We start from the raw sequence: 216,109 nt of genomic DNA, 5'->3' as shown, positions 1-216,109 counted from the left end.
CGCTGTTTAAGCTGCTGGAAATGCAACGTACTCACCTGTAAAATGGGGATGATAATAGTATCTACCTCCTTGAGGTTGTGAAGCTCAAGAGGATGGGTGCAATGTACATAGCACTACAGCTGACTCAAGGGAAGGGACTGAGTGAACCACAGCCGTTTTTAATATTTCACAATAATGCACTGCTTCCATATTGCCTTTTATTGTTTTCATGCTAGGGATAGTTTGCTAATTGGCTTGTAAGTCACTGTTTGAAACATCTTTGGTATCTCCTACAGACCCCTTACAGTGCTGAGCATCTAGTGGTAGCTTTATTAGTTGGAATGTATGAATGAAGAAAATCAGTCCTCAATGGGCTGAAGGGGCTGCCACTATGTAAGATCCTAAACCAGTTCATTTAAAAAATTTATAACAAATCTATGCGATTCAACTAAAGTCACCATATTGTCTCACAGACGCATTGGGACACACCTGCAATACTCAGGGCCTGTTCTTGGTACTGTGGTTCTAGGATAGAACAGATCAGCGGATACAAGGCAAGTCCCTTAATCACTTATGACCCCTTTGTCCCTTTCAATTGGCTCTGAAAAAAATATGCAGCACGTGACATGTCTGTGGAACTTGTCATGGCCTAGCAGTAAACAAAACTGGACATGAAGTTATGATGAAATCTTTTTCTGAACCTGATTCAGGGGCTGGGGTGATGGCACAGTGAGTAGGGCACTTGCCTTGCAGGGGGCCGACCCGAGTTTGATTCTTCCGCCCCTCTTGGAGAGCCTGGCAAGCTACTGAGAGTATCTCGCCCACACGGCAAAGCCTGGCAAGCTACCCATGATGTATTCGACATGCCAAACACAGTAACAAGTCTCACAATGTTACTGGGCCCACTTGAGCAAATCGATGAACAGTGGGAGGACAGGACAGTGACAGTGACATTGAACCTGATTCTGCACCCTTACTAGAATTCTTATGTATTTCTGCACAGCTAAAACCAGGCTCATTGCTTTCTTGCTTTATTGCCTGTGTTCACACTGAGTGCTACTTTGAGAGTTCATTTTAAGTAACCGATGCCTTTCGGTCACAATCTGGCATTTCTCTCCAGTTGGGAAACACTGACTCTGTTTCTTGATCTGATTCTTTGTAAATTCTGTTCTACATTTCTGCCCCTTTGGGTGTGTAGCCAGCCTGCATGCCTTCTTAGACTTTAGTCCTGCATATTATCACGGGAGCTAAATTTTTCAAAAAGCTTGAAATTTGTGGCTAAGGGGCTGGAGGGATAGCACAGCGGGTAGGGCATTTGCCTTGCACGCAGCCGACCCGGGTTCGATTCCCAGCATCCCATATGGTCCCCTGAGCACCGCCAGGAGTAACTCCTGAGAGCAGAGCCAGGAGTAACCCCTGTGCATCGCAAGGTGTGACCCAAAAAGAAAAAAAAAGAAATTTGTGGCTAAAAACAAGAAGAAATGCTCCCACCTTTTAGTTTCCAAGTGAATGTTAGTGATTTGGGGGAGGAAAGATGTTTGTGGCCATAACCAGCAGTAATCCGGGCTTACTCCTTGCTTGGTGCTCAGGGATCACTCCTGATGGTGCTCAGGGGACCATACGCAGTACTAGGAATAAACAGGGTTGGCCTTGTGCAAGGCAAGTGCCTTGACCCTTGTATTATCTCCTCAGTCCCTTGGTGACCCTTTTTGAGGGAGATGTGGTGCTATATGGATATCAGACCCATATTTTAGCATCCTCTGTCTCTGGAATTCAAAATTTTCATATCTTGTTGGCTATAACCATGAAGGTACTTTTTCTGGTTACAGCGGGCAGAGACTTTGTCCTGCATGTGGCCAAACTTCCAAAGCGGGTTCCATCTCTGGCACTATATATGGTCCCCTGAGCACCACCAAGTGTGACCACAAAACAAAAAACAATTGAAATCTGTCTTGAAATCATTTCTCAAATACTTGTCAAGAACCTGCTTTTTAGGGGGCAGATTGATAGTGGCTAGGGCATTTGCCTTGTACCCAGCTGACCCAGATTCGACCCCCGGAATCCCTTATGGACCCCTGAGCACAGCTAGGATGAATTCCTGAGTGCAGAGCCAGGAATAACTCCCGAGCATCGCCCTGTGCCCCCCTAAACAAACAAAAAGAATCTGCTTTTCAAAACTACATACACAATAAAGAAAAAAATCTTTACAAAACATTTTAAAAACAACGAAAGGAATCAAATATGGAATGTGATGAATTGTGTTTATTGCTTTGGAAGCTGGTTCACGATCTTCAAACACATCCGCACACTCAACTTGGCTTGTACCATGCAGTGCCACCCAGCACCACCCAGCAGTCTATCCGTTGTCTTGCCACAGGGGCTTCCGCAAGGAAGGGGGAAGGTGAAAACCAACACATTTTCCCTTTAGTCTCGTCTTTGACTAAAGAAAAACACTCCAGCTCTGACACCAAGGAAAGGGTCAGTTCTTACTCAAGTTGTTGAAAATCGAGTTATTTCTGTGACAATTTAATGGTAGTTGACTGGAGATCATGTTGGTTTTCATCACACTATTTTAAAGAGTGTGAATTTGTCTCTTGTTTGAGCTAGTGTGAGACTGAGAGGGTGAAGGGAGAAAACAGCAGGGAGCATGAGATTTCAGCACAGTAAAGGATATTTTTATAAATATATTTAGGAGGATACTTTTCAAATGTGTTTACTTCTGTGTCCCAACTTTTAGGTATTCAACTGTAAGACTGAGCTTCTTAAGACTTTTCCCTCTTGCAACCCCTTTTTGCCCAAGAAATTTCCACACTACTTCAGGCAAATAAAACGGGCAGACAAATCAAACAGTTAGTGATGAATCATAAAGAAATTTATTTTAAAACAAAAATTTTGTGACAACCCCCCCACATTTAAGAAGGTAGGCCCTAAAGAAGGGCAAAAGGATTATACCGATAAGGATTCTCCCCATTTTATAATTCCTTTCTCATGTCCATCCAGTCTGTCCTTTTTCCTATCCTGAGTCCAGCCGAGGCAGTGAGGTGTGTGGCAGAAATAGACTCAAGATCCTTTTAAATACTGTCTTGGAGACAAAATGACAAATACACAAGTCCGTTTGGGAAACTGTTGGCATAGTAAGTTAACTCTTGATCAAAATGTTCTTCACAAACCCACCTTGTTAGACACAATTTAATATCAGCACGAAGCCATTTTGCTATTTCTGTGGATCATAATCGTGATGCTGCTTGCAGCAAGAAGGGAATGAGTTTATGGTATTCATGATTATAGAGTTTGGGGGAAACACTTTGGAAGGTTCTGAGGAGCTACTGTACTGGCCAATGTTGTGCCATCTTCGCTTCCTCATATTGGCCTCGCTGTCTCCCTCAATAAAGTCTCAAAGTTTGACACCAGTTTTATACCAAAGGATGACACTTACCAGGAACATTCTCTTTGTCCCCTGCCCCTTATCTGTCTGAAGTTGAAAAACAAAGTAAGAGAATTTGGCTTAAGGACCACAGTCAGATACAAAATAAGAAAATATAAAATAGGAAAATACAAAATAGGATGAGGAACCGAGCATCTAGAGGACATTGATTTGACACTGAGTACTGTTTTGTGCTCAATGGTTACAGAATATGGATTCGGGAGCTCTTTTTCTGGATTCTTACCCCCAATTCTAATATATCTCACCTCCTTCCTTATCAATTTAGTACCAGCATCTGTGAGGCAGCCGAGTGTCTTGGAAGAAGAGAGAATTCAGAGAACTTGCAGAGTAGAGGCCAGCCGCTCCTATTTGGGCTCCCCTAGAACCCCCAAATCCCACTGTTCAAAGCCAAGGAAGTAGCCACTGGGAGGGCTTCAGAGTCAGGCCCACGTGCCAATCAATATCCACATGTGTCCCAAAGACCATCTTGAAAGAATAAGTGGAAAACGAGAAAGAGGAACTTGTGAGGCAGAATTCTCCTCCCACAGGTCTGCAGTGAGCCTGCTGTCCCTAAGGGTGGTGTCTGTGTCAGTGGGGTAGCTTCCATGCTGCCCTCCCTAAAGAGAGCACAAACATTTCTGTGTGCCAATTCTCACACGAAGAGGACTTAACTGCAAATTTATTTGGTGGATTCAAAATGTGTTTCAGCACATTGTATATTTAACATATAGGTGAAAGACAATTAAATAAAGTGGAGAAGAAATACTGCCAAGATAAATCAGCACTCCTAGCATGCCACTGTAGTTACCTGGGACACAACACTGTCTGTCACTGTCCTCCCATTGTTCATCGATTTGCTCGAGCAGGACCAGTAACATCTCCATTTTTTGAGACTCGTTGTTACTGTGTTTGGCATATTGAATACGTCACAGGGAGCTTGCCAGGCTTTGCCATATGGGCGAGATACTCTCGGTAGCTTGCCGGGCTCTCTGAGAGGGGCGAAGGAATCGAACCCAGCTCAGCCAGGCTGACTGCGCGCAAGGCAAACGCCCTACCGCTGTGCTATCGCTCAAGCCCGATTCGATATTCGATATGTCAAACCTGGGACACAACATTCACTGGAAGTATGTGCAAGGGAGCCTTAGTGAAACACCTAACTGCTGGGCTTGGAAGTATCTCCTTAGGAGGACATACTTAGGGCTCACCTCCAGCCCCTATAGATGGGAAGCAAGAAACCCTCTCCAAGAAGAAAAAATTCAGGTTTTGGTACACATGCAAACAAGAGCCTTGCAGTATAGTTCACTGTTCCCCCAATGTCCCATCACTATCAACTCTTTCAATACCTGACAAATTAACAAAAATAGCAGAGCTCTGCCTGGATCAGGGTCTACCAGTCTACAAGTCAACCAGGTACCATGCAGCAGTTATCTTTGTAAAGAACAGCAACAGAATGTTTTCCATCTATACTCCCCTTTCCGGACAGGCTCTGGGGATTTGAGAAGTGGCAGTGTCTAGATCTCTTGTATGTTCACAATTTTCCTGACTTGTGTTCTGAATTACAAGTCCATCCCTCCCTGTAGCCAAGGTAGTCAGCGAAACAACTTGGTGATCAGGTCCATCATCTGATGACTAGGGGTAGGTTAAAAGATGATATGGGCATTGGATGCCACGTGTCTTTGTAAGGCTATCCCCTGCACCAGGTGCCCCCTAAAGAGTGAGTGGTATTAAAACACAATACTCAGGCTGTTTCCCAGAACTTCAACCCACACAGGGCTGTGTCTGCTTAGTGAGGGCACTTTTTTTCTTTTTTAAATAAGTCACTCAAAGGCTCTGCCTGAGCTCATTGTGGTACTGTCTGTTCACATTTCTCCAGTCTGGCTGGCATCATTCCCTCTCCTTTTTTTCCTCCCCCTTTTATTTTGGTGGGGGAGGCTCTCAAGTGGTATTCAGGCCCCTTTCAGCAATGCTTGGCTAATCTGGCTAGAGGTTCAATGCAAGGTCTCAGGAAGCAGCTCTGTGGAGCCAGGGATTATTCAGACCACCCCAGCAGTGCTAAGGGCAACTAGGGCTGCATACTGATGCTCAGGGGACCATATGGTGTCAGAAATAGAACCAGAGTCTTAAGGTGAGTGCCTTAACCCCTGTTCTATCTTGTCTCATCATTTCTTGATTTCAGTGACGTTTCTGTATTTCACATGCCACATAATCAAAAAGAGCTTTAGAATTTACTGAGCTGACAAGGATTCTCTGAATTATCACATTAGACATAACAACACAATTATGATTCTACAAAGAAATAAATTTACACAGTAGAAAATAAATACAAAAACTGTAGACATACAATTTTCAACATGTGGGTCACTAGAATTTAGCTTATTTACCACTAAGGCATGCACAGCTAAACTCACCAACAGGCTGAAGTCAACAATTGCTTTACAGGATGTTACCCAAGATAACTGAATCTCTTTAAAATGTGCTAGGAGAGGAAGTACTCTTTTTTTAACCACTTTTTCCCCCTAGTGTGTTGAGTAAAAGCGATTTCTTTTGGGGAATGGGATGGGCAGAAGGCTAAACCCCCTAATGTTCAGGGGCTATTCCTGGCTCTGAGCTTGGGAGTGACCCCTGGTAGTGCTCAGGGAACATTACTTGGTGCCAGGGATTGAACCAAGCTCAGCCGCATGCAAGGCAAGTGCCTTACTCACGGTACTATCTCTCCAGCCCCAAAGAGTAATCTTCTTTTCAAATGAAGGACCAGAAACAAAATCACAAGTGTCTATAAGCCAGGCTAAATGTCTTGATTTCCTCTTCCATGAGGACCCACGACCCTCAATTAGCTTATGCTCCTTCTAAGGTGGCTGAGTAGAAAACTAGTTGATTTTCAGATATCTCACATTGTGTAAAAGGTAAAATTAGACATTTTCACGCAGTCAAGCCTCATGCTTTGATTTTAGGGGGAAAAAATCACAGTTGCTCAATGATGTGTAAGCTTTCCCGCTTCGAAGTCCTTCTGAGGGCGAGCCGGCTCTTTCCATTGCAGGCGTCTTCTTTCTCATTGAACATGAGCTGTTTCCCAGTGAAATCATGAAGGCACACATCTCCATTCTGAGCACTGAAAGAAACACCATTCTTCTCCGTAGATGCATTCCCTATATAATGACAACACCGTGGTGCCATGAAGAACCCACAGAAAGTGTTTGAAAAGAAACAAACACCACCTTGGTCTTTAGACATACCTTGTACCCAGAGACACTTATAACACACTGTCATACTTTAACTCCATTTCATTTCTTCCCTAAGGCTACTAAAAGGAAGCAAAATGGAGGTGAACTATACTCAGAAATCAGTTCTCTGTGGTAGTTTTTTTTTTGTGGTTGTTTTAATGGTCAGATTAGAAAGCAAAACAATTTACTTGATCTTTTACTTGCTCATTTTCTAACTCTGGTGGAACATATATTGGATTCGAGTAGCTAGCATATATGTATAATAAAAACCTAAGCAAACTTAGCCTGCTGGTGTCCTCAAGAGATGATAGTTAACAGATAACTAGAGAACCCCTTATAAGGTCCTTGGTTCCCTATGATTGCTGAAAAATAAAACTGGTCTCAGAGGAACCTAGAACAGTCAGCTACCAGAATCACTGTAAGGAATCGTGTCTTGGAGACTCATGTGGCCTCTCTGACTACATCAGGCTAAGCCTGATTCCCCCGAGGAAACCACAAATCCATTCTGAAAGTCTGTGCCAGGAAGCAGCTGGGCATTCAGGAACAGCATTCTTCAACCTTTTTTTACACCTGCACATCGGCACCAGCTCACAGACTAGGTGGTGAAGAATACTCTATTAGGACCCCTGGGGTCCAATCCTGTACCTCCCCAACCTCAGGCAGGCCCAGAATTGTATACATGCAGTGGGAGTGCTGTATGTTGGGCTGGAGGCCAGCCATTGCTGCGGAAACCCTCTGTGTTCTTGGTACCTTCCTTCTGACCATTGTACAGGGCTGACACAGCGAGCAGAGTATTAAGCTCATTCGTTTGTTAATGTCATTATAATCATAATGATAACAGGGCTGAGAGCTTTTGAAGTAGAATCTCCTTTATCACCCTATGTGATACCAATGCTATTATTGTCCCCATTTCAGAAAGGAAGATCTGGAATGTAGCTCAGCGATAGAGTGCATGCTTTGCATGGGAGAAGCCCTGGGTTGGATCCCTGGCAAGAGAAAAAAAACATGAAATGAAGGTTTCAGATAGTGAGTGACATGGTTACATGGCTCAGAAATGATGGGATAAATGTGGTATATGGCATTCAAACTGTGAGATGACTCCTGGCACCCAAGCCTCTAAGGCAGTACAGACTGAAACACATACTGTTCATCCCAGTGAGGGGATGGGCATGTTAACACACATCCCTCCTTGATGCAGTTCAAACAATGTATGTGACTGTCAACAGTAGCTGGTGTTGGTGCAGGAGCATCTGACCTGGTCTAATAAACTAGCCAACTTTCGACTTCTTTCCTGAAACTTCCTAGCCACATTATACAACCTGGTGAAGATGGAGGAGTCAAGTAGGAGTCTAGCCAACTTGCATGTTAGGGGGCACTGGACACATGACTAGTTTGGATTCTAAACAAGCACCCCACCTTCTTGCGAGGTCTCAAAAAATATCCTGCTGTGAGATCAGCCAGGTCAAAAATCAGTGCACAGTAGGCTGTTTACACCCTGTCTGATTCCGGAAGGATGGTCCCTGATGGGTACAATAGGCAAGTGAGTCTTCATCTCTGAGCTCTTTGCAGGACACAGAGGATTCTGCCCTCAAAAGCTCACTCACGAACCGTCATGCTAGTCAGTGTGGTCACTAAGTTGTGACTTGGGATAACTCAACTCACCTCACACCTCTGATGCTTCTGTTCCACACTTGCTTCACACACTAACTTATTAACCAGTCCAGATTGCCACTACCTCTCCTCTATTTGCTTACCCTGAGTCATTCTTGACAGAGCTATTTGGCACGGAGCCCAGCGCTCTCCCTGTGGTAGCTATAGAAAAGAGCTAAGGTCACGTAGCAGCTGCCTCTTCTCTTATACAGAGAATGCTCTCAGGGAAGGGGGAGGGGATATTATCTCCCAAAACCCCTTTCACAATGTCTGAAGATATTTTTGGTTGTTACAGCTAGGGAGAGGGGGTGGGGAGGTAGCAAGTGGATGGGTGCTCTTGGTATCTAGTGGGTGAAGACCAAAGATACTGCTATATATTCCCAAATGCAGTCCCCTCACACACACACACACACACACACACACACACAAGATTATCTACCTCTAGATGTAGATAATTTTGTACTGTGGCTGGGAAACTTTGCTTAGAGACACCCCACTGTATTATAAGTGTCCTACAAACCAGTAGAACTGCCCATCTTCAGGCATTAGGAACTCTATTGGGTAGAAAGGGGAACCTTCTTATAAATGGATTTGGATTTTTCAGAAAAATTATTAGCACACTAAAACGATGACTGAAAGTCAGTTCTCCAGGGAAGGAGAAAATATACCAGAAGAATCTTAAGCTTTTTATAAAAATGCAAAGAATAGATTGAGAAGTTGAGAAAGATATATGTAGATGAGCCTTTATGAGTCATGAACAGCTCAGTCTCATGAGAGAAAGAAAATGTTAGAGAAAGTTTTGCCAGAAATGTCAGAATTTAATGAGCAGAGAGAGCTGCGGTAGCAATCATCTGTCCTTATACTGGTGACATACATGGACACCAATATTGGTCACAATTCATGGTATAGTGCTCAATGCATTCACAGGGATTTGGGCACTGCCACACACTGTGGAAAACATCCTAAGTAAAACTAGGAATTTTTTTGTTCACATCCTGCAATGCTCAAGGATTACTCCTGGCTCTGCACTCATGAATTACTCCTTGCAGTGCTCAGGGGACCATATGGGATGCTGGGGCTCGAACCCGGATTGAACATGTGCAAAGTAAGTACTCTACCTTATTGTACTACTGCTCCAGCCCCGCAACTAGGGAGATGTTTAAGTGTAGAAGCTGTGGCCAGTATAGAGGTAACCACCAAATACTGTTTACACAGGAATAGCCCAACCCTGAAGTCATTGGGTAATATTTAAATCAGGATTTATTTTGTAGATCTTTATATCTTTTTAGGGGTGCAGGGGACTCCATGTTCCTCAGGAAGTCTGAGGGCCATCATGGCCAAAGGATGAGTGGCTGCTCAGTCCCTGTAGTAGCAGAGATACCAGGTTACCCTAGAGTGGGTTATGCCTGGCAACACTTGTGGGGGCGGGGCAGCTATGTAGTGATGGGAATCAAACTGCATCCAGTGCTTACTAAGCATGCATTGAACCATAGTACTATCTCCCAGACCCCAAAAAACTAAACCTTGGAAGAAAAACCAAACTGTTCCGGTATTTGCTCTAAAATGAATAAATTTGGATTGATAAACATTCTCTTTTCTAAGGAGTTCTATTTTGATCCACCAACCACATAGGTCTTTATTCACTGTGCCTAGCAGAAATGTTGTGCAAGGATGATAGAACTATGTTAAGCAAACACTAGCTTGAGAAATACTATATCGGCATGTACATACCATTCCCGCTTGTGAGTCCCGCCTGTGAGTTATTCACTAGCAGCGTGGTGGAGTGGGTGGAGTTACTGTTTGATTGTAAGGAATTTGAAGAACTGGACACTCCTTGGTTTACAGCCTGCTTCTTTAAGCCATTAGTAGCAGTTTTATTCCAGTCTACAGCAGAATAAGCATTACAGAAAAACAGAGCAGTATATTGAAGCTCAATGCAAGAGACAGGTCACAGAGTACCCTGCTCTAACACTCATTTCCTAGGTCCAGTGGAATTACACACTTCTCAAGCTCAGATTTCACTTCTCAAGCTCACCCGATTTACATCTGTACACATGTGTCTATTAAAAGTATTTTAAGCAGGGGCTGGAGAGATAGCACAGCGGGTAGGGCTTTTGCCTTGCACGCGGCCGACCCGGGTTCAATTCCCAGCATCCCATATGGTCCCCTGAGCACCGCCAGGAGTGACTCCTGAGTATAGAGCCAGGAGTAACCCCTGTGCATCGCCAGATGTGACCCAAAAAGCAAAAAAAATAAAAATAAAAATAAAAATAAAAGTATTTTAAGCAATGTCTGCTTAAAAGTAACTTATATTCTCTTGGAACTCAAAGTAAGCCAAGCTGATTTGATTATGTCTATAAATATCCACTGACTTAGGTACTACATCAGATAGAGGGGCTGTCTTAAAAACACAAATTGACCATCTAGTGATGAGTAATGGTTCTTAAATCCACACAATTGATTGAATTGTATTCACTGCCATTCTGAGTCCAGATCTTATGCAACCAGATCTTGGTAATACTACAGAGATGGTGTTCATGGGTGGGATTTATGCCAAAGAAATTTAGTTTCTCAAACAATTCTTCATTTCTCTGATTTTCATAAGAATATTCTCTTTGCTCTATAATCTAGCAGGGCACACATGAAGAAACATCAAAATAGTCATATGTATGTTAGGACCAAATAACCCAAAGTTGCTAAAGTTTCTGTACAACACCTGCTCCACTAACAAGTTAAACAACTAACAATGAGGACCTGTGGAGAAAAGATTGAGCTGAGATTTCAGAAGTTAGGAAGGGACATATTAAAAATTCCTTTGAGTAAATGGAAAACATGAGCTCAAAAAGACATAAATCTAAAACTTTCACTGTTGCTTCACTCAAGCAGCACCCAACGTAATAATGCTACCACTTACTGAGTTCCCGGATTAAGTAATTATATATTTTTTTAGTTCACTAGGTTATTTTCCCCATAATGTTCACAATCAGTATTTTTTGTTGAAAGTTCCAGACCATTCATTGCCTCCCAGATCCCATAATCCTTTGACTTGCATGACTTTGATGCTTAACTTATTCAGTCTTTTCCTCAAGATTTCAGAGAAGAAAAAAAAATAAGGTAGATAAATCTTTACCAGAATTTTCAGCCAGACGTAACTTTCCACAACAAAGATACTGTCTCCATTGCTTTCGGACATTCTCTTTTGCTACACAGTAAAAGATGAATATGAAAAATCCTATAGGGGAAAGAAACCCATAAACAAAATGAATTGAAAACTAAGAGTCAGGTGTCATGAGCTTACTTTGCACAAAAATGAAAAACCCTTGGCAGCTGTAGGTGAAATGAAATTTTGCAAATTGGAAACAAAAGTTTACATCTCAAATCCTCAGATAGGTCTGTGCAAAATAAATCCCTACTCCCCAAACTAAACTTCAGCCTTCCCTATCTTCGGAGTCCTCCACCCTGTGCCAGCTGAGATTGAGGCTCAGAAGTTGCCCTCCCCAGTCCTCTGTAAGTAGAATCCATTTTTAGATTCTGTCAGATGCCCCTTATTCAGTCTCCAGCCCCCGCCTCCTTCTTCAGCCCACTGCCATGGCCCTTGCCTCTGGGCCTACCAGCATCTTCCTTAGCTTGGGGAACCATGTTAACATCCTTCCGGCAGGGCACCTGTACCTGCCTTAAGGACTGACTGCACGCCCTTTTCCTTTGCCACCCAGTGAGGCTATTCCAGGGAGCATGAAGGAGGGAACAATGTGTATCAAATGTGGGTAGCTGGGTCTAAACCCGAACTTTCACATCTCTCCATAATTCAATCTCAAACCTTTGTGAATGAGGTGTTCATTGCTTTCTGTAAGTGAAATAAGACAGTCCTTCTAGTCATTCACAGTCCAGTGCGAAGCGACATACAGTAAGTGAAGAGACGCAGGGTCATTTTCCACAGGAAAATGTGCAAGGTGTTTTTTTGTGTTTATGATTAGTATACTTTAAGCATACTCCCTCCCTCCCCCAAGAGTTTTCTATTTTCACATGCCATCATTGACAAATAATGCTTTTCTATTTAAAACTGTGTAGTGCGAACCTTGGATCTCTAGATCAGGAATTTGTACTTTAAAGGGGAAACAAACAACCAACAAGCTCATTAAGAGACATCCTCCCAATAAAATAAGAAACAACAGCCAAATTTGGCATTTGACTTCAATCTCAGGTGAAAATTCAATTTCATTTCTTTAAAACCAGTAAAATGGGTGGTGGAGTGATAGTATAGTGGGGAGGATGTTTGCGTTGCACATGACCCACCTGGGTTTGATCCCCCCCCCCACACCCCATATGGTCCCTGCAGCCCCACCATGAGTGATCTCTGAACACAGAGCCAGGAGTAAGCCCTGATCACCACCGGGTGTGACCCCCCTCCTCTTTCCAAAAAAAAAAAAAAAAGAAATCTCAGTAAAATGATCTATTGCCTGATGGGACTACAGAAGGCCTCACAGAGCACTACAAGAAACAGAAAAAAAAGTTGAAAACAAGCAGATGACATGGGAGTTATAATGCATCCCTGGACTGGGGAAATAGCTCGATGGGCTGGACCACGAAGGAGGCCTGGGTTTGATTTCCCATCCCTGACACCGCCAGGTGTGGCCCCAGAGCAAGAATAACAACAACAACGACAAAAAACATCCCAATAGATACTTTGAAACAAGAAACATTCATTAGTTATTATAATATCAACCTATTAGCCTGCTCAGCTTTCAATGCCAAAGCACTTCTATCGCAAATTAATTATAGCTGACAAGTCTTTGACAGCACTGATCCAAATGAATTCAGAATTCCAAGAGGTTTGGAGATGCCTGCAGCTGGGCTTCGTTAAGGAACGGGAATCTCCCAAGTAGATTCCCCATCCTGACACAAGTCCCAACACAGCAATTTCTCTGCGTGAGTCACGTGCAAGGCAGGCTGCAGCCATGGGGGTCTGCATTTATCACTGCCTTCAAGAGAAATTAAATCTCATCTCCAGATCTAGGAGGTGAAGGCAGTGAGCCTCAAAGGGACAGTTATGGTAGGTGTGCTCTCTGCAGGCAAGAAAACTCCAACAAAAATGAAAAACAAAGATAACAAATTGAAGAGTACTTGACTCACCAAAGGAGGGGGAAAAATGATTTCTTAAATTTCACGAACAACAATCTCAAAGCCTCCTTTGCTAAAGATAAATAGATCTGGGGGTGTGTATTCCTGTTTATTTATTTGTGTGAGTGTGTGGGGGGTACACCCGGAGGTGTTGGGGCAATTCCTGGCTCTGTGCTCAGGAGTAACCCCGGGCAGTGCTTGGGGCACCATATTGGGGATTTGGACTGGGCTGGCAGGATGCAAAGAAAGCACCTTAACTCTTATACTGTTTTTTTTTTCCCCAGCTACAAGGTGAGTATCTCTTTTATTTACTTATTTACTTGACTTTAAATGTATCACTGTCAGCAATGCTCAGGGCTTACTCCTGGCTCTGCATTCACGAATCACTCCTGGTGGTGCTTGACCATATGGGATGCCAGGAATATAAGCCGGATTGGCTGCATACAAGGCAAACGCCCAACCCCCGTCCTACTGCACCGGCCTCAGGTGAATATCTCCCAATGCATTACTTTGTAGACAATTTTGAGGTTTGAAGGCCAAATGCAGCAGTGTCCAGGGTCTATTTCTAGTTTATGCTCAAGAGAAACCCCAGACAGGATGCGGAATGGAACCAGGACAGGTCAAAATGGCCACAGGCAAATCAAGTGCATCTCCTGTACCAGCTCTCTGGCCTCGTGTAAACAGACTAACTTGGAGTGGCAATAGTTTTAGGTTGGCTGGTAATGGTTCCATGTGCATTCAGTGGAGGACAGCTTACCTTGTAAGGTATTAAAGATGGCAAAGAGGTACATGAAGGTAGTGCTAACTGGTCCCCAGGCAAAGAAGGCAAAGCCCCAAGTAATTCCCAGTAAAAAAGTAAGGCCAGCAACACTCCTGAGGTCTTGAATACTGGTTTTTCGCTGGGCTCCCAGTTGCTTCTTCCTTTTAATTCGACAGAGCTGAACCAGGACCACAATGAACATGCTGAGGTTCACCAAAAAGATCACACAGAAATATCCCACCACGGTAACATAGAATACAGCATTGCTGTTGATCCAGCAACTAGAAATGGGGGGAAAAAAGTACAATGCTGAAACAGGGTTCAAAGGGCTACAAAGAATCTATGTTTTACAGAAACATTTCCTACAAGCACTGGAGGGAAAAGAAAATGAGATCTCAGTCCCCACAATCAGGAAATGGAGAAAAGTCTGAGGGTTTATTTTAGGATATGTGGTGATTAAAGTATTTAAAGACAGTTAGGATTGTAGCCCCTTTAAGTCCTAGTAACAATTCCATGAGTTCTTCCTAACATAATGTTAGTCACATTTTATTTTTATCAAAGGCATATAAAAGAGTTCCAAAATACTTCCCTTGATTCATTATTTCATACTTATGTGGTAGAATGAACTTTCCAACAATGTCCTTTTGTTACATATTGTTAACTGTGGGGGCTGCTGTAATATTACAGGAATTTATTAGGATGAGAGCTGACATTAGTTTGCTGGTAGATCCTCCACTTTCATTGGGAATTGTTTTCCCCTTCATTTAGCATCCCCCGTACTACCTTCAATGCCCCTGGGGTTCATACTCACAAGTCGTCAGACGAGTCATTGGGAAATTTCCCATAGGATCCAAGCCCATAGCTATCTGGAGATACAGCGAGGATGATGATCACAACTACAGCTGGTATCCCTGGGACACAGAAAACATTGATCACCCACAGTTCTAATAACCAACAGTGGTGAGAAGAAAAAAGATAGATGTCCTGTTCTACTGCTTTCAGGAGGCAGAGACTGCTGAGCTTGTCACAGAACTGATGCTCCTTTTCTCCTTGCCTCTTGGCTGGATGGTCCCAGATTCTCTTGCAGCTAGGTGTGTGCAGCCATACAACTGGGTTTTAGCCAGCAGGGGGCATGTAGAAGGGATCTGCTCCTCCTCTTGGTCTACCCCACAGAAAGCACTGTGAGTGCCTCCACTGGTTTTTCTTGCAAGTTCAGGGATTCCATCAAAGCCTGTCTTAAGGAAGTGCCCCCAGCAGCTTGCATCTTGAATAGCTGCAAGACACAAACCTTCCACCCCTGAAAACTGGACTATGCAGGAGTGAGAACTTCTCTTCCCCTGACATTTCGGCGCTTTCGAGCTACAGCAGCTAGTGTTACCTTTAAGTCACACAGATCGGGAGCATCATTTTCAGGGTCAGGTGACAGGCAAACGAAGGACTCGAACATGTTAACCACAAGTGAGTCATAGTACAGTAGGGTTACGATCATCTCATGCAAGTCTTAAATGCAGAACCCCGAAGTCCCTAATGAATTATCTGGAACCTGTTGTCAGGTTGAAGAGCCTGAGCTGGTTGGGGTAAGACAGGTGAATACTACCACATAGGCTCTGTCATGTGCTAGTGAGCACTTCTGCTAAGAGAAGGCACAATGAGAAGACCGTGCCCACTTTAAGATGGCTTTGGGCTGGGGAGGAGTCCTTTCACCCCTTCACCCCTCTTCATACAGAACCAAGTATACTCTGGCCACAGATATCAGCCTGACAACCACTCTCAACATTCTGGTAAGCAAAACAGTCCCCAACAGGCTATCAGCCAGAAATATAGTATTGGGGTTAAGCAACCTCTTTGCACACAACCCACCTGGGTTTGATCCAAGGCACCTCATATAGCCCCGTGAGCCCCACCAGAGTGACCCTTGAGCACAGAGCCAGAAGTAAGCCCTGAACATCACTGGGTATGACCCCACATTCCCCCCAAACAAAAACAAGTCCTTCTCACTGACAGGTGGAGGTACTGGCACCATTTCACACAGCGTTTCATTTAATTCCTAGACAGCTGTTCTTTCCAGAGACACTGACTGGGTATGAGGCTGTCCTAAGTCCAACACTATCTAAAAAGAAAACAATGGGCTGTGTGATGTCACTCATTCCCAGCCGGGGAATTGGGCCTTTCTATCTTCCACAAAGTAGACAGAATCCACATAGAGTCTAAACCACACAGAATCTAAAGACAGAATCCACATGCCAGAGCTAGTTCCTTGTCTTTTGGGGAAGAAGGCAGGTGGAATATGCTGAAACATGCTGTTCTGTTGTTCTTCACAAAGAGAGAACAACAGGCAGACTGACAAGGGTAGCTATGCTGTTGGATAAGGACTATCAAAAGGAATGTTGATGTGGAAGAAGAGGAGGGAGTGGAGGAGGGAGGGAGTTGGCAGCCATAACATGGTGGAAAGAAAGTACATATCCATCAAGAAGCAAAAAGCAGGCTTGACTGCTCTTAAGCTGTGTGCCTGAGGGGAAATTGTCATCATGCTACCATTCAGCCAGTTTTTTTTTTCACTGGGAATTCACACATTGAAAACAAGGGCATTGCACAGGTAATAGATAACTTACAAGTAATCTAAAGGGCTCTGACAGATGTATGGACCTATTAATGTTTCTTTTTTCCTCTGAGATAGCAAGACCAAGATCAGTGTGTAAGTGCCAGCAGGAAGTCAACTGAACTTCATAGAAAAACAGAACCAACCAGAGCACTCTAGGGAACAACTGATTGTTTTCTAAAGTAATAAGCTCCCCAATACCAGAAGTGTTCAAGCATAGATTAGAGATGGTCTCTTAACCCAGGGTAAATCGAGTTGAGAAGATGCCTATATTTATTTGGAAGGAGAGAGGAGTTTGAATGGAAAGAAACCTAGATTCAGGGACATATAAGAGGTTGTGACCCAGCACCAATAGGAGGTGTAATATGCCATGGGGATAAAGATATATTAGGTTTTATGTGTATATTCTCTGTGCCCTTTTGGGCATACTGTCACTAGTGCATGTGGTATCTAGAGTCACAGAATAGACTGGAGCTTCTGGGAGCTCCAGGACTCAGATTTTGGACTCATGGTCACCAAGTGAGCCTTTTCCACTTCTGGAGCACCTTCTGTGTACAGGTCCCAATTTGAGTCACTTCAGGTACAAAGAAACCTCACGGCCTTAACTTCAAAGTATTCTATGCTCATAACCAATCTGGGAAAAAGTGGTGTTGAGGAAAGGAACAGAAGGTTCCTCTTTGGGCAGTAATACAGATAAGAAAAGAATCTGCCAAGTGTGACTTGCTTCCTCACTGTCTCTGACAACTCAAAATCAAATCATCAGGGAAAATTCAGAGAAAGGCCAGGCAATATGCCAGCAACATTATACATACCCCAACCGATAATGCAGAATTTAAGGATGTATTTTCGGATGTAGGTATTAAACACTTTGACAAGAGCCAGGTACATATGGAAGGCTTCCAAGCCCATCCATGTGAACGAAACCAAGAGAAAATAATGCACAAGTACAGCTACAGAGATGCAGAGGCCTCGGACTTCATACAAAGCAACCCATGAGTCCAGTAGGAAGGCCAGGTTGAGCAGGAGCAGAGCCGCACATAGTTGGATGAGGATTTTGGAAGGGTAATCCCGGCGGATCTTTCTAAATGGACAGAGAAAGAAAAGTATTAGCATTGTATTTTGTCAACCTTTATGTGAGCAGAGCTATCAGACTGTTCCTGAGTTCAAGTCATTTATTTTTATCCTTTGGTAAATGTCTATACGCATTTTTTCTCTTTGAGTGAGTGTATCTGTGCATGTGGCAGAATTAAAGCCAGCAACAGTAACAGCAAAAGAACAATGCACACAGAGATTCATAAATAAATCTTGAAAGAGATCAACAAGCCGCTGAGATTCTTCCAGACCTCTTGCCAGGGTGAGTCTCATATCCGGAGTACCCTGAAGGGGGAGGGTGAGCCCACCACCTGCTCAAACAAAGCTCTGGCAGCCAAAAATTCCACACTCAAATCACTGCCGTGCTTATGGCCAGGCTCCACGGGCTAAGGACAAACCTCATCCAGGAACGAATTTTTTGGAAAACTCAGGTATGCGGGTTTTGTGACTGAAATTTCCAGGCTTTCATGGAGTCAGGGAGGGGGTACCTACCCCCATTTCCCTGTGCTTCCTGGAGCCTGGCAGTCATACCCATGAACTGCCTCTGATGTCATGTAAGCTCATTAACTGGCCATGACCCTGAGGCTCATAAATAAATCTTGAAAGGGATCAACAATCTGTAGAGATGCTTCCAGACCTCAAAGTCACCATCCAGCTAAAAATGTAACTCCAGTTGTATCATCCCATTCAAAATTTTAGAATCCCTTGAGCGACATCTCAAACTCTACACCATTGGTATACCAAGAGTAGTAAACCACATTGGATGGGTTATAATAGGCAACCAACATCAATTAAGAAAATATCAACACACAAGGCTTAACCTGTAACCATGTGTTAGTAATCTCTTATACAAAGGCTTGATAGCTCCAGGGCAAGATACAACAATCTTTACACACTTTTTTCTAAGGGAATCTTTTTAAAATCATTTTAGCAAATTATTCATAAGAAGCAATATAAAATAAATATTTAGGACCTGCTATTGGAACAGGCTTGGATGGTTGTTGTGAAAATTGGAAATAACAGTGGTGGGAAGATGCCATGGTGGTGGGATTGATGTTGGAATATTTAATGTAATATCATCGTGAACAACTTTATTTAAAAGAAGAACAATGCACACAAATGCATCCTTGTGAACAAATGGAAAAATTTTATGTGGACCCTTTCACATTCTGACTGTTGAGCCATCCTTGTAAATAGTCTATAGTGGCACCCACTGAGCATTCATTCACCCCCATTTCTCCTAACCTACTTCCAGAAGCAAAGAAGCTGCTTTTCATACAATAGACTGCTATATTCACTCTTCAAAACATAGCCAGATTCCCCCTATTATCTTATTAGTTAAAAATGAGGTCATGGAAAGAAGGTTAAACTATAGCTAAATGTAGAAGGCATCGGAAAGTACAGCTAACTGATGACATGTACATGTTATGTGTGTGAAATCAGAACTGGTGAAATCATACTGAGTAATGGCTGGCCTTATGGTAATTTAGTCTCATTAATACTATTTTCACAGATCCATGAGAAGATCTGTAGTCACAGCTGGACCCTCAGCTTGGCACTGAAAAGAAATTTGTGCATTTCTTGATCAGTGTCCAAAACTGAAATCCCAGAATCTACATATTGCTCCATATAATTAATGCAATAAAAGAGCCTATTTCCTTCTTTTCCAGCAGAAGTTGTTCAGTCCCCCAAAGTTACCAAAGGGACCCATTGGGTAAGCTGTACGGATGTCATCCTTGCTGCAGCCTACAAAGATGTGCTCACCAAGTGTCTCTTTTCTCCTTTGAGGCTTTGCCTCCTTTATTCTTCAATGCCCCACCTTCATTCACCTTCTTATCCACTCCTTGTGTTTGCTCAGCATAAATAAGAGATTTCATATATCAAATAGGGCTCTTTTTGACATCCGTGGAGCAATGATCTATTTCCAATTGTAAGCTATTGGGTTCCGGGTCTGAATCCATCTTTCATTTCACACTATTGTCAGGGAGGTACCAGGCATCTTTTGGGAGGTTTCAAAGATCATTAAGATACAAGTTCTGCCTTCAGTAAGTGCATGGACTAAGGCAGATGCCAGCAGATGGACCAAAATGTGCATGAAATTTTATATTGAGGTGGGCTATACAGGATAAGGAAGGCAAGGCTCCTGCTCAACCTGGCCTTCCTACTGGACTCATGATGTTCCATTCATACATGATTGCTGCAGCCTATAATCCAAGTTGCCAGTTATGGATACTCACTCAAAGACTATGTAGGTTACGAGAGTAACTGACAGAAAAATTGATGAAAACCCACAACCAATATAAGTGATAAATGTCAGAGCAATCATCTCAGCAGACGGTAAGGAAGTTCGAGATAGGTCCTGGAAAAGAAGATACTGCTTTTAAGACCGCATATTTTGAAACAAACTAGAGTCATCATATACAGGTATTGAGTATTTTAACTGCCCCTCCATCGTCTGTTTAATAAACCTACAAAGATGGAACAGTTACTGTCATCAGGCAAAGATAAAGAAACTGAGGCCCAAAGAGGTAATTTGCACAAGGTCACAGAGCTAAGAGGCAGAGGAGCCCAGGAGCCCAATTCAGCTCCAGCCTATTCCTAAGTCTACATGCATTCTCACTACACTCATACTTTGTCATTGGCAAAGCTCTACGCTAAGAGCCTACCACTTGGACTTGGCTCCTCACTCTTGGTGCATGTCTTCGGTCTATGACTGTGGGCAGTTCCCTAACAAATAAATGTCAATTCTGACATCATGAAGATGATGGTAGCCACACTCCTTTCTACCCATCTTGCAGGATTATTGGGAAGATTCAATGAGATAACTGATATCAAAGGTTTTTCTAAAGATGTTCAAGTGCCTGAAAACAAAATATTTTTATGACCCACTTAAATGTGAATTCCCTCAGCCTAGGTACTGAAAAGAAAAAAATGTCAATGTCTGTATAAAATGGGGAAAATGGTTGCCTATTCAAGCACTTTTCTGCAAGCACTTTGCTAACTGGAAGAATAAGTAACTGCACTATGGAAATCCTCCAGTGCATTAGGCACCCTGCTCTGTGGCCCGACCCCTCTCCTGACTTTGAGTCAAGTCTTGGGGTGCAGCAGGTGCGGGTGTTACCAGTAGGATGCCAAAGCTTGTCAGGTGGTTGCAGGTACAGGTGGTCTCATTCAACTGCTGTTTTTTGACGGAGCAGCCCTCGGGAGACCAGCCGCCTCTGCCATCTGTTGGGAAGAGGATCCGTGTGAGCAAAGTCACAGCCTGAGTGATTGTTCTTCCTCCTCTCCCACTCCCCAGAAAAAGAAAGGCAAGACAGGAACCTACCATTTTCGCTCAAATTCCAAAATACACATCTTACTCTCAAGTCACTCTGCAGTGGAGAGAGAAATGACAAAGAATTTAATAAACTAAAAGAACAAACAAACAAACAAACAAAAAAACCCAGAAGAGCAATTTGGGAACAAAATTTACAAATTTGGTGGAAAGGGAGTTCGACCCACACTTGGTGGCTCACAGGGTTTACTCCTGGCTCTGCACTCAGGGATTATGTGCTGGGGGAGGGGTCAGGAGACCCTGTGGTGCTTGGGATTGAAACTAGGCTGGCTGCATTCAAGGTAAGTGCCCTAACCCCTGTGCTATCTATTGGGCCTTATGTGGGATTTTTTTTTTAAATTGCACAATCTCATTTGGAGATTTCTAATTTTATACTGGTTCCTGGGTGGGGTGATGTGTGTGGGGGGGGGGAGTGGTGACTCATAAACTATTTTTTTTTTCTCTGACAGGGGTAGAACCAGAGCCTCACACAAGAGGTATGCGCTCTACCACTGAACCACATCCTGAACCCAGTCGTCACCTGTTTTTCCTTCTTGGGGGAGCCACACCTGGCAGAGGTCACTGTGTTGCTGGTGGAGATGCTCACGGGACCATGTGGTCCTGGGAATTGAATGGGGTGGATCTAACCCAGGACTCTAGCATGCAAAGCATGTGGGTTCAGCCAGCTAAGGTATTTCCCTGGCTCCAGTCATTATTTCTTTTTTTTTTTTATTTTTCTTAGCGAAATACCATAAGGTACAGTTATAGACTTACAAATTTTTGTGCTTGGGTTTCAATTATACAATGATCGAGTACCCATCCCTCCACCAGTGCCCATTCTCCACCACCACTAATCCCAGGATCCCTCACACCCCCCATCCCCCCATCCCACCCTCCTCTGTGACAGGGCATTCCCTTTTGTTCTCTCTCTCCTTTTGGGTGTTGTGGTTTGCAAAAGAGGCATTGAGTGGCAATCATGTTTGGTCTATAGTCTACTTTCAGCATGTTTCTCCCATCCTGGGAGGATCCTCCCAACACCCTTTATTTGGTGCTCCCTTCTCTATCTGAGCTCCCTTTTCCCCTAGCATGTGTGGCTGGCCTCCAAGCCATGGAGCAAACCTCCTGGTACTAATCTCGGCCGCTCTTGGGTGTTAGTCTCCTATTTGTTACTTTATGTCCCCCAGATGAATGCAATCTTTCTATGTCTATTCCTCTCTTTCTGACTCATTTTGCTTAGCATACTTTCCATGTAGTACCACTTATATGTAAATTTCACCCAGTCATTATTTCTTAAATTGAATAATTTTACATAGAAATCACCTGGGGAGCTTTTTTTATTTGGCTTTTTTTGGGTCACACCCATTGATGTTCAGGGGTTACTCCTGGCTTTGCACTCAGGAATCACTCCTGGCGGTGCTCAGGGGACCATATGGAATGATGGGAATCAAATCCGGGTTGGCCGCGTGCAAGGCAAATGCCCTACATGCGGGACTATTGCTCCAGCCCCACCTTGGGAGCTTTTAAAAACACAATTCTCTGGGCCCGGGAAGATGGCTCAAAGCTAGAGTGCATACTTGGTCTGCAGAACCCCCAGGTTCTATCCCCGGTACTGCTTGCTTTCCTGAAACACCACCGGCTTGCTCCTTTCCCCAGCAAAATAATACACATCCGACTCATCAGCCTGGGGGAGGGCTCAAGAGGCTGCACATCCCACAAACTCCCCGGTGATGCTGGTGTTGCACCTCACTAGCAGCCTTCGGGTGCTGAGGATCAGACACACACACAGTGTGCATGTGGTGAGGATCAGAACCATAGTCACAGACCCAAATCAAAAGTTTCCAAAGTTATTGGGCCAACGACCCCCTTTTTAGAAAAAAGAAATCACCCAGGACCCCTTTGACAATCTAAGAGAATAAACAGAAGGTGCCCCCTAATGGCACCCAAGGTTACTAGCACTGCCTAAATTATTCTAGCGCCCTCCCCCCTCCAGGGGGAGCTAACACCCACTTTGGGAAACATTGAGGTGCACTGAAATTGGGCAACGGGGCAGAACTTGCCTTTGCACTGCCTCCACCTAAGAAAACCCATGGACTAGTCTCACACTGAGTCTCACACCTTAAGGTCTGCTGGCTCTGCCTTTCTCAGACCACATTGTATAGACGTGGCTTACGCAGGGTGTTTCTGGCCAATGAATAGACCACACTGGCCTCTCCCACCTGGTTTGGATTGATGTGTTTTAATGTCACCGTCACGTTTCTTGTCAAGTTCTCAATGGTCAGGTTCCCAACACTTGATGATATGACATAGCTGATGAGAGAGAGGTTGTCCAGGGAAGGGTCCTAGAGTACCAAAGAATCAACAAGAGATGAGGAAATGTTATCAGGACTCCAATGGGGCCCTCAGGACCATTTAATCTCCATTGTTTAATTTTACAACCTAGCTCAGAAATTTGAAGTTGGGGAGTAAAGTGACTTTCCCGAGGACAGTCAGGAACAGAACCTGTCCCACTCTGCAGTGCTCTAAAGGTTGTTGGTTAAATTTCTCAACCTGACACCACAGAATCATCTGAAAGGTAACATAGTACTAAGGCATTTAAGCTGCTAGCCCATGACCAGGGTACAGAACCTCTCTGCCTCCATGTCTTTATCGATAAGATGTGTCATATTGCCTAGTTCTGCTCTCACTGAGATATTAGAGGATTTGAAAGAAAATGTTTAAGGACTTGGGCCAGTGCCCTGCAATTGGTAAAGGCCAGGTGAGTGCCTGTTGCTGTTCAAATCAATGGGAGGTTTTGAGCAACCCCTTTCACTTCTAGCAGGTTTCAGAATACGTGAGGATCGAAAGAAACAAAATCCCCTCTTCCCCCAATAAAACCTAAGTCAAGAGCAGGTAGCAACAGCCAGTTTACCTGAAACAGGGCAGGTGTTTCAAAAAAGTTGAACTGAATCCTTGACGCTAGCTCTGCATCTGCAGCTGGTATGTTACTCATCAGCGATGAAGGTAGAGTAATGCTACCAATGCTGTTCTCAGGAGCCTCAGCTTCCAGAGATACCTGAAGATCAAGTTAAAGATAATAAACATGGGGCTGGAGCGATAGCACAGCGAGTAGGGCGTTTGCCTTGCACACAGTCGACCCAGGTTCGATTCCCAGCATCCCATATGGTTCCTCAAGCACTGCCAGGAGTAATTCCTGAGTGCATCACCGGTGTGACCCAAAAAGAAAAAAAAAGATAATAAACATATCTGGGGGAGAGTACAATGGGGAGATGGAAACAGCAACTGATTAAAAGTCCAGAGGTTCCTGGACTGAGGAAGGGTTACGGCATGTGTTTGGCATGAGAGAATTCTGGGTTTGATCCCCAATACTACATGGTCAACACCACTGGGTGTGCTCTCCCTGCCTCCACCCCCACCAAACAAACAAACAAACAAACAAAAACCAGAGGATCTAGGATGGGATTGATCTACGGATCTCGGTGTAAAATCAGCTCTTCTGTTTCTCTGAACTTAGAGAAAGTGTGTGAGCAATTGGGACATGAGACCTCCATGCACGAAAGGAAATATTATAAGGATGCACAACAGGCAGGAAGTGTGGGGTATAAAATCTCAATAAAGCTGCAGAAAAGGTGTAGGGGAGCTGCAGGCCCAGGGATGTTGCACGGCTGACACTCCAAGCAGGTGACCTATCAGGGCAAAGTCTTCAAAGAGCCACGTGCACTAAACTATAAAGGGAAGGCAAAAAGCAAACAAAAACCAAAACAATTAAAGGGCAAAATTTGGGTGTTTCCAGCCCCTAATTCCTCTAATAGATGGAAAGAAAATATAAGAAATGGGATCAAAATTCAGCACGTTCGTTCACGCCAAAATAGTAATAACATTTGTTAAATTATGAGTCCCTCCCCAAAGCTCCAACCAAAAGTAGAATGTTTTCTGGATCTGAGACTGTTCAAAAAAGTTTCCATATGAATGTATGGTAATGGAATTTCCAGACCCCCAAATTAACCTATTAAATCCTGCCAGAGTGGAACATTCAGCCTTCTTATAGTGGGGTGGGGGTGGGGCTGTAGCTGTATTGAAATGTATTCCAAAGTACCTGATATCTTTTCCTGTTCTCTCCCAACTTAAGAACCTCCATTGGACACGCTCCTCCAAATACCACTCTCACCCCCAAATTTTCACAATCTAGTTGCTAAAGGGTTAATATTGAACACAAGGAGGACCTCTGAGATGCTGTGGAAGCCAAGACCGAAGTCCTTCCTTTGAGTCTGTGGTACCTCATTGTTCTAAATGTTAAATAATTTGCATATATGTCTTATCTATAAGCAGTAATTGCCACACTCCTGAAATCCACAGAGATCATAATCATAAACCCGAAAATGTTTTTGCCCCACAATAAACGGCCAGTACCTGAAGATGGTCGGCGTCTTGGGCAGCAAAGGTAGTTGTGTAGAAATTACTAGCATTCACTTTGATCACGGCCAGAGCCAAAGAAGGGGAGGTTAGACGTATGCTCTTGTTTGAAAAATTCGTCTGAAAGCCGATGCCATCCACTACTTTTAGCAATCTGTAAAGACAGGTGAGACAGGTGGCAGTTCACATACAGCTCTTCAAGCTGTCTTTCCCATTCTGAGCAGAACATAGAAGAGCAACTTGAGAAGACAGTATGAACCTTAGACATGGAAGAGAAACACTTAACTACAACTCATCAGGTAAGAAATAGTCCTGTCACTGAAAAGACCAACTATGACCATATCCCATTGCTTAGTCATACCTTTGAGCCACTGGGGCCAACAAGGCAGGTGGGGAACGAAGGAGTCTGCTGACTTGGTTTATCATAGCTTCTGCAAAGTCAGGCTCCAAGCTGCCCACGGACAGAGCCTGCTCCATCCTGGACACTTCGTCCTCAAGATTCCACCAAACCCTGATGGTGCTGCTGTGAACAACGTCTATGACAGAGAGCCAAGTCACTTTAGAGACACATGAAAAAAATCACCAATAAACAGATTCTGTGGGCTGGCAGTCCCACTCCTGAATATTTGCCCCAGAGAAATGAAAACAAGCCCCAAGAGGACTTTTCATAAATGTTTAGAGTGACCTTTTACACAACGGTCTCAGCCTGGCAACAATCCAAATGTCCATCAACTGGAGAATGGATAAACTGTAGTCAGTTCACATGATAGACTATTATATTCAGTAATAAAGAAATCAGCTACTAACACATCACCAGTATGGATCACCCATTTGCCAACAGATTATGTTATATAAAATAAGCCATACTCAAAAGCCATACTCTATAATTCTCTTCATACGACATGCTAGAAAAATTTAAACTCTAAGGAAATTAAACATATCAACATGGCCAGGGTCTGGGTGCAATGGGTCAGACTGACTACAAAGGAGCACCAGGAGCTTTGGGATAAGTGGAAGTGTTATGTATTGTAATGGGGGATTATCCAACCTCATAGAACTAAAATTGTATTCATCCATTAGGAACAGGAGAAAGTATACTTTGTGTAATTGTACTTCAAGAAACTATAGACCGAACATGATTGCCACTCAATTCCTCTTTTGCAAAACACAAAACCCAAAAGGAGAGAGAGAACAAAATGGAGTGCCCTGCCACAGAGGCAGGGTGTGATGGGGGGTGGGAGGTGGGAGGGATACTGGGATTAGTGGTGGTGGAGAATGGGCACTGGTGGAGGGATGGGTACTCAATCATTGTATAACTGAAACCCAAGCACAAAAATTTGTAAGTCTACAACTGTAAAAAAATAAATAAATAAAAGAAAGTTTTTAGGAGAAAAAAAAAGAAACCTAGCTCTAAAAACATGGAAAAAGTACATCAAAGTATTTAGTCTAGATTCATATCAGCACAAATAAGCTTGTGTTTCATTTTACACCACATATCACACACAGGTTTTTATATAGGTAACTAGAAGCTCTTTATGGGGGAAAAAGAATATCACTATGAAGTGATGCTGGACTACCAGCTGTGAGCTTGGTGTTTAAGGGTTTTTAATTTGGGGGACAATGATATAAAGCAGCCTAACAAGAATGTCTCTAAATCCAGCCCCTAACATCCAACTTCTTCCTTGGCACATTTCCGTAAAGTCTTTATCCTTGTGTTGCAAAAGACTGCTATAAAACACCTTGTGTGTCTATTGCTGGGTTATTTTCACTCCACTTTAGGCTATAAACAGGCCCTGAGGCACTGTCTGGCTCTTCCTGTGGCTCTGCTGTGGCTTACTCATTGTGTTCTGGAGGTGGATTTCATCACTCCTCCCTGGGGAAACCGTTATGGTCCACCTGCTTTTTAGCCCTCAGGTAATATTCCAACACATCTTTTATGCATACATCACTTGGCTTCTGTTTTCTGCTCAACTGAAATCCAAGTGCTAGGAGCAGAAGCACAGATGCAGGAGCATCTCCCCTCCCATGCCCTGTCACTGTAGCCTGTGAAGTTAACCCTAATGGTCAATGGGAAGAGCTTCAGAGAGTTGATTTCTTAGCCAGGGCTAAGAAACTTCAGAACTATTCTATTCTTCACAGGCCATTGGACTGTCTCTTGACTAGAGCCCCAATAATTTGTTAATTTGGCCTAAACTGTAGGCTGAAAAGCAGCTAAGAGAGAGCAATGTAAATTCTAGGAACTACAGAGTCCTTTGGTAGACGTTTCCGTCCTCCTAGGGAGGCTGTTACTGTGGCAGAGATGGCCATCTTGAATTCCCATGAGTCTCCAAGGGCTTAGCTTTGCCTCCTCTACAAGTTCTTGGGGAAACCCTAATTTTGATAAGACAAGATCTCTGTTTTCTACCCTCTTGGTGGAAAGTCAGTGATGAACGCCTGACAGAGAGATCTGGAAATCAAGCAGATATTACAGGAAGGTAGGCCCACGGTGGTCTGGTTACAGAGGTCCAGATTTGGTAGGCTGGCAGCTGCACTTCCGGCAGCCAAGATCGCAACGGACAGACCAGCAGGTGGCTCCTCATTACCTTTCTTGTCAGATGACACACTGGGCCTGATGACCTTCACCGGGGCAGAGACGGTGGGAGAAGGAAGTGAGGATTTCACAGGTGGCAGTGTATGGAGAAGAGCAGACTGGGGCATAGGAGAAGAGAAACTTCCAGATTGTGGGGGCACATCAACGACAGGGCTGGAAGCTATGGACGCGGAAGGCTGCGGAGAAAGTGGGTAAATGTCCCCACTGGGAGAGGTAGAGCTCTGGGTTCTAGGTGGAGGATCTATAGAATGGATCAAAGAGAAGGCACTGGTGATCTGGGAAGACACTGTGGCCTGAAGAACCTCTGGGCTGGAATCCCGGGATGAAGAAAACGGTGGGCCATGTAGAGGACCGGCAGGACAGGTAACAGGCTCCTGCATGTCACTAAAGGAAAGAATCAGAGAGGCACAGTGAGACATGACTGAGCTACAGAGAGGCCCCTGTCCAACCCTGGCAATTATCTGACCCTGCCACAGTGCCGAGGTTCCATCAGGGTCCTGCCTCTCCCAAGACCCCACCATTATACTCTGTACACCTACCACCCCCTTCCCCCCCCCCCCCCACCACCTGGTACAGGAAGTGGCCAGGGGAGATGCTGAGCAGGCCTTTACCCACTCGGCGGCACTGAGGCTTCGGCCTTTGTTACTTGCGTGTGCTTCTGGGGGAGGGAAGAGTTTAATGCCCTGTTATTCAATTGGTGGTCTTTATGGACTAAGTGTCTGACTTTCTTGTTTCTTTTTAGGTCGGATGAGATCTAGTCGCAAAGAAGTGGGATTGCATTCCCCAATTGTGCCATGTTTTAAAGTGTTCTAAAAGCAGGCTGGGAAGGGCCAGGGAGATAGTAACCCAAGAGGCATTGTGCTAGTTTCATGTCCAGCACCACATGGTTCACAGTGCATTGCTGGGTGGGGCTCTGGTGGCCCTAGCATCACCAGGCCCAAGTGGAACACATCCTCCGGTTGTACACTGAGCTGCAAGCCAGATTGGCAAAGAATCACTGGAGGTGTGTCCCTAGGAACCCTTCCAAACTCGAATGGGAGACCACTCCCCCCAAAAGAAGTAGGTCAGGTATTTAGCTTAAAGGGCTAGTGCACCTGCTTTGTGTGTTGGAGGCCTGGGTTCAATCTTGGCACTGCATGGTACCCTGAGCACTGAGCTAGGAATAGCCTCTGAGCAACACTGGTATGTAGCCCAAAGACCCCCTCTCAAATTTATAAAAAACTGAAAACAACACTAGAAGGTTCTTTCCCTTTAACTATTCAAGTTTATATTGATAGACCGATGCCATGCCACTATTATTTGGAGAAAAAGGTCATCACACTCATTAATGTTCAGGATTTATTCCTATATCTGTGCTCAGGGGTTTCTTATGGCAGTGCTCAGGGAACCACATGCAGTTCTGGATATTGAACCAGGGTTGGTTGCATGCAAGGCAAGTGCCTTACCTTCTGTACTCTTTTTCCACCCCCTATAGAGATTTGACTTTGAAGCTAAGGCATGTCTATTTTGATATACTGTCTGTCCAGAAGGTAAGGTAAAGGTAAAGGCCCTCCCGTTGATCGTCGATTTGCTCGAGCGGGCCCAGTAACGTCTCCATTGGAGACTTTGTTGTTACTGTGTCTGGCATATCGAATACTCTCGGTAGCTTGCCGGGCTCTCCGAGAGGGGCGGAGGAATCGAACTCGGGTCGGCCATGTTGGCCGCTTGTAAGGCGAGCGCCCTACCCGCTGTGCTATCGCTCCAAGAAGTGTGCTAATACATGCATTGACAAATATTAACACTGGTTTCACAAGGGTATAGAAAATAATTGAAGAGTAACTCTAAATTAAACAACAGTAATATACACTTTGTGTACATGAAAAACATTCAGTCTTCATTTTTTTCTTTTTGGGTCACACCTAGCGATGCTCAGGAGTTCAGGAATTACTCCTGAACTTGGTGCTTGGGGGACCATATGGGATGCTGGGGATCGAACCTAGGTCGGCCACATGCAAAGCAAACACCTTACCCTCTGTACTATCACTCCGGCCCAAAAACATTCAGTCTTAATAAGCAAATAGAGATAACTCCCAGGGCTGGAGTATGAGTGCAGGTTTTGCATGCTGGAGGCCCAGGTTTGGGCCCTGAACAGTGCCCAGAGTGACCTCTGAGCACAGAGCCCAGAATGGCCTCCAGCACCTCTGGGTACGGCCTTTAGACTAAAAATAAAATCAATCAAACAATGAGATGCCAATCAGCACTGAGATACCATTTCTAATCCACCACTCTGATAACACGTTGATTCGGGGCTCTGGGGAGATCACACACCAGCACTGAGTTCTATCTCAGCTTGGCTGGTGATATTTTTTTTTTATTCTGTGTTTTCTTTTCTTTTCTTTTTTCTTTTTGGGCTGGAGCAATAGCACAGCGGGTAGGGTGTTTGCCTTGCTCATAGTCAGGTTGGCCGACCCAGGTTCAATTCCTCTGCCCCTCTTGGAGAGCCTAGCAAGCTACCTGCACGGCAAAGCCTAGCAAGCTACCCGCAATGTATTCGATATGCCAAACACAGTAACAAGTGTCACAATGGAGACGTTACTGGGCCTGCTCGAGCAAATCGATGAACAACGGGAGGACAGTGGCAGTGACAGTTGCTTTTGGGGTCAGACCCAGCAATGCTCAGTCTTGGCTTGCTTGGGGGACCATGTGGGATGCCTGGGATTGAACCTGGCAGATGATCCGGGCCCTCCCCAAGTGATTTCAATGGACAACTAGGCAGGGAATTTTCTTCCCACAATAGAACAGAGCAGTTTTCTGGAAAACAGAAAACCTTTCATTGTCAGCACTGCAGATCTCTGAAGCCTGCACGCTGATTTGCTGTCGCTGTCTTTACTGTGGTTATTAGTGTGGGGACAGCCAGCAGGCTTGCTACGTACCACTGCAGCTTTTCTAACTCCTCCGGTGAGGAAGGACAGGCTGTCTCGATCACACAGCAGCACTGGTCTGGAGGGCCAACGGGAGCAGAGGAGACAGAGTTAGGAAAGACACAAAGTAGAGGCCAAGCCCTCTGGCATCGGGTTTTTTCCACTAACTGCATTTTTTTTCTTTTTGGGTCATACCTGGAGATGCACAGGGGTTACTCCTGGCTCTGAACTCAGGAGTTACTCCTGGTGGTGCTCAGGGGACCATATGGGATGCTGGGAATCGAACCCGGATCGGCCACATGCAAGGCAAATGCCCTAGTTGCTGTGCTATCTCTCCAGCCCCTCCGCTAACTGCATTTTAAAGTGTATTTGTCAGTGATGAACTACTATCTGCATAAAACTCAGCTATCAGTAACTTGGTAAATGACAGGTTCTTGAATTTAAATTAAAAAATAAATAAGGGGCATTTGTCTTAAACAGGCAAGAACACTGATGGAACAATCCACATAGCACGCCTTTCCCCGGAAAGGGTTTGCTTCTTCATGCCTTCAAATACAGTATACTGAAACATGAGTGAGAAAGCAGAAAAAATCACCATTAGAGCATGGTGAACGCTGCTTAAGGACTACAGTAAAAACAGAAACATGTAACAGTCCGTAAACACGTTAACAATAGTCTCTATTTGAAAAGGAACACCTCAAAGTGCTGTAGAGATTAACAAAGCTGTACTGTAGTGAGAGAGGCGACTTACCCATTGGTCGAATCATTACCCCTTTCAAAGCAACTACGGCCGCACATATGTTCACTGTCTTGTTCAGTTTTATTGTGAATGTACAATTTAATGTGCTGTAAATAGAAAAAAATATAACCAGGTTGTACTGAGTTGGAAACATACCTACGTGTTTGTCATTGCTTTTGCTGTGTGTGTGTGTGTGTGTGTGTGTGTGTGTGTGTATCTTGGAGAAAGGAATTGTTTTATTTGTGGTGGATGGGATCAAACTCAGGACTTGCATGCAATGCATGTGCTCAATCTCTAAGTCCCATTTCCATTCCCCAGAATTGAATTTTTCAAACTTAGAATGAGGAATGGGTATACTGACACTGTTCACAGTAATATTACTCCAGTAAACTTATAAACACCCATTTGCCATGGTCTGAACTTGACCCAAAGCACTGGATAAGCTGATTGAGATTTTATATTCACTGAGGTTGCAAACCAGTGACCCTCTGACCATACAAAGCTACCAAAGAGTTTGGCCTGCCCACATAATGAAGAGACAGGAGTAGAACTTGATTGTAAAGATGGACATCTTGACTCCAGAGTCTGACCCCAGACTTTGAGTTTCCATCATTGGAACCCTTTTCACCAGCGTACATGGGCATCAATGTCTCCTCCATCCAAATATCTCTGGCAATTCATTCCCAGTTATCAGATAAATAGAAATTGAAGACATTCTCTCTGTCTCTCTCTTCTTCCCTCCCTCTTAGTCTTAGTTTATGTGAAAAAAATATTAATGTCACAAGTAATGAAAAGAAGCAAGTGAAATGAACTAGATAGATAAGGATTCCATCTACAGATTTATGGAATACTTTTCCCTTTTTTGGTATCAATGAATAGTTTGATGATTCCATCAATCATTTTTGGGCCAGGTCAATGGTTTAGTAGGTGAGCACATGCTTAGCATGCACCAAGGCCCAAGCTTTGGCCCTGGCACCACATGCTGCCTCCCCGCCTCATGCTTTTGGAGTGACCCTAGTGGTCTCCAGCCCTGCTAGGCCAAAGCAACACTATGGCCACAACACTATGGCACTGAGCAGGTCAGTAGGTGGGTCAGTTATTACCTGGAGTCACCCCCAAGCCCCCTAAGAACTGCTTGAGAAATCCCCATTAAGAAACTGTTAGTTTCTGGGACTACACTGTCATGGAATTTCAGGGTCCCTATAGTAAAATTATTGCTCTGTTCATTGAGCTAGGGAAGCCAATGAATAAACAGAATTGAAAAGGGGCTATTTCTGATTCACACTGCATGCACTTCAGTGGACATTTGTATATATCCTTTGCTCTTTTGTTCCAATCTTTTCCTTTTCTCAAGCTTCATACTAGACACCTTATTCAACCCTGGTGACCACTCTGAGCCACGTTGGTGGCTCAAGGGGCTAAGGACATTGGTGATCCTTAGTCTCTCAAAACCAGAAGACTAGCACCACCCACCGTTTGGTGCTTCATTTGGAAAAAAAAGACAGGTGTAACAGAGTGAATGGTGAGTGAAGGGAAAAAACATTCATTAATAAAAGTTTTATGCCATACCTAGTAGTGGCTCAGAGATCATTCATAGTGGTACTGGGAGACTGGAAAAAATGTTAAAAAGTATAACCAAAATGTCATTTGTACATATTTTTAGTGGAATGCCTTTGAATTTGTAACCTAAGATTCCTTCACATGTATTTCTCATGAGCAAAGAAATGATATTTATTAAACTTTTTAAAGTGACTGACCTTTGAGCCTCTGCTGTAGCACACATTATAAAATAAGTCTGAAACCAAAAAAGAATGTTACTATGACAGTTGAAAATGTCAGAACAAGACATCTCAAGGTTAATTCCAGCATCACAAAATCTTAGGGAGCAGGCAGTTCACATTCCTACCAGATCCCTGGCATATCGAGAAAGCAATCAGGCAATAACAGCTCTGCTTGGAAACCTCCAGAACCAGGAGGCTCACTGCTACACATGGCAGCTCATTTTTCCCGAGCTTTCATTTTAATAAACTTCTAGGTGTTACACAAAAGCAAATCTACCTTTTTTTATTGTTCAGCCATTATACCTAACTCTGCACACACCAGTAATGCAATTTTAAAATTCGCATTTGGGAGAATCTCTACACACAACACAATCATATCGAATTCCATGGCTCCATGCCCCAATAATATCAATAATTATAAACAAAATACATGGTGTACTATGGTTACCTCACTCAGTGTTTGCAGAGTTTTGTTGAGCTCTGACCGCCTGTTAATAAAAAAAAAATGAGAGCAAGTGATATGGAGGCCATCAGTGATGTCAAAATCCAACCAAGTTCATTATGTGGCAATGGTATCAAGCAAATGTCATTTCTTGCTTGTAGTGTTCTCTTAGAAGCAACACGGGGAATAATAAATGACGAGGGAATTATTTACAAAAGAGAAATGAACCAGACACAAGTTACATTCAGTTCTAGGCAATAGGAAGATGTACATTATGGGTAAACAATCTGATTCTTCTTTAGGCTATTGCCAGCCCAGGCACCTTCTTCTGTTAATGAGCCAGAGGAAGAGCCCCAGGCAAAATTTCTAATAGGTGCCAGTCACTGCAGGTGGGAGCCTGTGGGGGGACTTGGCCCCTTTCCCACTGACCTAGTCTGTCCTCTAGCATGCCTAGTCCTGCCTGACTCTCTGCACAAGTCCTCTTTAGGTAGCCCCTTCACTGCTACCCCCCACTCCAATCCCACACCCACTCCAACAATACTTATATTTTCCCCATGTGACAGAGCTTCAAAATTGGGGTAAAAGGAATCTAGTTGTAAAATTCACTCTAAGAGGAAAATATGTACCGAAAACGCGCAATTGTGTATTTTAAATAGGATAATTGTACTTGTATTTTTATCTCAAGATCTCAATGAAACTTTTAAAGCTTAATTCACTCGAAGAGGCTGGAGCCAGAAGACAGCAGGGAGGGCGATTGTTTTGTATGTAGCCGACCCAGGTTTGATCCCCGGCATTCCATATTGTCCCTTGGGCACTGCCAGGAAGAATTCCTGAGTGTAGGAATTCCTGAGTGTAGTAATTATCCTCAGGGATAACCAGAGTTATCCCTGAGCACTGCTGGATGTGGCCCAAAGGTCTAAAAAAAATCTGGTTTTCCACTGGGGTGGGGATGAGTCGGGGTGGAGGGAGGTTTGTTTTCATGGGATATGTGGTAAAATCAGAGACATTTTTGATAGTCTCCCTTGCTACCCTATAATGCATGGGACAGCACCCTAGAACTAATACCCTCAGGCCCAAAACGTGCAGAGCACTGAGGCTGAGAAAGCCCATACAGAGGAAAGGGCTCGGGGAAGGAAGGTCAGCAGAAAGCAGAGGATGGTGGCAGTGGTGGTCAGCAATGAGGGGCCATCTCTCCACACTGTGCTCTGAAGCCACCTCCTTTCTGAAGGGTTCTCTGACCTCTCCATCAGGCCTAACACCCCCTTGATCTCTATTCAGATATTAAGCACATTGTACATCACCTTCACTAGAGGGACTGGACTATGTTGCTATCATTTGTGTCTTGTTTTTTTCCTGCTTGACTCCTGGTTCTCAGAACTGGACTCTCCCAGGGAGCATTTGGAAATGCCAACGCCCCCCTCCCAGTCCCAATAGTGAGCCTGGGTGTGAGAACCTTTAAAAATCTCCCAGGTGACTTTACCATGCAGCCAGGGTTGAGAACCACTGCTCCAGTCAGAGTTGGGGTTCTCCTCATTTGTACCTCAAACTCCAGCACATAGTCAATACTCAAAAACTGCTCAGTGGCCTTATTTTTATTTTGGTTTAGGGGCCACATCCAGTGATGCTCAGGAGTTGCTCGTGATGGTGTTTGGGGCACCATGCAATTCTGGAGGTTGAATCCAAATGCAAAGAATGTGCTCCAGCCCTCTGAGCTGACTTCCAGCACTGCTGGATAACTTTTAAAAGCTTATCTATATTTCAGGTCTAATAATTTCAGGGAATTACCTAAGCATGCTAAGTTATATTCCAGTTATAGACTTGTGTGTGAAAATGTATTTTGCTATCACTATTATCGCCCACCTGGAGGTTAAAATCCCTTAGGACATGTGTACCTTCTGCTTCTCCCCCCACAAACATACACTAGCTTTTCATCAGAATATCAAAAACTAAGCATAAAGAACAGGACCAACACTCACCCCATGGCCCTTCATTCTCCCAAGTTAACTCTTTGCTGCCAGAAACCCCGTAGGGCCCTAGGGATTCCCACCAGGTAAAATGGTGCCATCCACCCAAATATCAGAAGCACTCAAAGCAGAAGATTAACTTGAAAGGATAACCCTGAGGAAGAGTTTCCGTTTTTGTTTTGTTTTGACCTAGTTTTTTTTTCCTCTTCCAAGTCATCACAGATACCTCCTTAGGCTTTGGCATTTCCTTCAGAAGTTCACAAAGGGCAGCAGCAATTTGAGAGTAGATGACTTTCTTCTTTAATACTGTTTCCCTGCCACCAGGACAAAGCCTTGTCGATTCCAACCAGGATAATGTGTTCTCACAGTCGAGGACAATCTGCTGGCCACTGTTTTGATCTCTGGTCTAACTGGTGGCATGTGCTTGTAATACATGTCTTGTCTGAGCGTGTCTTCTAAGCTGAGATCTACATAACAAAAACTTCTTTCTGACTTTTGAATCACGGATGTATCATGAAAACACGAACACGTGAGTTACCTGGAGTCCTACCTTGAACTTGTGCTTCCCCAAATCAGATTAGAATACAAATATTGATTCTAATGGGGGTACTTCCTTAATTTTGTAGCATCTAAGAGAGTAGCCTCATGGGGACATCAGTCAGTGATAGATGACTATGGCTACTTTGTAGAAAACTCAAAGATTATACACTCTCTAATAACCTTCTGATCTCTCCTTATCCTTTACTTCGTCTCCAACACCAGAGATAGATAGTAAGCAACTTTCATAGTAGACATCTTTAGCTTCAAATCAAACAGCAGATTACTTACTTCGATTCTCTTAGAGACAGGACTCCTGTTGCTAAGGTGCCATTAGCCGTATTTTGATTCTGTTAAAAGCACAAAGTTATGAAGAATACAATAGATACTGTTTTGATTTTTGATATTCTCTAGCAAAAATTGTTTTATTTGGTACCCAAAGAGCTAAGCTTCAAAGACTAAGAATCTTAACTGCATGGAATACTGTCTAGCACCTAATCAAACCCATACTGATTGAGTCCATTTTTTTTTTTTGAGGAAGTAGGTTTGAGTCACACCCAGTGGTGCTCAGCGCTTACTCTTGGCTCTGTGCTTCTTTCTAGTGGAGTTTGGGGGATTCCAGGTGGTGCTGTGGTTGCACTGGGGATGGTAGCATGCAAGGCCTTATCCCCGCACTAACTCTGGCCCTTTATGTTTCCTTTCATAAGTATTCAGAACCTGGCCAGAGAGACAGTATAATAGATAAGGCTCTTGCCTTGCACACAGCTGACCCTGGTTCAATCCCTGGCACTGTCTATGGTCGCCCCCAGCCTTGCCAGGAGTGATTTCTGAGCTCAGAATTAGGAGTAGGCCCTGAGCATAGCCGAATGTGGCCCCCAAACAACCAAACAAAAAATGATTTGGAATTAACATGGTGGTGAGGCTTATATACATATCACAGTGTGAAACTGTACTCTAAAGAACTGATACAATAAAATACAGCTTTAAAATGTTGAGTCAGCAAGTCTGATGCACTTTCATTTATCCTTTCATCATTTCCAGGGTTCCTCCAAAAGAACATTATTGAAGTTCTCTATATGGAAGTGCCAGCTCTCAATATCAAAAGGGAAGCTTAAGAGCAGCCATTACCGCATTTCTGGCAATCAGCTCTGTGTATGGCACACAACAGGGGCCCAGGAAAATAGTTGCTGAATGAACAAACCATATTTTACTGGGATCATCTGAGATGATCTGGATTTGGGAAAGTCTTGTACAACTGTACCCAAATTCTCTATGGGGTAAATAGGATCAGGCTCAGAGAACGAATTCTTAGAGTAGATATATTATAATTCTTTTTTTTTGCTGCAAGGAGTTTCTAATATAATTTTATTTTTGACTAATAATAGAATTGCATCCCATTAACATTTCTTTTCATTTCTTCCCTGAATGTCAGGGATAGAACTCGGGTCCTCACACAATGGGAGCAGAAGCTCAATCACTGAGCTCTGCCCCCAACCCTCATATTAACGTTCATACTCAGCAGCAACCTTGGTGAAAATGAATGTTATTAACAAAACACCATAGTCATTACAAAGTCAACCCTTCTCGACAAAGCTACAATTCAACACAGATCTATTTAAACTTGGTCATTAAAGTAAGTATGCCAAATACCCTAAATAATCAAACCCTTCATTTTAAGCAATACATGCGAATTCAGTTTTTATGATTCAATAAGAAAACATCTCTGAAACCTACCTGGGTAACATTGCTTTCTTCATCATACTGAAACATGATCTCACCTCTATAAAACACTAAAAACAAATTTTCAAAAACAAAATTTGAGATCTGTATCCTTAGAGCTCGAAGATTAACACAACACAGAAAAAGATTAGAAAGTGCATTTTATTCCATTCATAAAAGTGCATCTCATCAAATTTTATCATTATTCATATTTTATCAAAAAGATAATGGTTATCCATAGAATTTTCAGAAAATCTGAATTTTATGTAGGAATTCAAAAAGAAAACGTGTCCCTCTCTCAAGAAACATTATCCCTGCATGCTTCTCATCTAACCTTGTATCCCTTTAAAATGCTAAATGGCTAACTAGGGCTCTTACTCATAATACTGAAAAACAAAAACAAAAAGAAAAAAATAAACTTTCAATTACACAGAAGGGAGGAAGAGAGTAAATGACTCTCAGCAGTTTAGCAGCCTTATGGAAGGCCATCTCTACTTTGCCAGGGGGTTGCCTTTTTCTTTTCAATATACAGCTACCAAATGCAATCTCTGTGCTAGGAAGAAAGTTCAGACTTTGCTGAATAGTGTATAGGGAAAATCCTTTCTTCATTTGAACAGCCCTCTGTAGCTTTCATTCCAGAAAAGCTGGGGGAAACTACTCTGAAAATTCTCACTTTACTAAATATTAAACTCATTTCAGTCACTGGTTTCATGTAGTGCACATACTTGGAGGGACTTTGACTCTACCTGGAAACAAATAAAACAGACACTTTAACAGAAGCACACTGTGTGCATTTAATTTTTAGACAAAACCTGACCTCTTGAGCAGGACAAGGATGTTATATAAACTAGAGCAAGGATCAGTCAATTTGGGGGGTCAAAAGTCAGACAGTAACTATTGAGGCTTTGTGGGCTATAAAATCTCTGTTGAAATGATTGGACTTAGAGGTTGGGGTGCAAAAGCAACCGTAGACACTACGTAAATGAATGGCATGGCTGTGTCCCAATAAAACTTTATTTTCAACAATTATATTTGGATTATGAGCAGCATTTGCCAACTCCTGAGCTAATGGCTGAAGGACTCTTCACTACACCTTCTCACACTGTACTAGTAAAAAACTGATTCCAAATGTCAGGTACCCCAAATCCAGTTCCACTTAAAAGTGGCTAACTAAGCCACTAGATTGAGCAGCATGACCCATTTCAGCCATTTTTCGGCTGAGAAGAACTTATGCACAGTAATACTAAAACTTAGTACTAATCATCAGGTGTACTCCATCCTGGGGGTGCAGCACACCCCTCTACTCTGGGTGTGCAACTTCTCCCCATTCCTCTCTACTGAACTCCATTTTGGGGATTGCTCACATCCCAATTTGAGGTATTCCTTTACCATACCCTTTCCCTTTCCTTTCTTGGAATACCTGGTAGAACACAGTGATAACTTTCAGCTCTGCATTTAAGAGTCACATCTGGTAGTGGTCGAGGGACCAAACAATGCCTTAATCCCAGTGTCATCTCCTACACCCAATTCCTTTCCTTCTCCATGTTTCTCTCTTCTCCCTCTCACCTATTTCCTACTAAAACTATTTGGCTTCACAAAATTTACAGAAGTATTCAAAGAAAAGGCATTTGATAACTGCAGTAACTGATCCATATTTAAAAAAATTTTTTAACTTTAAAAATGTATTTACTGCATGCACGCATGTGTGCATGTGTTCTTCTCAACACCCGGTTTTGCTCCCTCACCCCTCCATTCTCCAAGTTCAGTCTTCAGTTCTGTTGAGCCCATACTGAGTCTGAGTTACACAGTGGAAACTGCCACTTCTGACCCTAATCCTGCCTCTTCCTAGTCTGCTCCCAGCTTCTTCACTGGCCTCCATTTCCTTTAATGAACTCAGATTGGAACCTGTAAGAAGCGAAGGTTTCTAGTTTCTGGCAGGAGATTGTGGAATTTCTGGTGCCAAACGAGTTGGTCCTCTGATGAGGTTGTTTTCACCAGACACTAAAACAAATGGTCAATTCAGCCACTTAGTTGGGGAAAACATTACTCCAACCAGCTTCCTGGCATCTGTTATTCAAGATGACCAGTTTTTTTGACTAAATGTTCAATTTTCAAACAGTTATCAAACATCATGTAGACACAACACTAAACTAGACGTTAGTCACCAGTCTAAAACATAGATGAAGCACAAAAATAATGGAACGATGGAGAATTCAGTAAAGAGAACAGCAAGAGAGGAGAAAGGAAGAAAGAAAAGTGATATACATTATTGGAAAAAGAAATGTCTCTAGCAAGAGTCTCTTTTCTTTCATCAAAACCAGCTAATATTTCTTTGTATGTTCAACCTGAAGCCTAATATCAGCAGAAAACTTAAGTTGAGCAAACATCATATGCACACATAGAAAGTGTGGCATTGCTTTACCAGAAAATCTTCTAAACTATCCTACCCGAACTTATTTTACTAAAATTTGTACCTATGTCTTCCAAATAAATTATTTATATGTTAGAAGAAACAGAACAAAAGGAAAAATGTCCCTCTAATTATATTAATAGAGTTTCATATTAATAGAACAAACACTTGAATATTATCAAATATCCTGTTCCCTTCCTTCTTTCCCCTGCCCTCTCTTGCAAAGTTCTGACCTGCTACACCATATTTTTCTGTTTTTCACATGTACTTTTCTTGGTTTTAATAAGGAAGGGAGCCCAGACAGCCAAAGCAATGTGAGAAAAGTCGGTGTTTCATTCCTTCTGGCCCCTGGGAGAAGGGAAAATATTCCCATTTCAAAAATAGCATGTTCGCAAGAGATTTCCACCTCAATTAAAAAAAATAGTAGCCAGTCTTCATAGGCAAAATACTCTATGTGCGCTCTACTGGAATTAGCATCCATTTAAACAAGATTTTCACATTCTAGTGAAGACATTTGTTGTATTTTTAACAAGACAACATCCTGTCCCTAAGCTATAATACTTAGAGTCTTATGAAAAAGCTTGAGGGATTTGTATATAAGAAGTGGCTTTCAACAATGATTAAGTTCATTATTACATTCATGGATCAACTTGAAGAGTATTAGTTATGGATTTAATGTTAGAGTGAAAAATAATTTGGTGTAGAGCTTCAATATTTTCATATTAAAGAAGTTAATCCATCGCCTCAATAGGAAATTAGAAGATAATTCTGCTGGATCTAAAATTTGCTTTTGTTTTCATTCAAGGTGCTTAGCAGCTAGGTAAAAGAAACAGATCAGAGGCATGCATCACTCAGTAAGCGAAAAAGAGACCATTTTTCTCTATTACCGGATCTAACTGATCCAGTAATATGTAATGGACACAAGAACTAACCTGAGTCATTGCAAGTAGACGACAAATTACAGATTCTTCTCTGGGGTTTGACTCCTGAAAAGAAAAAATCAACCCAGCTGGTTAAGCATGGTAATGTCTGTACTTGTATGCTACATTGTCAAGAGAATTCTCAGATTTAGGCATAAAACTAAGAAAGTACCCAAAACATTGCAAATCTGGTAAAATTGACTGGATAAATCCCATAGAGACTGGAGGGAAGAGAGAGTTTTCACTTCTTAGTCAGCTATGGAACTTGATTCCTTACTACTCTTTAGTCTGTCAGTGAATCCCCAAGCCCTCCCTACTCTTTCTTCAGTCCATTCCCAATCAATCTCTCTTCTGTCCAACATAAATAAAACAGCATGAATACAAACTGAGCATAGAGACTGTAACTGAAATTGCCCTGACTCATAAATCTTCCTTCCTTTCCAGGGTGGGGTAGTCCATGAACACTCTAAATCTGGTCCTGCTTCTTTCTGCAAGTATATATAAGAAATAACATTCATGTCATCCTATCATTTCATGTGAGCAAAACTACAAAATTCAAACATGGATTTGCTAGACACCTGATATTTTCTACAGGTGGGGGAGGGTCCAGGTACAGACCCTGCCCTCCATGAGCTTACGGTCTAGTGGCGGGTTGTCTTCAGTCATAAAAAAAGCACAGTGAGGGCAAGATGGAATGGTGACTAAGACAACAGACCACACAGAAGTCAGAGACAAATGGGGAATGAAATAAGCCACATTAGAGCAAAGGAATTCGTACAAGTTACCCCGAGAAACATCTGTTCCTGTGGTAAAAGAAGTGCATTTCTCGATTGATTTGAAAACATCCCAGTGTCTTTCCCTCCATTATTATATCTTTTTGGTGATGTATAAAAAAGTTATAGTAAATGTGGGGAAAAGTGTTGATAATAATTTCCCAGGTGCAAAGATTGTCATATTAAAGAATTTTGGGGTCTCTTTGTTAAGTCTGGCTTGGTGAGAACTTTGCCTCTAACTCTTGATTGCGATGTCCATTGCACCTTCTGAATGCTTAATCTGTCACTAAGAGAAGTAGTTTGGACACAAATCAAGCTTGTAATTTGAGTTGAGCACGTGCTGTGGTTTCTGCCAGAATGACATAACTGATGTATGACCACCAGTGAAGAGTTTTGACTCTGTGAGAGAACTGAATTTAGATGTCAAAAGTTATAAGCAGATTTCTATACTGTCCCATAGCAATGCTGACCACACGAAAAGAGAATTTCGTTTGAAATGTATTTACTTCTGGATAAAACTCATAAGAAATATAACACTTACAACTACTATAGTGTATGTTTATGTGTATAGTAATGGTTTAAAAGTTCTTTACAACCATTGGACAGTTGCTCAACTAAGATTTTCATCTCTCATATTTACGTTTTAGCAGCACCTTAATTTCCAGTGTCGTATATGTTCTGCTGCTAATTCACTCTTAAGAATTTTCTTTCCTATTGTTAGAGATGCTCTCCCCATGGGTAATTTCCCCGCATATGTGGCCACAGTTCATCTTTGAAATAATGAGTGAAAAAACTTCTTAAAGGGTCAACTAGGAAATATTTGTGGGTCAGATAGTCTTCAGCACAACTATTCAATTAGACTTTTGGTTGTACTGGAAAAGTAGTCATAGACAATATGTAACCAAATGGGCATAACAGTATTCTGATAAAACTTTTTTGGGCTATATTTGGCCTAAAGGCCGCCATTTTCCAACTCCTGCTTCAAATCAACCAGAAGCAACCTAGTTCTGTTTTGTTCAACATGCCACATGTCTTTAGCTTTGCACTAGGTACTTAAAAGTCGATCCCTTTTTTTTATTTAAAGAGTTTGGGGTTCACTCCTGTAAGATGTTTCCCTTCAGTAATGGTCTCCTGCTGATAAACTCATTAGCATCAGCCCTTTTATCTCCATGTTTCCTACCCATGTCAGAAACATGTGGATGTGCGATCTTTGCCTTCATCTACATGCATGTACTTGTTGATATCTGTTTGCTTTCCTTTTATCTCCCCAAACACTAGAAGTTGCTTGAAGGTGAGGATTGTGTCTGAGCATTATTACCGAGCCCCAAAACTTAGTACAACTTCATGTACCCAGTTTATAATAAGCATCTATTATTAAGAAAAGATTTTATTTCAAAAGGCAAGGGGAAAAAAGAAAGAAAACATAAACACCAGTCATTTGTTAAACTTTACTTTAGTTACAAAAAGAAAAGTCTTGATATATTTGATAAGTCATACCTGATGCATTGAAGGTTTTTACTATAGTGATTTTAGCTTTTTCTGCAAAGAAGCAATTTAAATATTAGAGCAGAATTATTGCTTGTTTTTTTAGAAAAAAAACAATATGCCATGAGTATCATTTTAGTGAAGCGCTAAGAAAATCATACTGTTGACACTTTAAGACATTATTAGTGAACTCAGCATCAGAATGAATAGGCACGTGCCTATTATACAGCATCAGCATAGAGTAGGTCTGGGGGTCAGACGCTCAGGCTTAGACACTGCTACCGCACTTTCCACTGCTTGTGCAATTCTACTTCAGTTTCTATGGGATGCTCCTACACAAATGAATATGAATTTTTCACTTGAACTATTTAGAATTAAGTCATCCTTCTGGTGATAAACTATGAAGAGCATTGCTTCAGAATAAAAAGGAAATAGTAAACATATGTTCTAAGATATGGCTAGTCTATAATCCAAAAGGTGCTATTTCTTTGGTTCTTAATATACTACTATTTCTAATGTATTGATAAATCATTTTGTAAATAAATTATTCTCAGGTTGAGACTCTCTGTCTATAGTCATAGAACAAGCACAGCAGGACACGATTAAAAATCAATGACCCATGGGCAAATATCAACACATTCTGAAAAGCAAACCATATAAATATGTTCCCAACACACTTCGGAGACAACACTCATGGTTCATTTCTCAGATAATGGAAACCAGATTCAGAAATCACTGTTGCAAGGATGGTCAATTAGAAGAGGGTGTGTTCAAGACACAGATTTGTTAAAAAAAAAGTGTATGGGCAACTTCTGGAAAAAAAAAACCCAAGCTCCGATACTGGAGTAGCAATTAGGAATTAACTGTATGATTTATTATCTTCTTATTGTATGGTTCTGTTTCAGTGTGTGACTGACCCATAGTAATTACAGAGGCTGGTAGCATTTTGCATGATCATTATGAATTCTTTAAATATATTGTTTTCCCTGATACTTTCTTTTCCAGGATAAACAAAACACAAGTGTGACATCAATATCTGGATCTCATATGAAGTGTTTGGAGGAAAAATGCTCAAGAATGGGGAATGAAGATGACTATGGTGCTAGAATTGTGCACGTGGGAAACCATCATTAATAGTATTGTAAAGCATAGAAACTCAATTGTCTAATATGCAATATTAGATATTAGTCTCAATATATACTCTAAGGAACTAAGAGAGATTTAACAATATTTGACATAGTCTCAGCTGTCAGAAGGTATAGTGACATAGACATTCTTAGCAAGTGCTGGCAGCAAGGTTGCTGGATCCAACCTTTCTAGAAGGTAATTGAACAGCAGGAATCAGGGGCCTTAAAATATTCATACTGCTGACCCATTAAATCTATTGCGAGAGTGCATCCTATAAAAATCAGGGATGAATACAAAGATGCTGGCACAAGGTGTTCATTGTAACAATTTCTATAAAAATGTAGAAACAACTTTAATGTTCAACATATGGCACCCAATGGAATCATTAATAGTAAGAAATGTTGGGAAATGGTTATATAATATATTTATAATATGATAGATAATATAAAGTCTAAAAGGTCATATAAAATCTATATAAACTATGACTATTTGGGGAAGTAGATATTATATGTATACATGATGCTGAATTGAAATATGCCAAATTATTAACAGCAGTCTTAGGAACATAAGTTTAAAGATTACTTATATATTTTTCTTTTTTCTATACATTGTTTTTTCTGGTTTTGGTGGGGGAGGGAGTTGGGGTGTCTTTTTTTTCTCGAAACGCTTCACTTTCTTTGAGCCAACATTTATTACCATTATGACTTAAAAGTAATAAATTTTATTTAAATGGAATTCCATAGCCATAACAGCTTGGAAGTTTAAGAGTGTGGTGGCACCAGACTTACAGTTCAATGTCAAAGTCAAATAGGTAATAATAGTTGAAGGCACAGCAAGTGGGCACAGAGATAACCTTTACTAAACCCAGCAGACCACACAAGTGAGAAATTCAAGATTCAAGGTCAAGTTATTAGACTTATATATATCTTGATATTACCTGTTTTGTTTAAAGTAGCTAATATGTTTTCAGCAGCAACTGAAATGAGATAGCAAAAATTAGCCTAACTATTCACATAGTTAACAAATACATGTGTCTTCCTAGGTTCTTTAATCACTTCACTTTTCCCCAAATCCCAGAGAAGTTAGCTTTGTAAAAGCCAACTGGCGCTATTAAATGTGTTTACTGCCCACCCCATCACCACGGCCCATTATCTCCAGCCCCCAGAGACAATGCCTGAGCAAGCGTTTATTCATTCAAAATGAGTTTCCCGAACACGAGTTCAAGGAAAGTTTTAGACACATAGCAAACACACAAGTTAAGTGCCTAAAACATAGCAACAGTCCTATCATTAACAGATTTAAACAAAACCATTTATGTTGAATAGTGTGTCCCTTTTTTACTCCTACTATAATAAAAGCCATAAGGGCGATAATGCTTCCACAGTAATAACTATCATAGCCCCGTGCATACTTAGCACACTTTTATGTAGTAGGACACTCTTATAATAAAGCATCTTAATGTAATTCTTGGTAAAATTGGAATTATTCAACATTATATTCAGGTAACTATTATGAAAATTTCGTGTTGATTTAAGTTCTCTTAGAATCCAATTTAAAATTGCCACCTCTGGTATTTCTGTTGTGAAATGCATTCTTGAACTTCTAGCATTCTGGCCAAAACTTTTGGTTTAAAAAAAGGTTATCACAGTTTTTTTTTTAAAAAAAGAAAAAACAAATAAATGGTATTTATAGCCAAGGCTGTTTTGAAAATGCTCTTTTATTGTAAGAAATAATTACACATAAAAACAATAATATTTGGCTCTTTCCATTGGCCCCAGACTTGAAACTGGTTTTGATCAGTCTGAGCTGCATCTATGATCGTTTAGCTCCTTAACCTCCAACTAGATGGTGAGATTTTATTTTTCCTAAGGGACTGTGAAGTGGTGAGTTTTGACTGCAATAAGACCGAAGAGAGAATGTCTCCCCACCACCAGAGGGAGCAGAATGTACTATTCTGCCCAGTCCGCCTTCCTTCCCCAAGATAGCCTTGTTCTTTGCCCTTTTCTCTCAAATAATGAAGCCAACTTTTTCATTTCTTGATGAAATGAAAATATTGATTAGTAAAGCATTCATTAGAAGGCTGTCTTTGAACACTGGACTGCACATCCCATGCCATGTCATAGTGATGCCACTGTACATGCTTCTGACGTCATTGGACATGCTTTTCCCATTTAAACAATTTGACATTTAGAAAGAGCTGGTGTAGTGTGGAAAAGAAGTAAAAGAAGTGTGATCAACTTATCTCACAGAAAAAAGAGGGCTGCATTAGCGGGCTGTTGATAAAAGGAATTTTGTTACTGAGCCAGAAAGCTTAGGTTACTCTTTAGGCTAGGCAGTTTTTTGTTTACTTGCTATTGTTGTTACGGAATTATGGAAGTTTCAGCACCATTAATTGGTACCTATTCATATTAAAGGTTATTAATTGTCATTGACTTAAGAAAAATCCTTACTGGGTGGTAGTTTCAACCTCTTTTGTCCCCAGGGAGAAAAACAGTATAAAATATAATGAAATAAGAAACTTAACAAATTGGGCTAAATCAATGTTTAAATGCTTCTTGCCTGGAATACCACTGGAGTAGGGGACAAAACCAAAAGGTAGTTCAGCTGCAGGAGACAAAAGAAAAAAAAAACACAAGAAATGTTTCTAATTAATTAATTCTCTGAAACAACTATTCATTGACTATCTTGAGATATAATTATGAAAAGAAGTTAAAAACATGTACCAGACCAACATGTGTTAAATCTGCAGGTCCACAATTATTCTGAGTTTACATTTGATCAGAGAATTGCAGAGAGGACTTGGAGAGACAAAATGATTGCAACTGTTTCACAGTACAGATGAAGACCCAGAACTCATGGTCAAAAAGCCTACTACTACCTAGGGAATAGCCTAGAAATAAGTTCAGGAATCACACCAAACTATGACACTTCGTAATTTTTCAGTCTGAGAGTTCTAGAACAAATTTTATACTTCGAAAACTTTGTCCAACTACAATTATGAAATATATTGGCACATTGGCTCCATTCTGCAATAACGGTGCTTGGTAATTCTTCCCACAGTCAATTTAGGATTTAAAAATAACAAGCAAAAATATTGCTACTATTCAATATTATACCGCCTAACACAATTCCTGGGTAAGTCATTTTTTAATATGGATACTAGTAAGGCAACCAAAATCAATCAAGTTATAGATTTCCCATGCAAAAACTCCAGTATGCTAAGAGATCAGTCTACGACACAGATTTTACATGTGTAAGTATTAAGTATTAAAAAGACCCAATAACTCCACTTGCAAGTAAACACAGGGAAAGTAAGCCCAAATGTTTTACAATGAAAGGTGTTTTGTAGAAAGGGGAGAAGGCAGCTGGAATAGAGAAGGGATCACTAAGAAAATAATGGCTGGAAGAACAAGTCGGGATGGGAGTTGTGTGCTGAAAGTAGACCAAACATGATAACCTCTCAGTATCTGCACTGCAAACCATAATGCCCCAAAGTAGAGAGAAAGTATGGGGAATATTGTCTGCCATAGAGGCATGGGGAGAGTGGGAACAGGGGGTATACTGGGGATATTGGTGGTGGGGAATGTGCACTGGTGGAGGAATGGGTGTTTGATCATTGTGTGATTGTAACCCAAACATGAAAGCTTGTAACTATCTCACGGTGATTCAATAAAATAATTTAAAAAAGAATTAATTCACAAATAAAAACAGGAGTTTTGTAGAAGGAGACTTCAAGGCGCTAGGTTAGTCTATCAATTTTAAACCATCCATGCCTTGGCTGAAACACTCATCCTGTCTGTCCTACACAATTGTTTCCACTTTTGTCATCCAGTATTTTTTTTGTTTTAATTACCAATGATACTTCTCTAGAAGTAAGATAGCTTCTGAACAATAAGATTCAAAGCATGGATTCGGAATCTTTTGCTCTTGGAGCAAAACTGCGTGGCCAAGGTGGGTTTTAAATTCATGACTCTGATGAATGGCAATGCCATTCAAAGAGGAGGCCTGTGAGTGCTATACAGTCTGTTCCCAGTTTGCTCATCTCCTTGACCCAAGGCTCCCCAGACCCAGGCTAAGACTAGATTTAGGGAGTGCCCCCAAAGCCCCATTTTCCATTCCAAGCAAACAGAATTTCATAAAGACATTACCATGAGTAAGTTCATTCACAGCTATTTACCAGAAAAAAAGGACAAAAACATAATGGCTCACTATGCCCTAGAAGCAAGGTGCAAATTGACACGGTAAAAGACCTCGGATTCTGTAGACGTGTATTCCTGGCTTTAAATCTTTGCACCTCTACTTAGTATGTAATGATATTCATGACTAATTGAGGATCATCTCTCATCATCTTTGTAATTATGCAACAAAGCAGAGTAATTACTAGGGTTATTTTCTGTAATTTACAGATGAAGAAAAGGGGGTGGAGAAAGATGAAGAAACTTGCTCAAAGAGACATGGATAGCAATGGTAATGGTGAAGTTCACGCCAAGTCATCTGACTCCAGACAGTGTATGAACACGAGTAAATTTTATCCTCTCTGACTCTCACTTTCCTCACCTACATAAAAGATTGTACGATCCATATATGCTTCCTGTTGCTGCAGGATTGGGAGCAGAAGAAAATGTCTTAAGACTCTCAGGCAAGACAGCATATGTACGAGAAACAATAGCACTGTAGCACTGTCCTCCCGTTGTTCATCGATTTGCTCAAGCGGGCACCAGTAACGTCTCCATTGTGAGACTTGTTACTGTTTTTGGCATATGAAATATGCCATGGGGAGCTTGCCAGGCCCTGTCGTGGGGGCGGGATACTTGCCGGCCTCTCCAAGAGGGACGGAGGAATCGAACCCGGGTCAGTCATGTGCAAGGCAAATGCCTTACTCACTGTGCTATTGCTCCAGCCCCATGAGAGTGCTACGAGAAACAATAGCTATGATTATCAATCTTCAGTGCATTTAGGATTAATGTAGTTAATAACAGGAGAAGTCCATTTTCACACAAATGAGGATAGAATGTGAGTTGACTCATAGTCTACCAAAAAGTGTTCTGGAATCTATGCGATATCAGAAAGGCTGGAGCAGTAGAAGTCAGAAAGATTTATGTTCTGTCTGTGGTTGATGTTAGTCAAGTTTCTCAGTCACTCAAGAGTTGACTCACTTACTAAGGGACAGGGCTGGGCCACTTTCTCACTGGGGTCCTATTCCACCTAGCAGTTTCTGTTCTGGCCAAGATGGGTCCTGGTTACAAATTCTTTTCAATTTATCTGCCTTTGAAATCTCATGAGCGCAAGGCAGTGAGAGTCTAGTGGAAAATAAACATTCTGTGGGGGTACTGAGAGAAGTTATTTAAGAGGATGTCTCATCTCTTAAATCTAAGATTATTTGGCACATCTGTGCTCCTGCTATTCCTCTGGAGACTTATGAACTAGAACCCTACAGCGAACATTGGAGAGCTGTAGCAGTGATTATAATGAAAAGCCACAATTTACTTACAATAGAGTGTGGGTGGGTCACTCTCCTATGCTCTTTTCCCAGTTTGCTGCTGACTTTTCATGTGTAGGTCTAATAACAGACTTTAATTATGCTTGGGAGTGGGGGGGGGGGGTTACTGCATCTAACTAGATGTCGAATATTATATGCAGAACTTTAAAAAATAGTTTCCTGATATTCCCCAAAGTCAGAAATAACAGTCTTACCAGATGGTGATAACACATTGGAATTACGAGAGGGTTCTGTGGAGGAAAAAGGTGTTCTAAAATTAGTTTCGTTTATGCATGAATTGTAGAGCAATATCATTAACGGGGGAAAGGTAAAGTAATTGCAAAGAACTACCAAAAGAGGGCAGTATGTTAATTTGCTATTATTTTCAACAACTGATTCGGTACTTCATTTCAATTATGAAACTATTCTATGTCTCACTGTGGCCAGTGCTCTGAATCTTTTGTGATATAATGGCTTCACACTTTAAAAATAAAAAATGATGACAACTTTAGTGGTGGGCTAGTATTCTTTCAGATTTGTAACAGTAAATATATACACAGCATGAATTCAACTTCTATGAACTATGCTTCTTTTTCCACCAATGAACAGACATAATACATATTAAGACACTTCTTTCTTATCTTATGGACCTTTCAATTAGATCAGCAGTCTCTAGAATGGCTGATCTAGTTCAAAGAGCCCTGGGTTATTTACCTGGGGTGGCTATTCCTTGAAAGAAATTCCCTGAAAATAATTCCACTTTTTCTTAATGAAAACCAATACACACTACTGAAGAAACTTCAGAAATGACCAATCAGCAAAAAGAAAACTAAAAACGCCTATAATTTTGCCACCCAGAAATAAATTCCATTAACCCTGTGGCATGATTCCTTTCTTTGTGAATGTCTAGTTCCATGTTTCTGAAGACATATGCCTATTTACAAATATATGTATTTACCTTTTTTTTCTTTTTGGGTCATACTCGGCGACACACAGGTATTACTCCTGGCTCTGCACTTAGGAATTACTTCTGGCGGTGTTCAGGGGACCATATGGGATGTTGGGAATCGAACCCGGGTTGGCCGCGTGCAAGGCAAACGCCCTACCCACTGTGCTATCGCTCCAGCCCCATATATATTTATATGTATGATAAAAAGAATCCTGTGACATAAATTATTTATAGCCTAATTTTTCTCTCATGACAGCATATTCTGACCATTATTTTATCAATCATGGAACAATCTTCTATAACACCATTTGTGATGACTACAACAGCATGTCATTGATTGGACAAACCATTCATTTATATAGTGAATTTTCTTTTAATGGACACTTAGGTATGTTGAATTTTTCATTGTTATAAATAGCACTGAACGAATTTCCTTAGGCTAAACTGTTTTGCTTTTGGGGTCACACCGGGCTGTGCTCAGGGCCTATTGCTGGTTCTGTACTCAGGAATCATTCCCGGTGGGGCTTTGGAGGTCATCTGGGGTACCGGGCATCTAACAAGGGTCAGCCATGTGCAAGGCAAGCACCTTACCCACTATGCTATTGCTTCAGGCCTGCTTTGGCTTAACTTTTGCATACATACGGGGCTATTTCTTTAAGAGATTCCACAAATTTTGATTTTCCAAATAAACTACTGAAAACATGAACCAATTTATTTTTTATTTAGGTATATTGAAAATTCTCCTTTTCAGGGTCAGGGTTTGGGTGCATGGCGACCGCTTGCCCAGATTCTATATCCAGCATCTCATGGTCCCCAAGTTCCTGTAGCATTGCTTTGATGGCCTGGGTATATCCAGCACCTCAGGGGTTGAGTAGCATCACACCCTTGAGCCCGTGGCTGAGACTCACAGGTTCATCCCGGGACCTCCTGAACATGGCTTGGGACTCCCTGTTGCCATTTCCATTTCTCACCCATTGGCTTTTGTGTTCTTGTTGCAGTTCTCACACACACTCTGTACATTTGGTTGCCAGTGCTTGCACAACACGTGCTGGGACAACCACACACCTGCCACTCACTATTTTAGTTTTGTTGCTAGCGCACACCAGGCTGCTGTGTGAGGGAAAGGCAAAACTCTTTGCTGTGCACTCCGAAGGGCAGAGCAGCCAGGATGTGCTCAGCGCAGGAGGGCTGCCCCGAAGACCCAACAGTCACCCTACCAAGGCAGATCCTGGAACCAACTGACACTTCCCTCTGCAGCACCTTGGAGGTCCTTTCCCCAAACTCGCATCCACCTGACCTGTTGTCTGCGATACTTCACTTTTCTTTTTTTTTAATTACAAGGAAATGATTGTTTCCATGGTGTATCTAGAGATACAATGAAAGAATAAGAGGACTAAAAAGTTATTGTGACATCTACCCGGCCTCTTTCAGGAGCCCGTCTTACTCAGTAGTGGTAGGCTACGATGCTTTTCTGGAATCACTCAAATGCAGTTCTTCTGAAACACAGGAAGGAATCAGTGCTCCAGGTCCCTGCAGCCCAAGAGGCAGTGCAGGTAGAGCAGTGATTAAAACTGATTTAATTGGAATTGCCACCTTCTCTGTCCCTGGCCTTTGGCAGATTCCTCATGACACTCAAAATATTCTACCAATCAAGAAGTGTACTGGGTGGGCAAGAATTTAATTTTTTCTATTGCTTTTCTTCAACTTTGTAAATCACAGTTCTTTAACTAAAATTTACTTAAAATATATTTTACAAGAAAGATTATAAATAATAACTATTTTTATTTTATCAAATATTGTTTATGGAATACCATTGTTCATTGACAAAAATTATCTTTTTTCCCCCTCTCTTTTGGTGCTACACCTGGCGGTGCTCGAGGTTTACTCCTGCCTCTGTGCTCAGGGGTCACTTCTGGTGGGGCTCAGAGGACCATATGGGGTGCTGGGGACTGAACCCTGGTAATCTGCATGCAAGGAACCCTATCCACTATACTAACTCTCTGACCCCAGTAAGAATTTAATTTTCTCAAGAGCCTGGAGGAAAAGCTCCGTGGCTTACAAAGGTAATGTTGAAGGTTCAATTAACTCTACATGCACGGAACATGGTCCTGGCACCTTTACTGTCTGCAATCCCCACTGCCACAGTGATTTCTGGCCTCGCTCAGCACAACAAATGGATGTGATCCCCAGCAAGCATGGCAACCATAAGATGTGCAAGTACTAAGAAGTGTGAGCCCTAGCAATGTATGTGAGTCCCAGGGCACATTACACCCAGAATGTGCATGAGCAGCCCAGTGCCCCAGTGTGGGTAACCCCCAGTCATCACCAAAAGAGCCACAATAACAAAGGAAAAGAGGACCTTTACCTCTTTCACTGCTGCACTGTTCACAACAGCCAAAATCTGGAAAAAAAAAACCCGAGTGCCCGAGAACAGATGACTGGTTAAAGAAACTTTGGTACATCTATACAATGGAGTACTATGCAGCTGTTAGAAAAGACAAACTCATGAAATTCACATACAAGTGGTACTACATGGAAAGTATCATGCTAAGTGAACTGAGTCAGAAAGAGAGGACAGACATAGAAAGACTGCATTCATCTGGGGAATATAAGTAACAAAATAAGAGACTAACATCCAAGAATAGTCGAGATAAGTACCAGGAGGTTCATTCCATGGCTTGAAGGCCAGTCGCACATGCTAGGGGAAAGGGAAGCTCAGACAGAGAAGGGAACACCAAGTAAAGGGTGTTGGGAGGATCCTCCCAGAATGGGAGATGCATGCTGAAAGTAGGCTATAGACTGAACATGATTGCCACTCAATGCCTCTTCTGCAAACCACAGCACCCAAAAGGAGAGAGAGAACAAAAGGGAATGCCCTGCCGCAGAGGCAGGATGGGATGGGGTGGTGGGAGGGGTGTCAGGGATACTGGGATCATTGGGGGTGGAGAATGGGCACTGGTGGAGGGATGGGTACTCGATCATTGTATAACTGAAACCCAAGCACAAAAACTTGTAAGGTCAACAATTGTACCTCATGGTGTTTACTAATTTAAAAAAGGAAAAGAGGAGAGTCCATTTTTAAAATTGAAAGCTTGTCGAGTACTCTTGGAAGGCTAGAAAGCAATCAGTCACTCACACCTTAGTGTGAGTTGATTATAACTGGCTGGATTCCTCTGCTCAGGTAATAAAGAATTTTTATTACTGGGCCATATGGAAATCCCTGGGAAGAATTGACATTCAATGGGGGCAGCTCTGATAATGACACTTACCAGCCTCTGAGGCAGTGTGGGGTGAGAATGTAGCCAAGGCAGGAAACGGCACAGAGGTGCTGGGCAAGAGCTGAATACCGGGAAGTAGGGATGGAGAATGACAGTGAAGAACAACAGAGGCCAATACTGTTTCTTTTACAATCTTCCCAGTGACTGACCACAGCCAACAATAGCGCCAACCTTCTCCATTGCTACATCCTTTGACCAGAGTGAAAAAGACACAGGACGGGAATTGTGAGCCTCACCTCTTTTTTTAGAGAACAAAAGAAACCGGATAACTCAAGGGTGATAGAAGAGCTAGAGCAGAGATGGAAATTCCTTGGGAAGCCCACACAACTGGTCATCTCTGGGTAGAGAAGTTTGACAAGCATGGACTCTGAATCATGAGGTGAAGTGAGACCAAGATGATAGATCAGGGCAAGAGTAGCCCTGTCAGGTTTGGCTTGCCTATAATGGAGTCTACAGAACTCCCAGCAGAGATATACAAGGATGAAGAGAGGAACTCTGCGGAAGAGAAGCTCCAACTCTTCATTGTGGTTCGCTTTTCTGTTCTGGGTGGATCCTTCCTTCTAGGGGCTGATTGCACAGTGACTAACACTCTGTCTCTTATTACAACGCTCCACATCTCTCAGTCCTGCAAAGAGTGTACCATTGACCTTATATTTTCCCTGAGTCTCAACCTCTGTTTCTCTTGGGCACTCTCCTAACGCACTTCCCATTTATTACAAAGAGGTGGTCGTCATTTGCAGTGAGTCATTTATTTGAGCTCCATGTCACTCTTAGGAGACAAAACATTTCCATTGTTAAAAAGATTCATAAACAAAGAAAGGAAAAACAGTCATAATTTTCAGTTTTTCCTTTGGAAACCTACAAAGAGCACATTTTAAAGCGTTATTCATTTGCTGAAGTCTTGATTTCAGGCAATAAGTTAAAGTATTGTGATCTGTCTATAAAATTTATTCAGTATGATTCCCAAGTGTTTTTTTTAAATCCATATATTCCAATTATGATGAGCAAGAGTTTGGCATGCATATCCTTAGCTTGGAAGCCCAATAGAGGAACTAGTAATTCAAGAAACTGACCCCTCAATAGTCTCTTTTGCCACATCACTTCCCTGGCACTTTTAAAGTTATTGCCACCACCTCCCAAATGTCAATCCCACAAGGCCACATGTGGTCTGGCCACTGCCATGTGAATGCCCCTGTCACTGAATCTTCAACACTGCAGATCTAAGAACTCATTTCTCTTCACCCTCATCATTTCCATACCATACCAGCTCTTGAATTCAAAAGTATTGCTGGTAACACCAGCCAAATTTAAGCTGGAAACATCACTGTATTAGCTTCTTATTGCTGCTATAACACATTGCCATCAACTTAGTGGTTTAAGGCAACACAATCGTGTCCTATTAGAGTTCTGTAGGTCAGAAGTTCAATACAGGTCTCTCTGGGATAAGAATCAAGGTGTTGACAGGCTGCATTCCTTTCTTGAAGCTCTCCAGGAGAATGTGTTGTGCTTATTTGGGCTGTTGGCAGAATGTAGTTCCTTGCGGTTGTAGGACAGAGGTCCTCGTTTGGTTGCTGGCTGTAAACTGAGGGCTGTTCCCAGACTCTAGAAGCCGAAGCCACCCACATTTATTGGCTCATGTCTCATTCCTCCATCTTCAAAGCCAACAACAGTGGGGTGGGATGGGGTAGGGAGTCCTTTATACGGCACCCCACTGACTCACTCTTCTACTTCCTTTTCAACTTTTTTTTAAAAGAACTTTTTAAGAATTCAATGATTAGTCTGGATCCATCCAAGGAATCCATTAGAACCTCCCCATCTCATGGGTCTTAGCTTTACTCACTCCTAAACAATCCTTTGCCTGTGGACGAGAAAATATACACAGGTGCATGGTCCTCTTCAGAGAAACATTATTCTTCCCACCATATTCAGAAATTCAGGGTTTTTTTTAACTTATGGAGAATATGAATAGCAAGGAATCACTCTTTATCAACAAAAATCCCAACAAGCTGAGACAGAATTTCAGCACTAGTCCTGAATCTATAAGCCCAAAGCTCACTCTTTACCCTCAACTCTTCCAGCTGTGCCACCCAACTCTCATGTCCACATTTAGCTCAATTTCCCACTGTAACATGGGGCTGTTGCAAGGACCAAAGAAAAATGATGTGTGATAAGAGTAATACAGAATATTGATCCATGATGCTTCTTGTGAGAAAGGCTGAACATACAAGGGCCTCATACATCTTTTAATTTTTATTTATTTGGGTTTTGAGCCACACCTGATGATGCTCAGGGCTCACTCTTTTCAGGGCTTCCCAGGGGAGCCATCTGGAGTGTTGGCTATAGAACCCAGGTCAGTTTCATGCAAGGCAAGTGCAAGGTAAGTTCCCTTCCCACTGTACTATGTCTCCAGCCCTATATTTTATTAATCAGTCACCACTCTGTGAGATATGTTGATTCATTTGCATCAGTACTTATGAGAAACAAGTGTTGGGCAGAATTTAGTGACTTGTTCAAGACCTCACTGATAATTCATTGTAGAGATGGGCTTTGAACCCAGGGAGCCTGATTCAGCACCTACCCTCCTATCCTTTGAGCCTCTAGTCTCTACTGCTTCCAATGACATCCTGTAGACCATAAATGAGTACACAAATGGCAGGGATTGTGATTGATCTCCCACTCATTACCTCCTCTTCCATGATCATCAACCCTTTCTAAGCCTGATCTGATCTCCCCATACATGAACGAAATATCTGCACCTTGAACCTTCCTCATTCAAAGGGCTCTTGACCTTCAATGCATGTACCTTTTGCAAGTAAACCATCCCCGATGTTCCCAGTTCCAATTCAGATCCCAGCCAAGTTTTATTTTGTATTATTTTCACAGAGTAGTGTAGTGATGTTTTTGAAAGTCTGAATGCCTGTATCAGGGTGTGAGAGTCTCCTTCAGGGCTCTTACAAAGAAGTTCTGGTGCTACAAGCCAATGGAGATGGCTTTATATCTGAAACTATGTATCTGAAAGTATTCTTGACTATACCATTCTCTTGGCATTCAACTCTTCCACTGTATGTCTTTGTTTTGTTTTGTTTTGTTTTGTTTTGTTGTTTGTTTGGGGCCACACCCAGTTGTGTTCGGGGCTTACTGCTGACTCTGCGCTCAGAAATCACTATTGGCAGGGCTCAGTGGACCACATGAGATGCCAGGGATCAAATCTGTGTAGACTGCATGCAAGGTATGAGCCCTACCTGCTGTATTATTGCTCCGGTCCCATGTCTGTTTTGTTTTCCTAGCTAGAGGTTCAGCAACTTGAGGCTTACTTTATTATCCTCCAGGAATCCAGTCCAGTACCTTAAACCAGGTAGATGTTCAAAAATACTTGGGATTGACTCAGGGTGTCATTAAGGAGTTGTTATTATTTAGGGATTAGTCAGAACGCATGTCAAGCAGTTCAAGACCAGGAATTTAACACAAATATTGCAAGGAATCAGTACCCTGTGACCCAAAGCAGAGGAGGGGAAAGAGGAGATGGACAAGTGAAGTCCATGAAGAAAAGATGAGAATACTTTTGGTTGGCTATCATACAGAGCCTGAAGTTTAGAAGAATACCAATGATATCACAGCTGATAGATGTCTTAACAGATGTTAGAAATGCATCCTAAAATGGCCATTCAAATACCTATTACCAACAAGGTAAGAATTCGACTGTGGCTTCAGTAATATGCCCTTTAATGACATTTCCTAATTTCCTCGGCCTGTTCCCCCAGTCCAGATTCCCGGGATCACCTCCCAAACAAACTACCTGCACCTGAGTCATCCAAGGTCATGTCTGGGTGTTGGTGAATTTTCCTTTTTCTCCCCACTAGCTGACACAGTGGGGAGAAGGTTGGCTGTTTTAAACCTGGGGCTGTGGGGTTATGATTATTTACTTTGAACACATTCATCTTCAAGTGGGATAAGACAGAGACTAAATCTTCGAGGAGTGGGTCTAAAAAAAAGGGTACGACTTGCCCCCCTTCCATGAAATATTTTAGATCCAACTGAAATTGTAATCTGGTGGCAGTTCTCCTCTGGATTGAATTACTATTCCATAGAGAGATGATTCAAAACAAGGCGCCACGCCTAGGAGCTCTTATATGGGAACCCCAAACAAAATAATATTGTTTTGTTGTTACATTGGCTCTTCAGAACTCGAGACACTCTTCCAAGAACTGTATTTTCAGATTTTACTACATTACCAACAAAATGAATGAAAACATTTCTACTCTGGCACAGCTGAAATGTGTTTACTTGTGCTCTGGCCACCTCACGTCACACTGCTTAATAAGTACGCTGACATAACGTTCTATTAAATTATTAATAATGGTAGCACTAAAGAAAACTCCAGCTCCTTGCTAGCTGGTGGAACTTCCCAAAGTGCAAATGATCAGCAGTTTCAGGTAAGCCCTGGACAGAATGAGAAGCTGAAATATGTTCTAGAACCTTCCCACCCCACCTCCATCCCCCAAGTCTTACTCTTTTGTCTCCCTCCCATGGTACTACCCACGGACCCCTTTGCCTTCTTAATACCTAGTACTAATTTTGGTTCTCTCTGAGTTTATGAACCACCCCCTCCAAAGTTTAGAATAGGCATTTCGGAGTATCCATATAGTCCCTGAAATAGGAGGCAAATCTGTGTACATATTCATATGAAGTCGTTTTTCCTGAGAAGGGTAGACTCCCAAAGAGGACCCCCTGACATTTATTTATATTTCTTTTGGGGGCTTGGGGGATACAGCCTCAAGGCATGTATTATTCCCCTGAGTCACGTCCTTGGTCCCGGGGACTCTTTTAAATTAAGAAGCATTTCAGGCCAGCGAGATAGTACAGCAGGGAGGCTGCTTTCCTTGCATGCAACTGGCCTGGGTTCAATCCCTGAAACCACAGATGGACCCTGAGCATGCCAGGAGTGATCTCCATGCACAGACCAGGAGTAATCCCTAAGTATAGCTGGCTAAAAATTAAATTAAAAATAATAATCAAGGGGCTGGAGCGATAGTACAGCGGGTAGGGAATTTGCCTTGCACATGACTGACCTGGGTTCAATCCCCGCCATTCCATAAGGTCCCCCAAGCACCGCTAGGAGTAATTCCTGAGTGCATAGCCAGGATTAACCCCTGTGCATTGCCGGGTGTGACCAAAAAAACAAAAAAAAATCAAACAACAAAAATAATTTTAAATAACAATGATAATTTAAAAACCAATTGATTAAGAAGCATTGATAGAATGTTGCTCTGGCCAGGCGCCTCAGAAATACAAACTCACTCAATCGTCATCACAACCATATGAGGCAAATCAGCTTCACTTGACAGAGGGAGAAATGGAGGCACAGGGAGTCAAGGAACTTGCCAAGGAGCAAAACTAAGATCTTACTGAGCCACTTCTCACTTAAGGCTACGGTGAGAAAGTAGCCAGGAGTCACTGAGCTGTCGAGGCTCACTCTGGCCCCTCAGGAGAGCTGCGCATGTCAGGAAGACCCAACCACGCTTTGGCTAGCAACCATATTTCAGTCTAACAGGTCAGACTCAGCACTTCTGGCCGTGAGGGAAGAAGGAGCACATTGGCTTCATGTTTTCATGCTGGGGCTCCCCCGCCCTCCCTTGCGGTGTAGAATCCACATTCCTGTAGAGAGGTGACCTCTCCTCACACCTGTCTCTCCTCCCCCAACCCCACAGCTTTCCTGCTGTTCCAAGAACACCTGATAACTCCTACCCCAGGTCCGTGCTGGCCCTGTGGCCTGGAACTTTCTTCTGAATTGCTTTATGTCACCTTCTGTAAAGGTCGATCCAGTTTACAGTCACCACCCGTGGGGCCAAGGAGAGCTCCACACGGTGTGGCACAGCTTCACATTCAACCCGGGCATCACAAGGATTGAAGCTGAGAGTCGGGAGTAGTGCCTGAGTATCATTCAAATACAAAACCAAAAATATCACCCTTCTTTTGTGACATGATTCCTTCCATTTCCTTGGCCACTGGGTTCCTTGGACCTAACCAGTATATTTATGTAGGCATTGATTTAGGTGGAATGTGTGAATATATACACTGCACTACTAGCATTGTCCTCCTGTTGTTCATCGATTTGCTCGAGCGGGCACCAGTAACATCTCACAACAAATTGTAAAATACACACAGTTTTTAAAATGGGGGTCATAATACTTTGAGCCTAGACCCCCTACTCCTGCTGGCTTCATCCTAGTCAAAGTTCTGCATGGCTATTTTTGCTTCTAAGAATAAATTTTCATTCGCACAAGGGCAACATGCTCTAGAGTTATCTATATCTCCTCCCCAAAGAGATACAGGAGTCAGTCAGCCAACATCTAACTTATCAAACCCCAATTCCTTAAGTGTGGCCATGAATTAAGAACCTAGATTCTGAAACCCAGACATCTCGGATCCAAATTCATCACTTTTTAACTAAGTAATATTAGATAATTTCCGTAAGTCATTGGCACTTATGTTTCCCATCTGGAAAACCAGGGGAAAGATACCAGGACATAATTCAGAGGGACCATCTGAAATACCGAGATGGTAAATACTGCTTGGGTCACTAAGGAATGTTCTCGCATCAGTGACTCTTGTCAAAATGATTTCGCCTATTGAGCAAGACTTCCATTTAAGTTCCTATTTTCTTTGTATTATTTGCTCCCATTAAAAAAAAGCCCTTGGCATTGCTTTGGAGTCACATAAAAAGTAAGCAGAAATCAAAGGATTTTGGGAGATCTTGTAACTAGATCTTATGCTTCAGAAGCACTTACTCTAAGTTACAAAGGAAAGTGAAAGGCGTGGCTCGCTGTGACACTGGACTGCCATTCATAAGGTAACTTCTCAAAATTAACACGCATTGATTTCTGGTTATATGGGTTTAGATGGAAAAAATTCCATACTACAAAAAAAGTGTAAAATCTCATAATCTTATCACTGAGATAAGGCTAGCTGGCTACTAAGGACCTCAGAATATCTGTGAGTCAGGGGCCAAACCAAAAGAACTATAATTAGACACTTGGGAGATGTTAGCATTGTATTCTATTTTGGAGTCTGGACAGATACAAAATTGGGCTCATTAAGTTTTCGAGTCATTTGCATCATGGCAAGACTGAACTACATTTCCCAGAATGCCTCTACGTTTCTGGTTAGCATGGGACACAGAAGAGCTTCTTTTGGGAGATTGGGCAGAAACACAGCAGTAACTATTTTGTGGCTCAGGCATGTTACTTATTATCAGCTGCCTCTCTTCATTAATATGATGGGGCTGCCAGCTGACAACTGCTCCCTTTCCCCCTGGATTCTCTTTAGGTTTCTCCATCTCCTGGACTGGGTATGTACTGAATTTTGTGCTTAAGGCCTGGCTTCTACAAGGCATCCACACCACCAAGGTGTGTGGCAACAAGAACTGATGTGGGGTTTTGGCTGTTTTGTAGCTACAACTCATGCTTATGGGTCTCAACCTCACCTTGCTGTCCCCATCATAGAGCCACCCTTTCTTCCCCATTCCCTGCCTACCACAGGCACAAGTTCCAGCATGAAACAGGTAGCAACAACTTTACAGAGAATGCTAACCAGCTCACAGAGTTGGGAAAATCCCTGTAACAAATTCCTTCATGTTTGTCCCTCCTAGTGAGTCTCCTCCTGTGAACTAAACTCTGACTTACACAGTAGGAAAAAGAAAAACTCTCAAGGAACTAGATTTAATGGCTCACAGTATTACTGCATTAGGTGCACTGTTCAATACAAGAGTCACACGCGGGGGGCTGGAGCGATAGCACAGCAGGTAGGGTGTTTGCCTTGCAAGCGGCCGACCTGGGTTCAATTCACAGCATCCCATATGATCCCCCAAGCACCGCCAGGAGTACTTCCTGAGCACAGAGCTAAGAGTAACCCCAGTGCATCGCCAGGTGTGACCCAAAAAGCAAAAAAAAAATTACACGTGGTTGTGAAAATTGAAATTATTTACAATTAAATTAGTTACTTAGCACTGTCCTTCCATGTTCATCGATTCGCTCAAGCGGGCACCAGTAACGTCTCCATTGTGAGACTTGTTTCTGTTTTTGGCATATTGAATACGCCATGGGGAGAGCTTGCCAGGCTCTGCTCTGTGGGCTTGATACTCTCAGTAGCTTGCCAGGGTCTCCGAGAGGGATTACAATTAAATAAAATTAAAAATTCAGTTTATTGGTCATGGTTCAATGTGGTTGGTGGCTCTCTACTAGACAGTGCAGATACAGAACACCTCCATGATGCCAAACATTTCTATTAGATCTGACTATGTTCATTGACGGTGGCTAGTCTCTACTGAACTCTTGCTTGTCACTCAGCAAATGCATTGCAGACATCTGTTTTACTTGCTTTTCGTTCCTTCCAGTGCATATAAATCTCTGGGAGGTGCTGCTGCTTTACAAATAAAGCAATGGAAGCACAATGAGACTTAACCTTGTTAAGGTCAGAGTGATTGAATAGCAGACCTCAGGTTTACTCCCCCCCCCCCCCCCGCCAAAGTCCAGAGATGTCAGATATGTCTCAGCAGCCTGCCCAGCACAAAGGGAATCAATGGCTCTGTGGAGACTCCCGATTTCCCATAACACTATCCTAATTGCTCATATATGAGTAGAATGATCTTCCCCTATTTTCTGTGATTATAAGGAAGTGGGCTTTTGATCCTCAGAAAGAAAAGATGTCTACCTCACCTTACCTTCCAGTGGCAGAATGAGATGTACCAAGAACCCTGGTAAGAATGATCATGATCGCATGTATTAATTACTAAAGATGAGACAAATTGCTGCAATTAAGACAACCCTGAAATTCAAGGGCTTGAAAAATAAGTGTATCTGCTGCGTGTAGGGGCAGAGAGAGGGGGCATCTGTTCCAAGTAGTCACTCACAAACGTGAGCTGACACAAGCATTTTGCCCCCTCAAAATGAAGGGCCAGTGAAGAGCAAAGGCGGTGCAGAGGCAGGGAGAGGGAAAGAAGCGGGTAGGTTTGCCTAGACATGGCAAATACCACTGCCACCTACACTCATGACCAGACCTCAGTCATGTGACCATTCCTAGTCACAAAGAATGCTGGGAAATGTAGTCTAGCTGTGTTGTGAGGCAGAAAGCCATGATTGGTGAGGTGCCAGCCAGTCTCTGCCATGTTAGATTTAGTTTCTCTTGGAATTATTAATACCCATTGAACCAAAGATGGAACAAGTTTAAAGCCAAAATCACTTCCCTCTCCAGCCACCACTGTCTCTCTGTTCTTTGTCATAAGATCAAAAGTCAGGAAATCAATCCCAATCCGAAGAAACAGAAACCTAGCCACTTTCTGGTGGAGCCTGAACCCCTACTTCTTCATAACTCTGCTCCTGGCAAACATCCTTATCATAGTCCTTTCATGAAGGCAGTTTGCTGATGAATATCCCTGGTGCAGCCTATTTAGTTGGAACAGTCATATTTGTGAGTTTTCTCTATGCTGAAGCTAAGCAAACCTTTGTGGAGGGACTTTGGGGCAGATTGTTGGCAAGTCCTTAGGTCTTTGTAAAGTGGTGGCTCTTGTTCTCTCTCTCCTTATATTGCCTTTGACTTGTCTTGAACTTTGGAAGTCTGATCTGGGATTCCTCACACTTAATAATGAGTAACTCTGATTTGGTCATCTTTTCCACTTGAATCAGAAGCCTGTGCCCATATATTTCAATGGATGAATGAACACACTTCCTTCACCAAGACTTTAAAGTGATGGACAGACTGGACTCTTGAGAAAACTGACTTGGGTTTAAATTATGCCTCTGCCTAGAGTATGCTTCTAACATTTCTCTGCTTGCATTTTCCCATCTGTAAGATGGGGGTGACTATTTTGCCAGGTTTTGGTTTTGGTGTTTGGTTTGGGGGTCAAACAAGACTCTGCTAGAATACCTCAGCTGCTGTGTTATCTCTCTGGGCCAGCCCAGGGATGATTCCACTGAATGACATTATAATTGCATTACAAAGTATCTTATCATAGCTCAACAGTAAGTTGTAATTGCTTCATGCTATGCAATTCTGTCTCCTTAGGAGACATTTACCTGTATGCAATACATCGAGTGCTTTTTCTTAATACAAACAACATGATATTAGTAATTTATAGAGAAGCATTCATTTCTCTATGTCTATGCAGTTTCCATTCTAACTATAAAATATTCTTATCTTGTCACTAATGCTTGGCTAGTGAGGACACCTACTACAACACTGTTGGTCTAATTCAAGCTTCCCTAGGCATTTTCTAGAAAGATGATCTCTGGACCGAGGCTGTGGCTCCACAGTGACTACATGCTCCACTTGCAGGAGACCTTGGGTTCAACTGCCAGCACCATAAATAAAAAGAACATCTCTCTGCATTTTACATCATGAAAATTTATGCTGACAGAAATCCATTTCAGAGGTGACAGATATTTTATTGCAAGACCTGTTTATTTATCCACAATGGGCCATACGAGAAAATTAAAGTATAATCATTTATGTTGCTTGGAATTATATCCATACTGTTTTTCTACTGTTGATTGCAAACACCAGATGACATTTTCTATGCCTTTCTTTAATAGAAACATGCGGAAAATTTATTATTTAAAGGAATTATTTGAAAGATGGAATTATAAAGTAGGTCCTAGATAGAAAAAATGATTAGCTACCAAATGAATTTCACAGCCTTCGGTAAACAAGCTCAGAAACATCAAAGGATTTGCCCAAAGTTATTCATATCCAATTCTTGAAGGCTCTGGGGCTACAGCACAGAAGAAAACAATAGAATCTATTTTCGAGAGACAGTATGCCACTCACTTGAACATTGAGAATAATTGCATGAGAGAACGCAATGTTTTAAAGTGGGGAGGGATGCCCTGATCAACCATGGCCCCAGAGTATAGCGAGAAGAAGGAAGGATAGAGTGGAGGGTTGGGGAGCAGGTCAAGAGATTAAGGTACAAAGGTGGTGTTCAGGAATGAGAGCCAAATATCTATACCATACAATCAGCAACACTGAAATCAAGAGACCCAAATTTTAACAACCAAACTGGGGAGGGTACCTGTCAAGGGGGCAGACTGGGAAAGCTTGGGGTTGGGGAGAGATATGGGAGGGAACACTGGAGAAGGGAAGTTGAAGACACTGGTGGTGGGTTTGGTACCGCAACACTGTTGTCCAAAACTCAATTATGGAAAAACTTTGTAAATCACAGGGCTTTAATTAAAAACATGGGGGGGAGCGAAGATCCATGGAATGAAACTGATTAAAAACAATATATATTTTTTGGTTTTTGGGTGACACCTGGCGATGCACAGGGGTTATTCCTGGCTCTGCACTCAGGTGTTACTCCTGGCTGTGCTCGGGGGCCATATGGAATGCTGGGAATCGAACCTGGGTCAGTTGCGTACAAGGCAAACGCCCTATCCACTGTGCTATCTCTCCAACCCCTGAATAAAAACAATTTTAAAAATTTATGAAAATATCTCCTAATTTAAACTTCTTGACTGCTTTAATCAAATCCCTTCCTACCTGTACACCTAAACCCAGAATTGATGAGACTTGGGGGTTTGAGGGATGGTTCAGTGGCAAACACGCCTGAGTACCAAGTGTGAGGCCCTGAGTTCAATTCCTGGTTCTGCAGGAGTAGGGTCACTGTAGCTCTGCAGTTTGGTAGCCCTGGGGCCACAATAGAGGGTGTGACCCACTGACAAGCACTACTTCTAAAAATGCTTGACACCACAGCCAGAAGCACAAACCCCCAGTCAGAACATGTGTGAGCATCACAGAGAGCCCTGGCAGGCACATCGGAAAGTACTGTAACCAAGTATCCAACCCCCTGCTGAGCACCATGGCCAAGTGTGAGAGCACGACAACCAAGCATACGTGTTTCCCAGTCGTCAAAATAATGACATCAACGATAGAAGAAAGAGAGGAAAATAGAAAAAAAATTTTAAAGAAATTTATTGTGAATTTGAATCCTATTGTTTATTAGGAACAAGGCAAAATGTCTAGAAGTGGAATCTTGACAGAACCATGTAGTTAAGTCCTTCTCTCAGTTAATCAGATAATTCTAAGCAATTGGAGTTTATTCTCCAAAGCAAGAACACTGGACTTTTTCCTATTCTTTTCTTTTAACTAACAAAAATTCTGTTCTAATCTAAATACAGCAGCAACGAAAGAATAACCTTTATCCTGTGTGGATTCTCAGAAGGAAAAGAGAGGGAAGGCTAGAGGTCAAACAGATGACTGGTATTAAGAACTGACACGATTAGCGCCAAATAAAGGATGTTGGGAGGATTCTCCCAGGATGGGAGATGCATGTTGAAAATAGACTATAGACCGAACATGATTGCCACTCAATATCCCTTTTGCAAACCACAGCACCCAAAAGGAGAGAGAGAACAAAAGGGAATGCCCTGCCACAGAGGCGGGGTGAGGGGGGGAATGGGGGGCGTGGGAGGGATACTGGGATCACTGGGGGTGAAGAATGGGCACTGGTGGAGGGATGGGTACTTGATCATTGTATAACTGAAACCCAAGCACAAAAACTTGTAAGTCTACAACTGTACCTCATGGTGTTTCACTAATAAATTTTTTTTAAAAAAATGAACTGACATGATTGCCAGACCCCAATGCTGCAGCACCCTTGGTTTTACCTTGCTGGTTTTCTACAGTACTGTGATCTTATGAACATGACACCTCTTGCTTTTTGTTATTTTCTTGAGGTAAAGATGCTCCCACACCAAAACCCAGAATGCATTTTCTTGGTATATCAACTTTCTCCCTAATAGATGCAATCTGGGGAGCTGTTGATTTTATTCCTCAGATCTCTCTTCATCTTGATCCAGTCCTCTGGGGTACAGACACACCCCAGAATGAATGAAAATGGCAGCCTTCCTTCCTTCCTTCCTTCCTTCCTTCCTTCCTTCCTTCCTTCCTTCTTCCTTTCTCCCTTCCTTTTACCTTCCTTACTTCTTTCTCTCCCTCCCTCCCTCCCTCCCTCCCTCCCTCCCTCCCTCTTTCCTTCCTTCCTTCCTTGCTTGCTTCCTCCCTCCCTCCCTCCCTTCCTCCCTCCTTTCCTCCCTTCCTCCCTTCCTCCCTTCCTTCCTTCCTTCCTCCCTTCCTCCTTCCTTCCTTCCTTCCTTCGTTCCTCCCTTCCTTCCTTCCTTCCTCCCTTCCTCCCTCACTTCCTCCCTCCTTTCCTCCCTCCCTCCCTCCCTCCCTCCCTCCCTTCCTTCCTTCCTTCCTTCCTTCCTTCCTTCCTCCCTTCCTTCCTTTCTATTTTTTTCTACCACACCTGGTGGTGTTCAGGGTTTACCCCTGGCTCTGTGCACAGAGATCACTCCTGGTGGGCTTGTGGAACCATATGGGAAAGCGTGAATCAAATCCAGGTCGGCCGTGTTCAAGACAAGTGCCCTACTTGCTGTAGTATTGCTCTGACCCCTGGAAATGGCAGTTTCCATAGTTGTATGCAAGCCATCTCCAACTGTTCCATAGACTTAATACTAAGGAAGAGTTTAAGGACACATGTGCTAGAATTTCCCATTTTCTAACTGTGTGAAGTTGGAAGTGCTTCAAACAGTCAATTCCCCAGTTACCTCATCCAGAATAAAAAATTAATACCTAATTATAGCTATTGTCAGGAGTCACTAAGGTAACACATGAATTATTTACTTGACACACAGAAAACTTCTATAAGGCCCAACTCTTCTATATATAGAATACTTTCAGGGGCAAGTCACAGACTACTCTATTAAAAGTACTATAATCAGGGGCTGCAGAGCTAGTATAACAGGTAGGGTGCTTCCCTTGCATGCAGCTGACTCAGGATTGATTCTCAGCACTTCATATGAGACCATAAACCCACCAGTAGTGATCTCTGACCAAAGTCAGGAATAAGATCTGAGCACAGCCAGGTGTCCCCGCACCCATCAATTTTCTTTCAAAGTTCTATAATCATTAAGGTGTCTACTTAGTCCATGTAACAAGAAATCCAAAATTCAGGGATACAGTGAAGGCCCAAGTCTTCTCCATCCTCCTGTCCTTTCATCTTCAGGATGTTTCCAAGTCAGAAGCTCAGCATCATCAAAAACTCAGGTTATCTCCATTCTCCACTTGTACTTGCTGCTTCTCTCAGTGCTTTTAAGATGGCAGCCAGTGTTTCAGGCATCAAACCTAGACTTCAAAGTGCCCAGCTAATGCACTACCTAATAAAATGTTCTGCGATGGGATGTCTGCACTACTAAGTATGGCAGCCACTAGTCCCAAGTGATTATCACTCATTGAACGATAGCAAGTATGACTTAAGAACTCAATGTTTCTACGTCTAGTTGTAGTTAAACTGAAATAGTTACCCAGACCAGGTAGCTACTACATAAAACCGGGTGAGTTGAGAAGATGAGATGCTGTTAGAGTGTATCATCCATTGCCCAGGGGAATAGTACCTAGAAGTCAGTCGCATGCTAATTCTCCTCATGGGCCAGAAGTGGCCCACTTCTAAATCAAGTAGTAGCAAGGAATAGCGTTTCCACGATTGGTCTAGAATAATCAGAACTGGCTCCTGAGTCATGTGGAAAGGGATAAGCACCTTAAAAAGTCAGGCTTAGCCAGTAAGTAAAAAGCCAGGAAAGGTTGGAATATCAATGATCAGTCATATTAATATTAACACTAACGTGTTGCACCGCTTCTGTTTCACCCAGATTACTACACCTGACCTACAGCCCATGGGCCCATTACACGTCTGCAGGAAAAGTTTTATTGGTACAGAGATCTGCCCATTCGTGTACATATGGTCCCTGGCTGCTTGCAAGCTACAACAGCTGAGTTGATTAGTTGTCACAGAGACCATATGGTCCACAAAGCCTAAACTATTTATTATCTGGCTCTTTCTAGAAAGAGTTTGCCAACTCCTGGCCTAGCAGGACATTCCCATGGTCAAAGTCACCATTGTTATTAGGACTTGGCTCAGAATGTACTTGTATGGCCCAAATAAGTGCTTTGAGCAGGCTGGCGAGGCAGGCGTTCTGGAGAGAGAAACCCTTAGGACCTTGGTTCTGTCTCTTCCTGGGTAACCTAGAAAGTTTCCTTCATTGCTTTGAGCTTCATCTTCTAATCAACACATTGGGAATACTACACACTTCTCTGTTTACATCAAGGAGAAATAATGAGATGTTTGCCAGTATATTTATAAAACACGAAGACCTCCAGAAATATACAGTGGGTTGCTGCTGCTGTTAACATTCAATACTATGAGCTGATGTCGCTGGTTTCTGCCAAGACACATTGGGACTTTCCTATGAAGAATGAGGAACAGAGAGCACTGGCACCAGAGGATTTGCCAGTCAGCAAAAGCCACTTCTGGAGCTTTCATCAATTGCCAAATCAAGAGATTCCTTGACTTGGTTATAACTTAAGGGCCTTAAAAATTTCCCCACAACTTGCCCTGCTAAAGATGTCCACACCATAGTCTGGTAGCCCTATCCCTACACCTGGATCTCAATACGTTTAACCATTAGGACCAGGAGGGCAATCTTAAATCTCTACCCTGCTGCCCAAGAGCCAAGAATAAAAGACTTGGAGAGAATACTGTCTCCAGGCTTCTCTCTGCCTCATCCCACTGTACTTCCATTTTGCCTTGCCAGCATAACCCCATGTTGACTATTGGCCTCTGTGAGATCTCACCAGGAGTTCTAAGAAGAAAGTGGGACACAGTGTCCTCTTTCTTCAGCACCGTTCTCCCTCCCCAATCAACAGAAAACTATCTCGAGTCTCTATTACTCCTGCTCATCATTTCCACATGCCAGAAAAAGAGTCAGTGCCCTAGTTGGTGGGGGTGGGAATGGGATTTGGGGACGGAGACTGATGTACTGGCTGGCCATGTTGGTAAGTATTTACAGTCTCATTTTTATATTCAGGGAGTGGAGAGAAGACATTAGCATTGGGTTTGCTACTGCAAGGTAAAGTCCAACAAGATGGGTACTCCATGTTTCAGAAATGTATAGTCTATCTCCTACAGTTTTGTTACCTGCTATAATCAGAGGAATAAAGATTTGGATGGACAAGGCATAAGAGATTAAGAGGAACAAAGACAGTGAGATGGTGGTGGCGAAGAGGAACTATTGAGGAATCTATCCCTGGAAATGCCTATAGCAGAGAAGGAGCTAGACCTGGCCCAGGGAGAAAGTTGGGGATTATAGCTCATGAGATCACCAAACTGGCTCAAATGTGTAATTGTTTCCAAATGGAGAAGACAACTCTGCAAGAATGAAATTATAGCTGTCTTCCACTATTAAGTCATCTCATCCTCTGGAAAATAGCATAGTTGTACCTAAAAGAAGACTTCTTTTGAAGACACAAGTAAAAAAGAAAGAAGAGAAGAGAAGAGAAGAGAAGAGAAGAGAAGAGAAGAGAAGAGAAGAGAAGAGGAAAAGAAAGACAAGAAAAGATAAGAGAAAGAGAAAAGAAAAGGCACTGGTCAGGGCCTGGGTGGGGTGGGGGTTGGGGGAGACAGTTAGAATCCAGAGGTAAATAAACTTACCTGCTAAAGCTCATTTGAGCATCTGAAAGACCAAAACTAACTTTGACAAATTACACTGTAGCTTTAAGGTAGAAGGAATTTCTGAGTTGGCCAGTGGTCTAACGTCAAACCTACCTCTGTTCCTTCTTAGGCTTCCAAGATGAAGCTACTGGGTGTGCAGTTCAGCACCCCCAGAACCAGAGAAATGGCTGCTCTCTCCAGGCTTACCCCAAGCTTACCCCAGGGCGCCTTCTCCACCCACCTCCTCTATACCCTTTCTGACTTGAACCCTCAGCCTTCAGTCACTGATTGGGCAGTGTGGCAGAGTATACGAAGTGTCCAGGCTATAGACTCCAACGGAGAATCCTCCAGCCTGTGACCGAGCAGATAACTTCAACTTTTGGTACTCGCTCTCTTCATCTGCATACTTACACTAAAAATATCTACCAGGAAGAGTTCTGTGGGAGAATTCAATGAGATCAAGGAAACGAAGCACCTAGAAAGCCTGCCCAGAGCAGTCCTAGGGGACTCAATACTCTGCCTTCCTTTTGCTTCCCTCTTACCTTCCCAAACCTTGTCCCTTCTCACCCAGCTCAGACAGTACACTGCACCACTTCCGAGGCCAAGGAAATGCATGCTAACTTGATGCAAAATACCAAATATGCAAACATATGGATAAAGAGATAAAGGAGCACTGGGAGAGAGATTTCTTTGGAAGGGGCGAGGACAGATTTAGGGGCGAGGACAGATTTGGCAGAGATAGTAATACTTGACTGAACCATAGGTGTGTTTCCCAGTGGGGACAGTTCCAAGCAGCAGAGGGAGGGAGCTGCCTCTAACTGTCCAGGGGGACAACATGGCAGAGCACTGACAGAACACACTGAGCACAGACATGCCACACTGAGGGGGCGAGGAAGCGGCCAGAGAGAGAAGACCAAATCCCCAAGCTTCACTATCGGATGGGGGTGCGTGTAACACGTGCGCTTGTTCCTGGGACCATCTAGGCATATTCCCAAGGCCACAGAGCATTCTCAGAGGAAGTTGAGGGCCACCCGCATGCAGCAAATGCTCTGGGCTGGGAGAAGGAGCTATGGAAGACACCAAAACATCTGCAACAGGGGCTTCCCCCTTAACTAGGCTCACCTGCAGGTTGGGCTCTGGCGTCTGTTCGAGCCCTTGAGCAACAACTCATGCTTCTGGGCATAGGTAGAGTGTGCGTGGTCCTCACGTGTGAGAACCACAGCCCTGCGCTGGAGAGTAACCTTGCTGAAGTCTCAGCTGATGGTGTCTCAGCAGCTAGCTGCGCCGGGCACACAGCACCACTCGTGACCACACACCTGATTACATGATGGACATGTCTAGGGTGGCTGCACTTGGCCCTCAACAGGAAGCAGATCTAAGCCATCTGGAACTGAAGAGGCTGAGCTCCTGCTTCAGCCCAAAGCTGAGCAGGAAGGTGGTGCCTGCGAGCCCCTGAACGATCGTGTTTAACACCAGGAAGTCTGGCAACAGTGGTGTCCAACCTCTCTTGGTCTCCAGATGATCAGCTTAGGAATGGCTCAACAATGGGGTTGGAGGGATAGCACAGCGGGTAGGGCATTTGCCTTGCATGTGGCAGACCCAAGTTCAATTCCCAGCATCCCATAGGGTCGCCCCGAGCACCGCCCGCCAGGAGTAATTCCTGAGTGTATGAGCCAGGAGTAAGCCCTGTGTTTCACCAGGTGTGACCCAAAAAGCAAAACAAAAACAAAAAAAAATAGAATATCCCAACACACTTAGAGCCACATGAGGAACTGATACACACTATTGAGTTGGGGACAGTGGGAAGTTGAGGAGATGGAGTCCCTGAGGGAGAGAGATGGCGACACTGGTGATGAGTGTAGTGTTGGAATTATGAGAAACCATTATTAATAAGATTCCAAGCCATTTTTTTGCAAAAACTAATATTTTTATGGCTTTTTGGGTCACACTTGGCGATGCTAAGCAGTTACTCCTGACTCTGCACTCAGGAAGTACTCCTCGAAGTGCTTCGGGAACCATATGGGATGCCGGGGATGGAATCTAGGTCAGTCGTGTACAAGGCAAATGCCCTATCTGTTGCACTATCGCGTGCCCCAGAAAACTAATTTTTAAAATAAGAGTGTCCCAATATTCACAAGACATCATAGTGGGGAAACTTTGATGTCATGTAGCCTGAGCCTATAACTCTGAACCTGAACTGTTCAACCGAGAGCAGGTTGTTCACCTTCTCTGTGCCTCAGTTTCCTCATCTGCAAAAGCAGCTGATAACAGTGACTGATTCAAAGAGTTAGTGAGTGAGCTTTCAACGCATTAGCCTCTAATAAGGACTCAGAATGTGGTTGGCTCATGGTAAGTGCTATCAAAGACTCTTCAATAACAAATATGCACATTGGGCATTTGGAATGGCAGTAATGAACCCCAACTTAGGCCTTTCCAGATTATTAAACCCTTAATTTACGAAAAAAAACCTCTGGTATGTGCTATATTGGATGTGAATTAGAAATCTATAAAGCAGGAGTAAAAAAAAGTATGTTCATGGAATATTGTTTTGTGTATATACTGAGTCTTACAAAACCCATCAGGTTCACTTGCTTCAGGTTTCCCTTGCTATCTGAAAATAGAACATTCTATTTGGTACAATTTGATAAGTTATTCTTATATCTGAGAACACTCAAAAGTTATTCCAGGGCGAGAGGTTAGGGCTCTGACCTGTGTGTGCCTGATCCAGATTGGATCCTTCATACCACATGATCAACCTAGCACTGCCAGGAATGATGCCTTCTCCGAGTACAAATCCGGGAGTACCCACCTGCCAGCACTGTTGCATGTGGCTCCAGCCAATCTCAAAATCATTTCATAAAATTTAATGATAATAGAATTTCCAGACCCCCCCTCCAATCAATAACCTACCAGGCAATACCAAATGGGAATGCTCTCCTTCCAGGTACAGGGGAAACTAGCATTCTACCCATTTTGAAGATGAATAAACAGAGGTTCATATTGGTCTAGCTGGAAAATTAAGATCACACAAATGGCAGGTGGCATCCCTGAAAGAGTCAGAGCCCAAGATGGCCCCCAAGCTGCTCTCAGGCAACCAGCAAGGCATGTCTTTGGCAGCAGTGCTTTAGGATGGCAGTCTAAACCAGATGAGCACTGATTCGAGAGACTGCTAGGTCTGAGTTTCTGACTCATCAGGCCGGCAGTGAGCCTGAGGATGGATCTGCCCTTCTAATAAGCACACAGGTGATGTCGAGGTGCATGTCTGCGGGGTGTCCCTTAAGAGGACACACCTGTGTCACATCAGCTCATGTGAACACAAGCAGGAAGTACGAATGGCCCAAGCACCATGAAAGTCTGCAGCAGAGCCCAGTGCTTGTCTGCTTCCCTGGCCCTTTTTTCAGCATTTTGAAATGGATGTGATTCGAAAAGATGTGTTTCAGCTTTCTTTGCATTTTGGGTGCTATTTTATTTTTTTTTTATTTATTTATTTATTTATTTGCTTTTTGGGTCACACCTGGCAATGCACAGGGGTTACTCCTGGCTCATGCACTCTGGAATTACTACTGGCGGTGTTCAGGGGACCATATGGGATGCTGGGAATCGAACCCGGGTCGGCTGCGTGCAAGGTAAATGCCCTACCCACTCCAGCCCTCGGATGCTTTTTATTTTTTTTAACCTCTTGCATTCCATTTGCCTATCTCATCTACTCCTTTGGTGAACAAAGCGCCTAAACGTGAGACTGAAGTCTCTGTATCTAGTCCAGGCCCTACCACTTCCTAATCAAGAATATCCCCATTTACTCACGTTCCCCATTTACTCATGTCCCTGGGAGCATTTACTCATCAGTGAAGTGGGGACATTGGATTTGCGCCCTGTGAGTCCCACAGGGACGGTTTCATACCCCAAGAAGATGATGTGTGAGCATAGTTTACACTTCGCAAGGCCACCACAACAGAATTTGTATCTCATGATATATATCTAGAAGCGTTTTCTCTCCCTCATGTCTTCAGCCAGTGGTTCTCAAGGTATAGACTCTGAACCAACTGCCCCAAGAAAACCAGGGCACATAGAAGAATTCTCAATGCCCAGGTCTAAATCCTACGCTGTGGGGAAGGTCCAAAAATCTGGTTTCAACCAACCCTCCACAGGATTCTGATGAATGTTCCGGTTTGAGAGCTATGGTTTTGTGGTTACAAGCACACAAGTCAGAGCTGAGTACAAGTCTCAGCCTGGCCACTTCCAAGGGGCAAACAACATCAGTCAATTTATCTCTGTGTGCTTTAGCTGCTTGGTCTGGAAAATGGGGCGAAGACCTTCCCTCCCTGGATTTGGTGGTGAAGCTAGAGAGTGTATGGTTAGAAAGCGGGCCTGGCACCTTGGAAGCATTGGTGCTCATTTACTTCTTAAGTCCTTCTGACAATATGACATAGTGCCACCTACTTTTCAGAAGAACTATCAGTAGTAACTTTTAGCCTGTTGGAAAGTTTTCCATTTAGTGTGGGGTGATTGTTGGGGGCCGTGGGAAAGAATTCTGTGTGTCTGTGTGTTTTGTTTCTTTATAGCGTTTGCTACTGGTAGACATATGCTTTAACCAAAGAAGATTCTGAGGTCCTGGCACTCTCTGCTGAAGAAATGCATTCTTCTTGGTGGCCTTATTAATGTCATAAATAACACTCTAAAAAAGGAGTTCTTACGTTTTCTTTCAGCAGTTGTACCCACAGTGCAGCCCCAGAAGTTCCAGCCTTTACTCCATCCCTTCAGTAGCCTTTTCTCCTCCATTCCTCCCATCTTTTTTCATCACTCCTCTCTTTTTCTCTTTCTTCCTTTCTTTCTTTATCTCCCTCCCTCCCTCCCTCCCTCCCTCCCTCCCTCCCTCCCTTCTTTCTTCCTTCCTTCCTTCCTTTCTTCCTTTCTTTCTATCTTTCTTTCTTTCTTTCTTTCTTTCTTTCTTTCTTTCTTTCTTTCTTTCTACTTTTTCATGAGATGGACAGCTTTGTCTCCCCATGATACAAATTCTTTATGTCATACTAATCTAAAATTGCTCTTTTCTGAAAGCCATGCTGCTTCATTTGTCATGCTCGCTAAATTTCTTACATTTTCATGCAGGTTGCCTTCAAGAAGGTACTTTTCAAAATGAACACTGGAAGCAGAACCTGACAGGTATGGATTTTTGAAAAGGGTGCCAAGACCATCCAACGGCAAAAGGGCAGTGTTTTTAACAAATGAGGCTTGGAAAATGAAACATCTACTTGTGAAAGAATGAAGTGAACCATTGCTTCGCACCTTCTACAAAAATGAGCTCAAAACGGACCAAAAAGCTTAAACACAGAGCAAAAACCATGAAACTCCTCAAAGAAAATCGAGGGGGGAAAATTCATGGCCTTGAGTCTGGTTCAATTCCTGAGACTCAGGCATCAGCAGAAGTACAAGCAACAAAGCTTTTGTTAGATCAATTGAAATTTACCAAAATTTAAAACCTTAGGTAAGAGAGATGGCTCACAGGGCTGAGCACAAGCTTTGCATGTGGGAGCCCCATGTTCAAACCCAGCAGCACATGGCCTCGAGTACCTCCAAATGTGGATCACTCCCACCTCCAGTTATTAACCATATTATCAAAGGACATAATATTAAGAGAGTAAAAATGCATCACCCAGAGTGGGAGAGAACATTTGTGCATCACATAAAGGATCAATATCTAGAAAATATAAAGAACTCCTAACTCAACAACAAAACACCCCAAACAATTCAATTTTTAAAATCAACCAAAACTTTGAATAGACTTTTCTCAAAGAAGACATACAAACGCCCAATAAGTACCTATGAAGATGAGTAACATCATTTATCACTAAGGGTGTGCAAATCAAACTATCATTGGTGCCATGTCGGACCCATTCTCAAAACAACAGAAAATAACACATGTGGTGAGGATGTAGAGAAACATGAGCTCCTCTATTACCCAAAGGTTCCCCACAGCAGTGTGTGATGCCACCATGGCCATACCCAGTGGGGTAAAGGGGATTGAAGGAAGGCCTTCACACACACCTGTGCTTTACCAGTGGAGCTTTCTAGGCTGTCCTAAAACAGGTAAGAATGCAATGGGCAGCTACTATAAGGGATAATTTGGCAGATGCTCAAAAAATTAAATATAGAATTACCATATGATCCAGCTATTCCACTCCTAAATATATACTCCCAACACCTGGAAGCAGGGATTCAGACACTTGTACACTTGTTCATGGTAGCATTATTTAATGCTGTTAAATCTAACGCATATGACAACAAGGATGAGCCTTGAAGATATTACTCTGAGAAATAAGTCGAATACAAAAGGTTGCATGAGTCCATTTATATGAGATACATAGCATGAGAAATTCTTAGAGCCAGTGAGTAGAATACTGACTACTTATTACCCAACACCGGGACAGGTATGAGTTGGGATTAGTGTTTAATAAATACAGAGTTTCTATTTGAGATGATGAAAATGTTCTAGAAATGGATAGCGGTGATGGTTTTGCAAAATTGTCAATGTATTTGATGGCAATGGAGACAAGTAAAGTGGTTCAAATGGTAAGTTTTATGTTATATTTATCTGCCATACTTAAAAACAATGCTAAAACAAATGAGGAGGGGGCAAAGAATGAAGCAGCAATAAGATGAAGGGAAACAGGTACCTTACCTTCTAGGGATGTAACCAGCGTGACATGAAGGCAAACGATGACAAGGGATATCTTGAACGTTGGTAAAAGTCCTTTAGATAGACTAGCAAGGCCAGTCTGGCCACCAGAGAAAAACATCCTGGAATCAAACAAGGAAAGAGCAGATCATGGTTTGCTACTATTAAGGCACAGACAAACATAGGAGGTCAAGTTCCCAGTCAAGGCCACATACATTTCTGCTTTCCGGAACTTACTTCGCTTTCAGAGAACCAGCCACACCTGGTGGGCACTGTTTCATTTTTTTTTCTAAATTTTTATTAGAGAAACACCATGAGGTACAGTTGTAGACTTACAAATTTTTACGCTTGGGTTTCAGTTATACAATGATCGAGTACCCATCCCTCCACCAGTGGGTGGGCACTGTTTATAAGAGCATGGACGCCCAGGGAAAGGCCACCTGGGGGCAGAGATGATCTAATAAGCTGCGTGATACACTGAAAATGACGTTAGGGAGTCTGCATAGATTTACAAAAGCATTATTGGTACATACACGGTATCAAGAGGATGGGCAGGAGAGATAGTGCAGGGCTTGCCCTGTACATGGCTAACCCCAGTTTGGTCCTGGCACCCCACAAGGTTCCCTGAGCCCTGCCAGGAGTGCAGGGCTAGGAGTAAGCGTGGAGGTCCAGGTCCGATCCCTGAGTGCACAGCTAGGAGTGAAGCCCTGAGTGCCTCAAGGTGTGGTCCCCAAAAGAACTTCTGATCTTGTATACAATATAGCAGCCACAGCAGAGGGGAATGATGCCAGTTAACCTAATGGTGCAGGCCAGTTAACCCCTGCCCTGATCTCAACAGCAATGGTAGCAGGCCACTCCAAGACCCCCACACATCACCACCATTTAAGTATTATTACTAATTCTATTCCAGATAAAGGTGGATTTATTTTTTATTACAATTAAGGCTTATTATGCAGTGTTTACAATATGATAGTGATAGTATATAGCAAAAATAAAGAGCTTTAGAACAACTTACTACAGTGGCACAGGAAGGGCCACAAAATATTGACATACAGCTTGTGTTCTCTAGCCCCTGAGGATGGCAGTAAGCACCAGAGTCTACAACCAGAAAGGGAGCACAGTGCACCGGGGATAATCTTCAATGAATGCCGGAAGGTCTAGATTTTACTGTTTAAATGCTAGCAAATAGTTTTCTCTGTAGTTGATGCTATCTTACCAGCCACTATGAACGCCTTAAAAGCTTGCTAAAAACCAGTGGCTACTCAGATCTGCTTTGTTGATGACCTATATAGCATTGAGCTAATCCAGCTGGCACCAGAAAATGAGGGAAAGTTTCAGATGAAAAGGATCAGAATGACTTCTATGTGGAATGAGTAAGAGTTTCAACTTCTAGTTATCCCTCTTTGATCAGTGATCCTGGAGGACTTATGACCTAGCAGGATGTTCTCTAAATTATGCAAAAGACACTAGGAGCTGCATGATTTCAAAAACCATCAACCTTCTATTAGGAAACACTGATTCAGCCCAGAGGAAACATAATCTGGGCCTGGGAACCGAAAGCAGTCTCTTCAGTGGCACCAGGTTTATAGTAAGTCCTTCTTGATCCATACTCACTTTTCAAGACAATTACTGGGAGGCCCCTTCATTCTGACTGTTCATGCCCTCATTTTGGAGTTCAATGAAAAGGCATGGTTAATTTTGATCAGAAGCCCAAGTCACAGCACATAATAACCACTATGGGCGATGAGTAATCTAACTTTGACCATATCTTGTACAGCACTTAGGTCCTGCCCTAGGAGTTGGCAAAGCTTAAGAATGAGTTTGCAGAAATTCTGAAATTGTATAACAGCGTTTGGAGTTTGTTGATTCATTTCACCTGATGAACTCAAAACAGTTTACTTCTGGGACCAGAGAGCTAGCTCAAAGGGCTGAGCACATGCCTTGCACGTTGGAGGTCCAGGTCTGTTCCCTAGCACTGCACGATCACCTGAGTAATGAACCAGGAATAGCCCCAGAGAACCGCTGGGTGTGGCCACAAAACAAAACAAACAAACAAAAAATCTTAAACCATACTCCAAAACCAGTTTATTGTAAGGAGGCCAGCATTGTGGTCTGAAAGAAAGAGTAGTGGTCCTATAAACAGTCAAATTTCCTTGACCCATCCCCAGCGTATATGGTATGACTCTTTCTCCTTTGTAAAATGAGGGTTTGAGACTCGGTGAATCCGGAGTTCCTTTCCAAAAATAAACTGTTCTGACACCTTCCAGAATTAATATCAGATTCTATTATATAAAATCTAAGTCAGTCAGTTTTAACAAGTTTCAGGTGGGTCAAATCTAATGCACTTGTACAGGTTCTTTGGTAAAAGTTTAGTTCACTAAAAATAACTTTCATAAAAATATAATGCTCTTTGAGGGGGAACTAGGTTAAGAAATAAAAATAGATTAATTTTTGAACTTGTAATTGAGACATGTTAGAACTTCTATGTAAAATGTGCAGTTTAAGGACTAAGCATGCACACAGAATCTTGCCTGTGCCTCAGAAGTCCCCTGTGTCCATTTATATTATTACGTCCTTTCCCTCTTCCAAGGGTAACCACTGTCATGACTTACTTTTCTGATTTCCTTTGCCTGCATTCCTCCTATGAATGGAATCATGACCAACGTACAGTCTCTTCCATCTGCCTTCTTAATCTAACTTTATGTTTCTCAGATTTATTAATATCACTGCACCGTAGCAGACACTTCCATTTTTCTCCAGAGAGACATTGCTACATCTTTGCACAATTATATTAGCATTCTCGTTTGAGTGACTCATTTGGGAGGGTCAATAATATGCCATTACGAATAGCGAGGGGATAAAAGTGCTAAAGAGGAGGGACAAAACAGAGGCACTTCACAGTTTATTAGCATGTTGTATTATCTATACTTGATGCAACTTATTGATTTAAAATCTGGAAGCCATCTTGGGAAGAACCAGGACTCACCTCCTGGGTTGAGATATTAGCACATCCAGTCCAAGGAAAACCTCCCACCTCCCCACCCCGGCACTGGGGATGGCTGTTAAATGGCAGATCCTTAAAGATTACCCACATTTCCTTAGGACGGAGAACTTGCTACTGGCCCTCACCTTTTCCTGCCTCAGTAACTTCATGCCCCTATTCTGCAAATACTCCATGCTAAAAACATAGCTTTGGATTTGCGAGTGAACAGAACAGCTAGTGTTTCTAATATACTCACAGTGCCAGCCACCAAGCAAAGTGGCTTAATCACAACCGCAAGTCCATCCAGCTGGTGTTGTGACCAACTGAATGGATAAGAACTTGTCCATCGTTCCAGTAGATGTTGCAGGGCCCAGCCAGGACTATGCCCCCTGCCTCCCCGCTGCCACCCGGCTCTGTGGCTCTGCTGTCTTCGCTGCCATGTGCATGGCACCCCCTGGATGCCTCAGGCTCACCCATATGACAGTGGCGGCTGTGTCTGTGGGTGTCTTGTGGCCTGGGAGCTGAGAACACAACCTGGTCTGTCCCCACCAGGCCATGAAGAAGAAGCCACCACAGGATCTCTCACGGTGGGTGCCCTCTGCTTGTACCCCGGCCTGGAGTTATATGGGGGTACAATTTCCTGTCTGGCTACTTCAACCCTCAACATCCGTGGCTGCCTCTAATGGCTGTGCTCACTGGGGTTCTGTTGTTCCTCTTGTTCCTGCCTCAATCTACCATCTGCATTTCCTTGAAAATTCTCTCCTGCCCCACCTGCCATTTATTGACCCTCAATAATGATACGTTCAGTGACTGGTAAATGGCATGTTGAACTTCACTTCTGATAGAACATTTGCTATTTCAATCTGAACTTAGTCCTATACTAAGTTCCTCCCCTATTGGGGAGTTTCTTTCTCTTCTACTTTCAAATAAACTTCTATTTTCTAAAATTTTTTGAAACAGTTCAATCTGCCCTCCTGAATATTAATATATATGAGCTATGAGAAGGAAACAGTATGTTGATGCATTTTATGGTATATCTCTTGGTGATTCAATACAAATTTTTTTTAAAGGAAGAACCAGTTTATTTATAGGTAATGTTTTCCCCCTGACATTAATAGAAACATAATGGTGGCACTGTGGACTAGTAGAGCCAACTGAATTTTTACTGTAGAAAATGGTAATATTAGAAGCATGATAGGATAAAAATATATTAGGAGGTGAAAAAATAAAATAAAGAATTTAAGTCTTGTATTATTCCTGAAGAGGCTAAAGGTGCTGGTAATTTTTAGAATTGAAAAGTTAAGTAAATTTTATGATTTCCACATCTAGCAGACATGGGGTATATAAATTCCAAATTAATGGAAAAGGTAGGGAAGTGGTTATGAGACTATTCTATCAATATGAAAGAAAGCAAAAAAGGAGAGAGGAAAAAAACCTAAGACTGCTTTAGAAATATAGAAGATGGGTGGGTTCAATTTAAAGGCAAAGATGATCAGCCTGGGAGAATACAAGTCCAGAGAGTCTATTTATAAGGATACAACTTGAATATAAGTGATAGAGAAAGCTTGAAAACAGAGCGGGGGGTGGGGAAGGATGGAGGGAGGGAATGAGAGAGACTGTATGGGAATTAAGGTGCTTGTATCGGGGTTAAGGTGCTTGTCCTGCAAACAGCTAACTCTGAGGCAATCACTGCCACCACATATGGTCCCCCAAGCACTGTCAGGAATGACCTCTAAGCACAGAGCCAGGAATAAAACCTTAGTACAACCGGGTGTGGCCCACCTCCCAAAACGTTTGATAACAAAATGTTGACAGACAGTGCCAATAGTCTGTCACTGTCACTGTCCTCCCGTTGTTCATCGATTTCTCGTGCGGGCCCAGTAACGTCTCCATTGGAGACTTTTGTTGTTACTGTGTTTGGCCTATCGAATACATCACGGGTAGCTTGCCAGGCTCTGCTGTGCGGGCGAGATACTCTCGGTAGCTTGCCGGACTCTCGGTAGCTTGCCAGGCTCTCCCAGAGGGGTGGAGGAATCGAACTCCGGTTGGCCATGTTGGCTGCGTGTAAGGCAAACGCCCTACCTCTGTGCTATCGCTCCAGCCCTGTGCCAATATTAATCAGATCAAGGTCACGGTCCTCCCGTTGTTCATCGATTTGCTCAAGCGGGCCCAGTAACGTCTCCATCGTGAGTCTTGTTGTTACTGTGTTTGGCATATCGAATACTCTCAGTAGCTTGCCGGGCTCTCCGAGAGGGGCGGAGGAATCGAACTTGGGTCGGCCATGTTGGCCGCTTGTAAGGCGAACGCCCTACCGCTGTGCTATCGCTCCAGCCCTAATATTAATCAAAAGAAAATATGTTTCTAAAAAAAAGAAAATTAATATGTTTCTACTAACATCAGGGAGGGGTTGGAGCTATAGCACAGCGGGTAGGGCGTTTGCCTTGCACGCAGCCAACATGGCCGACCCGGGTTCAATTCCTCTGCCCCTCTTGGAGAGCCCGTCAAGCTACCGAGAGTATCTCGCCCACACGGCAGAGCCTGGCAAGCCACCCGTGATGTATTTGATATCCCAAACACAATAACAACAAAATCTCCAATGGAGAAGTTACTGGGCCCGCTCGAGCAAATCGATGAACAACGGGAGGACAGTGACAGTGACAGAACATTGGGGAGGAAAAGCATAACCTATAAATAAACTGGCTCCTTCTTTTTTTAAATTTCTTTATTGAATCACCATGAGACAGACCATTACAAAACTGTTCATGATTGGTTTTCAGTCATACAGTGTTCCAACACCCACCCCACATCACATTTCCCAGCACCAATGACCAATGTCCCTAATTTCTCTCCCACTACCCCCGAACTCCTCTCTCCTCTCACCCTGCCTCTATGATAGGCACTTTTATTCTCTCTGTCTCTCTCTCTGTCTCTCTGTCTCTCTGTCTCTCTGTCTCTCTGTCTCTCTCTCTCTCTCTCTTTCTCTCATTCCTTCTCCCTACACCCCCCCCTCTCTCCTTTTGAGCATTGCGGTTTGCAATAAAAATGCTGACAGGTTATCATAAGCTGTTTTATTTTTAAAGGCTAGATTCAATAAGAAGAATGAGAAAATTTATAATGAAGGCAACTTAGAGCAGAGCCTCAAAATTTCAAAGCACTACTTTTGAACATGATACAAGGTAAAATATAGAAGAAATTCAGAATCATATTATAAAATATTCACACATTTCAATCAGTAATTGATAATATTCAAGAAATATTATCTTAAGGCATTTTTTTATGACATCTTATTGTCTCATTCCTACTTTGGATAAACTTGCAGGCTATCGAATGTAGCCTGCCCACAGGGCAGAGTCTGGCAAACTCCCCGTGGCGTACCAAATATGCCAAATACCAGTAACAATGATGGGTCTCATTCTCCTAAAGAGCCTTGAATATAATCTCAGGGCTAGGATGAAAGAGACGTTACTGGGGCCTGCTCGAGGCAATCGACGAATAACAGGATGATGAAATGAAATGAATTATCTTAAGGACCATATACTATATTTGAAGAATAACACAATACTTCCCAAGAAAAAAATAGAAAATAGTATAAACAGAAGCATGTTGATGATGACATAAGAACAGAAGATATAAAATAAACGTTATTTGTAGGATAACACTGTTTTGTCCTTCCTGCATAGCCTCAGGTAGTTTAGGTTTATTGGGTTGCTCCCATAATAGTGCTCCCATTCCTCTGTGTTTATGTGTAACTTCTTTCTTTGTGCTCTGTTGACTTGTAAATATTGTTTTTCTCTTCTCCCTGAGTCCTTTGCATAGTTTATTCAGAGAAATGCCCTGTCCTTTTTGTATGGATACAAGAAGACAGTATATGCTATGCTTTTGTAATATGACTGTCAGTGATATTTCCCTCCTGGGCATCTGTTCTCTCACCTAAGCCTCAGCTGCCTTTACTTCCTAGCGCCCCCAAAAGCAGGGTCCCAATGAGGGACTGGATGGAACCAGGGCAAGCGGTAAGTTATGTGCTACCCTGGCATCTAGATGGACCTGGCCAAAGCACCATAAAGCTTAACTATAAGTTAAGAGCTTGGTCATGGACAAATGCGGTCATGATCCAAAAAGTAATAACTAGATTCGGACCCTGCTAGGTCCGAATTATTAAAGATTAATCTGGCCTGAGCTCTGTAGTCTGAGTCTGTGGTAAGATGTTCCCAGGCGAGCTGCCCTACAAGCCTCAATGTTATTTCTTATTGTGTCCATACAAAAATAACTAGTATTGATATGTTGATAGAGTTATTGGACTGAGGAAAAGAGAAAAATACCTTAAGGGGTATTTTGCCTTTGGGCGGTCAGGAAGGGCTTTGGAATATCCTAGGTGGTGTTCCCTTTGAACTTGGTGGGCCCTCAGGAAGGGCTTTCTTATGTTGATTTGGCTACCTGACTGGGTGCAGTGTCAGCCTGGAGAGATAAGGGATTGGGGAGAGAGGAGAGGAGAGACAGGAGTGAATGAAGAGAGGATTGGAAAAAACTGCAACTAAGACCAACCAGCCTGACTCTCATCTCTTCCTTCGTCTGCCCTTGGCCAACAGCTATCCCAATCCAGGGCACACACAGCGGCTCAAGAGCACCGAATGCGGGCATCGAGATAGAACCGTCCAGAGAGCCCGCGAACACACAACCTTCAGCGTGCTCAGATTTTACAGTTATTGGTGGAAAGATAGTACAGGGGTCAAGGCTCTTGTCTTGCATGTAGTAAATTCCTGGTACTGTATATGGTCCCCTGGGTACTGCCAGGCATGATCCCTGAGCAACACTAGGTAAGGTCCAACTTCTCCACTTTTGCAAGTAATTTTTAATAAAATAAAATAAAGACTGGTTTCATAATGGATAGTACAGCAGGCAGGGTGCTTGTCTTGCATGCAGCTGATCCAAGGTTGATCTACAGCACCCCATATATTCCCTAGAGCCTGTAAGGAATGATCCCTGAGCCAGAGTCAGGAGTAAACTCTGAGTAACACCTGGTGTGGCTCAAAAACACTATAGTACTGCACTGTCCTCCTGTTGTTCATCGATTTGCTTGAGCAGGCCCAGTAACCTCTCCATTGTGAGACTTGTTGTTACTGTGTTTGGCATATCGAATATGCCATGGGGAACTTTCCAGGCTTTGCATTCAAGATACTCTCAATAGCTAGCTGGCACCCAAAAGGAGAGAGAGAACAAAAGGGAATGCCCTGCCACAGAGGCAGGGTGGGATGGGGGGGGATGGGGAGTGGGAGGGATACTGGGACCCGTGGTGGTGGAAAATGGGCACTGGTGGAGGAATGGGTATTTGATTATTGTATAATTGAAATCCAAGCACAAGAATTTGTAAGTCTACAACTGTACTTCATGGCGTTTCACTAATAAAAAAAAGAAGGAGCAAGTATAAGAAAATATCTAACAGAATTTATTAAGCAGCATACATGAAGATCTGAAAAACACAAAAAATGTAAAAATAAAAGGTGTAAATGCAAAAAAAATGTAAAAAAAAGAGCAAAGAACCTTAGGGACAATTTTATTCAATAATTTAGAAAACTTAGAAATGGGGAAATCCCTAGGTGAAAAACATAGCTTGCCAAGAAGGACTCTCTATAAATTAATTAATCTGAATAGATGTATAACCATTAAAAGTCTCAAAGTTGGGGCCTGAGCCCCACAGCAGGGAGGGCATTTGCCTTGCACATGGCCTATCGAGGCTCAATCCTCAGTACCCCATATGGTCCCCTGAGCTCCGCCAGACATGTTCCCTGAGCCCAGAGCCAGGAGTAACCCCTGAGCATCACCAGGTGTGGTTCCACAACAAACCTAAACAAAACAAGCTTCTAAGTTTTTCCCACAAATATTTAGCCAGGCCTAGATGTTTTCACTAGTGATTCTATCAAATAATTAAAAAACAAGAAATCCAATCTCACAAAAACTCAAAGAATAGAGGGAAAGGGCTGATGTAACCTTGGTGCCCAAACCTAACAATATAAGGCAACACATTTTGGCCAAGTTTATAAACCAAGTAGACTATTGACAGAATTCTCTGGAATGCTTACAAAAATGCCTAGCAGCAATTTCCAATCTTGCAAATTGAGGGAATTTGAATCAATATGGGACAGAAGGAATCATTCCACTCTTCAGCAACAACATTTTTTAAAGATAAAGTCACCAGGAACTAAAACCAGCAAGGCTCTAGTAAGAGAAATAGTATCCCTTATGCAAAAAGAAAAGAAAAGAAAAGAAAGCCAGATGCTAAAGATGCCAGAAAGTGGGGGAACTGGGAAGTGCTGAATAGGAGCTCCAAAATGGTAGTTTCGTGTATCATTTGTCACAGTACCAAGTGAAGTCACTGGTGAACTATGTGATATTATGGAGCTTTCATGTCTCCAGAAGCAAATAGAAGGAAAATGATTGGCTTGGTCTGTAGAGTGCAAAATTATTTTCCTAATCAGCATTAAATGCTTCCTAATGCAGAAAAAAATCAACTTTATTCAATAAAACAAGGCAATCAATATTCCCTGCATGAGAGTACCATAAATGGATATGTTTTAAGTGAACATAGGCTCAAAAATCCCATGGAAGGTGTTATATTTTGTGGAGGGGATAGAGGTCAGAGCGGGTCTGAGGACAGTGGTGCTTGGCTGTCCCTGGAGGTGCTCAGAGGACCACCTGGTGCTGGCACCTGGTGCTGTCCACTCGGGGCAGCCGGACGCAAGGCAAGTGTCTTAACCCCTGTATTATCATCTTGCCAGCCCAGGTGTTATATTTCTCAACTCCCTCGATTATGTCCAAATTCTTCACTATACTCCCTCCTCTGGAATGTCCATGTGTGAATTACCCAAGTCACCGTGAACGCTGACTTCATCTCTCACCCCTCCCTCTGGAGGGAGGCTGGTCCCTGTCAGTGCTCAGAGTGTGTTCCGCACACATACATGAGCAAAAGAGTATAGGGTTCAAAGTTACACATGGAAGTGCCATCTGCCTACCCCGTCCAGGCTTGACTACTGACAGTGTGATTTGGGCCCATTCCTTAGCTTCAAATTCTGTATCTGGAAAAAAAAGGACTGCACTCATTTGTGGAATATAAAGTAACAGAATGGGAGACTAACACCCAAGGATAGTAGAGATGAGGACCAGGAGGATTGCTCCACGGCTTGGAAGCCGGCCTCACATGCTGGGGGAAAAGGCAGCTCAGATAGAGAAGGGAACACCAAGTAAAGGATGCTTGGAGAGCCCACTCAGGATGGGAGATGCGTGCTGAGAGTAGACTATAGCCCAAACATGATGGCCACTCAATACCTATATTGCAAACCACAACACCCAAAGGGAGAGAGTAAAATGTAATGTGCCTGCCACAGAGGCGGGGGCGGGGGGGGGGGGTGGAGTGGGGGTGGTGGGAGGGATACTGGGATCATTGGTAGTGGAGAATGGGCACTGGTGGAGGGATGAGTACTTGACCATTGTATGACATAAGCACAGAAGTTTGTGAGTGTACTCACAGACTGTACTTCACAGTGATTCATTAAAAAAATTTAAAAAAACTAAAATAAACTTAAAAAATGAAGAAAATGATAGATAACACCACACAGTGTTGCACTGGGATGGAATGAAGTTCTTAGCATAGTCAAGAAGCCTAGGTATTATCACAGGCACAATAAGAAGGCAAGTGTAAAGCACACTCAGTGCTAAATATAAGTACATTTCAGAATTATTTCCTCCATCTAGTTGGGGGATATTTACTGGGGTCCAGTGACATGCAAGTTACCTTGCTCAGAATGCAATAAACAAGACAGCAATCTTCCCTGCCCTGGAAAGTCTACAACAACTCCTTAGATTCATTACTCATCGGTGTGGCCTAATAAGGAATGATTTAAGCACACACACAACTTTCTCTTCATGGTCTATGAGATTGAACTTGGCTGACAAACAAACAAACAAAAAAAGGTACCAGAACACAAAATCCTCTTCTATGGCATCTCCACCTCACTCCAACCCCAGCAGCAAGCAACTCCACCCACAGCAAGCATTCAACAGAAATCTCTGCCGTTGATTTGGTTCATAATCTCTTGGTGCACACTAGTTCTGTCAAATGTTCAGAGGAGAGGAAGAAGTGATTCTCTTTAAAAGCAAAGGTATAGGTAGACTCTAGGGAAGGGAGCAGAAGCACCTGTTTGATATCAAGTGTGGTGCTGTAGCACTGTAGCACTGTCCCGTTGTTCATCTATTTGCTCGAGCGGGCACCAGCAACGTCTCCATTGTAAGACTTGTTGTTACTGTTTTTGGCATATCGAATATGCCACGGGGAGCTTACCAGGCTCTGCCCTGCGGGCGGGATACTCGTGGTAGCTTGCCAGGCTCTCCGAGAGACGGAGGACCCGGGTTCAATTCCTCCATCCCTCTCGGAATGTGTGGTGCTAAGGTAAAGTGAACCCACTCCTATCCTGAGCCCTTTCTTGCTTTTGTCACCACACCATGCCATCTCCTGCTCAAGTCACAGTCTGACCACTTACTAGCTGTGTACTCCTGCTTATGTATTCTTACCTTGTTTGTCAGTGTTTAACTCTGTGTGCTATTTCTTTTTCTTTGTGGTGCTGGGGATCCAACCGAGGGCCTCACACAGGCAAGGCAAATGCCTACGGCTGAGCCACTTCCCCAGTCCCTATGTGCCATTTCTTATGTGGATTTCAAAAGGATAATTATACTGGCATTCATTATGATATGTATTTGTATCGCTTACAGTATTTCTGTTATTTATACCAATGAATGCCAGAAGTACCCATTAGTATGAGCTTTAAAGAAAACACTAAGTCTAAAAAGTCAGTAGTGGCATCAGGAATTCTATGCACAAAGTAGTAGGGAGGGAGCAGAAATCAGGTTTGGAGGAACCTTTTGAAGGTTAGAGAGAACACACATCAGTGCTCACATCCAACTATGAGAAGAGGGCCGGAGCGATAGCACAGCGGGTAGGGCATTTGCCTTGCACGCGGCTGACCAGGATTCGATTCCCAGCATCCCATATGGTCCCCTGAGCACCACCTGGGGTAATTGCTGAGTGCAGAGCCTGGAGTGACCCCCAAGCATCGCTGGGTGTGACCCAAAAAGCAGAAAAAAATATGAGAAGAGGGCTGAAGTGATAGTACAATGGGTAAGGCACTTGCCATTCACTTGGCCAATTCAGGTATAATCCCCAGCACCATATACGGTCCCTGAGCCAGGAATGATCCCTGAGAACAAAACCAGAAATAAGCCCTGAGAACCCCCAGGTGTAGCCCCAAAAAACCCAAAACAGAACATGAGAAGAACTGTGTAGGATGGGTAAACCGCTCCAGGGGCATGCAACAAAGCCCCAAGAGTTCTTCGTAAATGCTCCTCCTCCATCCCCAATTTTAAATGCACCCTGGAATCTCAAAATCTATTGAAAACTATTGGATTCCCTATTTAAACTACAATAAAACAATTAAATGAATGCACTATTCTTTTTCAAATCACTGGATTCCCTAGAAGAAATGAATCAACAATGGACTCTCCAAGAGCAAGAACATGTCCGAAGTAACAAGGCTCCAAGTGCGAGAGGAGTTAGTCAGCAAACCAGTCATACAAGAATAAAGCTGTTCTGGGACGGGTGGGGGGAGTGGAATGAAAGGGGGTCGTTTGAAGAAAAAAAAAAGGAACCTCCAACATGGACGTCATTTGAGAAATAGTCTACTCACCTGACAGGATGTTCAGAAGAAGTCGGCACAAATCTGAAAGTAATAATAAAAAAGAAACAAAAAGGAAATGAATGAAAAGTGGGCCTTCTTGGCACAATAAAACTTCAGTCCTGCAGTGAGCCCTGGGGCTGAGACCCCCTGCTGTATACCAAGGCTTGAACTTGGCAGCACAGTTACAAAAGAAATGAAGGAAGCAAAGCCTGTTCGTAAGGAACTTATTAGAAATTGGAAGACAAGCTAAAGCCAGTGTGTTGGGGCGGGGAGGAGGACGGGATGGAGGGGCCAGTTGCCTTGTTAATCTTTCAGTGGCACCACATTACTGCTTAGTCTCATACTTCGTTACTAGCACCCCAGGAACAGTGGAAAATAAAGTGGGCTGCTCTGGGGGAAGGGTGTTCCCATCTAGAGATCAGGCTTTGCTAGTTGCATCATGTTTCTGTGACTTTTTTACTTCCCTAGACTCAACTACTTGATAGCAAAGATTGCTTCATTATATCCTTTGTGCCCCCAAAGCCAGAGGTAGAATTCTTTGTCTGCACAGGGGCTAAATAAGTAACTTGCTATTGACTACTGTAAAGTTTGGCTCAGAGTTGAAAGGGGGTGGGTGGGTGTTTAGGCATTGGTGATGATAAGAACAGGGCCAAGGTCCGAGGGGGAAAGGACACCCAAAGCAGAAAGCACTGTTGACTACCCAACTTGTATATACCCCAATATTTCATCATGCTTTACTGTGAAACTGTAATATTGGTATTGCTTCAACTGAGGTCAGCAGTAACATCACACAATAGTACCCCCTCATGCAAAATCTAGACAAGATGACTTCTGAAGTCAAGATTTGCAAGGAGAAACAGTTACATTATACAGCATAATCTTTGAACCAACTGACCTACTTCTGGCCTCAATCAATAGATGGTTCAATGCTCAAAGGGGAATCTCAAATATAAGTTTAAAGAAATACAGAGTCATTATGAGTTTCTGCTGATTGCAATATGCTCTTTAAATGGGGAAAAGGAATCATTCTTACTAAATTAAAGCCTAATATGTCAGAAAAACTTCATTAAGAAATGTTTAGAGAAGACAAAAATGAAGGCCAAGCTTGTCTTCCTGTCCTAGGGAGAAGGAATTACAAACACATGTCCCAGTGCTCAGTGTGGAACAAATGTAGGATTAGCAATGGCAAAATATTAAAATAATCAAAGAAACAAATCGATTGTGACTTCAATATGGAAACCATTTCATTTAACATTTATGCAAATGAAGATTCTCTACACAGGGATATTTGATGAAATTTCACAACTCTAGAGCACTGCCTCTTCCAAAGTCCTTACTATAACCACAATAAAGCACATTTTATGATTCCTGGTAATCCAGTTTACTAACCAGCAACATGAGGCTCTCTTTGCTTCTTTGGAACACTTTTGGGTAAAAAAGGGCAAATAATAATGAAATTGGTTTTTCCCACTGGGTGAAAACATTAAATGATTAAATAATATCCAGAGCAAGAGAGTATGTGAGGAAATGAACACCTGTGCACACCATTAGTGAAATCATAAATGGTGAGAGAATAGTTACATTATCTTTTAGATTTCTTTTAATTTGGGGGGAGGGTTGGGCCATACCCAGTAGTGCTAGGGAGTTACTTCCATTTCAGTGCTTGGTGGTCACTCCTCATGGTGTTCAGGGAACAAAACAATGCCAGGAAATTAATCTGGGCCCCCTGGAATGCTTTCATGTCCTTTTGTCCATTGGGCTGTCTTTTCGGCCCTTTTGAAAATTTAAACAAGTATATCTTTTGGATGCAGAAATTTTAATTCCAGTGATTTTCCCTAGAACACGCACACACAGACACACAGACACACATACAAACACATCCCAGTCAAAAATAGTGTCATTTCAGCTTTGGTAGGGGGACACTTAGTAGTCATAGGTTAATTGAAGGAAATACTGAACCATCCATATCATAAAATATATGTAATGCCTAAAAAAGAGAAGCCCAGCTATATGTAGTGTTTGTGGTTTAAAAAAAACACCAGTTTCTTAATAGTATAAATTAGAAAGAAACAAAGCTGTCCCCTGCAGTGTTGGACTCACTCAGGCCACCCCAGTAGGGCTCAGTGACCTTGGGGATCACACCAGCCAGGGTGATCAGCCCTCTTTCCCTCATTTTATAAAGTATGCTAGAAAGCCATAATAATCAAAACTGTGTGCTGCTGGAAGAAAGGAAGACTCTCAGACCAACAGAATTCAGAGTTCAGTGGTTAACACAGATATATAGACAGTTAATCTTTGACAAAGGTGCTGGGTAAAAGAAGTGGAAGGAAAAGCCTTTCCAACAACAAGTAAGTGGGAAAATTGGTTGATCACACACAGAAAAATGAATAGAGACCCCCTATCTCACACCAAACTCAAAAGTTAACTCAAACTAGATTAAAGATCTAATTATTTTATTACATACAAATCTATGGGCTGGAGCAACAGCACAGCGGATAGGGCGTTTGCCTTGCACACAGCCAACATGACCAACCTGAGTTTGATTCCTCTGCCCCTCTCAGAGAGTCTGGCAAGCTACCGAGAGTATCTCACCCACACGGCAAAGCCTGGCAAGCTACCCGTGATGTATTCAATATGCCAAACACAGTAACAACAAAGTCTCATGATTGAGACGTTACTGGGCCCGCTCAAGCAAATCAATGAACAACGGGAGGACAGTGACAGTGACATACAAATCTATGCAATACTTCAAGGAAAACACAGACAGAACTCTTCTTGATATTGCCTTCAGAAGCATCTTCCGTGATTTTAGGCTAAGGAAACAGAAGTAAAAATAAACAAATGGAAATATATTAAACTAAAGAGGGTTTGGTTTGGGGGGGCTTGTTTGTTTTGGGGTCAAACCCAGAAGTCCTCAAGAATTACTCCTGGCTCTATACTCAGGGATCACTCCTGTGGTGCTCAGGGGACCAGATGAGATTCCATAGATTGAACCTGAAATGGTCAATGAGCAAATGCCCTACCCACTGTACTATCTCTCCGGCCCCAAGAAAATATGGACTGTGAAAGAAACTCAGGCTACAATAAAAAAGACACCCTGTTGAGTGGAGAAAATATCTTCACCACACATCTGACCAAAGGGCTAATATGCAAGATATATAAAGCACTCACAAAATTTAACACAAATAAAATCCCCATCAAAAAAATAGGAATAAGAGTGGGAAAGACACTGACTCAAAGTAGACACAGAGAAGGCCAGTAGACTTATTAAAAAGTGCTCTTTATTATTTCTGATCAGGAAAATGCAAACTGAAACAACAATGAGATATCATCTCACACCAGTGAGTATGACATACTTCAAAGAGATGGGAAACAACCATCTTTGATAGGGATGTGGTAAAAAAAAAAAAACGAACCCTCATTCACTGTTGGTAGGAATATTGTCTGGTTCAGACTATAAGGAAACCAGTGTGGAAATTTCTTGAAAGAATTAACAATAAATCTTCCATAGGGGCTAGCAATTCTATTTCTTGGCATCTACCTCCAAGAGCCCCAAAACAGTAACTCAAAAAGATATTTACACTGTTAAATTCATTGAGATATTACTCACAACAGCCAAATCTGGAAACAACCTTGGGGCCCAAGAACAGATGAATGGATTAAGGAAGTGTGGTCTGTACACACAATGGAACACAACTCAGCTGTAAGCAAAGACGAATGAAGCCTTGCAGTTTGCTGCAGCTTGGACAGAACTGGAAGCTACTATGCTGAGAAAAGTGAGTGAGTCAAAAATACCAAAAGATCTCTCTCATATGTAGACTATAAAGAAACACAGTGTGGGGCTGGAGCAATAGCACAGCAGGTAGGGCGTTTGCCTTGCATGCAGCCGACCTGGGTTCAATTCCCAGCATTCTGTATGGTCCCTGAGCACCTCCAGGGGTAATTCCTGAGTGCAGAGCCAGGAGTAATCCCTGGGCATCTCCAGGTGTGACCCCCCTCCGCCCCCCAAAAAAAGAAGAAAAGAAACTCAGTGAGGGACTAAACACTGACCGATGATAACAGACCCTGAGGGTTGGCCAATAGAATTGAGTTCATAAGGTGGGGGGGTGGGGTGAGAAAGGACCGAGAGACTTTGGTGGGGGGAGGCGGATATTCCAGCAGCAGTGGGTGTGGTATAGCAGCAAGGTATTCCTGATATAGCAATACAATAGTGCTGTAAACCATGGTGCCTACTTTTTAAAAAAGCAGCAACAGCATTACATGACTGAAACCCAATCACAAACATCCTTGTAACTGTGATTCAATTAAAATAAATAAATAAATATATTTTTAAGCAGCAGCAAGGCTGTAAATGCACTCTGCTTATGTGCATGTGTGTATGCTTATATTATAGTAACAAGTTTATTTTATTTATTTTTTTGAATTATACTTGTTTTGTCTTGGTAAAGCTACCCAGGGGTCTGGCATACATTCCAGACTGTAATTTTTTTTTCACTTTTTGGGTCATACCCAATGATGCTCAGGGGTTACTCCTGGCTCTGCACTCAGGTGTTGCTCGGGGAACCATATGGGATGCCGGGAATCGAACCTAGGCAAACGAACCTACCCACTGTACTATCACTCCGGCCCCAATAGTGACAAGTTTAAATGCAAATCAGAAATCCTGGAAAGAAGCCCGCGTTGATCAAAAGGAGTGTGATGGGGAAAGATGAAGCCTCATTTTTCCTCCATCAAGCACAGACACGGGTTCGCACGAGACGCACAGGATCCCAGTAAATGCATTTCTCCTAGGGAAGGATAGCACAGTGGTCACAGCCATCCCAGCATCGCCAAGCTCAGATGGAGGTGGGCTGGAAGGTAGTGCCATGACTCTCCCGGCTTTGCTCTAACCTAATTAGAAAGGCCCAGTTCAGAGCACAAAGACTTCTGGTCTGAGAGCCAAGAAGCTAGCTTCCCAGCGGGGGAGCAGGAACTCATTTGTGGGAAAGATGTGTGAATGCCTGATGGAGCAGAGACCGAAGCTTAATTAAAGGCGAGCCTGTCCTTTAACCTTGGGAATCCCTCTAGAAACTGCTGCCACCACCACCTTGCCCAGACCCAGCACCTTTTAGCTCCCAGTGCAACAAAACAGAGAATCCGAATCCCATCAGCACCAGCGCTCCAGTAACAAAACAGAGTCACTGCCAATGTTTGGGCTTCTGACATCATTGAAAGCAAAGGGCAAGTCACAAAAGAAACCGTATCGACTTATGTAAGACATGGCACGGGACAGAGAACCTTCTCAGAGAAGAACAGCATACTCACCAACTGTTCGGATTAACTGCAACCTCCCACAGTTACAGATTGCCCCAAACCATGACATCAGGAAGCCTGGAAATGTATCCAACTTCCTCTATCCATCTAGCTAATGTCCATGGTAATACCAGCACGACCAGAAAACAAACAAAAAGAACAAGCCGACAATAGCGTTGGAGTGAGAAGGAGTGATGGCTATATGGCTTAAGCATCCAACTCCAGTGCAGAAGAAGTTCTCATGGAAACTGCACCCCAGAACCCCCACACCTGGCCTGCACTGCTCTTTGGAACAATGAGCAAAACCTAGGTCACAGCAATCCCAGGTGTTTTTCCCACAAGTTCTCTGGGCAAATGGGATGCTGACCCAGGATCAATCTAAACCAGACTCACAACTCCCCAAAACCAAACCCAGCAAAATAAAAACCCTTGGGATATGCAGTGAGCTGAGTGCTCCCCTTAGAACCTAATGATGAATGAGAGGCCCAGGCCAGAGCATGACACACAGTTCCTGGTCACAGCCCCAACACCTTGGAGCAGACGATCGAAGGACAAAGAAGGTCTTGGTTTTATAAAGATACATAATGGGGAGACTAACACTCAAGGATAGTAGAGATAAGGACCAGGAGTTTTCCTCCACGACTTGGAAGCTAGCCTCACATGCAGGGGGAAAAGGCAGATAAGAGAGAAGAAGGGACCACCGAGCAAAGGATGTTCGAAGGCCTTGCTCGGGATGGGAGATGCGTGCTGAAAATAGACTACAGACTGAACATGATGTCCACTTAATACATGTATTGCAAACCATAACACCCAAAAGGAGAGAGAGAGTAAAAGGGAATGCCCTGCCACATGGGGGAGGGGGGATGGGGTGAGGGTCACAGGAGGGATACTGGGAACATTGGTGGTGGAGAATGGGCACTAGTGGAGGGATGGGTACTCTGCCATTGTATGACTGAAACATAAGTGTGTAAGTCTGTAACTGTATTTCACTGTGATTCATTAAAGAATTTTTTTTTAAAAGGAGGCCTTGATGAATCAGGAACAAGGGTAGAATGCAGCAAAAAGAGCTTTCCCATACTCTTAGGAAGAGCAAGTGGCACTGATGGAGATGGTGTGAATCATTGATGATGATGGACTGTGGGCATGTACAGCAAGTTGAGGAGAGGCAGGCTCTTGGCTTCCAGTGGGCACCCATCTAAGAACAAGCAAGAGTGATTCTTGTCATGGAATCCCCCTTCCTGATGGGTTCCCGTTAATGATAGGGGGCTAATAGGACATTTTCTGGCCTAGGCTGGTTGGTCCTGAACTGAATGCGACCATTCAGGAGGAGTTAAACGGTGAGGAGGCGCCAAGAACTCTATAGAGAACTCATCTGACTAATACTTCTTGAATGCTTATTGTGTGCCTCTAGCCTGGGTCACTCTGAACGGGTGTGCAAAGGCACACTGCACACGGCACCTGGCCAAGACGCACATTAGAACTCAAAGCCAGAATGCAGGCTTTCTTGAGATGCACTATAAGCCTCTGCAGTCTCTGTCACAGGACAACGGGACCTCTAAGTCAGGACCCAAAATCCAGTATTGGACAATGGCGTCAGGAACATTTCCTCGGAGGTAACTGTTGTGCTACAGCGTGGACAGAGGCAGTTCCTTTTATATGAAGAAAGGGGAAACACATGCCAAAGAAAGGCAGGAGCTTAAACTGAGGCACAGAGCCAAAGACGGGAGGGGGCCAGACTTAGAATCAGCTGGAAATTGCTGAGAGCAGGGTAGAAAATGGCCAGAGAGGCCCCTGGAGAGATGGCAGAAAGTATTAAAAATATAACCTTTGAATATGGCATATCCCAGTGGGGATTATGATGGATTAAGAATTCATATCCACCCCATCTACAAGAAACACAGAAAAAATGGCAGCTAGCTAGTCCCCATCTTTACAGGGAGTGGAAGATGGTGTGGAAAGGGGGATGATAAGCACCGCTTTGGGGATTTCAACAGGAGGAAGACGGCATTAGGCGGCAGAAATAACTGAGAGATCTTTCAGGACTTTCTGAAACACACATACACGACCCTGCACTTTGGCTCTGGTCTCGCTTTGCTGCAGCACAGAAAGCCCTCTTTCTGCTCCTCCCCTTTCTCTTGGCCCATTCTTGTGTTTCTCGCTTTCATCCTTCAATTGTCCTCCTTTCCTTTCCTCCCCTTATTTCCAATGTATTCCAGAGGCTGAAAAAGGGGTGGATACTTCCTGCGCTGGACAAGACCATCCTCAAAGGATGTCCCATCACCAGAACCAGCCCTCTGGGAGAATCAGCCAGAGCCCTCCATCCCGCAAAGGGAAGTGAAAGATGCTGCAAGAACAGGTAGCACTTTCTTTAGGGAAGAAACAGTTACCACTGTCACAGTAACTGCACAGGGCCCGGGGAATTTGCTCACGCATAGAACATGCGCTCGCATGGATGAGGCCCTGTGTGAATTGCTTAGCACCACACACACACACACACACACACACACACACGCACACACAAATTATATGCATCAGCAAGGTATGCCAATGAATTCCATCTCAGAAATATTAATTTACTATAACAAGAAGAACAGTTACACATAGTACTATTTTTGTTTTTGCGTTTTGCATTAATTAAGCTATACTCTAATGACAGGGGAACTTCCACTTGTCTAAAAATGTTCCACCAAGAAAAATGAATGGAGATAAGGACTATCACCTTAAATTAATTTCAACCTCCCTGGCAGATATTTGCTAGTCAACTCTTCTCTCTCCATTGGGCGACAACAAATGCTGGGCAATGGCCTCTACTCAAACTATTTGTGGAGATCGTATGAAATCAAAAACAACTAAAAGATATATAGGTGAGGAAAATATAAACCATTGTACATGTAGAGGGATCCAACCAAATAACTCAGAACATCATCACATAAAGTTTTCCTTCGTTAAACTGGTTATATATTTGATACTTGGCCCTGAAGTGAAGGTTAGTGCATGAAAAAAAAAAAGTTCTTTTTCCAACTATATTTGCCACTTGAGATGTACTAAACGCTTCACTGCTCCTTAGCTCAATTTCAGGGAATAAAGGACATGGGAATTTTTGCCTATAATGTTTTATTGTTCCCTTTGGAAATGAGTAAGACATTAACTGTTATGCAGCCCCATTGACAGATAAAGCGTGGAAGAAAGGATTGGAAATTGATTAATAGTTTGTTTTCACTCAAAGTGAGGATGCAAGGGCCTCAGACTCCACGTCTATGTTGCTGTGTCTCTGCACACTTCACCAGAGCAAGAATGGCCTGGCTCCTCTCTTCTGCAGGACTCACCTTGCGTGCTCCTTGTCGCATTGTGTCCAGACTGATTGTCAACTTGTAAGAGGGTCTTGGAAGTCCCTCCTATCAAAAGGTGACATCTTCCTCTATCCCTCTGGAGTGTGGGCCGGCCTCGCTACTTGCTCTGAACATCACAACAGTTACAAATAGGAAGCCAACAGAAACTTCAAATCTGCTTGGCTAAGGAAGTTTACTCTTTGGCTGCTCTTGGAACCTCAAACCACTGTGTCAGCATGCAAACAAGCCTGTGCTAGCCTGCCAACAGGCCAGTGGCATGTGCTCAGTCACAGCCATTGTGCCAGTCCCTAGAAATAGGCACCTAGCTACGTGAGCCCACCTGAGAAGAGTAGAACCACCCAACAGCCTGCAAACTCCAGAAACGCGAACTAATGGCTGTTGGCTTTCACCACTTTATTTGGAGGTGTTATACAGAAAGGGCTGCCACATACATCTTTCTTCCTTTCCTTCCTCTTCTTTCACTGTCTACTCTTCCTTTCATTTCTTTCTACATCTACCCTTCCTTCCTTTCATCAATGTCACTTGTCTTCTTCTGTCCCTATAAAAGTACTACAAGTACCTTTCCTGATGGGCCCACTGGATATAAGACACTGGCCTGGGTTAGTGCTAATTCAAGCCTGCTCATTTTCTTCTAAGTCGCTTCCTCCGAAGCCCTCATAAGCCAATTCTACAGACTTTGGTCTATGCACCCCGTCTCTCCAGTGATTCAGTGTCATGTTTCTAGGGACCAACAGTCCATAGGATGGCTTCTTGACAGTTCACAGCCCATCTCTGTAAAATTGTTGGTGAGATCTCTCTGGAAGAGTCCTCTGTCACTGTGACCTGTTGAAGTATCCTGACCCTCCCCTCTGCCCACTACTCTTTGCCACTAGAGGGAAAGTGGAAGAAAAGGGTACTTTCAAGCCAGACACGTAAGGGTTAAAGGCACAGCCTTACTCCCATGTGGCTTTCCAGGCCAAGCAAAAAGAAAATATATTTATAACTACAGGAAACAACATACCATAGGTGGTAAAAATGCTTAGATTTCCATTTGTTTACTACATGAATAAAGGAAAATCAATAGGCTCATCTTGGTAATGACATCAAACCCTCAGGACAACTCAGAAGCCAGAAGGTCATTTCTGAAAATGCTTCCCTTTCCTCAGCCACATTTATAGTCTGCATTTTATTCCCACTCAAATTTATTTCCAACCCCCAGTGCGATGTTTCTTCAGAATTTTTAAAAGCTTACTTTCCCCCGATGTCCTGGAAGCTGCCATTTGTTTGTGGTCACACCATTAATCGTTAGAAAGGTCATATTCGATGTTCTTTGTTTCTTTTTAAAGGAGTTTTAAGGGGGGCTGTTTTCTTGTTTGGGATTTTCCGGGAGAAGTTCTCTCCTTTTCTAGATACATGTGTGAATGCATTGTGAACTGATCACCAAAAATGTCAAGTGGGCAAAGATCTAGAAGGCTTTCATCCACCAGCATAAATCAGAAATATAACCCCTGGACCACATTTCTAATATTTCCCTCGATTTCTCAATGCTCTCTAGTAGATGAGCAATGGAAGACTTTATTGCTTTCGTGTCTTCTCAAATCTCCCTTTTTAATGTTCCAAAGGTATATAAAACATCCTTGTTCAAAGAGAATTACATTTAGTCCCTTTCTTTTCATTTCTTTTTATTTAGACACTTTGATTTACAAAGTTATTCATAATAGCTTGTTTTGGACATTAAATGTTCCAACACCAATCCCACCAGTAGCGTGAATCCCCCTTTCATCTGTCTTGAGAGTAATACTCCCTTCCATTTGGAGAGTGATTTGTGGGAGACAAAATCCTTTGCCTACATATACCAGTTGACACATAAACACTTACAGTGTAGGGACTGGCAAATTCCTAGTCTCATGCCAGCTAGCTGAGGACACCGTAAAGCTTTTAATAAGTCCTGCCCTGGGCTGGAGAGATAGTACAGCAGATAGGGCACTTGCAGGCAGCCAACCCGGAATTGATACCTGACATCCCATATATGGTCCTTCAAATCCACCAGGCATGATCCCTGAGTACAGAGCCAGGCATAAGCCTTGAGCACTGCCAGGTGTGGCCCAGAAACAAAACAAACAAAAAAACCCCACAATGCCAAGAAACACAAAACTGCAACTGTGTAAGAGCCACCAGGAAAAGCATGGGAACCTTTTACCCTGTGAGATCAAACCCTGGGCCTCATGTATGCAAGGTGTGTGTGCTACACCAAGCTACACTGCTGAGCCATGTACAGAACTGAAAAAAGGCCAGGGGCTGGAGAGATAATACAGTAAGTAAGGTATTTGCCTTGCATGTGGCCGGCCTGGGTTTGATCTGTGGCGTCTCAAGCCCCACCAGGAGTGATGTTTTTTTTTTTTTTGCTTTTTGGGTCACACCCGGCAATCACAGGGGTCACTCCTGGCTCTGTGCTCATGAATTACCCCTGGCGGTGCTCAGGGGACCATATGGGATGCTAGGAATCGAACCCGAGTCGGCCGCGTGCAAGGCAAACGCCCGACCCACTGCAGGAGTGATTCTTGAGTGCAAGAGTAACCCCTGAGCACCACCCGGTGGACCCAAGAACTAAAAATATATTTTTAAAACAACACAAAAGAACTTAGGCCAGGTTGGGGGGTGGGGGGGGGGTTACACAGACTAGCAAGGGGGCACTTAATAATGAGCATGCAAGACTCTGTCACGTGGCTGCTTGGTAGCCAAGGACTTGTGCTGAGAGCAATGGAACGTCACCAAAGTTTCTCTTCAGTTTTCTTTGGGGGGGGGGATGGGATCTTTCAAGTAGTGCCCAGAGCTACAAGCCCACTCTAGTGGTGCATAGGTGACCATGCAGTGCTATAGAGTATTTACATGCCAGGCACATGCTCCAGGTTCTAAAAAAGGCAGAACATTTAGATTGTGACAAGAGTGTTCTGGCTGACTGATTGGAGGGGGAATAGAATAGAATAACTTTCAGTTTGCAATTGCTGCACCATATTGTCAAACACTGTTCTAAAGGTGAGAGTCAGGGGCTGGAGCAATAGCACAGCGGGTAGGGCATTTGCCTTGCATGCGGCCAACCCGGGTTCGATTCCCAGCATCCCATATGGTCCCCCGAGCACCGCCAGGAGTAACTCCTGAGTGCATGAACCAAGAGTAACTCCTGTGCATCTCAGGATGTGACCCAAAAAGCAAAAAAAAAAAAAAAAAAAAAAAAAAAGAAAGAAAGAAAGCCCTTCCTTTGCTCAAGGGCAAACTATTACTTAAGGCATTTTTCTCCTTTCCTCAGTCCAATAACTTAATTAACATCTTAATTAACATCTTAATTCTACTTCTTAATATTAGCTATTTTGTATGGACACAGTAAGAGACACATTGAGGCGTATAGGGCAGCTCTCCTGGGAACATCTCATCACAGACTCATCACTAGAGTGCTCAGGCCAAATTAATCTTTCCTAACCCTAGCAGGGTCTGAGTCTAGTTATTGCTTTTTAAATCATGACAGCATTTATCCATGACCAAACTCTTAGCACATAGCTTACAGCTTGCCTTGGGTCCATCCAGTTTCTCGTCAGGACCCTGCTTTTGGGGTGGTAGGAAGTAAGGGCAACTGAGGCTTAAGTTGAGAGAACAGACGTCCAGGAGGTAAATACCATTCAGAGCCAATTAATTCCCATGTTACAAAAGCATAGAATTAACTGTCTTCTTGTATCCATACAAAAAGGACATTGTTCTGAATTAGCTATGCAAAGGACTTAAGGAGAAGAGAAAAACAATATTTACAAATCAACAGAGCACAAAGAAAGAAGTTACAAATAAACACAGAGGAATGGGAGCACTGTGATGGGAGTAACTCAATAAACCTAAGCTCCCTGTGGCAAGGCAGAAAGGACAAACCAATGTTATCCTACACTAGGACTCAGTGAAATTTATTGTAAAGAGTCACAGAGCAAAGACTTTCAACATTGAAATCTATTATACAGGATCACTGCTGCTGCTACTCACATCTGCCACTATAATAAGCCAAGGCCTAGACGAATTGTAAACCAAAAGCACATGCTTCTGGGGGAGGGGACCTGGTCTGTGGGAAGGAGATTGCCCTGATCCATACCACACAGGCCAGGACTATGGGATCTGAGCAGCCTGGATGAAGATGGTGGTTGGTGGTGTGTGACATTTCGAAGAGAGAATTGATGCGACTTAGGTTTGGACTGAATCTTCGAGGTGCAGCGGCAGGTACTGCTTAGATTTCATTTGAGGCAAGTGGGACTCTGAGCGAGTGAACGGCCAGGTACGGATCAGCAACCACTTCATCTGGCTTCTCTCAACCCGGGCCAGGTTGCCATCTCACTACAGCCACAGCATGCGTCCCTCCACCCCATCCAACCCAAACTGCCCAGCCCAGCACCCCACTCTTGCTAGGTGACAAGCATGGGGTGGTTCCTCAAAATGCTTTTGGCTTGCACAGTCACCAGAGGTAATTTCAATTCCCAGCTTAATCTGGGGATCAATTTCAAAATGAGTCCAGTATCAACAGAAAAAGACAAACAGGCAAACAAAAAGAACACAGGCCTTTTGTCTACAAACAGGAGACAGGCAAAGCCTAATTTAAAGGGGCGGGGCACAGAAAGGGGAAGCAGGCACAATTAGCCCACTCCAGGCACCCCCTAAAAAGATGACCTCAAAAGGGCTAGAAAGATGGTAGAGGGGTAAGGTATTTGTGTTTTAAGTGGTCAACCCCAATTCAAATCCCTGGCCCCATACGGTCCCAAGTACAACCAGGAGTCACTCCTGAGCACAGAGCCCTGAGCACTACCAAGCATGATACAATCCCCTCCAAAGTACGTTCACATGTAACTTTCAACTCCCCGCTAACCTTAATTGCCAATAACCTGCTGTTGACTGGAATCCTTAATAACCTCTGGACACATTTCTCTTGACTGTAAATTACACCATACGAGGTCTCTAAATGTTTGTGAGCCTGACTTTTGATAAATTCTAATGTTTTATAATAGGCATATATCTTATGATAGTGAATGACTATTACCTTCATGTGTTTTATGTGTTCATGACATACTTAACTTTAAAAAAAAATTCAGTATTTCTAGATGATGCCGTCTACCTTCAAGTTTTTTCAAAGTGTCCCAAATATCCAAAGATGTGTCTGGGTTATCTATTGAAAAATTAAAAATCTGCATTTAATTAGATCCACATGGCTCAAACCCATGCATTAAAGGGTCAACTGTACTTTTATTTCTAGACCCAATATATTCAATAAAGGCCAAAAGGTCTTCCATTGACAATCACGACCACAATGACAAAATGACATTCTATGATCCCCTCCGCAACTAAGAAAAGTAGGTTCAAAGCGAATATAAATCAGACAGCAACCAAGGAGAAGTAGAAAACAGGTAACTAGGTCATAAGACCCCCACACTTGTAATGACATTCCACTCTAAACTCTTACTATGAAAAAAAGGAAATCAGAGCTGTTTTTAACTGAACCTGCTTAGTGGTTAACCATACTCAGTGTTTTCACTTCCTCTCTTCCCAGACCCCTTTTTCTTTGGGGGAGGGCTGCTTTGTCTTGTAGTTTGGGGGCCACACCTGGCCTACTTCTGGCTCTGTGCTTAGGGATCACTCCTGAAAGGGCTTGGAAGTCCATCTGTAGGGCCGGGGATTGAATTGGGGTTGACTGTATGTAAGGTAAGTGCCTGATTTCCTGTACTGTCTCTCCAACCCCTCCTCCAAGCCTCTTTTAACTGACTTCATTCAGGTTTTTGTGTGTGTCTAATCAAGGTCACCCATGACCCCCACCTTGCCAACCTAGCAGGCACTTCTTAGTCCCCTCAGTAGCCTTTGGCATCTGAACACACCACCTACAAAAAGTGGCTCCAAATGAAGATTTCTGTCAACAGAAACCAGTAGTCGATGGAGAGGGAGAAAAATAGGCAGGTTCTGGAAAGTCAAGGCACATCAGTCAAAACATGCAGGGCTGAACAGGGTTATAAAAGATGCTCATCACCATGAGAACACTGCTTCCAGGACACATAAATGGGCAGAACTGATCATTTGTGTTTGGGAGGTGGGGCAGAGAGTCATGTTCTATATCAGAGGGGCTGAAAAAAATGATGGGGATCTAGAAAGCCTGTAAGAACTCTTCTAAGAGCCAGAGAAATACCACAGGCTTTAAGGAACTTGCCTGGCACACAGCCAACCCTAGTTCGACTCCCAGACCACATACGTTCCCCAAGCACCATGAGTGATCCCTAAGTACAGAGCCACGAGTAAGCCTGGGTATAGCCAGGTGTGGGACCCTAAACCAAAACCAAACAAACAAAACTCTTCTAAAACAGGCTCCTCTCTTACCCTCGAAGATTGAAATTGAGGGCTGAGATCCAGAAGATCATCTCTCAAGTCTTGTTGTTTGGAACAAAGCATGGCGCCCAATTCAAGAATGCGAATTTCAATGACCAAGAGTGAGTGCGGCCATCTCGCAGGTCATCTGTGATGCTGAGTAAAAGATACTGTGGGCACGGTGGCCGAAGAGGTCTCAATAGTGCCAGGCTAGGACAACACAGGAACTTGAAGAGGGGAACCCATTGTTACATCTCAGGGAAAGAGACTCCTGGCAGGATTTGTCTTTGCCTGCATTTCAGTTTGTTCAGCCAGTCAGAAGGGGGAGTACGCCACTCTAGGCCGCTCCCTTCACCAAATCTCACTTGCTGACTGGCAGTGATGGGGAGGAGGTCATTTTCCTTTCCTCCCTCCTGCCTGAGGATGTTCTCTGTCAGCATGGGTACTACCTGTTCCATTGGCTTAGCTGCCTTCAAAAGACTCTAACTGGCTCCACCAGAGGTGACTGTTCGGCTCTACCGGAAGTGGAGTTATTTTTGAAGACTGGAGGGTGGAAAGTCCGCCCTCACTGGGCGACTTGGCTGCGGCATCAAGCCCTGGCCTCACACCAGAACAGGCCAGCCATTTTCTTCATCTTTTTTTAGTACTGTCCTCTTCCACCCACCCAGTGCTACAGTTTGTCAGTTTTTCCAGGAGACCTGGCGAACAACAACTTGACAGGTTCAGCGGTTTTCATTGACAGCTTGAACAGCCTGGAGACCAGGTCCCACAAACAGCCCATAAAAACCCGACCTCCCACAACTGTCTGGATGCTGCCTTTTCCCAAGTGACCCTCCTGCACTCATGCAACCTGGGTGGCTTCGCAGTATTTTTCTTGTAATGATTTTTCCGAAACTGAGGTGTTCCAATGAGATGAGAGGGTTTGTTCCCCCCTCGACAGTGAGACTAACTCCCCGGATGTTTGGGAGAATTGGAAACAGACCATAATAAGCAAAATGACTCCCAAAGCTAATCACTTATTACTAGACCCCAAAGACTGCATGTACAGTGAGGTGCCTTGGGCCTACCTGTTACAAGGTGTGTGTGTGTGTATGTGTACTTGTATGCCAGTGTGTGTATGTCAGTCTGTGTGTGTGTGTGTGTGTGTGTGTGTGTGTGTGGTGTCGGGATGGAACATACAAGACAAGTGCTCTACTGCTGAGCTACATCCCCAGCCTCTGTTATGAGGTCTTCAGCTAACTAAACACCCAGCAGTGAAAGTAGGCGCCCTTAGACATCTATCTCTAGACTCTGTGCGCCCTTAGACATCGATCTCCAGAAGGAACTGGCAGTGTCAATAGCAGAAAAGCCACTTTCACGTTTTATGATGATAATCGTCAATTCAAAGAGGGAACCCTCTGCCTCCCCCCACCTCTGCAAAGACTCCGAAAGCCAAGAAAGCAACGCTGAGAACTACCCCCAGCTCCACACAGAAAAAGCACATTTACACATCATCCGCATTCTCATAGTCCAGGCTGCTGGAGCTCTAAGGCAGACCCGACATCCTCACAGTCCCCCAAGAAAAAATGAACCTGAACACCATACTATTACTCCCCACCCCCAACCACTGAGTCCTGGAGAAAGAGACATTGACTGGCACCAAGAAAGATATGGATTGACACACTTGTATTCATTTTGGATGTCAAAGTCACAAGCACCAGACAGAGAAGGCACTGAAGAAATTCAGCGACACTGATGTGGCCAAAGCCAAGCCCTGATCAGGGCCAGGGAGAGACAGCTCAAGTGGTGGAGCGAGGCCTAGCATGCACATAGCCCTGAGGTTGATCTCTGGGACCTTCTCTCCAGCACTGCCAGGTGTAGTTCCCCTGGGGCCTGGTATGGGCCCAGCCCTGCAGGTAAAGCCCCTATACAAAACATTTAATTGTAATCCAAAACCTTACCCTGATCAGTCCTGATAAAGATAACACATATGATGTTCAACTGACTCCTAACCATGATGCTAACAAAATTGGAATCATCTCAACTGAGGCCAGCTGACTAGTTGTAACATTTTTTTCACTATTAAAACAAAAACAAACAAACACTGTCCTCTCGTTGTTCATGAAGATTTGCTCGATCAAGAGGGCCCAGTAACATCTCCATTTTGAGACTTGTTGTTACTGTGTTTGGCATTGCTGCGCGGGCGAGATACTCTCGGTAGCTTGCCAGGCTCTGCAAGAGGGGTGGAGGAATCGAACTCGGCTCGGCAAGGCTGGCTGCGCGCAAAGCAAATGTCCTACCGCTATGCTATCGCTCCAAATTCACTCTCCAAAGGTGACTCTAACAATTTCTTCTTCCCCTAAATAACAATAACAATGCACATTTTGTTCATCAGCAGATGAAATGCCAATGTTATTTTATTGGTGAAACGAAAGACTCCTTAGCTAGAATGATGAGTAGAACACTAAGAGAAAGATCAAACATGATTATTGTCATCCAAAATATGACAGGTTAATCTCAGGGACAGATGAAAAATGTTATAGTCAAACAAGTGCAGGGGTACCGAGGATACAGTTCAGTGGTAGGGCACATGCTTCCGCTGTGTGAGGCCCTGAGGTCCATACCTGGCACACCCTCTCTCCCACCAAAAAAAATTGCAGGATGGGTATGAAACAGAATGTTTCAATTGGTCTCTCAAGTTCTTCTGGGGAGCATTGGGATTGGGAGGAAATGGATCAAAACAGAAAAGTCAAGCTACTGCTATTAGGATTTCTAAAGATGCAGTGATCAGTAACTAACTCCTGGGAAATGATGACAAATATTAACCATAGGGGTGGGAGGAGGTCGTTAAGTCCACTCTTGAAGCAGAAAGAAGAGAGTTTCAAGGTACAAGGCTATATTGCCTTTGAATTCTGGTACCACCCCTAAAACTCAGGCAAATAACTTGATCTCTTTATATACTTCAGTATATTTCTTTTGTGGGGGTTGAGGGGCATACCCAGTAGTGCTCAGAGCTTACTCCTGGCTCTGTACTAGGGAACTATATGGGATGCTGGGGGTCAAACCCTGGATTGACTGTGTGCAATGCAAGTGCCGTACCCGCTGTACCCCGGCCCCTGGACCTCAGTTTCTTCCTCTGTAAAATAGGTCTAATACCAGTAAGGGTCATTTCACAGCTCTTGAGCACCATAAATGTGTCAGTAAAAATGACTAAAACAATCTCTGGCACAAACAGAGCAAATATCAATAAATAATAATGACCAGCATTGAAGTTAGAGACATCAACTGAAAAATAGCATTTGTTATGAAAATGATCCTTCCTGAATACAGATGACCCAGAATGTTCATGCCAGTAAAAACGAGGGTACGGTGTCTCAAAATATCTGCTGTGGGAGGCCACTTTCCAGGAATACTCTAAGTTGCCTTTAGTGATTCCAGAATCAGAATGCCAAATGGCTGTCAAGAATGTCAAGCCATGTTCACATGTAAGGAACTACAAGGAAAAGGGAGGTGGAGGAGGCAGTGAGATATTTCTACTGAGTCATAAGAAGAATGACCAATATTTCTTTTGAGCCCAAGACAAGTGCTGAATGAAGAAATCACGGATCTTTCAAATCAACCCTCCCCAACTCAGATTCCAAAGGGGATGTTCACCATCGCTGTTCCCTGTGTTCCTTCTGAAGCATTAGCACAGGAAAAGTGTTCAGAGAGTCTGGCTCAGAGTTCACACTCAAAAATATTTGCTCTTAACGTCAGTCCCCTTAGTAACAGCTCAGCAACAGCCTAGCCTATGTGGTCGGCGGGGTCCCAGGGAGCATGTGTCTCTTTCTCCTTCCCACTACTCTTTTCTTCCAGCTCTCCATCCCACAATCCCCAAGCACAAGCTCGTAGCCACCCTCGGTCCCTAAGGAGCCTACTGCCTCTCTCATAGAGGCACCGGCACTTGAACCCAACTAGGAGCATTGAGCAAATGACTTGATTTGGTGAAAGGACAATAATGAGAATGGTATTAAGGGGCCAGCACCCCCTTTTAAGGGTTCATTCTCTCTCAATAGAAGACTGGCCCCCTCTCCATGGGAAACAGATGTGCACCCCCACACACAGACACCTTTACGTTCAATAAATACTAAGTGAGTAAATACCATGAGCCAGGCACTAAGGGAGGCCCTCGGGGCATCCTAGAGAACAAGACAGACATGACTGTCCTTTTGGAACTCACCTGGCAGACAAATGTAACTAACTTGGTGATAAACAACTCACTCTGTGAAGCAATGGTGTTCTTAGAGATCATGACACCGAAGACTGCACAACTGGCTCCATATTCTAAAGTCAGCAAATCAAAATCGTCACAAGATCCTGCCTCTGAAGATGTTCATGCTGGCAGGAGTCAGCCTAAAGCTTTGCCAACATGCCGGAAGCCTTGACTTGAAGTGGGGGAACATTCCTTTCCCCTCAGGAATGTTCTTCCATGGTTTTATCCTTATTTCTAGAGATAGCACTATACTGGACCAGAGCTTTGACATTTTCTCCCAGTTTCTGATAAAAACACAGAAAAAGTTTATCTTAAAGGGCTCAAAATTGTAGTACTTAGAAACTTGTAATACTTAGACACACAGTAAATCTTTATGTGTCTATTAGCTATTTAACTCAAGTTGTATGATTAGAGTGGAAAACAGATTTCCTCTGGTCCTACTATAAAATAGTCTTTTTCTTTTATTTGGTGGTTTCATCCGGCAGTGCTCAGGAGTTACTCCTGACTGCACTCAAGCATCATTCCTAGTGGTTCTCAGGGAACATATGGAATGCCGGGGATCGAACCCAGGTTGGGCACATGCTCTATTTGCTGTCCTATTGCTATGGCCCCCTAAAATTGCCTTCTCGATACACTTCAAAGTGTCAGTTTGATGATGGAGGGAACTGGGGGCTATGGGTGGGCTGTATTTGTTTCATTATGTGTCTATTTCATTTATAAAAGGTTAATAATTGGGGTTTGGGAAGTGGCTTAAAAAGCTGGAGTGCAGATTTTGCATGTGGGAATCTAGGTTCAATCCCAACACCTCATGATCCCCTGAGCACCACTGAGAGTGGCCGCTGAGCATCGAGTATGGTTCCAAATCTTTAAATTATAATAGTGAAAGGTTAATGATAGATATATTAGTTTTCAAAACAGATAAATTTTGTTATGGGCATGATAGATTTATTGGTTCCCCCTCCCAGGTGACAATGAAATAGAACTATGTTAAAAATAGTATTAGCTGCTCAATAAAATCCATCTGTTAGTAATAAGCATTAAGTTGGAAACTAAAGCAGAGAGGTGCCTACAAAATGTAGGAGTGGCAGTTTTGGAGAGCAGGGCCTAGAGTGCCTCGTGAGATGATGACACCCAAGCAAAAACAGGCCGAAGGAGGTTAGGAGGAGGCTGACTGGGGTGGAGGGGGGCTGAGGCACTGTGCCCGAGAAGGATACTCAAGCCCTACTAAACCGAACACACAAAATCTCATCACACAAGAGACAGACTGGAATGAAGGGAACCAAACAACAGGTTGGAGGAATAGAAATTAATGTGGCAGGGCATAGCCATAACATAGGGCACATGCCTTGCAAGTGGCTGACCCTGGTTCAGTCCCAGCACTATATGGTACGCCAAGTACCACCAGGAGTGAATACTGAACACAGAGCCAAGAGAATCGGGAGCACAGCTAGATGTGACTCCAGAAAACAAACAAAAAGAAATAATAGGCAAGATTGAGAACACAGTGGACACGGTTTTTTTGTTTTGTTTTGTTTTTACGATTTTTATACAGTTTCTTTTCATAAAGTAGTTCACAGTGGTTTGGTGGACAGGCTTCTGTGTGATTTAATTGTACTAACCCCATCCCTAAAACAATCTTTGCTTAGGCACTGAATGGCCATTGAGGCCCTATTAACATAGAGATGACAGGCCTGAATCAGGGCTGCGTTGGGCAAACTGAGAGCAATCTGCAGAAGGCAGATTGCGACAACTGGCAACTGGCTAATAGAAGGGGGAATCCAGGCAGGGTCCTGCAAAATTAAATAAATCACAGAGGTCAGTGGTGAAATAATTTGAACTTGAGGGCCAAGTTTCACAGCTCACTCTTTGATGTCTGTGTGGTATTGACTTTCTGTGTTCTGTTGACTAGGAAGCGCCTGGGTTGTAAAAACCTCAGAATTTCTAATCAAGAGTAAGGTTCACAGGTGAAGGTAACAGCTTTTTGAGGTAAACACTTTGCCAGGTCAGCAGCCCTGGACAGGCAGAGTAGCCTCTCCTAGGGGCAGGCAGGCCCCAGTCCACCCCAGCCTCTGAGACTCCCCACACAAAGGGACTGCAAGGCCAGGAGGCCAGCAGTCACGAAAATGCTTTGGAAACTGCAAAGCACCACATAGAGGTTAATGCTAAATTGTTGCCCTAGGTAAAATCCTGCAGTTTCTCTGCCAAGGACCGAATACCTTCTGTCATATGCTAGACTGGGAAAATTTTGCCTAGTACCACAAAACTATATTCTATCAATGAATGACTGAGGCTCTGTGCCAATACAACTTTATCATTTTTCTTTTCTTTTCGGGTCACACCCGGCCAGGGGTTACTCCTGGCTCTGCACTCAGAAATTACTCCTGGTGGTGCTCAGGGGACCATATGGGATGCTGGGAATCGAACCCAGGTCGGCCTCATGCAAGGCAAATGCCCTACCTGCTGTACTATCACTCCAGCCCTGCCAATACAACTTTATTTAGGTGGTGGGTCACAGGCCATAATTTGCCAAGCCTTGACCTATAGAAATGCGATTTCAAATTACAATCCTTGTGCCTCTTTTCTGATTCATTGTCCTCTACAACATTGAACATAATGTAGATTTACTTTTTTAAAAATTATTGTTATTAATTTGGGGCCACATTCAGCTATATTCAGGGATTACTCCTGGTTCTGTGTCAGGGATCACTCCTGCAGGGCTCCAGGGACCATATGGGGTGCCAGGGATTTAACCCAGGTCAGGCTCATGCAAGGCAAGCATCCTATTCACTGTTCTATCTCTCCAACTTCTGTAGATTTACTCATTTTTAAAATTTGCTTTTCCTGAAAAAAAAAAAATAATATTTGGTGGAGGGAATGGAGGGAGGAGGGGGTCTTGGGGGATGACTCAGTGGCAAAAGGCACCTACTTTGCAAGCATGAGACCACGAGTTCAATGCCCAGTGCTGCTGGCACACACCAGGTGAGGTGTGGGCAACTCTGCTCTTTGGAATCCCCAGACAGCAGACACATAGCAAGTGTTTATCTGAGCACCACAGTACTCCTAGGAAACACCACAAGCAGAATGTTCCAGAGCACCACAACTAAAGAGTGCAACCCCCAGCAATCAATGAAACTAAGCATGTGAGTGTGACCCCAGGTCATTGCAACAACAAAGGGAAGACAAACAGGAAATTAATTTAATTTCTAAAAATGAAGGATTTTGTTGAAGGCAAAAGTTTTGCCTTTCTGGTTCACTTTTGAGTTCCCAGTACCTAGAAGAATGTGAAACACATAGTAGAAACCTTTGACATATACTAAAAATATGCACAGATGAATGAAGAGGGATTGAAGGAGCTGGACAAACTACTGTGAAAAGGAAGACTCTGAAGCAAGTAAAAAAAAATTAAAAAAGGAAACACAAATATGAAACATTCTAAAATCCCAAGGGAAGAAAAACTATTGCAAATGAACCCATACTCAACTTTGTGATTCCTTGGAGACAAAGGGAAATTGGTTTTCAAAACCAATTTTGTAGTTGTGAATACTTGGAAGAAATAAGGTAAAGGTAAAGGTAAAGGCCCTCCCGTTGTTCATCGATTTGCTCGAGCGGGCCCAGTAACGTCTCCATTGGAGATTTTGTTGTTACTGTGTTTGGCATATCGAATACATCATGGGGAGCTTGCCAGGCTCTGCCGTGCGGGCGAGATACTCTCGGTAGCTTGCCGGGCTCCCTGAGAGGGGCGGAGGAATCGAACTCAGGTTGGCCATGTTGACTGCATGCAAGGCAAACGCCCTACCGCTGTGCTATTGCTCCAGCCTTGGAAGAAATAAAGTCACAGAAAACAGTTTCGTAAAGAGCTGGCTACAATCAAAATGAATTATCAGTTTAATGTAGGTTTAATTAAAAGAATTTGAGCTTTATCGCAGATTAACTAATGCTGAGAGAATTAGTATGTGAGTGTATGTGACTGTGTGTGTATGTGTGAGAGAGAGGGAGAAAGAGAGAGAGAGAGCGAGAGAGAGAGAGAGAGAGAGAAATCCTGCTTCATTCTATTCCTTGGCAAGTGTGGGTTCCATTGTCCCTTAGAATGATCTAAGAAACAAATAGGAAATGATTCCACAGAATTTATAGTGAAACATATATTCATGCCTAGTTTCATAAAGGACTTGGTAATCATTCATTCACTTATAGATTAACTCAAGTTCCTGTTAAAGTTAACAGCAAAATACTGCTTATTGGAAAGGTATACATTCTGAAAGAGAGAAGAGCTTTTTATGTAAGGACCTTTGTGTAACTCTTTCAAACCAAGATCAATAAAACACATTCCATTAAACTCATGATGGTCACTGGAAGAAAATACCACTTCACTTTTAGAAAGCGAGTACATATATATAATACGAACAGTTCACAAGCTAAGAAATATTCACCTTTACAGACAGTAATTAGCAGAAGTTTGGCTGGAATAGTTCTCCTAAAGGTCTGCCTGGTTCTATCCTTGGGTGCTTTCAACTCAACATGCCTCCTGAATGCCAGCCTGGAGTGAAGCTGAAGAGCTTCACTGCTATGCTCATGATCACGATCACGACCACGAGAAATGAGAAATTATGCTCATGAGAAATTATTTCATTGTGTCTTTTGCTTCTTGAAGATATAAATTTCTGTTTATGATTGATTTTCTATGGTAACTAAAAGAAGTATTGGACTTAGAGTCAGAAGGATTGGATGAAGGAAAAGAATTTGGGTGAAAAAGAGGGGGGAAATGAAAGGAAATGAGGAAGGAAAGGGAAAAAGAATAAATTCTAACTAATTGATGGCATGGCAGGCATCCTAAAAGCATGAGGCAGGGGCTGGAGCGATAGCACAGCTGGTAGGGCGCTTGCCTTGCACATGGCCAACCCGGGTTCGATTCCTAACATCCCATATGGTACCCCAAGCACTGCCAGGAGTAATTCCTGAGTGCATGAACCAGGAGCAACCCCTATGTAACTCCGGGTGTGACCCAAAAAGCAAAAAAAAAAAAGCATGAGGCAAAGAGGAAAACACAGTCACAGAGACATATTTGCCAGATTCCATTTTTTTTTTTTGAGTCATACACGGCGATGCTCAGGGGTTGCTCATGGCTCTGCACTCGGGAACTACCCCTGGTGGTACTTGGGGCACCATATGGTATGCTGGAAATCAACCCCACACCCCCCCCCCCCGGTCAGCCTGATGCAAGGCAAACACCTTACCCACGCTGTGCTATCCCTCCAGCCCCTGCCAGAATTTTTTTAAATTTTATTGAATCACCATGAGATAGTTGCAAGTTTTCATGTTTGGGTTATAATCACACAATGATCAAACACCCATCCCTCCACCAGTGCCCCCGGCATACCCCCCTTTCCCAACCTCTCCCTGCCTCTATGGCAGACAATATTCCCCATACTCTCCCTCTACTTTGGGGCATTGTGGTTCGTTTGCAATGCAGACACTGAGAGGTTATCATGTTTGGTCCATTATCTACTTTCAGCACACATCTCCCATCTCGACCCGTTCTTACAGCCATCATTTTCTTAGTGATCCCTTCTCTATTCTAGCTGCCTTCTCCCCTTTGTTCATGAAGCAGGCTTCCAGCTATGGAGCAATCTATCTGTCCCGTATATCTAGTATCCTTAGGTGTCAGCCTCATGTTATGTTGTTTTATACTCCACAAATGAGTACAGTCCTTCTATGTCTGTCCTTCTCTTTCTGACTCATTTCACATAGCATGATATTCTCCATGTCTATCCATTTACAAGCAAAGTTCATGACTTTATCTCTCCTGACAGCTGCATAGTATTCCATTGTGCAGATGTACCAAAGTTTTTTTAAACCAGTCATCTGTTCTAGGGCACTTGGGTTGTTTCCAGATTTTGGCTATTGTGAACAGTGCTGCAAAGAACATATAGGTACAGATGTCATTTCTACTGTGTTTTTTGCATCCTTGGGACAGTCCTTCAAAAACTAGAAATTGAGCTTCCATATGACCCTGCCAGATTCCATTTAAAAGAATCATCCAGAACAGGCAAACTCAAAGAAAAACAATGAAGGTCAGAGGTGGCTAAGGGCTGTGGTGGGAGGGAGAGGGTCATGGTCAGTGGTGAGTGCAATGTTTCCTTCCCTTTGGCATGATGAAAATGTTCTGGAATTGGACAGTGGTGAGGACTCTACAATCTTGTGAATATCTTAAAACTTCTGAATCACACACTTTCAGTGTGTTCAATGTTGCCCTTCCAAAACAACTTTTGTGGCATGTGAATTATTTCTCAACACAAAGGAGAAGAAAATGTGGCAAGGGTTGGAGAGGGAGGCAATAAAAATTGGTTCTAATACTTACTCATCTGAGAAATGGAGATGATATTAACCTAACAAGTTGTTGAGAGACAACAATGAGATGATCTCTGTAAAACAAATCTGTGTCAAATTCCAGGCAGTTCCATACAATATCTTATTGAGGCTCTTCCAAGAATGTGGTAAGGTAATTCCAAGGTGTGTTTGTAAAAGCAAGTAGTCAAGTAGAATTGATAGAGAACAAGAAAGAAGGACCAGACACCAAGACTCATTAGAAAATTACAGCAACTGAGGCAATGAGTGTAATAATATTGGCTTGGGATTGAGCAAATATACTGGGACATATATTTGACTGCACCTGGAAGCAGATTCGCACATATATGGTCTTTGATAGAGTAGAGGAGATTTCAGAGCAGTTGCAGCTGAGGAAGACAAAGACCAACGCTTCAATAACTGACAAAGGAACTACTGGCTTCTGACCTGGAAAAAATAGTGGACATCCAGTTTGCCCCTAATTGCAATTAAATTACAAGTATTTTGAATGCAAACATTTAAAACTTAGGAGACCAAAAAAAAATAAAACTTAGGAGACAACATAAAAGAGCATCTCCTTGTCTTTGGGATAGGAACTCAGAGTGCAAAACATAAAAAAGGAAGAAATTAGGATGGGTACTTAATAAATAAATAAATAAATGTAAATTAAAAAAAAGAAATTTGAGTACACTGAAAGTAGGAACTCTGAATCAGGAACCACCAAAAAAAGTATGTGGGGAGAGGGGTTGTTGGGGGGACAAGCCACAGCCTGAGAGGTGTTATTTGCAACATAGAATATTGAATTGTTATCCGGATTATATAAAGAACATCTACAAATCAATAATAAAACACATAGAGCCCTCCAAAACAACAATCCTTGAACGAGAATACTGCAAAGATGAAATTAAAAGAGCCAGTGAAGACTCGTACAAAGAGAAAAACAAATCAAAACCAAAAGAGATACAAGCATACAAGTAGCATTCCCTCTTGCTTAGGATTTATGCATAGGGTAAGTATGAAGAGGCATGAGAAATTTACCACCAATTCAGGATAGTGCTTACCTCTGGGGAACTTTTTCTGTTTTTGTTTTGTTTGGGGTCACACCCGGAAGTGCTCAGGGCTTACTCCTGGCTCTATACTCAAGGATCACTCCTGGCAGGTCTCAGGACTGCAGAGTTTCTAGGAAATTGAACCCGGGTGAAAGCCCTATGCGCTACACTATATCACTCCGGCTCTGTCGAATCTTAGGGATTCCATGACTGCCCCTAGAGAACTGAACCAGCACTGGCTCACCCTCAACCAGTACCAATAAGAGCAAAGGCCTTGAGTGGTCCACAAGTAGCTGGTCCCTGTACCAGCAAGCCACAGGAGAATTCATTTTCCCCAATTTGCATATAGACGCTTCCAGCAGAGGAAACTGCTGTACTGTAGTTGCTGTACTCCAATTATCTTGGTTGATAAAATCTTACGACTTGGTAATGAACAGCAATGAAGACTTTGGGGGAGGGGCAGGTTGTGTCAAACCCAGTGGTGTTCAAGGGCTGTTCCTGGCTCTGTGCTCAGGATTGATCCTTGGTGGTGCTCGGGGACCATCTGCAGTGTTCAGGATGTTCAAATCCCCAGTTATGCAAGGTGAAAACCTTAACCCCCGGGCTATCTCTCTGGCTTTGGTGATGAAGTCTTGCCAAAAATCACAGATAATATAAAAATTACCCTATAACATCATTTAATCTTTAACAATTCAAGAATTACTTTAGCTCTCACATAAAAGTGTTGCTAACAAGCATCTCTTGTCATAATTAACAGTTTGCTGATAATAAAGTTTTTATTAAGGCCCAGTTGTAGAACATATATGTCCCACGTGTGACATCCTGGGTTTGATCCCTAGCACCACAAAGAGAGACAGTTCAATGGACTCTGCATACAGGAAGAACAAGCTCAATCCCGGTCCTGCATGGTATCCTGAGCACAGAGACAGAAGCAGTCCCTGAGCACTGCTGGGTATAGCCCCAGAACTAAAAATAAAGAAGAAAGAGAAAAAGAAGTCTGTATTGATAAAAATCTGGATAAACCAATGAAGATTATGCATCAACTTTTCCCTTTACCACAAAATCATCAAAACTCCTTTAAAAAGCAATGCACATCTATGTTCATTGCCATCCTTGGTACAATAGCCAAGATATGAAAGTAACGGAAATGCTCGAGTAGGAATGAATGGATCAAGAAGTCGTGGCCTTTATCACTGTATCACTGTATCACTGTCATCCCATTGTAAGTCGATTTGCTTAAGCGGGCATCACTAACGTCTCCATTCGTCCCAGCTCTGAGATTTTAGAAGCCTCTCCTTACTCATCCTGTACGGTGCTGTATTGGAGGCTCTTTCAAAGTCAGGGGAATGAGACTCATTATTGTTACTGTTTTTGGCTTATCGAATATGCCAATGGGTGCTTGCCAGGCTCTGCCATGCAGGCAGAATGCTCTCGGAAGCTTGCCGGGCTCTCCAAGAGGGACGGATAATGTGGTCTTTATACACAATGGGTCAGCCATGTTGGCTGCGTGCAAGGCAAATGCCCTACCGCTGTGGAGCGATAGCAAGCTCCCCGTGACGTATTCGATATGCCAGACACAGTAACAACAAAGTCTCCAATGGAGACGTTACTGGGCCCGCTCGAGCAAATCGATGATCAACGGGAGGGCCTTTACTTTACTTTACTATACACAATGAAATATTATGCAGCCCTAAGAAGGAACAAAAGCATAAAATTTGCAGCAACATGGATGGAGCTTGAGGATATCATGCTGAGTGAAGCCAGTCAGAAGGAAAGAAATAGATACAGAATGATCTCTCTAAAGTGTGGGACTTAAAGGTACACAGCAAGGTAATAACAATGGGAGAACTGATCCACACAATTGAGCTGAGGGGAAGGAGGGAGTTGAAAGGGAGGAGTCGGGTTAGGGTCCTCTGGGGGGGGTGGCTACACTGGTGATGGGTCTGGTAGAATTTTGTGCAAGAGAAACCATCATCAACAGTGTCTTGGATTGCAAAATCTCAATCAATAAAAATAAATAAAAGTTTAAAAGGTAATATCTTGCTAGGGAAATGGCTCAAAAGGATGGAGGGCATGTTTGTCACGCAGGAGTCCCCAGATTTGATTTGTGGCACTATTTGGTCCCCCTACCACCAATGGGCGTGCTCCACACACACACACACACACACACACACACACACACACACACACCAGAAAAGCAGTATTTTTCAAATCACAACAACACCACCAAAGCTAAGGAGTCAATTCTTTGATTTTAAAGATTGCCCCACGGAAACTAATAAAAATAACTCTGAGGATGGAGCACTTGCTAGGAGGCAGCCTGGATTTGATCCCCAGCACCACATGCTCTTCTGAGCACTGAGGGATGCGGAGAGAAGGGGAGGGGAAGAGAGGAGAGGAGGGGAGAACTGGGGAAGAAAGAACCAGAATCAGCAATGCTGGTGAGCCCAGAATATCAACTCAGTTGATCAGATCCCCCAAAGGCCTGAAAACAAAAGCCTTCCCTCCATTATCAGGCTTAATTGTTGGCAGGGGTTAAGTGGTACCAACAAAATACCCAAATGCTGTAAGTCCCTTTAGAACATGGCACCCCAAGTGGCTCCCGGGTCGATTTCTTGTAATGCTGATTTATTCTAATGAACAGAGGGTCCTCCTGGTGGCAGAGCGCCTCTAGCTGGTAACTACTGCGGGGTCCGCAGGCCAAGGCTGCCCTTTGGATGCCAGGAAGCAAGAGAGAGGAAGTGACTGTTCGGGAGCCCCGAGGGTCTGTATACAGCGAGCCCACGAGGGCAAAAGCCTAGTGTTCCTGGAATTGCCAGCCAGCCACTGCAGTGGGGGAGAGAAAGGCGCGGGGGAACAGCTGGGAGGCAGGTGGGCCAGGGAGGTGGAAATGGATGGCGGACGACACAGTCTAAGGAGTGAATGAGAAAGTGTTGAGAAAAGAGGGTGGGTTTGTGCCTGCCCAGCACACTACTTTCTTTGGGGGGGGGGGGGTAGGGAGAGAGGGGAAGGAGGAAGGGCAGGGTAGGGGGAGGGACAGGGAGAGGAAGAAGGAGAGAGAGAGCGAGGAAGAGAGAAAAAGAGACTTTTAGAGAGAGAAGGAGGGAGGGAGGGCGGGAGGAAGATTTGACGTGCCTTTGAGGAATTCAGTGTTTTTTCCCTCAGGTGTTTAGAATGTTTGAGAGGAGTGTCGGTGAGGGGAGTTGCTACTTGGGGCTAAAAGAAACGCCAAGTGTCACACCCAGTTTCTAGTACAGGGACCGAGGCTCCCGGAAGCCTGGCTGCGTGCGCAGCATCCAGAACAGGTCCCCCACCCAGCAACACCCACTTGAGGTCGGGGCAAAAAGCCCCGACGCTCCAGAGCCAGAGAATCCCGGTCTGCTTTGGTAAGCAGATCCCTGGGGATGGCTGAACATCTGAAAAGTGCTGTAGCTGTTAACTATGTAACTGTTCACTGAGAAAGTGAGATTTCAGCCATGGGGTCTCAAGAATCCAGAGGAAGAGATTCTCAGGTTTGTCGAAGTTGCAGAGTAGAGGAAACTCATGGGCAGCGGAACTTGGGACAAAGGGAGAGGCTGTGGACAGGGTTGCAATCACAAAGTAAAGTCATTCAGCTTCTGAAACCTTCTCTTCCTTCTCTTCCTTCTCTCCTTTCACTTTTCCCTTGTCAACATTTAGAGGCAGTGTTTAACAGGTCTGTACCATTCCAAGAATCTTCAGGTGCACAATTCTGCTTCTGTATCTGCAAAATGGATTCGACAGTTCCGGGAGTTGTGTGTATATGTGTGTGTGTGTGTGTGTGTGTGTGTGTGTGTGTGTGTGTGTGTTGGAGGAAGAGAGAAAAGCAAGCCAAATTCTTTAAGATAGTTTAAAAGGATATTTTTATATAGGCAGTTGATAAATTAATAAATGAGCATAGAAATATACTCAGAAAAAAAGTTGAGACACAACTGGTGCTAAAACTTAAGTTGCAGGGCAGGTAAAAGCCTCAAGACCATATACAGAGACAGATGTGCAAAGGTTGCTACCAAGCCTTATCCAAAGAAGAAAGTCATTGAAAAGTGATTGCAAAAATGATTAGCAATACATCTGAGCTGTTCTTTTAGGTATTTCCGAGGTAGGAATGCATACAAACTCATCCAAAGATATATGCAAGAGTTTCCCTCATAGAATTATTCATAAAAGTCAAAGATTGGGAACAACCGAAGGAAACAACGCTAGAAAGGATAAATAGTGGTACAGTCTTATGCTGAAATATTTCCACAGGGCAACAAAACTGTAAGTGAATCTCACAAAGGACATGAGTGAAAGAGAGATAGAGACCAGAGAGATAGTACAGGAGGTTAAGATGCTTGCTTTGCACGCTGTTGACCCGGGTTCGAGCACCAGCACCATATTTGTTTTCTCCTGAGCACCACCAAGGAAAGATCCAGAAGCACAGAGCCAGGAGTAAACCCTGATTACAGCTGGGTCCCAAAAGTAAAACACAAAAAGAAGATGTTGGGGTTGTGGAAAACCAGTTAATGGAAAGTTACCCAGACCAGGAAAAGCTCAGTAACAATGAACAAGCAAGCCAGGCTTTACACAGAACCAAACCTAAGTCTCCCTCTCCCACACTCCCCATTAGAACTACTGGAGATTTCCTTGGTCTGTGTTCGCTGGCTTCTCTGATATATGGAAATACCATCTACAAAAGTGTAACTTCTACTTGTTTTTCGGTGCCTTTCTGGTGTGTGTGTGTGTGTGTGTGTGTGTGTGTGTGTGTGTGTGTGTGTGTGCTGTTTCTGAAAATAACCAACTCAAGAAGGCCAGAATAATACCTTAGTGGCTGGAACCGGGCTTGACCTGTGATACTACATGGTCTCCTAAGCACTGCCCAAAAACCAACAATAAAAGGTGAAATGGTAAAAATAAGGGACTGGAAAGATAGTACAGTGATTAAGGTGTTGATATTGCACATAGCCATCAGAATTCGAGCCCTGGAACCACATATAGTACCCCAAGCACCACCAGAAGTGATCCCTGAGTACTGAGTAAGCCCTGAGCACAGTCAGTGTGGCCCCAATCCTCAAAAATAAAAAGTCAGCTTAAGATTTCAGCAAGTAGAAAATTCCCATATTCTTCAGTGAGAAATTCAATAAAAAAGTAAAATGTACCTATGACATTAGAACCAAAGTGTAGTGTGGGTCAAGAAGAAAATTTGGAGAATGGGGACTGGAGCGATAGCACAGCGGGTAGGGCATTTGCCTTGCATGCTGCTGACAAGGGTTCGATTCCCAGCATCTCATATGGTCCCCTGAGCACTGCCAGGAGTGATTCCTGAGTTCAGAGCCAGGAGTAATCCTGTGCATCACCAGGTGTGACCCAAAAAGCCAAAAAAAATTTGGAGAATGGCTCTTGTTAATTCTTGGTCTGGGGGTTAGTTCGTGAAAACTCAAAGAGTTGTGTATCTATAATTATATGAAAAACACCAGTTAAACTGCTAATTTAAAAAAATAGAGGTATACACACTTAATCTACTACCATAGAAGAGTGAAAAAGAAGACTTAAATATTTCTATAGAGTTCTCTTTATATTTGCTTTTATTCACTAAGGTTGGTTGCTAAACAGAAAATGACGAGTCATAATGTCTAGGTAGTAAGTATCTCAAAAGTGAATAGTGGAGCACAGTTCTTGATATATATATACATATATATGTATATATATGTATATCATGAACACCTGATGAAAATTTAAAAAATTAATCCTGAGACGCGCTGGAGCGACAGCAGCACAGCGGTAGGGCGTTTGCCTTGCACGCAGCCAACATGGCCGACTCGAGTTCAATTCCTCCGCCCCTCTCTGAGAGCCCGGCAATTTACCGAGAGTATCTCGCCCACACGGCAGAGCCTGGCAAGCTACCCGTGACGTATTCGGTATGCCAAACACAGTAACAACAAGTCTCATGATGGAGACATTACTGGCCCGCTCGAGCAAATCGATGAACAATGGGAGGACCATGACCAATCCTGAGACAGAGAGATAAATCAAAGAGCTGCAGCACAAGCTTCACATGCTAGAGATCCATTTCCATCCCTGCACTTCATAGTCCCCTAAGCACTGCCAGGAGCAACCCTCAAGCATACAGCTGGGAATAGCCCCAGAGCACTTATGAGTATGCCCCCCACAAACACCAAAAAAAAAAAATCCCTGCTGGGTCAAAGGTGATAGTTTCCCCAAAGCCCCCAAAACATATGAACACTGTCAAAAAGTTAATCTTCTGGATAAGACAATGACTATTTGAGCTTATTTATACTGAATTTTCACAAACTTTTCTGGAAAAGCTGAATCTATATGAAACTTTTAGTACCACACTGTTTTTCCAAATCACCGCTAATCTTCAAATAATGCATCTTCAGCACACTTCCTTCCATTCATTCTCCTGATCTCCCCCAATCATCGATTCATGAATATCCAGAGGTTAGAAAGCAACATATTTAAATTCCTACGAAAACATGCTTTTCAATCTGAGAACCGGAAAAGTGCCCCCACTACAAAATGTGACCTGTTGCTTTCTTGGTAAAATGTAACTCCTTTATGTCTAGAGGAATCAATAATTAAGGTCTTAACACACAGATATGAATCTGTTTATCAGGTCACAGTCTTCATCAGAAGCTTCTAGGCTCAGCCCCAGAAACACTACTATACTCATGGGGGAAAGGGAACATTTATTGAGTGTCTTCCAGCTCCTGGAAATTGTGTTAGGTACGTTGAAGGCATCATTCATTCAATATTTATTGATACCCATATATCAAGTACTATTCTAGGCTCTAGGAATAAAATAGCTCACATTCCAGTGTGGGGAATAGAAGCAGAGATAAGGGGAATAATAAATATATAATAAGGGGGACAATAAATATACAAGTGAATAACAAGAACACAAGTAATGATAAGTGCTGGGTTGAAAATTCAAGTAAGATGAAAATAATATAATAACTTGGTGGCTATTTTAGATCAACTTACCAAAGAGGTAACATGCAAACAGATATACAAGTGATGAGAAACTAGTCATATAAAGGGAAGGGGGCAGAGAGAACATTCCAGACAGAATAGTAGAAAAGACTGAAAGGAGCTTCATATGCTGGGACATTTCACAAGAAAAGCACAGTCTTCAATAGGAACAGCAGGGCCAAAACATGGCACAACATCATAATTCAGCAGGAGAGCCAATGGATGCTTCCAGAGGGGTACTATGGGGATCAGACTATTGAAGGGCCCCATGATAAGGAGAGAAAGAAGTGGTGGTGGACTCAAGGATGGTGGAGTAGTGAGAGAAGATAAAAGCGGGAATGCCTGGGTATACGTTGGAAGCCAAATTAACAAGATTTGTTCAAAGGCTGGATGTAGCACCTGAAATGTACAGACTTGGAACTAGAACAGCTGTGTGGATGATGATGTCAGATACTAACATGTGCCTTACTGGGAGAGAATCAGGTTCGATATGGGCATGGCAGGGAATTAAGATTTTGCTGTGGAGAGATATACCAAGTCTGAGCTACCTATTAGATATGCAGATGGACAAATACATCTCTTAGTTAGTTTCAAGATTTTAAATTATAGTATATAAGAACTGGTTGGGTGTGATTTTTTTCTATGATCCCTTCCGTTGCACAATTCTACACCTCTCACTTCTGAGCCTTCTAATATTTCATTTCCCTCTATACTTGCAACATACTTAGAATTAGTCAATTATCAACATCACTTTCTAGTTCTCAGTGGTATTTTTGAGTCAGTGAAAAGATCTTAAAGAAAATCCCCTGCCCCTAAAAAAAGATCAATTCTACATTTAAAGTTTGTTTTGTTTTGCTTTGGGGGCCACATCTGGCAGTGTTCAGGGTTCACTTCACAGGAACAACTCCCGGTGATGCTCAGGGAGTCATATGATATGCTGGAGATTGAACCTGAGTAGGCTGCGTGCAAGGCAAGTGCTATCTCTCCAGCCCCAATTCAACATTTTCATCCAAGAGTGGCAAATTGGACTTACAAAAGATTTTTAAATAGTGGGATGAAGAGATGTCTCAAAGGGCTGGAGCACAAGTTTTGCATGTGGGAACCCTGGCTTCCAGCCCTGGCACTGTGTGTTCCCCCAAGCACCACTAACAGCTTCCCCAGGACAACCAGGTGTGGCCCCCAAGTACACAAACAAAAATTTAATTAACTTTTCTATGCAGTAGTTTGTCTACTAGGACAGTTATTATAAAAAGGAAATGGAGAAAAGGCAATAGAAATTACAAAAACTAAGCAATCTAGGAATTCATCTACCAAGAATGCATAAGATCTATAATATGTGGTACTGGTCATTGCTGTAAAGACACACATACACGTCAATGAAACAAAACAAAGTTTTAAGGAAACACACACAATTAAGTTTTTCCAAGGGACCAAGGGGATAGAGAGGGAGAAGAGTCCAGCGCCTTTCCAGGAGATGGTACTTGAACAACTGGCTATTGATATGGGAACATGTAAGGTTGGCTCATAAAAAAAACTTGAAAATTAACCTTATGGGCCAAAGAGAGAATGGAAGTGTTAAAGGTACTTGCCTTACATCACTCCTTGGTAAGGCCTATGGTGCCCCAAGCACTGCGGGGAGTCTCTCCTGAGTAGAGCCAGGAGTGGTCCCTAAACCCAGTCTCCTCTCCCCAAAGAAACCATACATTTACATATGAAAGATAAACCTACATAATGCCTAGAAGAAAACACCAGAGAAAAATCTTGCTAACCTTGAGGCATACATGGTTTTTGTAGGTTTTTTTAGGTTAGCCATAGAAGATTAAAACCTGATATATTAGACCTTATCAAAATGTTAAAATAGGCTCTTCAAAATACAAAACTAACCAGCACCAATTCCATTTATGAGGTATAAATGGAATAAAAACAGTCAAACCATGAAGATGGACTGGAATGGTGGTTGCTTAGGGCCAGGAGAAGGAAGCAGGGAGTGACCATGCAGCAGGTGTAAGGTTTCAGTCAGGACAAAAGAGTAAGTTCTAGAGCTCTGTCCCCCTTTGTGCCTAGAGTCAAGGAGAGCACACAGTCCACTTCCAAACATGTTAAGAGGAGCTCTCATGTTAAAGGTTCTTACCACAATAAAAGAAGAATGTAAAAAGGCAAGCCATGGGCCGAAAGAAAATATTTGCAATGCATAGATAGACATTGTGAGACATGGCTAGAGCAATAGCACAGCAGGTAGGGCATTTGCCTTGCATGTGGCCGACTCTGCCAACCCAGGTTCGATTCCTCCACCCCTCTCAGCGAGCCCGGCAAGCTACTGAGAGTATTTTGCCCGCATAGCAAAGCCTGGCAAGCTACCCGTGACGTATTCGATATGCCAAAATACAGTAACAACTGTCACAATGGCAACGTTTCTGGGCCCACTCGAGGAAATTGATGAACAACAGGAGGACAGTGACAGTAACAGTGACAGTGACATAGAAAGACATAGAACTTAAGATGGTTCAGTTTTACAGTGGTGCCAACATGGAATGTACCAAGCAGAACATGTACTTCCGTTTTGATCTTTTCCCAAGTTGGTGGCACGTCCTATGATATTCTGTCACAGTGACACAGGGCAGAGAGGACCCACAATGCTAATCTGCCCTGAGATTCTCAGTGCACTGGACTGTCAGTGTGTTTGGGGGGTTGTGCTTTGCACTTTTGCATCTCAGCACGTCTATAAGAGGTTCACCACGTCTCCTGCTTCTGATGAGAAGAGGCAGGCAATTAGCCTGCAGCTGATAATTGAGCTGAGTGTCCAACTGTTGGCTAATGAAAGTCCTGGGAGTATGTTCAAAGTTGGTTAGCCGGTGAAGTGAGTGCATTCTGCACTAAGCATATTTTCCATTTATGATGGGTTTACTGGAACTTAGCCCCATTGTAAGTCTGGGAACATCTGTATCCAAAAAAGTTTTATTCAGATAGAAGACAATGGAAAAACTCTTAGGATTCCATCAAACAAACAATAAGAAATAGATATTTCATAAAACTTGGTTGATCAAAAAAGCACCCAAAAAGATGCTTAACACCATTTGTCCTCAGAGAAGCACAAACTCAATCTACAGAGGTGCCACCACAAACCCACTGGAGCGGCTACAATAAACAAAACTGTCAAGGCCAAGTGCAATGCCTAGCAACCAACCTGACCTCTCTGATGATAGCACAGCAGGGCAGCCACTTGGGGGCAAAGTTCAGCCCTTTTCTTATAAAGTTCACTTTCCCATACAATTATTTAGCAGTTCCACTTGTAGGTATTTGCCTGGTTTGAATGAAAATGTATAATGCACAGAGATGCATGAGAATATTCATAGTGGTCCTAGTCAAAACTGATGGACTGGGGTGGAAGTTTCCAAGAACTGGAGTCCAAGCTTGGCTTCAATCCTGGTGCTGCATCGTTCCTTAAAGTGTGCAGTGACACCCCCCAAAATAAAAATAAAACTTGCAGATTTCTAGTCATAAAAATGGAAAGGTGTTAGGGGACAAATATTGATTCACATGACAGCACGAATGAATGTGAAATGAACTATCAAAGAAGCCAGACTCAGAAGACAACATTGGATATGAATCCATTCACAGGGCATTCTTCCTGGAAAAGACACAGTTGTAAGTAAGGGCAGATATTCTGTGCCTAGAAATGGTTGCCAGGGGTGGAGAGTGATGGGAGGGGTTGACTGCATAGGGTCAATCAGGAATTTGTATTGTTTTTTTGCTTTTTTTGGGGTCACACCCGGCGATGCACAGGGGTTACTCCTGGTTTTGCACTCAGGAATTACTCTTGGCATATGGGATGTTGGGAATCGAACCCAGGTTGGTTGACTGCATGCAAGGCAAACGCTCTACCCTCTGTACTATTGCTCCAGCCCCAGGAATTTGTTTTTAAGTATTGAAATTCTTGTATATCTTGACTTCATGTTGTTGATTTCATGACTATATGTGTTTTTGTCAAAACCTGTAGAACTAGACACTAAAAATGGCAAATTTTATTGTAAATAGCTTGTACCTCAATTTTTTAAAATGGCCTGGACTCGGGAATTAGTGAAATGAAGTCATAGGATGGTACAGTGTTCACAGAATCTTACTTGATTGCGAGTATTTATTTTATGGTAATGCCCCCTCATTAGCCCATTTCTTAATTTCCAACAGCCCCCTCCCACACACCCTTGAATAAATTGCACATAAACTAAAAGTGAAAATAAGTTGCACATATATTTTAAAAACCATAAACATGTCACAAGACGATTCTCTCCCCTTCTCTCTGGAAGTAGGAAGGACCTTCCTCAGCTAGGCACAAACACTAGCTCCAAGGTTCTCACTACGGCACAAGCAAGTCTTTCTTCCTTCGGAATTACCAGCACGGCAGGGCATTTTGCTCTGTGCTCTGTTTCTTAAAGAAAATGCTAATGGTGTGTGCTTCTCGGTCCTAGCTTGTATTTAAATTTGAAAGTGACTCGGCACAGTCCACAGCAAAATGGAAAAACATGTTCGTCGGTGTCATGAGCACAGAGAAAGCACTAGGAACCAGTGATGTCCCCCCCGGTGAATCCCAAGCCAGACTCAGCCATAACACAGTCACACCAGAGTACTCGGCACAACCTCGTGGGCCACAGAAGCAGTCATTCCTGCCTCTTCCTCACACCTGAGCAAATTCACGTTAACATTTCTGGGAGGCTGTTTATGATACCCAAAACAGCGGCCCTCCCTTCCCTGCCAAACCCCACCACCCATGAAATTCCATTTCGCAGACTTTTTCTCCCTCTGCTGAACTAAATCATGACCATAATTAAAATTCACTTTCCCCCCTTTTCTGTGTGTCCAACAGGTTTTTTTTTTCAAGAAAAATACACACACCTGGAATCTATGGAGTTTGGGCAAAAATTCTTCACAGAGAAAACACTGGCCCTGCCGTTTCTTCGGTGTTTTTCAATAACGTAATCAGTTCTATCCCCTTTGGATGAAAGTCACCTTGCAGGGATGTGGGAATGATAAAAGCTGAGGAACCTGATCAGGGCTGGCATTTAGCTGAGGCCCTGTAAAACAATACAACCCTGAACAGCTACAAAATTTGGCTGCTTTTTGTTTTCCAGCTTTGCATTTGAAGTGTGGAAGCAGCCAAACCAAGCAAGGGCCAGCGCATTTTATGACTTAACCAAACAAAACTCTGAGACACTAAGTACTGGACCCCTCATCCTTTGGAAATAAACTCACATTGTCATGTAAATGAAAAAAAATGATCACATCAAATGTGACCGTTTTTTCTATTAATTATTAGGCACTTAATAAATTGCTAATAATGAAGAAAGCAGCACATATTGGCATACATATAGCTGTAGGAAGTTATCCTTCTAGGCTTGCCTCTTAAATAGGCAGGGAGGGTGAGAAAGAAGAGAGAAAAGGCAACTTTTAGCGAGCTTTCACTTAGTAAACCTTCACTCGGCATCACCCACCAACTCGCAACCCTAATAAAATATGGGTCCTTTTTCTGCCTCTGGTGACTCTCAGGATGTGCTACATAATTTGTGGGGTCCAGGGCAAAATGATGCCTTGTTCAAACATCATGAGGAATTTCCACAGCGACTGAGGAGCATTAAACAAATACAGGTTGCATGACCAAGAAGACAGATGTAGCATCCGATACTGGCTTGCGCCAGTGAGCTGTGAAGTAAAGCATCTCCCTACTAAAGAAGCGGGTTGTAAAATCTCCTTTCTCCATTTCCCACTTGTTCTGCTTTTCGGCCTGTTGGATGGAAAGGGCTTCCTGCGACATAAATAAAGTGTGACCCAAGCAGCAGCGGCAGCATCTGGGGGCTTGTTAGATATGCAGACTGTCGGGCCCCACCCCAGACTTACTGAATCAGAATCTGTATTTTAACACAACACGATTCCCAGGGGATGCGGGTGGACAGCACAGACTATGAAGTGTCACTGTCGAAGCCGCCACGGAAAACCTCTACCGCTTGCCTCATCGGGCTTTGGGGAGACTCGTCAGCTCTCCCCTCCACCTTCTCTCTCTCAGGCAGGAGCCCGGAAAAGGCTCCCAGACTCCAACCTCCTTCCCCCGAGTTTCCCCTCTAGTCTGGATCGCGGCGGCCTCTCCATCCCGCCACTCCCTGGGGCCACCTGTTCTGGGTCCCTCCCAGCGGTGCTGAGCCAAGTCGTCCGAGACTTGTTTGCGCTCCGCGGGCGCCGCCGGACCCACTGCCCCGCGCGGTAAACTGAGTCTCGGGGACGGTGCGCGCGCGCGAACTAGGCTGGTGGCTCGTGTTCCCAGAGGCGGGCGAAGAGCTAAAGTCGGGGGGGGGGGGAGGGTGCTGAGGCTAAGACATACACCCGGGCGTGCGTTCCCCCGCCGCACCCGAGCCCCCCCCCCCCCCACGGCCCCCTCTCCCGCCGTCGGGGAGACGGGCTCCGGGAGCCCGCAGCTTTGCCTCCTGTTTCTGGGGAGCCCCGCCGGGGCTCGGGCTCGGGACCGCATCCGGGAGGAAGGGAGCGATCGCCCGGCCGTCCCGCGCGGCCGTCCAGGTCCAGGCGCGGCGCCCGGGCCTCCCGCGCCCGTCGGCGGCTCGCCCTCGGGCTGGAGACTCGGAAGCCCGAAGGGACAGACCCCCGCGGGTGCCACACGCTTACCTGCGGGTCCCTGCCGACTGACTGGCGGCTGGCGCCCTCCGGCCCTCCTTTTGCCCTTTGCGTCCAGCCGCGCCCCTCCTACTGCCTGGCCAGTGCCGGGCGCCGCCCCCGCCGCTCCCGGACCGCTCGCCCGCCCGCTCCCCTGCTGCCCAGCGCGGCGTGGCGCGTCCGGCTCTCGCGCGTCGGCGGCGGCGGCGGCGGCGACGGGGCGCGGAGGTGGGGAGCGGGCGGGGCGCGCGGGGGAGGAGAGAGGGTGTGAGTGAGCCGCGCGGGGAGGGCAGCAGGGTTCCCCACCACCACCACCACCACCGCCGCCGCCGGCCGCCCGCGTTTCTAGACCTTTTCGGATGCCCGGGACGCTTCGTGCGCGAGACCCCCTTCCCCACCTCCAGAACCCAGATGCTCCCTCGCAGGGGATGCCCCGGTTCCTATTCAGAGCCTGGCTCAGCCTTGCGGAGTGATGGGTGGCGAGGCCGAAGCGCCCCTCGATCACTTGGGAGGGCGGGAAGTTGGAAAGACCCGTGAAAAGGCAAACGTGAAGGATTAGGGCCCCGCTGAAGGAGCTGTTGCTGCGGGGGTCGAGAAAGTTCTGTCCTCACCACCGCTCGTCCTGCGGAGGTGGATGGGTGTGTGATGGGGGGGGGGCGGGGGGCGGGAGGGGAGTGCAAAGTGAAGTGAGTTGCCCCTCTCCCTTTCCTGTCCGTTAGCATCTCCTGCGTATGTTCAGAGAATAAAAAAGCAGAACTGGCTTGCAGATGGTTTCACCTGTTTGTCCCAGTACCCCAGGTTACCAGTGGAGGTTACCATGCCCAGAGGAGGCATGACTGGATGTCTACAACTAATATGAATTATCTATAAAAAATAAAGGGGGTTAAAGAAGCATTCTGACGTCCCTCCTGGCCCTCAGCTACCATCTTCAGCAAATAAATAACTCCTGTTTGCAAAATGCTTTTAGCACTCTCATTCACACGCATGAAAACCTGATATTCCGTTTTAGTTTACCACCCAAACCAAATTCTAGGTTCTGCATTGCATTCGGTTCTGGAGAGGATGTGTATTAGACACAATGCAAGTGAGATATTTACGCTGCTTGCAGGAGATGGAATTTGTTTAGCCAACACCAACTTATTAACACTCACAACATCCTAGCTGGATCAATGAATGCAAAGTGTTTTCAGAGAGACGTTTGATTGCCAGGATTAAGTGGGAGTGGAGGTCAAAAGCTCAGGCAGTTCAAGTTCATAAGCTTGTGAGTTCAAGTTTGTGATGAGAGAAAAAATACTTTATTTTGACTCCAAAGGATTAACTTGCTTCTGTTGGGAATAACATAATACATATATTTGACTTAGTTTGAAAGAGTTATGTAGAGTTATCAAAACTCTCAAACGCTTACTGTAAGTATAAATTACTACAAGATGTTGAAAAACTATTGACAGACTCTATTTAAACCAGGCATCCAACTATCCTATCCTATGCCATCCCCTTCTCAGGTGTGTGCTCAACACAAATGAGGGTATATGTTTACCAAAGGATATGAACGAGAATGGCCATAGGAGTGTATTTTTAATAGCTCCAGATTGGAAGCTATCCAAATGTCTATCAATAGCAGACTGAATAGAAAACATTGTGGTTATATAGACACAAAGTGAATGTGCAGACAGCAATGAGAACAGAAAAGGTACTCCATGTTAACTATGGACAAACTTTATAATCCATGCTGGGCTATGGAAATAAGATGCAAACACATGGAAACTGTGGTTCTGTGTCTATAAAGTAAGAAATGGGCAAAATTAATCTATTAAGTCAGAAGTCCAGATGGTGATCACTAGGGATGGAAGATTGGAAGAAGTTACAAAGGGGAGGAGAGGACTATGGTGTGCAGGTAATGTCCTTTATCTGGGTGCTACTTGCATGCATCTATTGCTCGAGCGGGCCCAGTAACGTCTCCATTGGAGACTTTGTTGTTACTGTGTCTGTCATATCGAATACTCTCGGTAGCTTGCCGGGCTCTCCGAGAGGGGTGGAGGAATCGAACTCGGGTCGGCCATGTTGGCCGCTTGTAAGGCGAACGCCCTACCCTCTGCCGTGGTAATACAATATTTTCACTTTTCCACACTTAACTAAAAAGCAATAATAAGTGTATCTTGTATAATAAACATTACTTAAATTTCAAACTGATGTCAGATATAAACTGATATCATAATAAAATGCTTTTCCTTAAACAGCTTTGATGAAAGGAAATAAAAAGAAGGAAAGAAAGAAAGAAGAGAAAGAAAGAAATAGAAGAAAGAAGGAAAGAGAAAAGGAAAGAAGGAAGGAAAGAAGGAAGGAAGGAGGGGAAGGAAGGAGGGGAAGGAAGGAAGGAGGGAGGGAGGGATGAAGGAAGGAAGGAAGGAAGGAAGGAAGGAAGGAAGGAAGGAAGAAAAGGAGGGAGGGAAATGAAAGGCAGGAAGGAGAAATGCTTTAGGGTCCAGGATTGGGTTCATGTCAAATGTATGTGAGACCCTGGGACCCATCCCTATCACCACACAAAACAAAGTAAGAATAATAAAAAATCACTTTAGGGCTGGAGAGACAGACAGTAGAGGCATGCAAAGGTGCTTGCCTTGCACGGGGTCATGCTGCTTACTGCAATCCCATCCCTAGGGGTGGTATATCATACCTGAGCACCACCAGGGCTCATGCCTGAGCACTGGGCTAGGGATAGCCCTTGAGCACTTTTGGGTGGAACCTAATCTCTCTCCTCACTAAAAAAAATAACTTCAGAGACACATATCTCAAAAATAAAAGCAAGACAATTTGTAAGCCAAAAAATTTCAATGCATGGTTTGATGTACATCCAGCCAGACATTCATTCTCCTTGACATACAATCAGATCAATAGGACTGTGCCATCAAGATTTACAGGAGAAAGCTGGTGCTGGGGAGGGGAGCATCCAGCCCTCTGCCACTTGGTCCTCTTGTCACACACCTCCACAGGCACTGTCTGGTGACATTAAAGAAGGCAGTGGCTGCTAAGAATTTGCCATTAAACTTCATATACGGCCTGTAAGCTAATGCCCCAACAGCTGGGGTGGTTGGCTCCTGCCCCACGGCTCTTTGAGGCCGTGACAGAATTGAATTCCGGGGCTCTGGTGGAGGACATGTGACAAACACTGGGGAAAGGGAACAAGGAAGTCCTGTCTCCTTGTCCCCTCACACTGCTGGACCCCTGAATGTGGAGATAAGCTCACAGGAGCTCAGGGTTCAACTCTCGCCTTTGAACTTCAGATATAATTTTACTTGTGACCAAATGATCTACAAATACACTGAGCAATGGTCTGTAGCAGAGTCGTTATTTCCTCAAGGAGATGACTAGCAAGAGTACCTGTGTACACCAAGGCACTGGGATGGAGAACTTGACGGAGGAGGAGGAAGAGGAGGAGGAGGAGGAGGAGGAGGAGGAGGAGGAGGAGGAGGAGAAGGGGGTAAGTGATAGTTTATGTTGGGCGCTTTCCTACTTCATAGTTCGTTACTAAATCCTCAGGGCAACTCCAGGATTGTCCAGCAGTAGAAACAGAGGCACCTGCAAGCGAAATAACTTCCTTTAATCCATGGCCAGGAAATGGAAGGAACAGGAGTAGGGGCATTGGGGGCAGTTGGGGTTGGCTTTGGAAACCTTGATTCCTTAATTTCTGAAAGCTGAAAGAGAATTAGGAGAAGAGTGGTTTGGTGTGTACCAGTTTTGCCACTTGACACTTAGACTGCACTGAGTCTCAGTTTCCCCAATTTTTCAAGTACATAGGGAGTAAGAAGGTCCATCTAAACTCCAGTGAGAGTGGCCAAGATTAATTTAGAGTGTTTTAAGTGACCCCTCTGCCCTATTGCCTCCATCAACTCTCACATCAAGAGGTATCTAACAAAACCAGTGTAATAGGAAACAAGCTAAGTCCCTCATCTGCGCACCCTTTCCAGACAATTGTCATCCAAATTACCATGTCTGAACCTCTCCTTTAGTAAAATTCTTGTGCTGGACAGCTGGCTTCAATCACTCATTGATTGCATGAACATTTCTTTCCCAAAGCCTGCAGTATGGGTGAGAATTGGCTGTGCGGTGCTGCAATTACGACAATCATCCCAGAATCTGCATGGCTAAGGCAACAGATATGCATGTCTTATTCCCAGGACCTGTTCTTCACGGGCTAGTGGCTTTGCAGTCATTCAAGGACCCCGGCACGCTGAGTAGCCTCCTTCTCAAATTCTGCTGCCTTGCAAAGGAAAAGAGAGCCATGTCTCTGAGACTGTAAATATTCCCGACCTACTGTGATACGCAACACTTCCGCTCATCAGTTGGAACTAGTGGAGTGGTTGCAGTCAGGCACAAAAGGCCAGGAAATGCAGCTCTATCTGGACCCAGAAAGGGAAATGAAGCAGTAGAAACACTTGCTAAACAGCACTTATGACTACACCCACGATGTACCAGACCTCAAACAGATTAAAATGGGTGAGAAGTGGTCCCAGCCCTCCAGGTACACCAGAGATGTCTCTAGCAATGCCTCCCGTGTGCCCCCAGGCCTTGCTGGATCTAGGTGAGATACCGAGCACTGCCAATGTGAGTGAAGTCACCATGTGATACAGCAGAATTTTTCTCTAGAACATTGTGCTAGTTGTAATGGTGGTGGGCCTATTGCACAATGAAGGAGATTAATAAATCACACACTCTCCTGGGAGGCGAGAAAGGCTCTCTCTTGTGAAAATACTGAATGAAGACAGTTGGACATGTTGTCATTCTGTTTGGTAAAAGTAACAAATGGCAGTTTAATGAAAAATGAAACCAGACTTTGGCTTTGACCAAGATGAGGATGGTAGGACCAGCCCTTTCTGAGAATGTGTTCCAACTTGGGAAGAGCTGACCATGGCTGCTGGCCAACACAAATAATCAAAGAATCCAGAGGAAATGAAAGGGATCCCAGTGGGTCTGCAAACTGGCATGAGCTTGGGCGACTCTCTCCCACCTAACCAGGTAGAGACTGGGAGATGGAAAATGAACCCACCAGCTTCTTCGGGTTCTTCAGAAGATGGGGTACTCCTGAGGCTCGGGCGCGCCCAGCTGAGCCTTAATTGAAGGTCTCTGAATAGCAATGGTCCTTTTGTTTCTGGGAGGAATCTAACCAAGTCCTCGTCATGCAATTTGAAACCAGATCTCTTGGTTTATCTGTCTCCGGAACCACAGGCATATTTCAGAAGAAAACTCTGGACACACACATGCCGATGTACCAGAGCTGGTCCTATATGTCATTTTTTCCCTCTTGGGGAAGGCACTTTGAGAGTATCCAATTACCCTGTTTCTCCCCAAATGTTCACCCAGTTTTTAACATTCATCAGAGGATCATGGCTGCTGCAACAATAATTACTGTTATCCTTGGGTTTTTTGTTTGTTTGTGAGCCACACCTGGCAATGCTCAGGGATTACTCCTGGCTCTGCATCTAGGAATCACTCCTGGCAGCACTTGGGAACCACATGGGATGCCTGGGATTGAAAGCGGTCAGTAGCATGCAAGGTAAGCACCCTACCTGCTGTACTCTCACTCCAGCCCCAATTACTGTTGTGCTAATGTGCTAATGCTAATTTCTTATTTCCCTTATTCCTTCTACATTAATTCACTGGAATTCTCCTATAGGGAAGTATTTACTTATACCAGTCTGGACTATGGACCATGGGTAACTATTTGAGTCTCTGGGCTATTATCCAATGTTACCATTATTTTGTTGTCAAATCTGTTGGCTTCAGTCACTGAGTTCATTTTTTCCCAGGTTGCTTCCAGTGCCCCCATACTTTCTAAATTGCTTCCTTACTTTCTGAAAACATAATTTTTTTTCATTTCACATGAAATATATAAAAATACATAAAAATATATTTAAATCCTTGTTCTTTGAATTTGTTTGTGGATAACATATAGTTGTGCTTGGGGGACATTCCTGGTTTTAGTTCTAGGGGGTTACTTTCCAGTTATACTCAGGAGATCACGTGGTGCTGGGAATCAAACCCAGGGTCTCACACAAATGCTATACCACTGAGCCACGCCCCAGGCAGTGCCTTTCCTTTTAACTGGTTATTACTTATTACAATTTTGATTTGATTTTAATTATTTACTAGACCTATTTATTTTGGTTTGGGGGCTAACCCAGCGGTGCTCAGGGCTTATTTCTAATAAGCCCTCCTATCAGTGATCCCTCCTATCAGGGTTAGGGTTATGTGATCCCAGAGATTGAACCAAGGTTGGTCATGTGCAAGGTAAGAGTCTTAGTCCCTCTTCCTTTAAAAATCAGTTTTGTGACTCCAGAGAGCTAGCTAAATGGGCCAAACACAGGCTTGGAACGCAGGAGTCTAGACTGGATCCCAGTCACCCATGCTTCTGTGAGCACAGAGCAGGGAGTAGCTCCCAAAGCACCAAGTTGAGGGTGGCCCCCAAACCAAAAGTAAATTAATTAAATTAAAAGAACTTTTGTATGTTTTTAGCCAGTTCCCTAATTGAGAATCTAAGGCATGAAATAAAACTCCATTTTATTTTCTGAAGTTGCTTTACCCAAGTTGCAAGAGTTATTCTACAGTCTAGTGTTTGGGAACATGGTGGAGGAAAATGTTTGAAAACAAATACTTCCTTTATCATCTTAGAATATTTTTTGGTGAGCCCTTGGCCCCATCTCTCCATGGTCTCTTCTGAAGTTGAACCATTTTTGGCTATAAGTGCAAGAAATCACAAATCCAAATGACTTAAATCATAATGAAATGTATTGTTTCAGGGATCAGGAAGACCGGAAACACAGTACAAGGAGTTAGGTTCCTTTTCCTGTGATCCTTTTAGCTCTGCCCTCAGCTTTGTTTCCCTCATCATCATAAGTTGGTAGACAGTAGTGTAGAAGGCATCAGAACCTGGACCTCCAAGATGGTGGAGCAGGGAAGGGAGAGATGGAAAAGGTACCTGGGATTTTAGATGTGGCAGCTCAGAAGCAAATACCCCATTTCTGCTCATAGACAATTGGTCAGGACAAGTCCTGTGGCTCCAACTTAGCTCCAAGGTGGTGGTGGTGGTCGGGGGGAAATGTTTATGGAATATTGCATGAGCACGTTTTTGTACTATTGTAGGTATCAAGAATTATGTCTTTTCAAATTTTTTTGCTTTGGGGGTCACACCTGGAGGTACTTAAGGCTTACTCCTGGCTCTGTGCTAAGAATCACTCCCTGGTGGACTCGGGAGACCATATGGAGTGCTGGGGATCAAATCCAGGTGGGCCGAGTGCAAGGCAAGTGCCCTCTCCTCTGTACTCCAGCCTCTTCAGCAGTTATTTCTTGACTCTTTTTAAGGGTCTTTTCCAATTGCAAGAGATCTTTCCTGAGGAATGTTGAGGAAGGTCACACTAAGCTCTAACACAGCCTTCCCTGAATAACCTAGTGATATTCATATATATTATTTATTATTCTTACCTTATTTATTCGCACTTTCAACGTCTCTGCTTAACTGCCCCTGTACCTCTCTCTCTTTCCCTAGTTTTTTCCTCCACAGCACTTTGCCAACTAACTTCTGTTATTTATTTGTTTTTTTTTTCTTCTGTCTCCCCCACAAAGACAGAAAGTAAGTAAAGTCCATGAAGGGAAGAATTTGTTCATTTGGGGGAAACACCCAGCAATGCTCAGAGCTACTTCTGGCTAAGTTTTGGGGGCTGGGGGGTGAGTTCACTTTCTGGGGTGCCCAGGGCCTCACACATGCAAGGCAAGTGCTCTACCACTGAACCACAGCCTTAGCCCTGGATATTTTTAGAACTATTTTTCTTGCTACTGGGTCCCGGTCCCTAAACCTGTGCCCTGTACATGATTGGTTTTCCCTAATAATTGATCAATGTGTGAAGTGTGGATTTCAGTGAGTGGAGATGATGCCTTCATTCTTTATCAGATATCTTCCTGAAGAGTCAGCAACTTCCTTTAGCCTTTTTCTCTGCCCCTACTATGCCATCTATATACTCAAGAGGAGGAGAAGGAGAAGCTAAGAGAAAGCTTCAGAACTTTTTGTGCCAGAGCCTTTGCCACTGCTGGACTGTGTCCCCAGAGCAGACTGAGTAAATAGGCAGAAAGGGAGCTACTAAATAGAGTTTCCAGGGACACTCTGGAACACTATTGCTCTCTCCGTCCACCTGAAAAAAAAAGTTTGAAAAAAATGCAAGTTATTCTCCAAGTCACCAGGTTAGGTGCCCAGTTTCCCTCCGGGGAACTTCTGCCTTGGCAAGAACAACAATAAAATCCCTTTCTCTCATCTGGAAAGGTGGGACCCTCAGGAATAACGGCCACCCCTGGCTTTTTGTTCCATCCTCTTTATTCCTTCACTCCACAAAGTGAAATGTGATAGCAGCATAATTTCTGTAGCTTTTCTAAGAAATTCCTCTTTTCTGGCATAGAAAACGGGCTCCTGGATTTATGCCACTGGCCATGGAGCTTTAACACATTGTTGTTGGCTCATTTGGGGAGCCAAGATGAGTAAAATATTCTCTAAACTCCTGTGGAAACACACAGCAAGTGTTTCCAACCGTACTGTATTATTTGACCCAAAATACTTTACCCCTCCTCCTATTTGCCAATCCATGCATTTGTTACCTCCTTCAAGAACTCCAAGTGCACCTCCTTTCGCAATCCCTACAGCTCTTGGATGATTGAAAGGTTCTGGGGTTCCCCCTAACTGGTTTTGTGATCTTTAGCAAGTAACGTTTATATCTGGTCTCCCATCTCAAGGAAAGGGGTATATTCAATCTGGGTTTCTCAAGCATTGATGAGGATGGAAATCAGTGTGAGGACTTGTTCTCATTGATGTCTGTGTCCTCCCTCCACACTTTCTGATTCCGTAGGTTTGCGGGGAGTGGCCCAAAATTAGCATCGCCAGTATGTTCCCAGATCAGGCTGGGGGCTTTTGGTCAGGGACTGAATTCTAAGAGCCACTGTTTCAGACACACCCAACGGTTCTTCTAGTTTGTTCTTTCAATGCATCTGTCGGGCTGAATCAGGGATATTTGGGTTGCAAGTGACAAAAACTTGACTCAAATTAGTTTAAGTAACAAAGGGAATGTATGAGCTCACTTATCTGGGAAGGACGAGAGGTGGAGTAGATTAGATACAGGAATTCAAGTTTTGTCATGGGAGTTCTTTCTCCGAAGTTGTTCCAAATCTCCTGCTTCCTGCTGCTCTTTTCATGCAACATAAACCACAGCTGTTGACACCTTCAGCTTTTATTAGGCCAGCTAGCAAGCTGAAGAAGAAAGTCAAGTCCTGTTTCTTTGTTGAATGTATAGAGTCTACCTGCACAGGCAGGTTCTACATCTGCAGTCACTCAACTGAAGACCAGCAACATGGACATGGGGTGGGGGAAAGAACTCAAATTAACAGTCAGTGGGGGGCTGGAGCAGTTGTACAGTGGGTAGGGCATTTGCCTTGTATTAGCCGACCCGGGTTCGATTCCCAGCATCCCATATAGTCCCCTGTGCACTGCCAGGGGTAATTCCTGAGTGCAAAGCCAGGAGTAACCCCTGTGCATCGCCAGGTGTGACCCAAAAAAACAAAAATAAAAAATTAACAGTCAGTGGCAATCCAGTGCTGAGCTTGTCTATCAAGATTGAGTTTCCAAAAGTACACACTCGGGGCTGGATTGATAGTACAGCAGTTAGGGCGTTTGCCTTGCACGCAGCCGACCTGGGTTCGATTCCCAACATTCCATATGGTGCCCTGAGCACCACCAGGAGTAATTCCTGAGTGCAAAGCCAAGACTAACATCGCTGGGTGTGACCCAAAAAGCAAAACAAAAACAAAAATGAAAGTACACATTCACTTCATGTTTCTGTGTCACATTTAATTAAGGCATGTATGTTGCTTTCTTAGACATAGCCCTACTGCACGCTCAACAGAGTGTAACACAAACATATTAGTGTGGGGGGAACCTCCAAATGGTGTGTGATATTCTTTTGCCTTGCCGTGAAAATAAACACAAACTATTTCATAGGAGGGCCTGTATTTTTCTGTGGGTTTACTTTTTTGTGTGCCTATATTTTTTAAAAGCTTTCTTTGTGAGTTTAATGTGCAGGGCAGAGTTGAGAACCACAGGTTAGATGATTCTAATTGTATGATTTTTTCCAGTTTTCAATAGTTTTATGATTTGGGGGCCACATTGGCTATTCTGGGGGCTTACTCCTGACTTTATGCTCAGTGATTCTCCTTGGAGGTGCTGGATATGTAGGGGTGGAGGAGGGGAGTGGCAGACGTACCAGGAATCAAACCCGGGTTAGCTATGTACAAGGTAAGTGTCTTACCCACCCCCCCCCCACGTGAACTATCGCTCTGTCCTACGTGATTCTGATTTTTTATTAATTTTGTTTTTTCATTATTATAAACCACACCCAACAGTGCTCAGGACTTACTCCTGGTTTAGAATCACTTCTGGAAGTGGTCAAAAAACCATATGTGGGGCTGGAGCAATAGCACAGCAGGGCATTTGCCTTTCACGCAGCTGACCCGGGTTCTATTCCCAGCATCCCATATAGTCCCCTGAGCACTGCCAGGGGTAATTCCTGAATGCAGAGCTAGGAGTAACCCCTGTGCATCGCCGGGTGTGACCCCCCCCCCGCAAAAAAAACCCCCATATGGGGTACTGGAATTGAACCAGGGTTGGTTGGATGCAAGGCAAGGAACTTACCCACTGCACTATCTCTCCAGCCCAGATTATCCCAATTTTAAAGTGTAGGCTTAGGATATCTTCCCCACTACTTGGGCAAATCTATTCTTCATAGGACTAGCTTGCTCTATCAGTAAAAAAGAGACATTAATAGCACACAGGGTTACTATAACCAGCATCATGCTCTGCAAAATGTAGTTCAAGGACCCAGACCGTGTGCAGTAGATGTATCACTTCCCTGGTTCTTAGAGATACAAAAATCTCAGGTCCCTCCACATACTTACTGAAGCCATCTCATTTTTATAAACTTCTCAGATAATTCTCATGCACTTTATAATTTAAGAAGTATTGGTATCAAAGTTTTAGTAGACTATCTAGCACATAATAAATGCTTAGTCTATGTTTGTTGCTACCCATATTCGTATTAATAATTCCCGGGGGGCCTCCCCAATAAAGCTTGAGGGCTCTTTCGCCACTGCCAATAGATACTTTGCCTTGTGGTTCAGACCTGACGGCTCGATGCTTGGGCTCAGTGATGTGGTGCTCAAACCCTGCTGTTGGGAGCCACAAGGACCATACCTGGCAGTGCTTGGGGGTGCAATCCTTGAAATGAACTAGGGACCTTGAGCATGCAAGGCATGTGTTTCTGTCTTTTGAGCTATTTTTTCACCACACACAAAAAATTATGAAGATAAGTCATTCTATTTCTATCCCTGTTTCTAGAACCAGCACTATTTTAGTTTTGGGATTAAACTTAATTGAAATAAACATTTATACCCAAGGTTTTTTTAGGGGGCACACATGGGGATCTCAGGGGTTACTCCTGGCTCTGCATTCAGGAATTATTTCTGGCAGTGATCAGGGAACCATATGGGATGCAGCAAATAGAACCCAGGTCGGCCATGTGCAAGGCAATCACCCTACCTGCTATACTATCTCTCTGGTTCAAAAAGTTGGATTTTGTCTTCTTTTTTTTGTTGTTGTTGTTTTTGGACCATACCTGGTGACACCCAGGGATTACTCCTGGCTTTGCGCTCAGGGATCACTCCTGGAGGTGTTCTGGGTACCATATAGGATTCTGGGGATCAAACTTGAGTCAACTGCATGCAACTAAACCACCTTACTGTTTCTCTGGCTGTACCCAAAATTTTTCATTATTAAATATGTAAATACATTTAATTATAGGAGAAAATATCCTTAACCAAGTTTGATGACTATTTTGAAAATTTAAGAGAATTTTTGCATTGCTTATTTTTAGTGTTCTTCACAGCCATACAGTTCTCTGTGTGTGTGTGTGTGTGTGTGTGTGTGTGTGTGTGGTGTTTGTTTTATTTTTTTGCCACACCCTGCCATGATCAGTGCTTATTCCTGGCTCTGTGTTCAGGGGTCACTAGTGGCAGTGCTGTAGGACTATATGGGTGATAGGAATCAAAACCTGGGTAGTCGCATAAAAAGCAAATACCCTGTCCACTTTACTGTGTCTTCAGCCTTATACATTTCTTTTTGGATTAGAAATATAAAGATACATTACACATAATTCTTTAAAACTATTATGTTTGGAACATTCTATATAACAATAGAATTTAGGTTGACAGGATAGCTGAATGGCCAAGCACCTACCTTGCAAATGTGGGGCCCAGAGTTTGATCGCCAGCATCTTCCCACTTGCCTGAGCAACCATCCTGGCAACACTATTACTTGGAGTCCTGATGCCACAGCAAAAACATGTGATCTCTGGCATACTGCAGTCAAAGGTGTGTGATGCTCAGATATCACAACAATGGTGACACAGGCTGAAGAAAAGTGGAATAAAAAAACCCAGTAAGTAAAGAAATTCAAGTTTGCTCAGTGAGCAAGAATGTCAGTTTTAATTTTTCTTTTCTTTTGTTTTTGTTTCAAGTTTTGTATCAATACCTTAACAATGACAATATTCAAGAGAAATTTGTCAGCTATTAAACTCTTCTTTACGCTGTAACATCAATTTCTTTTTTTCTGGGCTCGTTAGTGTTATTGTTTTATTATGTGATTACTGCTAGTGTATTTTATTACCCGTTGTCATCTGTCAAAAGTCATTGCCAAAAGCCTCTTTCCGGTATGGGGTGTGGATTTGGCCACCCATGGCTTTTGGGTTGCACTAGGAGACCAGAAACTGATCAGCTTCTCAAATTCTAAAGGTTTCTTGCTAAGGACAGGACACCCAAACTGAGCACATAGGTGACTTCCTGGGCCCACTCAGAGACAGAGGTTAAGGCGGTGAAGTCCACTTCTGGAACGCCTTCACAGGCAGTCCTGGCTCTCCTCCACTCCAGTCTTTGTGTTCCTTTGGGCTTGGAGAAAGAAAACTGCTTTTTGAAAGCATAGTTCTGCTGAGTAATTCTTTTCATATCACAGAATAAGAATTCACTTATTACCATATTTAGGGTCATCTTTGGAAAAACCCATAGTTCATCTGAGTAATCTGAAGTCCAGTTGACTTTAGGAGACTGGAGAGAAAATATAGAGGTTATGTTGCTTGCCTTCCATGAAACCAAACCAGGTTTTATCCCTAGCTTCACATATGGTCCCCTAAGTACTGCTGCATATGGCTCCAACTCCAAAGTTGGAGAAAAACAAAGTGGTTTTACTAAGTAATTCATAAATCAGGCAGTATATCATCTATCAAATAGAAAAAAGCTCCAAACAGTTACATAAACAGTAAGGATGTTATAGACAAAAGAGGGAAAAGATAGGAATAGATGGTTTTAGACAAGGTTAGCTTCCCTTGGAGATAGAAAGATGTCTAACACACCTGCTTGAGAGACATTCTAGACCCAAAGGTTAAGATAGTTCTAGGGAGAAGATGAAACGGCAATTAAGAATCAAGTCTTTATTTCTGCTCCAGAGGTGTGAGGGGGCTCCTCCTGGCAATTCTCTGCCAACCTGGTCAGTGGTTCAACGTAAGGGCCCAAGAAAGAGGTGCTGCCCTGACGCTGCAGTGCTGGGGATTCCCTGTGTCACCCTAGCAATGCCCAGGGACCTCCAATGGCCACAACACACCTGGTAGTGCTCAGGTGCCCATGTGATGCCAAGGATGGAACTGGGGTCAGCTGCATACAAGGCATGCACCTCAACCCCTGTACTGTCTCTTGGGTCCAGTTGTCTCTTAAACACCACATTTTTCAAGCAAATTTAGAAATTGATGGAAACCTAAATCCAAGCTCAAGGCAACATTGGCTTTCACCAAATCAGTCTCATTTTATGAATTACTCACGTTATTTATTTTATTCTTTTGACAGTTTGTTTTTAATTTTCTTTATTCACATTTTTGCCTTGAATATCACTGTAACACTGTCATCCTGTTGTTCATCGATTTCCTCGAGCAGGCACTAGTAATGTCTCCTTTGTCCTATCCCTGAGATTTTAGAAAGTGCCACATTTGAGACTCTTTCAGGGTCAGGAGAATGAGACCCATCATTGTTACTGTTTTTTGGCATATTGAATACGCCACAGGGAGTTTGCCAGACTCTGCCGTGCGGGAAGGATACTTTTGGCAGCCTGTCAGGTTCTCCAGAGTAAGAACTAGTTGGAGGTATGGTGCTGCCAGCAGGTCAATCTGTACCTGTGAGGCGAGTGCATCAGCAGCCTGATGGCGCCTTCAGACTTCCAGATACCCCAAAATTGCTGCTGTGCCTTTGGCCAGACCCAAAAAACTTGGGGCAAAGTTTACCAAGAAAGTAAACGGTCAAAAGTTAGGTATGTGGGAAACACACCCACAAACCACCTCCGGCTCAGCTATATAATTAGAGGCATGGCCTCTCAGGTTCCTGATTGAACCGCTTAATGGCCATGATCCCAGAGACTCAGAAACAAATCTCAACACCCAGCGGCTTTTGGCAGAAATGCGTCTGGTCCCTGCAGTAGGTTACCGGTGCTGGGCCAACCCAGGTGGTAATAGGTTTCGTGCCTTGGCCTGTTCCCCCTGGCGGCCAAGTGGACGCCATCCTTCAGAGACCACTGGACAGTCAGGTTTGGGCACCCAGTGAAGAAACATGCAGGGCCTTACAGGATGGGAGGGAGCCAGTCCTGTCCTCCCCACCCCAACGAGACCCCAAGTCATCACACACGAATGGCCTTTCTGGCTCCTGATCAAGCTGCTTAATGGTCATGATCCCAGAGACTCAGAAACAAATCTCGAAACCCAGCAGTTTGGGGCAGAAATGCGTTTGGACCACACAGTAGGTTACTGTCACCAGGCCACCCCAGGGGGATAGGGTGCTGTCCCTCTGCCTGCTTCCCCCTGGCGGCTCGGTGGCTGTCATCTTCCAGAGACCATTGGATAGTCAGGTTTGTGCCCACAGTGACAAAACTTGTTGGGCCTCACGAGATGGGGGTGGAGCTGGGCCTGTCCTGCCCACCCCAACGAGACTCCAAGTCATCGCCCATGAACGGCTCCTGATCAAGCTGCTCAACGACCATGATCCCAGAGACCCAGGAGAAAATCTCAAAAGCCAGTAGCTTTTGGCATAAATTCCTCCAGATTTAAGTGTTAAAATTTCAGAATTTCAAAATCACATGGCCCTACTGCAGCCACGCGACATCATATGTTATTCATAACAGCAATAGAACACAAATTGTCTGCTGTTGTCTTTTCAGCAGATCTGAGTGTTGGGATAAAATCTCAAATAATAATGGTGGGTCTGGTGTTGAAATACTGAATGTGATCAAAGTAGAGACAGAGTAATGTGGAAATCATTTGCTCCACAGGTAGGGGGAGGGTGCGGGATGGGGGTATACTGGGATTTTTGGTGGTGGAGAATGGGCACTGGTGAAGGTGCAGGTGTTTCATTGTATGACTGAGACTTAAACCCGAAAGCTCTGTAACTGCTCTCATGGTGATTCAATAAATAAAATTATGAAAAATGAAAAAAAAAGAACTAGATAATAAGATGTCGTGTGGCCGCAATGCGGCCGGGCACTTCCAGGAGCTGGCTTGTATAGACTCTGGGTCTTGGCCGTTGATGGGATTACACAGCGCTGGGGGAAGTTGGTGTGTGTAAACACCTACCTACTGGAAGATGGGGGATCTGGGTGGAGGAAGCCCAGTCCCGAGCTGAGAAGGCTTGGAGATCTCAGCCCCGGGTCCCGCACACCTGGGTTCCTCTGCCGGTTCCTTCATACGTGAGCTCGTTCGAACATGCGGAGAGTGGACTGTGGTTGGAACCTTGAACATGAGAAACCTTTTTATTGACAAAAACTTCTAGGCAGACCCATGTCTTTCATATTCTCAAGATACAGTCGGCCAAGAAGTCAGACGCTGAGACACAAAGACGTTGAGATTCTGGGGAAGAAGAGAGATTTTATCATTTTTTTGCTAGCTTAATCCCTCTCCTCTGTCCTGGAAAGCCCCAAGTTCTTGGCCTCAACCTGCTGATGAAAGAGTGTTGATATTTAGAAATCTTGTCTAAATAAAAGGGTTGATATTGCTGCTGCAGGGACTCAGAACAGAACACCCCAAAGCAAACCTCTAGGATTTTGATACTGACTTTGAAGGGAGTTTTCCAGTTTTAAGTGTTTCTCATTTAAAAAAAATTATTTTAATGTGGGAGTATTGTTATTTATCCAGCCATTGATTAGTCTGATTGAATTGGGCATGAATTCCACCTTACCTTTTTATAAATTTATTTATTGAACATATGTTTCTCATTTTTTATATCTGGATTGATTCTCTAGAAACTCATCAACCTTCCCTGTTTTTGACTGGGATTTTCCTGATCACTTCTCATACTTGGTCTTCCTCTTCCCTGACCTCAATATCTTTGTCATTAGCTGAAAATGGCACCTGAAGACATGACTTTGGTCTTTTCTTAGGAGTTACTTGGGTTTCACGCCCTTTTTCATGAGTAGGTGTCAGTTATTACACTTATGTTTGTTTTTCTCCCATCAATCTGCTTTTTATGACAGGTCAGTCAAAAACAGATGGGAAGAGAGAAAAATATTGTTCCTCCCTCTTCTCTGGTCTATCTGTACCTTTGAGACTAGGAAAGTTGATCTATACCTGTCTCAATGAGGAAGGTCATGGTGGGATGGAGGGGAAGCACCTCTTCCTGGATTCTTCAGAGGCTGGACGAACGAATTAACATCAGAGAAATTAGCAAGAGAAAATAACCCATCTTCCGAACATATGTATAGAGAAGCTCTGAGACTGCAAATTCTAAAGGTAATGGTGCATACCAGGGATTTCTGTCCCACGCATCAAGGAAAGTGGTGGCTTCACATGATGAGGAAGGGATGATTTCATATGATAAGACCTTGCCTTTGGATGTTTGCCCTGCCTTAAGATAGATTTATCTGATAAAAAGATGGCTTCTTGAGATATCCCTACATCTAGGTACTCTTCATTTTTTAAGGAATGGAAAAAGTTTCTCCTGAGGCCTTAGGAGGCTTCTATTGACCTTAGTTCCACATACCAAGGTGACATGTATTGGAAAAGGTCTATATACTGACTTGGAAAAAGACTTCCTAAACAATTGTGGGGGTGGGGGGGGAATAAATTCACAATTACCTGCTCACACCTCACTCCTTTTCCCTCCTTATGAAGTCTCTGTTTGTGTTGCTAGTGAAAGTTAATAATATTCCTTGTATTTAGTGTACAGAATTATAAGTTCTGATTTTCTGACTTCTTGTTACCTCGTGTGAAAACCAACATGGGCAACTATCTTTGGGAGCTTGCCCAGAACTCAGACTCCAGAACTATTGTATCAGAGTTGTTGCTGTTGCGTGTGTATGTGCCTGTGTGTTTTACGTACAACATATATACATGCATTATTGTAAGACAAGCAATTTTATTTTATAAATGCAATTCTCTTGAACATTGGTTGAACTACTTTGAACATTTTTGTTTTACTGTTTTTTGGTTGTTGTTGTTGTTTTTGGCCACATTCTGTAGTGCTGGGAAGCTACCCCCAGTTCTGTGCTTGTGGGTCACTCCCAGTGGTACTGGGACCATGTGATCAAAGGGACATAACCCAGGCTCCTCAGATGCAAAGCCTGCACCCAGCCCATTGAGCTATCTTTCTAGACCTAATATTTGTATTTTCAATTTTCCCCATGGTTATTTGACATACCATGCTGTTGATAGTTGACATACCATGTTGTGTAAGTTTAAGATGCATAATATGTTGATTTGATATCTTTTGCAAAATGAATATCATAGTACTAGCAACCACCTCTGTCTCACCACGTAGATATTCCCAAATGACCCGTATGCATAGTCAAATTGAAGAAATTCTAGACACTTTTACATAATAGCTTCCTATTCTGTATTTTTAACAAATGATTTATTTAGGGGCACATGAACACTGTGCCTTGAATATCTTTCCCTCAAAATTAAATTGTTAAATCCCAAAGTGCTAATGCCTTCCATTTTCATTCATTTTGAGGAAATACTTTTGTCTTTCCCCCACATTTCCCCCTTTGATTTTCTCATTTTTAGTCATACATTTGGTTCATCATTCCAGAAAGTGATTCTGTGAAAGACGAGAACGTAAGACTGTTCCTCAGAGCCCCCAGGGACCTGTACAAAACTATCAGTCACACCCCTTATGAGGCAACTGACTTCTCATTGTCAATGTGAAGTTCTTTTGTGTCCTCAAGGATGGCCTTTTCACACAAAAAAATATTATTCAGAGGTTAATTTGATGCTTGGCAATAGTATTTAAGTTAAATTAATAGATTAAAAAATTCAAAACCAAATCTTCCTGAAGATTTTAAGTTCAACTAATAAATCTTGCTAGCTTCTTCATAAATATAATTGCCTTCTTTCACTACTTTTACAGGGTCTTTAACAGTTGAATTTATTCAAATAATTTTAAGTCATACTTATACATTTAGCCTATGTCAAAGCTTTCAGGGACTTCCCTCCTCCCCCACCCCCACCATCCCACCCCCAAAATTTAGGTCTCTCAGGGAAAAACTAAAACAGTGTGGCCTGAGGCTTGTAGTTTGGAGGGCGTGACAGCTTGTCTCTGAAAGAAGGTATCCCATTGTTTTCATTCTTTGAGCTCTGGTTGGCTCTGATGAGCTTCATGACTGGGCGGAAGTAAAACCTTAACAATGCTTCTTTTGCATTGGTAAGTCCCCCAGGGTCCTGTGGGAACTTGCCAGCCAGCAGAAACTGCTTAGTGCTTAGTCCTTCTCCTTTTTTTTTTGCTATTTTTTGGGGGGGTCACACCCAGCGATACTCAGGGGTTACTCCTGGCTTTGCACTCAGAAATCACTCCTGGCGGTGCTTGGGGGACCATATGGGATGCTGGGAATCAAACCCGGGTAGACAGAGTATAAGGCAAACGCCCTACCAGCTGTGCTATTGCTCCAGCCTCAGTCCTCCTTCTAGGTCCTTCTTGGGCTCTTGCTTCCTTGGCTTTCATTATCATACTAAAAGACGATGCCCTCCCCATGATAGTTCCTCACCTTTTCTTGTGCATGCCAGGTATGTTATTTGGATGTTTCTCAATTGCTCACAGCTCCCTTCTCCCTCATGAATATGTATGAGATTCAAAAAACTACTAGAATATGTATAAGTTGTTACGTCACTCTTCTCTGCTGGGCCTAAAACCACAACCCTTATTCCCTGAAGCTGTTCTCCAGCCCGTGCTGGCAGACATCCTTCCCAGCTGAAGTTGTTGCATTGCCAAACCCTTCCTTCAGTCCAGTTGTCCCTGGCTTTTTCTGAGATGACACATATTTTATTTTCTGTTTAAATTCTATCAACTGATTTTTAGCAAACAACTTCATCAAGAAAGTCACAGACTTTAATAAATCTAATAAATTAAACTTTAGTGAAGTTTTTCAAATGCTCTAAAATTGTTTGCAAGTTTGGTAAACCAGTTATTGTTAGCCTAAGTCAATTATTTGTATACAAATTTTAAATGAGAAGTAGAAGACTAATCTGTTAGATAACCAAATATTCAAATTAATCATAAGGATTGCAAATAGACAGATGACTCCCTAACACAAAAATATTTTTTACTGTGAGTTTGATGTCTTTATCTATCTTTATATTTAACTGTAAACCTTAGGCTGAAAACAATACTTTCAGAGGGTAGAGATCAGAGATGTTGCTTATCATCCTCTGGCACACAGAACACCCTTGCAACTCAGAATTAACCAGCACAAACTATTAGAAGTATCTAAGCGGAGAAACCCTGAGTTACAGGACACAACGATGTCATCCCAAGCAGCTGGGGTGACTCCCAAATAAACCTTAGGGATACCTCCCAGTAGACTGAGATTTGTTGAAAATGAGTGATCTGGATTTATGGACATCCAGAGAGATATTTCCTGCAATGCAAAATACTCTCCAGTGCCTCTCCACCCTCAAGCCCTCCCCCCACTTTTTCTTTCATTCAATGCTAGGGATGCAACCCAGCACCTCACATACGCAAACATGTGCTCTTCCACTGAGCTACTCCTTGCCAGGCCCCATTTTCGTAATGGCGATCCCAATGGGCAGCTCCACAGCCTGGGGGATAGCTCAAGGGATGAGTGTGCATGCCTGGCATATAGAGTCCCCAAATTTGATCCTCAGCACTTCAAGGTCTCCACCCCAAACATTCCTGCTGCCACAAATAAAAGCATGCGTGTGTGTATATATGTGTGTGTATGTATGTATATATATGTGTATGTATGTATATGCTTAATTTATTTTAGTGTGGGAGTCATACCCAGCTATGCTGAGCTATGCTAAGGACTTACTCCTGGTTCTGTGCTCAGGGATCACTCTGGCAGGGCTCTAGGGATCATATACGGTTCCAGGGACTGAATTCATTTCAGTTGCATGCAAGGCAGGCATTTTACCTGCTGTATTTTTTGGCCCCTCTTCTGTCTAAATTTTAGTCAAGGTTTATCAACTTTTGTAGCTTCTTCACTATTTTTAGCTACTAAGGGTGAAGAAAAATCTAAGAGCTTTCACTCCAAATAGCTTCGCTGCCTGATTGTTTTGACCTAATTTATTTACAGCTTCACTCTGCTAAGAAATCTCATCCTCTTCCATGGGAATGAAACACTTAAATGTCTCCTCCTAGATTCTGCATATTTGCCAGGTTTACCTGTGTAGATGGTCAAGTTCTAAAATCATTCTAGGAGGAATTCATGTGGCGGTCAGAGTAGAAGCACTTGTGAGTGGGTTCAGCAGGAGGAGACATGGCTGCCAAAGCGTTTGAGTCCATTGACAAGTATGGCCCGGCTTTAGCTATTGCTGGAGGTAGGTGAACTCGGCTTTATACAGTGTGGATGCTGGACACAGAGCTGTCATCTTGGACAGTTTTGTGGCATGCAGGACATTGTGGCGGGGGAAGAGATTCACTTCCTCATCCCTCCGGTACAAAATCTAATCATCTTTGATCGCCACTCTAGACCTCATAACGTGCCTGTGATTGCCAGCAGCAACGACTTACAGAATGTCAATATCACCCTGCGCATCCTCTTCCGGTCACTGGCCAGCCTGCTGCCGCGCATCTGCACTATCATCGGAGGACCACCCCAAGCGCGTGCTGCGGTCCATCATCACAGAGATCATCAACTCTTTAGAGGCTCGCTTTGATGCCCGAGAGCTGATCACCCAGAGGGAGCTGGTCTCCAGTAAGGTGTCCCTAATGTATCTGACCTTCTCAAAGGAGTTCACAGAAGCGGTAGAAGAAGCCAAACAGGTGGCTTAGCAGGAAGTAGAGAGGGTCAGATTCGTTGTGGAAAAGGCGAGGCAGCAGAAGAACGCGCTAGTCATCTCTGCAGAAGATGACTTCCAGACAGCCAAGCTGATAGACAACTCGCTCGCCACCACGGGGAATGGCCTGATGGAACTGTGCAAGCTGGAGGCAGCAGCGGAAAATATCGCCTACCAGCTCTCCAGTTCCCTGCCGGCAGGTGCCCCTGCAGCCACTGCCCCAGCGAGGCCCTGAGAGCTGGGCCACAGCACCCCCTAGTTCTCAGTGCCACCTTTCTCCTGCCCCCTCCCAGTTCCCCGGCACCCCAGAAATCACTGTGACAATTTTGTGACTGGTCTCCAGTGAAGGAAATAAAAATCAAAACCACAATGAGATATTACTTCACACCACAGAGACTGGCCCATATCCACAAGAACAAAAGCAACCTGTGCTGGCGCGGATGTGGTGAGAAAGGGACACTCCTTCACTGTTGGTGGGAATGCCGCCTGGTTCAGCCCTTTTGGAAAACAGTATGGACGATTCTCAAAAAATTAGAAATTGAGCTCCCATTTGATCCAGCAATACCACTCCTGGGAATATATCCCAGAGAGGCAAAAAGTATAGTCGAAGTGACATCTGCAATTGTCTGTTTATTGCAGCACTCTTTACAATAGCCAGAATCTGGAAAAAACCTGAGTGCCCGAGAACAGATGACTGGTTAAAGAAACTTTGGTACATTTACACAATGGAGTACTATGTAGCTGTTAGAAAAGACTAAGTCACAAAATTTACATACAAGTGGTACTACATGGAAAGTATCATGTTAAGCGAAATGACTCAGAAAGAAAGGGATAGACATAGAAAGATTGCATTCATCTGGGGAACATAAAGTAACAAAATAGGAAACTAACACCCAAGAATGGCCGAGATTAGTACCAGGAATTTTACTTCATGACTTGGAGGCCAACCACACATACTAGGGGAAAAGGGAGCTCAGATAAAGAGGGGAACACCAAATAAAGGTTTTGAGAGGATCCTCCCAGGATGGGAGAAGCATGTTGAAAGTAGACTATGGACCGAACATGATTGCCACTCAATGCCTCTTTTGCAGACCACAACACCCAAAAGGAGAGAGAGAACAAAAGGGAATGCCCTGCCACGGAGGCAGGGTGGAATGGGGGGATGGGGGTGGGACGGATACTGGGATCCGTGGTGGTGGGAAATGGGCACTGGTGGAGGGATGGGTATTTGATCATTGTATAATTGAAACCCAAGCACAAAAATGTGTAAGTCTACAACTGTACCTCATGATGTCTCACTAATTAAAAAAATTTTTTAATAAAAAAATCACTTCTATTTTAAAAAAAGGGCTGGAGCAATAGTACAGCGGGTAGGGCATTTGCCTTGCACACAGCTGCTGGCCAACCGGGGTTTGATTCTTCCGCCCCTCTCAGAGAGCCTGGCAAGCTACCAAGAGTATCTCGCCCACATGGCAAAGCCTGGCAAGCTCCTCCTGACATATTTGATATGCTAAACACAGTAATAACAAGTCTCACAATGGAGACGTTACTGGGTCCACTGGAGCAAATTGATGAACAATGGGAGGACAGTGCTACAGTGCTATATTAAAAAATCATTTTAATGCCAGCTATGAGAAAGGTATATGGTTATATAACACACAAACAATTGTATGTCTGTAGAGTCTATGGTTTTTTTTGTTTGACTATCACATGCCAGAGACTGATATTTTACATTTAATGTTTTTTTAGACCTAAGAACTTTGGTTGAAGTTGCTGATACATTCTGGAAATTCCTCTCTCTGTGACTTCAAAGGAATCAAAGTTGGCCTAGAAAGACATTACAGATAAGGCAGGCAATTGCCTTGCATGTGGTTGACCCTGGTTTGGTTCTTGGCATCACATAAGATCTCCAGAAGTGACCTTTGAACAAACAGCCAAAAATAGCCTGTGCTTTCCACCCTTGCTCCAAGGTCAAAGTTGCTTCTTTATTCAATCATATTTATCTATTGAATACCTACTATGTGCAAGATGTAGTGGGAGGTTCTGGCAATGAGAAGGTGACTAAGATGTAACCTATTCTCTACTCTCATTGACATCTCATTTATACAACCAGTTATAGATTAAGTGAAATAATATATTTACACCTCCTTAATCAACTTGAAAATTCTAAATATTTTTGCACACAGAACCTATAGCAGCTTCAAGAGAGTTTGCATCTACAAGGTTTAGAGTTATCTCTGGATTGAATTTTGGAAAACGTATGTTCTTTCTTTTTTAATAACAGAAAGGAACTTAGTTACAGTTCTCTTGAATGTGGGTAAATAGGGGAACAGTCGGTGAGAGAAACACGGCCATCTTCACTGAATAGTCCTGGGGACCCACATCTGCCAGCAACTTGGGAAAGAAAGAGAACTAGAAGACTATGAATGAACAGTTTTGAGGGCCAGGTCTGCAGGGTGCTCCTCCCATGCACTTGCAGTCTGTTTATTTATTTATTTTATAATTTGTTGATTGAGATTGTGTGGATTAGTTCTGCTGGTTATGTTGCTTTGGCCCTTTGTTGGTACTTTGTTTATTTTATTTTTTATTATTATTTTTAATCACCTTGAGATACAGTTACAAAGCTTAACTGTTTGAGTTTCAGTCACACAATGATAGATCACCCAACCCTCCACCAGTGCACATCTTCCCAAGTTATCCACTATCCCCCCCATCCCACCCTATCCCTGTTTCTATGGCAAACAATCTCCCTCATATTCTCTTTTCTATTGCTTGTTATGAACAGCATAAGATGTCGCGCAGCCGCAGCCTTGTAAGCAGCCGGAATTCTAAAATTTTAGATAATTAGGGTCTGGAGAAATCTCTGCAGTGAGCTGCTCAGGAGCTTAAGTAGCACCTGGAGGCAGTTTGTGGGTGTGGCCTCCAGGGTCCCATGGGGGGGATGAGAAGGAATGGCCCATCACCTATCCCTTGAGGCCTGGAGTTTGCCGTCACTGAACCCTCATAGCTGCGCTTCTTATTGGGTTCTGGAAGTTGGCAGCATCTGGGATTTTTAGGGGGCAGGTGGAAGGACGACACCTGCCCACCTCTGAGCCACCCAGGTGAAAGTCAGTCTGGCTTAAAGCCCAGAAGCATCTCTGTAGTGAGCTGCTTGGTTCAGAGATTCTTTTGTGTGTCTCTCTGGATAATGGCCCTTGTTCCCATCTTTTCCTGAGAAATAAACTATTGGCTTATGCCCTGAAGGGCACACCCACGCATCCTCAGCACACAACCATAACTGTCGCTTTTGGTCTTTTCGAGAATTATGGGTCTCTGAAATAAAGGCCAATAAATGAGCTTGTATAGCTGAGCCGGAGGTGGTTTGTGAGTGTGGCTCCCATATACCTACCTTTTGGCCATTTAATTTCTTGGTAAACTTGGCTTCAAGTTGTTGGGGTCCAACCAAAGGCACAGCGGCAATTTTGGGATATCAGAAAGTCTGAAGACACTGTCAGGCTGCTGATGCACTCACCACGCAGGTACAGGTTGACCTGCTGACAGCACCGTACCTCCAGTACTTTGTTATGTATCTTTAAGTCGCACATATGTGAAAGATCATTCTGTAGCTATCTCTTTCTTTCTGACTTCACTCAGCATGATATCCTCTAGATCCATCCATGTTACTGCATATTTCATGATTTGGTTCTTTCTCAGGGATGCATAGTATGTGCTAGGAGGCTGGAGGTCAGCCAAAGGGTCCTCCAGAACTGCAAGGAGGCTGGGAAAAGTAGACCACTAGGGCACCTAGTGGTATGGGTATATTCGCTAGTCTCTAACATACCAATTTCCACAAGATTATCATTTATAATATCCAGAGTTATGGATAAATACTTGCCTGTGCATCTTGAGCCTCAGTACTTGATTCATTTTATAATTGAAAAGTTCAAGACTTTCTTTTTTTGGTTAATTTTTTTGGGATGGAGTGCCTCCCAAGCAGTATCCAGGGGATGCCAGAGACACTCCCAGCAATAGTTTATGTGCTTCTTCAGGTCTGGAGGTTCACTTCTTGGGCCACTGGGTTGCAATTGGCAGTGTTAGGTCTATACTGTGCTAGGATTGAAATTTGGGGCCTCATGCATGACAGGCATGCAGCCAAGTCTATCCTTTGAGCTACCTCTGGGCCCCTAAGACTCACATTTAAATGAAAGGATAAGAGGTTTATCAGTTCATTTGGGGAAGGGTTGCTTTGGATAGCTACTGGCAGTGCTTAGGAACTCCTCCCAGTCTGTAGCTAGGAGATTGTTCCTAGAAGTGCTCAGGGCCCATGTGGTGCTGGGAATAAAACCAAAGCACGTGCTCCAATCTTTTGAATTATTCCCTTGACTCCTCAGTTCTTTTCTTTTTTCCTGTGGCACAGTGATGGGGGGCACACCCAGCAGTGCCCGGGGATTACTCCTGGCTCTGTACTCAGAGGTCACTCCTGGCAAGGCTCAGGGGACCATGTGCAGTACTGGGTATTGAGCCCAGGTTGACTGCATTCAAGGCAAATATCTCTCTGGCCCAACAATTCAATTTAAAAAGGAGCAAAGTTTCTGAATGGACATATTTCCAAAGAGGAAGCATAGATATTCAATAAGCAAATGAAAATATTTGTAATCATTAGTCATCAAGGAAAAGAAAATTAAAACTCCAGTACAATTTCACAGTCGCTAGGATTGATAGAGTAAAATGAGAGAAAATAAAATGTGCTGGAGAAATTGGAACCCTCATACATTATACACAGAGTGTGTGTGTGTGGGGGGGGTAGGGTGAAAAATGGGGGCCAGAGAGATATTACAGTGGGTAAACCACTTACTTGAAACCAACCTAATTTTAATCCATGGAACCCCTGAACACCATCATAAATGATCCCTGAACACCGAGCATGAAGTAAGTCCTGAGCACCACAGTGAGAAGGATGGAAGGAAAGGAGGAAGGAAGGAAGATTTGTCAGTTCCACAAATAGTGATACTTAGAGTTGCAATATGATCCAGCTATTTTACTCTTTAGCACATACCAAAGAGAAATGAAAATATCTTTTGACACAAAAACTTGCACATGACCATTCATAACATCATTTTCCATGATAGAAACATGAAATGTGGAAACAGTTCAAATGTCTATCAACTGATGAATCAATAAGCAAAATTTGACATAGCCATACCAGAAAATTTTATTTGGCCAGAAAAAGGAAAGAAGTACTAATATTTGTTGCAACATAAAATGACCTTTGAAAACATAGTATTAACTGAATACGCCAGTACGTATTGTAATTTGTGATTCCATTTATATTAAATGTATCGCATATGCACATCTATTGAGACATAAAATAGATTACTTGCTGGAACAGGGGGAGAGGAAGGGTGGATTAAGGGGAAATGGGAAGAGACTGCTAATAATTATGGGGTTTCTTTTTAGGGTGATGAAATGTTCTAAGATTTATTGTGCTGATGGTTGCATAACTTTGTGAATATACCCAAAACCATTGAATTTCACACTTTTAAATGGGTGAATCATATTATGTGAATAATATCTTAATAAGGTTATTAAAATGTTTTTAAGAAGGTATTGGTCAAGTCCCTATCAGACAGAATGACCAAGAACGGATTTACCAAAGTAAATTAATATATCAGGGATCTCCCAGGATAAAATCTAACTTAAAGTGCTTCCTTTTAGATGATTTCCATAGAAAACATTTTCAATGTGTATGTACTTGTGAATATGCATTTAGTATGTATGTTCAGGCTGGAGCTATAGCACAGCGGGTAGGGCTTTTCGATTCCTCCGCCCCTCTCGGAGAGCCTGACAAGCTACCGAGAGTATCTAGCTGGCACGGCAAAGCCTTGCAAGCTACCAATGATTTATTTGATATACCAAACACAGTAACAAGAAGTCTCACAATTTGTTGTGAGACGTTACTGGTGCCCGCTGGAGCAAATCAATGAACAATGGGAGGACAGTGCTACAGTGCTACAGTTCAGACTCTCACACATCAAGATTCCTCAAAGACTGGTAGCAAATAATATTGTGTTCAATATTCAAATAATAGTGCATATATTGTGAGAAATAGCTTTCAGATTTCTCTTCCCTTCCCTCCTCTCCCCTCCCCTTCCCTCCCCTCCCCTTCCCTGCTCTCCCTTCCTTTCTCCTCCCCTCCCTCTCTCCCTCCCCTCCCCTCCCCTCCCCCCCTCCCCCCTCCCCTCCGCTCCCCTTCCGTTCCCTTCCCTTCCTTTCCCTCCCCTCCCCTTCCCTTCCCTTCCCTCCCCTCCCCTTCCCTTCCCTCCCCTCTCCTTTCCTTCCCTTCATTCCCTTCCCTCTCCTTCCCTTCCATTTCTTCCCCTCCCTCCCCTCCCCTCCCCTCCCCTTACCTTCCTTCCTCTCTCCTCCCTTCCCTTCCCTTCCTTTCCCTTCCTTCCCCTCCCCCCTTCCCTTCCTTTCCTTCCCTTCCTTCCCTTCCCTTCCCTTCCCTCCCTCCCCCTCCCCTGCTCTCCCTTCTTCTCTCCTCCCCTCCCTCCCTCCCCCCCTCATTTCCTCTCTCCTCCCCTCCCTCCCTCCCCCCTCATTTCCTCTCTCCTCCCTTTCCCTCTGTCCCCTCCCCCTCCTTTACCTACCCTTGTTTCCTCTTCCCTTCTGTCCCATTCTTTCCTATACCCTCTCTTCCCCTTACTTCTTCCTTTACACTACCCTACTTTTCCCTTCCTTTCCTTTCCCTTCTCTTCCTCTCCTTTCCTTTCTTCCCTTACCCTTTCCTCTTTTGCCTCTTCTCTTGCTCTTTTTCCTTCCTCCCTCTTTCCTTCCTTTATCTTTACCCTTTCTCCTGCAAATTCTTCATTAATTTGTAGGTGCTAAGTACCTTAATCTTTTTTTTCCTTTCCTAATCCAGTATTATTTTCTTTCTTCTATGCTTCTGAGAATGCAAAGATTTTCTATTATCTCCAAAAATGATTTATTTGGGTTCTTTATCTCCACTAATTCTTACATGACAGATCAAAGATAAAAAATATTATCCTCTGTACTCCAGAAAATCCCTTACCTTCATTCCTTTGGTACAAAACCTTAGTTTTATTTTACATCTTAATGAGACCAGTGACAAGATAACAGCACCCCAAGGACCTTTTAGCTTGAGTTGATCAACATGATAAAAAAAAGAAGTTGTTCTACTTGTTGAACGGGTTGTTCAGGAAACCTCTTTCAAAGGAGGTAGAAGCGAATAGTGTGCTTCTTACATTTCTTTCTTTTTTCTCTCCTGCTGCCTAGAATGCATATTATGACTATCTGTGCTTTGGCAACCACCTTGGACTCTGAGAGGAGCTTGGAGGATATATTTAAGGTGGTAAAGCAAAGAGACTAAGAGGACCTTGTTCTTGATGAACCTGAGACTTCCTTTCCAATATTGGACAGCAAATTTCAGGACTTATTATACACAAGGGGGATATAGATGCTTGTATTTGGCTACCAATATTTGGCTTTTCTATTACCTGATACTTACCAGTAGTGCTGGGTGCATTTTTTTCTTTTTCTCATCTTCTTCTTCCTCTTTTTTTTTGGCAAAGCAGCTAGTTTTATTTAGATAATGTGGGAGAGAAAAGAGAGAGTCTCTCTCTTTTCTAAATCAAAGGAAGAAAAAGTTCGCAATCAAGCCGGGGTGAGTACCTCTTTAGAATGGAGTGAGTTACTACATTTCAACAGGCATTAAAAGTTTTTAAAAATTGCTTGTGCACATATGCATATAAGATGTACAGATAACGTCTGTTTGATTTTTCTTTTATGAGTTCTTACATAACTCAGCATGTAGTTTTTCCTTTCTGGTACAATATAGGTTGAGTGGTAAAAGAAATGTTCCTTACATAAATAGTCCTAAACTGTTTAAAAGAGCACTAGAAATTACAAAAAAGTTATAGACTAGATTGCAGAAATATCGCATGGAATTATTTATTATAGCACTACATTGTCCTCTCATTGTTCATCATTTGCTCGAGTGGGCACCAGTAACATCTCCATTGTGAAACTTGTTGTTACTGTTTTTGGCATATCGAATATGCCAAGGGGAGCTTTCCAGGCTCTGCTGTGAGGGCTGGATACTCTCTGTAGCTTGCTGGGCTCTCCAGGAGGGACAGAGGAATCAAACCCAGGTGGGCTGTGTGCAAGGCAAACGCCCTACCCACTGTGCTATGGCTGCAGCCCATTATTTATTATTTGCTCCAGTGGGCATCTGTAACGTCTCTATTGTGAGACTTCTTGCTACTGTTTTTGGCACATTGAATACGGCACGGGTAGCTTGCTAGATATAATTAATATAAATTGTCACACACACACACACTATCCTCCCGTTGTTCATCGATTTACTTGAGCAGGCCCAGTAACATCTCCATTTTTGAGACTTGTTGTTACTGTGTTTGGCATATTGAATACATCACAGGTAGCTTGCTAAGCTTTGCCATGCAGGTGAGATACTCTCGGTAGCTTGCCCGGCTCTCCGAGAGGGGCGGAGGAATCGAACCCGGCTCGGCCAGGCTCGCTGTGCGTAAGGCAAACGCCCCTGCCACTGTGCTATCGCTCCAGCCCATTATGTAGAAAAAGTTATGTAGAAAAAATTATTATGTAGAAAAAATAAAGTTTAATCTAAAAAAATGACACTCTATCCTAAAGTATCTAGCAGAAATAAGAAGGTAGAATTTTGAGTTCTTACATGTTATTTGGTACTTGAGATTCTATTTTGGAAAGCAGCCCAAATACCTAAAAAATTAGAAGCTGTGTCTTAATTATTTCTACCTTAGCAGCTGAAATGTTATGGGATCTATAAAGTAGCGTTTAAAGTGCTACTTTTTTTTAGGCAACCATTGGCTAAAATGGTTGATCTTTCCATTTAAACACATGTTAAAGAGAACACTTTATGGTAGCTATATAAATATTAGATTGCCAAATTGATTAGTCTTGACTTAAAAAAACATACCTTTTGAAAGGTGCATTTCAGACCTGTGTGCTGTTATACTCTGTGTTTTCCATTAGTTTCCTGGAGTTGTGTGAAAGAAATGAAAATCTGAAGTTGGACCTGAGTAAGATACAATGAGCTTACTATACCCATGCCCAGATCAAACATATCCAGGTGGAAAACTAGTGCCTGGAGCACACAGCTCCAACAAGAAACTATCTCTGTTTAGATAGGCCACCTTAACAAAACCAATTCCATCAACTTGGAAACTAGATATAAGAATTCCCGTGGCTAAGAAAATATGAATCATGAGAGTCGGGACAAGGAAAATTGGATTATGTTTTTGTGTTATTTCAAATCTATTTTGCATGTTGTGGTTGTCTTAAATATGATTTGGTACTCACTTATGTCCTGGGATATAGGTCCCAGGACTAGTTTCTAAATATATTTTCTTACTTAACCTCAAAGAAATTAGGAGCTAGTGTGAAACTGCAATTCAAGCATCTATTTCCAATATCTGCTCTGATTTTAAAAGCATGTTAATTTGCCTAAACACGAGAATATTCATCATCTATAAAATCATATCATAAACACTCAAGCTTGCCAAAGAGAGAATTTGAGCTCCTGGACCCCTTGAGCAACCAATAAAGCCCTTCTCCACACAGACCTTGCTAAAGGCATGAGCAGCATCTTGCTGAAATTGGCCTAATCACATTTTCCAGAAATGCCCTTAAGTGTTTATTTTGGGTTAAATGGATAAAAATTGCTTGCCAGTCACTATAATGTGAGCTTGTGTCAAGCTCAAAAGAAGCCCTGGAGACATTTTAATTATACATTTATGAATAAGAAATAGCAGCCCATGGAGAGGACAGAGATCTATCTGGCCATATCCGCACAAAGCTACAGAAGATGGTTCCTAGAGTTAGGGGTCCAAATAATTGATGCCCTTGGTACATGATTATTTCAAGTCTTCAAATTAAGCCAAGTAGCCTTTAGAAGAAGGCAGGAAGGATAGTTCAGTGGACATGATCTGTAGCACATGGTCAGAGATCAAATATTAACTTATTAATCAGTGTTTCAGCAGGAAACAGAAGGCAGACTCAGCTGGGATGCTGGGAGGCAGTTTAATGAAGACACTGCTGGTGGAGGTGCGTGCAGGCTAAGGGAACCAATAAGAGATGTGAGGGTGCTGAACATTCAGCCAGAGACAGAAGCTCATCCATCCCTCAGACTGGAAAGGAAAGAAATTGACTTACCAATGTCCACTGAGAGCTATGGACAGGGCCCACAGACAGAGCTGTAAGTTCTGCCATAACCATACAGACCAGAGGCTCCCAAACTTATCTTGCTGATCACTCCCTTTATCAAACAGTTACCCAACCTCCCAACCTACTTTCTTTACACAAACTAACAAAAATGTCCCTCCATTGATCTCAAGGCTATTATCAACACCCCTGAAACTTCTCAGGGCCTCATGGAGGGTCAGTGTCACTTAACCTTGGGAAAGACCGATAGAAATGGAGACGAAGAACAGGCAAAAATACTCCAGCCATTCATTATTCTGTGGTGATGTCCACTGGGCAAAATTTGACAGAACCCAGAGAAGTTTGGGGTGCATCAGGGTCAAATGGATCAAGATTAAATAAGATGGGAGGCGAGGGGAAGATTTAAACAGAGAATGCATGGCCTACTCTGAAATTAATATATGGAGTGAGAACAGTACTTGCTTCTATGTTTGTAGAATAATTAGACGAGAAATGCACATAGAACTCTATCAAGTTCAGTTGATATCAAGGCATGTTCAGGGTGGTATAGCTGAAGACCATGTATAACTCTGTATTTTTGGTGGTTGTGGTGGTCGGGGAAGGGTCTTACTAAGCTACTACTTAGTACTCTCAGGGGAGGCTGGGGGCCACGAGCCAGTGGTTCAGAGCTAGGGTCGAGGATCTAGTGCTGCTCTGGCCTTACAGTGTTGGGGACCATCAGGGTACCTCGGCGGTGCTCAGAGGTCTTCAATGTGACACCCAGAATTCTCAAGAAGTCCTGCATGTCACTTTCTAAACTAGTTCCCCAGATCCAACTGTGTGCATGTGTGCAAATTTACACATCTTTTCAATCATTTTCATTATTATTTTTAATAATGGAACATGTTTATAATAGGGTTAACATTTATGTTTTTGTTTTGTTTTGGGACCATAACTGGCAATGCTCAGGGATTATTCCTGGCTTAGGACTCAGGAATTACTCCTGGTGGTACTCAGGAGACCATATGGGATGCCAGGGATCAAACCTGATCACAGGGGTCAGCCTCGTGCAAGGCAAATGCCCTGCCCACTGTACTATCGCTCCTACCCCAATAGTGCTAACATGTATGGTTTTAATGTACAGTTACTGCACTACACTGCCACCATCGTCCACAACACCATCTACCGCCATCCTCAGGTTACTTCTAGTCTGCCTTTGCATTCCTCCACACTCTCTCCTCCCTCTGATAACACAAGGCCAAGCATTTGGGTATTCAACCATGGATAATTCCTATGCAATGCCTGGCAAAGAAAAAAACATCTGTAGAAAATACTTGCATTGCTTTAACTGTATGAGCTTTAGGAGATGCAGGCAGGCATACTTGCTTTGAGTTACGGCTTCCTGACCTCTTGAATAGGATTCTGAAAGCTGACTTAAACAATTATCTTTTCAAATGTTTTGCCATTAAGTTGCATTACTCGATAGCCCATAACTTAGCAAGCTATGTATTGGACAGCAACGCAGCCTTTCTAAAGCCAGGATGCTTTAAAGCCATTATGTATTCAAATCATAAAGCAGAAACCAAAGATGAAGAGGAATTTCTTCTCCCTCTGGAAAAATAATATGTTCAAAGTCCAAGTTTTTCTCCTTTGATTTGCAGGTGGACTTATAAAAACATTTGTATTCTAGATTCTTCAACTCCCAACATTCTTCCTCCACCTGCCTTTGATGCTTGAAATTCTTTTAGAAAGGAATAAAGTTTTTCCTTATGCAACTGAAGTCAACATAGAAAGAGGGGCCAGGGATAGAGTTCAGTGGTAGGGTGAATGCTTTTTATGTGAGAGGCCTTGGATTCTATCTTCTGCACCAAAACAACATACATGAGATGAAAATGGCCCTTGGGAATAAAGCATATGTATTGGCCATGAATTCAGACTCTTCTTGACACAAGCTTTGATATGGGGAGAGGAGAGAGGGGGGGAGAGTGGGAGAGTGGAAGAGAAAGAAGAGAGAAGAGAGAGAGAGACAGAGAGGGATGGAGGGAGGGAGGGAGAGAATCAGCTTCCTTTAACTCTGCCACCAACCCTAAGGAAACAGGAAACCAACAAAGATAAGGTATGTGGGAGTGTTCCCCTCTGGCTGTGCCTGAGAAGGAAGATTCCTAGGTGCTGGGATGAATTCATAGGGTGTAACTCAAGGCAGTCAGAGGCAGTAGCAAGAGAAGCCAGCAGCAGGAAGAGAATCAGGTCAGCTCTTAATCTGAGCCAAGGTCAGAGTCGGAAGCTAATTCCATGTGTGCCATCCAAAAGGTGAGACCAGGACAGAAATCTAGATGGAATGTGAGTTGTGCCTAAGATGCAGAATGACAGAGATATTTAATCCTAAGTGTAATAATATAGAGACGCATATAAAGAGTTATATGGAGAAAGAGATGTATTTGGATATATTGATACATGCTATATTTTAATCAAAAATTAAATAAATATAATTCCTTTGATTAGTTAAGCTTCAATATATGTTGTAAAAATTACTTATTAAGCCATACATCAATAGTTCTAATAATTTCTAAATGCTAATTTTTCAAAATCTCGATGTGGTTTTTTGCTTTGCATAGGCTCTTATTGCCAAATAGTGTTCCTGAGTAAGCCATGATTTGATGGAGGGAACATCCAATTCTTCCAACAACTATTAAACATCGACAACCATTAAATTGATCATCATTGGATAACTTCTGTCCATTTGCAGATAATTCATCTTAATATATTGTTGGTGGTGCTGACATCTTTTTCAGCTTCTGCTGCACTTATAACTTTGACATTGGAAGATTTTCTGTCTCTTATTAAAATACTGCTTGAGAACTTTATAGATTCAACCTTTTAATTTATTTTATGACATTCATGACTAAGTCCTGAAAACGACCTTTTGGAATTTCATATAAAATTATTTGTCTTAATTTAAAAAGATTTTTTTCTCCTCCAATGCTGGTAGACTCGCAAATAACATTTCCTCAAATATCAGATTTCCATACTATACGTTTTTCCCATATTTTTCATTAAATGACATTCATTTGAAAATAATTTAAAGGCAAATAGTATTTCTTCTTGTATTGGTTTTTGATATTTGCTTGATATTCAGCTTAAGTTTTTGATATTTGCTTAGTCTCAAAGGGTATGCCCTAAATAATTATCTTTAATAATATCATCCCTTTCTTTCCTACTTTGATTGATTTTGTTTTACTTACACACATTAGCTTTTCTCTTTTATCTGCTTACTTAATATTAAGACATTTCTTTCTTAAAGAGCACAGAAAACTTTCTGGCATCTCAGAATATCACAGATTTAGATCAAATCGCCTAAAGCTATGATGCTTTCTAAATATTTATTTAGTTTATTTAATGATATTTTATATATTTTATTCATTTATTTTTTTTTTACTTTTGAGGTCACATTGGCAATGCTCAGGGATTACTTCTGGTTCTGCACTCAGGGATGATTCCTGATGGTGCTCTGCGGACCAACCAGATTCAGGGGTGGAACCCGCGTGATGTCAGACATACACTTGGTTGTGGAACTAGCACTCCAATTGTGAGGTTGTGGTGCTTGCCAATGGCTGCATGCAGTCTCTTGTTTCTAGGCTTGCACATAGTCTGATGGTAGTGGTCACTAGGGGTCGCTGCAGAGATCATGCATGCCTCCGTTCATCCAGGGTTGCACTCCTGGCCATTGTGGTTTGCTCATCTTTAGTTGTGGTGTTCACCGGGTCTCACCGTCACACACCTTAGTTGCATGCTCATATAGACTGGGATCTATATGAGGAACCAATCTCGGCACATGTAGATCGCACTGGAGCTTAAGCTCATGGCCTCACACTTGCAAGGCGGGCACTTAAATCATCAACAGGCTTAGTCATCAAACTAAGGATCACACGTGCAAGGCATGCATTCTACCCTTGTGCTACATTCTCGATCGTTAACTAATGCTATTTACTGCTAGACAAGGCCAGATATCCTCCTAAAACTATTTCTGCAGCTTCTAGACCATCGACTGCCCTAGGAGATGCCGTTTTAGATGCAAATATTTGCATCTAAAAGCTATTTCTTCAGCTTTTATATTTTCAAATGTTGTATTTCTTTTGGATTAAAAAAATTAATAGTGAATCACCATGAGGTACAGTCACAGACTTACAAACTTTCATGCTTGTGTTTCAGTCATACAATGATCAGGTACCCATCCCTCTACCAGTGCCCATTCTCCACCACCAGTGTTCCCAGTATCCCTTTCCCCACCCCCGCCATATCCCCTCCACCCCACCTCGCCTCTGTGGCAGGGCATTTTTTTTGGGATTATTTTTAAACATGGAGTATATTATACAATTTATGGAGGGAGGATTTTCAAGGGTCAATCTAAGTGAATGTTTAATTTTTCTGTAATTGGCCAGCTGGTAAATATTTTAGACTTTGTGGGACATAGGGAGTTCAACTTGGATGTTGCTGTCTAAAGCAGTCACAGACAAAATGCAAATGAATGGGTGAGACCAAGTTCCAATGAAATTTTATAGACTTTGGAAACTGAATTTCATATAATTTTCACATTTTCATTTTTCACATTTTGTATTTCACATTTTACAACTGTTTCTCTACTCAAGTTCACTGGCTATACACAATCAGTGGACCATATTTGACTCCCCACCCAGGGAACAATTTGTTCTATCTTAGTTACCTTTTTGTTGCATCATGTAATGACTTATTTCCTAGTTAAAATGTCCACAAAGTTTCCTAAAATTTTGATTTAAACTTCAGTCTTTTCATCGGGGAATAAGGGTCTTCTTGTAAATATTTGTCATTTAAATACATTTACCCACATTCCAACATTAGAGTTTAATAGATTTATCCCTTTAGGCCTAAAATATCAACAAATTTCATTAAAGTATAGTCAGTCTTGATCTTCATCACTTATTAAAATTTCTTTATGTGAAACAGTTGGAGGAACATGGCTGATTATTGAAATTTATATTGCCTATTTCCTATTCTTTGCTGAAATTTATTTCCTTATGTCACCAGACAAATTACATGATAGAGGACTTAAAATTTCTATTGTGTGATTATGCTCAGATCAAGATTGTTGTTTCTTTGAAGTTCTAATAATCACTTCTTTTCTTAAAGATATTGATTATTTTTAATCACACAGTAGATAATGTTAATTACTTCTTTTCTTAAAGACGTTGATTATTTTTAATCACACAGTAGATAATGCTTAAAATCTGAATGTTTCTAAACGTTTATTAGCTGCTTGTTTGATATTTTGATAAAATATTTTGGGAGAGCTTTAACTATTTTGAGTATTTTACACAAGGAATTGAGTCTTGATATTATTTTGAAATTTTCCTCAATGATGACTGTGAATTTTTTTCTTTAATCATAAATTTTAACAGAACATGATTGTTATTTTACTAAAAACATGTTTTTGCACTTTTTAACTTCAGAGATACTACTCTGAACCCATTTGTACCTTACACATATGTCAGTGCGAATAGTATGCTACTCAAATACTTTTTGTAGGGACCACACCCAGCAATGCTCAGGGGCTCATGCAGTGCCACAGAATGAACATAGGGTCCAACACACGACATTCTATCATGAGAGTGATATCCTCAGCCCCAAACTACTTAGATTTTTGTTGAAATAACTCAGCTGGGATTTAACTATAAAATTGTACATTAGTTTACATTGAAATGACTTGTGCCCAGAAAGGACATTTCTGGCTGCAGTGATTTTTGCCACTACTTGAAGACTTACAAGGCTACAATTCATCATTGAAATGTGTTCTTTGTGGTTCTCTCTATTATTCAAAAGATTTGTGTTGAAGATATTTTGAAGGGAGGTCTAGTGGCTTATCTAAATTTTATTCTTGCTGTTTTCTAAATACTCTTCAACTTATGAGTATCTGTATTGCACACTGACGACCACTGGCATATAGCACATTAATAGCAACCCAATGTATGGTATATTTTAGTGATCACTACAGCTAAGTGATGTAAAAATAATAGAATAATAGTTTTTCCTTTTCTTTCACTTTCATTTTGTTTGGGAGCCACTCCCTGTGGTACTCAAGGAAATTACTCCTGGCTCAGTGATTAGAGGTGCTTTGGGGACCATGTGGTGCCAGGGATTGAACCAGGGTTGACTGCATGCAAAACAAGCACCTTACACCCTATACTATATCTCTTGTCTCTGCTTTACACATTTAAAAAATCCACACACACACAGACACACACTCACATTGTTTAACATTGTTTCCCAGCCACCATGTACAAGATGCAAGAAGTTTCCCTGCCACGGTGTGCAGTGCAGTGAATGTCATGCTAATTCGTGAATTTCTTTGGAATGCTACCTTGAATCATGCTGGCAGGAAGGAAAGAAGTAGATCCTGGGACACTGGAAATACTACTTCACCACACAAGGATTAATTACATTCATGATATCACAGGAGTTGCTAATTAATTCATTTGTATTTCCTCTACGAAAGCACTTTCATACCTGACAGCTTATGCGAGAGCTGCTTTTTGAGGTTGACTGGTATCTAACCCACCAAACTTTCATGGCAGATGGACACAGTGTCCTTTGTTTTCACTACATGGGGTAAGACGTGGAGAAGCAGTTCCTGGAGCCTGAACCCTGCTAGTCATTACACATTCTAGGTTGAGTTGTCTCAGGCGATTCCTCAGGACAGAAGTGCCCAGCGAGTCAATCCCTCCATTAAAGGGGAAAAATTGTATTTGTGATAATCAGGGCTCTAGAGGACTTTTCTTGCATAGATCTCACATTACTGAGTTGTGTGGCTATGTCCTTTAAGCTAGGGTGCGGAGGTTTAAAAAGACAAGTTGTATAACTGAATCTCAATCATGAAATCTTTGTAACTATATCTCATGATGATTCAATAAAAAAATAAAACAAAAGTGAAAAAAGGGGGATAAACTATTTAAATAAACATTTCTCCAAGTAAAACATAAAAATAAATAAATAAAAACATAAAAATAAATAAATAAATAAATAAATAAAATAAATAAAAGACAAGTTGCAGAGAGAGTGAAAACTCCAGTGTAAACTTTATTTCATCAAGGGGTAATTGTAGATGAAATGAAAAGAAGTCTCCTTTACGCTTTCTCCTCTTTTCCACAGTTCCTGGAAGCCAAGGAGTCAGAAAGAGTTGGGAACATTGGCTGTGGGTGGTGGGTGAAGGAGAACACAATCAGAGAGGAGGGTTGTGTACTTGGAACTTGAAGATCTTAAGACTTCTGGGTAAGTGCTTCTCCTTTCCAATGACCCTGCCCTGGCCTTCCCCAATATTGCCAAGCTGTGATGTCACCAAATAGGAAATTAAAATTCTATTTTGTGCTCGGCTTTTCCAGTTGCTTTCCCTGAATCTTCCCACACAGGACCAGCCACTGAACGTGAAAAATCACTTCCCCCAAGGCAGTTTACACAACCCCAAAAAACGGGGATGGAAAAGGCAAACAGTTCAGTGGAGTCCTAATAGCCCCCTCCACCATCAACTTTACAACATTGTGGGGCCCTGAACATCAAGTGTGTTTGCACAATCTAGTTAGTTATCAGCCCCTGGGGTCCTTTTCAATGACCTGCCCAGCCTTGGACTTAATTTCCATTAAAAAAAGTCATGGGTAGGGGCTGGAGTGATAGCACAGTGAGTAGGGCGTTTGCCTTGCACACGGCCAATCCGGGTTCCATTCCCAGTATTCCATATGGTCCCCTGTGCAGAGCCAGGAGTAACCCCTGTGCATTGCCAGGTGTGACCCAAAAAGCAAAACAAAAAAAAAGGGCATGGTTATCCTTATAGGGTGATGATGAATGACTCCTCCTCCACCTCTTCCTGAAGCGTGGTGTTTCCTTTGTGACAAAGATACCCTCGGAATTCTAAGTAAGGATGCTCAAGTGCTCGCCCTATCCCAGTAGGTATGATCCCCGGTATGGCTGCCTTCTCAAATCTACCAGTTCCCACTCTTCTGGGCGGCTGTGTTGCTTTAGTCCGCACAAGGTGGTCTTCCCTAGCCACAGTCACTGCTGAGTAGTCCCACCTCCAAATGCACTTCGGTCCTTCACCATGTCTTCCTGTCGCAGCTGCCCACTGCCCTGTGCTCACCCCAGGGACCAGCCTGACTTGGTCCAACGGGACACAGCCAGGTGGTAAGGGTCTTGCATCCACAAATGCTTAGCGTTGCCCGCACGGCGAGCCTGGTTCCAGGCATTCGAGACAGCCGTTGTCATACAAGGCTCTGCAGCCTGTCGGGTAGAGCCACGTGACCACAAGTTTACCCAACAGCCATCACGCGACCCCCGCCTAGCTGCTACACTCCGGGGACCCGCCATTCAACGCGCAGGACCGACAGACGGTGTGTGCTGCGCTGGGAGGCCTTGCCCCCTCGGCCTCGGAAGGAGAGTCTCCTCATCCTGGGAGGCCACGTCCCCTCCTCCTCGGAGGCCGCATTTCCGCATCCTTCAGAGGTGGCATCCCCCTCTCCCCTCCCCCGCCCCGTCGACTGAGGCGCCAGTCAAGGGCCTTTCCGGTCACCTCCTTGGCCCTAAACGAGGCTACTCGCTCCTGCTCCTGTGAGGCTGACAAGGAACCGGGTTCTAGGTGAAAACTTTCCCGAGTAACTCAAGCGGTGAGCACGAACAACTTTATGTTTAAAAAAGTACTGGGGGACGATGGCAGCTCGCGGCTCGGCTGCCCCTCCAGTACTGAGGACTTGGTACTTTGTGTGGGAACCGAGGGGATGGGGGGGGGAGGGGGCGGGGATGCTGTGTACGGGGCAGCCAGGATTAGAAGCACAAGGGACCGGGTATTTTGGGGTGCTGGACCAGGGGCAAGGTTGCTGGGCAGGTGGGCCGAGGTCAGACTGGCCAGGAGGGAGGCAAGAAGGGACAAGGACACTAGGGGTGGGGTGGGGGCACTCGGGCTTTCCTGGGAGGTTCTCGCCCCCCTCCCCCTGGACCATATAGAGTGACAGAGATCTAGACCCGAGCGGCTGTGTGCAAGGCAAGCTCTGGTCATCGTGCTATCGCGACATCCCTGAGATTTCTAAGATTTTTCATTTAAATATATCGGGGCCAGAGCAATAATTCAGCGGGCAGGGTGTTTGCCTTGCACGCAGTTGACATGGGTTTGGATCCCTGACTCCCACCCATAAAGTCCCCCAAGTCCCCCAGTAGTGATTCCTGAGGGCAGAGCCAGAAGTAAACCCAGATCCCCTGAACCCAGTGTGCCCCCCCCAAATAACCCCAATTTTAAAAAAATATATCATTATTGAGGTGACATGATTTACAGTAGCGTTCAGGTGTATGTTTTCAGCACTCAACTTGCTGTAGCACACCCACCACCAAAGTGCTGCAGACTTTCCACCACTGTCTGTAGGTCCCTTCCAGTCTACTCTAGGCTTCTCCATCCCATCCCACTCCTCACTCTCAATTCCCATTACCCATTTAGTAAATTCAGTTTTCTTTTCAGAGTCCAACGGTTTTATTTTATCTGTCGCTGCCTGCTCCCTTGCTTTGCTTCTCTGTAGACCACAGATGAGTGAGCTCATCCTTTATGTGTCCAGTCTCTGACATGTTTTCTGTCACATGACACCCTCTACCTCATCCACCTTTTAAGAAAATGCAAGACTTCTTCATCTTATAGCTGAGTAGTATTCCATTGTGTATTCATTCCAGTTTGTTTATCCACTCATTTGTTGTGGGCACTTGGGTTGGTTTCAGATCTTGGCTACTGGGAACAGTACTGCAATGAACATATGTTGTAGATTTCTTTCTAAAGTAATAGTTCTTATATTCTTGTGATAGATGCCTGGGAGTGGAATTGCTGGATTATATGGTAGTTCTATTTTTAATTGTTTGTGATGTCACAATATACTGTTTCATAGAGGATGAACCAGACAACAGTCTACCAACAGTGAATAACAGTTCGTTTTCATCACATTCTAACCAGCTCTAGTTTCTTCAGGCTTTTTTAAGTTTAGGTAGCAGTAGTTCTAATGGTATTAACATTTACACTTTTTTATGATCAAACTTTTTTATTTTTATTAGTGAAACACCATGAGGTACAGTTATAGACTTATAAACTTTTGTGCTTGGGTTTCATTTGTACAATGATCAAGTACCCATCCCTCCACCAGTGCCCATCCTCTACCACCACGGGTCCCAGCATCGATCCCACCCCCCATCCCCCCCCCCCCGTCCCACCCTGCCTCTGTGGCAGGGCATTCCCCCTTGTTCTCTCGCTCTTCTTTTGGGTACTGTGTTTTGCAAGAGAGGCCTTGAGTGGCAATCATGTTTGGTCTATAGACTACTTTTAGCATGCTTCTCCCACCCTGGGAGGGTCTCACAACACCCTTTATTTGGTGTTCTCTTCTCTATCTGAGCTTCCTTTTCACCTAGCACATGTGGCTGGCCTTCAAGTCATGGAGCAAAATTCCTAGTACTAATCTCAGCCATTCCTGGGTGTTAGTCTCCCGTTTTGTTGCTTTATGTTTCCCAGATGAATGCAGTCTTTCTGTGTCTATCCCGCTCTTTCTGACTCATTTCGCTTAAACATGATACTTTCCATGTAGTACCACTTGTATGTAAATTTCATAACTTCATCTTTTCTAACAGCTGCATAGTACTCCATTGTGTAACATTTGCACTTTTGATGTACAAAGTTACTTGTACTTTCATCACCATCAAAGTCCCCAAGACCCCCTATTTTTCTAAGAGTTTGCTTTTACTCTAGTATCACACTGTTTTGATTACGATAGATGTAAAAAATAAAAGTCAGGGAATACAATGCCTTTCATAATTTTCCTCAAAATTGCTTTGCTATTCAGGCAGTTTTATGATTTCATATTTTTTTCATATTTGTTCTATGTCCTTAAAAACTGAAATTGGAATTTCAGTAGGATATCACTAAATATGTGTAATGTTTTGGGTAGGACAGTCTTTTGATAATGCTACTTTTTCCAATCCAAGAACAATTTTGCTATTTTCTTGAGTCTTCTCTTACTTTTATTACTAACTACTAGTTTTCAGCATTTAAACCTTTCACCTCCTTTGTTGGTTCCTAGGTATTTGATTTTTATAAAAATTATCTTAAATGGAGTTGTTAAAAGATTCTTTGACTTCCAGTTTATTGACTATAAAAATCCAACAGATTTTTGCTTGTTGATTTTGTAGCCTGCACTTTACTGTATTGTTTCTAAAAGATTTTTGGTGGAGTTTCTGGAGTTTTCTGTCTATAAATTGTACCATATGCAAATAGTGATAGTTTGACTTTTTTCCTAATTTAAATCCCATTAATTTCTTTTTCTTGCATAATTGCTGTGACTAGGACTTTCTAGTCAACACTGTGGAATGATAGTGGTTAAAATGGATATCTTTTCCTTGTGCCTCATCTTAGAGAAATGACTTTCGTGTATTCATATTTCATGCCATGTATGTCATACAATTGGGTATTATGTTAGTTGTGGGTTTGTTGAATATAGGCTTTGTTATTTTTAGGTAAGTCCCTTCTATTCCCAATTTTTGAGAATGTTTACTATAAAAATATATATATCATACATATGGAATAAATATGTATTGCATGCTATAGATTGGCATGGAATCTTGTTAAAATCATTCTCTGTATTTATTGATACAATTATATGGTTCGAGGAGGGCATATCTGGTGATACCCAGGGACATCTGGTGCATTGCTCCCTGTGGTACTCAGGGGACCACAACTGCCTAATGTTTGACTCAGTGGGCTGGAGCGATAGCACAGTGGTAGGGCATTCGCCTTACAAGCGGCCAACATGGCTGACCCCAGTTCGATTCTTCCGCCCCTCTTGGAGAGCCCGGCAAGCTACCGAGAGTATCTCGCCCGCACGGCAGAGCCTGGCAAGCTCCCCGTGACGTATTCAATATGCCAGACACAGTAACAACAAAGTCTCTAATGGAGACATTACTGGGCCCGCTCGAGCAAATCGATGATCAACGGGAGGGCCTTTACCTTTACCTTTACCATCAAATATCTACTGCTTTATTGAACTTGGATTCACTCAGATTTGGATCTACTCATAGCTACTCACTCCAGTTGGATGTAAAAGTGATAGGAGCTGCTTCCTGGCTGCCAGATCAAATTCATAGGGACTGCATGGTGCTGTGGTGATAGGAAAGGACTAAATGAAAGTGAAAAAAATCCAGGGAGTGGCTTATCAAGCCAGCACCTGCCTGACATGTGTGGGATCCTGGGTTTGATCTCTGGTACCATAACAGAGAAAATGCCTTATTCCAAAGTGCCACGTGTTTATTCTGGGCTTTACATTTATTTCCTCTCAGGAAGGCCATTTGGGGTTGGCGTTCCTATTTCTATGATGTAAACGTATTTTCAAGGGCAGGCTGCTTGGCTTTGGAATTCACTGGGTGGATCTCAGCACTCAAAAATCTATCCTGGAAGCTGTTAGCACTTTCCTACTCCCTTCCCCCTTAATAATGTCACTGAAAGAGAATAGAAAGGACAGATTTTTTAAAATAATTTTTATTAGTGAAGCACCATGAGGTACAGTTGTAGACATACAAATTTTTGTGCTCGGGTTTCAATTATACAATGATCAAATACTCATCCCTCCACCAGTGCCCATTTTCCACCACCGTGCGTCCCAGTATCCCTCCCACCCCCTTTCCCCCATCCCACCCTGCCTCTGTGGAAGGGCATTCCAGAAAGGACAGATTTAAGGTTCTCAAATGCAAGCAACTTCTTGTTTCCTTAAGATAGTCAATTGTCTCTTCTTGAAGCAAATTGCCGTTGCCTTATTAAGAAATTTTACTGAAATTCTTCAAATTTCTTACATTTTGAGGCATGTGGTTCTCCGAAGAAAATCACTGTCATCCCTTTGTTCATCAATTTACTCGAGCAGGCCCCAGTAACATCTCTAATTTGTCCCAGCCCTGAGATTTTAGCAACCTCTCCTCATTCGTCTTTTCCAAGGATCGGAGGCTCTTTCAGGGTCAGGGGAATGAGAACTGTTATAGTTACTGGTTTTGGCATATCAAATACGCCACAAGGAGCTTTCCAGGCTCTGCCCATGTGGGTGGGATACTCTCGGTAGCTTGCTGGGCTCTCCGAGAGTCATATATATGTATATATATATATATATATATATATATATATATATTTCTCTCTATGATTTGTTGCCTACTGTCTGAACTCCACCAAACATGGTGTGGTAATTATGAAAAATGCGTAGGAAGTGTCTTAAGATGTGTGGTCGCGCGGTCCAGAAAGTGGCCTGGAGCATGGCAGTGGCTGGGCAGTGGAGGTCGGCTGCCAGGACTGGGTCCCCTAGGATGGGAATGGCACCCGTCCACCTCCCCCCTGGGGTGCCCTGAGTGAAACAGCCTGTCGCGGGGTCTGATGGCATGGCCATGGGGGCTTCATTTTATTTTATTTCTTTTTTTCATTTTTTATAATTTTATTTATTGAATCACTGTGAGAGCAGCTACAAAGCTTTCGGGTTTAAGTCTTGGTCATACAATGAAACACCCATACCTTCACCAGTGCCCATTCTCCATCACCAAAACCCCCAGTATATCCCCATTCCACACCCTCCCCCTACCTGTGGGGCAGATGATTTCCACATTACTCTCTCTCTACTTTGATTAAATTCAATATTTTGACATCTGACCCACCATTATTATTTGGGATTTTACCCCAGCACTCGGATCTTCCAAAAAGGCAACAGTAGACAATTTGCTGGTTATGAATAACATATGATGTCTTGCGGCTGCAGCAGTGACCACACAATTTTGGAATTTCGAAATTTTAACAACTAAATCTGGAGGGATTTCTGCCAAAACCTGCTGGGTCCGGAGATTTGTTCCTGAGCCTCTGGGATCATGGCCGTTTAGCAGCTTGATCAGGAGCTAGAGAGGCCGTTCGTGGATGGCAACTTGGGGTCTCGTTGGGGTGGGGAGGAAAGGACCGGCTCCACCCCCCATTCCGTGAGGCCCCACGTGTCTTGTCACTGTAAGCCCAAACCTGACTGTTCAATGGCTTTTGGCGGATGGCAGCAACCGAGCCGCCAAGGGGGAGCAGGCGGGGGGACAGCACCCTTTCTTCCCTGGGGTGGCCGAGCGACAGTAACCTACTGTGGGGTCCGATCGCATTTCTGCCAAAAGCTGCTGGGTTTCAAGATTTGTTTCTGAGTCTCTGGGATCATGGCCATTAAGCAGCTTGATCAGGAGCCAGAGAGGCTGTTTGTGGGTGGCGACTCAAGGTCTCGTTGGGACGGGGAGGAAAGGGCCAGCTCCACACCCATCCCATAAAGGCCCTGTGTGTCTCATCACTGTGGGCCCAAACCTGATTGCCCAATGGCTTTTGGAGGATGGCAGCCACTGAGCCTCCAAGGGGGAGCAGGCGGAGGGACAGCACCCTTTCCCCCCTGGGGTGGCCTGACAACAGTAACCTACTACAGGGTCCGGACGCATTTCTGCCAGGTTGCTGGGTTTCAAGATTTGTTTCTGAGTCTCTGGATCATGGCCGTTAAGCAGCTTTATCGGGAGCCAGAGAGGCTGTTTGTGGGCGGGGGGGGGGGGTCGACTTGGGGTTTTGTTGGGATGGGGAGGAAAGGGTCGGCTCCACCCCCATCCCGTAAAGGCCCTATGTGTCTCCTCACTGCGGGCCCAAACCTGACTGTTCAGTGGCCTCTGGAGGATGCAGCCACCGGCCTGCCAGGGGGAGCAGGCCAAGGCATGAAACCTATTCCCACCTGGGGTGGCCTGGCACTGGTAACCTATTGCAGGGATCGGACGCATTTCTGCCAAAAGCCCTTGGTTTTCGAGATTTATTTCTGAGTTTCTGGGATCATGGCCGTTAAGCAGTTCGATCAGGAACCAGAGAGCCCATGCCTCCAATTATATAGATGAGTTGGAGGTGGTTTGTGGGTGTGTCTCCCACATTCCTAACTTTTGGCCACTTACTTTCTTGGTAAACTTTGCTCCAAGTTTTTGGGGTCTGGCCAAAGGCACAGCAGCAATTTTGGGGTATCTGGAAGTCTGAAGGCGCCATCAGGCTGCTGATGCACTCGCGTCACAGGCACAGATTGACCTGCTGGCGGCACCATACCCCCGGGGGCTTCATTATATACTCCCATCTAGGAGGAGCAGCTGTGAGTTCTGGAGAGTAGTTGGTGAGGAGATTATCTGGTGCCGGCAGGGTTTGGCTTAATGGGTGTGACCCCTGGGTCACTGGAGACTGGGGGAAGCAGGCAGAGGATCTCTGCTCCGGGTCCTGTTGAATCTAGAGTCCAAGGTCACAGAGTTCCACATTACCTGGGTTCCGTGGAACTTAACTCCCACGTGAGTCCTTTCTATTCTCGGGCCGAGCTAAGAAAATATGCCTTGCTAATTTTATTTTATTTTGTATTTTTATTAAATTTTTTAATTGAATCTCCGTGAGATACAATTACAAAGCTTTCATGATTGAGTTTCACTCATACATGATCAAACAGGCCTCTCTCCACCAATGTGCACTTTCCACCACCAATGTTCTCAATATCCCTCCCGCCACCCCCACGCCATCCCACCCCCTGCCTTTGTGGCAGGCACTTTCCTTTTTACTCTCTGTCTACTTTTGGGCATTATGGTTTGCAATACAGATGCTGAGAGGCCATCGTATTTGGTCCTTAGCCTACTTTCAGCACACATCTCCCAGCCGGAACGATCCTTCCAACCATCATTGACTTAGTGGTCCCTTCTCCAGCCCAACTGCCTTTTCCCCCAGCAGACTTCCAAACTGAGGAGCGGACCTCCTAGCCCTTGTCTCTCCTGTCCTTAGGTGTTAGTCTTATGTTATGTTATTTTATATTTCACAAATGAGTGTAGTCATTCTATGTCTGTCCCTTTCTTTCTAATTTCACTTAGCATGATACTCTCCATGTCCATCCACTTACAAGAAAATTTCATGACTTCATCTTTCCTAACAGCTGCATAGTATTTCATTGTGTAAATATACAAAAGTTTCTTTAACAAGTTATTTGTTCTCAGGCACTCAGGTTGTTTCCAGATTCTGGCTATTGTGAACAGCGCTGCAATAAACATACAAGTGCAGGTATCATTTCTACTGTGCTTTTTTACATCTCTGGGATATATTCCCAGAAGTAGTGTTGCTGGGTCATGTGGGAGCTAAATTTTTAGTTTTAGTTTTTTGAGAAATGTCCATATTGTTTTCCAAAATGGCTGGACCAGTCAGCATTCCCACCAACAATGAGTGAGAGTCCCTTTCTCCCCAAATCTGCACCAGCACTGGTTGTTCTTGTTCTTTTTCATGTGTGCCAGTTTTTGTGGTGTAAGATTATATCGCATTCTTGTTTTGATTTGTATCTCCCTGATGAGCTATGTTGATCCTTTTTTATATGCCTTTTGGCCATTTGTATTTCTTTTTTTGAGGAAGTTTCTCTTCATTTCTTCTTCCCATTTTTTGATGTGGTTGAAGGTTTTTTTTTGTAAAGTTCTACCATTTTCTACTATATCCTGGATATCAAGCCCTTATCTGATGAATATTGGGTAAATAATTTTTCCCATTCTGTGGGCTCTCTCTGTATTTTGGTCACTGTTTCTTTTGAGGTGCAGAAGCTTCTTAGTTTAATGTAATCCCATTTGTTTATATTTGTTTCCACTTGCTTGGTCAGTGGTGTTTCATCCTTGAAGATACCTTTAGCTTCAATATCATGGAGGGTTCTGCCTACCTACATTTTCTTCCATGTACCTTATGGATTCAGATCTGATATTGAGGGTTTTAATCTAGTTTGATCTGAGTTTTGTGCTTGGTCTTAGACAGAGGTCTGAGTTCATTTTTTTGCATATAGCTGTCCAGTTTTCCCAACACCACTTGTTGAACAGGCTTAGTTGCTCCACTTTACATTTCTTACTCCTTTATCAAAGATTAAGTGATCATATACTTGAGAGTCTGTGTCGGAACATTCAGTTTTACTCCATTGGTCTGCGGGTCTGTTTCTGTTCCAGTATCATGCTATTTTAATTACTACTGCTTTGTAATACAGTTTGAAGTTGGGGAAGGTAATGCCACTCATCTTCTTTTCCTCAAGGATTGCTTTAGCTATTCGTGGGGGGTTATTGCTCCATATGAATTTCAGTAGTGTTTTGTATATTTCTCTAAAAAATGTCATGGGTATCCTTATAGGAATCACATTAAATCTGTATAATGCTTTGGGTAATATTGCCATTTTGACAATGTTAATCCTCCCAATCCATGAGCAGGGACTGTGTCTCCATTTCCTAGTCCTCTTTAATTCTTGAAGTAATGCTTTGTAGTTTTCTTTGTATAGGTCCTTCACCTCTTTAGTCAAGCTGAAGCTAAGGTACTTGATTTTCTGAGTCAGTATTGTGAATGGGATTGTTTTTTAATATCTCTTTCTTCTCTTTCATTATTTATGTATAGGAAAGCCATGGACTTTGGGTATTGATTTTGTAACCTGCCGCTTTACTATACAAAACTTATTGTTTCTAGGAGCTTTTCTGTAGAGTCTTTAGGATTTTCTAAGTATAGTGCCATGTCATCTGCAAGTAGTGATAGCTTTACTTCTTCCTTTCCTATCTGGATGCCCTTGATATCTTTTTCTTGCTTAACTGCTATGCCATGCTAATTTCAATGTGGAATGGTTTCTAATATAAAGTGCTGGCAATTTTATTTTCTGCACCTTCACTGGTCTTCAAGTTAAATTCTAGTAAATAATGTCAATAAATATCTTACTTGTTGCCAACTACACTGAAATACGGTAAGGCAAGTGAAGATGATATGTTCATATATATATATATATATATATATATATATATATATTTTGAATCACCGTGAGAACAGTAACAAAGCCTTTCAGTTCAAGTCTCGGTCGGTTATACAATGATCAAACACCTGTCCCTTCACCAGTGCACATTTTCCACCACCAAGAACCCGAGTATACCCCCCCCACCCGCCCCCCACCTGTGTGGCAGATTTCCACTTTATTCTCTCTCTCTCTCTACGTTGATCACATTCAATATTACGACAAAAGACCTACCATTGTTATTTGGAATTTTCCCCAACATTTAGACCTGCCACAAAGACATCATTAGAAAATTTGTTTTCTAATGTTGATTATGAAGAGCATATGATGTTGTGTGGCCACAATAGTGGCACGGGAATTTGGGTTTCTAATATTTTAGTAATAAACCTGGAGGGATTACTGCCAGAAGCTCCTGGGTTCCGAGATTGGTATATGTGCCTCTGAGTTCATGGTCAGTCAGAAGCTGGAGGAGGCATTTGAGGGTGGCAACCTGGAGCATTGTCATGGTGGGGAGCAGGGCCGATTCTACCTCCCATCCCATGAAGCCCCACGTGCTTCATCAATGCAGTCATATACCTGGCTGTTCATTAGGCGCTAAAAGATGCAGGCCACCTTGTCGCCACCACAGAGCAGGACAGGAGGAGGGACAGACACCCTTCCCCTCCCAGTGCGGCACAGCACCGTAGTTAAATACACAGTCTAGATGTATTTCGGCTGGGCATTATCTTTTGCTCAGATTTTCCCACCACCATTCAAGCCTGATTTTCAGGAAGAAATGCTGAATTATTTACTTTCCATTGATCACTTAGCTATCAGGAAATGTTGTGAGGCCACTTATGCAGTTTGGAAAAATTGTCCTGGTACCCGCATGCCAGAGCCATGCTTGTAGAAGCTCATGGTCACTGGGATTCCATCTGGAGAAGGCGGAGAGACAGCACCTACCCCATCTGGGACCTCCCAGTGATATTGGCTCTGTTTGGGGCCCGGAGCATTCTCCGGGAGCTGTGGGGCCCTCTAGCTGGTTTTCTTTTTTGCTGCTGTGTGGTGTCGATACGTTCTTCTTTCCTACATTAGGCATTGTATGGCTGACATAAATTTGCTATAATTTCCAATGGGCTGTAATCTCCTTAGAAGTGTTTTAAAAGTAGCGTTTCATAAAAGATATGAAGACTACTAACCACAAATATATTTGAATCATGGAATATTTTATTATTTTTCTTTAAAATTTTATTTCAGCATCGTGATTTCCAAAGTTGTTCATAATATTGTTGTTACAGACATTCAATATTCCAACACCAATCCCACCACCAGTGTGGTCTTTCCTCCACCAGTATTTCCAGTTTCCCTCTCACCTCCAAGTCTGCCTCGTTAGCAGGCACAAAATAGTTTAAGTTATATTGATTTTTTAAAACACACTTAAACATTACTTTTACATTAATAATTTCCTTTGTAATGGAGGTTGTTGTTGAAATGGAAAGGGTGGTACAAGTGCCCTGTCTCTCTGAGGTTATACATACATGATGGCTCTTAGGGGTTGCACACATTAATTGTGGTGTCAGCACACTTGGCTGTACTGCTCATATTTTGATTGCTTGCCCCCTAAGCAGGCACAAAATAATTTATGTTATATTGCCTGTGACAATAAGGAATTATCAGAAATAGATCTACAAAAGGGCAATTTTTGATAATTGTTTTATCTCACAATGGAGTAACTAAAACTTCTGTACCTCAAAGGAAACTATGGCCAGAGTGCAAATATAGTCTTTATATTAGGAAAAATTGTTTGTTCACCATTCATCCAATAAAGGGTTAGTATACAAGTTACTTGTAGAATTTTACAAGAAAAAAATCCAGCCCTATCAAAAACAAAGAGGGGAAAAGATGAATAGAAACTTCCTCAAAGAAAAATAGAAATGACCAAAAGGCCCTCCCGTTGTTCATCGATTTGCTCCAGCGGGCCCAGTAACGTCTCCATTGGAGACTTTGTTGTTACTGTGTTTGGCATATCGCATACGTCACGGGTGGCTTGCCAGGCTTTGCCGTGTGGGCTAGATACTCTCGGTAGCTTGCTGGGCTCTCCGAGAGAGGCGGAGGAATTGAACTCGGGTCGGCCATGTTGGCTGCATGCAAGGCAAACACCCTACCGCTGTGCTATCGCTCCAGCCTTATAAATGACCAAAAGATAAATGGAAAATGCACTATATCACTAATCATCAGGGAATTCCAAATCAAACCAATGAAATATCACCTGATACCACAGAGTGGCACGCATCAAAAAGAACAACAGCCAGTGTCAGCATGGATGCAGTGGGGAAAGGAACCCTCATTCTCTGCTGGTGGGATTGTCCTATGGACCAGCATTTCTGAATCACAATATGGACATTCCTCCAAAACCTAGGAATTAGGCTTCCATATGACCCAGCAATTCCACTCTGGGGTATTGATCATAAGTGCCCAACAAACACAGTGCAGAAGACCTCTACAGTCCTTTGTTCTTTGCAGTACTATTCATAATAGCAAAAAATTGAGTGCCCAAGAACAGATGACTGGATAAAAAAGCCTAATGCACAATGGAATACTACTTGGCTATAAGAAAAAATGAAATCATGCAATTTAATGCTACTTGAATGAATCTGGAGAGTATCATGATGAGTGAAATGAGTCAGAGGGAGAGGGACAGAGATGGAATGATCTCACTCTGATGTGGGATATAAAGAAACATGGTAGGGGAATAACCAAGGCCCAAAGGCAATAGAAATGAAGAGTAGGAGAACTGATCCTTAGTGGGGAGCTTGCCATTGTGAGGAAGGGTGATGAGTAAGGAAAGTGACCTCCATGACAATAAGGGAGGTGGTCACTCTGGACAGGAGGTAAAGGAATATGCATGATATCCTATCCGTAACAGTATTGTAAACCACAGTGCCTAAAAAGAAAAAAGTGCCTGCTGTGGAGGCAGGCATGGGGGTGGGGAGAGGGAAACTGGGGACATTGGACATTGGTGGAAGGAAATGGACCCTGGTGAAGGGTTTGATTTTGAAATATTGTATGCTTAAAACTCAATCATAAATAACTTTCTAATTGACGGTGATTCAGTAAAAAATAAAAGAAAGAAGAGATGTTCAGGGGCTGGAGAGAAAGTTCAGTGGACTGAGTACATATTTGAAGAAGCCTAGGTTTAATTACCATCATTGTATACTCCCAAGAGAACTCGCTCCCGAAAGAGAGAGAGGAGGGAGACAGAGAGGTTCAAAGTACTTATTTGTACTTGCAAGCTTTCTGTAAATAGATTGGAAATAGCCCTCCTTATCCAGTTATTTTATTAAAAAATGGGTTTTATCAGTCCAGTGAGAACAAGATTCCACCGGTGAATGTCATGGGGGTTTTATATTAGAATTTAACTCCAGTTTGGGGGGCGGGGGTGTGTGGGGTGGTGATGGTAGTGGTGGTGGTGGGATTTAAAACGTTGCTGCTGGCTATACCACTTAGTGGCTTACATTTGAACGTGCTTTCACTAACGCAAATTGTAGCACAGGTATCAACCTGTTAAGCTATCGCTTTCCCCACTGGTTTGCTATTTGGTTGAAGCCACAAATTGATGCAGTAATGATGATATTTCACATGAGAGCAGAAAGAAGGAGGGAGCCAGTGAGCTGTGTTGAACTGAGCAGCATAAGAGGCTTCAGCTCCATCTTTGGTCGGTCCATAATAGACTGTTGACTGAACTAGTCCTGTATCTTCTCTGAACCTCTTTTTTTCTCAGCTGTGAAATGACGAGGTTGCCCCTTAAGTCCCTTTTAGATCCATGTTAGTGGGAATACTCCTGAGGAGCTGCTATAATTTGCAGGCGGGGTTGCTGGGCATGATGAATAGGTGGGTACAGTCAAAGGCTCAGAGACAAATCTAAAAGTGTTGGCACATCCCATGAGCTAGTTCAATCGGTCCAAAATTCCACTTAAGTTTTGAAGTCCATAAAAATGATTGTCGATGGTTGCCATCACACTACAAACTAAAATCAGAGTCCATCTGCCTTCTCTGGACCACCCCTTCCCAGACCTCTTCCTCTCTTCCCCGACCTTCCTGGCTTTCAGTCTGGATGACTATAACATGCCTTTCTTGGTCCTGGCTTCCTCTGGAGAAAAAGAAATATTAAATGTGAAATGAAAACCACACATGTAATAATGTTGGGATTAATGAGGTGCTGAATTGTATTCTTACTTTGCTATTGTTGGCAAGTGTGGTATTCAGCTGAATTCAAAGCAATGGAATCATTTGTAAAACAGAAATGTTCATCCAAAGTTCTGCATTTACCACGTGGCTTATCATCCCACTGAAGTATGATAGTGAGGGCCTTCACAGTGGATTCTAGGTGGGCTACTAGTCTGGAGTGGTCTGGGGGTTTTGGGGGAGCCCTTACTCTAAGTTTCATGTTTAGTCAGTAAGAGGGGAGAGGAAGGGAAATGAGATCATTTCCACTTACCTGGCCTTGGAGAAGGTTGCTGGGAAGGAAGGGTTGTCCATTAGATCCTTAGATGGATGATACTAGTCATTAAAGTAAACTATCCTTCACTTCCAGGATGAATTGGTCTATAAGTAGAGCTGAGAGTGGATGCAAATTAAGTTGCATACCTGCAATTTTATATATATCCATTCCAGTAGCTCTTTGGAAAGGTGCCACAGGCTCATTCAACAGAAGAATAAACTGAGTCTTAGACATGACTTAGAAGGAAGTAACCCATCCAGGCCACAGAGTTGACAAGTTAGGGTTTAAGCCAGGCTTTCAATTGTGTCTCCTGCTTTCAGTGCAGATACCCCCACTTCTCTCTTAGAAACCCTGATGTATTTCAGCGTATGCTGGCTCTCGTGTCTGGCATAGTGGATGGAATCAAATTGGAACCACTTCTCTGAAAAGAAATATGCATGCTGTATCAAGACCCTTTAAGAGTCAAGAATGTAACTCAGAGATGAGGCTTTAGATTCTGTCCCAAATGCTGCTAGAGGCGGGGTCGGGGGGAAAGGAGGCCCCTTTAAAATGTTCATGCCTTTTAGGACTCAATGAAATTACTTGAGGTGTGGGTGATCACCAGAGATTCATGCAAAAAAAGTGTATTGAAAGTATTATTCATGATAGTGAAGTTCTCAACTTTCCCCTTATGAGGAAACTGACTAAATCTCTCCACCAAAGACTCTAGTTAGGCCAGAACAGAGACTTCAGTGTATGGGGCATTCACAGTATGTGTGCCAAGGAAAACTTTTAAACGGAATGGGAATAATGTTGGATACAATCTTAAGCAAGTAATGCAGGAAAATTATATATATATATGATTTTAATGATTTAAATGCACTTAAAATATTGAAAAGAAATACTATAGCGTGTGGGGTGGGTGACAGGTGATCTATGTATCATTTTTTCTAATTCTTATTTTTCCACGAGAAGGAGGGTATTAATTTATACTTATAAAAGGGTGGTATTAAAATGTGCTTTGAGGGCCAGAGAACTAGTAGAGTTTGGGGCAGTTGCCATACATGCAGCAGACCCTATTTCAATCCCTGGCATGGAATGTGGTCCCTGAGCATTGTCAGGAGTAATCCCTGAACACTGCATTGTGTGGCCATAAAACAACAATTAAAAACTCTATGTTTAACACAATAGTAGTAGGAGACTTTTGACGCCAGATAAATCAACTAGACAAAAACTCAAGGAGTCAGTAACCTTGAAGAAATGGACCTCACAGGTATTTATATGACTCTTCATCTCCAACAAGTTGAGAACACTTTCTTCTTCAGTATAGGTGGGATATTCTCCAAGACAGACCACATGCTAAGTCACAAAACATTTCCATAAAATCAGTTAGATAGAACTCATATCTACTATCCTGTCAGACCATGATGCTTTGAAAGTGAAAATTTGTCATCATTAGAAATGGGGGGAAATACTCAAACAATTGGAAATTAAACTAAGATTAAGAAAGATTTTCTGAGTGAAAAAAATAACAAAACAAAACTGAGCTTCCAACTAAGACTGACTTTGTAGAAATGAAGGGGCACCCCCAGCAGTGATCAGGGCTCACTTCTGGCTTTGTGCTCAGGGACCACTCCTAGTGGGGCTGAGAGGACCATATGGGGTGCTGGAAAAATAGAATTTGAGTCACCCATGTGCAAGGCAAGCACCCTATTCACTGTACTATCTCTCTGGCTCCTATAGAAATGATTTTATGTGAAAACAAATGAGTTTGCAAAACAGTCTCTCTAGCCTGTCAGCAAGAGCCCGGATGCACAGCAACTTGGTCTTCATTCACTATTGTGCCAATTCCAGGGTCTTAGATGCTTAATAAATATTTTGGGAAGACTGGAACAAAAATAAAAAGCAAACGAAACTACTCCCAGGCTAGAGGTGACGCAGGAACAGTGGTGAAGGGTTATGGGCACTTTGATGGTGGTGGTGATGGTGGGGTGAAGAAATTTTGTATATTGATACCATAAGCATTAACACTTGGAATTGCCTAGACTATAATAAATAGATTTAAATAAAAGTATAAATGTACTTTCAAACCTTTTCCCCTCTAAAGCTAGCAAATGAGAAGGGCAGGCAGCACACAAATCTATTAAATTTCAGTTGACAAATAGATGAAATTGGCCTGGAGGTTTCTAAGGCAGCCCATCTGGTTTAGCTGTCTTGGATGAGAACCAGTTGATTGCTTAATTTAGCCTTAGCTTGGTGCTTTTATGCAACCTCCGGGAGGGAATTGAGCTGTTCCATATCTGAAAGACTGAACTGGTACCATCCTGATATGTGTGGTCCAAGGGGAATCATTTTATGTGATGTGGCAGCTAATGTTTGCAAAGAAAATGCTGTTCTTTTCTTCAAGTGGTCTCAAAAATAGCTTATTGAGACTCGATAGCCTCCTTGTGCAATTGTAAAAGAACTTTCAATTTTAATTTTTAGGAGGTGAAACTTGAATCAATTGTTGATCAAATCTGGTGGTGAGGACATTTACTAGCTATTAATATAATCAAGCATACAAATTCTTATTTTAAATTAATAATTTACTGCTCAACTTCTCAATTTACTACTCAGCTAACCAACTTCTCTTTCTGCAAAGAAAGCAGTAATTTATACTCTCAGTCTAAAACCCTAAGCTCTCATGTAGAGCGATAGCAAAGCGAATAGGTCGTTTGCCTTGCACACAGCTGACATGGCCAACCAGAGTTCGATTCCTCCGCTCCTCTTGAAGAGCCTGGCAAGCTAACGAGAGTATCTTGCCTGCACAGCAAAGCCTGGCAAGCTACCCGTGATGTATTTGATATGCCAAACACAGTAACAAGTCTCACAATGTTACTGGGCCCGCTCGAGCAAATCGATGAACAATGGGAGGACAGTGACAGTGATTGTTGCTTTGTGCAAAGTTAAAATGCTGCATATATTTCTCTCCCATTATGATTGTGACTGTGGCTTTAATTTTATACACTTTCTTCTTTTTTCCTAAACTTATTCATTATATGCTATTGGTACTTATTGTACCTAAGAACCAAAGGATTTTAGACATCTCCAGTATTATAGTTACATTTCCCCTCTCTGAATTTTTAACTGAGTTATCATTGGTATACAAATTGATGGAATTTTGGGGGCTTAGTCTCATACTTATACCTATATTTGTGTAATTTTTAATACTTTTATAATCAAAGTTCCAATGCTATCCCACCAAGTAAAGGACCCTTCTGCTTAATCTCCCCTCCACATTCTCTTTCCCTTTATTAACCACCATAGTTTTCATGCAGTCCAGGATTTTTTCTGTTTTTTTGTTTTAGTAATTCATATTCCACATATAAGTGACACCATCCAGTAATTGTCTTACTCCCCTTCATTATTTTCATTACTTAGCAGAATCGACTTGCTTGAGCTGGCACGAGTAATGTCTCCATTGTGAGACTTCTTATTTTTTTTGGCATATCAAATATGCCATGGGGGCTGGAGCAATAACACAGTGGGTAGGGCGTTTGCCTTGCGGCCGGCCCAGGTTCGAATCCTCCATCCCTTTCGGAGAGCCTGGCAAGCTACCAAGAGTATCTCGCCCTCACAGTAGAGCCTGACAAGCTCCCCATGGCGTATTTGAAATGCCAGAAACAGTAACAATAAGTCTCACAATGGAGATATTACTGGTGCACGCTTGAGCAAATCAGTGAACAATGGGATGACAGTGCTACAGTGTTACTTAGCAGAATCATCTCAAAATCCATTAACTTTATTATCTTTTAATTATATCTTTGTTTTTTTGAGTAACCATGATTTACAATATTGATAATGGTACAGTTTCATGCATAAAATGTTCCAACACTTCACCCTCCACCAGAGTGTCAGCTTCCCTCCATCATGGTTCCAATGTCCTGTTGGTTATCCTCCTCCCCCCTTACAGTGGTATGCTTCGTACTAAAGGCTAGATCAGCGCCCATCTACATCCCCTGATATATTAACTCAGTTCTACAGACAATATCTCCAGTTCTGGTGACTTTTTGCCATTTATTGCTACCTTACTATATTTCTTTATATCCCATATATGAGAGTGATCATTTAAAAAAATTATTGTGGAGATGGTGACATCTACTCACATATAAATGAAGAAAGCTAAACTCCTGAAATTTCACAAAATTGTAAGGCAACAAGTTGATGAAGAATCTTTTCAAAGACCATGTATTTTTCTCTTTATAGGTATATAAATTAAAAATAACAGTATGAATCATTTTAGACTGCAGCATTGTAGCACTGTCCTCCCGTTGTTCATCGATTTGCTCGAGCAGGCCCAGTAACGTCTCCATTGTATACTACATTTTAAAATTAGTATGCAATAGATTATTCCTACAAGCTTATAACTTAGTGGTAGTGAAAAGAGTAGAATTTAGAAAAATGTAAGGGAAAATGTGAGTAGGCCTGTAAAGGTATAAAAGAGTGTATTTTTGCCTGGCCAGAGAGAGAGTACAGTGGGTAGGGTTCTTGTCTTGCATGTAGCTGACCCAGTTTCAATCCCCAGCACAGCATAGCTTAATCCCTGAGCTCCACCAGTAGTGAGCCATGAGTAAGCCCCGAGTAACACTGGATGTGGACTAAGATTTTAAAATGACTTTTCCCACATACCAAATTCCACAGGATGGGTATGTCGTTCCCAACATTCTCCCTTTCAAAATCAGACACACCATCTCGTCGGTAAAGAAACAAAGAGCACCTGGCCCAGACAAGGTCAGACCTGAACATCTGAAGAACTTACCATCAGTACTCATCAATACACTGGAGCAGCTCTTCACACATTACCTGTCTGAATGCAAGGTTCCGTCCCAATGGAATACCAGCAGGACTGTATTACTATACAAGAAGGGAGACATCCACGACATTGGCAACTATCGCCCTATCTGCCTATTGTCTGTCATATACAAGCTGTTCACTCGAGTCATCCTGAATAGGATTGACAGAACACTAGATGAAGGAAAACCATGCGAGCAAGCTGGGTTCTGAAAAGGATTCAGCACCATCGACCATATCCACACGATAACCAAGCTCATTGAGGTTTCTTGAGAGTTCAAGACGCCGCTCTGTCTAACGTTCATTGATTTAAAGAAGGCCTTTGATTCTGTTGAGACAAAAGCGGTCATCGAAGCTCTAGCCAATCAGGGCGTTCAAACTCAATACATCAGGATCCTCTGTGAGCTGTATTACGGATTCACTACCAGGATCTACCATTCTACAAAGAAGTGATCATCGATGTCAAGAGAGGGGTTCGGCAAGGTGATGCTATTTCACCGAAACTCTTCAGTGCCACCCTCAAGAACATCATGCGACTACTGGAGTGGGAAGGAATGGGAGTGAAGATAAATGGTCGGCAACTACACCACCTCCGCTTTGCTGATGACATCGTTTTAATAACAACAAACATCAGCCAAGCCGCACAAATGCTGACCAACTTCGACCATGAGTGTGGAAAAGTCGGATTATAGCTGAATCTCACAAAGACAATGTTCATGAGAAACAGTCTTTTTCCTGACGTTCCATTCACTCTCAACGGAACGAACATCTCCGAATGCAAGTTATGTGTACCTAGGTCGAGAAGTCAACATGATGAATGACCTGGCACCTGAGTTGCGCAGGAGGAAGAGAGCAGCTTGGAACACCTTCAAGAGCATTGAAGAAATAACTAAGAGGACGAAGAACCTCCAGCTCCGAGCACATCTCTTTGATTCCACTGTTCTTCCTGCATTAACATGCGCTTCAGACACCTGGACCCTATGAAAATAGGATGAGAACGCTATTCAGGTCTCTCAAAGAGGAATCGAAAGAGCTATGCTTGGATTATCACGCTTCACTCAAATGAGAGAAAGAATCCGGAGTTCTGACCTCCATCAACGCTCAACAATCAGGGACGCTGTCTCGTTTGCCAAGGCATCGAAAATCAGATGGGCTGGACACATAATGAGATTTAGAGACGACCGCTAGACTGGACTGAATCCATTACCGACTGGATTCTATGGGAGATTGCGTGGACGCCCACCTACGAGATGGTCAGACTTCTTCGTCAAGACCCTGAATGATTGGTTTGAGGCTCTTCATGTTCCTAGAACGAGCAGATGCCATTGGGCTTCGCTAGCACACAACAGGGATGAATGGAGACATTACTGGTGCCCACTCGAGCAAATCGATGAGTAACGGGATATCAAGTGATCAAGTGATCCCTATAAAGGGAATATTGCTGGATGTTAAAGAATACTGTTATTAGATGTGCTTAAATAATTTGCATTAACAAGTAATAGCTTACAATAAAATCTCTATAGATGGAAAAAATAACCTGAGTAGACATAGCACATCCAATATAAATGAAGCATTAATTCATTACTGGCAAAGTAATGAATTAATGCTTCATTTTAGATTCCAAATGTCTATTTAAATGTCATTTTAAATGTCTTTATTTTTTATTTTTATTTTTTTTTCTTTTTGGGTCTCACCCAGCAATGCTCAGGGATTACTCCTAGCTTCTTTACTCCTGGCGGTGGTGCTGGGGGACCATATGGGATGCGGAGGATTGAACCTGGATCAGCCGCGTGCAAGGCAAACGCCCTACCCATTGTGCTATCGCTCCGGCCCTCTATTTAGAACTAAATAGACATTTCTTAATCTAGTAGAGGGCAACCATAAGCACCATGACTGAATGCCATGCTCAATGGCAAAGTAAGAAGCTCCTTTTAACACTTCTTACAAAACTGGTTTCAGTGCTATGAATTCACTAAGCTGTTGCCTGTCTATGAAGCTCTGTATCATTCCTCAAATCTGGATGACAGTCTGGTGGATAGAGTGTTCTTGGTGAGATACTCATTTCATTGAGTTTTTTTTCACTTTATCTCACCATTCTCTTCTGGCTCATAGAGTCTTGATTGATAGATCTGCTGAGAATCTTATGGGCTTTCCTTTGCATGTAAATTCCTTTTTTTAAAAAAAAATATTTCTGTTTTTAATATTCTGTGTCTGTCTTTGGCTTTTGTCATTCTGATTATTATATGTCTTTGAGATTTTCTATTTGGGTCTGTTTTTTGCTGAGATCCTTCGGGCATTTTGGATCTCAGTGTCTGTGTTCCCCAACTCTGAGAAATTCTTGTCTGTTGTAAAACTAGTTGTTCATCAAATCTGCCTTCCTGTTATTCATGGATTCATGATTTTTTTATTTGGGAGCCATATCCAGCAATACTCAGGGGTTACTCTTGACTTTGCACTCAGTAATAGTTCCTGGGGATGCTCAGGAGACCACATGGGATGCCGGGGATCAAACCCAGGTCGGCTGCGTGTAAGGCAAGCAGCCTACCCACTGAATTATCTCTCTGGCTCCAGACTCATGATTTTTATTTGATCTTCTTTATTCTCTGATGTGTTGTTTATTTCCTTTCAAACCTCTTTCCATCTTCTGCTGCTTTCTAGAGGTTTTCTGCAGCTCATCTTGAAGCTCCTCAATCTTTTTCTCAGCTACTGTTATTCTGCTGTTCAGAACTTATATTGGGTTTTTTATATCACATACCATATTCTACACTTATGTCACTTCTGATTGTAGTCTTCTCATTACTACTCTCATAAATTCTTAGGGTTTTTTTTTTGCTGACTACCTTTGCCATAATTATTTTGAGCTCATTAAATATTATGAATAAGATCTTACGAAAACCATTGTCTGAGACCTTACAGAAGTTGTTGTGATCAACTTCTATTTTCAGCGAATCATTATCTGAAAAGATAGTTGATATGATTTATGTGCTCTTAACTTTGTGGAGGTATGTTTTGTATCTTGGTATCTTGGTGAATGTCCTATGTACATTGGAGAAGAATGTGTATTTTGCTTTTTGAGGATGAAAAGCCCCATATATATCAACTAACCCCCTCTTTTCAATTTCTTCCTTCAAACCAAGTATTTACTTCATTTTCATTTGGTTGATCTATCAATAAGTGACAGAGTGATGCTGAAGTCTCCAACTATGACTGTGTTGCTATCAATGTGTTTCTTCAAGTCTGTTAGCAATTGTTTTAAGTATTTTGCTGGTGATCTCACTAAGTGCATATATATTTAGAATGTGAGTTCTTCCTGATATACATATCCCTTAATCATTAAAAATGACCTTCGCTGGCTCTTATAATCTTTCTCAGTCTGAAGTCTATGTCATCTGATACTAGTATGCCGTCCCTCCGGCCTTTTTGAAATTGTTTGCTTGAACAATTGTCTTCCAACCTTTTACTTTGAGTTTGTGTGTGCTCTGTGTGATCAAAAATATTCATATTTGTTTCTTGCAGGCAGCAGAATGTTGGGTTCAATTTACTAATCCATCCTGCCAGTCTGTGTCTCTTAATTGGTGCATTTAGCCTATTAAAATTGAGAAAGATTATTGTCTTGGAGCTTTGTGTCATCTTTCTGTAGGAGTTTGGTGTTTGTGGGTCTTGTCTTAAAGTGGTCCCTTCAGTTCTTCCTATAAAGATAGTTTAGAGTCTATGAGGTTCCGGAGTTGCTGTTTATCTGTGAAATTGTATATTGTTTATTAAAATCTTAATTATATTCTAGCTGGGTGAAGTATTCCTGGAGAGGCATTCATTTCATTGGATTTTGTCACTATATCTCACCACTGTCTTTGGCCATATATTACGTGCAGATATTTTCTCCTATTCAGTTGGGTGTCTTTTTAAATATACCTTGAGTTTTTCTCTCTATGAAGAAGCTTTTTAATTTGATGAAGTCACATTGGTTTATTTTTGGTCTTGTTGTCTTTTTTATGGTCATCTCATTGAAGACTCCTCTGCAGTCAATTTTCTGAAAAATTCTGCCAATACTTTCTGGAATTTTTCAATGTATTTTATGAATTTTAGTCTAATCTTGAGGTTCTTAATTAACTTTGAGTTTACTTTTGTTAATAGTGTAAGATATGGTTACAATTTAATTTTTTATTTTTAAAAATTTATTTATTTATTTATTTTATTTTTATTAGTGAGACATCATGAGGTACAGTTGTAGACTTACAAATTTTTGTGCTTGGGTTTCAATTATACAATGATCAAATACCCATCCCTCCACCAGTGCTCATTTCCCACCACCACGAATCCCAGTATCCCTCCCATCCCCTATCCCTCCATCCCACCCTGCCTGCCTGCCTCTGTGGTAGAGCATTCCCTTTTGTTCTCTCTCTCTTATTGGATGTTGTGATTTGCAAAAGAGGCAATGGGTGACAATCAGGTTTGGTCTATAGTCTACTTTCAGCATGCTTCTCCCATCCTGGGAGGATCCTCCCAACACCTTTATTTGGTGTTCCCTTCTCTATCTGAGCTCCCTTTTCCCCTAGCATGTGTGGTTGGCCTCCAAGCCATGGAGTAAAATTCCTGGTACTAATCTCAGCCATTCTTGGGTGTTAGTCTCTTATTTTGTTACTTTATGTTCCCCAGATGAATGCAATCTTTCTATGTCTATCCCTTTCTTTCTGAGTCATTTCGCTTAACATGATACTTTCCATGTAGTACCACTTGTATGTAAATTTCATGACTTCGTCTTTTCTAACAGCTACATAGTATTCCATTGTGTAAAAGTACCAAAGTTTCTTTAACCAGTCATCTGTTCTCGGGCACTCAGGTTTTTTCCAGATTCTGGCTTACAATTTAATTTTTTAAAATATTAAGATGCAGCGGTTTTCAGACAAGAAAAAAGCCCATATAGTTGTATTGTCCAGCGTGGTAGTAACTAGTCATGTGCATATGGTTATTTGAATTTAGATAAATTAAAATTAATGTTTAATATTAAAACTAAAAATTTATTTCCTGGGCTGGAGAGATTGTATAAGTGTTCAGGCACTTGCCTTGCATATAGCCAGCCCTGGTTCAATCCTTGGCATTACATGGGCCAACCAAGAGGAGTGACCACTACGTATAGATCCAGGAATAGCCCCTGAAGAACACTGGATGTGGCCCCAAAGCCAAAACCAATTCATTTCTCTCATCTCACTAGATTTGTATCAAGTACTTGGTAGTAACATGTTCCATATTATAGATCATTTCTATCATCACACAAAGTCCTATGAAGATCACTTCTATAGTTTTGGTGCATAAGGGATGACGAGGAAGAAGATTGAGGGCAGTTATGGATTGCAAAAGCACCACAGAGCTAGTTGCTTTGGCAGAAATGGATTTTAACCTATGATACACACACACACACACAAACACGCATATATATTATATATGGTATAATTAAATCTTTACTTAAGTAGGAGAAAGTAAAAATTGTATTCGTACAAAAATGGAGTTTCACAACGAAGGGTCTATTAAAATAACAGAGATTTTTGTTTTCATGAAGAACTTGCTGTTGTCAAGCACTATGCTCAGTACTTTATGGATTAACTGTGAGAACAATTCTAGGAATTAAAGATTATTCATTTTTACAGACGAGAAAAATGAGGATTAAATAACTTGTTTAAGAGTGCACAAAGCTGTGGCAGGAACAAGAATCTGAAGCTACTTTCCAAACCTTAGTCTCCTGTTATACCAGTTGTTCTCAAATAGAGATGAAGAGATGAGGTTATGAAGGATGAGAGTCGGGAGGAACTCTTAGCATCACCTGGACCACATAAAATCAGGAAATTTCCTATTCCCAAGAAACCTCCCCTAAAACCCCTGCTGATCTATCTGGTTATTCAGAAGCCACAGTTCTGAGTATAATGGAGCCAAGCCAGAGAATCTTCATGAAAATGCTGTCCTAAATACAGAATTATATCTCTGAACTGTAGAACCAGGAATGTGAATGGTCCAAAATAATCTCTAGGAGATTCTCATTTACCTGCTCTAGTGGAGAAAATTGTAACATGTCACCTAAATAAATACTGGCAGTGAGCTTGAAAGTCATTTGAGTCATCTTGAGTTAAATGAAAAGAATAATTGTAAATGTGGTCAATGTATAGGGCCAGAGAAGTAGCTCAATGGCTGCAGCATGTGCCTTGCATTCAGGAAGGCTGGGATTATTCCCTGGGACTGCATGGATCACTGAGTAGCACCGGGAGTGACCTTGTTCTACTGAGCACCAAGCCACAGGGAGTAGTTCCTGAGTGAGTACCACTGGGTGTGGCCACAAAAAACACACAAACAAAGGCCACTAAACAGAATGCAAAGTTCAAAACCAAATCTTTGAAAGGGAACATTTACGTAGTAACCATATAATAATAATTATTCATTTTATTCCTGCCCTGGATTATATTAGTATAAAGGAGTTTGTGGGAGTAATAAAAATAAATCCCATTTAATCGTTAAATGTATTATGTAAAATAATTCCTTTATCCTTCATTCTAAAGACCAGAGACATATAGGTTCAAGGCTACATGTAAGAAAATCACTACTAGAATTCCAAAACACCTTCCAAATCACCATGGAAAAAAACAAAAATATGATGCAATTAACAAGAACATGTAAAAAATATCAAATAAGCCTACAAGAGAGTATAAAAAGATGCCAAAATTAGGAATATCAGTTTTTATGCTAATTGTAGATGTTTCACACTCTATAATAAAAAACAGAGATGCTCACATTGAGTTGAAAACAAACACATTTGATTATGTGTTGCTTATAAAAGACAGCCCACAACAAAATTAAAAGACTGAATAAGACATATCAAAGTTGAGCCAAAGAAAGCATGAGTGGCAATTATTTAAAATGAGTATTATGAAGTACTGAAGTGAGGGAGGGCTTTACAAGCTTAAAATAATGAGAAACTCCTCAAAGATTTTTTCTTAGGGAAGTGTGCAGGATTTTGTTTATAACATCTTAACTGCTTGAAAAAAGCATTTTATTCAATAAAAGCTAAAAGAAGCAGTTGAAAAGATAAGTAACAAAGTAGGAAATATTTTCAACAAATATAACAGTTCCTGTCTTTATAGAGAGAGTTCATGCAAATCCTTGAGAAAAAAGAAAGATAAATGCAAAGATATCCAATTCAAAAAGAAACAAACCAAATCTATCTTAATTAAAGAAATTAGTGCAATGCTATCACTTGCTTCTCTGACAGTAACCATTATGTTTATGCCTGTGCATGTATGTGTGTATATGTATAAGTATGTGTGTATGTATGTATTTCAAGGGCCAGAGAAATAGTATAGGGGTTAAGGTACTATACTTACATGAATATGACTCCGATTTAATCCTTAGTAACATATGGTACAGATCATCATTGGGTGTGGCTCTAATAACCCCAAACACTGCTAGGGTGTCCCCGGGTAATCTCTAGCACTACCACAGGAATTGATTAGCACTGCCTCTTTGCAGTGAACTGAAGAGCTGTTTGGGTGAGAATCCGTGGGAGGGGTTCTGGGTTCTCCTAAGCACTGCTGGGAAACACCCGTCTTACCATCAATAGTAGGGGTTAAAAATTAAATTGCCATCTAATTATTTTGAGATGATTCTGGAACTAGCTTTACAAAGCTTTTAAAATGTTCATTCTAAATTTTCTTGTAAATGGATGGTCATGGAGAGCATAATGCTAAGTGAAGTGAGTCAGAAAGACAGGGACAGACATAGAATGACTGCACTCATTTTTGCAATATAAAATATCATAATATGAGACTAACACCCGAGGACAGTAGAGAGAGGTTCAGGAAGATTGCTCCACGGTTGCCTTATGAGCTGGGGGAGAAGGCAGCTGGGATAGAGAAGGGATCACTAAGCCAATGATGATTGGAGGGATCTTTCGGGATGGGATGGGATATGTGTACTGAAAGTAGATAAAGAATCAAACATGATGGCCTCTCATTATCTGTATTGCAAACCATAATGCCCATAAGTAGAAAGAGAGAGTAAGAAGGGAAATTGTCTGCCATACAGGCAGGGGGAGGGGTCGGATGCACGGGGGGGGGGGGGAGGGGGGGAGGGGCGGGGAATATTGGGGACATTGGTGGTGGAAAATGTCTACTGGTGGAGGGATGGGTGTTCGATCATTGTATGACTGAAACTCAAACATGAAAGTTTTGTAAGTTGCTCACAGTGACTCAATAAATTTTTTTAGTCTATAGGTTGTGGGGAATTAAAGGAATCAACCCAAGCATAATTGCAAGATCTCTTATCAAAACCTTTGATGAGAAATAAAGTTGCTAATGTTATCACGATCACGATCATCCTGTTGTTTGTCGATTGCCTCGAGCAGGCCCCAGTAACGTCTCCTTTGTCATAGCCCTGAGATTTTAAAGTGCCATATTCAAGGCTCTTTCAGGGTTAGGAGAATGAGACCCATCATTGTTACTGGTATTTAGCATATTGGGTACACCACAGGGAGTTTGCCAGACTCTGCCGTGTGGGCAGGTTACATTCGGTAGCCTGCCAGGTTGTCCAAAGTAATGTTATCACTACAAAAAAATGTTCATTCCTTTTGAAACAGTTTAACTCCTCTTTTGGGACTCAAGCCTACAGGTGGAATCAGAACTGCCAGACCAATTTATGTTCAAGAAAGATGTTCAGGAAAATATTTTTATGATAGGGTTTTGAGGACATCAGAATAACAAACGATGGCATGAAAAATTTGGAAATTATGCTGTATCCATAAGATGGAATATTTTGAGTCATTAGCACATTATTTGAGAAGTTGTTATTAAAATAAAGAATCAATATATGGTATAATGTTAAATAAAAAAGGATATAACATTCTGTGCACTGGATACTAAACTGCACACAGCGTGTCTTCTCAACTGTTCTCATATCTCAGTCATGTGAGCCTTTGAGTAGTTGGATTATAAGGGTTTTTCTACTTTTCTGTGCCTTCTCACCTTTCTGCATTGAGCATAGGTTGCTTTCATAATCAAGAAAAATATGAGTAGTCTTTGTAATACGTGTGGGTTTTTTTTTTTTTGCTTTTTGGGTCACACCTGGCGATGCTCAGGGGTTACTCCTGGCTTTGCACTCAGGAATTACTCCTGGCGGTGCTCAGGGGACCATATGGGATGCTGGGAATCGAACCTGAGTCAGCTGTGTGCAAGGCAAATGCCCTACCCTCTGTGCTATCACTCCAGCCCCCAATACATGTGTTTTGAGAGCTGAATATTTACGTAGAAATTATGTCCCTACTACACATCACTCACAAAAGTTAACTTGAAATGAATTAAAAATGTATTGTAAGATAAGAACCCAGTTGTTAGTAGAAAGCATATGGGGGAGTTCCCTGCCAGGGTACATAAAATGTACAGAAAACAAAAGAAAAGTTCAGCAAGTAGAATGACATTAAACCACAAAGCTTCTGCTCAGCAAAGAAAACAACCAACAAAATGCAAAACTTACTATGGAAATGGAGAAAATATCTGTAAGTTATGTATTTAATACAGGGCTCATATACAAAAATAAAGTAAGAAACTCATAGAAATCAATTGCAGAAGCATATAGTCTGACTTTTTAAGTGGGCAAAATACCTGGATAGCCATTTTAAAAGAATCTTAATGCTGGCCAGTAAGTCTGAAAGACACTCAGCATATCTAATCATCAAGGAAATAGATACCCAAGCCAGCTACTTCACACCTGTTAAAATCACATAAAAAAAAATACATGAGCTAATGGCGTTAGTATGAATGTAGAGGAAAAAAAAAGAAACCCTTGTACACAGTTGTTGGGAATGAATGGCGCAACCACTATGGGAAAGAATATGGAAGTTACTCAAAAGTTAAAGGAGAACTATTGCATGAACTAGCAATCCCACTTTTGGCTACTTAACAGAAGGAAATGAAATCACTACCTCACAGTGCTGCCTTCAGCCTCAGTTTTATTTCAGGACTATTCACAATAACCAAGATCAAGAAACTACTTGCTAGTCTGCTGACAGAAAAATATGTAAAGAACAGAGGAGCCTGAAAGATATTTGAATGGGTAAGGTGCCTGCCTTGCATCACATATGATCCTTCCAGGAGTAAGCCCTGAGCACCATTTGGTGTGGCCCCCAAACCAAAAAGTTAGTAATAATTATAAAAGAAGAACAATGGAATACTTTCAGCCATAAATAGGAAGGAAATCCTGCATTTGGGACAACATGAATGAACCTTGAAGATCTGAGAGGAAATGAAACAAATTCAGCAGAGGAAGGTACTATGTGATATCACTCATTCCTATATCGAATTTATTTATTTTTAAAAAGTGGGAGTTCAGAAACAGTAGAATGGTGGGTTTTTCCCAAAGGTTAAATGAACTTTTCTTCTAGTTCATTGTTTTTGTACAGGAATTCCATGAATTTATGAGAATTAATTTTGTAACCTGTTACTTTACTGCATTTGTTTATTTCTAGTAGATTTTTTGTTGAGTCTTTAGGGTTTTCAATGTATGGTATCATGTCATATGCAAATAGGGATAATTTGAATCCCTTTGGTATTGTTTTCTTGTCTGATGACCTTAGTAAGGACTTCTGAAACTGTTGAATAACGGTGGTGACAGTGGACATTCTTGGGCCTGATTTCAGGAAAAAGTCTTTCCATTTTTCACCATTGATTATGATATTGGTTGTGGATTTGTTGTAGATAACCATTACTATCTCGAGGTATGTTCCTCCTATTCCTATTTTTAGAGGGTGTTTATCATGAATGGGGGTTGGATCTTGTAAAAAATCTTAGAGAATAAATCTTTTTTTTTCTTTTTGGGTCACACCTGACCATGCGCAGGGGTTACTCCTGGCTCTGCACTCAGGAATTATCCCTGGCGGTGCTCAGGGGACCATATGGGACTCTGGGAATCGAACTTGGCTTGGCCGCGTGCAAGGCAAACACCCTACCCGCTGTGCTATTGCTCCAGCCCCGGGAATAAATCTTGAGTGTTAACTACACACACAGATAACTATATGGGGTGATGGGTGTGTTATCTTTATTGTGCTAATCCTTTCAGAATATATGCATATATACACATATACCAAATAATCATAGTTGTATACCTTAGCACTGTAGCACTGTCCTCCCGTTGTTCATTGATTTGCTCCAGCGGGCCTAGTAATGTTTCCATTGTGAGACTTATTGTTAACTGTGTTTGGCATATCAAATACGTCACAGGGAGCTTTCCAGGCTTTGCCGTGCGCGCAAGATACTCTCGGTAGCTTGCCGGGCTCTCCAAGAGGGGCGGAGGAATCGAACTCAGATCGGCCGTGTGCAAGGCAAACGCCCTACCTGCTGTGATATCGCTCCAGCCCTGTATACCTTAAGCTTACACAAAGTCAGGCATTAATTATATCCCCGTAAAGCTGGGGCAGGGGGAGGAACACAAAAATGCAATAAAACTTGCTTTGGACTGTAAAATAATGAAAGTCTGGGTAGAAACAAATCACTTCCATTCTGTGAAATCTTTGGTTCAAGTCCTCTTTTATTAATCAGGATTCTTGGCCGCAGAAACTGCCTCTGGCAGTCTTGAGCAAAAGTTAATTTGTTACAAGAATCTGGGAGACAAAGAAAGGGCTTGGAAAAAACCTGGCTTGCTCTGGGGTGTCACGAGCAATAACCTTTTGTCAGTCTTCATATTCTTATATAGCTCTGGCTTTGGAGAACTGTGGGAAGGTGCCCCTATGACCGAACATGTGTCAGTGCGCTACATGGAACATGACCATTAACTGCAACCTAATTCAGTAGCTACCACCTCTCGCTAAGACAAAACAGACCCAGAAAAAGTGAACCCACAGACTATTAGGAAGATCTGTTAGGAAGGGATCTCTTAGCCTCACAAATTTTGGAAGGAGGGAAGTACTCTTATGCAAACTTTGTCGTGAAGTTGCTTCTCCATTATTTTTTCTCTTCATATGAGTAGAGTGGGGTGTCAGTTGCTGGGGATTGAAACCCAGGACCTCACATATGTAAGACAGGCTGCTCTACCACTGAGTGTCATCTCCAACCCTCTTTTCTTACATCATCCAAATAAGGCATCTCTTTCCTTTGTTTCATTTGAATTTTCCCAAACCTGTCACCATTCAAACTGTTAGATCCAGTAGATGTTTTTCAGGCCTTTTTCCCCCTTCTAGATGTCTTTAGTTTGTCTTAGTCTCAAAGCACACCCTGAAACAAGAATTCAAGTGTAAGTATTTCATTTGAGAGGGGAATCCAGGAAATATATGTAAAGGGATGAGGAAGTAAGAAGGAAAGGGCTTGAAAGGGTATGTGTGTGTGTGTGTGTGTGTGTGTGTGTGTGTTAACAAGTTAGTGCTGTGGGCAACCGGTCCTTAATCCTGCTGCTAGTTTTCTCTATTTGGAAAATGGAATTTTTAAGTATTGTCACCCAAGGGGTAAGGAAGAGGAGCATTTATGTAACCAGGTGGGTTTTTTCAGTTGTTTAAATACAGAGAGAGAGAGAGAGAGAGAGAGAGAGAGAGAGAGAGAGAGAGAGAGAGGTGCCTTAACTCTTGGCACTTCCAGCCTGTCCTGTCCATGGGCAGAGAAGGCTCTGAGGGCAGAAAAAAATCTAGTATCAAAGAGATGCAGGTTTGGGGTGAAGCAATAGTATACAACGGGTAGGATGTTTGCCTTGCACACGGTCAACCTGGGCCTGATCCCCGGCATCCAGCATAGTCCCCTGAGTACCACCAGGAATAATTCCTGAGTGCAGAGCCAGGAATGACCCTGATCATTGCCGGGTATGACCCCAAAAAGCCAAAATATACACACAAAAAAAAAACCACAAAGAGATGCAGGACAGGTTCTTTGATGTCCAGTTGCTCACACAGATAAGGACTGAAGGAATATGAATTGTATTTTTTGTTAGAAATTCTCATGTGTTATTTCACATTGCTCATAACTGTTCCCTTGGAAGAGGGAACATACTATTCAACTTTCTTGGCACTTCTTTTTTCAAAATGTAATTTTTAATCAAATCACCAGGAGATACATGGTTACAAAGTTGTTCATGATTGAGTTTCAGTCATACAATGTTCTATCACTGTCCTTTCACCAGTGTACTTTTCCCACCATCAGTGTTTCCTTCCTGTCCCTCCACTTCCAGCCTGCCTCAATGGCAGGCACTTTTCTTCTCTCTCTCTCTCTCTCTCTCTCTCTCTCTCTCTCTCTCTCTCGCTCGCTCGCTCGCTTTCTCTCTCTCTCTTTCCTTTTGGGCGTTACAGTTTGCAATACAGGTACTGAAACATTATCATATTTTTTCCTTTACCTACTTTCAGCACTTCGTTCTTGTCTAGAGTGATCGTGTTCAACTATCTTTGTAATGGTGTTTCCTTCTTTATCCTAGCTGCCCTCCCCCATACCACCACTTGTGGCAAGCTTCCAACCGTGGACCAGTTCTCCTGGCCCTTGTTTCTATAGTTCTCAGGTATTAGTCTCATACTATGTTTTTTCATACCTCACAATGAGTCCAATCATTCTATGTCTGTCCTCTGACTCATTTCACTCAGCATGATACACTCCATGTTCATCCATTTATATGCCAACTTTATGACTTTGTTTTTCCTGATGGCTGCGTAGTTAGCCATAGTATTTTTTTATCTAGTCATTCTCCAGCACTCAGGTTGTTCTCAGGTTCTGGATATCATGAACAGTGGCATAATGAGCATATAAGTGCAGATGGTCATAGTCACTTGGTATTGCTGGTGTGCAGTAACTTTGTACATCGACACCATAAACTCTAACACTGTTGTCACCATATTGTCTGAACTACCATTAAAAAATTAATAAATGTATAAGATCTCTTAGCTACATTTCCTTTATATTTTCATCTCGCATTTATATTTTTATTGAATCACCATAAACTACAGTTACAAAATTTTCATGTTTGAGTTTCCATCTACTACTGTCCCTACATTACCTCTGGTCCAATCTTTGTTCCTCCTTTCTCCCCATTCTTCGTTTAAGTTTTGTATTCCACCACCAAGGGTTTGTTATTGTTCAATACCATCTGGTCTCTTATTTTGTCTTTCCATATTCCTCAAATGAGTGAGATCTTCCAGTATTTGTATTTCCCCCTAAATTATTTGACTTCATATGATTCATATGATATCCCCCAGTTCCATTTGTGTTGCAACAAACTGCATATTATAAAAAATTAAAAATTAATATAAGTACATTTTACAATAAAAAAGAAGTGTAGATGACATTTGTGCAGTGTGTTTTGGGGTCCCTGGGGTAGATTCCCAGAAGTGGTATTGCTGGGTAGTGTGGAAGCTCAATTTCTAGTTTTTGGAGAAATGTCCATACTCTTTCCAAAAAGACTGGGCCAGTTGGCATTCCCACCAACAATGAAGGAGAGTCCCTTTCTCCCTACATCAGTGCCAGCACTGTTCTTTTTGATTTGTGCTGTCTCTGTGTTGTGAGATAATATCTCATTGTTGTTTTGATTTGGATCTCTCTGATGATTAGCAATGTTGCACATTTTTCATGTGCCTTTTGGACCTTTCTATTTTTTCTTTGAGGAAGTTTCTGTGCATTACCTTTTCCCATTTTTTTGATGGGTTGAATTTTTTTTTTCTTGTAAAGTTCTACCTGTGCCTTATGTATCTTTAATATTAACCTCTCATCATATGGATATTTAGTAAGTAAATATTTTTTTCCATTCTGTGGGCTATTTTTGTATCACGGTCACTGTTTCTTTTGAGATAAAGAAGCTTTTTAGTTTAATGTAGTCTCATTTATCTTTGCTTCCACTTGCTTCGTCAGTGGTGTTTCATCTTTAAAAAGCCCTTAGGTTCAATGTCATGGAGGGTTCTGCCTTTATGTATGTACCTTATAGATTCAGGTCTGATAGTGAGGTCTTTAATAAACTTTGTTTTTTTATGTAGGAGTACTGCTATTTATTCAGCCACTGATTATCTGATTGAATTGGGCACGAACTCCACCTTACTGTTTTTTCATTTTTTGTAATTTTATTTAATGAATCACCGTGAGAGCAGTTACAAAGCTTTTGGGTCTAAGTCTAGGTCATACAATGAAACACCCATACCTTCACCAGTGCCCATTCTCCATCCCCAACAGCCCCAGTATACTCCCGTCCCACACTCTCCCCCTACCTGTGGGGCAGATGATTTCCACATTACTCTCTCTCTTCTTTGATCACATTCAATATTTTGACACCAGACCCACCATTATTATTTGAAATTTTACCCCAACACTGAGACATGCTTAAAAGGCAACCGTAGACAATTTGTTTTCTATTGCTGGTTATGAATAACATATGATGTTGTGTGGTGCAGTAGTGGCCATGCAATTTTGAAATTCTGAAATTTTAACACTTAAATCTGGAGGGATTTCTGCCAAAACCTGCTGGGTTCTGAGATTTGCTCCTGAGTCTCTGCCGTTAAGCAGCTTGATCAGGAGCCAGAGAAGCCGTTGGTTGGCGATGACTTGGGGTCTCGTTGGGGTGGGGAGGACAGGACCGGCTCCACCCCCATCCCATGAGGCCCTGCTTGTCTCATCACTGAGGGCCCAAACCTGACTGTCCAGTGGTCTCTGGAGGATGGCGGCCACAGGGCTGCCAGGGGGAACAGGCCAAGGCACGAAACCTATTCCCTCCTGGGTTGGCCCAGCACCGGTAACCTACTGCAGGGACTGGACGCATTTCTGCCAAAAGCCACTGGGTTTTGAGATTTTTTTCTGAGTCTCTGGGATCATGGCCATTAAGCAGTTCAATCAGGAACCAGAGAGGCCATGCCTCCAATTATACAGCTGAGCCAGAAGTGGTTTGTGGGTGTGTTTCCCACATACCTAACTTTTGGCCATTTACTTTCTTGGTAAACTTTGCCCCAAGTTTTTGGGGTCTGGCCAAAAGCACAGCAGCAATTTTGGGGTATCTGGAAGTCTGAAGGTGCCATCAGGCTGCTGATGCACTTGCCTCACAGTACAGATTGACCTGCTGGTGGCACCATACCCCCAAGGTCTTTAATAAACTTTGATCTGACTTTTGTGCCTGGCATTAGAAAGAAGTCAGTGTTCAATTTTTTTCCATGTACGTCCACAGCTTTCTTTGCACCGCTTGCTGAAGAGGCATTTCTTGCTAACTTCATATTTCTTGCTCCTTTATCAAAGATTATGTGATCATATATTTGAGAGTCTTTGTCAGGATATTCAACTGTATTCCATCGGTCCGTGGGTCTGTGTTTATTCCAATACCATACTGTTTTATTCCTACCACTTTAAAGTTGGGGAAGGTGATGCCTCCAATCTTCTTTTCCCCAAGGATTGATTTAGCTATTCATGGGAGTTTATTGTTAGACATGCTTTTCAGGAATATTTGATCTATTTCTCTGAAAAATGTCATGAATATCCTTATAGGAACTGTATTGAAGCTGTATAACACTTTGGGGAATATTACCACTGTGACGATGTTAATCTTCCCAATCCATGAGCAGGGGATGTGTCTCCATTTTCTCATGTCCACCTTTATTTCTTAAGTAGTTTTTTATAGTTTTCTTTGCATAGGTCCTTCACCTCTTTAGTTAAGCTGAGTCCAAGGTACTTGATTTCCTGAGGCACTATTATGAATGGGCTTTATTTTTTAAATATCTTTCTTCTCTGTCATTATTTGTATATAGGAAAACTATGAACTTTTGGGTATTTATTTTGTAACCTGCCACTTTACTTAACAAATCTTGTTTCTAGGAGCTTTATGGTAGAGTCTTTAGGTTCTAAGTATAATATCATATCATCGGCAAATAGTGATAGTTTTACTTCTTTCCTATCTGGATGTTCTTGATATCTTTTTCTTGCCTAACTGCTATGGCAAGTACTTCTAGTACTATATTGAATAGAAGTGGCAAAAGTGGACCTGACCTTAGAGGAAAGGCTTTTAGTTTTTCCCCAGTGAGAACAATGCTTGATGTGGGCTTGTGGTAGATGGTTTTGACTATCTTAATCACTTAATCACTTAACTTCCCGTTAGTCATCGATTTGCTCGAGCGGGCGCCAGTAACGTCTCCATTTGTCCCTGTCGCGTGCTAGTGTAGCCCAATGGCATCTGTTCGCTCCGGGAACATGAAGGGCCTCAAACCGATCGTTCATGATCTTGATGAAGAAGTCTGACCATCTGGTAGGTGGGTGGCCACGCGGTCTTTTGACATCCCGTGGAATCCAATCGGTAACGGCTCTAGTCCAGTGGTCATCTCCAAATCTCATTACGTGACCAGCCCATCTGATTTTTGACGCCTTAGTAAACGAGACAGCATCCCTGATTCCTGATCGTCGACGGAGGTCGGAACTCCGGATTCTTTCTCTCATTTGAGTGAAACGTGATACTCCAAGCATAGCTCTTTCAATTCCTTTTTGGGAGACCCTAATAGCATTCTCATCCTGTTTGCGTAGGGCCCAGGTCTCTGAGGCGTATGTTAATGCAGGAAGAACAGTGGAATCAAAGAGATGTGCTCGGAGCTGTAGGTTCTTCGTCCTCTTAGTTATTTCTTTGACGCTCTTGAAGGCGTTCCAAGCCGCTTTCTTCCTCCTGCTGCAACTCAGGTGCCAGGTCATTTGTCATGTTGACCTCTCGACCTAGGTACACATAGCTGTTGCATTCGGAGATGGCCATTCCATTGAGAGTGAATGGAGCGTCAGGAATGAGACTGTTTCTCATAAACATTGTCTTCGTAAGATTCAGCTATAGTCCGACCTTTCCACACTCACGGTCGAAGTCGGCCAGCATTTGTGCTGCCTGGCTAATGTTTGGTGTTATTAGAACGATGTCATTAGCGAAGCAGAGGTGGTGTAGTTGCCGACCATCTATCTTCACCCCCATTCCTTCCCACTCCAGTCGTCTCATGATGTTCTCGAGGGTGGTACTGAAGAGTTTCGGTGAAATGGTATCACCCTGCCGAACCCCTCTCTTGACATCAATGATTACTTATTTGTAGAATGGTGAAATCCTGGTAGTGAATCCGTAATACAGCTCACAGACGATCCTGATGTATTGAGTTTGAATGCCCTGATTGGCTAGGGCTTCAATGACCGCTTCTGTCTCAACAGAATCAAAGGCCTTCTTTAAATCAATGAACGTTAGACAGAGTGTCATCTTGAACTCCTGAGAAACCTCAGTGAGCTTGGTTATCGTGTGGATATGGTCGATGGTGCTGAATCCTTTGCGGAACCCGGCTTGCCCGCATGGTTGTCCTTCATCTAGTGTTCTGCCAATCCTATTTAGGATGACTCGAGTGAACAGCTTGTATATGACAGACAATAGACAGATCGGGCGATAGTTGCCAATGTCGTGGATGTCTCCCCCCCTTGTACAGTAGTACAGTCCTGCTGGTTTTCCATTGGGACGGAAACTTGCATTCAGACAGGTAGCATGTGAAGAGCCGAGCCAGCGTATTGATGAGTACTGATGGCAGGTTCTTCAGGTGTTCAGGTCTGACCTTGACTGGGCCGGGTGCTGTTCGTTTTTTTACTGACGAAATGGCGTGTCGGATTTCGAAAGGGAGAAGATTGGGAAAGACATATCCATCCTGTGGAATTTGGTATGTCGGCAGGTGGACATGGCTATCAAAGAGATCTGAGTAGAAGTCATGGATAATCTTCTCCATTGCCCTTCTGGAAGATGTGATAGATCCATCAGGATGTTGGAGGGCAGTCATCTTGGTCTTGTAGTTGGTGAAGGACAGGCAGGCATTACAAATACTTTTCCTGGCTTCTGCTGCATCTACCAGCACTTCTGCTCTTCTCTCTTTGAGGTCTTCCTTGATCGCATCTCTGCACTGCTTTGTGAGCTCGGACGTTCGCTTGCGGTTGCCTGAGGCATGCACCAAACCATGTTGGCAAATAAGCTCAAGAGTTTTCAAAGACAGGCTGTTTTTTTTTGGTGTGGCTATCTCTCTCTTGGTGTTCCTCGCACAATCATGGAGGTGCTGAACCAGTAGATCGTATTCCTCGTCAATGTTGTCAACAATAGCATCTTCCCATGTTGCAGCAATAGTGCCAAAGAGCTCCCAGTTGGTGGTCATTCTGGGAGATCTCTTCTTAAACTTTTCAGCCCTTTCTCCCTGCTCTGTGAAGTAGAGTTTTGCACGAAGAAGACAGTGGTCTGATCCCGTTTGGAATTTTGGGACAACAGCGACATCAGTCAGGCAAAACCGTCGATTGAATATGATGTGGTCTATTTCGTTGTGGAACCGTCCACAGGGAGACTCCCAGTGGAGTTTATATTCAGCCTTCTGGAACTGTGAGTTACTATGAATGGTCTTGGTCGACATGATGAACTCAGACAGTCTCTCACCCTGTTCGTTCCATTCTAGGCCATGGGTCCCGATGTGGAGTTCTTCGGCTGATCTTCTCAGTCCTATCTTGGCATTAAAATCACCCACAATGATCTTGTAGAAGGTGTGGTCTTCTTTATAGAACTTCTCCAGCTCCATGTAGAACTTCTCAATTTCTCCTTCATCATAATTGGATGTTGGTGCATAGACAATAAAGATAGAAACTGCTAGTAGTGAGCCACATCTATTCAAATGTAAACATCCGATTCAGGTTGTTAGGCATTCGAATGAATCAATGCTCATGGCCAAGTTCGTGTTGACAAGGACACCGACGCCTTCAACACCTCTTTTATCACAGGTTCCGAGGAACAATTCTTCTCCATTGTTGAAAACGGCGTGATGAGATTGGTGCCTTCTTGTCTTGGTCAGACAACTGATATCCTACTTGATCTTTCGCGCTTGTACCATCAGGTCCTCGATGGATGCATCTGATGCTAGCGTACGTGCATTGAAAGTACAGACGATCATTTTTGTCTTCCTTCGTTGTGGCAGCCTAGGTCGGCCTTGAGATTTTGTCGGCCTCTCCTTTCTCATCCTTCTCAGTGCTGCCATGTCGGTGAAGCCTTCAGGGTCAGGTGAATGAGACCAGTTGTAGTTACTGATTTTGGCATATCGAATACACAACGGATAGCTTGCCAGGCTCTTCCGTGCGGGCGGAATACTCTCGGTAGCTTGCCAGTCTTTCCGAGAGGGATAGAGGCTTTTGGGGCGACCTCTAATCACCCTTGTAGGTGTTACCATATTTGAACCCTATCAAATACGGTACGACAATTCCGGAAGATGGGTATTTAGTGTCTTATGATGGGTCCGGAAAGCGTCCTGAAGTGTGGCGACGGCTGAGTAGTGGAAGTAGTGTCGATAGTGGAAGTCTGCCAGTGGGGTATTTATCTGGGTAGGGTGGGTCTCCTGTGCGCAATTCGATCCCTGGGTGGTTGATAGAAGCAGACAGGGCAGGGTAAGGTGGGGCTCCTGATTAGAATCCTTTTGTCACCTGTGTTTGGTGGGAGCAAGCAGAGAAGCTCTGTCCCTGGGTCTGCCGAGCCTGGAGTCCAAGGTCTCAGAGAGTTCCGCTTATCTTGTTCTGTGGGTCTTCAGTCGTGCGTGAGTCTCGGCCAGAGCTGCCACGCGGGTCCGGAAAGCGTCCTGAAGTGTGGCGACGGCTGGGTAGTGGAAGTAGTGTCGATAGTGGAAGTCTGCCAGTGGGGTATTTATCTGGGTAGGGTGGGTCTCCTGTGCGCAATTCGATCCCTGGGTGGTTGATGGAAGCAGACAGGGCAGGGTAAGGTGGGGCTCCTGATTAGAATCCCTTTGTCACCTGTGTTTGGTGGAAGCAAGCAGAGAAGCTCTGTCCCTGGGTCTGCCGAGCCTGGAGTCCAAGGTCTCAGAGAGTTCTGCTTATCTTGTTCTGTGGGTCTTCAGTCGTGCGTGAGTCTCGGCCGGAGCTGCCACGCGGGTCCGGAAAGCGTCCTGAAGTGTGGCGACGGCTTGATATCTTTTTCTTGCCTAACTGCTATGGCAAGTACTTCTAGTACTATATTGAATAGAAGTGGCAAGAGTGGACCTGACCTTAGAGGAAAGGCTTTTAGTTTTTCCCCAGTGAGAACAATGCTTGATGTGGGCTTGTGGTAGATGGTTTTGACTATATTGAGGAACATTCCTTCAGGTTCTATTTTGTTGAGAGTTTTTATCATGAAAGGGTGTTTGATTTTGTCAAATGCTTTCACTGAGTCTATTGATATGATCACATAATTTTTATACTTTCTTTTATTGATATTATGTATTATGTTGATTGAATTGCAAATGTCCAACCATCCTTGCATCCAGGGATGAATCCTACTTGTTCCTGGTGTATGATCTTTATGATGAGGTATTGGATTCTATTTGCTAGTACTTTATTGAGAATCTTTGCATTTGTGTTCATCAGGGATATAAATCTGTAATTCTTTTTTTGTGTGTATGGTGTCTCTGCTTTGGTATCAGGGTGATATTTGCCTCACAGAAACTGTTTGGGAGTATTTCTGTTTCTTCAGTTTCCTGGAAAAAAATTGAAAAGGATTGTCAGTAGGTCCTCTTTAACATTTTGAAAGAATCCACTAGAGAATCCATCTGGGCCTGGACTTTGGTTTTTGGGAAGACTTTTGATTACCATTTCACTTTCCTCAATAGTGATAGCTCTTTTCAGGTGTTCAAATCTTCTAGGTTCAGCTTTCGGAGGTTATAGGAATGCAGGAATTTATCCATTTCTTCAAGGTTCTCTTGTTTCATAGCATAAATATTCTCAAAGTAATATCTGATGATTCTTTGAATTTTTGTGGTTTCTGTTGTGATATTCCCCCTTTCATTTCTGATTTGGCTAATTAGGGTTCTCTCTCTTTCTTTATGAGTCTTGCTAGTGGTTTATTGATCTTGTTTATTTTCTCAAAGAACCAGCTCTTGGTTTCGTTGTCTTTTGAATTGTTTTTTGAGATTTCAGCTTGTTACTTTCTGCCTTAAGTTTTCTTTCCTGCCTGGTTTGGGTTCCTCTTGTTGGTCATTTTCCAAGATGTGAAGTTAAGTTACCAAGTTAAGTTATTTGTGCGGGTTCTTTCTTCCTTCGTGATGAATGCTTGCAGAGCTATAAACTTTCGTCTTAACACTGCTTGTGCTGTGTCCCACAAGTTCTGGTAGCTCATATCTTCATTCTTGTTTGTTTCCAGGAATATTTTGATTTCTTTTTTCATTTCTTCTTTGATTTCCTCTCTAAACCACTGGTTGTTCAGTAGCAAACTGTTTAATTTCCAGGTGTTTGATTTGATTCTCTGTTTCTGTGTTTGATTAACTTCTATTTTCAGTGCATCATGATCTAAAAAAGTAGTTGATACAATTTCTATCCTCTTACTTTTATGGAGATATGTATTGTGGCCCAGTATGCAGTCTCTCTTGGAGAATGTCCCATTTGCACTGGAGAAGAATGTAGATTTGGCTTTTTGCAGATGAAAATCCCTATGTGTCTACTAACCCCCTCTCTTCTGTTTCTTCCCTCAAATAAAGTATTTTCTTGCTGAGCTTTAGTCTAGTTGATCTATCAGGAAGTGACAAAGTGGTATTGAATTTCCAACTATTACTGTGTTGCTATCAATGTCTTTTGTCAAGTCTGTTAGTTGTTTTAAGTCTTTTGCTGGTCCCTCATTGATTCATATACATTTAGGACTGTGAGTTCTTTCTGATATACAGATCCCTTAATCATTAATAAATGACCTTCACTGTCTCTATTAATCTTTTTCAGCTTGAAATCTATGCCATTTGGTAGTAGTATAGCCACCTCAGCTTTTCTGAGGGGGTTGTATGCTTGAAGATTTGTTTTTCAGCTTTTGACTTTAAATCTGTGTTTGCTCTGACTGTTCAAATGTGTTTCTTGCATGCAGCAGAGGCAGTTGGGTTCAATTTTCTAATCTGTCCTGCCACTTTGTGTCTCTTATTTGGTGTATTTAGCCCATTGATAGTGAGAGAGATTATTGTTATGGGGTTTTGTGCCATCTTTTTGCAGGAGTTTAGTGTGTTTCTGGGTTTTGTCTTATCTTAAAGTATTCTGTTTAGTATTTCCTTGTAACAATGGGTTTGTGCCTATGAAGTTCCTGAGTTGCTGTTTATCTGTGAAGTTGTGTATCGTTCCTTTAAATATGAATGAGAGTCTGGCTGGGTAAAGTATTCTTGGCAAGGCATTCATTTCATTGAGTTTTTTCCCCTCTATATCCCACCACGTCTTCTTGCCCAGAGGATTTCTGCTGGTAAGTCTGCTGTAAATCTTAAGGATGTTCCTTTTAAAGTAATTTCCGTCTTTGATCTTGCTGCTTTCAGTATTCTATCTCTGTCTGTCTGTGGTTTTCATAATTCTGATTGGGATGTGTCTTGTAGTATTTTTATTTGCATTTTTTAAAACTGGTAACCTTTGGGCCTCCTGGATCTGGGTGCATGCATTCTTCAGCTCTGGGAACTTCTCAGCAATGATGGTTTTGACAGGTGCTTCTTCATCAGGGTTTTCTTTCTGCCCCTCTGGGACCCCAATGATTCTTATGTTGTTCCTCTTGAATTAATCCCAAAGTTCTCTTGCCATCTGTTGGTTTATTTAGGGAGTTTTTCCATCTTCTACTGTTGTCTGGAGATTTTCTGCACCTCATTTTGGAGTTCTCTGATTCTGTCCTCAGGAGCTGTTACTCTGCTTTCCAGAGAGTATTTTATTTCACCTCCCATGGTTTTCAGATCTGCTATTTCTGCTTGTATGTTCATTTGTATCTTCCTTATTTCTGCTTTCATATCCTCTTGTGTTTTATTGGTGGTATGTTCCATTGTTTCTTTGAGCTCCTTACACATCCTCAACAATTTTATTCTAAATTCCTTATCAGAGAGGTCGTATAGCTCATTATTACTGATTGGGTCATCAGGGCTAGTATCTTCACTCACTAAGCCTGGTAGATTTCTGCATTGGTTTACCATTGTGACCTTTGCAGGTTGGAGTTGTTTCTTGAGTGTTAGGAACCTACAGTTAGGATGTCTTTGTATGTTTACAGTGAGTTATGGAGAGGTGAAGAAACGTACTGCCATGGGGCACTCTTTGCAGGCTGGATTCACTCCTGGCACTCCTGAGTTAAATCCAGGACCCCTAACACTCTTGCCCCTACTTTCCACTCTTCACAAACTTTCTGTCCCTTTTCCCTTACTTAGATATTTGCAATCAGCCAACAAATTCTCATCCTACATGATCCCTTCAGCAACCTCAACAAATCCTTGCCACCAAAGCCCGTCTATAAGCTCACAGATCCGGATTGTTTTTTCTATCCTGTTCTTTTTTGCAGAGTCTAGACCAAAAAACCTAATGAATATCTCACTTAGGTGTCTCATGAACACCTTGATCCCAGAAGGTTCAAAACTCATCTCTCCATATCTTCTCTTTTCTCTAAGTCTCTGTGTTAAATACTTTCTCAAATGGTAGCATTATCCATCTAAGATCTCAAACTGCAGACCAGGAATTATCATTTCTTTTTTTCTTTCCTCTCCTTCCTTCTCATGCTTGATAGATAACACAATCTTAACTATCATTATTTCTGAACTTCTCGTTTCTGTCCTCTCTCCCTTTAAGGCAGTCGATACTGCACTAAGGCAGTTTGATGCACTACAGTGAATAAAAGCAGAGTATAGAGGGACCCTCAATGCTGTCACATAATATTCTGTTTTTTTCTCTGGAGACAACTCTAGTTCTTGAAACTTTGTTGACTCCATTCCTGCCTCTTTGAGTTGGAAAGACTTAATTTTGGTTCCCTGGGTTGCCTCAAAGTGTTTGCTGGAACCTATGTGATAGATATGTTCTCAGAATCTTTCCACTCTTGGTAAGATTCTGAACCAATTAGGATTCAATTAAGTTGTGAATTCCTGAAATCCAAAATAACTGTGGATTAAATAAAACAGGAACACATTCACTTATTTTCTTTTTAAAATGTCTGAAGGAAACCAGTCCTGGACTGATGCCGCCAGACATTTAGTCTCAGTTTCTGCTTCTAGAGGAGGCTTAATTAAGACAAGGGATCAAAATTCACTTGGGGCATTTGACCCAAAATTAGAATCCCCTGAGCATAGTCTTTAAAAACTTCATTGAATTTTAGGTACTCATAAACCTGTAGTGAACAGGTGCCCTAGAAAGGTTTTCAGTGAGTAATTTCTCTTCCATTACGCAGCAGTCTAGAAACTGCATAGTTTTAAGAAGAATACGTCATGGGTAGATTGCCAGGCTTTGCCGTGAGGGCGAGATACTTTCAGTAGCTTGCCGGGCTCTCCGAGAGGGGTGGAGGACTCAAACCCGGCCGTAAATCTACCCGTGACGTATTCAATATGCCAAACACAGTAACAACAAGTCTCAAAATGGAGACATTACTGGGACTGCTCGAGCAAATCAATGAACAATGGGAGGACAGTGACAGTGACAGTGACAGTGAATAATGGTGTATATATGTCCTTTTGAATGAATGTTTTTGAGTCCTCAGTCAGATCCCAGAAGTGTAATTGCTGGCTTGTATGGCAGCTCAATTCATACTTTACTGAAAAATATCCATGATGTTTTCCATAGCCATTGAACCACACAACATTCCCACAAGCAGTGGATGAGAGTTACTTTTTCACCATAACCCACCAACACAAATTATTCCCAGTACTTTTTATATGTGTCATTCTCACTAGTATGAGATGATATCTAGTCTTGATTTAGATTTCCCTAATAATAAGTGTTGAGCACTTTTTCGTGTGCCTCTTGGCCATCCATCTTCAGAGAAGACACTTCTGTCTTTTTATTTCATGTTCCTATTTTTTAAATAAGATTCGTATTTTTTTTAAATCTTTGTGAGTATATTATATATCCTGGATAGCAATCCTTTACCTGGTGTGTTTAGTGAAAAATACTTTCTCCCATTCGACCAGATTTGGGTATTAGTGTAGTGTTGGCATCATAGGTTTTAGGAAGGATTCCTGTTTTTTTCCTTGATTGCTGTTTTTTGAGTACCTTTCCTTTAAATTTTGCTACTTAGGTGAGTGTTTCACCTGCTACATCCTGGTTCAAGCCCCAGGTATAATTGAATCAATCACTGAGTTTCCATCAACATTTTATGAGACTATATCCATGTTTTATAATGAAAAATCTAGACAAAAATGCAGGGAAGTGAAACGTTTTAGTCAAGGCCACACAGTTGGTGTTTATAATTTTGGAATTGGAACACAGACTATAATTTATCATGTCCTGACTTTAATACTTAACAATGGAATTTATGACTTAGCTAGTGGCAATGGCATAAATATATGAAATTCACAAATGCAACAAAAAAATTGAGCCAGTGACTTGACAAGATAGGATGCATGCAGGGTGGTATGACCATAGATGAGCCAATGGCTTGAAAGTTTGCTCTAACCCGTGCATTATCAAGTACTTGCATTTAATAATACTGAAAAATGTGACTGGATTGTCTTCATTTTAAAAGGAATTTCAGCAATAGCACAATGGTAGGGCATTTGCCTTGTGCGAAGCCAGCCCAGCCGAGCCGGGTTTGAGTCCTCCACCCCTCTCGGAGAGCCCGGCAAGCT

The 216,109-nt window shown here is 42.8% G+C and overlaps 1 protein-coding gene and 1 pseudogene across 1 annotated transcript; one reads left to right on the top strand and one right to left on the bottom strand.

Annotated features, from left to right (window-relative positions):
- Window positions 1–5,972: 5,972 nt before the first annotated feature.
- Window positions 5,973–130,967, bottom strand: ADGRG2 (adhesion G protein-coupled receptor G2). The gene is made up of 25 exons (XM_056131132.1): window positions 130,853–130,967; window positions 77,877–77,995; window positions 50,649–50,684; window positions 43,839–43,880; window positions 41,581–41,634; window positions 38,254–38,309; window positions 36,811–36,869; window positions 34,025–34,064; window positions 33,553–33,590; window positions 31,808–31,902; window positions 31,069–31,135; window positions 28,149–28,540; window positions 25,928–26,102; window positions 25,564–25,720; window positions 24,065–24,208; window positions 23,373–23,495; window positions 21,169–21,214; window positions 20,965–21,068; window positions 20,081–20,202; window positions 17,564–17,832; window positions 14,964–15,063; window positions 14,150–14,433; window positions 11,405–11,506; window positions 10,006–10,158; window positions 5,973–6,549 (listed from the first exon to the last, which is right to left on the bottom strand). Exons 2-25 carry the CDS (start codon window positions 77,992–77,994, stop codon window positions 6,365–6,367), a joined length of 2,961 nt encoding a protein of 986 aa, XP_055987107.1. The 5' UTR covers window position 77,995; window positions 130,853–130,967; the 3' UTR covers window positions 5,973–6,364.
- Window positions 130,968–151,718: 20,751 nt separating this feature from the next.
- Window positions 151,719–152,473, top strand: LOC130039286 (prohibitin 1-like; annotated as a pseudogene).
- The last annotated feature ends 63,636 nt before the right edge of the window (window positions 152,474–216,109 follow it).

This window comes from Sorex fumeus, unplaced genomic scaffold, assembly GCF_029834395.1.
Source record: "Sorex fumeus unplaced genomic scaffold, SorFum_2.1 ptg000086l, whole genome shotgun sequence".
NCBI lineage: Eukaryota > Metazoa > Chordata > Mammalia > Eulipotyphla > Soricidae > Sorex > Sorex fumeus.
The sequence above is the reverse complement of the archived record's forward strand: the minus strand, read 5'-3'. Positions and strand labels throughout refer to the sequence as shown.

Coding starts and splice junctions, on each gene's coding strand:
- ADGRG2 (XM_056131132.1), bottom strand. CDS start 77,994: ATGTTTTTCTCTGGTGGCCAGACTGGCCTTGCTAGTCTATCTAAAGGA. Junction 31,903..33,552: donor GCTACAGCAGAGGCTCAAAG/GTCAGTCACTTT, acceptor TTCTATTTACAG/CACATTAAATTGTACATTCA. Junction 31,136..31,807: donor GGTAATGATTCGACCAATGG/GTAAGTCGCCTC, acceptor TTGGCCCTCCAG/ACCAGTGCTGCTGTGTGATC.